This window comes from Pipra filicauda, unplaced genomic scaffold (genome assembly GCF_003945595.2).
Source record: "Pipra filicauda isolate LSUMZ 115617 unplaced genomic scaffold, ASM394559v2 scaffold11_size5308982_pilon, whole genome shotgun sequence".
Classification (NCBI taxonomy): Eukaryota; Metazoa; Chordata; class Aves; order Passeriformes; family Pipridae; genus Pipra; species Pipra filicauda.
Window position 1 is genome coordinate 3,905,397 of NW_024103652.1, and position 288,358 is coordinate 4,193,754.

At 39.6% G+C, this 288,358-nt stretch overlaps 4 protein-coding genes across 22 annotated transcripts; 2 read left to right on the forward strand and 2 right to left on the reverse strand.

The window, feature by feature from the left end:
• Window positions 1-26,143: 26,143 nt before the first annotated feature.
• Window positions 26,144-71,249, reverse strand: NFKBIA (NFKB inhibitor alpha). Its single transcript, XM_027726896.2, has 7 exons — window positions 70,195-71,249; window positions 29,535-30,276; window positions 29,089-29,197; window positions 28,358-28,568; window positions 27,775-27,863; window positions 27,397-27,657; window positions 26,144-26,902 (listed from the first exon to the last, which is right to left on the reverse strand). The coding sequence occupies exons 1-7, from the start codon at window positions 70,241-70,243 to the stop codon at window positions 26,855-26,857; spliced, it is 1,509 nt and encodes a 502-aa protein (XP_027582697.2). The 5' UTR covers window positions 70,244-71,249; the 3' UTR covers window positions 26,144-26,854.
• A 115-nt stretch (window positions 71,250-71,364) lies between these two features.
• INSM2 (INSM transcriptional repressor 2) lies at window positions 71,365-74,497 on the forward strand. Its single transcript, XM_027726895.2, has one exon. The coding sequence runs from the start codon at window positions 71,377-71,379 to the stop codon at window positions 72,784-72,786; it is 1,410 nt and encodes a 469-aa protein (XP_027582696.1). The 5' UTR covers window positions 71,365-71,376; the 3' UTR covers window positions 72,787-74,497.
• Window positions 74,498-74,938: 441 nt separating this feature from the next.
• RALGAPA1 (Ral GTPase activating protein catalytic subunit alpha 1) lies at window positions 74,939-217,558 on the reverse strand. 19 transcript variants are annotated; one of them, XM_039386669.1, is made up of 43 exons: window positions 217,226-217,331; window positions 205,164-205,274; window positions 204,597-204,646; window positions 203,103-203,160; window positions 202,386-202,429; window positions 201,304-201,481; window positions 199,595-199,710; window positions 197,519-197,657; window positions 191,314-191,522; window positions 190,588-190,827; window positions 188,263-188,451; window positions 187,639-187,776; window positions 184,744-184,892; window positions 183,369-183,498; window positions 182,436-182,673; window positions 180,177-180,338; window positions 176,066-176,206; window positions 168,287-169,861; window positions 166,249-166,373; window positions 163,891-164,107; window positions 162,566-162,742; window positions 158,988-159,140; window positions 157,304-157,497; window positions 157,081-157,179; window positions 156,813-156,968; window positions 155,235-155,363; window positions 154,130-154,255; window positions 152,879-152,937; window positions 149,169-149,277; window positions 141,812-141,922; window positions 140,792-140,860; window positions 138,874-139,008; window positions 137,954-138,137; window positions 129,864-130,728; window positions 128,315-128,386; window positions 127,257-127,380; window positions 125,360-125,515; window positions 114,807-114,965; window positions 112,820-112,947; window positions 90,046-90,170; window positions 89,166-89,202; window positions 81,060-81,062; window positions 74,939-76,316 (listed from the first exon to the last, which is right to left on the reverse strand). In XM_039386669.1, the coding sequence occupies exons 1-43, from the start codon at window positions 217,329-217,331 to the stop codon at window positions 76,220-76,222; spliced, it is 7,782 nt and encodes a 2,593-aa protein (XP_039242603.1). In that variant the 3' UTR covers window positions 74,939-76,219. The 19 variants fall into 19 exon arrangements, with proteins under 19 accessions (XP_039242603.1, XP_027582683.1, XP_027582688.1 ...); XM_027726882.2 differs by lacking the exon at window positions 89,166-89,202 and adding an exon at window positions 89,382-89,412; XM_027726887.2 differs by lacking the exons at window positions 81,060-81,062; window positions 89,166-89,202 and adding an exon at window positions 89,587-89,589 and having other exon boundaries at window positions 169,694-169,861; window positions 217,226-217,558.
• Window positions 217,559-225,901: 8,343 nt separating this feature from the next.
• BRMS1L (BRMS1 like transcriptional repressor) lies at window positions 225,902-251,855 on the forward strand. The gene is made up of 10 exons (XM_027726851.2): window positions 225,902-226,118; window positions 233,006-233,096; window positions 236,618-236,745; window positions 239,439-239,518; window positions 243,068-243,164; window positions 243,565-243,648; window positions 246,333-246,397; window positions 247,805-247,844; window positions 248,539-248,665; window positions 250,294-251,855. Exons 1-10 carry the CDS (start codon window positions 225,983-225,985, stop codon window positions 250,415-250,417), a joined length of 972 nt encoding a protein of 323 aa, XP_027582652.1. The 5' UTR covers window positions 225,902-225,982; the 3' UTR covers window positions 250,418-251,855.
• The last annotated feature ends 36,503 nt before the right edge of the window (window positions 251,856-288,358 follow it).

Sequence of the window (288,358 nt, forward strand, 5' to 3'; positions counted from 1 at the left end):
CTTAGAGCGATCCAGCTGAAGCGGCAGATCCCGCACAAGTTCAGGGTCGACTGGGAGTTTCTAATTCTCACAACCATGGTCCTCCAGCTCAGGACACTGGGACCCTCTTAGCCTGTCTTTGGTGTTGAAGACAGAGGTAAAGAAGGTATTAAACATTTCTGCTTTTTCTGTGTCCCTGTTTGTGAGGTGATTATTCTTATCCTCTAATGGGCTGATGTTATTTCTGTGCTGTCTTTTCCTGTTAGTGTATTTTAAAAAACTTTTTATTGTCCCCTACATTTCTGGCCAGCTTCAACTCCAGTTGAGTTTTGGGTGCACAAATATTCTCCCTACAGTGGCAAGCAGCATCTTTGTTTCTCTCATGTCACTTGACCTTGCTTCCACTGGGCATACACCTTGCTTTTTTGCCTTAACTCTAAGAGAAGATTCCTGTTCAGCCAAGCTGGCCTTCTGCCTTGTCTGCTTGACTTCCAACATTTTGGAATTGCCTGCTCCTATGCCCTTAGTATAACAGAATATTCTGAGTTGGAAGGGGCCCACAAGGACCATCAAGTCCAACTCTTAAATGAATGGCCCATATGAGGATCAAACACACAACCTTGGTGTTATTAGCACCATGCTCTGACCAACTGAGCTACTCTCAGGGTAAAAGAAAAAAGTAATTAGCACTGATGGCCCCCAGCACCTTCAAAAGGGTTTTCCCAGGGGACCTTACCAATTAGTTTCCCAAGAAGCCTGAATTCTGCTCTCCTTGTGTCCAGAGTTGAGGTTTTGCTAGCACTTTTCCTCCTGTCAAAAGACATTTTAAACTCGATTGCTTTGTAGTCACTGTGGCCAAGAAGGTCACCAATCACCACTTCACTTGTGAGACTCTCCCTTAACAAGCAACAATCATGTTATAAGGCAGGCAGTAGTGAACCTCTCTAGGATTTCAGATACTTCTTAAGAACAACGTGGTACTGAATCAACTTGTAATGCGTAATATTTGGCCATATATTTTCACTGTAAAGCTGATGACAGTCTAAGGACAGAGTGGTAGATCGGGAGTTTAGGTGCAGTGAGTACATACAGATATATTACAGCAATTTTAATGACATGGAATAATATGTGGCATACTTCTCTACCTTCTTTGTCCTGTTTTTCATTAAGTCAATGTCCAGGTTTACTAAATAAATATTTTGGCTCAGTGCACATTGTTGGAAGTAAGCTGAAAGAACTAGATCTGTATCTTGCTGGCATCTGAATTAAAAAAGTATTTAACTTTCCCATTTTTTAGCCTGACACAGCAGCAAAGCCTGCTATTTTGAGATCTATAAAACAGCAGCCTTATTGGGTCATGAGATCAAGTTTTGTGAAGCGTATCCCGTGACAGTGTTCATGTTTTCTTCCAGAAAAAAACCTACACTACCAGGGTAGTAACGGTAGGGGCACTGCTTTTCATTTTGTAATCAGTGATCTTGGGGTTTTTTTCAGGTGGAAATTTTTAAATTGTCATAGCTTGTTCCAGCCAGTTCTTGCTAGTAACAGTTTGTTCTGTTCTCTTGTTTTGCTGTAACCTAAACTACTTGGAAACAATGCAAGACATCCTGTAGCTGAGGATCTGTTGCAACAGTGAACTTAACCTCTCATGCCTAAACTAAAACAAGGACCATCACATGCTCATGCAAAACTGTTTAAAATAGTGTCTGAATGTTGTTTATTTATCGTGGTTCTCATATTTAAAAAAAAAACTCCATTAAACACTTTAGCCTGTCCTTTGTAGTATATCTGTACAGATAGACTTGCATTTTTAAGTGACTGTCAAACCCCTCAGTTATTAGCAGTATTTGCTGCTGTTCACCAAGCTTTTCATAGCATAGTAATCTTTTCTCTGGTAGTAGTCTTAGCTGTGTCACCATCATCTATGAAAATTCTGTGCTGCAATGTTAAATACAGGAACTCTAATGTTCTTGACTATAAACATGTTGAATAAATAGAGCCAGCATATCACTAAATCAAAATCCAGCTAACTGCTTGGCAGAATTGAGTCATCTGCAAAGTAGGGTGTGCTTCCACTTTTTGGGGATAGTGTTTTTCTCCTGGTCCTTTTAAAAATCTGCCATCTGTAGCTGAGCTTCCTGGCACTGCAGATGCACTACTTGTCCATCCTCTATAGCTCATTGTGACTTAGTCGTTCATTGAACCACAAGCATCTGGAATGAAGTTTCCTATCTAAGCCTTTAGCAGCATAGTGTGCAGTGCAAATTAGTACACACAAGCCAAGCTCTAATTTTTTTCACCAGCAAATTGTATCTGTTTTCCAGAAAATGGAGTCTTGTGACACCCGCTGGAATAGAGAATTGTGAACATAAGGTATTTAATCCTTCATGGGATTCCTTAGACTAGAAAGCAACCCTCTCTCAAGTTAGAGTCAAACTTACTAGTTGTGGATGGAGAAACATGGCATGAAAGTGCATGGACTGGGATTGCACAATCAGGAACAGGGATGCCTTTCAGTGGCATCCGATGTTGCTGTGCTTAATCTCCGTTTTGTTCCCAGCTATGTCTGCCCTCTTCCTTCAGCCAGCACTGCTCACTTACATTCATAATGAGCCATTCTCTTTACTTAATTAATGGAAAACATTGTTTTGTTTGGTTCAGTTCTCTGTTCCATTAGTGACCTGAATCAGCTCACTCGGGGATCAAATTGGCTGTAATGCTGGTGTAAAGGAGGGAAGAGGGAAATGAGATTGCACTGCGTCTGGTTTAAGCTGCTGTGGAAACCACAGCATGGATCACCAAAGGAACAGGAGTATCCATAACTCAATATCTCCTTGGCTACTGTTTGACTTAAACCTGTATGGTGACACCTGGTTCACCAAAGTGGTGTCAGCAGGTGACTCAAGCCTTCACTCAGGCAGCATCAAGATGACCCCCATCTACTCCGAACATTTCTTTGGCGACAGTGCTCTTACAGCAGCTCCTTCTCAGTTTCTCTGCTCCTATACCCATTGTGTAGCTTAGCAATTTCCAGAACTATCCAGGGAACCTGAATTGGAAACAAGCTTATGTTTAAAAAAAAAAAATCCAGCCAGAGAAGTAGCTGAGTTTGGACACTGGTTTAACCTTGATCCTGGTCCTGCAACAGTAATATTAGCACAGGGGGCAGTGCAGCACAGGATCCGTGAGCCAGGTCTGGTTAAACTAGCGGCACACCCGGTAGGAGTAACAGTCAGAATGCTCCCTTGTAAGTAAATATTTTCCTCTGGGAAAGAGGGGATATTAGCTCTCAGAATCTGTAGAAACCTCCTTTATGGAATTTAACTGAAGGTTGGCATGGCTGGCTAGGCAGGGGGTTTCTCTGGGCAGTGTACCTTAAGGTCATTTAGGAAGGTAGAACTTCCAACAACATATCAAGAAAACCTGCAGAAGTTGGCTGCCAAAGAGGACAGCAGCTGCCCTGCAGTGGCAGCACAAGTAGGATGGGCAGCATTTCTTTCTTTTCTTTTTCTGTCTGCATCCCTTAAACCACTTCTAGTCTTGCATATTTTCAGGGTGTTGTGAAGAAATTTATTTGCATTGAATATTAGCCTAGTTTCAGTTAACAGTATTTGGAAATGCCTGGCTGACAGAAAACGTTTCTCATCTAAGGATGTGGTGAACCTTGAAAAGAGGCTACCAGGTTAGCTTAGTTACTCACTGCCCCTGAAGGTACCAGGAAGCGGGCTGAGGGTTGTCGAGGCTGTTGGCAGGAAGGATGGGAGAGAACGGAGGATTTTCGGTGATGACCAGGAAGGCTGCCTGACTTGCCGCAAGGTAGTGGCAAGTTGCCTGAACCCTCAGTCTCCACTGGATTTTCCAGCCTGTAGCTCCTAGTTGCTGTGCCTTGTGGGTGTCTGCACACATGAAATGTTTGCTGAATACTTGTTAGAAGATTAGGTGATGATGTTCCCCATTCTTATCTCCAGGAGAAGTTTCCATTACTAACCTCTCTTGCCTAGTAACAAGCCAAGTAAACAAGGTATAAAATAGTGTAAAGGTAGCATTGTAAGTGTAAAAATAGTTATATCCCAACAGTACTCACCCAGGAAGTTATTTTTTTAACTTTTTTTCCTACTTTGAGTACTTGCACTGACACCTACATCTTTCTCACTCCAACGCAGAAAACAGACCTGGCCTCTTGTGTAGGTAGTTCATCCGGGGACATCTGCCTGAAGTGCAGCAATAGTCCATAAATTCAGAGTTAAGAGATGGGCTGCAAAATAAGTCTGGAGGGGGAAGACAAAAAACAAACCCAGGTGGAGTGAATGTCCCGATATCCAGGTAAGGATTTCAATGGTCTAAAAAAGAGCACAAGGTTGTCCAGAAATTGAAGAGAACAAAGCAAATCAGTGATAAGTAGCATTGCAAGTGGTCATTATTACAGGAATGAAGTAGCAAAGGTCAATTTCAAGAGGGAAATTTAGTTACTAATAGAGAAAAAGAGAATAAAATGGATTTTTCTGCTCACTGATGCTAGACATATTGACAAATGAAAGCATGTGCAGTCAGCAGGATGATTGAGAAACTGCTTCTGTTGATGAAGTACATATTTGCAAAATGATGTTACAGTCCTTATTTGAAATACAGATAATAACAAGTGTGCGATACTTTCCCACTTTGCCTTCAGTCGCTGCTTGGTCCCACACTGCCCTTGTGCCAGCACTGGCATCCATGTGATTGCAAGCTGACACTGTTCAGGGAACCCATCTGGGCCAGTACTCATCCCTTCTTCACTGCAGGATTAACTTTTGTCTGGCTCAGCTCACTGGCTCACTGCACAGTTGCATGAGCTCCACTGCTTGTAGAAGGGAGAGGGATAAGATGTTGTGGAAACAGGGAGGGTAGGACCCAGTTAGCACAGGCTCCTGTTTTATCATTCAGTCAGAGTGCAAAAAGCACACCCCTCGATTTGGTTGTATCACATACTGTGGGTTGCCACGGTTATATTGTGTTGGTATTTTAAACATTTTGAGATGGGTCGTTTCCTTGGAGAATAAACTATTGCTTTTTGCCAACATCTCTGTCTCAAGCACTCTCCAGCAGTAAAGTACAATCCTCCAGATGGCACTTCAGTGGACTCTGCAGGTACCTCCTCATTCACAGCCATACAAAAGAGCGTGAAACTCTTTATGCATGTGCTTCTTTGAGCTTCTGCAAAATGCAAAACGGGTGTTTGAAAGGGCTGGATTTAAGAACTGTGGTTGCTGTCTGGAATCGCTCCAGCTGGTGAAAAGCTCCAGCTCCCTCCCTCTGCTCTTGACAAATATTGTGGAGCTGCTGAGACAGGTTAGTTGTGCTCGTTAGTATGTTGTTGTCTGCTCTCCCACAAAGTTCTGCCTCGGATTTACCTTCAGGTCTTTAGAAAAAAATTAAATACAGCAAAACTCTTAAAGTACATCTATGCTGAAAGATAGGCATTTAACACAACTTGAATTTGCAATAACTGTGAACAAAACCTGGGCACTTGGTTTTGCACATCCGTTGATTTTTAGAGCTGGGGAAGAAAACAGCACTGTCCTCAGTAAGCAGGGTCATGTGAGGATAGCTGAGCTAGAAAGGAAGCCAACCCAAGCACTGCTGTTCTCTCGGGAGCCTTGTGCCATAGGCTGTGGAAGATTATTCAGAACAGTATTAAATATAGTTGCAGCAGAACCTGCCTGGCTGGTTTCTTCTGGATCTGTGCTTTAAAATTTTCATTAAATATGTCCGTGCGTGGTGCAGTCTCGCCAATGATAGCAGGATGGACACATCTCCACCATCCCTTGAGTCCTGCCTGCTCACCCTGCGGCAGGCGGGGCCACAGGACTTGGTGGTTTGCTAACTCCCCTACAGCTACAGCGTCCCATCTTGGGTGGCTCCCAAGCAGTCCTCTGCCACTGTTAACAGGAAGAAATATTGCCACCCTACCTTCTTTCCTCTTTTAATTATAAATTATGATTATTTTTTAGCATGTTTATAGAGTGGTCTGTGCTGACTGACCAGCTTCTATGAACTGCTTTCATTTTCAGGTGTCTTTAAAAACCTCTCATGGCCAGTCACAGGCGTACTTTTGGATCTGAGAGAAGGGATCAGTGATTTTTTTTTTTGGAGACAAAAATGATGAGAAGTTCTGGTGGCAGTAAGTTATAAAATATCAGGATAAAGATAGTTTGAAATTTGTTAAATCAGTGCTTGTCCTAATCCTGTCTCCTCCAACTTCCATATGCTCGGTAGTTAATTACTCCTCGACCATAGTGGGGAGAAACATTTCAAGGTAATTTTCTCCACCCCAGCTGCTCCAAGGCCCACCCTGAAAGAAGCACGGAAAACCTGGGCTTGTTTTTGTTGGTACCACACCCTCAGCACTGGGCTCCACCCTGGAGGGAATTCCCACGCTTGGTAATTGCACCCCAGCATGCCAGCAAACATTGAACAAGCTCAGGATCGAGCTTGATTGCAGATCCTGTAAATAAAGTAGAAATCTTCATGAATGTGCACGGCCTTTTCGGAGTCCTTCCCCCTCTGAAGATTTTCTGTGCTATTGCCTGTGACTCTCCTGCAGTCCAGATAAGCTGTATCTGCTCAGCACAGAGAGCTGTCATTGCCTTTGCAGCTGACTGGGACCGTGTGGGTTTCCTTTTTTTTTTTTTTTTCTGATGACAAACTGAATAATAGGGTTTCCTGTGATAACTAGAGTGCTCTGGTCTATGCTTTTATCTGTTGTAGTCAGATGGGCAGTGACATCTTTCCACCTGTAGCTCAAACCTAATTGTGTTTCAAATACTCCAACACAGATAATGGCTTTGCAGCAAAATTTCCTGCTAAGTTAGCTGCTGTATCTAAGATGAGTACTTAAACTTGGGGTTTGGTCTCTTGAACAAGTTTTGTAGAAAGGTCTGCAGATAGTGTGAGCAGGGGGTGTTGCAGGCTGTGTGGGGATGGTGCCGCTTATCTGAGCCCAGGCAGGTACACCAGCCACCTGACACCCCTCTCTGTGCCATGGAGTGTATCATACTCCCACTGCCCTGCAGAGATGTGGGGTGATCCCAGCAGCATGGTGGGATAAGAGATGCTGGGAAGGACTGGTGGATGCAATGCTTGCTACTGGGGAGCCACTGCAGGCTGGCAGGGCTTGGGTGTGGATGGAACTCATGGGTCAGTCCCACCTTCCCTGGAGCTGTATGTCAGTCCTAGCCCTACCAGAAGTGTTTTGTAGTGTCAGAAGGTCCACAAGTAGGAGGCAGGAGATTCTTCATGTGTTTTGTGTGCATCATACAGCTTACAGGGTCCCGCCTGGCTTGCGAGGGCCTGCCTGGTGGTTGCTGTGGCCTGCCTGCATGGGGAAACTTCCACAGGCTTGACTGGGATCTGAATTACTGGCTCAGCAAGGAGAAGTAAAGGTACCAAAAACCCCTCCTGGTTTTCCTGTTCTCAGACTTCTTCTCCATTCAAAAGTACTGTGTTTAAAGACAGTGTCACTCTCTGGGAAACCCCTGTCTTGCACAGTTTCCTTCCGCTTTTCTTCTTCTGTAACGCAGTGCCTTTGTCATTACACAGCCACACAGTGTCCTCTGAGCAAGGAGAAGAGAGAGCACTCAGTGGTGCTCCATTCATAACAGTCTCTGCAGACTCACTGGGAGACCCTTCTGGTATGAGGAGAAGGGATGGATTCTCCTTTGGCCCTCCATCATTTTGTCAGGAGAGCAGACAGTGCCTCTGGGCACAGGCAGCTTTTAAAACCCATAAATTTTCTAACTTTTTTTTGGCCAAAATGTTCTTGAATTTAAGCAGATAAGGCACAAGGGAAAACAGACTCAGCATGTAAACGGAGGCGAAGAGATGCTGTACAACCAGCACCAACAGAGTTTTTCACTTTGGTAGAAATATATTTTTCACAAAGAGGAAAATCCCTTCAAATCCCTCAAGCCTGATTTGTTGGCTATAGGGTCTGGAGAATTAGGGGCTATGAACACATCTGACTGCAAGCCTTGGTTTTCCTCCCCCTGCTCTCAGCAGGACAAGGACCAGGCATTACCATGAACTGTGTGAAATAGTTCCTCCTGGCAAAGTTCATTTGCTTCTCTTCTGGAGGTCAGAGATTATTTACTTGCTGCTGAAGGGAAGCTGCTTTAGTCACAGTGCCGATTATTTTCTTCTAGAAATCCCCCTGAGGAGAAGCTGAGTAAGCTGAACCAGTGGATACTGAGGCCACAGTGATGCTTTCCTCCTAAAGCCACTGTTGTCACATACAATCAAGCAGAAGAAAAAAAGGACAAAAAAGGCAAACAACCAAACAGAAAAAGATGGAAAAAAGCAAGGGAGGGGAAGTGTGCCCAGGGAAATGTTATGTCACCAAGGTCTCTTGCTGTGTTCAGCTGCAAGGCAAAATTGGCTGAAAAAAATAGGAGGATTGTGTCTTGTTTTCACGTAAGGACTGCAGTGCATCCATCCTGCAGTTCCCGTGGGATTGGTTTTTATCCTTCTTTCCTGACTAACCAATCTCACTTTTAGATGTGTGTGTTTTCCACCCAAGTCCTACAGGCTTGCTGGAAACATCCTCAGGTGTTTCCTCCTCCAGACAAATGATCAGCAGGAATAGGGGAGATCCCAAGCGACACTTGGACTAGGGGAGGGCATCTCAGCTCAGCTTACGGCCCAAACCTTCTGCTTCTGTAGTGCTTCAGAGCAGCAGAGTGCTACAGGGGGCTTAAATGGGACTAGGATGGGGAACACGACTGTTTGTCACTGACCTTCCCATCAGCGCATGGCCCTCCGAGGCTGTACACTCAGTGGAAATCAGGTCCTGACAGTGTTTTCCACTTGAATCACTATGAAAGTGAAGAGAAGAGCCTTAGGGAAGTTGGTATTAACCAGAAAAGGCATAAGGCACCTTATGTGCCTTATTGTGCTGTGAGTAATTTTCCCCTCAGCTGCCTGCAACCACCTTGGTGGGCCATGGGAGCACCCTCCTCATGGCCGGTGGCTTGGTCTTGGCTTGGACTTGAGAGCAGCAGAGGACACTGCCTGCCTGCATTAGGGAAGTAAGAAATGGTTTAGTAAGACCCATCAGGTGTGTGCTGTGTTTATTTTGGTCTGGGTAATTCCCCAGAAAACCACAGTCCAAGCTGGATGGGTGGCTTGGCGCCGGCACTGGCACAGCTCCGCTGCTGCAGTCTTCCATGGGAGCTGCAACAGCAGCCTCTCTCCCAGCTTCTGCAGCAGCCAGGCACGTGTAAAGCAAAAAAAAGAAAAAGAGTATGAGGACAGAAGATGATCCTCCTGGCTGCTCCCAAGCTCAACAGAAAGCCTTCACCCCAACCTGTCCCACTGGGGACTCTCCCTGGGAAAAAGTCTTTTCCTTCCAAACTAGAGAACAGGAGTTTTTCTTTGCAAGTTACCACAGGAAACACTCTGCTTTCTGGGAAAAAAAAAAAGAACTTTTAAAAAAAATTATCTGCGTGGCACACCCATTTGCACTGAAATCCAGTACATTCAGCTAGAAATTACATCAGCTTGATCCCAGGGTAATTTTACTCTGATGATAGCAAATGTCTTCATTTGAACCTCTGTGCCCTGGTCTCCGTTGGTTGCCTGACAATGGCCTTCCCCCAGTGCTCAATTTCTGCAAGTTTCTGTGTTTCTGCCCCCAACCCTGATCCTCACTAAGAAGTTGTCCTGGGTTCTCACAGCCATTGTGAAACATGTCATGTAGTTACCTTCAAAACCAGGGATTGTCTGACTGCTCCATGGCAACTGCACACTGGCATCTGCTTTTTGCTCCTCCAGAGCTGAATCCTTTCCCACTTCAGAATTTGGATCTTTCCTTTCACAGCCCTTCTGCAGTGGCCGCGCTCAGTGCAGCATGTCACCGGTTACAGTGACTTCAAGGCAAATTCACCTATGACATAAAGCATCCATGAAGCGGAGAAGAAAGATCAGCTCAAACACATGCCTTGCTGGCTTAGATAATTAGAGTGGAAGTGGTGAAACCCTCCTTGATGAGTGGCAACAGGTCATGAGAGCTGAGTCATCAGGACACCTATCTGTCAGCAGTTGATCTGGGAAATGTCAGCCTTCTCTCAAAGGACCCACACATTTGATGGCACATGCCGATCACATCGCAAAGATTTAACTGAGCATGTTAACTGAGGAAATGGAGGGTAGCTGTCACACCATGGTTAACACAAGAAGGGAAGCCTGCATATAGTGCAGGATGGATACTTTTATGTTCAGCACTGGTTTTGTTCATCCAGCCTGAGTGTAGGCAGTAACTCCACCAAAACAAGCTTGAAAACGGAACATTTCACTTGTGGAAGGAACTTGGAATTTCCCAAGGTGAGAGCAGCAGGTTTAAGTGATTGCATTTACATCGAGCATCTGGCATCCTTTTCAGTGCCCCACCTCCACCTCTCCAGCCCCCTCAAAGGCTGAGGAAGGCTGCAGCTCCTCTGGTTCACAGCCAGCGCTGGAGGTCAGTGCCTGTCTGCCTGGTGCCAGGCCTGCTTTTCAAGGTGAGCCCTTGTATGTGAGCAGGGACAACTCCTGTTCACTGGGACAACCGTGCAACTCGTCTCCTCTCCTCCTTGACGCCGGGTGGCCCCAGGGCCTGCAGGGAGCTGAAGATTGATGCTGCCAGTTGCCATGGTGAAGCACTGAGAGCCAGCAGAATCTTCTCCCAGTTTTCTCAATTTTCTCTATTTTCAGTAGAGCAAACTCTTGGTCATGCAAGTTGCCATTTTGCCTGGCAGTTTCTCATGGCAGCCCAATCTCCCAGCATGTCCAACATCTATTTCCCTGGTGTCCTCCTGACCTTGACTGCTCCCTGAGGGGGGCTCTCTCCCACATCCAGCTTTCTCTATGCTCCCAAGTAGTCCTACTGGCTTCTCTTACTCATTCCCATGATAAGTTGTCAGGGCCCTTTCTGACTTTTTATATGGAAAGTGCACAAACTCCACCTCTCCATTCCTCTGGGCTCAGCACAAATCTTTTTGCCTGCTGCTAGAAAGAGATGCTGCTGCTGCCTGTCCTGGTAATTTAGTGGATTTCCAGGACGGGTTTCCTTCATGGATTGGGCCACAAGGACTTTTATTCCTCTGGAATGATACCTCTGGAAGAGGTTTTCAGTCTCCCTGCTCTCACCCTCCCACTGGCAGTTGCTCCCCCTCAGATGGCTGGTGGAGTAATTGAGAGCAGTTTCCTGTGTTTGCTTTGGTCAAATTTATACAGTTTAATTTAAACTAGTCTAGGGCACCCTGGCTGGTTCTGTCTGCTTGAACTAAGGGAAAGCTCATGCAGCCCTCTCTGCCAGCTGCACTGCTAGCAGCTAGGCAGACCAGGGTCATCCGCCCACCAATCTAGAGCTGAAGTAAGCCCTGTCCTAGTGTTGCACTTCTCCACTAGGGGCCAAAACCAACAAACGAACTCTGTGCTAAATGGAGCTGTTCATTAGCTGGAAGCACTGAGCACAGGTTCTGCCTGAAGATCAGCCTCTCCTAACATCCAGACTCTTGACTCAGCTGGAGCTGGCTGTTTCCTCAGGTCTGGTGTGAACACTGCTGCCCTTTCACAGCCTTCCTCTTTTCCTCCTGAAATATGCCAAAGGTAACAGTCTCCCAGGTGAACACAATAAACTTCCAGCTAGGGCATCCACCTGAGAAATGGATTTCTTGCCCTTCAGCCCAAGGGCAGTCAGGTACCACTCCATGGAAGATGAGGCCTGACCCCTAGGTAGAAGTTAAGAGTAAGAAGAAGGGACACACTGTCTCCTTTTCTTCCCTAATTCCAGAGTTTCAGGGTGATGGTGTAGGGCCAGAAGCAGAGTGCGGAAGAGTGTGGGATTAGGTTGCTTGGCTGGGAAGGAGGGAAGATCTAACAGTCCTTCCTCTCAGGAAGGGAGGTGGTGGGAGTTTTTGAGTGGGCCCACTGAGGGGTCTTTGGATGAGGCATGCACCCATGCAGACCCCTGGCTGTTTGAGGGCTTCCAAGCCAAACAGGGAGAAGCCACTAGTGAGCTGTACACATTGCAGGAGGTATGGAGCTGCTGAGCACAGCCTTTCCAGATGCCAACTTTGGATAGAGGCTTTTACAGCCTACCAGCATTCTGATTTAGGGTCTTAAAATCTCTTTTGGGATCCATGCTCAAAGGCTGATTTGCACTATGCTACTGGAGAGAAGCTGGTGAAAAGAAAAATGAAAGAACTGCTGTATTACTGTGGCGCTTTAGAATGCATTTCTGTAGGCCCTGCAGCATAAACCCTAGTTGGGATCAGATTATACTGCTCTTAGTTCTCCTGCTGTTGGGTAGTTAGGATAGTCCCCAGCATGGGCAGAAGCATCTCTTTGCACAGGCCTGAACTACTAGTTGCCTAAGAGCCCAAGTGAGGTTATTTATATCCCAGCCTTTCCAGCGTTGGTCATGGCTGGACAACACACCAGACTGAAAAGACCTCTGGGCTGGTGACTGTGGTGGTCTTATTAAGTGTCAAACTCAGCCTGTTGCTCAACAAGCTGTTTTTTTCATGTAACCCAGTATCCCTGACACAGCTTGCAATAGCCTGGCTGGCAAATCAATCGCAGCACTACAGGCAATGTGAGCAGCTCCCTCAGTGCCTCCACATGTGCCCAAAGTTGATCATCTTTGGCATTAATTATGGGTTTGCTCAACTCTGAGGACGAGGCCTCTGTTTTGCAGTGTAAGTATAATCAAACATGAGTCAGATGGCCCCAAGCACATCTTTGATTGTCACATTGTGCAAGTGCTCAGAGAGCACGTGCAGCTACTGCAGCACCTGCTAGGTAAACACGCTGGGGCTGATAGAGGTGAGTGACCTTGGAACCTGTCACCACATCCTGGATGCTGAGGATGTTGTTGGAAAATCTCCTGCCAGGGGCTTTCCTGCTTGTGTAACTTTTGGCAGTCCCTTCCTGCAGAGCCATCTCTGGTGGCCAATAGAGGCTGCCAGCTCCCGCGGCAAGGCTTCTAGGAACAGACTGGTTTATCCTCTCCAAGCTGTTAAATCTAACCAAATGAAACACAAGAATTCAATGAGCTGAGAAACCTACTTTGCACAGGAACTTGTGTGATCAGACTTGCAGCTGTCACAAGCCAGGACTGGCCATGGCTGGCAACCCCTAGGGTGGTAGTGGGCTGGGAGAAAGAAAGAGAGCATTGGTATTGAAACAGCTAAAGCTATGTCTTCCTGTAGGTAACTGCAGGCTAGGTGGATGCCTGTCTCCAAGCACTGGCCTTACAATGTGGCTGGAATGTATCCCTACAGATGTCCTTCCAAGAGCAGTAACTAGGTTGATGGCTTAGGGAGGTGACTTTATTCAGGTGATAGAAAGGTCTGGGGACAGGGGGATTTCCAGCTTTTCTTGTCATTTGAGTTTGGAAGGCTGCAAACTTGTGGCAAGAAAAAAGAAAGCTCTACCAAGATTAATGACAAGCTATTTCACGTGCAGACCTCACTGCTGAATTAGTGGCAAATTTCTGTCCAAACCAGGGCTCTGTCCAGCCAAGAACAGTGACAGCCTACGGGCACATCTGTGTGGACACATGGAAGGGGCCAAAGGGGCAGTGCATTGTTTGCATCCTTAGCAAACAATCTGTAGGGGAAGTCCTCTGACCTTTTCCGTGGAAGAGATCCCTGAGCACACCAGTTACCCTGGGCTGACATTGAGCAACCCCAGCAAAACAGCAGCTGTCATCAGTCACCTGAATGTCTGGAAATCCTGGACTCTTGTAGCAGAAGTGCAGCCGAAGTGCCCTGGCTGAATGGAGCAGACTATCCCCTCAGGTGCCAGATTTCCCAAGTGTGTACCAGCCAGGCTTACCACATGCATGCAGCTTCTCTCAGCACAGGAACCTTTATTTCAGACCAGGAAACCCCAAACAGAAATAGGGCAACCTCTGCCTGCCCAAGCAGCTTGCTGGGATTTCTCCCTAGCAATGCACTGCATTTTTTTGCAGCAAACCACAACCCAGCTTGCTTGCAACAAGTCACGTATTTTTCCTGGCCACAGAACCCAAGCCTTGTACTTGGACCCGGCTGTTTCGAACAGCCTGCAGAGGCAGGCACAGCAGCATGCCTGGCTGCCAGCTGCAGGGGCAAGGGCTGCAGCTCCCGGATGCTTTGGCTGGGAGCCATGACTGACGTGCTGGGCAGCCTGTCCCACATCTTAACATTTAGTCAGGCAGCAGCAGGCTGAAGCCGTGGGGGGAGTGTTAGAGTTCAGCTCCAGTTCTTTATCTAAGTGTTACGTAAGCCTTGCTCAAACCATATCTAGAGTAAAAATGCTGGATTCTTCTAGGAAGATATTTATTCCTTTCCTGAGTGGCTGTACCCATGGGGAGCTGTGGATATGCATTTTCCAGTGGATGAGAGAGGGGCGAAATATTCTAGCTGTTTCCCCCTGCCCTCTGTCCTATGCAGCAAGGGTTTCTGCTACCCATATTATAGTGCCTTGGAACAAGCCTTTCTCAGTTACCCCTGGGAGAGGGACAGTCTGCAGAGCCCCATGCTGTCACGGGGTGCACTCCTTTCTGCATGCCTCAGGTCAAGGGGGCTAAAGCAGAGGCCATGGAGAACATTTTTCACAGAACAACTGTGTCATGACCTCTGATCCTGAGTCACTTCCTTCCCTCCATGCTGGCCAACCTGAGGCTGGATGTGTACCTCTGACCTTGACATTCCCCTTTGCTTGTGTAGGCATCCCCTTGCTCCATGTTCTGGGCACCAGATGTGCTCAGTGGACTCCTGCAAGCTGGCAGGCACACAAAAATGAGGTGATGCAATGCCTATCACTGCCATGCTTACACCTTTCCAAGGAGCTGGTCTTTTATCTTTTGACATCACATCCCACTGCCCTTATGCATCTGTACACAAAGAGAGGTTCTCTGTAAGGAGCAACTGGATTGTCCAGAAAATACCCTACAATTCACTCTGCCAGCTGGCCCTGGAAAACAGCTCTGTGTGGCTCTGCACTTGCTAAGATGTGGTAAACACATCTCCAAGGAGTAACTTGAAAGAGAGATGGGCTTTTTCAGTAGATACAGCTAAGTGCAGGGAAGGAGCACACAGCAGGGACCTGAGGTGGAAAGAAAACCTGTCACTGGTTTATGTGTTTTAATCTCAGAGCAGCAGTCATCTTCTGAACTTCCCTTAGAAGTAAGAAATCAAAGATGATTCACATCCCATTCCCCAGCTCAGCCTTAAAGCAGTATTAGTGTGACTAAGGTTCTTGCTGCATCATTTCTTTCTCCATCTGATGCTGAGAAGGTCGTAGCAGGGCAGACTGTGATTAAGTGGAATTTCTCAATGTTGAAAGATGTTTGATATTGTTCCCGGTGATTAATAAAATTACTTGGGGTGCCATAGGAAAATCTGATCCTATGCATTTTTTTCTGACAAGCATGAACCATTTGAAAGTCCCATGCGGGAAAGCTTAGAGAACAGCATTTGCATAGGGTGCCTCTGGCAGCATAGCTGAGCAAAGGTGAAACCTGTCACACTGCAGGGCCCCTGCGCGGCAAGAAATCCTCCTGAATTTCTGCATAGCTCCGGTTACTGGAGTCCACAGCCTTTTACCTTACCTTATTTCACACCACTGGCAGAAGTCTGCTAATTTAGTAGAGCCTACAGCACCCGAGGGAGGCCCAATGCACAGATGACAGCCCAAATCTTGCCTGTCCCAGCAGACATCAAAGCGGGTATGTTTGCAGCTGCTTTAACACTGTAGCTGTTGGCTTCACCATTTCATGTTCCTTGTGGGTCTGCAGAGGAGAGAACTGGCAGCCCATATGCTCCAGGAAGCTCTGCAAACACCTATTTAAAGGCATTCCCTGCCCTGGGAAGTTTACAGCCCTAAGCTGGGGCAAAGAAGCTGTGGGCCAGACGCTTGGTGCAGGCTATGACTCCATGTCCTACAGCAACATTTTGTGTCTGCTGGTTTGTGGTGCCCTAAGGTGTACATGTAGCCTGCCTGGGTGAGGAGCAGAAGAGCAGTGGCTTTGCCCCAGTCACACACATGATGAACAGCAGAGATGGAGCCAGACCTGGCCTTTGCCAGTTAGTGCCACTTGTTACTAGAAACTGCTTTTAAGGAGAGGTGATGTTTTACTTTCTTGTTGTTCTCAGTGCTGTTAAGGAGCAGGCTGAGCCCTCATATGCTGCAGCATAAACTGCTGGCTATCTGTGCCTCAGTTTTCCCATTGAGAACTTTGAGCATTTGTACTATGAGTGCTTTGAGAGGCTAACACCACATTCGGTCAGACTCACTGTTGTTATTGCAATTCCTAATTTTAAATACTGGCTGTTCACTAGCAAAAGCATTTCTTTCACTCTCCCTCATTCCTTTAGTATTGATCAGCCTGTTCTCTCCTGGCTTCTAGCAGAGAGTTTTCTCTCAGAACATCTGCAGCCCCAGTTGACAGTTGCTGGAAGAACACAGCTCTCGTGGAGGACTCTCAAAACTGTGCCAGTAGTGTATCTGACATTGCACATGAGATCTGTGAGGTGTGTGTATGGACAGAGGACCCAGCAGATTGCCAGTCAGCAAAAGGGAGATGCTCTGGGTTTATACAGGAGCAAGTTCATTAGGTGTATGATCACAGTTCTACAGGAAATAATTTAGCTGGCAGCTGTAAGAGAGAGAGACACCAGTGTAGCTGCTGCACTACATATGAGAAGACTCATCCTATCTGCAACTTGATGCAGCTCATACCACATGCATATACTTCAAACAATTTCCTCTTTCTTCTACATTTCTCGTAAAGCAACCATGTGTGTTGAGCTCTCACTTTTAAGGGCAGATCTTCAGTACGTATTTCAATCCTGTCTGAGTAGGAGTCAAAAAACCCCAACTGGTATTGATGGGATAAAGACCCTTACTTCACAGCCAGGAGAGCAGTCAGTCACTGCAGCAAGATCCACATCAATCATAAGTCACAACCATGCAACTAAGGGACCACAGGGTTCCCTGCTGAAGCCTTGATGCCTTACAGATATTTGCATGTATCACCACTGCCTCTTTTTCTCACCACTGCTTCATAAAAAAAGGTAAAATGCAATCCCATGCAAAGCAGCTCCATCACTCTGCACCAGCTTGAACTTTCCTTTCCGAATAGCTCCTGGAGGCTCAGTTCAGAGGAGGTGAGCTGCTCCATTCAGTGGAGGTTAAAAGCAGAAGATGCCTCCCTGCTTTAACCCTTTAAAGGGGGACATTTTGCAGTGCTTGCTCTCATTTTAAGGCTTGCTTTCTTCTGAATGTCATGACTGTTTACATCCACTATAGGTGCTTTGTGCCATAAACTCTGGATTTCCACACTCTGGTGACAGACTAATGAGGTTAAGTGAGACCATGCTCTGCACATTTCAGTGATCTCACACATCTTGTCTTTTACTTCCTACTGTGGTTTACTGAAGCTGGTCCTTGACAGCTAATGGGATAGGGCTTAGAGTGCCAGGCACTGGAGTGTTTCAGTGATGAGGACACTTTCTGCTCTGACTACAGGCTCTGATGTCAGGAGCACTTGTACCCAGTGACCAGCTCTGGATGGGGACTGATGTGCCACCAGAAGCAAACAGCAACTGCTTTGCATGTGTCACAGAACTGCTCTTTGGGCTAAGTAATGATGAAACATGATAAAAAATTCCTTCCTGTCATTAGGGCACACTTGCTTTTTAGTTGACCCTGAAAAGGCCCCTTCGTGATGGGCCACAACAGTGTGCATCCTTCTTCACCTCTGACTGGGCCAGGGTCACACCCAGCCTGGGGCAAATGCTCTCCATCTCCCTGCAGCACCAATAGGCAGGCATGGGGGAAGGAGGGGAAACCAAGAGGCAGGATTATTTGTGCCATTGCCAGCACCCTGTGCAGCATCAGCATCTTCACTGATGCCACATTCACCTGTGCACCTCAGCTCAGGCAGGAGCCTGGCCACCGCCTAGGGGGAGGCTGCTCCCAAGTTATTTGCTTGATGTCCCCAGAGACAGGACTCAGAACCTCTGGGGATTGGAGGTGAAAATGATATTTCATGTGCCATTAAGCAAAATGATTAATGTCTACACGGAGCTGCCTGTATCCTGTGCTTACAAGGAACATACAATTTCTATTGACAACATTCAAGGGCCCAGCTGTAAATTCAGTGAAGCAGAATAGCTGCAGAGATAACATTTTTCTTATGGCAATGTTGAGAAGCCATGTGTGGAGGTGTTTCATGGTGAATGTGCTTACGATACCAGGGCATATTTAGAGCAGCCAAAATATGGAATAGAGGCTAGAGGGAATAGGGTGTACATGTGTGAAGGGGGCTGGATGATGTGAGGGTGAGAGACAGACAAGCAGACCTGATGGAAGGCTGCTAGCTCTAAGGAGAAATGAAGTCCTGCCCCTACCCAAGCATGAGGAGTTTAATAGCTATTATATAGATGGTAATTGGATACAAATTAGAGGATTGGCTTTTCAGAGATGGCATGGTAAGCCCCAGGATGGAGGTATGCCCAGTTCACATGACTCAGGAGAAGAGTGGAAGAGAAAATTCTGCTATGTCACAATCACAAACATTTAGGAGAAAACATTTTTTGGGTGAGTGAGAAAACAGACACCTGAAGTTTCCAATGGGTAAGAAAAAAAACTACATAAATTCTTTTTTTCTGAGTCTAAAGAAGTAATCTCTTTCAGTTGGGAAATCCTCAATATGATTTTAATCATATGAATTTTTTAAAAAATGCATTGTTTCTAACTAAAATAAAGAACAGCAAAATATTTCCTTTGCAAAATGGGAAAAAAATGGCTACTCTGAATTATTCTACTTGTTCTTAAATTTGAAGCAGAAAATGTGGAGATATTGGCACTCATTCCCAGGATACTGCAATGCAGTTGAGCTCACATGTTTTACACATACATACACATCTTTGGGAGAAATATCTGCGGTCTTACTTGTGGCATGGAGCTGCCATGTGCTCTAAAGAGATGTTCTATTTTTGTGCAGTGCATGGATGCAGCTCTCTCCTTTTGTCTTCTGCCCCTCAGTACAGCTGTTTTTAGAGAGAGGCTTCTCAGAGCACCATGCCTAGGAAGGCTTGCTTGATCATGCCACCAAGTGCCTGGAACTGCTCATGGAAGAAAACCAACTCCTGAGTAAACTGCACAGTTTCCCTTTTCTCCTTTGCCTGGACTTCTCTGGAAAATGAAACAGAGTTATCGGTTCCTTACTCTACGACCATCTCAGATAAAGGAGTTGCTCATGGAGGGAAGTGGGTGGTTGGATCACCTTGGCAGTCAGCTGCATGGAGAAGAGAAACTGGCTTTGTGTGCCATAACCCAGGGAGAGAAGGCACATATCCTGAAGTCCTTACCTTCCCTGGACCTGCTTTCCTCCCTTCCTGTGGTGTAGAGACTGAGTGTTATGGTTTAGTTGTTAAAATTATTAGAAATACCTCTGCTCAAATTAAGGTGCAAACAAGACCATGTGCCAAAGTCAATAGTATGGATTTTATTTAACAGTAAATGTGAGGCAGAGAGAGAGAGAAAAAGAAATAGGGAAAAGGAGGGGCGGGAGGGGGGAAGGAAAGAGTGACAGAGAGAGACTAAATAGAAAATGTATCACCACACCGTGGAATCCAGAGGTGTCCCTGGGTCCTGTTGGGGTCTGTCCCTGGTCTTCTTGGTGGTGAGGGTCCCACAAAACATAGAGTCCAGTGGATTAATACATGTTCAGGAGATGCCTGGCATCTCCCCTGGGGGGTGAAGCTTTGCAATCTCTTGTGACAGGCTCTGGATTTGTTGCATCAGTTGGATCATGTGCAGTCCCCTGGTGGTGGAAGGCCTAAGGAATGAGTCTGAAGGGGGTTTTGAGGGTCTTTGATGGTTTATGACCCCTTCTCAGCTGCCTCTCATGGGAATGTCCCATGTGTACATGGTCTTTCTGGAGGGGGGGTTACTCCTCCTGTTTGGTGTGGAGAGATTTCACCATCACACATCCAAACCCCCCCTCCTCCACCACCCACCGAGCCCAGCTAGAGCTGATTCTTAACACAGATATATTCTCCTTCCCTGAGCCTTGTTTACTTTTCCTCAGACCTGAGTCTTATCTCAAGTTCCTGTCACAGTCCAAATTCCAGTCTAGAAGCATATTCAAGAGGGGGGGTGCTTCGATGGCCCCAGAGAGGCAGTTGCTTCTTTTCAGTTTGACAAAAATCTTTCTATGATTTTGACAATGTTTAAGACATTAACAGCATTTCAGTCTATCACAACAGAGGAGAGAGGATGCTGTGGGGAAAGCTTAAGCATTTCTGTTTGAAAAGTGCTATGGCTGGGCTGTGAAAGGGGTGAGATAACCTCAGCAGTGGACCTATGGAACCTACTGGACCCTTGGCTGCTGCTGCTGGTGTCCCACCTAGCTTTTGCATCCTGGTGGCACTGCTGCCTTCTTGCCATTTCAGTTGCTGAACATGCCCTTGTTCTGTTTGAACCTGGCCAACTGCAGCTGAAGCCTGCCAGCCTCCCACACCACTGTAGAGTTAACCCTGTTTCCACCTCATTATTTCAGTTTACACAGATTTGAATGCTGTCCTGCAAGAGTGATGGTCAAGGCAGGAGACATGGTGGTTTGAGAGCTTTCCCTTGCTATGGTGGGGTAGTCCAGCCATTCAGCACCAGACATTTCAGCTTGCCAGAGGTCAAGGCTGCAGGGATGGGAGCATGGAGAGGTCTAGGATGGATGGACAAACAGAAGAGGTTGGATGTTTCGCTAATTTTTTTTTTACTTCAACAGCCTACTTCATAGGCTGTTAGAGAGGAGATGGAGGTCAAGTGTGGTTGAGGGTCAGTAAGTGGTTTGAATCCCTCTCCTTGGGATTGTTTTCCCCAAGCTATGCTTGGCACAGCCCGGAGTAAGGAGCCTCCTCACAGCTAGTTTGTTTGTTTGCCGGGGCAAAACTTCTCAGAGAAGCTGCTTCCAGGGGTCAGATCTAAGTTTTTGGATGAAATCCAGAAACACCAGCCTTGACGCATGCTGGAATGGAAACCCATCCACTTCAAAAAAATTGAAAGAAGAGAGTGGTTTCATTCTGTGTGCTGCACAGGCTGGACAAGCATCCTTACAGACTCTTAGTCCTTCTCAGCTCAGTACTTTCAGAGCTTTGATTGACACATAGTGTGTCCTTTTCCCACGCAACACAGCACGGGTCCTCCCACACTGCAGGAGAAAACCCCACGGACCGGCTCTCTATTAACACTGGTCCATCCTCCTCCGCGGAAGCTGCCTCTCACTTGACCCCTGGGCACTCCCCAGTGAGAACAAAGAGCGTCGCTGAAACGGAGCAGCAGCATTCACAGAGACCTTCTGTAGGGCCTTGGGAAATTCCCTCCTTCAAGCTACTGAAACCCAGGGGCAATAATTAACCATGCTAAGTGTTGCACTCTGATTGTAGCTGAGTGCCCTTCAAGGGCTGCATGTATGTTAAAAATATTTGTGTTTTAAGGCTCTTTCTTGAAGCATACATTTGCTTACATTTTGCTTTCAGCTGGAGGGATGAAAATTTTACCTTGAAAGATGCACAGGAAAAGTAACCTGAATTAGCTAAAACTGCAAATGGAAAAAGGATTTAAATTAAAGGAGTGCAGGCCTGTTCCTCAGAGCAAGGGAGCCCCTGGGGCTGGTAGTGGACAACAGGAGGCTGCATTCCTGCAGCTGGAGAGGCAATGTAGCTTGGTGCCATGGCTCATGGCAGCTGTAATAGGGTGAAACTGCAGAAAGGAGTGAGCAGGGAAAACCCCAGCTCACTTCTGACAGGACTGGAAAGTCCTGTTTGGAAAATTGAACAAGGAGACAGTCCTGGGAAAATTTGAGGGCTGGAGCAAGGTGAGGGCAGGCAGTCAAACCTCCAGGGTGTCAGAGCGAGTTCCTGTTTCAACCTCTCTGGACTTCTTGCATTATGGCCTGATAAATGTGTCAGCATTTAAAGGGAGCCTTTTGGTCTTGACAATGCTTCAGAGAGCTATCTGAAGGGACAGGGAGGTGAACAATGCCAGAGCTGTGACAGGCAGTTGCTGAGGCTGTCTGGTGGCATGTGCTGTTCTGACTGGCATGAGGGGACAGGGCCTTCCTGCTCACTCATCCCTTGGGATACTGTGCAGTTCTCATTCTCCAGCAAAGCACTGGAGCTGGGAGCACAGAAATTCTGGAAAAATCCCTTCCTCCTGTCACCTGAAGTGAGGGCAGCCTTTCGTCCAGGGAGAGATTCTTCTCTGCCACCTCTGCACTCTGTTTTGCAATTCTTTCTTCAAGGAACAACCAGATGCTTCATTATTTTCAAAGCTCATTTTCTACAGAAAAACTATCTGTGCTGGGCCTCTGCCTGGCCCAGAGTCCACCACCATTGAAAATTTCCCATTAAAACAAGTCACAAATGCCACTTGTCCTCATCCTTGGAGATCATGGTGTCTTCCCTTGGGTTTTGTTGCTGGTTTCACTTTTTTCTTTCCTCACTCAACCATCTTGCTCATCCGGATCTGAACTGAAGCTGTGAAGCAAAGCTGTGAAGCAAAGCCAGCAGCAGCGGGGCTGCCATTCTGGTGGCCTGGTGGCCTTACTGCCTTCTTCTGCATCAAGTCCTGCTGGGGCAGGCAGGTACGTGTGTCCACCAGAGCTGGTGCAGGACATGTGGTTGGTTAACACTGTCTGTTGGCCCCTGCCTGGATCTATAGTTTCTCTTGCGGTGTAAAACGCTAAGTACTCAAATAGAGAGCCCCTTCCTAATGTCAAAAGGCTGAAAGAGGAGGAGGAAGGCAGTAAAAGTTAAGGCCTCTAAGTTTGGACTGTGGCCCCTTGTGATGTCCAAGCCCATCAGCAATCAGACAGGCAGTCAGCTCCTTGGGCTGCCCATCCCACCTCTCTTTGTTGAGGGAGCGGAGACACCTACATCCATGTGTCAAACAGGTCACACGGACCAAAGTGTGTGCAAGGAGGAACATAACCTAAGAGCAGCAGAACAAGCAGATGGGGAGGATGGTGAAAGGTTTCTGCTCATGACTGTACAGGTCATGCTGATGCTGTAGCCAGTGGGAGAAAGCAGCTTCCCTGTGCGTGTCTCCAGGTGCAGGGTTGCCTTTTGCGCTTGCTTTTTACACTTTACAAAGCTGCAGTGAATGGAAGAGAGGGGTTCCAAATTACTGGGGGAAAAATCAGGCCTTGGGCTCTGCTGTCCAGTGTCACCTCCCTGGAGATCTCTATTTTATCTGTCACCACCATAAGGTTCTTGAGAAGTCTGGGACTGATGCTAAGAAGGGTGAAAGGCAGGAGAGCAGAGACTGAAGGTGGCCTCTTGCTTGTGATTATGGTGAGAAAGGTCTGCAGCGAGCTGGAATGAAAGCAGGAAGAGGAGGGTGTGGGAGGAAATGGGGAGTTCTGTTCTTTGTGTGCAGTATAAGGAAGTATGGGAATATCCTTGCAGGATTTTCAGAGATTTACAAGAATGGGCAGCAGAGAAAGGCTGGGGAAAAAAAAATGTAACCTCATGCTGTGTAATGACAGGTGAATGACTGGTGTTGCAGGTGAAGAGGGAGGGGGGACCTGCGGAAAGGGAGGAAAGGAAAAAAGAACAAGCAGAGGCAGATATGAGTGCCAAGGGCAGTAAGAGCAGAGGACACAGGCATGTCAGTTATAAAACTAAATCTGAACTTCACAGGACCTTGATCTACAGCAGCATGGCTGCTCTTGAAGCTTGCAGACACACACAAGGCAGTTGGAAAAGGTGCTTGTGAGAGAACATTGGACCAGTATGGGGAGGCACTGGCAGTAGAAGCAAGAACAAGCTAATGTGCTCTGCAAAAGCAGCTGTACTGTCTGAATAAGGAAAAAGTGATGCTGGAAGAATAAACGCATATGGAGTTCTTGCTCCATGCCCAACAAATGGGACCATGCAACATATCTGCCAGAATGCTGAGAAGACCTCATGAAGGCAGATTATCACCAGAAACACTCTCAGGAGATCTTTCTAAAGGTATAGGTGTGGAAAGGGCAGAGACAGTGGACATGCAGCCATTAAGAGCACATGTTCGAAACTAGGGGTGCAGGACTGTCCTACAGTGGACAATCTTGCTATATAATGAAGTGAACAGGTAAAGCTCTGCACTGAGTAACTCGCATTAGCAACGCACAAATACACAACATGCCCCAGCTTATTTTGCTAACAAACACATATTCTCACATTAATCTCCATCCTACTTGCTTTACCTGTGGTTCCTCTGCATATGTTACATGGTTACTTTTGCATGACTGGTGGAGGCAAACAGTAGCAAACCCAGCATGTGGTATTTGGGCAATGATTTGTTTAGCTGCAGAACTTCCTCGTACAGTAAAACATTTATTTAATTTATTAAGTCATTGCAGAATTCTTGCAAGATTATAGCAGTGCCTTCCTAGATACTGTTTGTGTAAATATTGCAATGGACAGCAGAGAACGTACCACTGCCTCTGAAACTACTAGACCAGCCTGGTACTACTGATAACTGCATTTTTCTCCGTCCCTCTGGCGTTCAAATGAGAAGTATTTGCATTCAGATGGTATCTATTTAAGTATTTGCATAGCAGGTCCAGCCGTGTACCCAAGCACTTTCAGAGCACTGATGGCTGTAGCTGGTGAATGCCTCTGCAGGACCTTGACAGCATTTCCAGCCCATCTTGAAATGGGAAACTGAGTGGAGCATTGCTGTTTCTACTTCCAGACATGGAATCACTTGAGATTCTTTGCTGTAGCAGCAAGTGAACAAACCCCCTCAATCTCTACTCCCAGCTCAGATTTAGTGGTTGGTCAGAGTGTAGGGTGAGTTCGCAACAAGAAGGGGTTTTGGCAGATTCTCACCCCGCCCCGCACCTGGAAAACTTTGCAGGTTTGCAATGCAGATGTGGCCGTCTGCCAGAAGGAACTTTCAGCACATACACCTGGGTTACGCTTATGCAATTAGAGGGGAAGGGAAATAAAAATGACTCAGGATGACAATTTTATATAAAACTTTCCACAATGGCCTTTGGCTCCCATGCAAATTAGGAAGCACCCAGCCAGCTGTGGGGTTCTTCCTCATACCAGTGAGCCCTCCTTAGAGCAGGTCATGTGTCAGAAACCCCTTGCGAAGAGCAGGGTAGAAAAAGGAATGGGTGTTCCTGTGCAACCCGGGGCCATGGCATTCTCCAGCAGCCTGAGCTAGGCCAGGTGCCAGCAGCACATAAGTCCCCTGGCCAACATACTTGGCAGAACTCCAGCCTGCGTCAGCAGCATTGCTGCTCCCTGTTCCCATCCACGGGGTACAGCACAGAAGAAACAGGGCATGGTCACCCCTCACACAGCTCATCCTTTACCCCGACACGCAACAGGCTAAAATTTGTGTCTGAAAGTACTCCTGTGCTGTGATGTGCTGCCAGCAGAAAATGAAGTGTAGGAAAGGACTTGAACAAAGTGACTCTGTTTCCCTGAATGCTGGAGAGAAACCTGAGGAATAACTTAAGGGGATTAAAGCCACATCCTTTACTGCTATGAATTGGACAAGAATAGCTGTAGCTCCTGCAGTGGGGAAGCTGGGAGGCCCCCTACCTGAATTTCAGGGGTGGAAACACCCTGGGAGTGTTCCCTCTTCCCATGGAAATCCCCTTCGGAAATTCCAAAGGTGTCAGAGTTCCAGCTGGAACTGGGCCAGGAGATAAACAAGAGGTGAGCAGACACAGGGTTGTGCTGCAAACCTCCAGCCTCCTGGAAAAAACTGCCAAGTACTGGAGCTGGAACAAAAGGTGCTATGAGGGCAGAAGTGGTCAGGTGCTGCCACAAACAGCCTAAAAAACCCCGCTCTAGTGGGCGGGGAGCCTGGTGCTGGGTGACAGAGGGGGAATCCCGGCCCCACAGCCCGCCTGCTGCAATGGGTGCAGGAAACAACACCTACGTCTGCCTCCAAAATTAGCTGCAGCAGAAGGGCTGAGAGCTGCAAGCTGCTCAGATGTCTTATCACTGCTGAGGTGAACTACCTAAAACCCCTGAGACCGTGACCCCATTGGTCTACTAGGTGGTAAATGTTTCTTAAAAAGCAAACCAGGCAGGTTCCCATGATCTCAGGACAAGGAGGTGAGCAATGAACCATTCCACAGACTAGGTACAGTAATCTGACTTTTTTTTAATAAATACATATCTCACATGTACCAAAATAATTATAAACAAAAAATGTACAGTATTTACACAATATACAATTGCTAAAAAGTGTAGCAATTATGACACACATGGTGTGAAACACACTGTTTCCAATGCCCACAGTTAACATTATTGCTACTTTCTCTTATGAGCCAGGAGGTCACCAGTCCCTTGGTCCGACTCCTCCACTTGGAACGCCCCACTGAGAGCACTGACCCCGACCTGAGGTCAGTCAGAAACGCCAGGAACTGCCACCAGCCCAACGCAAATTAACACACAGGCTCTGAGAAGAAGGGGTGTTGGTATGAGTCCACCTTGCCATGAAAGTACACGTGTTCCTTGCAGTACTTAATGCCACAAGCAAGCTCCCTGTAATGAGCAGGTTGGATGTGTAGTCTGTTACCTTTGTAGGGCTGAGAAAATGGGCTACATGGCTCTTTATCAGGTGGCGTGAATAATCACAGATCTCTACTGATGTTACATATCCCACTCCTGTATTTAAACACGGGGCAGATCCTGGAACTGTCTTGTTAAAGTTATGAGCTCCTTCTCCTTGCTGGGCAGTGTAGTATTTCCTTCCTGTTTTTTCTCTCCACATTGCGACTTTCTTTTTAAATGAAGAAAGTCAGTCCTTTTTCTATACATAGGTATATAGTCACTTCACAGAAAGCTCTGCTTTAAAATGCCAGCTGTCGTCCTCCAATAAGGCAGTCATCATATATAAGCTACAAGAAAAAAAACAAAAGCTGTTAATGCAAAAATCTTACTGAAAATACTGTATCCACTCTGGGACAACAGCCAAATTCTGCATGCCCAGACTTCAGCAGTGTATACAGTTTTTACACCAAAATGGTTACTTTTGCCATTTAACAGCACTCAGAATGTTAGAAAAACAAAGGCTGGGGAAGAGGAAACCGCCCATTAACTTGAATTTTATCTCATGAGGTTCTCTGTCAGCCACAGAATGGTGTGCAGAGAACCATGTTGCATGAAGTTAACCTCCATTCCCTCCTGTTATTTTTTTACTTTTTATTCTTACTCTGTTTATATGCTTGCCCCACTTGCCATTTTGCTCACTGCTGACAGCATGACCTTATTTATACATGCCTGTTATACTGCAAGAGGTTACTGGGGCATGTTGTCAGAGCAGCAGCAACAAAAAAACCTACACAAGACAGGATTTTCCCATTCTCTTGAAAAGAAGCAAACAGTTACTTACTTCATCCTCTGTGAATTCAGGTTCTGATTCACTGCTCTCCTCATCCTCACTTTCTGGCAACATCTGCAGGTCAGCTGTGGTCAGCTGCTTCAGCTTTTCCTGTATGCTTGAGTTGTCTCTTCCCCATGTGAGCTGATAGGGGGAATAGCCCTGATAGGTCACTTTGTTCACATCTGCCCCGTGTTTCAGAAGAAGCGACACCAGGTCTGAATTCTGCAGATCAACAGCCAAATGTAGTGCTGTTCTGCCATTGCACGGCTCCTGTGTGAAAATAACATAAGGTCTGGCATGTTAGGAGAGGTAGAGCCGCTGCCAGATCTGTTGATTCTTAAGACTACACAGCCCCACTCAGTTAAAGTCATGGTACACATTACATACCTGTGCATTTACATCTGCTCCCAAGGACAGCAGATACTCGACAATAGCCAGGTATCCTTGAATGGATGCCAAATGAAGACACGTATGTCCTGCAAAACACAAACAAAGGGAAAATCTGAGTAAGTCTAACTCAATGCCTCATCATTTCTTAAAAGTCAAGATGATAGGCCAGGATGATACTAAATTTGCAATTCATCCATGGCAAAAGGGTGTTTTCCGGAAGAGCTTTCCAGCTTCCAGTGAGCATGAATAACGAGGTTGGATTTCAAAAAGATTTCTTAGGGGTTTTATTCCAGTGCTTGACTGCAACTTATTACAACCAAAAAAAGAAGGAGCATGGCAAAAGTACTCACTAAAAATGCAAAATTCAAAGCCATGAGAGACAATAATCGACACTGAGGAGGCCTATAAGACAGTGGTGTTTTAAAGAAGTCACACACTGCTGTGTGCTTAGGGCTCCTCAACTCTCAAATGGTCATAATAATCCTTCTCCACCTCTCCAGAGATCTTTGAGATCTACAGGACACCAACCCTACCCTCAGTGCAGCACATCAAGATAAACTGTTTAGCAGTGTGCCTGTACCTTTGTAGTTGGTTGCCTGCAGGACAGCGAGGAGGTGGTGTGGCTGGCAGTACTGCGTGAGGACGCTGACGCTCCTAAGGGAGCCCTGCTGGCAGGCAATGTGCAGGGGGGTGTTTCCTCGGAAGTCCCTGACTTCCAGGTCGCATCCAGCCTTCAGAAGATGCTCAGCAATTTCAGGCTGATCAGTTATCACTGCCAGGTGAAGAGGAGTCTGCACGAAAGAGAGGAAAAGCAGCCTGTAAATTACAGTGCAAACTTGCAGCAACATCTGGACAAGCAGACCTCTCCACCGCTTGGAGATTTGTGCCACCAGCTAAAAGCACACTCGATAAACTCAATTCTTTTTGCTTCCCAAGATATTGTATAGCTGCCCTTTCCTCTGGAAGTGATGAACTTAGGGCTCTCTGGACACCGAACAGTCCATCTATATGAAGTGTATCATTAACATCTCAATAAAGAGGGATGCAATTCATTGCATCATATTTGAAAAATGTGGGTGTTAAATGCCACTCTTTCAGGGGAGAGGAAGCATTGTACTAACACCGGCTGGAGCCAGCTGGGGACTTTCCCGAATGCAGGCTTTGATTTAAGTAGGCTTTGATTCAATTGATTCCATCAATTAAAACAAACAAAAAAAAAATTAAAAGGACTTTTTTGGGGGAATTCCCCAGAGGCCTTGTGTGGGGGTAGCTGGGGCTGATCCGGATTTGGGGCTGTGGAGGTGAAAGTACCTGGTTGAGGTTGTTCTGGAAGTTCAGGAAAGCCCGGTCGCCGGCTGCCTGTTGGATCACCTCCAGGCTCAGGGCTTTTTCCTCGTGAATAATTGCCAAATGGAGAAAACTACACGGGAAAAAAAAAGAATAATTAAGCGACACACGTTAAAACCCCCTAATGCCACGTTAGCCCCCCCAAATCCCTGCGGCGGGCCCGGGGCAGGGTCACGCGCGGGTGTCGCAAGCCGGGGCTTTCGGCGCGGCCGGGGCTTTCCGCGGCCCGGGAGCCGCCTCTCCCTGGCGCCACTCCAGGGACTTTCCGCCCTCCCTCCCTTCCCTTCCTCCCGCCGCGGCGCGGCCCAGCCCGGCGCCTCCCCGCCGGCAGCACGTCCTGCCCCGTCCCGGTCGTGCCGTGTCCCCCATCGTGTGCGAGCCACCCCTGCCCCGTTTCGACCCCCACTTACGTGTCCCCGTCCTCCGTCAGCTGCTGTGCCCAGGCGGGCGGCTCGCGGGGCTGTAGCCGTATGTCCTCCAGCTCCTTCACCAGCTGCCGGTACTCCTCCTCCTTCATGGAGTCCAAGCCACTGTCGTGGCGATCGTCGAGCGGGAACCCGCCCTGACGGTCCTTCTTGGGGTGCTCGTAGCCCTCCATGGCGGGCGGCTCGGCGGCGCGGCGGGCGCTGATCATGGCGACGGAGCTGCGGGCGCTGCGAGTGAGCGGTAGTGGCGGCGCCGCCTCGCATATACACCGCGGCCAGGGGATTTCTGCGAGGGAGGAGCCGCCGAGGACGGGAATTTCCAGCCAGTCAAAGCCCGACCGACGGGTCTGGTCCTGCTCGGCGCCGCCGGCACTGGCAGGGAGGGCGGAGCAGCTGGGGCCGCCCAGAAGGGGCGTCGGAGGGGAGGGGAGGAAAGATGTCGGCGCGAGAGGGAACTTGGCGTTTTTCCAGGGGGGAAGTACTCGCCTCTCCGGCGTCCCCGTCGGTAGTTCCCTGCCGCACCCCGGGGGGATTTCCCTTCCCTTCCCTGCCCTGCCCGGTCCTGAGGCTCCAGGTGCCCCCTTCCCGGCGGGCAGGGGGTGTGTGCACCGCTGCGGGGTCTCACTGCACGCTCTGGGGACCCCTTGAACGCCCCTCACCAGCTGGGCACTGCCGGCCCTGATTGCACCCTGCGTCCACCGACTTTCTATAAGTTCGGTAAGAGGGGCTGTGGAATCACAAAATAATAGAATAATTTGGGTTGGAAGGATTCTCTAAAGGCCCACTAGTCCAACCCCCCTGCCATCAGCAGGGTCATCTTCAGCTGTATCAGGTTGCTCAGAGCCCAGTCCAGTCTGACCTTGAATGTTTCCAGGTATCAGGCATCCACCACCTCTCTGGGCAACCTGTGACAACCTGTGACCTTCACCACCCTCATTGTAAAAAATGATATCTAATATTTAATTATATCTAATCTAAATTGACCTTCCTATTTAAAACCCTTATCCCTTGTCCTATTGCAACAGGCCCTGCTAAGAAGCCTGTCCCCATCTTTTTTATAGGCTCCCTTCGAACACTGCAAGACCACAGTAAGGTTTCCTAAGGTGACTCTGGCCAGAAGCCCAGGCCGTAAGCATTAGTACTCTTAGAAGCTCCTCTCTCCCACTATCTGCACAACGGCAGATCCCTGAGCCTGTGAGGATCTTTTTGAGGTCTGATGAGAGGGACTCTTAGGAGTCATTAACCAGTGCTCATCTAACGATCAGTAATAAGCTTTGTAGCCAGCCCAGGGTGGCGAAGTCATGCTAAAATTTCAGGGAACCAAATACCACCAGAGAATGCTGAGGCTGCTACTGCATCTGCCCTGCTTGAGGGAGGGTGGTGTTATCACTTTTTGGAGAGATTGAGGTAGTATTGCAGATGATGGACGTTTATGCTGTCACAACACCTGCAAGTGTGCAGGTGCTGCCTCAGCGTTTAGAGGATTTTGCATCTCTGCAGTGGAAATTTTCACTTTGTTTCAGTGCTGTGGGATCAGTGCTGTGAGAATTCTGAGCCACTCCTGTACATCCAGTTCTAGTCCAGGACTAGATAGGCCTCTTTCAAAGGGTACATATCCATAATGGAACAAACAAAGAAATTACATCTTTGACTGTTATTACTTTCTCTGCCCATTCCTAGTGACTCTGCTCCTTTTTACTGCTGTTGTGCCATCTGTGGGTAATGAAAACTGGATAAATGCAGGCTCCGACATGGATAAAAGACATTGTCTGCAGAGCTGAGAGCACTGAATTTTTCCCTGGTGAATTTTTCCTTTGACTTCTCAGATGTAGGGGATTCCCATGAAGAATTTTTCTTCCCTTGCAACTATTGCTGACCTCACTGAGTAATAATGTCTGCGCTTTTTTTTCCTTTTGTCATTTTCCCATGGGATGGCATCCCTTTGAACAAGAACTTATGAGAAAATCCAAAGATGAAAGGATTGAAGAGCTAGAGGAAAAGGAGAATGCCTGGCTTTCTCTGAGCAGATGTTCCTAATTTTCAGCCCAGCTGTGCCATACCTGGACTTTTTTTCAGTGTTTATCACTTGGCCTGGGACAATCCAGTGGTGCTTTTGGGCATGTTTAGAAAAAAGCCATACAACTCTTTCTGTTATAGGTTAAGGGTTATGAAAGTTTTGTGAGTTTTTTGAAACAGTTTCCCCTTTTTAACATAAATTGGCAGGGGAAATTTAATTAACAAATGAATATCTTCCTACCTGCTTCTCTGCAAAAAAGGGAGGATGAGAGTTGGAAAGCAATGTCTTGCTCTGTCTAGCAGGGGAATTGAGCCCAGTGAGGACCATGCTGTCTGCAGTTGGGATTTTGCTAGAACCACACAGAAATTAAACTTTAAAAGTTCTGTCCTCACTGTGACGGCTGGAAACTGAGTTCAGCAAAGGGAATTCTTTGCTTCCTTCCATAAATGACCTCCAGGTGCTCTCGCAGGCTACCATAGGGCTATTTTTAGCAATCATTTGCCAGCAACAACCTCTTTTCAGAGGCACATGAGATACTTTTATTCTGTGTGTGTTTAAGCTTGGTGATACTGCAGCTAGTTATAGGTAGCAGAAAGGTGATCAAAAATGTTTTCTGAATGGAAAGTCATGCCAAGGCCAGTCCACTTCCTGCCCCAGGGAGATGCTGCTGCTCTGCAGCCTGGCCATAAGCATCACAGGGGGCCCCAGACCCCTGAGTATTAGGCAGACAAAGCAAGGCTTGAGAAGGGATTTAGCCCTAAACCCTGGTCCATATATAAAGTAGCAACCAGCTGAAGATGCAGGGGCAAGTGGAACCCTCATTAACAAATAAAGCTGCTGTCTCCTCTGTAACTCCTCACAGCTACCACAGTTGTTGTATATTTGCCTAAGGGGATGGCATGTAGAAGATAGCATAAATCAAAGATTTTGGAGTGGTGATGAAGGTCATCGATGCTGGTTTTGTGCTGCTGAAGTACTGTCTTTTTTTCTAAATTACTACATTCTAGCAGTTCTTCTATACAATTTTCTACATGGTCCACAAGAGAAGAAGAATAGGAAGAAACAAATTCAGCTTTTTGGATATAGAGTGGAGCCTATTGCAACTCCAGTTTCCTATGTGGCCTCTAACTCGGGTGTTGCAGTTCTGAGAGGCTCAAACATGCCCCCCAGGGGATGGAGTGGCTGTACCTATCCAGGGACAGGGGTTGGCCCTGCTGAAACAGGAGGAAAACTTCTTGAATGCTGCAGTCATCTGTGCCAGCCTGAACCCTCTTTTTCTGCTTGTGTATTCTGGTTTAATACCTCTGCTATGCCTGCATTAATTTCACAGGAGCGTTTTTTGTGCTCTTCAGTTTGAGAGGAGATTAATGTTCTCTTCGTTTTTTATTCAAGATTATTTTAACAGTCTCTGCTGCCTGGTCCAGCAGGCACTTCAGGACCAAGGGACTACCTGAAAGTCACTTTAAAAACGTAAAAGGCTGTAACCACGGGAGGTGGATTTGCACCTGATACCTAAGAGCTAGGTTTTGCAAAAGCCTCCTCTACTCTGTATGCCCTGAGAACGCAATTGTCAAGTCTGTGGGGCTGCAGGGATGTAATGTTTGTTTTTATTCTACCTTGCAGAAAGCAGCTGGCAGGGCTCCGAGAAGCAGCCTTGAGTGCCTGAATACTGAAAAGGGGCAGTAGGGTTTTAATTAGTTTTTAAAGTACATGAAGGATTCTCGTGCTCCTTCCTCCAGCAAACACATTAAACTGTAATTTCCTGATTGCCACACTAATCATGAGAACTGTCTTGTGCTGTTGATTTACCAGAGTTGGTCCCTCAACTTCATCCTTTTGTGATTGCTGCTGCAGATACCTATTAACTGTTTCCTCTTATTAAATCTCGAGGACTGTGCATGGCTCGCAGTAAATATACCAGGAAAGGTAGTTAACAACATCCAGCAAGATCTTGGCCCAGGCTGTTAAAACCAAAAGCAAAGCAAATCAGCGTAGTAGACCTGCTGTCTGTACATGCACATGCATGTGCAGCTACCTCTTTGGAATAGGACTCTGGTTTGTTGCTCCAGAAGTCTGTGAACTTTGCTAGTGCGAGGGAAGCCAGGGGATGCTTAATGTTGTCATTCTGATAACATTTTGCAGTTAAAATCCACATATCTCAGTCTCCAATTTACAGCTGCTATAGAGATAAGAACCGTGCAGCTCTGAACAATTAGTCCAGTGGTAAACAAGGAACACATATTTCCCTCCAGATGAGTTACTAATCTGAAAGCTTTTAAAAAACAGCCAAATAAGAGGAAGGAAAGTTACGCAAAGTCACTTTTTGTTAGCCAGGATGAGGGCTGATGATGTTACATGTGCTATGTGGCCTGAATCCCTACCTCCTCAAAATTTTTCATCAGAGGCAGATCCTCCAGTCACATACTCCAACAAGCTGAATGGTGGATGCAGTAGGAAGCATATCTCCACCTTATTTGAGTTGATGTAATATCCAAGCAAATAGTGCACGGGGTAATTTTTGGCACATAAAGCCAAGATCCAAATTAGGGCATTTAGAATCCTACCCATGTCCCACAGCCACAAAATAGCGTTAGCTGGGGTGTTCTGATCAGAGTCTAATGGATCTAGATTCCTGGTTGGCTACTCTAGTCTGTTTTTATTTTTTGACTGCAACTTATTTTTGGCATCTCTTAAACTGGTGAATCGCATCCCTGGGAAGATCTGCGTTTCTCTGCATGAACTATGAGCTGTTTGTATATCAGCTGGTTGCATTTCTGAGTATCCTTAGGGATGAGATGTACTGTATCAGTTTAAACTGCTTTTATTGTTATGCCTTAAGGGTAAATATAAGTCAAGTCATTTGAAATTGGCTACCACTTGGATGATAAGTTTTATCTGGTGTCATTCCCATTTCTCATGTGGAAGCTTTGCTAAAGCATGTTGCTCAAAAAGCTTTAAACTGATGCTTGCTGCCTGATGCAGTGAAGCTTGCTGCCACATGTGTTTCATGTAGGAAAAAAGTCTTGTGCAGGAGGAAGTAAAGGCAGATCTCTTGAGCTTGCTGTACAACTTTCCCTCTGGCAATGACATTGCTCCCCATCAGTATGGCCCCCTCCATGGGTGCAGACAGAGTGGAAGCACCTGATGGGGAAAATATGAACTGGGAGGATGCTAATAATTAAAAAGGGCCGTTCCCCCTACAGGCAGCTGTGATATTTGGTAATGTTACAGTCTCTAGTTCTTCCCAGCGAGTGGGAATATTGCAAAGGTGGAGAGAGTGGCAGAGTGGGACCATGCAGAAAACAGAGCCAGTGAGGATTCGGGAGGGGTAGATCAACCTGGCACAATGTGAGCATTCTCAGCCAGCAGGGCTGTGCCAAACAGGGAGCTACTTTCCTTTCTGTTTGGATTACGGATACAGAATTTCAAAACTAGATCTAGATATAAATTTCTCTGTGGTACTGGATGGTATTTTGAGCAAACTAAGAACCTGAACTGAATTATTCTGGGCCGTTCGAGCCAGGCTGCACATGGGCAGTGAAAGCTGTCTATCTCAGCACATGCTTTGCTCTCAACCTCTACATGTTCCTGTGCAACCTTTGTGCCTAAACTTGGTGGGTGCAAATAATCGTGGATAAAGGTAAAAATTCAGCACACTGCTGTTCTGTACACACTGGGAGCCCGGTGCAGTAGACAGGCGCATGGGAAGCCTCAGTTAGAAGCTGAACTGCATGTGGGCCCAGGGATTTCCCTGGGGACGGATGTGGCAAACACAGGGGCTAATGAACTGAGTGCTGTAGCTGTTTGTCTGAGCTAGCAGGGGAGCTGCCAGGGGAGGAAGCAGGAAATACTAGACAATACTAACAGTATAACCCTGAGAGAAAAAACCCACAACAACAGAAGATGAACTTTGGGCTGGGTGCTTCCTGAAAAAGCCCAGGGACAGCCAGCCAAGGGACTGTCGAGGTCAGCTGCTCCTGTGCACACCCTCTTTGAAGGAAGGCAGACCCTCTGCTCTCTGCTCTTTCTCCTGGTGAAAGTCCTTTGGAGCCCCAAAGCCTGGCAGACTGCATGGTTCCAGAAGGGGTAACCCCGATCTGCCACCCCTGATCTGTCTCCCAGCTTGCCTGAGGCTGGCAAGGGGTGTCAGCTGCTGCTGCTGAGATAGTTCTATGCAGGGTTTGGCTTTAGGTATCTCAGTGCAAAACACCCACCTGTGTGTTCTGGGGCTCTGCTTGAGAAGTTCCCAAGGTTTTAACCTAAGTGTTTTCTGGCATGGCTGTGGGCTGTGCTTGGAGCTGGAGCATTGACTGTGCCAGCAGGGAGCGTGCAGCATTGCCAAGGGCTGGATGTGCTTCTAGTGTGGTGTCCTGGTCCAGCCCATCCTTCTTCTAGCTATACAAGTGGCTGTTGATGAGAGTGGGGCTGCAGTGCCTGGGGTAGCTCAGTTATTCTCTACAGAAGAGCAAGCTGGGAGAATAGCTCCAAGGGACAACAAAGAGGCTGCATTTATAGGGTTATTAGGTGAGCTCTGATTTACACACTGAGAGATGCTAAAGGCAGGCTGAGAGAGGTTCCAAACTCCAAACATCCCCAAACACTCTGAATATTGCTTGCATTCCCAGGACACAGGTTCTCCAGACCGAGTTATAATAGAATCCTCTTTTCTCACACATCTCTTGTTCCCTTGTACTCCTATTTATTTTCATGCAACCAACTGTTTACTCTGAGCAGGTGATGAGTGGCAGCAAGTTCAGGGCCACCATCACTTGTGGGAGCCAGGGAATGAGCAGTGCCATCCTGGGAGGCTGTTCACCTCTGCTGCCCAGGCTGGTGATTGGAAGTTGGCTGGTCCTGCTGCTCCGGTGGTACCTGAGCTGCACATAGAAAAGGGGAACTGGAAGCAACAGTGCATCTTTCAGAGTGGGCTGGGACAAGTGATTCATAGTTGGAGCTGTGTTAGGAAGGAAGAGGGAGCAGATGAAGACTGCAACACAGATTTTCCAGCCTGGAAGGAGTTTAAATTTATCTCTCCAAGGTTACATTCATTCCTGGAATGACTTCCCATTTAGCATATGCCTTTTAGGGCTCTGATTTCTTCAGATTTCATGGAAGTAATTTCCTAACTTATGACTGTGGTGTTTCCCAGGCAGAAATATCTCTCTGGGATAAGCTCCTGCCTTTCTTGGAAAGATAGTTTGTGCACAGGCAGTAAATTCAGTTCTTCCGTGAACTCCCCATCCTGTGTGTGCGCTGTGGCGACATCTGGAGGGCCTGCATGTGGCATATTCCCAAGGGCACATGGTGCTGAACATCCCTGTATGTCTAGAAACACTGTACAAATGGGGAAAAACTAATGCTTGAGTTCTTCCTAGGCCAAATTTCTGAGCAGGGAAAAATATAACTTGCTTGGGAAAACACTGACCTCTGGTAACAGGCTTAGGGCCACAAGCTTGGTTTTATGTTTGAGACAGAATATTTGTGGAGGCTCTGAAACACGTTTGTGGGAAAGCCAGCAAGGGAAAGGAGATTGAAGGGAGTGATTTTCCCCAGAGCACTGAAGAGAAGCTGTATCAGTCCCATTTTGAAACAAGTGTTTGACAGTCACGCTAATTCTTCTGCTTGCATTCACAGACATGAGCCCTTTTCTTGGCTGCATCCTCTGCTTCCCAAAGCCCACCATCCCACTATGGCCATTGCAACTAACTCCTGTATCCTCACCAGCTGGCAGCTCTATGACCCTGCAGACCTGAAAGGTAGAGGTCATCGAATTCAATGTGACTGTGTTACCTTGTGTCCAGGAGCCTACAGGAACCTGACCCCTTGCAGGATTCAGCTGGCTGTACTATTACCTTGTGTCTCACCCTCTATTCACAGCAACACTCTGTTCATCACATTATATTCATATATATCCTTTAAAGGAGAATCCTCCCTCACCCACACTCTTTGCTGTTCCTGTCATGGTGGTGTCACTCAGTGACTGTCTATCCCACTGGCACTTCCGTGCTCTGGCCTCTGCCTGGAACAGACTCTGGGCACTGCTCTGCAAAGCTTTGTGCCCATGCGGTCCTGCACTTCTTTAAGACATCAGTGGAGTGTGTGAGCATTAGCTAATGGGTAATTACGGAATTATGGAATGGCTTGGGTTGGAAATGACCTTAAAGATCATCCAGTTCTACCCCTTTGCCATGGGCGTGGACACTTTCCTCTTGACCAGATTGCTCAGGGCTCCATCCAACCTGGCCTTTAACACTTCCAGTGACAGGGCATTCACAACTTTTCTGGGCAATGAACTTCTTGTGGGTGATGAGCAGCAAAAGGACATCTGGGGATTGTGTGTCTTTCCCCCCCTTCCTAGCAAGCACTATCAAGTCCCTGTGACCTCATGGTCATGCAGCCTGCTTGACCATGGAGAAAGCCCCCTCCAGCATGGGGCTGAGCTGTCCTCTCTGGGCAGGGAATGCAGTTCCTTTGCTCCCCTTTTGTTTGGGAACTACCTGCAGATCTCTATGACTCCTTCCATATCTCTGGATTAGGTAATGTCAAATGACAACATATAGTAGAATGAAAATCAAGCCAGATCACCCAGTTTCAGGTACAATGTGACTGTGAGAGCTAGTCACACTCCTGTATGCCTCAATATCTTCCCTCAGCTGCCTCATCCAGAGACCTCTGATAAACATAGCTTTGATGCTACTGATCCCAAGGAGCGTAACAATGGTCCGGGGAGACATCATACCTGGAGGAAGGTGTTGATCACAAGGAAGTAGGCATGGGTAAGCTCTTGCTGCTGGAGCAGTGGTCTGCCCATTTGGGCTTTTCCAGATAGCTACAGGTGGGAAAACTTTAGCATCAGGTCTGATCTCTCTACATTGTCATGGTGCTGTGATGCAGAACCTTACCTGTGACCTTCTAAATGTGGTGAAGGACACCTGTGGGGAGATGTCCAGAGCTTGGTCACTGCACAAGTTCTCCCACGTAGGCAGGCACTGCTATGGGGCTGGGGCTTAGTCTGGGTTTGGGAGAGTGGAGCAGTGGGGTGAGCCTCTCTGTGGAGGAGGGGGCAGGAGGGCAGCACAAGTGGGGGCTTAGCTTGTGAGGGTGAGGTGGGGTGTGCTTAAGAGGGTGGAGGAGGAAATATCTCAGTTTACTGGGCTGTTGCACTGCTGCCTTCACAGGTGGCACCCACTCAAGCAAAATCTGGAAAAAAACCAGTTCAGCTTAGTTTAGCCTAGTTTTTTTAGCCCTGTTGGGGTGAGCTGTTGTGAGAAATCACACTACATGTGATCAAGCATGCACTGGCAGACGCAGGAGCATTTCCCAAATGGTTTCTTTCCTAAGGACCATTCAGATGGACCAAAATGCGTTGTCTTACAGGAAGGATGGAGCCTCTGGGAGGTGGATTGGGCAGATAAAAGCCTGTCTTCAGGAGCCCAGCTGCACATTAGTTTTAGCTGCATCATCAAAGTGAGTCATTCAATAAAAACAATTAGCTGAGGAAATATCACTAAACAGTAATAATTATCCAAACGTCCTAGCATTGACCATTTAGATGACTAAATCAACACAATCAGTTGTGTTAATGAATGCTAATTCAAATATAATAACTTTCTGGTTTATTTGATTATGTATAAAAAAGTCACCTGCAGTCTTTGGACAGGATGGGGCTGCAGAGCAGCCAGATGCTTGATCACCTGCCTACCCTGTGGACTCTGTGCAGGTGTTGTCCCCAACCTGCCAACAGCACATACACTATCCCCTAGTTACTCTGCGGAGCAGAAGAGGAGTGCTGAGATGATGTCTAGGTGCCTTTCATCTGGGCAGGCAGCAGCTTTCGTGGACTTCAGGGGGACTTATGCCCATACAGAAATGTGGTCACAGAATTACAGAATATGTTGAGTTGGAAGGCACCCACAAGGATCATCAAGTCCAACTCCTGCCCCTGCACAGGACCATCCCCAAGAGTCACATCACGTGCCTGAGAGTATCATCCAAATGCTTCTTGAACTCTATCAGGCTTGGTGCTGTGACCACTTCTCTGGGGAGCCTGTTCCAGTGCCCAACTACTCTCTAGGTGAACTTTTTCTAGTATCTAACGTAAAACTCCCCTGAGACAACTTCAGGCCATCCCCTCAGGTCCTGTCACTGGTCACCACAAAGAAGAGACCAGTATCTGCCCCTCTTCCTCTCATGAGGAAGTTCTAGACTGCAATGAGGTCTCACCTCAGTGTCCTACAGGCTGAACAGACCAAGTGAGCTCAGTCGCTCCTCACACGGATTCCCCTCAAGGTCCTTCACCTCTTCATTGCCCTGCTTTGGATGTTCTCTAAGAGCTTAATGTCTTTCCTATATCGTGGCACCCAAAACTTCACACAATATTCAAGGTGCAGAGCAGAGCAGAACAATCCTCTCCTTCGACCAGCTGCTGATGCTTTGCCTGATGTCCCCCAGGACACGGTTGGCCCTCCTGGCTGCCAGGGCACTGCTGACTCATATTCAACTTCCCATCATCCAGGACCCCCAGGTCCCTTTCTGTGGCACTGCTTTCCAGCATCTCATTCCCCAGTCTGTATGAACATTCAGGCTTGCCCCATCCCAGGTGCAGAATCTGGCACTTTCCCTTGTTGAACTTCATATGGTTGGGGATTGCCCAGTCCTCTAATTTGTTGAGGTCTCTCTGCAGGGCCTCCCTGCCTTCGGGGGAGTCAACAGCTCCTCTGAGTTTTGTGTCAGCTGCAAACTTGCTTAGTATCCCTTCCAGTCCTGCATCCAAGTCATTTATGAAGATGTTGAAGAGCACAGGGCCCAAGATAGAGCCCTGTGGAACCCCACTAGTGACAGGTCACCAGTCTGATGTTACCCCATTCACTATTACACTCTGTGCTCAACCAGTGAGCCAATTGCTCACCAACCACATGGTGTGTTTATCCAGCTGTGTGCTGGACATTTTGTCCAGAAGGATATTGTGAGTGACAATACTGAAAGCTTTACTGAAATCCAAAAGATTACATCAACTGGCTTCCCTGTGGTGAAGCCTCTCAGGAGAGGCTACATTCTCCTTCCTTCTTGCCTGAAGTTTTCACAGGGGTTTGAATCTCCTAAATGGGATGACTGGACAAAGTCACACAAACACCAGAAATCCACATCGTCTGCCTCAAAATAAAGAGGTATGGAGGGAACTCATGCTTAAAACCAGTGATTACAGTTTCAGTCAAGAACAAGTCACACTCTGTAATTCATATTGGAAATGGACCCTCTGGCTCAGGCTTTTTCTGTCTCCTTTCCTCATCACTGGTACCTAGGCTCTGGAGGTCTTCCCCAAAGTGCTTCATGCTCTGGATGGACTGTGATCATGGTTCATTTTATTAAGTATGGGTATAGTTTTGTTGTGTCTGGACATTGGCATGATGCTTGCCACCGCAATACATGGGTATTTGGAAACTATGGATGTTATAGATCCAATGGGATTCAGCTTGGTGCTGGAATTGCCCTCACACTTCTCTTAAAGGTGCAGTGAGCTCCTCTACCCCACTGCCAACACACCCACCCTTCTTAGCCCATATCTGTAGGTTCTTGGGAGAGATTAATTCAGAAAAGTTTATTCTGTATCAGTATTTCAAGAAAGGAAGCAGCAAAGGTACAAAGAAGGCAGCCTGCCCTGAAAACTGATGTCTGTCATGCTATTTTCACATCTGTGTAGAAATTGTTATGTTTAGCTCTCCTTGTGCTCTGCAAATGCAGGAAGGAGTAAGCATGTCTGGCACAGAGACCGGTGATGCACTTCTGCAACATGGTGTGCCAGGGTTGGTGAAAACCCAGCACCTCTGAGGTAAGCAGGCTGTGCTTGTGCCTCTCATGCTGATGCCCCATCCACTGAAACACATTTCTGCTTCAGGTGAATTTCTCCTGCTGCCTGCTATCTGTTCTTGCTATGACATTATAGGGTTTTCTAAATGGGGATAGTATGCAGGTGAATCACTGCGATGTGCTGCAGCAGGTCTGGCTCTGTCCCTCTTGCACTCATCATCCACAGCAGGTCTGGCAGTGAGAGCAGGAGCCATCCCAGGGAGGTAGGAACATTTGCCATCAGCTGAGGGAGCCTGGCTATGTTGTTGGTAGGAGCGGCTCTTCTCTGCCTGTATTAACATTCATTTGCTTGCTGAAGCAGACTTGGTTTATATTTTTTAGGTCATTCTGTGTAACATAATCATATTGGAGTAGAATTCTTCTGCCTAATCAAATGAAGCATCATGTAGTTAGTTTGTCCTTAGCATTTACTAATGAATGTGATTGTGAGGATTTAGTTTCTCACATGGTTAATAGGAAGGCATTTAGATAATTACAGCTGTCTAGTGTCTTTCCACTGCTAATCGCTTTTACTGCCTGGTTCATTTCCAGACCAGCAAGTGAAACTCTGGCACACAGCTGTGCAGAGAAACTGCCCCTGCAGATATGTATCGCTGTATTCCTGATATGATGGTTTGTAAGTGTGAAGTCAGTTCTCAACTCCAACCTAAATTTCATATGAACTTCAGAGAATCATAGCCTTGCTGTGATCCAGCTTTCCCACTTGGCTAACACCATGCTAGGTCATGTAGTCCAGCAATCCCTCTCTGACACTGGCCAACTGGAGACACCTAGGGAAGAAAAAATATAAGCAGACGAATATGTAATGGTCCTTCTCCTGGACTGTGCATCCAGCTTTCAGAGCTTTAGGAACTTTCCATGCACCTTTGTTTAGCAGTTGCAGTGAATTTATCTAATCCCTTGATGGGCTTTGCCACATCTTTGATCCCCGCAATGTTCTGCAATAATGATTAATTATAAATATTCTGAACAGAAAACTTCACCAAAACTCTCTGGTTTTTTTGTTTGTTTGTTTTTTTGTTGTTGTTGTTGTTTTAAAGTACTAGGTGGTATTTTAATTGAGAAAAATGAATACTTCTGTTAAGTGAAACAGGGAATGAGATTTTGTTCTCCACCTTTTTGGGGCACCTGTGATGTGACTGAGCTGCCACCACCCTCTGTTGTCTCCTTTCCAAGCTTCAGTTAGTCCTGCTTCTAACCTGGTTAGTTTTTTCTCAAATGAGAGCCTTTCCATACTTCATCATCTTTTACAGAACCCATTTTTTAATTTTTTTTGCTATCTTTTTAATACAGAGTGCAAACTGTAGTTAAGAAGGATTTATAAAACAGTAAACAGATGTTAATTCTGATAATTCTTTCTGTTTTGCCCATCATGGAGCCCTGATCTCAAGTATCCATTGTGGCTCTGAGATTTGTTTCCTAGTAAAACCAGTTCATTTAAAGTCTGTGACACATATAGATTTCCCCCCTCAGGTGCTATATAGTGCATTTGTTCATGTGGAATTAATGCAAAATCTGACTTCTTATTGCTCTACAACGTCCTATTATGAAATATTTCTGCACTTCTTAGCTTTAGTTTAATCTCTTCTGAATACTTCTGTATCAGCTGCAGCCTTTGCTACTTTGCCCTTCACTCCCTTTACATAGATCATTTATGGATGTGGTAAGAACTTGGCATTGTTTTCTTGGAAAACAAGATCGGGAGGGAGGAAACATGCCTATTATACAAGCTAAATGAAGTGTGTTACAATGATGATAATGATAATTTTCATAAACTTTTTTGTCATTACTCTGTCCTTTGATAGTTATCTTGTTGCTAACAAACAATTCAGTAGCTCTTTAGAACAGTACTGTTTTTTTAGGAACTAAGTGGGTCAAGGGGTCTCTGCCAGCAGGGGAATTTCTGGTAAGATGAAGAGAACCAGGAGCAAGCTGTTTTTGGCTAATAATTAAGTTAAAATGAAGATCTGTGCCTACTGCTCTGAGAGGAGGGCCCAAGTACCCTTGGAAACTTTAGCACCCCTCTCAACAGTTGCTTTTCAGTTTACTAGGACTGTATTTAATTTTAATTAACAAATTTTATTTTATTTTAGTTTAGTTTAGTTTAATTTAGTGTGGTTTAATTTAGTTTAGTTTGGTTTATCATTACTTCCCCCTCGTCCTTTCCCGTTTATTCCCCTCACAGGTTTTGATGCGGCCCCCCTCTCCGTCCCGTTCCCCCCGCGGTGCCCGAGCAGGGCGAAAGGGGAAGGGACAGAGGAAAGGCGCCTCGCCCCCTCCGCGGCAGCCCGGCGGGAGCATCCTGGCGGGAGCATCCCGGCGGCCCGGCACAGCCCGCTGCCATCCCCGCCTCTGCTCTCGCCGCTCGTCCCTTTCCTTCTGGAGCTCAGGGGAGGGCCGAGGCGGTGCTGGGTTTCCCTCTAGTGGTGCCTGAGCCCTGCGGAAGGATGCAGGGTCCTGTTTGCTGCCTTCTGCCATTATGGCACTGCATTCTCTCCCCTTGGTCAGTCTGACTGCATGTTCACTTCTGAGACAAGAAAGACTGTTGAGGGAATGCCACCTATTGCTGACCCACATTTGACCATCTTGGGATCCTCATTCTGGCAGTGTCAATTGGATTCTCCAGTACTGCCATTGGCCTCACTTCCTACATATATTTTCCCACTAACCTACCATCTCCTTCCCTCTCAGTCCCTTCAGCAGCAGCTGCTAGAAGCCATTGAAGGGCTGCACTCTTTTCATCATACACAGGTCTTGTCATGAGAATAGGAAACATCATTTTGTTCTTTGACATCTGGTAGAGGAAGCAGGCGATTCTTCTGATTATTGCTCTTAAAATGAAAAAGCTGTTATGGGTACCTTAAAATGTTATTAGTGTGTTGAAGTAGTAATGTTAATAGTTAATTCATGCTCAGTAATGTTATATCTTTTAAATATTATTATATTAAGTCTTGTAGGAACAGCTTTAAAGGTTCTTCATTAGCTTTTAGTTAAGGCAAAGCATCAGCACTGGGAACGGCAGAGCAGTGACTGTGGATGTGCATCCAGCTCTATGTGGGATGCAATCGTAGGACTCAGGCAGGACTCAGACATTTTGGTTCAAAGCTGTGACGATGAGAACTGCCTCTCAGCAGCTGTCTGACCCTTTTCCACTTTCATATGGCAAAGGACTTCAACTGCTGAACATCCAGTGTTTCAGCCCCCATACAGACCCAAGGTTCTTGGGGATCTTCAGCCCATTATCCTCCAGGGCCTGGCTGGAGTGGGCTTGAGGCAACTGGTGCTTTCTTTGGAAACAACTTCTGCTCTTTTTTTTGACATATCAGTGATTAACACACTGGGGACCTGAGTTGCATCCCTTCCTCGCAATGTGTCTTTTGAGCACCTAGGCCAGTGAGCCTCCCATGCTGCACCTTTGGTAAGGTGCTTCTTCATGTAGGCTCTTCAAAATTTCTTTTGTCGTGGATTAAAGATTAACTGGGAAAAGGTTTATGCTCCACTCCCTGCAAGCAGCTACTCAGTGGCTATTTCACAGGAAAGACAAGTTCTCCCTGGAGCATGACTTGAAGCCCCAGACATCCTGGTCCCCAGGTGAGCATTCCCATTCCTTCATTGTCTTTCGCAATCTCCTGAAGATGCTGAATGTTTGCAAGAGGTCAAAAGTGAATGGTTGGAAAGGCCAATCTATTAAATCTATTAAATAAAAAGACACCACTCAGGAATTGCCTGCGCTAAAGGTGGCTGTTGAGAGAATATTTAGAGACAGTACCACTTTATGCTTTCTTGTTCCTGTACTTTTTTTCAAGTCCTTGCTCTTGGCCACTGTAGCAGACAAAAATACAAGGTTAGATGGACTTTGATCAAGAAAACAGGATATTTTTATAAAAATATATCCATAAAATATATAATACACATGTATTTATAAAGCTGCAGAAGCCTTTCTGTGCTGCCTTCTTGCTAGCATCTTACAAAATCCTAAGTTTTTTGTGGATGAGTCTTCAGTGGTAGTTCTGGTTGTATCAGAAAGCTTAAAATTAACCAGGTAATAAGGTAATGAAAATGAGAATAACATTAAGATTGCAAAGTAAGCACTTAGAAAGAAGAAAATGTTAACATAAGGGGACTTGTAATCTTAGGATTGTAACTTTTTGAAAATTCCCAGTCCAATGCCCTCCTGTTTGTACTAGGAGATAGACTTGCTTTACACAGTAGTACCCTATTTTTAACACAGGGTCCCTCCCTTGTTCATATCACAAAGTGGAGGGTGACTAGCATTGAGTGAGGAGCACAGGGTGAAGGAGAGGGTAGCCTGCAGAGTCCCACCTCCTCCTCCTGCCTGCAGAAGCTCGTGGACAGAGAGGAACTGCTGGTGAAAGCTGAGGATGGCCAACAAATGCCATGAGATGCTGCCCCTGAGAGCGTGCCAGTGCGATGTTTTATGCCGTCAGTGAAATCACATTTTTCAACAGAGGGCTGAAATGGCTGCTTGTTTCTGGGTGCTGACTGAGGGGACCTGGTGCTTAGCCGTAGAAATGTTTGCCCTCACCTCACCTCAGGTCAGCTAAAGCTGTGCACATCTGACAGCTCCATGTATTACTAGAAAAATTTCTATGTCAGGGCCCGATTCGAAATTTCTTTTTCACAAGAAGCAAGATTAACTCACAGTATATATAAGTATATATTTTGAAGGATGTATCTTTGCTTTTAGCAGTGTCCATCCAGACATCTATGGTTAGGTACTCCATTGTAAAAATGAGAGCAGTGTTTTGATGACAACAGCACTGGTAACCAGAATGTTGTCTAATGCTTTACATTCAAGTGCATGTAAAGACCAAGAAAGCTGTCCAGGAGGTTTGATTTAGGCTATGGTGAGTTGCCCCTGAAGGTGTCTGTCTCTCCACTGAGTGTAAAAGGCATTTAGCCAACTAATTTAGATTACACACCTATTTTTAAAGTGGCTAACATTTGGTGACATGAAGAGGAACATTTTGACCTTGTATTCCTAGGGTTGGCTATTGTCACATGAAAGGTACTTTTTTAATAAAAAAACCCCAAGCAACAAAATACTAACTGATTTCATAATCTATTTAAAGATTACTGAGAGCAGAAGAAAAGAGTGTATTTTTTTAACACATTGTTGTAGTTGTGCCTTGCCTGAAAACACCAGTCCATGAAAAAATATACCTGCCACTCAATCTGAAAATTTTTTCCCAACAGGTAATGAAGACATCACTTCCCTCCGTATTGAAGTTAAAATGTGATTAAGGTTATGTCACTTTGGAAAAGTTCATTGATGATGTGGTGGGTAAAGGGAGGCAAGACTGCAGAGTTGAAATGTGCTGGAAATTAGCATAAGGTATTATGCACTCACAGCAATCTTTATTGTGTCCTGGCAGTTTGTCATGAGAGTGTCTGTGAGTGAAGGAGGCAATACTTTGACTGTGATACACAGCATGAAAACATGCGATAAGCAGGAAGGCAGGTGTGATGGGGAATTTTCTGGAGTATTTGATCTAAACTTAATGTAAACAGATTATTAGGGGGAGGAGAAGTGTGTGTAAATAACTATTGGCGTTGTTTATCTATGTGGAAGTATGAGAGAACTTCCCCTCGAAGTGAGAAGAGAAATTTCTGAAATAACAACTTTTAAAATATGATATGCTTAGATTTTGTGACTTCCCAACATGTCTCGAGGTTACAGTGGAGACTGCATCAAATAGAGTAAAGTTTTTAATTCTTCATTTTTATTGTCCATTTTTTTTAATTAAAATCATTGGGAAATGTTTAGCAGGAAATTTAAAATAAAAAACCATAACTTGCAGAAAGTACTCAAAGAAAACAAAAAATCCTATGGGTGTTGACACATCCTATCATCAGGTTTAGAAGGTAAATACAAGAAAAAGGATTGTTATCAGGTGTGAATTAACATGCAGTGAGTTTGCTCACAACTGAAGGTGACAGATATAACATATGCATTAATAAAACTCCAGATGAAAAGTATGGCCATAATTAGACATGGTACTTGGAGAAATGCTATTGATTCCAGAAACTGAATTTAATTTGATGGCTTTTACTGTAATTAACACAATGGTTTGTATCAACATAGATCTCGTAACATTATTATCTAAGGTGACAAATTATAAAATTAAATGTTCGGTTAAGATGTAATTCAAAAGTTTTAAAGGTTTTCTTGAGTCAATGGGTCTCAGTTAATTTCCTTAAAGCTAAAGGATCTGATTTTTTTAATTCTGCCTGTTTTCTGCCAATAAAGCTACTCCTGATTTATGTCAATGCTGAAATGAAGGCAACATACACAAAGGAAACATTCACAGGTTCTGATGAGTTCTTGACAGCCCCTATTGCATATGCTTTGCAAGCTTGAAAGTTATTTTCTTTGTAGCATTGGATTTTAATGGTACTGAATGTAACGTGTATATAATAACAATAATTCACTTTCCTTGTGTTTGCCCATTTATCTTGTCATATATCTGCTAGATGCAGGGTCTGATTCTCCTCTCTTTTACACCTGTTTTACCCAAGGGCTGTTTATTTTGATCCAGCTACTCCCAATTTAGACCTGTATATATGAATCTGTTATCTGCGAGAGGTAAATTAATGCTTTTAATCAAGACCTCTCTTCTGCCTACCCATCAACATCAAAGCCTAGACATGCTATTAGTTACTGAGAAAGGAAGCACAGTGTTAGTAAGCAGCCTTCAGCTATCTCTGGTTCTCCATTACCAGAATTTTAACACCATTACATCAAAACCATGAATACTTTTATCCTCACAGTCACTTGGAAATGCTGTATATCCCCATTTTACAGACAAAAGACACAGAAGGCAGAATTTGTGCAGAAGTAAGGAGTCTGAATCCAAATGTAATCCTCAAGACCATTTTGAGCAGCTGCTACCCAAAGTCTCCTACTTTGAAGGTGCCTCTGTTATGGATATTAGAGTCCCACATACCTGAAGATTTCTTTCTGACCATACTTTGAAGGACCCTGATCTTGTCAGATCATAGCAGCTGCCTGTCTAAACTTTTCTCTGTCAGAGAAAAGTGACCTCAGCAGGACTCTCTCCAGTGGAAAGTGAATCTGCCCCTATGTCTGCTGAAATCTTCAAGACAGATTTCACATTTAACTCCAGTGGAGTTACTTTCTTTTTTTTCCTTCAGTTTCCCTTTTCCCAGATGCAAAAAGCTCTGGCGACCTTCTCACTGATCTTATATTTGATAGTTGAATAAATAGATCAGTCATTCAGGGTGTAGGTGAGGAAGCAGCAGACTATTTATGCATTGTCTGTGCATGCTTTCAGTTAACTGCCCAGGCCAAGAGCTAAAAAGTAGGACTCCCAATTTACTGAGATCCACTAATTTCACTGAGGCCTGGTGAAGATGCAGTGCACCACCTCTATCTCTGCGTGCCATCCTCTTAGGTGCAACCAGGGCACTCTGCTGAACTTTTTCCTCAGAGATGGGTAAGAAATATGGGGTTTCATGCTAGATTCCTTGTAGTTTGGGTAAAAAATTCCTGTAGGCAGCCCTGCTATAAGGTTCTATATAGAACAACTATTGGATGAAGAAATATGAGCCATTCTTGGAGCAGGGACTGGAACAGGTGGTTAGGTTTTTCTCTGGTTGTCTTAGACATCAAGCAGCAAAGTTGATCTCTCTCTTCTCCCCTTTTCCATGAGTATTTAAATAATTCAAAAACAGTGACTTTATTCCTTTGGAGAGAGTGGAGAGTACCACAATACAGCTAACTCTGTCATCAGATGGTGAGAGACATTCTTAGAAAGGGGAAGGGAGGACTCTGCTGGGACAGATAAAAGCATTGAGTCTGGTTTTCTATGTCTTGGGTACATGTTGTATGAGGGTGTAAAATATGGTGTAATGCATTATAGAAACTCATAATCCCTTTTTTGCTTTCTCAAGAACATGGCTAAGAAGCCCTCGTTGAGAGGAGGATGTAGGTCTCCAAATCTCAAGTGAGCAATGGCACTTGTGTGCAGTGCTGTGCCAGAATGCTTAAGACCTAGTGAAGGTTGGAGGTTATGATGTAGCAGCCTTTACAATGCCCACTGGGTTCCTTACGTGTTTCCCTGTTCCCTGTGACAGCTGTGAATCCAGCTGTGGATAGTCCTGGGCTCCCTAGGAGACGCTGGGCGCTCAGGTGAGGGCTGTGCATCTGCCAGCGGAACCTGGAGCCTGTGGCCTGGATGCTGCAGTGGGCAGCCAGCCCAGTGGTGGTGAGAGCAGTTCCCGGGTGTGCTGAGATTAATTCACAGGCAGATTCAAACGGCATTTAGGCACTGCAGGACAGAGATCAGACGTATCTAGCAGGATGGCAGGCCCTTTCTGAAGCCCTCTGTCAACTCCTTCCTTCTGGAGGGGCAGTAACAAGAGTGTAACCCGCGCCGCCGGGCTTGTCGGGGAGGCGAGAGGAACTCGGCGAAGCGCGGCGGGACGGGATGGGAAGGGGCGCGGCGGGGCCGACGGCGGGGCCGACGGCAATGGCGATGGCTCTGCCGGAGCCGGGGCGGTACCGCAGCCCGGGCCTGCCCTGTGGAACTGTCCCGCTCCCGCGGTGCTGAAACGCCGCACAAGGGCTCATCCCGGCCATGCCCCCGCCCCGCTCACCGCCACTGCCCAGCAGGGACCGGTGAGTAGCCGGGAAGTGATGAGCAAGGGCCAAACAATTTTTTAAAATACGGAGTTCCACGTGTAGACTGCTGTCCCTCCTTATTTGTCGGGTGATTATAGTTGTAATTGCCTTGCTATTTATCCATGAAGCAGCTTGTTCTGTGAAGAATTCTAATTAGTTAAACCCAAAACTTTGAATTTTGGGTCTTAAAGACAGATGGAAGAATTGATTAAAAAAAGGAGCTTCCATCTAGGCTGGGCAATGCAATGCTCTGAGACAATTCTATGTGCTAGGCTGCTGACCTGAGCAATATTCCTTACCAATGGCAACAACAGAAAAGAAAATGGGGGAACAAATTGATAAGCAATTCAACTATAAAATTATTTTAAGGAGACTGTTAGAAAAGTGCACATTTTTCAAAACCAACGTTGTGGTCCAATACTGTTGTAATGTGAATTAATGAAAAATTAATTTAAGAGAAACCCCAAAGACAAATAATTCTCTAAGCTTAAAAACTGAAATGTAAACTCTAGCATTACTTCTGCACATGTGATTGTCAGAGGAGTAATGAATAAAATGATAATTAATAAAGAGAATAGCAAGTTTCTATTAATACCTATAAATACATATTCCTTAGGCAGATAATGACTAATAGAAACATTCAGAAAATAGTTGATATATATATATAAAAAAACCCAACAAAAACCAAGTGGCTAAAATATATAATCCTGTACCTCAGTAATTGTTAAAGGAAGGACATATTATCATAATTATGTTTCTGGAACAAACATTATTTCAATGTGATAAAAGATGACATGACACTAAAGGTAAAGCCGTAGCAGATGTTACATGAGTAACAAGACACTATGCCCACATTCTGGTAATTTCTCCCCCCAGACATGTTCTCATTAATCTGTGATTAATAGGATTTGAGTATAGTAAATGATGTTGACCTATTGTCTGTCTTTGTCCCACACCATAGAGAGAGCAATTTGTCAGCTCAGCTTTTGTGTGACTATTTAATAGCAAAGAGGGGGAGAGAAAAGACGCTAATCTTCTAATTGGCATCTATAGAGAAAGGTCTAAGAACATTGCCTGCCTGGAAATAGCTTATGTGCAATTCCTATGCCTGCGAGGCTGAGGCGGACAGACAGCCATACATCCCTGGGTACCCATGGAAAAGGAACAGTGTGTATCTATCACACAAACAGCTGCTGTCCAAAGGCAGAGTAGAGAGCAAGGTGCACTATAGAACAAGGTGCAATTGCTAACTCTTCCAAGTCTGTTATGTTTCAGCCTGTTACGTGTCAAGGGAGTACTTCTTGACTGGTATGACTTTAATAAAGACAGAAAGCTTTCTCCTTCCCAGAGCAGAAAACAGAATGAGGCAAGGGAGAAATGGGGGGCAGTGATGGAGGCCAGAATAGTCCTCTCACCAGCAAAATTGGAATCAATGGAAGGAACATGAAGTGCCCGAACACCTTTCCAGAGATGTCAGGTGAATAATGGCTTTGTGCTAATATAGTGCCACTTATGACTTAATGATCCTCTTTAGGTGCTAAGGTTACCTGATGAAATGATTGACATAAAATACGAATAATTTCACAATTAAGTCACTAGTCCCAATTCAGCAAAACATAGAAGCTACTGCTAGGCATGAGGACAAGTGCTTCATCTTTCCCACATCCCCAAGTATCTATCTGATGCTCTTCAGAAGGTCAGAATCAAGACTTGCTTTTTGGGTGCAGTTGAGGACTGGATCCCTTTGGCATGTCTACATCGCAGAAAAATGTAGATTTGTCTTGTGTAATGATTTCTTAGGTGATGAATGTAACAAAAGTGTTCCTTGTTCAGTTTAACCACCTGAGCCATTCTGGCAATACAACATTTAAGAAAATGCAGCAACACTACAAAAATATTATTTTTTTTAGGACCTGTATCTGTTTTTTAGAGGTGCAATTTATTGCACATTTCTTTTGTTGGTTTGTCACTCCAATGGGTGGAACTAGTGAATTACCTCAAGAAAGGTGAGACTGCCTTAAATCAGCTTTACCACTTGGAAATTGTTCTGTGGAGACTCACATAAAGTTGTTTCTACCTATGTAACTCTTCAATGGATATAACACAGAAAATCTCTACTGACTGTTTTTTTTTAATGCTAATGCATTTCAGCAGGATTTAATAGAAATTGATGAAGGATAAAAACTAGATAAAGAGATGTTTCACTTGAGGAAGAATAAAACTACAGACAGCATTGAATCTGATTTAAAATGGAGAAGAGTGTAGGGAAAGGAGTTGACAATACTGAGGTTAAAGAAAAAGGCTATCAAAGGTGTGTATTTAAGTTAACAATATTTACCACCACAGTTCACAAACAATCACATCCCTGTTCAAAGCCACCAGAATCCACTGAGTGTATGAACCAGCACTTCAGCATGTACTACAGCCGTTGTGTTGGCTGGGCTCTGCAGGGAAAATACTGTTGGGATTTGGAGATCAGATGTGAGTCTGGGCATAGACAAAGCAAGTGGGGCAAATTGTACCATCTTGCATATGAATTTGCAAAACCAGAGCATTTCACTGCTGCTTGGTAATGTTAATTGGCATGCTGAGCACAATTATCACCAAGCACAAAGCATAGCCCTTTTTCTGCCTTTGGGGGTAAGCACAGACATTTGTCCCCATTTCATGCATGGCAGAGAGCATGCATCCAAACTGTCCATGTGGAAACACCCAAAACTTTCCCAGCGGAAAGAGCTTCCTCAACTGAGGTGCTGGGACTGTCCTGGATCTATTAATCTCACACTGGGGAGTACAGTGCCAGAATCCCTTCCTGAGCCAGGGCCACGTGAATGAGATGAAGTGCAGTAGTACAACCATGTCAGCATGACTGTATTTTAACTTGTATGTCTTTCAAGGAGAGGAAATTGTCCATCTTGCTTCTGAACATGAGCACAATGACAGCTTGTCGCACAGCGTAGATTTATGGTCAGAAGCTTGGGGCTCTCTGCCTTGTGCTCCAGTCTGGGTGGACCCTGATGGGACACTTCCTCTTTTTTCTACTGTGATCAAGGAAGACAGGGTTTCATGATTCAAAACTGGAAGGCCTTTGGGTATGCCAAGACATATCCTGGACTAACTAGTTACCTCTACCACCCTACTCAATTCCCTTCCTAGAGGAGAGAGGGGTTCTGCAGCCTGGGTGGACTGTACTTAAGCAGCCTGTTTCCACAGAAGTTTTCATAGATTTCTCTATAGTGATCACTGGGAAAAGAGGGGCAGAACACATCCCCCTTAACTCCAGCCTTCTGACACCATTTGAAGGTTTTCTTGGTGTCGAGGTGTAGTGGCACAAAAAAGCCCTCCAAGACTGCATACAACTGTCTGTGTGGCATTGTGCAGGGACAGGGAAACCATGGGTAGTCAAAACAATAACCATTAGTCATACATTCCTTTTTAGAAGATAGGGTACTTTGTCCTGCCCAAGATAAATTGGAAAATGTTCCAGCTTACGGGAGTTTAAGTCTAAATGCATACACTTACCATAAGCTCAATTCTTATGTAATACTTTTGTACAAATATATGTTGTGGGCAGGTTCAAATACTGCAAGTTTCGGTTCTTTTTTAAAAATGAGATTAATTTTTAATTCTAAAAGTCTCAGAGCTGTGAGAAAGGGAAGGTTTGTTAATCTTGTAGCAAGTAAGCAAAATGCCCCCAAATGCTTGTTCTGAGTAGACCAGGAGACGCTGGGAGGCTGCAGGTGGCTGTCTGTGATCTCGACTTCATCTGACAAAGCCCTCTGCATCAACACATGAATTTATTGCAACTGCCCATCACCACAGCTCATTACATTTAACTTGAACTTAAACTGTCACATATTTTCTAACATATTAATCTCTATCTAGCACGTTAAGTTATTGTGAGTACAATTTATTTGATATTTCATGCTCTCAGCTTGTTCAAAAAGCTGCTTAGTTAAGAAAGATGAAAATGCAGAATGACATTTCTCTTTAAAAAAGCATAATTACAGAAAGACTCTGGGGCGGTTAAAATGTGAGAATACCATGATAGTAGTGAGTGTTATAAAACAGTTATTTTAAAACCTGATCAGCTGTCTGTTTGTCTCTTAGTATCACTGTGCTTAGAGGGGGAAGGAGGTTGTATCTGGAGCAGTTATCTTCTAGGAAGGCAATAGCATCTGGTGATACTAAAATGTCATTAGATGAAAATATATGCAACGGGGTCCACCTCATTTGAATATGAAGTGCAAAGACAATCCAAGGCAGACAACTGCTTGTTTAGACTGATATCTAAATCCAAAGGCTGGATCATCAATAATTGAGAGTTTTTTGCCTGTTGTAAATTAGAGGTTGGATGGGTATGGTAGTTTTGGTTTTTAATTATTTATCACATTAGCAGGGCTGGCTGTTATAAAACACCAGGCAGAGTAAAAATGTAAAATACAAAGTGGGAAGAATTAATTTTAAAATCTGTCACTAGAATAAAGCATCAAAGCCCTGTATCAACTACACTGAAAATTAGATAGTAACATTCTAGTAGTTCTGTCAAAGTCAAATACAGAAGCAATTGTTAAGTGTTGATAGGCAGTGGGTAGAAGGTGTGATCCACTGGGAAGGTTTTGATCTGAAATGAAACAGTTTTCTACCCCTGCTAGTCAGGCAGAAATCTAATTACTCTCTTCTGATCTCTATGGAGAGGTTAACCAAAGAGTTATAGGTTATGGACAGTTTTATTGATTTTTATCTCAGAAATCAACAAGTGCAGGCTTTACACTTTACACATACTTGCTTAGCTGGTGTTAGGATCAAATATTTCAAACTGGCTTTCCCTGCTACCAGGTCAATAAGCATTTTAGTTGTTTTGTTCAAGTTGCACTGTGGATGTTAATATTACAGAACTTTTTTTGCACTTAGAAGCTTTGGGGGAAAAGATTGCCAGGTTTATATCTGGGCATTTAAAAGCAAAAGTCTAACAATTTGGTTTTCCATCTACTTATTTCTCTCCTGCAAGACTGCATTTTTATATTATGGCTTTAACTGGAGAAGCCTCGTATTTTAACTCTACGTATGTGATAAGAGTCTTCATTGTAAATGCAGCAGAATCACAGTCTGAACAGGAAGGATCTGCCAGTTTCTGAAGGTTTACCATCCCTTCCATTGTCAAGGTAGAGAAAGACAATTGAAATTCAGCTGGTAACAGCACCTAAAACCATTTCTGGAGTGCTCACAAGACATTTCTAAGGTAGTCCTGGAGTGCAAAGGAGGAGAAGGCTTTCTGTTTCTGGAATCCGCAGTGCACCTTTGAGAAATCAGACACAAACTTCACTGCTTGCATTCTAGCACTGAAATATACCTTGGTCCTTAGTCCTGTCTCTGTGGGTCCAAACATTTCCACAAGTGCCTGCTCTCATCACTTCAGCTTATGGAAATATTTAATTTAAAAAAACCCGAATCCTTCTTCTCCAAGCTACTTACTATAAATCCTGTGTAATTTTGCAGGATGAGTTCAGACATGGGCTGAAATGACCAAAGAGAGAGAAGTCCTTGTTTTACATGCAGATGTTTTTCATTAAGTTTAAATGTATGTGAAAGATTTCACTGCTAGTCTTACCTAAAACCTTGGAATGCAGTCATGTCCCCAGTACAAACAGGATTTGTGCTATCAAGTTAAAGTTGTCAAGATTTCATGACAACTTTTTAGAGTTATAATTATTTGGGATCTATTGTTTTTAATTACACATTTTCATGCAATCTAGTCAGTCTTCAAGAATGAGCATCAAGTCAGGGTCTGCTTGTTCACACACACAAAAAAGCCAGTTATTCGCATTTAACTCCGCTGTCAGAGCCACAGGCACAGACAGGGAGCCTGGGATGAGTGTAGCTTTGTGATTATTTTGATAGCTTCTCTTCTTCATGTCCTGGGACATAGGGCTGTTTCTCCCACAGCTGCGTTTTTTCCTGAATGACTGACAACCCCTTTAGAGGAGATGAACCCCTTTTTGTGCCCTTTCACTCACTCAGAGGTTATCAGCTAAAACTGCACTCAGCATTCAATCACATCTTTCCCCTGTGGCTGTAACTCCTGCTAACACAATTAACCTTCTGATGGGAACATAAAATGAATCTAGGGAGGGAAAAAGAGCAGAAATACATTCCCATGTTAAGGATTAAATGGCCATAGTTCTTATAGCAGTGTTTTTTCGCCTCTTTCTCTTCCATGACATTGTGTATTCATGACATTCCATGGCTATTAGGAAGAAGTCAGCTGTCACAAAATTCTTCCTAGCAATCCAGTAACTCTTATTTTATTGACAATTTTTCTTTTACTTTAGGATTAATGGAAAGTATTATACCAACAAATGCAAATTTGTATTTGTTTGTGTTTTGGCTTGCTTACCCTCTTCTGCCCCCTTCCTCCCCCCACCCCCCCAAAAAAAGAATCTAAATCTGAAAGATACTGATTGACATCTATCAATCATCCATCCCTTTTTTTTTCGGGGGGGGGGGGATGGGAATGATGGGGACAAACAGTATCTGTCTTTGTTTTGGTTCCTTTTTCTATGACAGCATTTTTGAATGATAAAAAAGCCCATTGTATGTTCACCTTTGTTTTCATCTCCTGAATGTGTTTCTGTACTGAGCTCTGTATAAGTCCATGTGTGTCTCCCTGGCTGTGCTCTAGTGTGTGTCTGCTGTAAGCATGTTTTAGCCACAGTATTCTTGAGGGATCTGAGTACACCCTCGGCTCTCCCAAAGCTAAGATACGAATTTTCATCCAAGTTTTCCCTTTTTATGTACCTCTCTGCTCCATGGGTAGCTTATGGTCCTGAAGAGCAATGGGGCTGGGATGGAGGCCAGCAATGTCCCCTTGGATACCGTGCACAGACTGGAGCCTGTGGCACCAAGGGTGCTGTGCAGATCTAGTGCTGAATAAAACTCTGGTCTGGCTCTGGTTCTCACTCTGGTTATCTTGAACAAGCTAATACTCTGTCCCACTTTCCTCTACAAAAATATTTGTGGAAGATTTTCCCTCAATTTTGAGTGAATCAAAGTCTTTGCACAATGAACTAGGTATCTATTTGAGGCAAAGTACTTGGAGAACACCTCCTTGGACCCATTGACTCCCAGTGGTGAGACTGAAGGTGGAACAGGGTTGGAAGGCACTTGTTCTCTGACTGACAGAGCCTACACCCCCCATGTGGTCAGGAGAAGAACTCGGGGATTCTGGGCTTTTGGAATTTCTTGGATATTGCCTATTCTGAAGTGTTGTCCAGCAGCAGGTACTTGGCCTCTGCATGGTTTCAGTACTCCAGGTGTTTGCAGGACTTCCTGGTGAAACTTTTAACTGGACAAGGGATGGAAAATCAATATCAGTTTTCTAGCATAGGCACATCCCCAAGCACACAGTGGTTTAACTGAGGCAGCAGTTAAATGAAATAAGGACATTTTGTGTTCTCCTGTAAGATTAGTATAATGCTGATTTTGATTCTACCTCATTTACCAGGTTTGCATAAACACAGTAAGTACCCAGGTCTAGCTGCTAAGGGTGTGCCTGCACTCTTCCTCTGTCAGTTGAATCAGCTTTATGCATGGCATCAGTGACATATCGAGGGAACTTTCATCATTGTAGCATCAGATATTTGTCATGCAAGTGCCAGATTTTTTATTTTCAGCACCCTTCTCAGAGGCAGAGGTAATTGGTTATACTGTACTGTATACTGTATACTGTTATACTTCAGTTAACAGTAACTGAAGCAGGCAGGGAAGAGGAACAAGTCGGTCCATAATATCTGTAATTCTTACATATTTTTGTATGCTGTGATGCAAGGGATACTATTATATGCACATTATAAAAAGAAATGGACAAGGAAAAATAATTACATTTTTGGGATGGACTTAATAGTGTCCAGTCTGATTTGTATGTTGCTACATTTCCAAGTTTCTCCCTCAGTTTCTCATTAGGGCCCTATTCTCCCAGGTAGGGGGTTAGGGGATGATCTGCATGTCTGTGGACATGTGTTGTGGCTGTAGATTTGTTAAAGTGTCATGACTTAAAACTTACACTGAAAAAATAATAATGTTGGAATGTGTCCCTGGCAAAGTGAAAGAAAGTCTTTGCAGCTAGAGACAAGTGTCTGGTACTGCTAAAGAGGAGCCAAGGGAGCTCTGTGTATCTGCCAGTTTGCAGAGGAAGCTACTATAGGGCTTGCAAAAGAAAAGCAAGGAAATACAGTTGATGGGAAAAGGAAGATGCAAGGATGTCAGCTGATAACTAAAAACTGGGCTAATTTTCATTGTAGGTTTTTTTTTTTTCTCTATTTCATGTCTCTTTTCTCTTTTCAGTTCAGATGTGTTAGTTGTTCACCTATCGTTTTCCTGAGAATTGATTGTTGCATCCATGGGAGATTTCTGGAGCAAAAAAACACTTACAGTAATTAAAGTAAAGAAGGCTGATGTCAGGCTTGCTTCTCCCTTTCAAAGGAGCTACGAACCTCACCAGAAAACAGTTTTGTTTGCAAGCAAACTTCATTCCAGTAGGTGCAGTATCCATACTGACCCAAATGAAATACAGCTTATTGTGGTGCTGTAGCAATGGAGCACAACTGTGGAGCTCTGTGGTGGAGGTCACCTTTAAGGTAACGGTACAGCAGAAGAATTGAACATAGAAAGGCCAATAAAGGATGAGGCAAGGTTAAATAACATCATGTCTGTGGCTCGCTTTTCACAAGAGATACCAGTTAGCCACTGCCCTTCTCCACACAACTGCCTCCAACTCAAGCATCATTTTATACGTTTCTGCTGTGGTGTCTTTAGAGGACACAAAACCTGTGTGTGCTTGGTGGGGTTACAGGGAGATGGCCACAAAAAGACGCGCTGTGTGACAGGGCAAGGGCTGCACTCAGGACACTGGATGCAGAAGTGCTTTCTGCTGGGCTGAGCCATCAGTGAAGCTCATAACCAGCATGCTGGTGGGTTGAGAAAAATGTCATTAACTTGGGTTTTCAAACTGGGGAGAGAGACATGGATGTAGACTAAACAGCTGTAAAAATAGGAATGCAAGATATACTAAGCAGCTCTTATCCTCCCAAAAGACACGTGTGCTGGGATGTTATATAAATCTTGAAAGGATACAGCCTCCAGCTCATCCCATTGTTGAAAGGATTAAGCCTCTCTGAGTGCTGGGCACTCAGAGATTATGGCTCAGCATCCAGAGTGGAATGCACCCGAAGTGACTTACGGTGTTAAAGAGCTTTATGCCTTCACTGAACACCTGCAGCTGTTAGGATTTCTTTTGCTTGGTTTCTAGAAATGTCGCAACAGATGCAGTTTGCCCAGGTCCCATTGAAATGCGGATCGTCATTGATTCTTTTTCCTTGGATCTGCAAACAGATGTGCTACTGAAAAAGTGTATTTGAGAGATGGCACCATGTCTTTTCTGCTAAACTTAGTCACCTTTACACAGAGCAGCTACCATGTATGTCTTCCTTTACTGCCTGAGACTCACAGCTGTACCAGGTAAATCTGTCACCAATCCTCTCCCAGAACAACCTCACTGTATTTTACAGTCCATGGCACTTTGGATTACTCCTTCATGTAAAGGTTCAGTGTTGTGGTCCAGCCCTTGGGAATTACAGTGTCTGGCTTTGCAGTACAGGGGTGATGTTGATTATCAGTTCTTCTGTCACTATCTGGTGGGTGGGTTTGTGCATTAATACATAATGCATCAAACCTCTGGTGTGGCGGCTTCTTCAGAAGAGTAGATAAATTTTTCACTGCCCTGTGTGACTCTGTGCAGGGCTCTGCCATTCCACATACCAGGGATCTGCTTACCAGCATCAGGAGATTCAACTAAGAGAGCAGAAGAATAGGTTTGGTTATTCTGAAAAATGTGACCTGCTTAAGATGCCACTTAACACAACTGTGGGGTTTTGTAAAGGAGTCTTCCCATACAGTTCTTGGGGGAAAGAAAAAGAGCTTAACTGGGAAATAAACTGAAACAATTCTATAATATAGATTATTCCCTCTTCCTCATCTTTTTCAGGTGGAAATGGTGGGACAATCTCCTGCACCATTGGCTGTGGGAAAGTCATACCTTCACTTCATCATTTTTATATTTTTTTTTTGCATTGAGATGAACTCCTTTAACAACTTCAGAGAGTAACTGAGGCTGTACGATGTAGGCTGTCCACTGCTGTTTTGCACTCTGCATTCAACAACTCAAGAGTCCCAATGGACATCAGTGACAAGTGGTGTCCTCACTGGTCCATACTGGGACTAGTGTTATTTAATATCTTCCTTAATGACATAGATGAAGGGATCGAGTGCACCCTCAGTAAATTTGCAGATGACACCCAGCTGAGTGATGCCACTGACACACGTGAAGGATGGGATGCCATCCAGGGGGACCTAAACAGGCTGAAGAAGTGGATCTGTGGGAATTTCATGAGCTTTACCAAGACCAAGCATAAGGTGCTGCACCTTTGTCAGGGCAACCCCTGGTATCAACACAGGCTGGGGGATAAATGGATTGAGAGCACCCTGCTGAGGAGGCTTGGGGGTGTTGGTGGATGAGAGGCTGGGCATGACCTGGAAATGTGTACTTGCAGCCCAGAAAGCCAAACTGGGCTGTATCCAAACCGGTGTGGGCAGCAGGTTGAGGGAGGTGATTCTGCTTGTCTGCTCTGCTCTGGTGAGACCTGACTTGGAGCACTGCATCTAGCTTTGGGGTCCCCAGTACAGAAAGGACATTGAGCTCTTGGAGAGAGAGTCCAGAGCAGGGCCACCAAGATGATAAGAGCTATGGACTTGATGATCTTGGAGGTCCCTTCCAACCCAGCTGATTCTATGATTCTATGATTTTCACCTGTATTTTCCATGCACAAAAACCGCAATGGAAAAATATCAGAGCAAAATTGGCAGTGTGTGCCTGGATGTCCCTTTGAAAAAAACGGGTCCATTCAAAACTGTATTTCACCCTTGGTCCTAAATAACTGATTTATGTTCCAGGTGAATTTCTATAGCAATTTGCAGTTCTTCTACTGTTTCAATTATCCATTTTTCCCCTATTGAGATCTTATTCATTTCCATTTACTTCTGCAAAGTCTTTTTCCTGCTCATAGTACCGTTACACCTTCCCTGACTATTTCTTTGAAATTAAGTGCTTGGTTCTTTATCTTTTTATCATTAATTACTGATGTCTTTTTGACCTCTGCTTTGTAAGCGACCATGTCATATTTCTATTTCCTATCTTTTAGACTCATTTAAGATATTTTTTTTCTTTAATGACCTGCTCTGAATAGCTTTGTTCTTGTTTTTCAGTCAGTTCCCAGAATGGCCACACAGCTGAACCTTTGCCCTCCTCTCTTGTTTTTCATCTTGTCTCTTTTATATCAATGGCCTAGTTAAAAATGTATTTTACAGCTCCCTGAGGCCAAACAGCTCTCCATTTTTATAATTATGCTGATTATAATCTATATAGGTACCTCAAAAACCTTCTGCTATGACTCTGGTCCAGTTAGCACCTCTCTTGTGAGGGCCATATGTGGTTTGGTGTGAACAGAAGTGGGTGCCACTGTAGGACTTCGGAGGGGGGCTTGGTTTAGGAGACAGGAATAACATGAACAGAAGACTCAATGAATTTTGGGTTAGTGAAATGTTAGTTTAAAGGACTGAGGACTTTTTCCTTTTCAAAACTTGTGAACTTTTTTTTGAAAGTTTTTCAGTGAGATGGGTGATACTTTGAATCTTCAGAAAGATTCAAACATGTCCTTAGGTATCCCAATTACTTCTTGGACTGGTTCCACATATACCATTTCACCATGCCTTATAGTGGAATTTTCATTTGCTTCTTTCTCAAATAATTCTCAAAGTTTTTTTTTATTTTATAATTGCAAATATTCAAATAGTTCGTAAATTATTTTCCTGTCTTTGCCAAATCTCCCATTAGTGTCAGAGGAGTCTCATTTAGCAAGCGAGGTTAGACTACCATAGCCTTTCACCATTCCTTTCTTGAGAAATGATGGCTAGGAAGGAAGGCCAGATTTTTTTTTAAAACTATGAGTGTGCTGGGCCTCATCACTGAAATATGTTTAATATAATACATTAAATATATCAAATATATTTAATGTAATATATAATATATCATGTAAGGAGAGACATGATAAATGCAGGCATTTGCTGTCATTTTGTTCTTTTAAATAAATAACTGAGTATAATGAGTCTTAGCCACAGAATGAACATAATGAACCTCCAAAAAAGATGTTGTCTGAGAGCAATATTTACCACTGAGGAAGGGATTGTTACAGAAATGAGAATTGTTTAGACGTTAGTGGGTGAGGTAAGAATCTATTAAAGGAATTAAAAGCGAAGATGACTCATCACACATTTCTGCTTATTTGTGAGAGACATATGAAAGGTAGGGATTTCAAAACATTTGTATTAGAAAAACATCAATAACAAAGCCCTCTGATTTAATTTTTCAGTCCCTCAGGCTTCAAAAGAAGATGTGACTTTTCCACATTTGTCTTGAAAAACACACAGCACTGGAAATTAGCAGAGGCTTTCTTTGCTTTCATTTTTAGACTAGTCACCTATAGATGATATTTACACCATTTTCTTCTCTGCAGAAATCTAGAAACTGTCTGATGTTTCAAAGGGGTGAAATGATGCTGCTGCCGAGGCTGCTGCGACTTGCCAGGGAAAGCCTGCCTCACAACCTACTTGCCACTCGCTCCCCTTCTCCAGCCAACCCACTGCTCTCCCTGATAAGAAAATTCCTTTGTAACAGAGATCAAGGTAGTCAATCAGTTAGCTGTGTTTTGCTTCTCCCCGTCATTGGCAGGAGACACTTGCAATGGGTTAGTGTAATGATTTAGGTACAACAGGGCCATGCCTCTATGAGGTTATGTGGGTACTGGAGCAGAGTCTCACAGCATAACCGTGGTAGAAAATTTGTCTTAGAGTGTTTTACATAGCAGAATACAGATAATATTGATAACGTAGTATACTAATAATACAGGATTCCTATGGCTACCTTTGCTATAGGAGGATAATAGAGAACACAGCAACAAAAGCAAGAAACAGAGAAAGATGTGAAAGCAGAGGAGAATGTGTACATAAAGAGGCAAGCTGTTGACCAGTGCAGTGACTCTGATGGAAAAAACAAAGAAGTTACACTTTAGTAAATCTCAATCCCTTTTGTTGTACAGCTCGAGTTTTGCTGAATGATATTATTTCAGATGTCTCCTGTAAATCCATCATCTATTAAACAGCCTTTGAAAATGAACTGGCTTGTACCAGCTGCTGCTAATTTGGACAGGGGAGTCAGTGTTGGAAAGCAACAATAATTTCCCCAGCACAGGACTGATACGTCAAGGACTAAACACATTTATAAGGCTGTACAGCAGCTGGGAAAGACCAAGACAGGGAGGAGAGAGAAGAGTGTGGTTTGGCTGTTTCCTGAGTGAGATGGAGCCACTTGCCTGAGCATCACTGGGGAGACTTGCAACACTGCTGCAGTGCTGTATCTCCTCTGCCTTCCTCAGTTCCTGACTCGGCAGAGCCCCGTGATTTCCAGTGGTCACAGCCCTGCATCTCCCTGACTTGGAGGAAATGTGCCACACATTTTGGAAAATGAAGCTGTGCTGGGCTCAGGGCTGCAAGGTCAGTGTCAGACACCTGCCAGGCTTCTCCAGTCAGCCCCATGGGCTCATTCCCGAGGATGAGAAGGGTAAGCAGGTGGAGAGAGGACAAAAGGGGCAGGGAGGTCCTGAGATCTCACATGATGCTTTGAAAGGTGCTCTTGGATCTAGCAAGGTCAGCAGAAAGTGAAGGGAGCTACTTCTGCTTGTGGCGCCATCCTCCCCATTCCCCAAAACACCACCACCTCCTGCATGGGCTGGGTACAGTAGGCACTGAAACATAAAACAGCTTCTGGGGGCTTTATTTCTTAGGAAAAAGTGATTCCTTTCTGAAGTGCAACTTTGGGGGGAGGGTGGAAATCAAATAATTCTCATTCTGAGAATTAAGAAAAACTTTATTTTAATGGCAATTTTTCTCTTTACCCCATACCAGCTAAAAATGCCAAACTGCATCTTTCCTCCCACTTAAAAGTACAATAAGCCATATAAACATAAACTAGGCACAGGACACTTCAACCAAGGAGCCAACTGATTTTCAGATTCATCACGGTCTAAGAAAAATGTGCTAAGAAACACCACACAGCCATAGGAGTCACTGCCATGTTTGTTACAACAGCTAATACTTATTTCAAGTCCTTGTTTCAACTCCAATATTCTTTATTGCCATTTTCATTTCTGATACAGTTCTCTTTGTGTGTCTTCCAACTGAACATACTGTGCTTCTGTTTAACTCTCTATTTATAGTCATAAGAGAAATAAACATATAAAATAAATGCATCTTGATGCATAGCTGTGCAGCAGTACAGATGTTTTATTAATGAAAATGAATCCAGCTTTTTGTAAGTCATGGCAGCAATATAACATATCATTGTTTGCTTCTCTGCTAGATGGTCCCTGCTGTTTTTACATAGAAATTCCTGTAATACTTAATGGACATCTGGAAGAATTCAGCCAATTAATCGAATTCATGCAGGAGCTAGGCTAATGGCTGTCTGAAAGGCAGATTACATTAAATCAAACTTGCAATATGAATGAAAGTACTTAATCATACATGCAACATTCATTAGACGTGGCACAGCAAGTGTTTTGATTACTTTAATGAAAGATCAGGTAAAGTGCATCAACTGAACAGATTGAAGAGACAGCATGCTTACAAATGTTTGATTATGTTGACTATCAACAGAAACAGTGCCAGTAATTTATAGCAAAACATATTTGGCGGAGGAGGAGGAGGAGGATGGAGCCAATGAACTTGGGAGGTGAAGTGAAATTTAGGCCTTGCTTTCAAGTACTTTAATAGTTAGGTTAGCAAAACTTTAATCAAATGTCATGAAAGAAGCAAAACAGATGGACATGGAGAATCCTGTATGGCAACTGCTAGGGATCACTTATGTTTGCAATACTTGGAGCCTGATGCTAGTTTTGAGTCCCCTGCCTCACTTTGGAGTAAGCAGAGCTAAGTCCTAAGAGGAAAAAAATATCTTCAAAACAATGAAATATATGCTTGATGATTTTGGCTTGGTGCTGCTTTTCCCCTTGGGTTCTGCTGGAGACACCTTCCAGCCACCACTGCCCTTGCTCTCTGCGTGGCTGCTGGCTCCTGGAGGGGGGAGAGCAGCTGAAGAGGGGCTTTGGCTATGGATCATCCTGAAGCACTCCTGCATTTTTGCTTTTCTTACCTCATCAGCCAGCAGAGGATTTTGTCATTGCCCCCCAGGGTTGCCCATGAGTGTTTGCCCACCAAAACCAGGCAGAGTCTCCAGCCTGATACACCTGCTAAGAGCCAGTGCTGCAGCCTCGCCTCTGAAGCTTCATGCACGATGGGCGTTCACCAGGTTTCATTTAGGGATGAACAGGGTGACTGGGCTCAGAAGCTGGAGGTGCACTATCAGAAAAGAGCAGCAGGTCTCTGGCCCAGTGCTGCCTTGCCTTTGCACTTCTCCATCACATTCCCTGCAAAGAGATGAATCACCATTTCCTTTTGGGAGCTATCACCCTCCTTGTTGCTTTTCTGAGATGCAGGCACCCAGATCAGATGTGCTTTATTTCCTTGTAATGCAATTTTCCTGCTTGTTTCTCTAGGGTGCTGTTCTACCCAGTTTTTTCTAGCCATCTTTCTATGTTGGTTTGCTTGTCTTCTCCCATTCCCTGCCACTGGTTTTCCTTAACACCATCTCCCATGCTCCATCTGCCCCCTTTGCAACTGTTGCTGGCAACGGTGACTCCTGCGCTGCCATCTGCTTTGCAGTGGCCAGGGCATACCTGCACCTTACTCCACAATAAATGCTGCCATTCCTTTGCGTAGGCAAGCAAAGATGCAATGCACACTCTGGCAGGAAGTACCTGCAGTTCTGGACGGAAAGGGACCTGGGAATTCAATGGGACCTGGAGAAAATGGAGGGAGAAATTGACAGGGTATCGTGGGGTAGGGATGGGAGAAAAGTCTTGGGCAACAGTCTCGGGGAGTTGCCTGTTGCATCTCTGAGTCAGGGGAATTTTATTGAATAAGGTGACCTTGGCACAGGAGCATGAAAAAACTATTGGAGGAGAGAAAGGAAGAAAAGGTAGATATTTTCCTGAGAGCTCAGCTCCCTGCACCACATCCCTGCAGAACTGAACATGCTCCAGTGCCAGCACAAGAGCAGGATGAAGTGTGACCATAACAAATTAGAGTATTTGTGGCTGTGATTCACCTGGGCGTGGTCTCTGCTCTCCAAAAGCCTCCTAGATTGAACCCTTTTGGGAAATCAGGCAAACCACGTGTTTCTCTGTCCTACCTGAACTCTACTGGAGGCAGGCATGGGGCTTCCCAGCCCAGCATGTATCATAGGCACCACTCAAGAGCTTCATTTCTCTCACCTTTCTGTTGTCTTGCCTTCTGGTCTCTTAAGTTGTCACTCTCTTCGCATACAGAGCTGTCCACCTGCCAGCACATACATCTGCACCAATTGCAGCTGGGCCTTGGCCTCCCTGAAAGCCACTATTGCTATCCACATAATTAATAACCACAACCTTCTGTACAAGGAGATCTTTTTTCAGTGAGTTGCAACATATAATGATGCTTGTAGGGAACAGACTGCTGAGTATCTCATGCTGAAGGAAGCCAAATCTTCCCATCATGACATAGTGAGATCAATAAATATCTCCATTGCAGGCAAATTTGTCATGGCAAATGGCTTCAGCCTGAGGGGTACAAGCTGAAATCCAGCTGAAATCTGTAATGAAGTAACGAAAGTCATAATGGTCTCATTGAGACTCTCCAGTAACTTGTGTAGATTTGGGAATGTCAAGCTGCTCCCTGAAGAGGATCTAGTGTCCCTGTGATGGGCTAATGTAGATGCAGGTGGGGAAGAACCAAAACACAAGAGTACTCATTTGGCCCTTATGCAGCTGCTCACTCACAAAGTAAGGACTGGAGCCACAGCATCACTGTCCTCCCATTATCACCTTAGTGACAGCAGCATGGTGAACTCACAGCATCACTTCATTTGTGAACAAAGAAGAAGGTTGAATGTTTTCATAGTGTCTTCAAATCCCTTCAAATCCCTCTAGCCCAACTACCTTCACAGAACAGTGTTTTCTACCTTCCCTTATGGAAAGCTTTTTGATAATATTTGAGCAATGAAGAAAACACAGCAGCTGTTAACATCATTTTCCCTTTGAAGCAGATTGTCCTCAGGTAAAGCAAAACGCAATTAAGGTACTGGCAAAGTCAGTTATATTAGACAATCCATATCCTCATAATGCAGATATTTCCTTCAATGTCTGTCACCAACATCAAATCCCCAATCGCAGCAAGATAATTGGCAGCCTCATTTGGGGGGAAGATGAAATGGCTTGTGTTGCCACCAAAACCAGCCTGGATTTTGTTTGTGTAAATCTTGGAGCCTGGGGGTGGTATCGCTCATCTAGCTACATTGCTGGAGAGTCATGTATCAAGGACAGGCTTCTGAGGTGGGTTCTGTCTCTCTCCTATTTACTACTCCATTAATTACAAACCAGATGTCCGGGGAAGGTTTAAAAGTCAACTTTATTTGAAATTCTGCAATATAAAAAACTCAGCTACAACAATTATTTTTTTTTTTTGTGGTGGGGAGGGGAAACATGAAGGAGAGGAATGTTCTTTAATCCTTTGCTTATAGTTCTTTTCTATTTTATTTTTAACTCTTATTTTTTAAAGTTGTGGTTATTTTGTCTTTTACTAAATGGCAAAAGGCATTTCTCTTTTTCTTTCTGCCCCCTCAGCCCCCAGAAGGTTTTTCTTTGAGAACCAGACCTCTCCCAAGACCTTCTCCCTCCCAGCTGGAGTTTCTGTCATACATTCCTTTTGCTGTTTATGCCCCAAGACTGTTCAGAAACATAAATGCAGCTGCCTACTTGCTTGACAATTAATGAACCATGTTACACCTCCTTTTCAGTGTCTGCACAGGCTTCCAGGTGTCCTGGAGCTAATGGAGACATGGTTGGGACTGAAAGGAATGGTATCCCTACGTCACAGCCAGAGATCACAGTCCCCGGATGGCTGGAATGTAGAAGGACCTGGGTGATGAGATGCTGGTACCATACTCTGGAGCTGTCTGGGCAGTCAGTTGGAGCATCTTCCAGAATCACAAAATCATAGAATCATTTAGGTTGAAAAAGAACTTTAGGATGATTGAATTCAACCATAAACCTAGCATTGCCAAGTCCACCATTAAATCATGTCCCTAAAAGGCAGCATCAACAAGGAGGCAGAGCACTGCTGTACTACTCTTGTTTCCATTCCCTGACCAGAAATGAGGGGATGGACTGAGGAAGTAAAGAAAGTAAGAGGAAGAACTTGTTCCTCTTTTTTCACTTTGCCAGTTTTCCACCAGCTACTGCATTTTTCCACTAGAAATTTGATTTCCTATTTACCGTGGGATTAACCCTTTGGTTAATCTAAGGTCATCTAAGGATGACTCTCATGTGGAAGTGGCCAATATGTTTAATCAAGGCCAACCTGATTTTATCAGTCTGTAGAGAATACAGTGTAAGGTCAGGAGCAATAACATTGTTCAGTTTCTTGCTTAGGAAAGTTTCAACCTTAAAGAAAGTTTCCCTGTTGTATAATGTTCAGGAGGGTGAGGTGCTGCACTCTCAGCTATATGATGGGACTAATGGAATGGAATAATCCAGTGGAAAAAAATCTAGCAAATTTCTACAGGATCTGTGTGTGTGTGTGTGTGCGCACAAAATTGTTAACTATCTTTATAAATCATCAGAATTTTCTAATTATAAAATTTTTGGAAGGAGCAAAGGACGAAGGCAAGAAGATAAACCCATGTAACAGTTTGGAAAGCTTAGAAGCTGCAAGAGCTGGGTGTTAATGCCAGTTGCCGGGGTTACACTCTCTTGTAAATGTGGGGAGGGAGGAGAAATAATCTGTAATCTTCTAGTGGGAACCAGAGGACTGGGAGTCTGTACTGGGGCAGGGACAGCCTAAGGAAACCAGTATATTTTTTGAGAGAAACGAGTCACAAGGTGGCTGTAACAATTTGGATCCCAGTGCAATTTTGTCAGAGATCTGAGGGCACTGGCACATGCTGCAACAAGACCAAGGATAGGATGATGAGTTCTACAGTTTCTACAGATGATCAGTTCTACCTTACAAACTGATCATAAACTGGAGGCAAACTGAGAAGGCTAAAAGAAGGCTGTGCTGGAGGGCACTGTGGAACAAGAAGGAGGCACAGACAGGCACCTAATCACAGGGAAGAGCTGAGAAACACAGCCAAAAGGGCAGTGGATGGAGAGGTGGAGCAGTGATTCCACATGGGCGACTTCAGGAAGAGAGACGCTAAGCTTCCCCCAAGCCTTCCTGTGATGTCTGGGCCATGTCAGACCATGACATGGGGCCTAAATAAACTCTCCAATGCAACTCCAGTCTACGGATTTTACTTGAAAAATGTTTAGAGTTCCAGCAAACACTTAATACACCTGCTTTCCAGCTGGTGCTCTATCTCCTGCTACTCCTGTGCAGGAAAAGGCATCGCTGGGTTCCTCACCCCTTGGGATTGGAAGCTGAACTGAATATTTCAGAACTGGACATTCTTACCCCCGACTGTTTTTGCAACATGACAAAAGCAAATGGAACTTTAATAGGAACATTGTTTACAAGTGGAGGAGGAACATATAAAATAGTGGATCTGTAACCAGAGACTCAGTTATTCAGTGAAAAATGTAGCTGGGAAGTCCAGTTACAAAGGTAAAAATTGTTAGATAAAAATCATACAGTCAGTGGAGTGACCCAACTGCACAAAAGTGTGGCTCATTGGTCCCAATTACAGAGGTTTGTACTAACAAAGGGTGATCTCTAGCCTGTGGAGTTCATAATCTAATCTAAGATTCATTGCAATCATGAAAATGGAGGAAAATGGGACAGTAATGTAAAACATGATTAAGACTTTGCTAAACAAATATAATCAGAGCACTTACACAAGCGGATGAGTGTTTTGAGCAGGTGGGGTGAGTTCTGGTCTTGCATGAGGGCTTCAAATCTTCCTTGCCACTTCTGGAAAGCCCCTGTATTCAGAAGTCTTGTTTCTCCCTTTCTCCTGGTGCTCTTTACTTCTTCCGGCTAGGGGATGCTCCCAGCGCGGTGAGTCCGACCGTCCTACCCTGGCAAGGGATGTCTGTCCCTGAGCGGGGATGGAGCGAGCTTTCGCGCTTTCGTTTCCAATGGCACGCCATCTCGTGTATACTGCGGGCAGAAGGTCTACGGACGGGACAGCACCCTCGTGCCTCCAAATCCAGGCTCGGGTTCATGAGCGGTCAAATAGGAGATGCTAGTACCGCGCGGTGGGGCCGCTGCCAGTACGCTTCATTGCGCGGTGGAACAGAAGCGTTGCTAAAAAGGCGATTAGTGGTTTAGCAAACACAACTCCTGCCTCGCCCCAGGGGCACACCAGCTGCCACCAGACTCTCAGCACCCACGAACGGGCCGGGAGTTGCATCGGGGCGGCGTGGTGGGGGAGGTTCGGGAGCTTTTGCATCACACCTCAGTCTTGCCTCCCCTCGGCTCGGGAGGCTGCCCGCGGGTGAGGCTGCCAGGGGACCACAGTCACGGCCACTACGCAGAGCCGTGATTTAGCATTTTACGCCAAGGTGTCAGCCCTGCTCTTGCATTGGGAGCTCACCGCAGTACCAGAGCTTTCTGGCTACTTGAGGGAAAACTCCCGATGTGGCGGTGCAAGCGGACAGAGCCGGTTCCCAGCTCTGGCTCCCGTCAGCGGAAAGGCGTGCGGGGCGGTCAGTGCGGCCCCGGCGGCGGATGAAGGCTCCGGCACAAACACCCACGACAGGCTCTCCTGCTGAGCCCTGCCTGGCCGCTCGGGCGAGAGGCCGCTGCCGTGACCCAGCCCAGGGTCTCTCCCGTCTCTGACCCGTTCCCGGCCCCACATCCCACTCAGTCGCGCAGGGCGCCGCGGGGTGCCCTCCCCGGGACACCCCGCCCGTCCCCGCAGCCCGAGCGCGCCCGCCCCGGCAGCGCCGGCCCCAACTCCTCATTGGCCGCGGCCGCCGGAGGGCGGATGACGCCCGGGCGGGAGCGGGCGCCGGGGGTATAAAGCCCGGGCGGGCCGGTGGCGCTGCGCTCCCGCCGCCCCGGACCGCCCCGCGATGCCGCGCGGCTTCCTCGTCAAGCGCAGCCGGCGCCCCGGTGGCTCCTACCGGGCTCGCCCGCGGGAGCAGGACCCAGACCGGGACCCGCCGCCCGCCCCTCCGCCGCCGCCGCCCCCGCCGCCCTCCGCCGGGGACAGCCCCACCGCTAGACAGGGGGCGGAGGAGGAGGAGGAGGAGGGCGAGGGGGAGGAGGGCGCCGCCGCCGCTTGCCCCGCGACGTGGCCCCCCGGCGGCGGCTGCAGCGGCCCCGGGGTCACCCCGCCGGAGGGCCCGGCCGCTTGGGGAGCGACGGGGCCGTGCAGCGTGGCGGGTCCGCGGGCGGCTCTTTTCGAGCGGTGCCTCAGCTCCCCCGCCTCCGCCGAGTCCTTTCCCCTGGCCGCCTCCTTCCCGCCCGCCGAGAAGCTGCTGCTGCAGCCGCGCACACCCCTGCCTGCCCCGCCGCCGCCGCCGGTGCCCGCGCTGAAGCGGCCGTCGCGGGCCAAGACACCTGCCAAGAAGGGCAAGGCCACGCGGAAGCTGAGCTTCGCCGACGAGGTGACCACCTCGCCCGTGCTGGGGCTGCGCATCAAGGAGGAGGGGCCCGAGGGCCGGCCGGGACCGCCGGCGGGGCGCACGCCGCTGGGCGAGTTCATCTGCCAGCTGTGCAAGGAGCAGTACGCGGACCCGCTGGCGCTGGCCCAGCACCGCTGCTCCCGTATCGTGCGCGTCGAGTACCGCTGCCCCGAGTGCCACAAGATCTTCAGTTGCCCCGCCAACCTGGCATCTCACCGCCGCTGGCACAAGCCGCGTCCCGGCCCCAGCGCCGACGGCGCCGCCGCCGCCCCGCCGGGCAAGGAGAACAGCCCCGAGCGGCGACTCCGCGGCCCCGCCGCGCCCCCTCCACAGCCCCCGCCGCCGACCCGTCAGCACCGCGGCGGCGCGGACAGCGCCGGCGGCGCCCCGGCCGCCTCCGGCCCCGGCCTCGGCCCCGCTCACGGCGGCGCTCCCGGCCCCGGCGGGGAGGCGTTCGCCTGCCCCTGCTGCCAGAAGCGCTTCCGGCGGCAGGCTTACCTCCGCAAGCACCTGGGCACCCACGGGGCAGCGCGGCCGGCCGCCTTCGGCCCGCCGGAGCGCGGGCCCCTCGCCTTCGCCTGCCACCTCTGCGGCGCCCGGTTCCCCTCGGCGGATATCAGGGACAAGCATCGGCTGTGGCACGCCGTGCGGGAGGAGCTGCTGCTGCCGCCACCGCCGCCCGCCGGCGTTCCCGAGGGCGGCGCGGCGGGCGGCGAGCGGCAAGGCTTCCCCTGCAAGCACTGCCCCGCCACCTTCTTCAGCGCACCCGGGCTGGCGCGGCACGCCAGCAAGTGCCACCCCCCGGAGAGCAGGCAGGTCCTGCTGCTCCAGGTGCCCGTCCGGCCGGGCTGCTAGGCCCGCGGCCGCCTCGGTGGGACTGCTCCGAGAGTCCGGGCTAGCCGAGCGGGTCCTGGCCACGCTGTAATTCCTATGGAAAGTCGCGGCTCTCACGGTTATGACGGCGGAGAAAGCCGCCCGCGGACTCCCGCCCGCCGCCTCTCCGGCCGGTGGGTAGCGATGCGCGCCCCGCACGGGCACGGCAGCGGGCTCAGCCTACGGGCGGCACCGCCGCCGCTCCACGGGGCCGGCCAGCAGCACTCACACCGAGCCCCGCACGGGAGGGAAGGCCGCGCAGACCCCCAGCTGCCGGGGCGGCTGAAGGACTGGGGGCGGCTGTGGGCACGGTCCCGGGCGAGGAGTCCTGCCAGCATCTGCCGGGAGGCGGGCAATGCCCGGGCGCCGGGTACGGGCCCACCGCTGGTATATCTTCCGTAGCGACTCTCGGATAGAAGTACAGCTGTACATATGGTATTTAAAGAGAGGAATTATTTTTCGTGAGAAAAGGAGCCTGATCTAGTGACCTTGTTTTAATAGCCTTAGCCCCTGAGCTTCAACACTGAAGTTATGGTGAGGTGTTTTGTTTGCTGTACTCTGTACTAAGATAGCCGAGAAAGTAAATGTTCATATTAAGTCAATGTCAAGTCATATAATAGCTAGTATGGGAAACTAATTGTGCTGTCTGCTTAATTGAAATACAAGGTGTTGATCTATGTATGCATCTCCTGCTTACTCTGTGTCTCTGTACTCTAGCGACTGTGTAGTAGGCAAAACACGTCTCCGGCAGTTGCCCATTCCAAAACCTGCTCTGTTAGTGGTTTGTTAGTGCAGCATAGACAGTAGCCAGGACCGCAGTTCAGTGTCACCTGGCTGGGCAGTGTGTGGCCCTGCCAGGCCCTGCATCGTAGGCAGGCAGGCAGAAGGGACTCTCTCTGCAGCTGGCCTTTTCAGGAGGCCTCCGACCCCTCTCCACTGTGAGCTGCGCTTTTGATATGACTTCCTCCAAGTCTTGTGAACAGCTGAAATTAGGACATGAAACAGTCTTTAGACGTTTTGCTAAAGTGCAGATGACAGGCTACCTTCCTTCTCCCTAACAACATCTACTTTTAGCAAAGCATCCTGTGGTGTGTTCCCTGGCTTTGACAGTGCTCTGGCCAAATGCTTTGAAATGCTGTTGAATTTACCAGCTACTGACATTTCAGCCATATTTATTTATTTATTTATTTATTTACTTATTTAATTTTTCAATTTGAGTGCTTGTTTCTAAATGTTATAGCAGATGAGGCTAAAAACAAGGGCAAAACAATTCAATAAAAGATTTTAAACGTAGCTCACACCTTTTTTCAATTCAGCAGGGCAAAGTGGGTCAGCTGGTGATTTCTGAAGAACCAAACTGATCCCAGTTGTAATCTTTGTTCTGACACTCTCTCTGAAATAAAGCATGTAAAATATTTCAATCTCTTGATTAGCATCCTCTAAAGCCATTATTTCTGTCATGTTACATTTTGCTTCACACAAAAAAAGATTCAGATGTATCATGCCCAAAGGCTGCAAGCAAGTGATAAATGCTGTTTTAAATGCGCTTCACGGACTTTTGTCATTTTAGTTCCAGGACCTGGACAAATGAATTAAAACAATATAACCTGATATAGCCAAGATTTGCTCTCTGACAGAGGAGGCTAAACTCACATCTCACTCTTCTGACAAAAATAAAACATGTTTTAAGTTGTGCATTTTTCCGTCATTTGTTGGTAACAATGGCAAAAATGCCCATTTATGCATTTAATGGGTTCGCTCCTGGAGAAGGTCACTATGTTTTTTTAAAATCATCGTCCTTTCTCCACTTGTGCAGTCAAAGATGAAGGGCGCCAGACCACACAAATGTGATGATTATTAACAGCTCCTAAAATCAGCACTTGAACCAGCCTGCAGGAGAGAACGTTCTGTGCTTTAATATTACGTGCAATGTATTTACTAGATCTGGGGAAAAGTTTTCAGTCTGGCATTCTTTTGATGCATTGGGAAAGAGCTCCTAAGAACTCATATACTTCTTAATACAAATGAAAACTAAGCAGTGTATTGCACTTAATTGCTCCATGTGTACGTAGTACACAATTCTTCCATAAACTGGAGTAAGAATCTAGTCAGTGAGGTGAATGACTAATATGCAAAAGGTGGTAAGAATAATTTTATTGTATTATTAAATAGCATGTCTTCTTTTCAACCATTACAAATTTGTTGATACTACATGAATGACAATACATAATTTCTTTTTATTGTTGCCCATATGATATATTTATACATGCAGTTAGTACCGATGCCATGCTACATTTTGTTAACAGCATTTTGTTGTTTACTAGACTCAAAATGTGAGCATTTCACCTTTCGTAGGAAAATACCTCTGGGTGGGTGGAACTCGTGCACTAACCTGCGCTCACAGGGTTGAAATCAACAGCATTTCAGGCCAGGCTCCCGGAGCATGTTCCCTTTTCTTCCCTAGTACCCATCATCGCAGCAATGAATTTCTATTAGGAAAGTGTTTGTTTTTAGATTTTTTTTAATGTAAGAAAAAAGAATATACATCTAGATGGAGCATCCCAATGACAAAGACTAAAACCCATGAAACTTGATAGCATTTACTATTGATACCACTTGGAAAAGCAAACATTATAAAAATATTTGGAAGCCAAGCATAAATAGAATTTCAGCACAGTGATTTTTTTTCTGGCATAGATTATCTGCAGAGTTATGAAATGATACATTGCTTTGTGAAGAAAGAATTGGTGCTATGAGCAAATTATTTCATTTGGACTCTGTAATGCTTGAAAGGCCATTGAACTATTTTATTCTGAACATAAATAATCTGTACACATCCTGTGCATTAACATTGTGACATCTGACAAAGACTTCACATATGCAACGTCAATTTAAAATTGTACATTCATTTTCAAATTGTACATATTTCTTTCTTTGTTACAGAGAAAATTGCAATGGGGCACAATAAATACAGTGTAATCCAGCTGCAGTCTCCAATTCCGTATGTAACTCAAGATCAACCAGAGTTAAAAATGACTACTGTTAAGATACCATAATCATCCACGAGGGTAAAAGGTGCAGAAGACAAACTGCACTGCAATTAAAAAAAGAAAAAAAAAAAAAGGCAGGCAGACTGAAGTTTGATAAAAAACCAATGCTAAAATATCAAAGTAAAATTCCAGTGTCACTGTTTAAAATAAACATACAGAAAAGGAGTATGCAGGGCACAGGCGCACACACATGAGAGACATTACTCTTGAGTGAAAGGTATGAGCAGTGAAAAAAACCCCGGCGCTGAGTTGCTGCGGGAAGGGTGGCCAATTGCTGTTCACTAGAAAGCTTCGGGCATCTCGCCACTTAGGATTTGTTGGCTGAGCCAGAGGAGCGGCGCAATTTCATGGACATGCGGCTCTTGCTAGTCCGAGGAGACATTGGAGAGGCTAAGTCTGTTCCATCCACCTGTGCTGTTGCTGCTGCTGGAGTTTCTCCCAGCTGAGTCTCTGGGCAGAAGCCTGAAGAGGACAGCAAGAACCAGATGGGTCAGTGCCGCCTTCCGCACTTGCAGCGTGGGATCTCTTAGCAAGGGGCAGGGAGGAATTTCAGTGCTGCTGTCACTGCCACAGCATCTCCTAGCCCTTTACCAGCTGTGGGTGATGGTATTGCTCATGGAGTTAGCAACTGCCACAAGTCCACCCCTAGAGAAAAGATGATGCCAGAAACCTCTGAGCTATGGGACTGCAGAACCCCCTCGCTCTCAGCAATTGAGGCAGCACTGAAGTGGGAGATGTTCTCCCACTAACCAGGAGAACAAACACCTCCAGTTCCCTCACAGGGATGGGGAGTCGTTATTCAAACCACAACCCAGAAGAATCCAGTCTTTAATGAGAACATGAAGGTTAACAGCTCATTGTGCATGAAGGGAGCTCTAGGAATGCAGCTGAAAAGGTGGAGTGAATTTGGGGCCAACTGGGAGAACAAAACATCTTCTCCCATCCCAACTTTAGTTGGTGTTTCAAAAGGCAAATTCCTACAGGGCCCACAAGGCAGAAGCTTGAACAGATCGTACTAACTGGAGGCACTATACATTAATGTTTCTTTGTAAAAGGAACAAGATGAATTTGAGACAACAGTATGTAATTCATTAGCCCAGTGCCCAGAGCTATGCTCCAGTGGGCCCTGAGTCCTCACTGCAAGGGGACAAAGCTTTTCCTTATAAACAGCCTGTCTCCAAATCTTCCATAAAGATACGAAAGGAAAAGGAGAAAACGTGAAATCAAAATTACATTCTCCTTTCCATGTTATAGAAAATTAATACTATGAACTCCCATCCATAAAATTAAACTGCATTTTAATTAGCCATTCAGAGAGACTGACAGTGTGATTGAACTCAACTACTTCAGTTGCCACTGAAGGCTTCTGAACTGTGTAAATTACAGACAGAAAGTCCTGCAGGTGTTGATGGGGAAACCCCTGCTGACTTCAGTAAGCCCAAAATCACCTGCTATTTCTTCCACATCATGCTATTATTGCTAATTCTTTAAAAGGAGTGCAAAAATAATTCAAAACTGGTCATGATTTATTTTGAAAGATTCCTCTAAAATCAAGTGAGGTCATCAGGTAAGAAGTCAAGGAGTACATTTAAAACATTGTCATAAACCTCTGGTATTTAGTGACCTGGCTGTCCTTGCCTGGTCCCTCACCCGCCTGCTCCAGAGGGACATCATGGTACTTTCTATCTTCAGACTGACACAAACTATCAGAGTGACAGGGGAAAGCAAGGGCTGTTATTTGTTCCCCAGCTGGTGACAATAATTCTGTTCATGAACTAGGTACTTCATTGCCAAACAATCTGGAAAAGCATGATAATGTCTGACTCACTTGCCTTACAGAAAAAGGCAGGCAGGGAAACATGCATTCGCATTTTCTGAAATTCTATCTTGTTCTGGTTTTACAAGGAATTAAAGCATTTCAAATGGTGGAAATTAGAGAATAGAAAATAACCGTTGTTGTTTTGCACAGCATACCATTCACAGCTAGCGTGAAAGACCTTCCGTTTCAAGCCTTTGCCCTTTACCTTGATGTGGCCAATGCTTTCTAGTGGAGGTTTTGGAAGGAGAAGAAATATCACAGCATTTCTTTCTTTGTTGAGAATGAAGAAGTGATGAGGAAGGAGGAGTGGAAAGAAGTGAGGAAGGGGGAGGAGAAAAGATAAAAGATAACAGGTGTGAGACATGAGACACGAACCGCAGAGATTGAAGGGTATTAACAGATGAGCACAGAAAACGGAATTTCGAATTTCATTATGCAATTGCTGCTCATGCTACAGGTTAAAGAGAGTGATGAGTTAGTTATGTGCAATGAAGCAACAGCTCTGAAATCCAGCATCATACTTACCAACTAAGCATTACAAGAAAAAAAAGGAAGGGAGAGAGAAAGAAAAGAATTCTATAACATTATCCAGACCCAGCAACCTTATTAATAGCAACTGAGATACATCCTAAACACTGTTTGAAATGCTTGCTTAATATCTGTGAAAACAGTTAAATACTCACACACATACACACAATCGAGAAGAAAAAACAAATGACAACTCGATATATGGCTTCTGCTCCCCAGCTGTTTCACAGTATTGAATATATTAAAATTATAGCCAGTCTCAACATGAGACTCCTGAAATCATGTAAAGAAGAAAAAACAGCTAGTTTTAAGCTAGTTAGTCTGCATCAAAGGGTTAAATCCTAGTGTGGAATTTTATCACAGGGTGGATAAAGAAAACCTTAACCTGCCCCATTATTTCAATTAAGGTATTATTCCGGTCGTAGCTTAAAATTTTGGTTTTAATTCCTGCAGACAGAAGCACAAATTCACATGTAATCACATTTTTTTAAGAAACTTAGAGCTATTGAAGAACAGAAGTCATGTAAAGTGATTTTCACATCTGAACATACCACACCAGAAGAGTGAAGAGTAACAATAATCAACAGACTAATTAGTAACTAAATTTCTCTGAATTTTAGATAAGCACATATATCTATATATACATACATACGCACATATAAATGTGGATATTAAATGTGGTATATTAAAATTTTGCAGGTTTTGCTTCCTCTTCATAGTTTTAAAATTTTCAGTATAAAATGTTAGTATCTCTGGCCAGGACAGGGTTAATTTTTGCAGAAAAATGGGGCATGGCTAGGACCCAGAGGTTATTCTATACCACCTCATGTCATTTTTCTGGGGATGGGGGAAGGGCTGCTTCCAGGTCAGCATAGCGTGTTCACCTCTTTCTTGTACCCTCTGTCATTAGTATTGTTGCTGTTACTGTTTTCTTATCTCATTGTTGTTTCCAGTAAATTGTTCTTATCTCAGCCCATGATCTTTACCTTTTATGCCTCCAATTCTCCTCTCCAGCCCACCACAGGGGAGGGGAAGAGGGAGGAGGAGTGATGGTGCAGTGCATAGTTTGGAGTGGTTTCAGTGGGAACACTAAAACTGGAGAATACCATTCCTAAACCATGACAGCCTTATTTGGTGCCTAATGAAGGGTCAGATCTGACCAGAGCAGGTTGGGAAGAAAACTTGATCTAAGCATTAGTTGTATTAGGTCCAGAGCCACTGGTCACAATGTTGCTTGGTCTGTTCATGTGGGTGCGGTACCTAACCCTGGATATGTTTCTGCATATGCACTATGTGCCCATCACAGTGCTCTTTTTTCAGAGCAGGGAGAGAGACCAGGATTGTTATGTGGATGCACTCTGTGTTTTCAGTTTATGATATCATAATATCAAGGGCAATGAGGGTCATTTGGTATGTGTATTCAGTGTTGCTCTCTTACCCCCACCTTGGGCGGCACCTCTGAGAGTCTATGAGGGGAGACCTCATCACTCTCTACAACTACCTGAAAGGAGGTTGTAGCCAGGTGGGGTTGGTCTCTTCTCCCAGGCAGTTATCAGTAAGACAAGAGGGCACGGTCTTAAGCTGTGCCTGGGGAGGTTTAGGTTGGATATTAGGAAGAAATTCTTCACAGAGAGGGTAATCAGGCATTGGAATGGGCTGCCCAGGGAAGTGGTGGATTCTTCATCCCTGGAGGTTTTTAAGATGAGAGTGGATGTGGCACTTAGTGCCATGGTCTCGTAACCACGGCGATAGTGGACCAAGGGTTGGACTTGATCTTGGAGGTCCCTTCCAACCCGGCTGATTCTATGATTCTATTAATAATTGTTCCCATTCTGTGGGAAGACAAAGGAAGGATGATTTTCCTCAGCTTTTCACTCCCTTTTTCTCCTTTAGGCTTGTTATAACAGCTTTTGAGAATTTTGAATTCCCTTTGGATGTTAAAGAAAGCATGCTATGTTGCTACGTCTCCTCAATGAAATCTACACCATGTCTTGAATCAATATGGTCAACACCATGTTTAGTGTTAGGACAGTTATGAGTTGGATGGTGGGAGAAAATGGGCCAGTTTTGGGGAAAATTATCAGCTCCAATGATTTGGAAGTTCACCCCTGAACAACTACAGGACCCTATTAAAGTGACAGAATATTTGCAAGGAGAATGCTGTGACAACTCCAGAGAGGGGCAACTTATTGCAGTATGTTGGGCCCTGGCTGGCTCAGGGGAAGGAGGAGGAAACCAGACCAACAAGCAGCACGGCCACTCAAACTGCAGCTGAACCAGGGGAACAACCTGTGCCAGTAGTAGTCACTCCCATACAGAAGAAGAAATCCAAGACCAAATCAGTTCACTTAGTGAGGGATGAAGAGGAAGCAGGGCCCTCAGAACAGGAGCAAGAGGCAGGGCCAGAGATAATCAGCCGATCCCCATCCCCGGGTGAGCTGTGAGATATGTGAAAAGATTTCAGCCACCAGTCGGGAGAGCCCCTGGTGATCTGGCTGATGCTGGGATATCACAGCCCATGATACAAAATTAGATGGTAGTGAAGCCAAGCAACCGCGATCCCTGTCCCAGGGTATGGGCATTGACAAGGTGATTGGGAAGAGGACAGAAACTCTCTGCCTCTGGAGGCGACTCCTGTCAAGCAGGAGGGAAAGGTATTCTCTCAAGGATGATCTAATGGGGTGTCCAAGCAGGTGGAAGGCCATGAAGAAAAGTATCCAGTACCTGAGAGAACTGGCTGTGCTGGAGGTAATCTACAGGGATTCAAATAATGCGGAGTCCCCTGTAGATCCAGATGAGGTCCAGTGTACACAATCCATGTGGTAGAAGTTTGTATGGAGAACACCATCATCATGCACCAACTCATTGGCATTGATGTCAATGAAAGAAGGAGAACAAACAGTGCTTCAGGTGATTACCCAGCTCTGGCAATATGAAGATCATCTTTTTTCCTCCCTACTGACCTGTGCCTCAGCTGTGGAAAGACTGTCTAACACTGCAGAGAGGCCCAAAAGATTCAAGCAAGTTAAAGAGGAAAGGTCCCATGCCCCACCAGTATAGACCAGAGTCTCTGCTATTGGAAGCAAGCATCCCCCTGCTTGAGAGAGAGGGGACATACCACGAGCTAACCTGTGGTTTTACCTGCACCATGGAGAGGACATGAGGAAGCAGGATGGAAAACCCACCTCTGCCCCAGCAGCACAGGTACAAGAGTTGAGAGGAAGAACAACCACCACAGGAAATTCTTCAAGGATAAATGCAGCTTCAGTTTCCAGAGGGCAGACAGAGTAGGAGGGCTGATGTTACTTCTGATCCTCTTGAAGGGACCGCCAGGTCACACTTAAAAATGAGCAATGAGTACTGTGACCAGGACCAAAGGGGCCCTGTCTCCAGACAGGTGGAGGAAAGGGACCATCAGACCTACTGGAGAGGGTGGATCTGACTGCCTGGCACATCAGACCCAAAAGAGTATAAGACTTCAGTTGACACAGGTGCCCAATGAACCCTGATGCCATCAAGATATGTGGGGCAGAATCCATCTGTATTTTTGGAGTGATAGGGGATCCCAACACCTGACTGTACTGGAAGCTGAAATGAGCCTGACCAGGAACAAATGGCAAACACACCCCATTGTGACTGGCCCAGAGGCCCTGTGCAGCCTTGGCATAAATTACCTCAGGAGGGGGTATTTCAAGGACCCAAAAGGATGTCATTGGGCTTTGGGGACAGCTGCTGTGGAGAAGAGGCAATTGGACAGCTGAATACCTTGCCTGGTCTCTCAGAGGACCCTCTGCTTTGGGACTGCTGAGGGTTGAAGAACAACAGGTAACAACTGCTATCCCAACAGTGCACTGTCAACACCTCCACACCAACCAGGGCTCCGTGACCCCCATCCATGAGATGATTCGTGAACTGCAGAGCCAGGGAATGCTCAGCAAAACTCACTCACCCTTTCGTAGTCCTACCTGGCCAGTGCATTAGTCCAATGGAGAGTAGAGACTGAGTGTAGATTATTGTGGCCTGAACAACATCACACCTCAACTGAGTGATGCTGTGCTGGACACGCTGGAACTTCAGTAGGAACTGGAGTCCAAGAGGCAGCAAAGTGGTGCCACCATTGACATTGCTAATGCATTCTTCTCCACTCCTTTAGCAGCAGAGGGCAGGCCAGTTTGCTTTCACCTGGAGGGGCGTCCAGCACACCTGGAACCAATTGCCCCACGGGGGTAAACACAGCCCCACTATTTACCATGGACTGATCCAGACTGCACTGGAAAAGGGTGAGGCTCCAGAACACTTACAGTACATTGATAACATCATTGTGTGGGGCAACATAGCAGAGGAAGTTTTTGAGACAGGGGAGAAGATAATCCATATCCTCCTGAAGGCTGGTTTTGCCATAAACCAAAGTCAAGGGACTTGCCCAGGAAATTCAGTTTTTAGGAGTAAAATGACAAGATGGTTGTCAGATTCCAATGGATGTGGTCAACAAAATAGCAGCTATGTCCCCACCAATCAGGAAGAAGGAAACACAGGCTTTTCTAGGTGCTGTGAGTTTTTGGAGGATGCATATTCTAGATTACAGTCAGGTTGTAAGCCTTCTTTATGTTACGACATGGAGGAAGAACAATTTTAAGTGGGGTCCTGAACAACAACAGCCTTTTGAACATTAAAAAGAAGCTTGTTCATGCAGTAGCCCTTAGGCCAGTCAGGACAGGAACGTGAAACGTGAAGAATGTTCTCTACATCGCAAGCCAGGGAGAATGGTCCTTCCTGGAGTCTCTGGCAAAAAGTACCCAGGGAGACTCGAGGATGAACTCTGGGGTTCTGGAGTTGGGGATACAAAGGATCCGAGGCCTGTTACACTCCAACTGAAAAAGAGATCCTGGCAGCTTATGAAGGGGTTCAAGATGCTTCAGAAGGGATTGGCAGTGAAGCACAGCTCCTCCTGGCACCCTGACTGCCAGTGCTGGGCTGGATGTTCAGTGGGAAAGTCCCTTCCACACATCATGCCACTGATGCTCTGTGGAATAAGTGGATCGCACTGATTACACAGTGAGTTCGAATAGGAAACCCTGGTCTCCTAGGGATCTTGGAAGTCATCGTGAACTGGCCCGACTATCATCATCATCAGAGAAGGAGAAGGTGACACATGCTGAGGAAGCCCCACAGTATAATTAGCTACCAGAAAATGAAAAGCAATGTGGTCTCTTTACTGATGGTTCCTGCAGTATTGTAGGGATACATGGAAAATGGAAAGCTGCCGTATGGAGTCCTATGTGGCGAGTAGCAGACGCTATTGAGGGACAAGCTGGATCAAGTCATGTTGCAGGGGGATTTGATTTTTGGGTGAGAACAGTCTGTAATGCTGAATTGTATAACATTGGTTGCTGAATGACACTGCCACTGTATGTCATAACTACCAAGGACAAATGAGCATGGACTGCTCCAGATACACCAGTCATGAGCTCCTGATGCAGCTTGCAACCAGCCAACAGTACACCAGCTCCTCTGCCCTGGAAGACCTCTAGGACAGATAGAGCCCACAGTCATGGACTAAGTGAACTCAAGAGACATCTTGGAGGGATGGCTATTTACTATGGAAATGATACTCATGCTTGTGTACAGATACTCATGCATCAATATATACATATGTATACATTTGGAAGGTGTAGGATTTGGGCATGACACAGATGCTATAGAATAAGGGGTGGATAATGTCCTGTTTCTGGCCATGACAGGGTTAATTTTTGCAGAAAAATGGGGCATGGTTAGGACCCAGAGGCTATTCGATACCACTTCATGTGATTTTCTGGGGACGGGGGAAGGGCTGCTTCTGGGTCAGCATAACGTGGCGGAGGGAGCGGTCGGGTATTGTCGGGGGGTTGCCATGTGAATTGTTTGTCTCTTTTTGTACCTCCATCACTAATATTGTTGCTATTACTGTTTGTTTTCTTATCTCACTGCTGTTTCCAGTAAATTGTTCTTATCTCAGCCCATGATCTTTACCTTTTATGCCTCCAATTTTCCTCTCCAGCCCACCACAGGGGAGGGGAAGAGGGAGGAGGCGTGATGGTGTAGCATGTGGTTTGGAATGGTTTCAGTGGGAACACTAAATTGGAGAATACCATTCCTAAACCACAACAACAATGAAATATTTAGTTATCCAAAATATAAAACCAGGGTTAAATATGAAGGCTTTATTGGCAATTGATGTGAATCCAGAAAGTTCTATAAAATAAACAAAATAGATGTGTTTGGATTTTTAAGAGGTTGAAAAATGTCAGGAAGTGATCCATATTTTTCTCCTCTTAGGCTTGACAAGTGACAAATATCATAGCCTGATGTGCTATGATATTTTGGGGCCATAATGTAAAGCTGCTTTAATTGCTTCTGAACAAGGAGGTCGTCAACAAAGTTGAAATGCGACATTTTCACACTCCATTTGAAAAATTTTAGGATCTTCTAATAGTAGTAAATTGGGTTTTTTTGCTCAGAAATTAACTATTTAAATCTAAAATGGAATATTAGCTCCACACAGACTGAGAAATAAGGTGAGCTGGAGGAACCTGGAGGTATCATAACACACGCATTGCCATAACTCATCTTGCCCATCAGTTCTGACTTTCAAAGGTGAAAAACTCACTGAGCAGAAGCCTGACAGGATGCTAATGTTAAGACAGGGTAAGACTACTCTCAGTGCTTCAGGCTTTATCACACCTCATTGTCTGGATCAACCCTGTCTTGAGTGCTGCCTCAGAATGACCACAGAGGAAAATATAATCTTTACATGTTGGTAGATTCTGATGTCTTTTAAGATACTTCAGCATATCCCACCTGACCTTCAGGGAAGAGGGCAATCATTTTTGTACAGCTTGTGCTCTGTGCCACTCTTACAAATTCCACTACAAATTTAGCCAAGTTGTCTGTCATGCTCAGCAGAGCCCTGATAGTGTCAAATTAATTAAGCCTCTCAGAAATTTTGTGAAATGAGGAAAGGAAGTGAGAAGCAGATGTAGAGAGAAAAACTGCAAAAGCAGCTGCACAGAAAGGCAAAGAGGTGAGGAAAAGATGGTCTAAAGACCTGGGAGACCAGAACTGGTAGAAGAGAAAGAACTAAGAGGCAGACATGAGAAAGAACACAGCAAAAAAAGATTAAATTTGTGGCAAAACAGCAGCCAAGTCCATGTCTGGTGAAGAATGCTCTTCAGAACCTGGCTGGAACCATGCATGTCAGGTAAGCCTATTCCTCTCTGTCAACTAACATCTGTGAAACCCACTGGCAAAATTCCCAGTCTTTCCGCTAGTGAAGATTCAGGCAGAGCTCACCATTACTACCTATTATTGTCCTATCTCAGTCTGCAGGAGGTGGTGGTGGCTCTAGAGGTTGCGGTTTTGCTTATGTATCATGTGGTTGTTAATCAGTGTTACAGGATTTCTATTTTGCCCTAGGCTTTAAAACAAAAATTGAAGGAATTACACAAGCAAATATCACAAGAAAATAAAGTCAAAACCTCAAAAATTAGCATCCCCTTGTACGATGTTTTTTAATTGGACAACCATACTCTTTTTTTCAGTGGACCCATTTCATTAAATGTAGAAAGTTGATCTGTTTGGGTTTCTAGCAGTCCACACTGAATTTACTGCCTCAAAGTGCAGTACCTCAATGTACCTTCACTCAAGTGGTTGATTTAAGGACAAGAGTTCAGAAATGCATAACGTTTCAGCTTCAGCTGTTCCAATATGACATTCCATTTGGAAAATGTCAGTAAGTTTTGAGGTTTTGCTCTGATTTGGAATGAAAAAAAGTCTTCCTGAGTTTGGACTAGAGAAGGGATAATGAGAATTTCTTCCAGTCCTTCCAGACACAGAGTCCTCATTTCTGTATTTCAGCTTTACTTCCAATCACACAAACACCATCATTCTCATCTATGATGGGGCGGTACAGGGCCAAAAAGGGCACTAGTTCCAAGTTTCACAACAAGCAAGCAGCAAAAGAAATTTAGATGTGAGCTGTTAAATTTGATTTTTTCTTGTGCAAGGCTGAAGCATCATTACCTCTACATTTCACTGCTTCCCTGCCTGTATGATGGCATCCCCACTTAGTTTGGGAGTGGGGCAGCAGAATTGTTCTGAACGCAGGCTTGAGAATACAGGAGCACCAAAAAGTCTGGTGCTTTTGTCACAAGGAAAATTCTATGACTAATGTAGAGAGGCTCCTTCTCTATAAAGTTTACCGTAAAGAGGTACTAGTTTAAGTAGGAAGAAAGGGAACAAAAGAAGATAGAGAAAAAACAAACTCAAGATGTGAGTACATTTTAAAGCTCAGAATCTTAGCATCATGAGGTCAATGTGTCCTTCAATATAATTGAGCTTACCATCGACAGTTCCCTCAACCTATTCTGGTGTCACAGAGATCTGGTTCACTCAATAGCTGCATAGGATGAGTCACTCTATTTAGCAGAGTATTTGCAATTACACTATTTAACAGAGACAGCATAACGTAAAAAACACAGAGGCAACTGAATTACATTCTGTGCTTAAGTACAGGTAAAACTCAATTTTTTGAAAATGTACACATCCACTACACTAGTCAGGTTCCTAAACATGGGAAGGTGGACTTGTCAGATATTTTGACAGGGCAAACTAAGCTTCTAGATAAAACAGCAGCTGCCACAATCACATTGTATTGAAGAGCACCCATGGTAAAAAAGAAAACAGCTTTTGTGAAGGGCTGAGCCTTTGATAAAATATGTTGAGGAAATATAGCTTGTTACTGAATGGCATTTTCTCTATTTGCTCCGATTATCATAGTTTGAATGAAAAAAAATGGCATGCTGTAACTGGTCAATGGTATCACAACAACAACAAAATGACAATACCTGGTGATGGGCTGTAGAAGCCTCATAGTTTCTACAGATCTTTCTTAGATGACAAAAATGTATAGAATATTTTATAAAATTAAACATATTCAGCAGCTGTAAACTTGGAGATCATGATACAATTAAAGACTCAAGTCTATAATATCTAAAATGTGGATTTTTTTTCTAGCCTCTTCTGTTCAATTATTTTCATTAAAAGAACTCTCAGACATAAATGAAATATTTTGTATTTAAAAATGTGATGTATTTTTAGAATCTGGTCAGAAATTTTGAGATGACATGGACAGACAGCCATGTTGGGCAGACAGCCCGCAAGGTTTTGTCTGAGTCATCCTGGGGGTGACGAATGCATGAGGATTCCTAGGCAGGACTCCAGCACCACTCCTATGTTCAATCCTGGCATAGTTCAGTGCTCTGTACATCTTTCAAGAAATCCACCTGTTGCAGGGGCCCTGAAAACTTGGGGATACCTATTTTTTTCATAGCATACCCAGTGGACTTGTGGGACTAAAGTCCATCAGAGATTTGGGTCATCTGTAGCAGCCTTGGTCACAGGTCTGCCTTCACTAGAACTGGAAACCAGTGATTTCTAGGCTAACCCCAAACCCTGGGGTAACCTTTTTGGCAGGTAACTGCAGTGTCATTTTATACCAGACTCAGGCTTTACAATTTGTGCCCTCCAGAGTCGGCTTGGAGGTAGATGATGTGGTGCTATTCCAGGCACTCTGTCCTAGAGCTGAGCATAAGAATTCCAGGATCCTCAGATGGAACAAGGATCAGGCTGCAAGTGGGACTGCCAGAGCATCCCCGGTTTCCCTGGGCTGAAACAAAAGCTCAGACTCAGGCAGATCTGGGAACATGTTCTTTGACTCTGAGTCACACTGTGCTGCAAGTCCACTCTAGGAAGCTGCTGGCAGCTCCTGACGCTGATGTCTTGGCCATTTGCACAGCACAATGCAAGGTTCAGGAGATCGTGGCCCTCAGGACAGGACATCGTGTTTTGTGGTATGTAGACACACACACACATATGCAGATGTGAAATACATCACAAGCTCCTATTAATGAGATTCCTACAGAAAATGATTAAGTTTGAGAGAAAGGTTAAGTTAAAAATCAAGTTTCTAAAAAATCATAACCTCACTTCAGATCATGTTAGAGAATAGAAAGTATGACTAGGACAATTTTTAAAAGAATACAGGAATTGCCACTGTAGAGCAGAGTACTCTGCTGCACCAAACTAGCACAGAAAAGCAGGTTTGCTTCACCCTGAAAGAAAGAACTAGAGGAAGAGGGTGGAAGAACTTGGCCTGGAATGAGGTTTCTGAAAATAAATAGGCAGAACTGCTATAAGTGCACTAGAATATGGAATACAGACTAGCCATACAAAAGTGTCTGGTGTTGAATACTTACTAGGTCCATCAGGCAGGAAATGCGGCAAGGATTGGTATCCCTGGTTATTGTTTTAATGTTTCTGGTTACAGATTTTTCCCATTCAAATGTTTTCATACATTAAATTATGTTATTCTTTTTTATACTGGTTTAATTAGTTTTATATTACTTTTAATTTTGTTTCTCTTTGGTCTCAACTATTTCCACTACCATAACTATACCACTTATTATACTTTGAAACTGCACCTCATTTCTAGTTATTGTTTATATTTTCAAGTAAAGGAGTGTCAACATTTTAATATCTCAGTCATTCTTTCTGTAATCCTACCACAATTCTTGTATAATTTAGAATTAATTTCTGCATATATTTTTGTGATTGAGAAACAAATTTTCAGGTAGCAACTTGCCAAATTATTGTTACAAAATTTATTTCATTTAGATTTACAGCTTTTTCATGGAAGCATTTTGATTATCATTAAATAAGCTTTTTCTGAGCCAGAATTTCAAGTGTTACACATTCTTCTTCTCCTTCTCTCCTAGGTTATCACTGGAGAATGTCTTACAACATCAATGAAAGACAGTACAGGGTACAAAACACACCACTGCCATCCAGTACTACTTGTGCATGCTAAGAAACAAAGGTCAACACAATAAAGTGTTACTCATTCAACAACTGTCTCTATCATTAGTTACCTTAATCCCAGAACCAGTGTTAGTGCTTCATGCAGACCTGAGTTAGTAAAAGACTAAAACTTTTAGAAGATGTAGTGGTCATTTCTCAATCAGTGTGAATTGGTTTTTTTAGTGTGAACAAGGGCAACAAGGAAAGTTTGCATACAATTTGGTTACAAGCTTAGTGCTCTAGTAAAAGTAAGAGGAACAAAGGGGTTTTTGGACACTTTGTCTTACCTTCAGATAAACAGAACTGATATTTAATGATCTAAAAAGAGGGGAAATAAAATAATGAAATAATCATAAGGAGTTCAAGAAATGTCAGAACAGGAAGGCCTTGAGTTATTAATTTTCTTTTACTGATTTTCTCATTAGTAACTGAAAATGCAGTATCCTCTTATAAAACAGGTATTGCACTGGAAAGTAGAAATTACCTTAAAACCAACTTTGCAACTAATAACCTGGGAACAAAATTAATGTTTGCAAGGCTCTGATTTCCAGTTTAAAACTTTACATCCTAACCAGGTAGCGAGCCTTAAAACTTTCTTATGAGGAAGGTGTACTCAAAGATAATTTCTGCCTGAACTAGCCTAGATGAAAGAGCACCAATGCTTCCATGAAGACTTTAGACAGGGGAATGCGGTAAAATTTTCTGTAAAAATACAGGGTCTGAGTGCTATATTAAAGCAGCTTGCCAAATCTTAACGCAAGGCATTGGCTCATGATGCCAGAAAACAGAATAAAGATTTAAAGGCAACTTTGCCCATGTTCTCAAGTATGTATCATCTCTCCAATTAATGGTAACCCTCAATGATGTGCAAAGGTCTGAGTTTTCAGTCTTTATAAGTAAGGATACTGCATTTCAAGTAAGACTCTATAAAAACTGTTCTTAACTTCTTACCCGTCTCTGAGGGCAAATGGTGATAAGGTGCTGGACAGAAAACCTGAGCAGCAAAATCTTCAAAAGTTGTAGGCTCTAGATGATGTTGAACAATTGTTTGCAGGTATCGTGCTCTCTCCTCATAACTGGTTTAGTCAAGAATTAAGGATGAATTTATATCATGTACTGTAACTGCTAAATATCAGTGTCCAGTAATTCAGAATTCTTGGTTTTGTTAAATACATATCATGTATTTCAGTAAGTGTACACATTTTTAATTCTTAACATAACTGTGGTATTATCTGATGCACTGACATAATATTAAGCGTAATAATAAACACGATTAATGTAAAACCATATGGTTCAATTATATTTTTTTTATGTCTGATGCAAAACTTCCTGAAATTGTTTTCAAACAACAGCAACTTAAATACTCTCTTTCAAGTAACCAATTTGCCTATATTCTGGTCCCAATTAAATGTAAAAATTTTTCCATTTTTAAGAGATGTAGCATAAAACATAATCTTAGCATTAACAAAAAAATGATTTTGCACTTTCCCATAATGAACTGCTTCCATAATCCCTAAACACACACACAGAGTTAAGATAAATACACAGTGAAATTTCAGGGAGAAACACCTTGTCAATTATGCCATTAAAACAAGCAAGAATATTTGTAAAGAATCCACAGGACCCTTAAATATTGGTTAACAGCGTGTTGGCAGGGCACTGACAGGAAAAATACTGTACTTCTTCCTTTTCCCTGTGTTCTCCCCCTCTAATATTATTGAAAAGAGACCAGTATCTTGAAGTGTTGTTGTTTTTGAAGAACCCTCTCCAGGCTTCTTGTTCCAGCAGGCCCGATTTGATGTTAGCACAGAGAGAGCGAGAAAAAGAGAGAATATTTCTGCTGTTCATGAAAGCAACTATGGAAATGGCTGTCAAAATGTAGAGCAGCAGGCAGCAACATACAATTATCAAGAAAAACTACCACGCTGACTTCATGTTGTATAGTTGCTGAACTGAGAAATCAGTTAACCTTTTCTCGCACAACTTTCAAGTCCTCCAGCTGGACTCAGTATGTTGAATGAGGGACACTCTCATTCAATTCAAATTTTCCCTGACACTTACAGTTATGCTCACTTTTTTTCCCCTTCATATTTTATTTGTAGATAGTGAGGTAATTTTCTCCTTACATGGTTCTGTTTTCCTAAAAAATCCCCAAACAAATCAGCATGCTGTGGAGGAATGCACTCAGAATACGTTTCTTGAAAGTCCTGGGTTCTGACTTCAGGTCTGCTGCACTTTTCAAGGGGATCAGGGACAGTGAGGAAACTACCATTCTGACCTGTGAAATGGAGATAATATTCATCTTGCACACATTTTTTAGAAATTCAAACATAAAAACTGCACTACATATGATAAGCATTTTTAATTACGAGTGCTAATGTTTCAAATAAATAATGATACCAATTTCAGTTATGGTAAGCAATAAAATTCCCCAAACCAAATTAAAGTTCTAAACAATAATCTTCATATTAGGTTACAAAACTAAACTTCAACAACTACAGAACTTTTCCTACTCAAATTTTTTGCTGTTTTTTTTCTGTACAATATTTACTGCAGATTTTACAGTCTATCTAAATATGAAAAAATTATAGAGAATATGCTATCTGGAAACAAAAAATAAAATTACTTCTGTCATATTTCCTTCATAATAACTTGGTTACATAGTGAAACTGGGAAACAGTTTTCCCTCCAAAATCCGTGTTCCAAATTCTTTCTAAATCCAGCTGAACCACAGCAGAAGTCTCAGTTTAGAGAAGCTATAACAGAAGCATCGGGACAAGAGAAAATATAAAAATCTCTCATTGTAATGGTTCTAAGGATGGGGGATAAACACAGTATTGAGCCTTAACAGAGGAGACTAATATAGCACAGTTTTTAAGAGGCTATGTATAAGTAGTAGAGGATGAAACTGATGGTTGAAGTCTAAATAATACTACGTATCTCACAACTTGTTGAAAAGCACTTTTTTTCATTGGGGGAGATTCACAGCTGCTGAATTTTCTGCAGTTAATAGAGTCCTTTGATTCACAGCAGTGCCCCTTGCACAAAAAATACTGGCCTTTGTGTATTACCAGAAACTAATTTTCTATTTGGCTGAAAAGAGAAAAATGGGGTTATTGCTTCTCCCTCCTACAGAGCTTTTCATTATGCCTGATGCACTCAACTTCTAAGCTCTTCTGAGAAAAAAAAATAACCGAAGAGGCAAGAGGTAGAAAAATGAGCTTGTTAGCACATTAGAAGTGAAGTATCTTGGTGGGCCCTAGAAATTCCCAGTGGTGTGTTAACTTATCACTCTATGCATGCTGGCACTGATAGTCTCCCAATTGATCACTCTCTTTTCGCACCAAAGGTGCTGCCAGGAAGCAAAGGCTGAAGGCCCACAGGAGAACAGGCTGCTATCAAAACAAGCTGTTTTTAAAAGTCTGCTTGAATGGGTAAAATGTTTCATGAAAAAGTAGGGTAGAGACACCTACCTGCTTTTAAAATGGTCTACTTTCAGAGGTCTCTAAAGGAAACCTTTTAGTTTATCCTATTATATCCAAAGCTTATACACAAATAAGGTAAAATGAAGGAAAGTTTCTGCTTTGAACGTGACAAGGACATTCTCATTCTCCAGTCTTGGTACCTATCTCCTAACCAAATAAAGAAGTCTCAACATAGATGCTAACTGAGGATGATGATGTTTTTATTACACAGTGAAGAGGATATGCTTTTATCAGTTCTAGAAGCCTAATTCAAATGCATACTTAGTACACCCGGAGAAAACTAATCCAACTATCTGGGTTGCTGTTCATCACAACATTTCACAAAAACATCTGCAGCTTGTTAAAAACATAACCCTGCTTAAAACCAAAACAAAAATCTGAGGCAAAAACCAAGTCCAAAGCTTGCTCTATTCTGCAATAAGAAATTACACACTCTCCTCAGAAGACTCTTTTTCTATGTTATCGACTGCATAGATGAGATTGGAATACTTTTATCTTGTAGTCACTTGTATTGAGAACATTCTATGATTTTAAAACTCCAGTTTTACATGTTTTTGTGGCTGAAATAATCTGGTTCTGTGCTGTATTTGAATGCAACTGTCTGCAAGTGACCATAAACCCATGGTAGCTAATGTCTACATTACTTCTAATAGGCTAGACATTTATTTCTTTAAAACACTGTTCTCTAGGAAAGACTTATTAGCACTTACAGATTGAGTGGCACACACAAACTCAGTGGCTAGTAATAACAGGGCAATGCAAGCTGTACTCTTACTTCAAGTGGATGTTGCCATTGGCATCAGCAATTAAGATGGAATGGGAATAATGCACAGACAAACCAATGGAGAAAGACTGGCACAGAGAGTGACAAAACACATAAACAACAGTGTTGTGAGCTTTTTCCTTCTGAAGAAAAAAAGAGAATGGACAAGAAAAAGATATATATTAATTATACAGGTACTTGTCCAAATCTGTCAACTAAAAACGTGCAGATGCATAATCTGCAAAAAACATAACAGAAATCCAATTACTTCATTATACTTTTTCAGAATAAACTGTTCAGAAAAATAGAATCAGTACCAGAAAAAATCAGGAATCATATCTCTATAGGTCACTCAGGTTGTAGTCACTCCAGTTAAAATTTCAGTTGCATTACAATCCATTTTACTTATTCTCTAAGTCTGCAATTATTTCTATTAATAATTATCTTAAAAGATCTATTATATGAAAATACTGCACTTTCCATTATTAGACCTGTTGATTTGTACTTGGGAACAAGCACTGAAAGCCTGGCTGTCAGATCACCTACTTACACTTAATCTGCCTGAAAAACAACATCTCATGTCTACATCTAATAGCTCCCCATCTCTGCTGATTGTATCACTTCCAAGCTTTAGATTCCTATGGCAGACCACATCTACATCTTGCAGACTCTTTATGCATAATCTAAGCTAGAACTTTTTCTAGCCATCTACCTGAACAAATTACTTAGACTCTTACCTCACATCTCAGATACTGCCATATCCTTTTCTCTGCCCTCAGTAAATGCATTTTTAATCCTCCTTATATCTACTCGGAGCATTGCAGAGTCCACTTTCTGAACATACTACTTAGAGGGTGCATTCTTTTCAGATATCATCACCAGTCCCTACCACAAATGCAGGCTACTTATTTGAACCTTATAGTCCATACCTATTTCATAATTTTACCAAAATCACTCACCTCTTGTCAGTTAATGCAGTCACTCTCACTCATCTTGACATTTTTGGACAGGCACTTTTGTACTTTCTTCTATGTGGTATCTTATGCCTAGCACCAGGTCTCCATAAGTGTCCACAAAACAATCCCTGCCTTAAATTCTCTCCTTGGCTATGATGTTTATCGAAAAAGAAGCAAGGAAAACACCCTGGAAGACTTAAGAGTCCATTCTGTGTAGGTTACACAACTATTTGTGCTATCTACTATTGTTTCGCATTTCCCTGAATTTTGTATCTGCCTTCATTTGTGGTCTTCAGTTTTATACTTGGCTTTTTTACTTCTGAGGGACAAACATCTGCCTTGTGCTGTACTCCATTTCAGTATATTGAGACTGGGGTCTATGCTAAGAATATGTATGTGCAACAATAATACAAGCAAAACAGCTCTCCTCCTTGCATCTTCATCCACCATCACAATCCCTTTCCTTTATATACAAAACAATCACCTCACATTTCCATTTTTTTTTTTTTTATTCCATGGCTTTGTTATCCTTCAATTTGGTACAGAAACCTGTTTGCTACATTTCCGCAAATCCCTATTTGTTTAGTTTGTATTTTTTCTTTCCTGTAATTTTAACCAATCTCTACAAAATCCCATACTTCCCATTGTTCAGCCTCTTCATCTGTTTCCATATTTCAAGACCTTCTGTTGAACTAATCTCCTCATAGTCATAGTATTTTTCCATTCTTCTTCACACTTCTCCATTTTACAGCTGAATAAAATGCATTACAATGAATCTATCTAGTATTTTGCAGTTAAAGAGTGGATGCATGATTATTGTTACAGTCATCCAGGTAATACTAATCCTAAAATGAAAGTAACCTGAGGCTGAAAAGAATGAAGAAAAAAGTTTAAACATGGAATAAATTTTCCAGGACTTTCTTTAAGGATATAGGACTTCACAGCTGTGTAATCTATCTATTACCAGAACACCTAAGTGCTAGATTCACAAATGGTCCTGTTCCAAACACCATTTGATAACAAACACTTCCTGAGCAGGGACTGGAATCCAGGGACTCTCCTCTTCCAGGAAAGTACCATAACCATTAGGCTACACAGATAAGCATGTACTTTCCCTGTGATTGAGAAGAGGTCTTACTTCATGAAACGAAGAACAATTTCAGCAGTGAATTCAGTGTGCCTGATTACAAAATGTCCTCAGAATCAATGGTTAGAACAGTTTTGTAAGGAGCAGGAGATATGGTCTCAAAATTGGAAGCAGTTCTCTCATTTCCTGGCTGACTGATATAACAAGGCTGTTACCTCCTGTTGTGTTTGTGTGGGCTCTAATCCAGTGAGTATACCTGCAGAACTCAGCATTGCTGCACTGCAGGTCACAAGAACAAAGAAACACCTACCTACTCATTGGGTAGACAAAGGCATGAACTGGGCATTTGGCTGTTTGGGATATAGCAAGCACTTAGGCAGCTCTAGTGTGTGCTGAAGTGGGTAAATCTTTATATATGACTTCAAGATGATGCCTGGAGGATTTCAAATGCATCCGGATCACTACAGTTCAGCAAACATCCCTAGAATGATGAAGATCCAACTTGTAAGCTCAGCAATGCTGCAGGCAGTCCTACACTCCTACTGGGCTGGCTGAGTCCAGTAAACTGATGACTTTTCTTGTTTTCAGAAAAATTTAAAAAATCAGAATTAAAAAAAAAAAGGACTTCCTTTGTGAAAGGGAGTACGAATGTGGGCTCTTCACTCATCTTTTTCATCGTGTCCCTCATTCAGAAAAACTGAACAACAGTTGAAATGAAACTCTTATGAAGGTTTTATTCATAAATCTTCCCTCCTGATACTTTCGTAATTGTATATATGTGCATAGACGTGTAGTACATCATGATATAACTGTATATTGGTATGCACTACCTGAGATGCTTTGGTTCCAGTGGCAAGAAAAAAAAGACAAGGTTTTAATGATTGTCTTGAAATACTTCTTACAAAAAAGCCAGAACATGCATTTCTAAATAACAAGATGGACTTTTTCAGGTTAAATTACAAACTACTCTCAGAACTACATGTACAGCTGTATCCCTGGCAGTTCCAACTCCTAGCAAAATCATCTAAGAAGTCAATATATATTGATATGATTGTGGAGAGTATGACTTTGTCAGCCAGGCATTTGGAAAATAATTTAAGACAAGCAGAAACCAAAATGCTGCTCCATCTTTAACTGGAAAATGAAAATTCTACACCCAGAGATACTTTCTTGTAGGAGGTTTTTTTAATTGCATAGATACACAATTTATATAAAAGAGATTATCAATATTTTAAGAAAAGCTACATAAGATGGAACTGTCTTGTTTACTATATTTGCCCCCTGAGCAAATTTAGAAACACACATCCATCTTTTATAGAAAAAAGCTCCAAATCTGTAGTATTGTCAACATACAAAAATGCTCCTAGGATATTAGAGACCAAAGGAAACAAAGAAACAATGAAGCATAGTGAATGGCATATTTTGGCAGATTTTAAGTTTTTTACTCTCTGGCCTGAAAAGGTGTGCAAATCCCACAGAATTAATTGGTACAGTTTGAGGTACTTAGAATGATGAAAGCATCGATTTTATTGGGTACATTTTTCCTAGTAAATTTCAATTCCTGACATCAAAGTGTGAAAGGAGGATTGCCTCCCCTATAAAGATAATAAATATGGGTTAGGATCAAGGTTTTAAGAAGCTGAAAGGAAAAGTTAGCCACAGCAGAATGTGACTTCTACAGGACAAAACTCACACATAACAGAAATGGAAGTTTTTTCTTGGAAATCTTACTCTGAAAGAAGAGATTGTGCATTGGTTGTCAAACCAACTGAACTCATACTGAGTCGCAGCAATTTGTACTCTTTGTTGTCTCTTAGAGTTAAGCATGTAAGTTGGGTTGCTATTGATCCAGTGTTGGAAGCCCTGCAACTAGCTGCGTTTTGTATCTGGGTGGGTGATCAGCATCAACTGGCCACATCGAGAGGAATAGTTAAAGTTCTCTTATATTCTGAAAAGTGACTCTGTAGAAGTGGCATCATGGTGTTCCCTATTTGTTGCATTTCAGCAATTTCCACATCTAGTTTGCACGGCATACAAATAAAGAGGTTTTTTTTTCTTCCAGCTATATCTTCTGTTTACTCAAGTCACCTTGATATCTCAAAGTCAGTATGGGTTCTTTAGTGTTTCTTTAATACTGCCAATATTGAAAATAGCAAATAAATATTTAGCTAGGTACATCTGTTTACACAGCTATGCTGTAAATGAAAGCAACTTCTGCATATACAATTGGAACATAGCCACAACACTGATGATTTATAAAGCAGAATTCAGTTCATTCTCCTCATACCTGATGCAAGTTATTTAGGTGAAAGAGAAGAAAAAACATTATTATGCTTGACACTATTAAAGAGGTGAAAGAATTAAAAAAAATTATAGTTTTCTAAGGTTTTTTTTCCTACTGAACCATATATTCAATATAGTTCTTTTGCAAAATGTAACAATATATTTTCTTACCATAAAAATAGAACATTAACCTCAGAGAAATCAAAGTTATATTTCAAAAATAAACTTTCACATTGCATTTGGTGAAAACATTTTAAAACTGCACAAGGGGCTTTATTAATTGTCTAAAATCATTAATTTTAAGAAGTAATGTATATATAACAATCTACTAACTAATGTAGCTCACTAGAAAAATGAGAATGTATACGAAAAACAAGTAAACAGACCAAGCCTGTAGAATTTAAGAAAACCTAAAAGGTAGTATCTAACATATATCACCAAATTCTTTTTCAACTCAACTTGTAACTGCAAAAGGGCTTTCTGAGGCAATTTCTGAGGTGTATTTCTTCATGAGGAAAATAAGGGAATATATAATAGAGAAATCCATACAAACTAATCCCATCACTTCAGATCTTGCAATTTGTTTCCAATACATCACTAAACCATTCTTTAAATGAATATAATGAAAATTACTTTTAATTTTTTACACTACTAAAAAGTTCAATAAATCTATGATAAATTGTTTTTAGGTAAATTATAACAACACATACTTTTGCCATTTAGAGGTTTTTTTTAAGATTACTAATCATACAGTTAAAGGAGATTACTTACATTATATCTAGTCTATAGTTAAATGGTTAAAAGTCCTTCAAGGTAAGTGTAGGCTAGACAAAGTTGCAGCCACTGAGTGTTTCCAAGTCAATGCTATTGTTTTCTGCCTAGTTTACTAACACATTACATACTGAAAGGCATTGACTTTATCTGAATTTCTGTAAGAATCTTCATTTTTACAGTGTGGGTGCTTTCAAAATTGCTAAATTATTGTAAGAAATTCTAATTGATGCTTACATTTTCACCGGAAAACCCAATATATTTAACATTTTGCAACACCGTCCTTCCAGGAAAATCCTTGATATATTGTTTGCTTTTATGTTGTTCCATCAGATCTTACAGCTAGCTAAATTCATCAGTGGTTTATAACATCTTCTAGGAAGAAAAAGCTGTGATTCATCAGTGCAGACAAAGCTGGGCTTTAATCCATTCCTATAACCATATTGCCAAGTCTATATTGTTTACATTGCGTCTCAATTAAGAGACAGGCAGGACACCTGGTACTTCTTTATCTAAGTCCCACGGGCTGCCAGATGACTCAAAATCCATAACAGGTGCTAAGGCAGTGTGAGTGCAGCACCATTAACACAAGCTGGAATTGGATAAAATTTGGACTATGCTTAACCACTTAAAACACTCAATTATGAAATGAAAAATGTAACCACTCTGCACCAAGCTCCTTTACAAAAGGCACTTATAAAGATATGCAGAATTGAAGTGCAAGTGTAATGAACTTTACATAAATTTTAATTTCAGTAAAAATATTGTTCAGAATATAATCTATATAAAAACAGTTATATAAAAGAGTTGTGTTTTTAAAGATAAGCATATAAAAATAAACACTGAATTGAATTAATTCTAATTCTGTTCTTCTTAGGCAGCAAAAAAGATAAAAATGATGCTCAGACTTCTAGCAATTTCAAAGTTAAGGGAAAAAAAATCTGAATTAACACTACTTATCAAATTCTTCAACTCTGTACAACCAGAAGTTTTTATTTTAAGGACTTTGGCAAATGAGAGCATCTTACGGAAGGACTTAAAAAACAAGGTTCAACTGAAAACCTGTATGATAAAAGATAATCCTTTGCACTGAAAAATCCCACTGCAGATCTCTTTTCAGCACTTTTTCATCTAAGGTAACTGAACTAAATATTAAGCTTGGACTCTGACAGAACATGCTGCATGAGAGGAAAAAATGAGTATCAAAAATTTTACAGTGGACAATTACTTAAGAACTATCTGTATCTAAATGTGCAGTAATCCAATTAAGTTTCTATTTAATATTGTAATTATCAAGAACACAATATAGTGATTTTATTAGCAGAGTAAGCAGCTACAAAGTATAGTAAACTGCCATTCAAGACAGTGTCAGAGTATCTATGATAAGCAGCATATTGGCTTAAACTAATGCACTATATGCCTCTAGGGAATGACAGGCTCAGAGACTGGGTTTTAACATCAGAATCTATCCATTAATCTTGACTTAAATATAATCTACTCTGCAGTAAGAGGAAGAATGGGCATTCAATGAATTATCTGTTTGAAATATAGCAGAAGCATATTAACACAAACATATAGTAGAAAGGATCAGTTTCAGTACCATTCATTGAGCATTGTAGGTTCTACAAACTCTGAACTGCATTTTAGCATGAAATTAAAAGGTCAGATCAAGTAACTGGCAGTGGAAAGACAAATACCTGAACATTATAACAGATTACTCATTAACTTTGGCTGGCTAGCTAGAAGACTAATGACAGTCTTTACAAATACTCCACTTGTCCACGTTTTAGTAACAGGCTATGGAGGTGAAAACAAAACAGTGAAGGAAACAGTGCTGAAGCCCATATGCAGGCAGAATTCCTACTCCAGCTTCCAGGGAGGATTTATCTTACTAATATATCCAAGATGGGAATCGATGATTCTATGAGGTATGTTGTGCTAATTGTTTTGAAGCCCATTACAGCTGCCACTGCTTCAGGCTCTCTCTGGAGCGATGCTCCTGCCATCAGACAGAAGAGCTTGCCAGCAGCAGCGGGTTTGCAGGAGGCAGCAGGGGAGGTGCAGGGCCAACGGGCCAAGGGACTGAAGTTTATTAATGCTGTTGTACCAAATGTGCCCTTGAGAGATGTTAAGGTGCGGGCTGAAGTGATGACTGCAACAAATGTGGAATAGCAGAGGCCAGAGGGGAACTGCAACCCTACAAACTAACTCTTGATGTTAGGAGTGGGATTTATCCCCCCTCTGACACTTGGCATTACATCAGTTTTAACTCAAATAATTAAGGTTGATGGGGGTAAAGAATACAGAAGCAAAAATGTCTCTCTGCTCTCTAGTATTAGCATGAATGCTTAAGCCCACTGTTTTCATACATTCAAATATTTAAATTTCTACCTTAAATACTTTTTCTGCATATATAGGCATCTTCATTGATGAGAAAAACAGCGAATACCTTTCATGAAGAAATCACTACAAACTGTAAAACTACACAAATAAAAATTATATTAATATTAAATATTGTCCAGTTAAAACACTGCAGATATAGATATATATTCATTTGCAATTCCACAGTACTAGTAACAAAGAAAACATCTTTCATGAGAAATTATTATTAATTTTAATCTGTGTACTTTAATAAACTTTACAACTACCTTTTTTTCTTTTATACTTGAAGAGAATGTTTTCTCTTTATCCTGGGTTGCTGCAGTACCAGTACAAGATAATCTACTTACAAGCCTCTTTGGAGGGCAGTAAACTCGATTTTAAAAACAATTTTTGAAAATCAAAGTCAGGTTTCTATTTAAAAGAAGAAAGCAAATATTAATTTTCAGTTATTTCCCTCTTTCTTTATTTTGAACAGCAATTAGCAAAGCAGCCCCTTTGCCCTCCTCCCTAGTGCTGTCAAGCTGTTGCGAGCAGTCTGCAGCACTACAATGGTACTATTGTGAACACAGCCTGGGCTTCCTTCCCACAGAGAGTTAAGTGGGCAGTTCCTGCTGCCCATGATTGGTGTCCAGTGAAACAATACTTAAGAGCCAGGTTTTATCAGTTCCATGCCAAAGAAGTGAAGCCAGCAAACCCAAGCCTTCATATCATGCTGAACCATATGCCAACCCTGCTGGCCCCTAAGGTTTATCACTAAGAATCAGGATCCATCATGTCCCCTGTGAAATTTCACTTCACATACCTTCTGTGAAATGCATGGCTTTGCTGAAAACTGACCTTTTTCCCCAATTGGCAAGAACAGATGGATGGTAACTATGGTTTGGCAAGCAGAAATTAAAAGATTTTCTAATAGCCTGCATTCTTCTATGTTTGGGAGGAGAAGCATTCAGAAGGAGAAAGATCTATTTGTGACTCACGATCTATTCAGGTGCAGTTAATCAGCAATTAAACTATTTTCTCAATGTCTAGAAAGTATATTGAGATTAATTTGACTGGCCAGGCTATGATTAGGACTCATCCTTCGGACTGCCATATGGTAATTCCAATTACTGTAATACTAACTTTTAATCCTTGCTTTATGTTAGTTTAGTCCATTTTTCTACTAACTATGTGGCACATACAGAATAAACTATAACTTTTTTGTAACAATTTTGACCTGTTTAAATTAATAAATATTTTTACACGAAGTACATTCCATTTCCAGCTAAATATTTCCACATACTCTCAGGTTTTATATATAACCCCTTTGTTCAGTAACTGAAATACAGACCTGTAGCAGAACAAAGACAAACGATGTGCTAGTTTCTATTAATCTTTTCTTTTTTGGTACCTATGATCTTCTAATTCCTCTGTTGGCACTGGAAAGCATGCAGCAACGGTTTTGATTACCGTATGCAGAGCAACATAGAAACAGTTTGCCAACATCTTATTCAACTCACCCAAAAACATCACTCTATCCCAAAAACGTTACTGTTTTTATCAGTGTTGATTGTTGCAAATAATCTCCCACATTTCCCACCAATTTAAATATCAGAATCCACCATATACTTATTCGTATATATACACAGCTTTCAGTGTTTTAACGTACAAATCTTGCAAGTTGTTTGCACAGCCCTTATCTGTTATTAGGGTGAATTTATGACAAGAAAAGGATTAAATCAATAAACAACGCTGTCTTTTGCAACATAAAAATAGGGCTTAAATAGTTTAAAAACATTTCATTCTTTACATCTTAGAAACATCAGGAAAATTTGTTTAATCTTCCCCACTTTTATTCACAGATTTCTGAGAGCTATCAAAGAAATCTATATGAATTTTAACACCTTAAGGGGGCAAGAGTCTTAACATTTTAACAAAGAGCTTTTGTTATCCAAACTGTTTAATCAATTAATAAGGTTAAGTAGGTATTAACAAAAAACCTGTCACTTTGTGTTACATACAAGGCAATCAACTCTGCGTAAGATTGAATTAGTTTATCTTTTTCATCCCAGTTCAAGGACTTGTAGCCTTCTCCCTGCAAATTTTTGTTTAAAAGAGGAATTTACAGAAATTTAAAACACATTTTAAAATGAAAGAGTGATTCCACTACTAACTTCTAGTTTACCACATAGAAAAATTTCCTACCTTAAAAATATGTCATCACAAAGAACAATTTCCCTCTCTCAAAGCTGTCTGTACTGACATATCCAGACTCAGAAGTTCTAGGAGGATCATAAAACACATCACTGTTTTTCAGGATAGCCCTCTGCCATCCTTCTATTCTAAAACAGAATGCTAACAGCATTAAGCTCATTCATATTTTGTACAGTAATCAGTAGAACCAGTATTCCTCCTTCAGATGGGTAAATTCTATTTATGAAAGAATGTAGAAGAACCTAGAATATACTTTTCTAAGTAGTATAAAAAGATTTGAGTCTCCCCCATAACTGTCTGTGACATTAGCAGAGCACTCAGGCCTTTGTAAGTGCAATTATTAGTAAAAAATTACATTACTAGAGTCAATTGTTTTTGTCTCATTTGATATTTTGCATTTTTACCACTTTCAAGAGAATCTCATGTATTTCATTAGGGAAGAGTGACTAATGAAAAAAGCCGTACTATTAATTAAAATATGTTATAGATATCTTGTGATAACAACAGCATTATTATTCTTAAACCCATGCACTTACGCTATATCTCTTTAACATGTGCTTCCAGCATCCTAGTTTAGGTCAATCAGTTTCACCTCAGTGCCTGACAAGATCATGTAGAGATCTTTCTGGAAACTATATTAAGACACATGGAAAATAAGAAGCTGATTTGTGACAGCCAACATGGCTTTCCTACAGACAAATTGTGCCTGACAAATTTTGTGGCCTTCTACAACAGTGTTAAAGTGGTAGATGAGGCAAGAGCAACTGACGTCATTCATCTACCTGGACTTGTGCAAAGCATTTGACACTGTTCCACATGACTTTCTTGTCTCTAACTTCGAGAGACATGGATTTGATGGATGGACCTCTCAGTGGATAAGGAATTATCTGGATGATCACACTCAAAGAGTTGTGATCAATGATGCGATGTCCAGAAAGCAGTGACGAGGTGTTCCTTGAGGGCTGATACTGGAATCAGCACTGTTTGGCATCTTTATCGGTGACATGGACAGTGGGACTGAGTGCACCCTCAGCCGATGACACCAAGCTGTGTGGTGCTGTCAACATGCTGAAGGGAAGGGATGCCATCCAGAGGGACCTTGACAGGCTTGAGAGGTGGGCCTGTGCAAACCTTACGAAGTGCAAAACAGCCAACTACAAAGTGCTGCAACTGGGTCAGGGCAATCCCAAGCACCACAACAGGCTGGGTGGAGAACGGATTGAGAGCAGTTCAGAGGAGAAGGACTTGGGGGTGTTGGCTGAGGAGAAGCTCATCACAAGACCACAATGTGCACTTGCAGCCCAGAAAGCCACCAGTACCCTGGGCAGCACCAAAAGAAGTGTGGCCAGCTAGCGGAGGGAAGTGATTCCCCCGTTCTACTCTGTTCCCATCAGACCCCATCTGGAGTACTGTGTCCAGCTCTGGGGCCCACATCATAAGAAAGACCTGTTGGAGTCAGTCCAGAGGGAGGTCATGAAGGTGCTGGAGCACCTCTCCTTTGAAGACAGACTGAAAGAGTTCAGCCTGGATAAGAGAAGGCTCCGGGAAGACCTTACAGCAGCCTTCCAGTACCTGAAGAGAGCCTACAAGAAAGCCAGAGAGGGACTTTTTACAGGGGCATGTAGTGATAGCAAAAGAGGTAATGGCTTTAAACTGAAAGAGGGTAGGTTTAGATCACATATAAGGAAGAAGTTCTTTACTGTCAGGGTAGTGAGACACTGCAACACATTGCTCAGAGAAGCTGTGGATACCCCATGCCCAGCAGTGATAAAAGGAGAGGTTGGATGGAACTTTGAGCAACCTGGTCTAGTAGAAGGTGCCCATGCCCAGGGCAGGGGGTTTGGAACTGGATGATCTTTAAAGGTCCCTTCCAACCCAAACCATTCCATGCTATGATTCATATCTGCAGACAGCTCATTAGAAGCAGTAGAGAAGGCAGATTCTGTGGGATTAGAAACTGGGCAGTTACTAATGAAGGCGTGTTTACTTGAACATGTGCAAATCCAGAAATGTTGCTAAAGAAAAGTATATATGAGTTTTGCTAAAAAAATCACAGACCATAAACATGAAAATATACTGGATTACAAAATAGCTTTCAAGCTTCATACTTCAATTTACTCCTGATATTAAAAATGCATGAAAACCAATTGAAATTATGTGAAATTATGTTCACTACATGAAAATGTAGTAAACACAGCAGCTTTGTATGCAGATCTGCAAGTATTTCTTCAGCAGTTATTTGAAGTGTCTTATGACAAAGACTAAGGAAAGAGTTTAAAAGCCTATCACAAATGTTGGCTCAATCAGTTGTCTATAGTGGCTAAAATCAAAGGTATTTAAAGTGATGCTTTGGAATTATTCATTGCAAAACAATCCTATTCTTTCAACAGGTAACTAATGAATCATGGCTGAGAACAGGCTTGCACTACCTCTGAGGTCCAATTGTTACTCAGAACACTGTCTACTTTTGCTCCCTGGCGTTGCATTTTAACTCTAATTGCACGATCAAGCCAATAAATTGGACTCAGGGGACAAAAACCCCCTACAAAAGTACCTACTCTGACAAAACCAGAGGTTGCAAGAAAATGCACTTCAAAAGAAGTGAGGCAAGATGAGACAAGCAAAGGAGAGGTATCAAGGCTTGAAAGACAGTCATTAATACTGACAGATTACTGTAATTCTGGCTGTCAAGGTGATCGATTTAAGCAGCATATGCCAATCAATACTCTTCTCATTTACTGAGCAGCATGAGATATATAGTTAGGCATGATGTCCCTAAGACAGGATTTCAAACCATACTTAATGAACATAAATAGCACAATTTATGCTTTGGAATCTTGGCTCTTTTTTCACTTGGCCTTTTTTTTAATTTGGCAAACTTCAATGTGATGTTATTCATACAAAAGTTACTTTAAATTATTCTATTACACCACATTGCCATTGTGTATAAAATTCCTTTACATGAGATATTTCAAACTGTATAATTTTCTGTATAACATATTAAAATACCATTTTTTAATATGAACATTCTTAAATGCAGCAGTTATTTATGTGCTGTGCATTTTGCTTTTTTTGGCATTAGTGGTTTGCCATTCTGAACACTTCAGTCATCCAAGTATGCAAGTAACCTGGTATTATATCTTCCTGGTATTTCCCCTGGAATTTTGCTTACAGCAGTCTCTTTTTGTTCAAATATACTCGTGACATCACAGGAAAATACATTAATTGGATGCATTAGTTCAGGGGAAAAGTACTGTAAAGATAATAAAGATAGCTATTATTGCCATTGCATACCTACAAGGAGACACACATTAGTGCCATGGTCTAGTAATGGCAGCATTGGATCAAGGGTGGGACTTGATGATCTAGGAGGTCTTTTCCAACTTGGTTCTATGATTCTATGATATACACATGACTTTATAGAGTGGTGACCAGTGACAGACCCAAGGGAATGGCCTGAAGTTGTGTCAGGGGAGGTTTAGGTTGGATATTAGAAAAAGGTCTTTCACCCAAAGGGTGGTTGGGCACTGGAACAGGCTCCCCAGGGAAGTGGTCACAGCATCAAGCCTGTCTGAATTCAAGAAGTGTTTGGATGATGCTCTTGGGTGCATGGTGTGACTCTTGGGGGATGGTCCTGTGCAGAGCTAAGGGATGAACTCACTGATCCTTCTAGGTCCCTTCCAAGTCAGCATATTCCACGATTTTGTGAAAACTTTTCTCTTATATTTAGGTTGTCTTATAATGCACAGAGAAACTATTACATGATGTCTTTGAAATCTTCAGTTTTTCATGTTATATCATTGTATGCAGGAAATTAATCACATTTTTAATTATTAAAAGATCAAATACATTGGCAGCAAAGGTAGGATTTGGGAGAACAGCAAAACTGAGCAATTCAAAGAACAGGGAAGACTGAACATCATATTCTGTACCTTATGATTCTTACTTGAACTTGGAAAACAGTTTTCGTTGCTAAACAGTAAAACAGATTTTAGAAATAACTATTTTCTTTTGGAAAAAACTTATACATGGCTCTTACTTGAACTCATATGAAATAAGGCTACAACAGCAGGACTCAGAGATGGAATAAATATTCACTGAAATCCTGAAATTTTCATTTATTTGTGTAAAGCATATAAAGTAGTTAAAAAAAAAGGGTATCAAGCATTATTTTTAATGTTGGTATCTTCTCCCCTGTGATGACAGAAAAAATTAGTAACAGATATGTTAAAACCTTATTAAATGTCCTGTATCAAAGTTGTATTGCCTGAAATATAGTAAAGTTTGCAGAGTCTTGGCATATGCCATATAAAAAAAATTCTAAATCAGAAAGTACTAGAAGAGCAATTATAATAATGTCATGCATTATTCCTTTCACTATACCAAAACTAAGAGAGAGCAACCCTTATGCCTCTCCCATTTGATACACAGTTGGCATTGATACAGTATCACTCTATTCACTTTTTTACTTACAGATGCTCATGCATCTGTAGGATAGAAAACTTACTGGACCTGGAGGAAGGGAAATGGGCATTGTCAAAATCAGTGCTTTCCAGCTTTAACTTCTAAGTTTCTGTACTAGTGAGAAATCTTCAAAATCTTCACAAGTCCCATTTTGAAAATGCAAATAAAACAAGTATTCTTAATTAAGTGAAACAACTGTGGCCACAGAATCTGAAGAATACTCTTTGCTCACTGTATGCCATAATAAAGAACATTTTCTTCATTTTTCCAGTGCCTGCAGTTCTATCTTGAGGCAGGAGATGGTCAAGCAGGCACAGCACACAGCAACCCTTCCAGTTCCAATAAAACCTTTTCTTGGGGCAGTTGAGTACCACCTCAAGAAAAAAGCTTTTGCTGGGTGATCAGTTTTTAATACAGAGTAAACTTTTAACAAGCCACTCACAGATATTATTTTATTCATAAATAAGTTACTGTCTTGTCAGACACCATATGGGGTTAATATCTTCCCTTTTTCTGGAAGACAACTGTCAAAAGATTAACTACAATACATCAAGTATCAATTACTTAGTCACACAAGACCAAAAAAATAGGAGGATGTCAATTTTCCAGTTTTGATAATGAAGATTAATTTATCCAATAATTTAGGTTAAGATTTATTTGATAACATTTTTAGATGGAATACTTAAAGTAGCATTATGTTTCTGCTATTTAAATTAATTGATTTCATGTGACCAAAAAAAAAACAAACAAACCCCCCAAAAGAAATGCCAGTTCTTGGCATTAGGTCAAAGATTTTTTAGATTATTAGAAAGAAGTGAAAATTAGGCTATGATGATTAAGGATAAAATAGTCATCTATATTCCTAATGTCTAAAATGTCAATACATTTCAGATTTAAAAGATGCTAAATAGAATTTCTTCCTGTGTGTATAGCTATATATTAGGTAGCATCCTTTGGTAGGGGAATACTAAGTAAGACAGAAAGCACAGTGTCTGAAGTGCACTATCTGAAGTGCAGATAGTTTGGAATAATTATTAACACTCTAAAGTTTGTGTACAATGTGCAAAAAGTGACACTCGTTGTTTCACAGCTGGAATTTCACTCCCAAAAAGTTTCTAGTATTTTTCCTGCTTTGTTGCAATAATTTTAACAAGTTGGATCACTGGAGGTGCCTACTATGCCAAGGTATACCTCTTGGCATCTGGCTAAAATCTGCTGTTTATTCAGGAAGTTCAAGTAAAATTTTATATGAAGCCACTCTTTCTATTGTTTAAAATATTTAGCATTGATCCATTTCCCACACATGGTTGATTCTGAATTCAGAATGTGACAAAGACCTTGCTCTGAGATGCGAGCCAAGAATAAAGCCATTCATATCAGGAATTTCAATGCAATTTAGTAAATAAGGAGTATTTAACAATCTCCTAAATATTGGCCTACTTGTTCTACATCACAGTGAAAATGATTGTTCTCAACATTCAGTCCCATTATTACCCCTGCATTTATGACTCTTCCAAGTCTTCCTAGCATATGTGCAGCTGGAGTGTACTCAGGAGATAAGCATGCACTTCTTAAGACAACAACAAATGCAATGAGAAGAAGAAATACATCAGCTATGAGAGAGATAAGGGGGTACTGCTGCTTCACTAGCAAGACAAGACAAGTATTTTGTGTTTGTCATTCGCTACTGTGTGCATATATGCCACCTGTTGGTGAGGGGGTACTGGTACAAAAAAGCCAGTCCAGCAAAAGACAATGAGGGACCAGAGAATCCTTGAAGGGTAAACTAAAGCAAATTCCACAAAACGATGTAAAAACTCCACCACAAATAGCAATATGCTCTTCACACTGCTGCAGCAATGAGAATGTCAAGTATCAAATAAAGCAGGATACCTGTCATGCATGACTAATGCCTGCTGATGAATTTAGTAAATATTTAATCTTAAAATACTACAACATGGAAACATATTATTATGGTATTATAAGCAAAGAATAAAAACACTGAGCAGATAAAACCTTTAAAAATCACTAACAAGACCAAATCTTCAAAGTGTTTTGCTATCTAAGTGTGCTATCAGAGATGTCAAAATAATGTCAGAAAGAGGAAGGTGATTGACAGAATATGTCAGTCTCAGAAAGCTACTTCAGACTGTACAGCACATACTCAAGGTTAGGGAAGACTATAAGAGAGAGATGAGCAAAATTTCCTGTATCCATGCAACCATTATTATGCCATTCACACGTACTACCCATTGCCACGTTGTGATTAACAGACCAGCGCATTAAGGAAAAAGTTGCAATCAGGTTACATGAAGAAGACTGAATATCCCTGCTGATTACAAATGACAGCTGATTTTTTCAGTCAGGTCTGCACTTAGAAAATGCACTGTCTCAGAGGATGGATAAGCTCTCCTTGGAAGTAGGAAGGCCAAACTCAGTGCCAATTTCTTCCCATCCCATATGCAAGCAGATCAACACAGTCCTAGTTTCATTAAGAGTTTACCGTGATCCATCACCACAAGGATCTACAATGTGATATTACAAACATTCTTCAAAACCAGACAAGCAAAGACATAAATATATGTCTTTAACCCTCTACTCAGTCAAAAGGTGCCCACCAAGTATTACACAGCACCATGAAACAAACCACACCCCTGCAGGTAGGGAGACATCCATACACTGGCTTTGAAATTAACGATTTCTGCTGGTCTACTACTGTAAAAAGAAGAGCTAATACAGGAATGTCACACAAAACACATTTCAAGTACTACAAGTCTCAAGTACTCTTGTGCACTTGAGATCCAAATTTAACTGGATTTCCACTAAGCACCATCAATGTTCCTAATAAACTAGCACTGCCCCAGTATATTAGATACTCATAAGTAAGTAAACAAAGATTAATTTCAAGCAGTTCACTTCAGAATTCTCTTTCACTGAAACCATTACGCTTCTGAATTTGTGAAAATCCTTGATTATCAGCTTCACTTCTCCAGCTTGGACTCTGCTTTTGGTGTACCTTCTGAAAAATAATTTTGTTCCCTTTTTCCTCCCTCTTTGAATGTATTGTTTTCATCACTCTGAGCCCTCTTCTTCTTTGCTCCAGCAACACTCCAACACAAGGAAAGACTACCTTGATCAACGAATCCTGTCTGTTTTCTGCAAGAGACACTAAGTCTGGCAGGGTTTCCAGAAAAGCTATTTAACCACAGACCATAAAATACGTCTGCTCCCCACACCCTTCAGTCCATTGCAAACTTAAAAGCCAGTAGTGAACTCCTGCAGCCATAGCTAAAATATCCCAGAGGAAAAAAGCGGGAGACAATAAAGACAGTCCTTGACATCTTCAATTCCCCGCTATTGCAGGAACATAATTAGATTCAACTTTCAAATGTTCCTAGATAACAGACCTTGTCCATGTTACAGGAAACATCAGTCTTTGCCATTCTTGTATGAGGGAAAATTCCCTCTTGACCTCAAGTCTTGCCATGGCTTGAACACCAAGAGCATGAGCATGTCCGTGACATTTTTAACCAAGAGGTTTTTAAACCCCTAAGAGCTAGGCCAGACTTGGAATTGTAACAGTTTCTGCTGTTCTGCACTGACACAACTGACTCCACCATAGCCTAATTCAAGTCAAGGAAGTTTGTAGAGTTTCTTCTAATCTCACATCAAGCAAACAGCTTTTAAAGAACTTCTCACGACTCATTGTTATTTTTACATTATCATACTAAACACCGAATTGATACCCCAAGCCAGGTGGAAAAAGAATTCCACCAACTACTTAACAAAGCCACCCTTTAACATCAGTGCCCAATCAACTGGTACTTCAGAAGCTTCATAACCAAATGATGATGTGAAACCCATCAACCAATGCATCTAATATCAAATACACATAATGCTTTCCCATTACCTTGTTAACCATATTAGGAGACACACCAACATTTTAGTGGAGGCCACATTATGTAATAAATGACATGCTGTGCTTTGATGCATATCAAAAAGTACAATTTTGAGAACTGAATTAAAAATGCAATGCATGGTTCTGTGGAACTGGCCAATTCCTAGACATCGAGCTGCCAAGCTGTGTTCAAGGAATTTATTACAACTTTCATATTCTGTAAAGAAGTTTAAATACATAGGCTTGGGGGGGGGTTGTACTGAAACTTTGTTATTTCAAAGTAAATTGTTCTCCAATTGCTCATCACTATACATCAATATAATGCTATAAACCATCATTTTTCATGGTATAATGATGATGATAATACATTTTAAATTCTTTGACTAAGCCACTTTGAATAATGACAAAAAGATCAGACCTTTCCAAACATAAAAATACAATGAATCAACATCTGTCATCTACAGAAATGGCATAAACATCACTTAATGTGATCACTTAAAACACATCCATCATTCATCTGATGTGATCACTTAAAACACATCCATCATTCATCTGTAAATCCATTTCATCATATCTAATCCGAAACTCTGCAAGTATTAACAGTCAGCCACAGAAAAAACCAGTATTTTAGCAACAATCTGTCACATGACAAATACTAGTATTTACAGCTTGGTTGGAAATTAAGCCCAGAATTTCTTTTGGATTAAAATTTAAACTTATCTTTCAATTTATGAAATTCAAAAACAGTATATTCTTGTTGATTTAACTAACATGTATATAACAGAACTCAAATCTTAACATGGGAAGAAGTATAAGTGACTGACTTACCTTATATTTTTTAATTTCTGTTGATAAATCTTTTCTTCCAAGAGCAGCCCTTCCAAAAAACTACAAGAATGAGACAGCCTTTTCTGACACATTTACTAGGACACTAACATCATTTTGACGACAAGTTGGTATTCTGAGCTGAATAACAAAATTTGTATGACAAAAATTTAACAAATTCATCTTGAAAGAAAGCAGCATCCTTGGAATTAGAAAATAAAACTTAAGTCTCTCTAATATGGGATAAACACTTGATATATTTAAGGAAGAAAAGATCATTAACATCACAACATTGCTATTTTAGAAAGACTACTCACAAAATGGTCATTAAAATAATTTTCTTAACAAAAAGTGATAAATACATGTAATAAACCAGAAACAAGCAAATTTTCAGCACTGAATCTATTATTATTTTAATAAAAAAAAAGATGGTCTTCATCTGAATACTCTTCTACGGGTTTAATTTCCCTAAAGGCAGGTACTGTCACCATTAAAAAAAAAATATTTTCCCTATATTAATCCAACAAAAAAAATAAAATGACAGAAAACATGAAGGTCATATCTGTAGAACTGCAAGGGAATGCATATGCCTTGGAAACCACTTGAGTGAAAGGATACAAGTTTTGGTATAATGGGATTAATGATTTCAATGCACGGCTTGCATTTATAGCTGTTGCACGAACCATAATAGGTAGAATTTTTCCATTCACAATAGCACCATCAAAGAGTGGACCAAAAAATGGAACCTGAATAAAAAATGTAGAAGTTCAACATAAAGCAAGATCTTAGCTGTAACAATTAGCAATCAACATTAACAATAGAGCACTCAAATATATCTCTTTTTCCCTCCTCATTGCTAGATTATCAAAGCGGTCATTATGCTACATGTCAGACCTTTTCTCTTGTGGAAATATACAGCTTGATATCCTTGGCAACAGATAACACAGTATTTGAAGAAAATTAAGCAACTTTTTGAATACTACGTCTCATCAAAGATTATTTTCAATATTTGCTGCCAAAATCCTAGTAAGAGTCATGCATATGATGTTTATGAGGTTGAAAGGCTAGCTGACAATACTGTAGGTGGTAGTAAGCAAAAGTAATAATTACTCAAATTTTAAAATAGCATGTATCATGGCTTTAGATATTAACATGTTCATAAGGACCAACTCGATGTGCAACTGTCATACAATTACCGGGGCATTGACCCTCCCCTTCTATTTTCTTTTATTCTATCTGTTCTGCCCTTCTACGTTATCTATACAAATGGACTGTAAGCCCTTTACAGGAGAAATCTGTGGTCAAAGTTTGGCCTCTTCGGACCCTAAGTGTAAAGCCTTATTTGTGAGATCAGTAGAAAACCTCAATATTTAGTACAGGTAGCACCCAAGAGATATACAGAACAGATAGATCTTATGTTTTGGCATAATTCTCTACTTGGCATGATTTCTCCAATCATCATTGTGCAACTAAAAAAAAAAAAACAACAAAATAAGCACTCAGTATTAACTATCTGCATTTCCTGTACATTTGAATAAAGTTCTGAAGCTGATGACATAAAGCAGGTCAAGAGCAGCAAAATTTGTGCATCAGCTCAGTAAAGGGAGCAGAGCTGCAAAAGAATTTTAGATTCTATATTTTTTTTGCCATCATTTAATGTAGTTCTGAGAATACTGAAATCTGATGGAAGGTACTTCTTTCTTCACATACAAGAATCTCTTTTTGGACTAACAACAATCGCTGTTTTCAACAGTTCTCATTTTCCTTCTTAACCTGCATGCTCCCAATAATCCATCTATTTGTACTTAAAGTAGCAAAAGAAAGAATAAACTTATTAATTAAAAATGTAAGTCAGTAATAACAAAACTGAATATCATTTCATGCATATCAACACATAGAGGTAGTCATCATAAAGGGGTGTTCCTCTCATGTACCTCATTTATTAATATTAGTGCTTCTAGTAATATTTAAAGTATAGAAATTCATGGCAAGTGACATCACACACAGAATAGGTAGTACAAGAACTCATGACTACTTTTACTCAGTCAGTGTTCACTACCCTAAACCACTGTTCTAAGAACAAGGCCAGCACTGACATTAGAGGAACAGTCATTATAAAGAATGTGTGTTCATATGCCTCAGGGTTGAATGGTCTTGCTTTACTGAATAATCTCCAAATTCTTGTGCGGAGTCAAGAAGAAAGTGATAACTAGCTTTGAGAGAAAGAAAGAGGAGTATGACATGGATGGAGGAAGTTGGAGCAGACCATTATTCAACTACCTCAGTTATGTATCAAATGTGACAAAAAGGTTCGGCAAGTTTATTTTAATATTTAAATTATTATGCAGAATATTCTAGCTTTTTCCTAGATTATGTTGTCAGCAGATATGCTTTACAGGATCAGGCCTTTGCAATTTCGAGTTACTGATTTTACTATGCATTGTACTCACTGAGCTCTCCCTTTTCCTCCTGCCACCACTGCAACTGTCAGTGCTCAAGACATCACTTTGTTGGACCAGTCTATTATACCAAGACCTCAGAATGTAAACAAAACTCACGTCATGTTAAACATATGAAGAAAACACAAAAGAAAACAAACCCTTACCTCAGGCTTTTTCATGATCTGGATACTGAACATATGGTTTTTCATGGGATAGATAACTATAAGAACATCACCAAATTCTGTTGGAATTATTCCTCTTCTATAATCTCGAGTGTGCTCTGACCAGACAATGTGTACTTCATCATTTCCTAAATGTCTTAGCTAGAAAATCAGGGATAAAAACCTATCAGTTTAAATATCCTTAATTAATATTCTATAGCCATACAGCTATATAAAATGCACATATTTCAAAAGGACAAACCCACTAAAAACAAATGAAGAAAAATGAGTAAAAAAAACCAAATTACACTATAGTTCTTTTACAATTTCAGTGTGAATATTAGTCGACAGTATTGGTTTGTGCTATAGATTTTTATATACTGGTGTCAATTTCTATTTAAATTAACAGATATGTGAATGTTTTGTACTGAAAGCTAAAATTTTGTTGATATTATCCCAAGGATGTAAAGTGGTTCAACTTGATTTACTAAAATTTGTTCCAGACTGTCATCACAGATAGGCAGCAAATTACTAAATTCTATATGAACGTTTTAAGCATATGAATGAACATCTTTTTAAAAGCTGGGTATCTGAGCACTTAACCTCATAATTCCAGACAAATTCCAAACTGCCTGCCACAAACACAAATCGTTTAAAGGAGAATAGCTACTGCATTTTCCATAGCCCCCAAATTAACTAAACTAAATGGTCATTTCCCATGAAACCAGTATAACTTTGTAAAAACAGCACCCCACCCCCCAAAAACCCCTTCAAAATGGCTCTTGATCTGGCTCAGAATGGCCAAATGGGTTCCTCAAAATCCATGGTGTAATCATATAACCAGATTAAGGAATTTCTTCAACATTCTGGAATTATCTGCACTGAAGCTCCAAAACGTTCCTTCTGCTACACATTACCATCTGACAACAAATGTTCACATTATGCAGACAGGTTTTATGTATACTGATCAAATATATTCACACTATTAAACATCAGATTCTTTCCAGTAAGCATTATTTCTGAAAATTCAATCTGGAATCTCTTTTTTATCTCCTAGTGCATCACCAGTTACAGCTGACAATTATCTTCACCCCCAGTTTTCAATTTGTTTCCACAGCTTTAGGTAGGAGGAGTTTGTCAATCACCTTGATGTTATTCAAAGGACTGCACTGTGAACTGCTGGTAACAGGTAACATACAGATACCAATTTGGGCACGTACAAAAAGCTATTGTAAATAAAAAGGCAACAATTTGCCATACTCATTTTCAGAACACAACTGAACTTTAAATAAAAGCAAAACATATACACAGTCTTCAGAGAAATTTCACTGCAAGTATTCACTTGTTTATTTTACAAAACCTCCTGGAATGCTACCTTCATCTTATTTAAAGGCTTTACCAGTTGTCAGTAGCAGACTTAAAAAAAAAAAAAAGAAAAAAGAAGCTGTATCTTCTCATCTCTTCTCATCTCTTCTAGCTTTAAATTGTATCAGACTGAAAAAGGGTTGTCTTTCTATGAAAAAAAGATTTTCTTCAGTGTTGAACTGGGCAAAGGACAGATGGTATCAATACCCTCCTTCTTTGATGCTCAACAAGTCATTTGTTTTGCCTAGACCAGATCGTTCATATGTCTAATCTACAATGGCTGCAGTGCCTTTGAAGTGAGTTGTTCTTTCCTCTTGTGTAGATGGCTGAATTATTTTGAATAACACTTAGTTAGGGGTGCTCTTGTGCCAACAGCAAAAACAACCCAACAGAAGAATTGGTTAAAACAACATTCACTACACTGAGCTTTATTTTACTAGATTAAAATAAAACCAGGCAGCAACCTGAATGACTTATGTGCAACACACAAACAGCAGATGCAGAAACCTTGGATAACATGTAACCATGATGAACATCATAAAAGACAACTAATCGCAGAATTGCTCTGAGAGCCTGAACCTCTCCAATCTTAAGAATCACAGAACCATTTAGCTTGGAAAAGATCTCCAGATCATCAAGTCCAACTGTTAACCTAACATTGCCATGTCCACCACCAAACCATGTCTCTAAACACCGCATCTACAACATCTTTTAAATACCTTCAGGAATGGTGACTTCACCACTTCCCTGGGCAGCCTGTTCCAATGCTTGACAATCTTCTCTGTGAAGAAATTTTTCCTAAAATCCAATCTAAACCTCCTCTAGCATAACTTGAAGCCATTTCCTTTAGTTCTGACTCTTGTTCCTTGGGAAAAGAGACTTACCCCAGTATCCCACAACCTCCTTTTGGTTACTTGTGGAGAGCAATAAAGTCAATAAGAGTGATAAGAGAGTGATATGAAGCACACTTAGCTGTTTTTTTTTCCTGGTGATAGCTTGGAACACTTCCCTACTTGCTAAGATAAACTTCAAAATACACTACTAAAACCCCCCCCCCCCAACTCCCAAAATTATCAGAAAAGCAACTTCTCCTTCTAACCCTTTTGTTTTGTAGCAAAAAGTTAATTAAAGAAACCTTGCACTTTGGCACCAGAACAGACTTTTCCATTGATTTTCATCATGGCAGAATTCTATTTTTTCAGTTTACACAAGGTTTGGTTTAATTTCATTCTTCTCTAGCATCACTGTCTAATAAACTGTTATCCTTGGCCTCCTCTCTTTGCCACAGTTAGTCATCTCCTCTTCTCCAGACATACATGAGACCATTTTCAAAATGGATCAAAGACATGATCCAAGCGGGGAAAACTAATCCCCAAGTTTTTGTTTTAAACTCAGTTCATGTAACTGTACTGGTCTCAAACATAGCCCAAGAAAACAACTTGTTGGCACCTTTTTTTGAAGGTGCAGGAGCAGAAAGCAGGGTTGTCACCTTCTTAAATGGCTTTATCACCAGAGAAGTCAATGAGAAATCGCACCTCAGATTTAAAAAAAAAAACCCTAAAAATTCTCATTTTGCTTCCTCAGTGAAGTGACAGTCAAACTAGCTGTTGAAATATGACAATGATAGGCTATCAGGGACTGATGGGCTCACACTTAGAAGCCAGTGAAAAGCTCAGGGAGGATGACGCTGCCTAGCCAAAGAGAAAGCATGAGGCAAATCAGTTGGGACATGAAATGTGGAATGTAAAAAAACTACATGATCCTAGGTTGAGGGATGGCCATTTGAAGCACTGACTGAACTCACTGAACTGACTGCCAAAAAGCAATACATCCATCACTGCACTGCACCATTCCTAATTCAGCAACATTGAACTATTCACTAAAAGAATTATTTTCTCCTTTACTTAACATCTTTGGACTTGGAGACAAAAAACCTCATTGAATTATTAGAAACAAGTGATGGTGACAGTGTATATGCCAAAGAAATAATCAAAACCATACAGAGTTTAGATAGTGCAGCTTCTTGAGAGCATCACTGCCTTTGAATTTAATTTCTCAAATGTTACCCCATGTACCTGTTACTGACATCTGCAACTAATCAGACAGGACACCAGTTCTTGCACTTCCGTGAAAGCTATCCAGACAGAGCATTGCTACTGATGCACGCTTTCACATTAGACTAATATAGATTTTGGTGTGATAGAAGTGTACTGTGTGGTTATTTCAGAAGGATTACTGACAAGGGACACATATTTTTGGATATTTGGTACTAAAGCCATTAGTGACTTTTCTCTCCAATTTCAAAGTTTGCTTTATACCCCCATCGATTTATGAGCATACATTCCAAGCTAAAAGAAAATACTACTTCAGAGGAAAGGGAAAATGAAACAGATTATTTCAAAGAGTTCCAAGTCCTATCAGATGTATTTCACCTCATGATTACTACTGAGAATGATCTGGCAATGATCCAGTTTGACTAAAATGTAGAATGGCATCTCTGTGACATGTAATGGATTGAGAGTCAAAATCAGATGGTGCAAGTAGGTGGATGATGGTATAAACTATGAATGGTGGTTTATAACAAAATGAAAAGTACTCAGGATCAAAACAAAGATCAAAACCTTGTTTCCCTTATGGGTAGTCAGATGACTGACAAAAATAATAGAGAAGTAAACAAGGTCAGGTGTTGCTGATTTTATATCTGAAGAATAACTAAGTTTTGGATAAGTCATTCTGTTTCCTTCTTCAAGATTTGATCATAAGAAGCTCTGACACTAACACAGTGCTCCTTGTTACTTCTGTTAGATGTCTTCACCTTGGTCAGTAAGCAAAGGTTATGAGAAAACTTGAATGGGGGTAACTTGACTCCTCAACAACACTTGATTCATGGAAGAGATCCGATACATGAAATTAACTTGAAAAGCATTCCAAGGTCTGCTAGGTTTTGCATAAACTTTTTAGAAAGAAGAATTTCAGATTTTCTTCTCAATTATTCAGTTCCCTATTGAAGGATCTTGTAATTGAGTAGTGCTCCACAACCAAGCTCTCCTGCAAGCACAACAAACATTTGCAGAATCCATCATTCACTGTGATCATTAAACCACAGGAGAGTCAGAACCTGGCCTCTTTCAACTTTAATTTGGATTCTTTATATCTTTGTATTGAATTGGAAACATCACAGAATTCAGTGTTGTGGACAAAGTAGGACAAAGATACCAAACTGTAACCACCTCTTCTCATTGAAACCCTGAAGACAGACAGAAACATGGTTTCCCAAGGTGTGGTCCTGGTGTTATCTAAAAGAATGGGATTTGGTGCACTCGGAATGGACAGATGTCAAGACTGTATTCTGTGTTAATGCTTACTCAAAGCTCACTACCAGTTGTGTAAGCCACTACATCTTCACATTCATTTCCTGACTTCGTGTTCCCGAATTTACAACTTCACATGTGCATACCTCACAGTAAGCATATCAAAGTGCAAATCAGCACCAGAGACATAAGGCACAGCAATAATATAAATAATAAAAAGCCCTAAAATAGTGTTATACTTCAAGTAACTAGTAATACATTATGGCCGAAAACCTGGAACTATAGGTTACACACCACTATTCCAACACTCCAAACACAGAACAAACTGCCCTGGAGAGTTTATTATCTAAGCATAAGGCAAGACATGAAACAGAGCTGAACAAATGCAAAGAAGCTGTAAAAAGGTGCTAAAGACAAGAAAAAGGTCTTCAGCATTATTCAAGAATGCAAGTGTCAAGGCCAGAGAAAGGAAGGTTCAGGGATCAAAACAACAGTTTATGATATAGTGGATAAATTTTAACTGCGTGTACGAAAAGGCTATGTTGCAAGCAATGGTAGGTAGGAAAAAGAAGAGTCTTAACCACAGACTGAATGTAAGGATCCAGAAAGTAGACCAAATTAAAGATGATTTCAGGCTATGGGCACAAGTGACAGGCACAATGGTCATGTTATCTGTGGTGATCTGAAAAGGTGGCAATGAGAAAGAGATTAAGAGCTCTGTTTTAGACATTTTAAACCTGTGTTGTCGGGAAGACAGCCCTGAGGAGATACCAGAGACAAACAGATTTTTTTAGGCTAACTTTGAAACTCTACTCCATTAGAGCAAATATATAAAAATGACCGACTGTTAGGTTACCTGAAATTTCAAATTTAACTCAAAATACTTTAAAATATTCTTACTCTATAGCCATCATCATGTGTCAGCTCTCCTAATACATTTATGTTAACTGAATACAAAAGAAATGTGAAATAAATACAACCAGGAGGGATGATCAAATCTAATTTTGATACATTAGTGTCATATGCTGTACATGTTACAATAGCAGCCAGACTTAATACGAAGCTGCAGGCTATACTGAAATTTCCAAATGGCAGATTGTTCTAAGTGATACCAAGTATAATTGAAGTAATAAACGATAGTAAAAGCAAAGCACACTGTCAGGAAGAATTTAAGTATTTACTTTTTAAAATTAAATGAGTTAGGTTTCGAAAGGCAAGACAAGTGAAATAATGCAGGGCTCAATTTACAGAAAATTCCTTTTATTTATCTGTTGCATTAACCCTTGAACTCTTGCCAAAATTACTGTAATTTCTAATACCCACTTACCCAAAGGAGGGAGAAAAAAGGCTATTATATTTTCTTATGATACAACAGCTAGCCTCAACTTTTTTCTTCAAAAATGAAAGTGTTTATTATAAAAAGAACAGAACGAGCAGAGATATCTGAAGTAATGGCTTAATGCAGCTACTTTTGTCCATTAAATGTAAGCAGCACGCTGTCTACAGTGTATGTACCCTCTAGATGAATTTTTCACAAAACTTTGTCTCAACAACTATGGTGTGTTTGGGTTTTTGTTTATTTCTTTTTTTTTTTTAAGCAACATGCGTATCCAAAAAATAATCTACTAATAATTTCCAACTATAAACCCTCAAGTTCCCATTACATGTTAATAACACAATAAACACAACCCCCCCGCTATAAATGCTGGGAACCGTAAACGTTTTATGTGGTTAGGATGATGTCACGCACAACTTAGAACAGCATAATACACCAAAAGCTCAAGATGAATTAGTATTCCAATCATTAGCAACATTACTACTTTTTATTTACATACTAGGTGAATAATATCTCACTTACAATGCCTTCACTCCTCTAGGAAGTTCCTCCTAAGGAAGGAGGAACTAGACAGGTGATAGGCTGTAGAGGTACATAAACGAGCTTCCTCATTCTGTGAACTGAGTCTCACATTACTTAGTCCTGAAACTCTTTGCAAGTTTGTTCTTGTAAGGGTAGTGTAAATCCTTTTTACTCTAACCTTTAATTATAAAAAAACCAGAACGGATTGCATTATCAGCATTAAACCTTTAATTTACTATTTGCAAATTAAATACCTATTTTATATATGCATTTCAATGTTAAGTTCCTTTACACATTCAGAAGATTTTCATCAGTTCTTGAATTCACGTCTTTTCTTGCTCTTGTTCACATCTTCAGAAACAAATACTTCAGAGGTATTTTTTTTTTACTACTCTGTAAGACTGATGGAAAATAAGTTTAAAAATGGCTTAGCCCCTGAAACAGCAGAATCTTGATTTTGTAGTGGCTCAACTGGCAGGAAGAAGTTTTGCTTTAATTTAATTTATTTTCCATTTATAAGATGAACCTATCATGTACCTCTAGGCACATTTACAAAATAAAAACCAGCAGCAGTTCAAAGCCAGCTACTGTAAGTTTGCTTGTTTTTCTCCCATTGAATAAAACAGACAAAAAAAATCACATGAAAGACCTGCAGAGAAGCTTAAATCTCAGGTTTCTCTAGAGGTCATGAACAGTACATGCACTCATAATAACTACAACTCTTAGAACTCACATGGCTCTCAAATAATTTTGACAGTGTGTGTGAGCTAACCAGGATTTCATAAAACACATTCCTTTTGCTGATGTGTTCAGTCCAAGCATCATGAGTAGTTGCAGAACTAGTATATGAATTAAGACTGTTTTCCTACTCATGTCTCCTGATACCACTTGCTGGTTTCTCACAAGATGTAAACTTCAGTTGATGCTTTTCTCAAGTTTGGGATGAATTTCATAACATCTCTCTCTGGTGCTGGTTCCTTGATATCTACTGCTTCCTCCCATGCAGACTTTACTTGCTGAGTAGGAGCACTAAAAGTCTCACTCCCTCTATCTCCTTTACTTAGCCTATCATCATTAAACATGAAATGAACAGCTTTGAAACATGTCTCTATTAAATTCCATTGGAATGGGCCAAAAGGTGTTAGGGAAGGGAGGAGAGAAATAAAGAGAGGCTCATAGGCCTCCGTTCTTGGGAAAATATGCTTAAAAAGAACAAAACCAAAACACTGAGGAAAAACAGGAAAGAAAGTCACAGAGAAATAAAATATCTTAAATAAACAGTTGATCAGTAGCTGAGCCACAAATATAATTCCAATCTTTTGATACACTCTACATATCCATACAGAGCTCAAATATTCCAAATTACTGATGAGTGAGATTGTGGGTAAGGGAGGAGAGAAATAGGCCTGGGGCAAGCTGGAGTTGTTAAAAAGTCCAGCTGACAATATTTTCACAAGTTGAGGTCTGGATTAGCACTGAACCTTGCCTGGCAGGAACAGCTATATGTAGATTCAGGGTGTTCTGTGGTGGTGCATCCCTCCCTCCCCTGTCCTTGGGCTGCGCTATCATCTTAGAAGTGCTCATTAGGCCTAACAGTACCTAGGCTAAGCTCCCCTTGAGCTTATAAGAAACACTGTTTGGCACCAGGAACTTATGCTGTCTAACGAGCTCCTGTTTTTTAACAAACAGTCTTGGAAACTTATTTTTCTTGCCTGAATAACAACTCAGGTGGAACAACATTTTTGTAATTGAACTTTCAAAGACAGTTACTGAATCGAATTGTGGACAAGATGGAAAATTACTATGACTAAAGTCAACTCACTTGTGACCCCATAAACAGCGGTCCTAAGAGAGACCCTTTGAGCTCTCCTAGACCATCAGTGGGCTGCAGCCAGCAATCTCCCTCTGAGCGGGACACCTCTCAGAGCCAGCGAACTCTCAAGTTTGCTACACTCAGGTAACGGCCATCAATAGAGCCTGGGCTGATATCCCACTCCCCAAGGATCAACCCTTCACTTGTTGAGAAAATGCAAAGGCATCCGATGTGAGTACTTCACTGAACTCGAGGAGAATTTTTCACAGGTATATACCTTGTACATACTGCTTTAGGTCTGTGTGTGTGCGACTGTGAATATGCTGTAGCAAATGTGCTATGAATGCTGCTCTCTTAAATTCGTAAGTACTTTAGATTCATAAGTAAGTTAGGCCTATAAGTGAATTACTGTTGTGCTTATAGTAAATTCTATGGAATCTTTTGTTAAATTAATTTAAATCAGGCTGTTGCTTAAGTGCTGTTAAGTTTAAGTGCTGTTAAAACCTTTAGGCCTAAAACATTGTTCACCTCTGCGGCTAACTTCGGGAAGAGGTTCCACTCTGTGACTCAATGGGAGGATCTTCCTCATTGCTTTTTATCCTTACCCTTTTTTCATCCCCAGCCTCCATGTAGATCATATTTGGTTGATTTTAGTTTTAGATTGATTCATTTTATATTTTAGTCTGACTTGTCTCTGTGTGCTTTAACCATCACTAGTAAGTAGCAGACTGAACCTTGCCAATGAACTTTGTTGCACTTTCATGTTAATATTAACCCTGCTTTTGCCAATGCCTTTGCTGCTGATTCTTTGAGCAACCTACAACACTCATTCCTGACATGCTTCTAGAAACAGACATGAGGTCTTGCTGAAGTCCACAGCATTTTCAAATTAATCATTATTATTTTTCACTGTGACCCATCCTTCCCCTTGTCAATGCTTTGTAATGCTCTAATTGAAACAGATTATAAACAAACATTGTAAGGATAATTACAAGCCGTGTTTTATAAAACCCAGTTTCTGTTTAAGAAAATAAAGAAGCCAGTCACCTAGAAACAAAAATACACATTGTTCTATACTGAAACAGTAGCAACAATCTTATTTTAAAATTAGTTATTTTTTGCTATTAAACTATTTTTATAAATCATTTAACAACCTAAGTACTGCCCTGGCTCTACTTCAGGAAATAAAGAACAGAAAGGATGCAGCATCTTAGGCATACAAGCAAAAACATTTTTAATTAAAAAACACCCCACACCAACCAAACCAACCTAAGATGCAACAGGGAGGATTTAGAACTCAGTCTATAATAAGAACAATAATATTTTTTTCTTCAAGTGGAACACAAAGAACAAAAAAGTCATTAATAATTGAAGCTTGCCAGAGGCATGGCTATTTCTCTCTTTACTAACTGTCTACTGTCTAATTTAATTACAAGTATTAAACTCCATGCTGAGGTCAACCAGCTTCACTTCCTTCAATATTACACTTCAACCAGTGCTCATTAACGTGTCTACTGAATGGATTAGCACATCTGAAGATGTATGTATTCAGGTCGGGGGGACAGCCTAATGATACCTAATTGTTCATTTATAATAGGACACATGTTCGAGACTGTAAGTTATTATCACTAATGTGGAATTTATTAAATTCTAAAGAAAAAAATACCAATACAGAAAACCATTTTTTTCTTAATGCAGCTATACGAGATCATACCACTGTTGAGCATCTGTGTCTGCTCCAAGACAAAACACCTTATATGCAATAAATATTGCCTTAATATTTTTAATTATTTTTTAAAGGGAAAATTATTTTAATAGCCAAAAGATGACCCTTAAGTGAAATAAAAATCATCTTCAAAAGTACTCACCACATATTTATTAACTGGCATTTAAGGTCTCAAAGTACTAAGACATCATTCAGATGTAATGCTTTTTCTTCTACACCAACCATTACCTCTCTGCACTTTTCCTCACTTTACATGTGTTCCTGACAACAGTTGCAATGACAGCAAAAATCACCAGTATGGTAAAATTAGAATTGGTAGAGAATAATCTATACATCTTGAGCTACTTCAGTAAAATACCAATTATTAGTAGGTAAAGATGTTATGATATTTTATGTTTGGGGTGTTTTTTAAGTTACTGGATTTTCTTTGACTCTAATTGCTCTGGGTTTATTACCAAGGGAAACTTATTTAGAGACACCCACCTTTTTTGTTAAAGAGTCATCTGAATCAGAAGGCATTCTTGTTGACACATGGAACATTACTTCTACTGTTGAGGTAGCAAAATATGGAGTGGTCAATCCAGTGCTTTTGTTTTTTTGCAGTCCTCCCATAAAGCCACAATGACTTGTGAGATTAACCTAGAAATAAAGTCCAAGAAACTTTACCAGAAAAAAATTATCAGGTGATAAATACACTCTTTATGCTTTAAAATGCACTTTCAACTGAACTTTTAAAGTGAAGATTCTTTTCACAGGAGTAGTTGTGCTTTTTTCTGAAAGAATGCAGACTCACTGACTAGACTGGAAATCAACTGCTGTGCAGTAGCATTCTATATTCCATGGTCACCACAGACGCTGCTGTGAAGATGAGGTTAGAGAAAAGGAAAGGTTGTGAAAAGATTTACTGCATTATTCCCTGATCACTTGAGTGTAGTCACTTATGTGTGTTTTTTGAACTTTTTTAAATTCTGTGATACCACATCAACTTTGACCTAAGCTCTGAAGAAACTCTGTATGAGAGCCAGGCAATTTTACATTGTCTTGTTACCTTTCATATATTTTTTTGAGAAATTTTCACTCTGTGAATACGAAAAAAAAACCTCAGGAAAGTAACTGAGAATTTGTAAATAAGCTTGTAAGTCTTAGTTCTGTGGGGAATAGTCTGGCACTGAAATAAATGAGCATGCTTAATGTGTTGTTTGACTTTTAAAACAGTGACTACAGAAAGTTATATCTCGAATATGTACTTGTAATATATATAATATATATTTATATATATAAATATATATATTTTAAATATATATTTTATATACATATATAAATGTGAATACATTTAATCTTTGCCCATATGGGATATATTTGTTTTTCTGATACTAAAGGATCTAGAATTTAATGCTAAGATATTAAAATATTAGCTGTCTCATTATGGAATATTAATCCAAATTACCAACTCTTTAAACTATCTAATAATGCCTAAGAGAATTAAACCACCAAAGAAGGATATCTGAAGGTACAAATGTGTTTTTGTTTTCTCCCAAATGTGGGAAATAAACATCTATGTTCATGACAGTCAGCAGATTTCTACCAGTTTTTCTCTGTTCCTGTGTAAAAGTCAGAGTTATTATCCACACAGCTAATCTGGTAGTGCTCTTATACACCTAAGGAACATATACTCCTATATGCCTAAGGAGCAAAGAACAAACAAGACAGACACTCGTGGACAGTCCTGATGAGCACAAGTTACAAGAGGAACAAAAAACCTCCAGCTTCTTACGCAGCCAGCCAGGAGCAAAAGCCATTACTGTATTCTGTGCAACAGTGCCAAATAGAACTTTACAGTTGTATGGTCTAAAAGAAAGGATGTAAAAAAGGAAATCCTTGTAACAGTATCAAACAAGTGACTAAAGAGCTGCAAGTCCACACAGATGATAGGATACATCACATTATTTCTGACTGCTGGAAGAGAAGTAGGGTGGAGTGTGTGAACTGATACATGCCTCCAGGCATGCACGAAGGAGAGAGTATGTGAAAAGCTGCTTGTTTGTACTTTTTTGGAGTCCCAAAATTGAGCAAAGCTCAAATTTCAATGGACTTAACACTTTACAGGCTTACAGGGAAATCAAGATGCCTCCCTGAAAGCCAAGTACAGGACTGCTCATTAAAGAATGCCTGCACAAACTTTCTTAAATTGTAAGAGCTTAATTTTAAATAGCTAGTATTACTAATGAAATTAAAACAGGAATTCTTCTCTACATTCCATTTTCAAACAAGTGTATTTCAGTACTTGGGAGTAATGCTGAAGAGCCAAAGACTCAATATATAAAGGGATTTGTAATTTTATCTGTAAACAAACCTAGGATAAAAACATTTTAATAAATACCTCCCAGCCCAGACCAGCTACAAAATCCTCGTAGGCTTGACTTCCCCCAGTATTCGTAAGAATGGAGTGTTTATCTTCCTGTCCCTCGGCAACATAAAACACTGCAATCTTGTGTGTCTCTCGGCTGTAAAACAGAGGATGGTCATTGCATAACAGTGCCTTTACTAACATGAAACCAAAATATTTGAACAATACAGACAGAGTATGGCTCTTCAAGCCTAAAAAATACACAGTAGACTAAAAGTGCAACTATATGGCTTCTTTTGGATACCCTCTACATTTTCATATCCCCATTCTGTCTTTTCTAGTCTCATCTTCTCTAGAGATTAAAGTTTTGCTGTAACTGAGCAGCATTTACCCCTTTTATCACTTCTAAGATGCAGGATGGTGCTGGCTGTACCAATTGTTAATGGAATAGCCGGACTTTTGAAGTGGGCAAATGTAATGCAGGCATTATCCACACTGCACCGCCCATTATTAACAGTGCCTTCTGAACACTGTGGTAACTGCAGCTTATGCAACTCAATGAAGAATCTTTAAGTAAATAGCAATGTCTTCTGTTCACAGCTTGCTGTTAGACATTGGAGCAACTGAAGGTGGTTTCTCATACTTGTAAAACCTCCCCTGGATTTAATTTCAACTTCTACAAAAATAACTCGATTTTTAATTCTGTGCTCCAATTCCAACTAGAGTTCCGTGTCTTCAAATACCAGGAGCATTAGAACATAGCTAAACAATTAACCAAAGCTTAAAATGTGGAGACTTTGATCTATCAAAGTTTTAAAACTATTCAATGTTGTGTATATACAAATGCTCATAATTATAAGTAATTTTGACATTTGTTTATCTCATGGTATTCTACTTGCAGAATTTCACTCTACAAATAACACCAGTGCAACTTCAATATAATAAAAATAACAACAATACAGTGCAAAATACATTAATAATTCAAGAAATTATTAAAAAACACAGCTCAACTCTCACATCTATGCAATTAGAGTCACTTGAATAAAGGCACATTTAAAACAAATAAGTAGGCAGTCATTAAAAGAATTTACCATTGTCTTGAATCCAAATTTCTCAGTTCTCGAAGTAACTTCTCATTTTTCTTCAGGAGATGAAAGCTCCTTCTAAATAGAGAAATTTGTAACTCTTTTATCACCTGTTCACTAATGGATACCGAACAGTACAAGAACATTTCCAGGTCCATTCAAGAATAGTCAACAAATGCTTTTGCCTTTTCAACAGTCCTTTCTTAAATATTTAAAAATGAAGATATCTTTAAAAAAATATACATGCAATTTTTCTTACTCCAGGAAATCTTCTATATTCTACATAAATCTTCTATACTATAGCCATGAGTACAACCTTTATTTCTTTCCACTTTCTTCTGTCAACCTATTGGATCCAACTGGGATCCATCTCTTCTCTACAGAATAACGGACAGAACTCTCTTTGATGCATATATAAGCTGCCACACTTTACTAGGCCATAATATATACGCTTAGTGACAGAAGACACCCCCATTAATCTACTGTTGTAGGGAGTTAGTGCATTAAACACAGAGCTTTTGTTATTCTGAATTGCAGAAGAGAGCAGAGCATAGCTCAGTAGTCACCCAGCCAGCTGCAACAATTAAAAGAAAAAAACAAAGCAGTATGTTAGAGCAAGAAAGGCAGTTTCCATTTAATTTCAAGTGGGCTTAAGATGTTTCCCACAAAACACAGTGGAATGAGCCTAAGAACAGTACTGTTCAAAATCAGACCGCCTTGAGGAATTGAAGATCCAAAATAAGAAAGGTTGTAACACCAACGTTTTGTCCGATTCCAGTGATATCCCAGTGACACAGATGATTTCTGTTTTACAGAATATCCATTTCCCTTCATAGTAAGAAAATATTTCAATAACTCTAATATGGAATTTGACAGCAACGGCAAAAGAAGATTTCAGAAAGACTCATAAATTCTAGGATGTTAATATTTGTACATACCCACATGTATATGCAGACATGCACCTAACCACACCCCCCAAAAATAATAATGTAAACAGAGACATTACTTTTGTAACTGAACATGGTTTCTCTCCTGTTGTTCTAAACAATACCCAAACAATACCCAAGCATGGCCAATGTTGAAATACTTAGTAGGGAACACATCTTTTTCATTAGCTAACACAGATGCAATGCTCTGAGGCTGCATGCAAGCATGCTCTTCGCAGACGGAGCAGCAGGACACTATCCAGCGACACAATAGCTGAGAATATGACACTTTGAGTCTTATTCTGGCATAGAAAGGTAACGATTTTTGTAGGAACATGCATGGGAAGCAAAGAAAATACATCACTCCTTCAATTTGCCTTCAAACACTGTTCTAAGGAAAGAAGATAAATCACAATAAAGGCAACAGGTTCCTCCTTTCTATCTCTCTAAATGACAGGCTGAAATGCAGAAGAAAGCTCCCATTTTGCCCTTAGTAGCATATCTCTTCTCTTCTTTTGTTAGCTGGCCTGAGTATTTTTGGCTTAACAAGCTCTATGATCAACTACTATTAAATAGCAAGAATAGCACAATTGCTTAAAAAAAAGTTCTTAATTTGTGAGTCTTTTTACCTTTTATCCCATGAATTCATTCCCAGTATACTGAGAAGTAATCTGCAGTAGTAAAATGCTGACTGGGACTTTTGTGAGGTTGGTTCATCCTGCTCCATAGCCCTCATATTTACATCATTGAAATGCTTTTCAACAAACTCTCTCTCTTCTGTGTGCTGTTTCAGAATTGCATTGATGACATCGTTCTCTTGTTTCTCTGAGATGCAGACTGGTTGGGGAGCAGGGATGTTGAGTGAGACACCAGTTCTCTGTAAGCATTCAGGGCTTGTAACACCTAAATACTGCAGGAGCTCATCAAGGGCATCTTCTTCATCCCTAATTGTATCCCATGTTGGTACAGTGTCTCTAAATTTCCTTTTTACTTGGAATGTAATTCCATCCCTTGCAGATACATCCTCCACATGCTCAAAAGATGAAAGAGCATCTTCTGGTTTATCTTGCTGAGATAATGAAAGTGCAAAAGATGTTTGTTGTGAAGATCCACATAAAGATGACGGTCCATACAAAATGGCTGAATCCCACGAGTATTTGCCAGAGAGATCACGCACTATAATTCTAACATTTGAATTAGCAGATGCAAGTCCAGCAGACAGTCCTCCCCCAGGCATGTCGTCTTCTGCTTGGATTTGTATGCAAGACACCAAGGAAGTATTGTTTAACACAAAAAATTGAAGATTTGGGTTCTCAAAAAGTTCAGGAGACAGCTCAGGACTTTCACTGTATGGATTGTCATTGTTTTCACACACTTGACTGGTTAGCATAGCAGGACCTCCGCTCATAGGATAGTGGCCTAAGTGGTTGACTAGATGTGTTATTACAGTACGAGCAGCAACAGAAATTAATCCTTGTTGCATATGAGTTTTCACTGTAAAAGAAAGAGCACAGGTTTTAAAAGAAAAATTCAGAAAACAACACTGAGATTTAGTTATTCCTTTTGGTCTCCTCTTCACGGGTTTCAAACAGAGGATGAGCACTGTAAGTTTAGGGTACATCTAACTCAGTAATAGAAAATATGTATTTTGATGAAGACTGGTCTTCTATATAAATAGCATGAAAAATCATAAGACAGTTAAAGAAGCATCTTCATTATTTTACAGCCTACCATATCTCCTTTGCCATAGCTTTGTTATCAGCACTGTTCTTCTAAAATACACCATTTCTTATCTAGTGAAAATAAATCTTAAATTGCTGATGAAGTAGAGATCATAACTGTGTTGCAAGATGTCCATTCCAACTGCAGTGTATTTTTATATTTTTACACATCATTACACTGAGAAATACAAAGGAACATAGATGCACAAAAGGTCTAATCCATCTTAATTTCCCTGGGGAGCATACAGCTGTAGTTACCTCGAGAATAATATTGGATGATTTTAAAGTATAAAAGCAAAGAATAGGCTGTCTATATTGAACAGAATCTAACATTAGCAAAATTTTAAAAAGGAAATCTCATGTCACATGCATTTTAAGAAGTTTCAGACTAGAAAACCTTGGGAGGGAGAAAGATAAGTTAATTTTGCCCATCTTATGTGAAATTCATCCTGTAATGGTATTTCATAACTGGTATTTCATTACCAGTTTTTCCCACCTCCTTCTTTGTTGCATACATTCCCCTTGCATGTTATGCCATCTAAATTCACAAAAGAAATTTCTTAATACTTATATCACAACCTGCTAGCCCAGCACAATATTGTTATTGAATTATTTTTATCAAATCCACCCTACAATACCCATGAAGTACAGAGCCGGTCAAAGTGACACTGTCAGACAGACAACCCTCATCTAGTTCAGGGGACCCACTGAAGAACCCAGACACAAAAATATTACACTGTAGGAGAACACAGGTAGAAGAGAGAACAAGATCAATATGGCAAAGTACATGTTTTTGTAGCCTCTCTCTTGTAACTGGGCTTGGATGCCCTAAATTTGGGATTTACAATGAGAAGATAAAACAAACTGTGGGAAACATTTCATCCAGTTAATAGTTGTCAAAATCAACATCATGTTTACACAATTCCAAAACTCATATCTACTAAAATATTTTAATAAATGAGGGCCTTGAAAATTAATATAAACAAATTAGATATTTCATTTTTATTATCTGTAGCCTTCTTGACGTTTAAAATTTACAAACACAAAAATATTCAGTGATACTGAATTAAATGTCCAGATATTGATAGCATACAAGGAAATTAAGTTATAGTGCCATCTGTTGAAATATAAGAAGGAACTGGAAGCAGGTTTTATACAAGACAAACTGCAAATAAGTTGGATGCTTGAAGAAAAATGTATCAGCACAGTATTTACTAGCGCCTGGACATCGCAGAGGCTGGCCCATCTCTGTCAGGATATTTATGCTGAGAATTTAGCATTTGGCACTGCACAGATAAGTAAAGTAATACTCTTCTCAGTTTCCTAGGAGTAAAGACACGTAAGCTTTCCAGATACCTGCAGTCCCACACTAGGTAGTTTAAATGCCTCCTATTAAGTCCTGATGAGAAACCTAAAGAAATACAAGGGGCCTTTCAGCATATGTTATTACTATTACTGCTGCGTGGCAAACCAGACCACGGTTGTTTAATGCCTGTGTGCATGACTTTACACCCTTAGGAGCCTAAGGGACATATGGAAAAGAAAAGTGACATAGTATTACAAAGAGTGGAACAATGAATTTAAGTTCAGAAGGTCCATTTTCAGTCCTAACACAGCCTTTTTCTGATAACTTTGCTCTTAAATTAAAGTTATAAATCTGTCACTGTCTCTTATATAAAATGAGAACAGTACTTCTCACTGAGTCTTCTCTCAGAATACAGTACTGTTGATCTAACGATGACACAGAAACTTAAATTAGAAGTATTAAGCATACTGAAAAGTAAATTGCAAGATGCAACCTGTTACCTTGAAATAAAATAAAGAAAATTAAGCAATTTTGAAACATTTTTGCCAAACATCAAATCAGATTTTGCTGATCGTTTCCCTTAGGAATAAAAAAAAAAAAAAAAAAAAAAAAAAAAAAAAATCCCAAGTCCAGTAATGCTTTCTGAAAACAGGATAATTTTAAATTAAATTTGCAACTTAAAGGATACATATTAATAATTTATCCCTAGAAGCACATCTCCTTGATCAGGAACAACTGGACATTCAATATATTAAAACGGTTAAAATGAGTATCTCAACCACGCTCTTTGTTTCTGGAGGGCAGGTCAAAATACGCAACAATGCAAGCCATCACAGCTTTACCACAAATTCTACAAACTAAGCCATATTGTTACATGTTAAGGCAGTCTACACTCACTGCTTTGTTGACCTGTCTTCCTGAGTGAACACCTCACTGCTCTCTTTACAATGTTACTGCCTCTGGCTTGGGCAGTGTAATTTATATATGTACACGATCACTTGGTAATTTACTAGAAGCATGTCACATTGTCTATTTTTCTCAGTCCCTGAAATTACCTCTTTTGTGGAAAGGCTGAAGGTCCATCACCACTAATTTGTATTTGTGGCATGACTGAAGGATACCTGAATTTCCTTAAGATATGTTGTTAACTCTTTAATTCAGTTTTGGTTGAACAGTTTAGAAACAACCACGGTTATGTAGTGAACAAAAAACGTAATGACTGAGGGTGGAATTTAGCTCTCCTCATCCTTTTAGCCATCCAAAGAATGATGCACCTGTACAGACTGATTCATCCCAAATTGGAGCAATGGGATGAATCGCTCTCTGAAAACTCTTCTTTTTTTCTTCATTTAGAGGGAGCCTGAGAGTATTCTGCTTAGCTTAGTTACCTGTATTTTCCATTAGTCTAAACAAGTCTCACTCCTTTCTAATTTTAAACTTTAGCTATATAGACATCAGATTAGAGAGGACTCATCTCTAGAATATCCTCCATAAAACACAAACTGTGCTAATCTGGATGCACTATGTATAAAGTATTTTTTTAAAGTGTGCTTTTTGTCTCCTTTCAGTAAAAAGGTAAACAGCAAAGCCTTAAAAGAAAAGTAGTTTCTATTTCTATTTCTTAAATAAAAGCTAAGACTTAACCTCACGTGGGGAAAACCTTTTCATTAGAAATACATTAGAAAAACATAGAAATACATAGAAAAACATCAGGAAAAAAATCAATCTATGCAAAAGAGTTTAAAATATGTCTGAAGAAATATGAGTAATAGCGGAAAAATCAATTAAATCAATAACTGATAGACAACTGTGTCTACGTAATGTTACCACTATTTTCCAGTCACAACTATCTCTAACAGATTTGAGATCTATGAAGAACAAGTTTCAAAATGGTTTTGCCTATAATTGCGTAGAAATTCCCACATATGTTTATGGTCCTGAAATGAAAAGTAAAAGTTCAGAAGTAGGTTAGCAGATCACGGCACTACGCAGTCTATGTTAGCTTGTGAATAAGCTAATTAAGCCAGCTGGTTAGGTGCAGTTAATTAGCACAGTGGGTTTGTGTGGCAAGGTTTGGTAGTGGAGAGGCTACAGGGGTGACTTCTCTGTCTGATGAAGCCAATGCCAGCCAGCTCCACGTTGGACCTGCTGCTTTCCAAGGCTGAAACAATCAGCAATGGTAGTAATGCCTTTGGAATAACATAGTTAAGAAGGTAAAAAGGTTATTGGGCAGAAGCAAACTGCAGCCAGAGAAAAGCAGAGTGAGAATATGTGAGAGAAACAACTGTGCAGGAAATGAGGTCAGTGAAGAAGGGGGACAAGGTGCTCCAGCCACTGGAGCAGAGATTCCCCTGTAGCCCATGGAGTAGATCATGGTGAGGTAGGATGTGCCCCTGCAGCCCATGGGAGTGGAACAGATACCCACATGCAGCCCACGCTGAACTCCACATTGGAGTAGATGGGTGCCCAAAGGAGGCTGTGACCCTGCGGAAAGCCCACACTGATGCAGACTCCTGGCAGGAATGGTGGCACTTTGGAGCAAGAAAACTGTGCTGGAGCAGGTTTGCTGGCAGGACCTGTGACCCAATGGGGGACCTATGCTGGAGCAGCCTGTGCCTGAAGGACTAAACCACATGGAAGAGACCCCTGCTGGAGCAGTTCATGAAGAAGTGCAGCCTGTGGGAAGGACTTATGTTGGAGAAGTTCAAGGAGGATTGTCTCCTGTGTGAGGGATCGCATGCTGGAGCAGGGGAAGAGTAGAAGGAGTCCTTCCCCTGTGGAGGCAGGAGCAGCAGAGGTAACATGTGATGAACTGACTGCAGGCCTCCAGTACCCATCCCCCTGCACCACAGTAAGGAGGAGGTAGAGATTCATGATAAAGTTAAGCCCTGGAAGGAGGGAGGGGTAAGGGTGTTTTGAAGGTTTGGGTTTATTTCTCATTATCCTAGCCTGATTTGCTCCTTAACAAATTCAATTAATTTCCCCAAGTCGAACCTGTTTTGTCTGTGATGGTAATTGGTGAGTGATCTCTCTCCATCTTTATCTCGACCCATGAGCCTTTCACTATATTTTCTTTCCCCTGTTCAGCTGAGGAGGGGAGTAATGGAGCAGCTCTGGTGGGAGGCTGGCATCCAGCCAGGGTCAAACCACCACACACAGACAGCAATTGTAAGCCTGTACTGTAGCTAGAGTAGGTTGTTGTCGATACTAGCTAGAGGAACAGTTCATCAGCCTTCTTGTAAACAAGGCCAGTGATTCTTTAGATATATGAAAGCACCATAGACTTGCTATCTGCAAGTTCTGATGATGCAGTAGAAGCTTCCTAACGATGTCTTTACTGTCAGCTGCTAAAAGTTCATTCTGGTCTAAATATAACAGTTTAATATTCTTAACACCTCATTTCAAAGTTATTCTTTGTGTATCTTATACTGCAATCTACCACTTTATCTGAAGCCTACAGAAAGGAGAACAATTTCACAGATAATCTTAGGTACAAGAGATTCCTTGTGAGAGACAGAACTTGGCAAGTCACTGAAAAAAAGAGGCCAATAGTCATCTTCTTTCTCTACATCGCCTATTTCCAGAGGATTTAAGAAATCTTTGCCCTGCTGTTTATTGCATGGCTTGCTCCAGCATCTCAGTAGATCCTGCCTCCACTACATAGTCCCTAAAAGTCCCGTATCTTCATGGTCTCATACCACATCATGTTGTGGCTAAGTGTCCACAAAACTTGTGATGGATCTGACCTTGAAAAGAGGGAGGCATAACAGGGTACATAGATCTCATCCATTAAAGCACCCTGTCTTTAGAATTCTGGCATATCAGTACTTTCAGCTTTACTTGTGACCTAGGAGCCTAGCAATTCCCACCCTGCCTTTGTAGAACTTCCCTGATTTCCCTACAGCTGCTGCCCTGCTCATTTCCATTTCTTCAAAAAAATGTACTCTTTTACTCTACTAAAAGAGGTTGACTCATTGGCATACTGTTCTGCTGCTAGCTTGTACTAATTGACCCTCTGTCTTGATTGAGTCCCAGACTGGTTGTTATCCACTAGTTTTACTCCTCTCACTCCTCCAACAATGCCAGGGAGAACAGATGCTGTGTGATCGGTCAAGCATTGTCAGTTTTATTCTCTGCCTGGCAATGGGTACTAGAAGTGCCAAGGTTACAAGACCAGGGTTGCATTATAATAGTGTAGTCTACCAATTAAATTTCACAGTCTGACTTATAATTCCAGAGCCCTGAAACTTAATTTATCTGGAGAGATAAAAGGAGCATCTGAGATTACTTTTACTAAGAAATTTAACAAGAAATCATAAAAGAACAGATCACGGTCGGAAATGCAAAATGAAGATATCAATGCTAAGGCTTTGTGCAACTGTATTCATTTAAAGAGAAAGCTATTCAGGGTTGTCTTTTCAGATTGCCAGATTAAAAAAGGCACACAGCGTTTGCTGCTAACCCATAATTACAGATTATTACAGAATACAAAAGATGCCAGGCATGAAAAGCTACTACAATTCACTACACTGTAATAGAACATGCAGTGGAAGTTAATTTTGGCAAATGCTTTAAATATTAGCTTTACATAATATGTATAGGTGAGACCGTAATTAGGACAGAATGAATACTTCGAAGCCTCTTTCATTCTGACCCAGCAGATGATTACTTTTTACTAATAAGACCACAGCCATTTGACGAAAAGCCAACTATATTACCTTGCTTCATTCTTCAGTAAATTTAATAATTACAGCTTCTCCTGCCAATAGTTCTCAAATCAGACTTGTTCAATCCAATACTGAGCTTATTAGGGGACAACCCTATGTTTAGAATTCTTTGGCCAAAAAAAGTACTTGAGGATGATGAAGCATGCCTTAGACAAGGGCACAATGATTAGCCATTTTCTCTACATAAAAAACAGCACGTAGTCACTGCAGACCACAAAATCACCTGCTGTTAGCACACAGCTGCTACAAAGAGCTGCTGCATTTATCTGGTTCTTAATACCCTTAAGGAAGCCTAAATGGAACAACTTAATACAGAGGGAGAATAGCACTACACAGAATTTCTCATATCTTAATCTCATCTTTTTCAATTTTCTTCCCAATGTAGCCATTTGGTATTTATTAGATACACTGCATAATACATGGTACTCCTCTGTAGCATAGTTTCCAGATTCTTTATTTCTGAGTAGTGAAGAAAATGTTAATTCCCAGGTCTCCTAAGGTTCTTTTTAGACAACTCAGTGATTTTAGCCAATGTAAAGAAATTGACAACAAATTAATGATAGGTTACAAAAATTCACAGAAAGCATTCAATATTGCAAGTTCAGACAGGAAGAAAAATCCAAAATATTCTTAGAAAAAGAAGCAAAATTAAGAAAAAAACAAATTAATTTACTGAAACTAAAATGCAAAGTTACATTTATCCATGTTGCAGTACTTAACGCTTTTTGCTGATAAACAGAGCATGGAAGAATCCATGTCATATAGATCTTAGTGTTGTTCAAAACATACTTATTTGAGTTAATCGAACTGCAATTGCTCAAAATGATGTTTGCTCTTTCCATACTAATGGTTCTTCTTTAGTGTCTAGATGTAGCTGAAAACATATGCTTTAGACCAACACTTCAAGACTGCAAACCAAGACAAAATCTTTTTGAAAGAAAATGTATTTTGGCAATTTGACAAACCTTCAGTGACTGGCTGAAGTTTAGAAGATCTCTCTGAGTCTGGAGAATGCAGTGGTTCTGGTTCTTTTAAGCTTTCTAAATGCATAAAAGGATCGTAATCCATACATGCCAGATCAGAAAGGCTTAGAGGAAAATATTTAGGGTTGCTAAAACATTGAGACCCATAGACACATCCATGCAGAACCTAGAACAAAACCAGAAGTTCATTACATTACCTACTGAAATTCCTACTTGATAGTTTTATAAGAAATTAAGTTTATTTTTATTTACATTTTTTAAATTGATTTGTTAGAATCAGGTAGGTAGGACCAAAAGTCAGAAAATTTTAGATGCTTAATGTTTACAGAAACAAACCTTGGTCTGCAAAGAAAATTCTTAAAAGAGTGTCTACACCAAAGTGGAATTTAACAATAAAGAAACAAAACTCGTAACAAATCATTAAGCTACTTTTTAGATCTTCTATCTTCTTTAATTACATATGCCAGGTCTAAGCTGCTAGAGCTTTTAATCCCCTTCCCTTGAAAAAAGAAAAAAAAACCCTATCTTTCTTCTGTATTCCTAAAGACAGTAATAATAACTTAGTGCTTTTTGCTTTGCTGATTGCTAACTGAAATTTCTTGGTATATAAGTTCCATTCTTTTGTCTTATGTATAGCTAGTCTTCTACAATACGAGCATCTGCAATCAATATGATATACAAAAAAAAGTCTTGGTTAAACATCCAAAATGTAAAATAAAATCATCAATTCCAAATATACCAAAGGTCAAGCTGTTACAGTGAAATGTACAAGAACTGAGCCAGCACTCCACATTTCAGCAGTTGAATGGCAGTCAGCTTACAGAAAACTTTTGACTTTATTTCCATGAAAACTGACACTACGTCCATAGTAGTAAGTACAAAGCTAGTAAAGAAACATGTACCTTATATATACAGTTAAGAACGGATCTTTCAGTCTTATCATTTTCTGCTCCTGTAGCATGAAGAGGCTGCAGCAAAGTCTTTAATGGCAAGGCCATTATCCAATCCAATAAGCACAGAAGTAAAGAAACCACCAACTGGAACAAACACTTTCAATTACAAATCAATTAAACCAGCACCTGTTACTTCACATTTATCACTTTATTTTACTTCTCCGTTCTGCTTTCTTTTTCAATTCACTAGAGTCAACCTTCTGCAGTAATGGCAGGTCATGCTTGTTTAACCACTGTATGTTCGAAACTTATGTCATCAGTAAAAACTTTGGCTACTGAGGTGTTTAACAAAGACCATCCATTCAACAATTTCTCATCACGGTAAGACTGTGAGCAGATACTATACAGATAGATAAGACGATACTCTCGGTTTTCAAAATTGATTTGTAGGGTGCTATTTTTAAATTGAGAGATAACACAGGTCCAAATTAAGGCTGATGCGCCACTGTGCACATAAATTTCACTGTAAAGTGAATCACGGATTACACAAAATGGAACTAATTCATCTGCATTTAATGCTTTATAAATAACACAGAATTTCCTTCACAACATATCAGTAATGTTATGCAGCACCAGGTGTCATCTGAAACAAATCCAACTAACTTGAGTAGGCTACTCAGTCAGCAAAAGAATCAACTCCCTCTCAGGGATGGTCTTAAAGACTGTAGAACAGAATTAGATTAAGACACACCAAATCCACACCAAATTATTAATAACTTACTGACTTCCAATAATTATTTTGAATTTTTAAAACTTAGCCGTGGAAGAGAAAACAACTCAGACAAATAGCTGCAAGATTCTCTAAAATATTTACCAAGTTAAATAGAAGTCTTTCAAAGAAAATCCACTTACTTACTAAAAAAATGACACAAACATAACACTCATTTCACATTATGCATTACAAGTTTGCTTTTCGGAAACACCTAATGATCAAGGGCTGAGTCTTTTTATATTAAACCAATTTTTAAGAAACCCGTTAGGACTACATTTGTCAAAATAGGTATGACAATTTTTTATATGGTATTTGATGTACAATGATCAACATTAGTTCACGTGGAAACTGTCAACTATGGGAAGCATCCCTAAGCGGAAAAGTGGCAGCCTGGCATATGACTGTAGTCTACAACAGCCCCTGACTTTTTGCAAACAGACGAGAGGTGAAACAGAGCTCTGGAGGCCAAAATGAGCAACAGATGAACTCCAGCTCCTGTGAGAATGGTAGCCCAGAATGACGGAGCTGTCAGCAACGAACTGAACCAAAGTGCCCAAATTTAAATGACCATTGAGTCCCACAGCCCCAGAGCAAAGCCAAATAATTCAGAAGAGACACAGCTTTCAGGAGGCAGAAAGTACTAATGTGAGTACCAGATAAAGAAAGATCTCAGCAAGGGGACTCACACCCATTGAAAACACAAACAGTAATCATTTTGAAGGATGATGATAATCAAATTCACTTGAACACTACAGGCTATCTTTCTTAAGAACATACATACTATGGAAACACCAAAAAATCTTAACCTTGTAAATGTTTTGCAATGTACTCTCTACAAGTTGAGAGTATATTTCCCCTATAAGACAAGTTTGAACATTCTGCATTAATTTGCTTGTAAGTTCATCGAGGATAAGGAAAAAGGAGACTTTCTAATTACTGAAAACAATCAATCTTGATTAATTTTAAATGCATATTTTCCCACCAGAACTCCACTTGGATAAACAATATTGCTGTAATTCTAGGATGACTATATATACTGTATTATATGTAAAAAGCCTAATCCCTGATTTAAAACAGCTTTAATTTTGAAACAAAGTTTTGTCATGCACCTTTGTAATTAAACTGACATATTAAAAAGAAATGAAAAATACTCACCCTCTTGTCCTGTTCATAAGAAGAAGCTTCTGTACTGGGTAGTAGATGTGTAATAGTTGCTATCAGAATCTGGGGGAACAGATCATATTTCTTTTAAAATATAACCTAAATATTAAAATTTAAAATAATTTTTTAAGCAGGTAAATGTGACATGATACTAGATTCATGGTTAAATTCTATTAAAGTTATTTTGAGACAAATTACAGTATTCTTTTCCAATTTTTTTAAATAAAAAAAACTTTTAACTGAGTTTTGCAGAAGACATTGAAGGAATATGTTCTGCTTGACTGACGTCAGTGCATTAAGGACAATGAAATTACACAGCTACTCCAAATATTCAGATAAGAAGAGAACCCGATTCCACACACTCATAGGGTGCAGGAAGGAATCTGACGCTGGTTTGTGTATGGGGCTGTGTTCCATTATTTCTTAGAACTGTTGGAATTCGTATACACCCTGTTTTCACTTGATCAAAAATATGATTGCAGAGGACCAGAAGAAATGCTTGCTATACCTCTTAAGAAGCTTTCACATGACTCCCTTTCCAGTTACCTGGAGATCTCTGTCTTTTCTGTGGTTTGGACTTACAGAGGCCATAATCTATTTCCTTGTTATGGGAAGTATATACAAAATAATTATTTTTGCTTTAAACTGAAACTCTTTAACGGATATGAAAAATATAATTCCAGATCCATATTTTAAGTAATCACTTTCTCACTAAACTTAAATAAACATATTTGAAGATATTTAATATTAAAAAACCTTGGACTTTATTGACAACATTCTCATGTAATTTTTTCTCTGAGAAAAAACAGGCATGATACAAGCACATTACATGTTAGTATCAGAGTCAGGAAGTAAGTATGCTGCAAATCCCTACTGCTAGTGTTAAGTAAGATTATGTTTATACTAATTAAATATTTTGTGAAATGCAATTGTCAGTATTTTAATTTCAGGGAAATATACTTTACTGTTTCCTTTAAAATAATTAAAAATTTCAAGTTTACAAAAATTGCTTACTTGAATAATCCGTAAAGGTGAATCAGCTTGATACAGTTGAAGTCTATGTACATAATGTATCAGCATGTTCAGCATACTGCAGGCAACTTGGGCTACTGTTTTATTTGGAAACTAGAAAAGAGAACACAGCACAGCAACGATGATGAAATGATTTCATGTAAGAGTACATTAGGTGGTAGGGTGGTCACCAATTTCAGTAACAGTTTTATAAATATAGTTCCTTAAGTACTTATTTACCAGGGGAAAGAGTTAAATTTCAGAAAACTTAAAAGGAATTATTTACTCATAAACAAATGTTAGCAGCTAACATGAAAGGTTTGGGGCAGACAACCAGTGAGTTGCATACAATGAGGAAAAGGGGAGAGGAGTCTCCTAACTAACTTCAGACTGGTTAGTACAATATCATGAAGCCAGGAAGAAAGAATTCATTTCGTGTTAACTTAATGCTTTTTAATATTAATGAATCACTGCAAAAAAACCCAAAGATTCAATTCTGAAATCAGAGGTCTTTGCTGAGAACCAAGGCAAGTGAAGAGCCACATACCCAAAATGCAGCCCATAGTACTGAATGCGAGACTAACTTTTCTGCTGTTTGCTAGCAACTGCTGTGTCCAGTGCTTGTTTGAATGGACATGAATGCACCTTGGCTTCTGTGCTTAAACCTGCTTTTCTCTGTTATCATTTAAAGGCAGGGGAATGTTGCTTCACTGGAGCCTACCTTCCACAGTTACAGTGCTGATCAAAGCAGAAGGGAATGCATTTGTACAATTAATTCCCAGCCTTAGGAGGAGATGTACACTCTGTTCCACACTCTCAAGTGGGAAAACAAAGAGATTAAAAGATGGGGATATGTTTCCCCAAATTGTTAATGCACAGGACATGTAACTGAGGTTTCTACTTTCATTGCGCTTGCTTTAAAACATTAAACTGTACAGCAAACGACATGGACAAAGTTAATTTTACAAGTAAATTCCTGCATTATTAAAAAAGTAGTTTACTTGTTTTAATCTCACTTTATTCAGCAGTGAAGCTGTCACAGGTATGTGCTGCAAGGTGGCTGTTTACCTCTGAACTCAGAAAGGGGCAATTATGCTGCAAAAATACTTAGATTTAATTTCTTGGCTTTGTAGACTGTTTTCTTACTCAGTCCAGTTCTATTAACCCTTCAGAGAAGGATACATCTCGCAGACCTTAAAAAAAAATAAATCTTAAAGAAAGCTGAAATGCCTGGGCAATGAAGCCTGAGCAGAAAATTAAAGACTTCAGAATAAAATTTTTGAATGGCAAAAAATTAAAGGTGGAAAATACACTGGAAGAATACTCTGTTCTGGGTCAGCTTCTTATCAAAGCAGAGCTATCCATTTTTACATTTAAAAGAAATGGTACAAGCATAAAGAAAAGTATGGTGTATGGAGCTTTAATTAACGCTTTTTATGGTATCTATATAAGCATAAAGAAAGACTATGAATGGCTCTTGTAAGTCATCCACAGAGACAGAAACCAGAGTACACAATGGGTAGTTAATTCTTATTCTGACTTTCCCTGTTTCTCAGTGGAAGCAGTTTCATGTTATTGTCAGCTTTTAATTAACAACATAGCGAACACCTCACATCTGCAAGTCTTCCCAGAGCTTATGACAAGTACACCATTATTTTTTATCCCTCATGAGACAGCCTCTCTTTATGCTGTGAAAGTACTCTGAAAGAGCACAGTAAGCAGGGTATAGATTCTAATGCTCAAGCTTGAGTGACAACCAGAAAAAAATTAAATAAAACTGAAAGCATAACAATTTGATTACAGAACTTGAGATCAAATCCAGATTGCTGAAAACATCCTTAAAAGCTTGCAGGAAACCCCCGAAGTCACTGGAGAAGACAAATGGAGTGGACAAACTGGAGTAGCTTAATACAGAGCATCCAGATGACTGAATGTAAGAAAAAATTACCTGAGAAAGAGACCTAGAGACTTTCCAGAGTCATTGAATAATCAGCCATTCACCACTTAAAAACAGGAACCATTTAGTTTTTTAATTTTTACAGTTTTTTTTAAAGAAGCTCATCAGGCTCTAAAATGAAGATGAACGCATGAATGATTTGTAAGGCTGGTTTACGCAGCCCTTCTGTTCTTTGGTTGAAAAGAATTTTATTTTTTTTAATTTAAGAAAGGAATAAAAGTCAGTGGAGACATAAATTTCACATTAAGATGAAGGGTATAAAGTAATGAATATGAATAAATTTAAAACCTAATCGTGTGCACTCAAGTTTTATTATTCATGGGAAGAGCATCAGGCAAGAAGTTCTGATCAAGAATATGGGGATTGGCTGAAACAGATCAAACTCTTCATCTGCTTCAGAAAGCTGTCAATATATCACACTTCAAAAGAATGTTGTCCTGGTTTCAGCTAGGATAGAGTTAATTTCTTCTCAGTAGCTGTTACAGTGCTCTATTTTGGATTTGGAATGAGGAGGATGTTGATAACACAGTGGTGTTTTGGTTTTTGCCAAGTCCTGTTTATCCTAAGTCAAGGGCTTTTTCTTGTCTCATGCTCTGCCAGTGAGGAGGTATGCAAAAGAAACTGGGAAGGGTGACTTGAACTGGCCAAACGGGTATTACACAGTATGAAACATCATGCCCAGTACCTAAACTGGAGGGAATGTAGTGGGTTTCTGTGGCTGTGTTTTGGTAGCGGGAGGGGGCTACAGGGGTGGCTTCTGCTAGAAGCTTTCAATACTCTCTCTCTCACAATATCCTTCTGGACAAAATGTCCAGCACGCAGTTGGATAAACACATCAAGTGGTAGGTGAGCAACTGGCTCATGGTTTGAGCACAGAGGGTAATAGTGAATGGGGTAACATCAGACTGGTGACCTGTCACTAGTGGGGTTCCACAGGGCTCTATCTTGGGCCCTGTGCTCTTCAACATCTTCCTAAATGACCTGGATGCTGGACTAGAAGAGATACCAAGCAAGTTTGCAGATGACACAAAACTGGGAGGAGCTGTTGACTCTCTCAAAGGCAGGGAGGCCCTGCAGAGTGATCTCAACAAATTAGAGGACTGGGCAATCCCCAACCATATGAAGTTTAACAAGGGAAACTGCTGGATTCTGCACCTGGGATGGGGCAAGCCTGGATGTTTGTACAAACTGAGGGATGAGATGCTGGAAAGCAGTGCCATGGAAAGGGACCTGAGGGTCCTGGATGACAAGAAGTTGAATATGAGTCAGCAGTGCCCTGGCAGCCAGGAGGGCCAACTGTGTCCTAGGGAGCATCGGGCAAAGCATCACCAGACAGTCAAGGGAGGGGATTGTCCCGCTCTGCTCTGCACTGAGGAGACCTCACCTTGAATACTGTGTGCAGTTCTGGGTGCCACAATATAAGAAAGACATTAAGTTCTTAGAGAGCATCCAAAGGAGGGCAATGAAGATGGTGAAGGGCCTCAAGGGGAAGCTGTATGAGGAGTGGCTGAGTTCACTTGGTCTGTTCAGCCTGGAGGAGGCTGAGGTGAGATCTCATTGCAGTCTACAACTTCTTCATGAGGGTAAGAGGAGGGACAGACACTGATCTCTTCTCTGTGGTGACCAGTGACAGGACCTGAGGGAATGGCCTGAAGTTGTGTCAGGGGAGGTTTAGGTTGGATATTAGAAAATGGTTCTTCACCTAGAGGGTGGTTGGGCACTGGAACAGGCTTCCCAGGGAAGTGGTCGTAGCACCAAGCCTGACAGAGTTTGAGAAGCATTTGGACAATGCTCTTGGGCACACAGTGTGACTCTTGGGGGATGGTCCTGTGCAGGGCCAGAAGTTGAACTGGATGATCCTTGTGGGTCCCTTCCATCTCAGCATATTCTGTGATAAGAATTCACTACTTTTATATTTAGTAGTGAAACTGTGTACACAGTTTTTGAAAAGCTGCTTGATGGGGTTGGGGGGAAAGGTGTTAATGAACTGGCACTTGCCCATTGCTTAACTCTGAGGATTTTTCTCAGAAGGGTAGTCTTACCATACTGTTCATCTCCACAACAGTCTATTGCTTTCTGGACATTAAATCATGAGTTTAACCTTGTCCATACTTGCAAATAATGTACGTTTAGCTCTCATTCAACTAAGCTTGTACAACACAATTTTGTGATGTATCTACAGCATGTTTAAGAGAAGCATAACAAAATCATGAGATGCAGGGGTCTGGATGGCTGGTTAGGATCCTTTGTGCTCAGACTTCAGCAGAGGTTAATGCAGACACAGCAGTATTGCCACATTGCTGGGAGAAGCACTAGCTATATCCAAAGCAAGCTGCTGAACTGCAGCTCTGAATATGCTTCCGGTATTCCAAAAACAGGAATATAATTGCTGCTAACATTTCTATTCAATGTTATTTGCTCAACTGAACTTATCAGTAAGTTGGACTAGGACTAAAGCTCTCTATCCATTCATTTCTCCTGAAAATAAGAAAATAATCTATTCTGGAAGTTCAAACCTCTGACTACTTGGTAGCCAGGAGATTGCTTGGGTAACAAATTAGAGGTAATTTGTTTCTCCCATGACATATTTATGAACTTTTCATTTTACTATTAAACTCAATTGGGAATGTATGCCACTGCTCAGAACAGGAAAAAAGCCAACATGCTTTGGATGTTTTAGCCAACACAAAGCAAAACAAAGTAGAAATATAAAAATCTTTGTTCTCCCATTCAAGAAGTAATTTATGTTTTACGTAAATGAGATAGAAATAATTATGTAAAAATGAGATATGTATACATCAAAAAAAAAGAAGAGAAATCGCTATGAATTTCAGGATTAAAAATAGTTCAAGTGTTGATAAATTGCAGAAGCAAGATGAAAACATCATTTGCCCAATATCAAACCTGCACAGAAACTTGATAAAATGCAAGAGTTAAGGGATATTAAAAAACAAGGGGAAAACCCTGAAAGAGAGTATTAGTGGAGCTGCAAAGAATGAGTGTGACTTTGCAAAACAGGAAATTGCAACTTAGAGTCTAATACTAAAAGCCCTGCAGCTACCTATTTTAGATGTAGACTCAAAACCTGCATCACGAGATGTGATGAGCTGATCTGCTAAGATATTTTTCAGATTACCATTGCTTAAAAGAAAGTAATAGTCCCCAACATCTGACAGAAGTCATGTATAATGGGTGTACTCCAATTTTTATCAATGTGTATATATACAAAGAGTAGACTACTTATTGAATTTTGATGCAAAGAGCACATAGAAAGGTTCTGAAAATAAATGGAAATAAATTGAAAATATTTGAAAACTTGAAGCTATTTCTCACAAACATGCAAATTTGCAAAATGCTAAAAAATGACATGTTTTTACAAATATTACTCTATAAAACAAGAACAAATACGAAAAAGATGTAAAATAGTAGGAAAACAAAAACACTTATCCAGAAAAAAAAAGCCAAAAGAGTCCAGCTCCTGGAATAAGTACAGAAAAGCACTGCCACAGCAAATGAAACATCCTCCAGTGCCTTCCAGGCATGCAGCATAAGTACTGTACATTTCTTTCTAAATATCTAGGCAGGACTAAGAAACAATACTGCGTAACGCAGGGACTCTCAAACTCAGAAGTGAACATGCACAGAATGTCGTGAGCCTATGGGCATAATGGGATTTGGCTGGTGGGGGCAAGAAGAGAGCAGGTGAGCAAGGAGCACAAGAAGCTTTGGAAAACTGCTTGGCCTTTGCACTTGCCACCTTCCCACTTTCTTTCCTGGTCCCCTCTTACACTGGATGCTCTGTTCAGTCAGTAGCCAAAGAGTACAAGGCAGCAACTTGGCTTGGGACAGACTTTCTGCATACATGGTAGATGGCTCCCAAAACTGGGATTCCTTCCAATATCCCCTCTACCATGACCTCTTCCTTTTGCAAAGTGGCAACAGAATGCACCACAGAGGTTTTAAGAGTACTGGTAGCCCAGGATGCCAATTAGTCAGGATGTGAGTAACTTGGACAACCACGGCTGGCCTAGGCAGAAAACACAAATGCTGCAGAAGGAAAAACTCCAACACTTTTGCAGTCCAGTGTCTTTGTATGGTTCTCTGCTGGGTGTATATGGCTAGGTTTTGGTAACGGAGAAGCTACAGGGGATTCTCTGTGAGAAAAGGCTAGGGACTGCCCCATGCCAGAAAAAGCAGGTTCCAGCCAGCTCTGCAATGGACCCACCAAAGAACAGCTGAGCCCATCTGCCAAGTATGTGGCGACTTTGTGAAAACATATTTAAGAAAGGGTAAATATGCCACACAGGCACAGAATGGAAAACCAAAAAAAAAAAAAAAAGAAAGGAATGACAAACAGTAGGCAAACACAAAGGTCAGAGAAGGAGGAGGGGGATGAGGTGCTCCAGATGCTAGAGCAGAGATTTCCCTGCAGCCTATGGAAAAGACTATGCCAAAGGAGATCCACACTGGAGCATCCCGCACTGCAGCATTGGATATTTCTTGAGAGTTGTCTGTGGGCAGTCCACAGACAGTCTACACAGAAGGAGGCTTATCCTGAAGGACTGCAGCCAGTGAAAGGAGGGAGGAAGAAGTAGTAGATAGTAACTGTTGTGTACTGACCATAACTCCTCATTTCTCATCTGCTCTGTACTACTTGGGGGTAGAGGGAGGCAGAGGAGTTGGAAACGAAGGAGTGAAGCTGAAAGGGAGGGCTGGGAAAGGTGACATTTTAAATTCTGTCTTTGCTTCTCACTGCTGAAATTATTTTAACTAGCAATAAATTAAGTTAACTTCCCTAACTCAAATCTGTTTTGCCCATGATGGTAGCTGGTAAGCAATCTCCCTGCCTTCATCTTGACCCATAAGATTTTTCATGCTGTTTTGTCCCTGTCCTGTTGTGGAGGGGTAATGAGTGAGTGGAGGGGTGAAAGTTTGGCCCTTACTTAAGGTTAATCCACCACAGGCTCCTGGATCTGGTTACAAACAGATGCAGAAAACCCTAGTGGAAGTTTGGGTCCCGGATGTGGGAAGGGGTATAACTGGACAAAGCCAGACAGAGACAGTAGTGCTTTTACTGAAATCTGAATTGCAAGGATTATTAAAGGAAGATGGGGTGATGGACAAACTACTATGGCCCAAAGTGTAGAGGTTAAAGTGGCTAATTATGTATATTAAGATAAAGATCCACTATCTTATCTCCCAGCACACCTTTCCCTCCAAACTTAAAGAAGGGTAAAGAACTCTTGACAGTTCAGAGACCCATTAATTGAACTGAATTCACTCTTTTGTAAGGATTGCAAATGAGACCAAAATAAGGATGCTAAAATGTGATCATGACTTTGAAAAGACAAAATATCTTTACACATCAAGTCAATATACATTGTAAAAGTTTAAGTCTCTCACCTTTAAAGAAACACAAATCACATTCAATGCTTCCTTGATCTGAGGATGATGTGATTCATGAACGAGTTCCTCACAGATCCAAATACCAAGGCTGCAAAGCGCAACACATCTGTAGAACAACATTGGAGGACAAGTGTTGAGAAACATTCTACAAGAATGTGCAATTTTTATGATTTATTATGCCTTGCTAAAGACATATAACAACAAATATGTTTTTAGTATTTCCAAAAGAACTACACAAAAACCTTTACAGTGCTGTAACTTCTATAAAAATGAGCAAAAAATCTGAAGTACCCTGGTGAAGGCAGAGGAAAGGACAGAGGAAGCATCCTTCTGAGTAACTGAAAAATCCAAAAAGATATCAAGAACTCCTGCATCTCTATGTGCTTTTTTGATTAAAACTATTACCTGAAATCAATGCATGAGAAATTCTTATATTTTCTTAAGACAAAGTAAAAATTGTGGTGGAAGGTTCCTCTGTTCCAACATAAGAGTTGTTCGTATTTATTTAGAGCTTCTGAGACACAGAGACAAGAGAGGGAAATGTTACGTGTTCATAGATGTTTACATTGTTTTCGATTGACAATAAATACGGATGAATAGAGGAGGGGTAAATGAATGCTATAGACAGTATACATACTGTGATTAAGTACTTCAACTTCTGTTGTTTCTTCATTTAAATCAGGAAATAGAAGTGTAAAGGTAAAGGCTATTTAGGTATATGTGTTCAAATCATATGGATGAAATTTGTTCAGAAATGTTAAGGAGTTAGCTTAAGCCATCTCAGTCATTAGTAATTATCTTCTAGAACACAGTATGCAAATATTTTAGGAAAAATTTAAGAATTCAAAATCCTCTGGATAAAATTAGAAAGCAATCCAAAATCAACAAGATGAAAGCCAGTCATGTAAACTGCAAACCATTACACCTGGGAGGGAAAAATCATAGGCTAGAATAGGAACAGAAGTGGCTATGAAGCCTGTGCTGCAGAAAAAGGGTTTTAAGGCTACACAGAATCATGAAAATGCTTACAGGTAGCAAAATTACATACAGGAATCAATTCTACATGGTAGTGTAAAACCACCCTGTTTTGTACATTGCCACTGAGAGAATAACTGCAAGGAAAAAAGTGATAAAAATAATAAACAACTTTGGGAAATATTGCATATGGAGGAAAAGTTGAAGGGCATACTGAGTATAGATCACAATTAAGAAAGGAAACGGTTAGAAATCTTATGATGTGCAGTAAGACACATAAAAATTTAATTTCCACTAGAAAAGATTATTCCTATATACTGGTCATAAATCCAACCTGACTGTAAAAATTAAATAAGTATTGGAATAATCTAAGATCTTTGTAATTTTCTTCTTAGAGAAAATTTTCAGGACAATTTACTACTACAAGCTTCTACTGCAAGCTACTTCCAGGAATGTTTTAAACACACTCCAGCCTCAGAGGATGTGGAGCAATCTACACTTCTGCCATGTCCATAGTATGTGTTTCAATTCTTTCTGACAAAAAGAAAATAAGAATATATTTAACAATAACTGTAGACAGTTTGTGTAAAGTGACTCAAAAAAAAATCTTTAGTATACAGAGGAGTAGACAATTCTAAGTCTGTGTTACTATTTAAGTTTTCTTCATGCTACTGAGAACCATTCCACATCCAGTGATATACTGATGTAGAGTCTGGGAGGTTTCTACTAAGAATGCCAGTTTTGTTATCATTATTCAGAATAGTCTGAAAAACTGTATAATAATGCGGTCATAATATTATCATTAAAGAATCACAGCCTGTTAAGGCTGTGATTGCTGAGCACAAGCAGAAGAAGTCCATCAACCTGTCACTTCTTTTTCAGACTGTTAGCAGCAGGAGAGGTATTTGATTAATACAGTTCTTATTCTTTAGAGATGGAGATCTGAGAGTAGAACATATTTCAGACAAGTGACTTCCCTGAAGACTAGTTGGGTCAAAACACAAAACACTGAGCCTCTGTGGAAGTGATAAAAACCAGAGATTTACAGCTTGGGTATATATATGCATATAATATATATAATGTCTCAGACTTACTATAGATACACAAAGCTTGTGTATCTATGTTCCAAGTACCAGCTATGTACCTATGTTCTCTCCTAGGAAATTGCAAAGACAATTAAGCCTCTACTAGTGGCTGAGCTGATGTAGCAAAATTGTAATGCAGATCCTAAAGACAACCTCAGCGTGTGACCCCTATGAATTCTGTACTGCTGTAAAACATGGTATCAGAGAAGTTATTACCAAAAAGGACCGTGGATAAATGGCCACTGAGGAGTAAGGCAGTCAGGCTTCAGAAGCTGTGGTAACATCATTATCCCTCCAATGAAGACAAACTCTTCTGTCTCTCAGAAGAAGGTGAGGGGCAGAGGTAACCCAAAGAGACATTGGGCATCTATTCCTTTTCAATCTTAATTTAATGCTATTACATACAGTGGTCCAACTCTGTATTTTGGGGGCAGCATAAACTCAGCATTCTGAAAGGCTGTGCATGCACATATGCTCTGCGGCTATACACACACCCTCATAGCCAGACAGGATATGGGGATGCGCAGGATGTTCTCTTCCTCTTCCCAGTCACACTGCCAGAACTGAAGATGCCCATACAGTGTGCCTCAGTGCCACAGGATCAGAAACAATATTATGAACCAAGTGGATTTAAATCACTTTTTTCAAAAGCAAAATGGAGAGTGTTATGCTTTTCAGAAATCAGTTTTGTAAAGAACAGGAAAAATGAAATTAACATGATCTCAGAACATTCCCTCCTTCCCCTGTGTTGAAAGATATTATCAGATCAAGTGAAGAAACAGGTGGGCTGATGAAAACCGCTCTTGATTTTCCAGCAAAATATTTAAAGGTTCAATAAGCTGATCTTTCCAGGCTTGTAGTTTTTCAGGTATGTAGTTTTAGTATTTTTAAGTGACAATATATATTAGTTGGACATATATATACATTCTTCCCAAACATGTAAGGTACACAAGTATGTTCTTCCTTGGTAGGTGTTACAGACTCCTGTTCCAATCCCATAGGCAGGACTCTAAGTGAAAGCCTCTGAGGATGGGTAAGGAGGAACAAAATCCTAAACAGATTAAGAAATAGAAAACCGATACCTATCCTCTCTGAAGTCCCCTACTTGATGAAGATGCTTAGGTTTAAGCATCAGAGCAACCATTCCCAGTTTAATGTTTAGCTCAATATTTTCTGCTTCTTGTCCATACCATAAAAAAAAAAAAAGCTCCTTTACATTGTATTGTTTCTGTCTGTTTTTCAAATTAAATCATGTGGTCCAATAAAAAAATAACTATACCTTCCCCTTATAAATAGTCTTGTCTTCAATGAAAGTAAAAAATGCCTCTGTGGTATGGAAAATCCTCGAGCTGAACACCAGGGTAGGCTGCGAAAGCATACAGCTTATTCTCTTACCCATATTTACACTCTTTCCTATCAACCACTATCAGAGAAAGGATATTGGATTAGACCAGCCCAGTCTATTCTTTTAATATCTCTATTACAAACAATTTCAAATTCACATGGTGGATCATAGTTTTATGGTGAAGAAAATCATTAATAAAATGCACACAAACTTTTACTTTAAGATTTCAAATATATCCACCTCAAAACAGTCCATTAAAGAAAAAAATCTATTAATTTAGAAGCTCTTTTTATATGACCTACCGCGCAGGACCAGACGGCTCCTCTCTTGCTGAACTTAACACAGTTTTAATTATGAGTTCCTAAAACAAAGTGGAAAACACTCATTGATTTACCCATAACTCCATAACATGAAGCATCAGAAAATCAGAATTTTATTATAGTGCACACAGGCATGTTGCTTAGCTAAGTCTCTAGGATCTGGTCAGATGAATTGTTTGCTTACTACTACTCCAAACTTCTAGTCTGTCCCAGATGCTCATTATTGTGCTACCCCAAGAATATCCCACAAGTTTCTGTTCTAATTTCTGCTGATGAACCATTTATCCAATTTTTGTCAAAACATTTCCACAAAATATCAAGGGTAAAAAAACCAATAAGGGACTCCTTGAAGCTAGCTTCTGTGAATAGTGCTGATGGATATGAGAGAAAGAATCTACTACTTCCAGATTTAAACAAGCATTTTTAAAAAATTTAAATAATTTTAAAAGTATTTGCAACTAGTTGCAGAATAAATGACTACAGCGCCTTAAAGAATGATGTCAAGAAGAATTTGACTCAATTGCAGTGTAATGTCCCTAAAGCTGTAGGTTGCCCTCAATACAGTTCAAATAAACAGCCATTATATAATAGAAATAAGAAAGAATTCAAAATCAGTCTCCAGTGGGGGAGCAAGGTATAAAGCAACTCTCAAGTCATCATTTCTCCCTAAATTGAAACAGTTTCAAAACCTTAAGGGGAGCCTTTCTTAGACTGAGCTCTGTGCAGTTTCAGTATACTGGCATACTAGCCAAGGCTGTTTCATGATATACAGGGTAAGGTCACCATTAATCTTTGCCTTTTGGCTAACTTTTATACACATTGATGTACAGAGAAGTTTTCTAAAGCTCCTAGGAACACAGGCAGATCTCACCAGTTGTGAACTCTCAATAAATTAAATAACGAATCTTAAGCCTCTCAAACTTCAGTCTCAGCTGATTAAAACTGAGACCCGCAAATAGCCCTAATGAGAGTAGGCTTGAAAGGGTGAGATAACACATAATTTCCTTTTATAAACATAAGAAAACAGTTTATTATTAACTTAATAGTAATTCTAAAGTATGTTTAGCAGTATAAAGTTGGACAAGATTTTATGAGATCTTGAGTCTTATAATCTATTTGAAATTATTTCTCAAAAATTTTAGGGTCTTAAAATTTTAGTTAGTATTTTCTGGAAAAACACCATATTAAACATATACTAGCTGAATACTAGCAAAATATTCTTAAAATTCCTACCTTAACATCCGTAAAGTGAGACACAGCAATGTCAGGAATATTTGGGTGAAGAGCTGGTAGTTCACGATATAAATTGGGAAAACAAACTAGAGATCCTAAAAGAACCTGTGCTTCAACTCTTGGTGCCTAAAATAAGAAAAAAAGGTGGGGAGAAATATATATATTCTTACTGCAATCAGGAAGCTGACATTTCTAGCTGCCTTAAAAGAGAACAATAGCTGAAACTCTGTTTAGCTGTTTCCTTTCTGCTGCAAATTCTGCAGAGTTAGTAAACCACAGCCCCTTGGTTTGCTACTCATGCACACTCCATGATCCCATTTTCAAAGACAGTCAAAAGGAAGCAAAGGAATTGTTAGGACTACAGAGAAATGACTGAGCTGCTAACTAGGCTCAGGTCTTAGGTTCAGCTAATTGAACAAGACGTGGAAAATTACCAGATGTGACAGGAAACAGAAAAGGTTACAGTGTAAGAAGCTGACAGAGGCTTCAGATAGCACCTTGAGGGAGGCTGCATTCCATAGCTGATTAGAGGGGAAATGATGGGATAAACAGTCAAAACTCACAGACAGTTGGAGGGAACTATTGGGAAGCTTTGAGAGAGTACAATCATGCAAGGTCAACAGCACATAGGTAATCATATCAGTATTACTATATAAGGCTGAATCTGCCTGAGTAACAATATCACAAGTACATTCAAATAGTGCAAACACTAGCAGATTTGAGTTTTCAAGCCTAATCATGAAGGTCATTGCATAGCAGAGATATGGAGGAATAAATACTGTTTTAAAATGAAATCTTGGTCAAAATGGACATTTACTTTAAAATATGCTAAAGCACAGAAAAATGGCAGTCACAATTCTGAGAACTCTGAAGTAAAAGAAGATTTTCTGCTTCAACAGTAATTTTTGCATTCTTCACATATTTTCTGGATAGGACTTGCATGTGTAGTGTTCCAGAATAAATCACTGACATTATCTGTATTTGAAAACCATTACACTGAATACTGAGATCAAGTTAACACCCCAGTCAAGTTGAAATACTGTTCAGTTTTCTCTCAAATTCTTCCCACTCATCTACAGATGAGAATTAACTGATGAATACTTACATTGAGGAATGACGAAGCAGCCACTCTTCCTGCTGCTACAATGAAATCCATAATAAGCATGGTAGCACCAGGCAGACCAAGTGAAAAGAACTGGGGAGAGCAGTGCTTAATGATTGTATTGACAATATCCTTGCAGAGGAAAAAGGGGAAAAAAGGAAGAGTATCAACATGAATCAATATGAAAAATGAAGAAAAAAAGGCAAGTATTTATCAAGGGTAGAAAGTAAAAATGCAAGAAATCAAATTCATTGTGGCCATTAAGATGCTTATTACTGAGTGAAGAGTTAGCACAAAAAGATAAATTCCTTAAGTATACTCATATTAATGTAAGCAGACTGTGGTATACTTTATAGGTCAATTTAATCTTGGACAATAGTTCATATCTTATATTAATTTACATTTAGCTTTTAAGATTTCTATAACTGATTAACCATCCATTTAAGTATGTACCAAAGAGATATAGTGAGATAACCAGCTATTATACCTTCTTAAAAACATGCTTAATCCTCTCCAATAAGTATTACCTGACTATAGTTGACAAAAAGATATTAGCCTCTTACGTATATCCATATGGAACCAAAATATAAAGAAAGAAAGATAATAAAGTGTTTTATAAGATTGCCTGTATGTAGTTATTCAACACAGAATATTGTGTTCTTGTAGACTTAGTGAAGCACTTTTAAAAATTTCTGTACATGATGCAATTTCTTCAAAAGTACTGGAAAAGTATAAAATTATTAAAAACCATCCCAAGTTCACAGATATGCCAAAAAAACACCCCTTTTTTCTCCTCTGAATAATTCTTCACTAGCAGTAATATCCAACTAAATGGCAGTATGTTATAGGAAGATCTGCTGTCCAGCAAGAAAAGCAGCACAAACTGGTTTTTAGAGGACAGAAACTGGACATCGGTCCTATCCATAGCCATCTGTGGAATAATTTTGGACTAATTCTATTTTGCCCAGCTAATGAAAAAACAATTGTTTGAACCTTTGATCTCACTATGCCTATAACCACTCCTCAAAGAAGTTCTCAAATTCAACATTTTCACACTTCTGATGCAAAGCTTTAAGAGAAGTGTTTAAGTCATCCAATATTTTCATACTTGTTAACATTAAAACTTATGAAAAAGATCTCCTCCCACTGATTAGATCTGCTCAGTACATCTCAGTTTGCTGGTTGCTATTCTTGCTGTAGAAACAAAGCCCTACAATGCAGTGAGCACAATTTACTAGCTAAACTCTTGCATCAGGGAGCAAGTAAGAACAGTAGACTTTAGAGAGATCTGCTTCCTTCTCTTTCTTGCATACTTCAATCTGTAACATATAATCAATGAAAATGAGAAAGTACATTTTCTGCCTTCATATTTGCTTGAAATGGACTACAAAAAAAGGATTTCTGATTACAACCAAGGACATGAAGACCATTTATCAAATATTTCTTTTTAGAAAAGTATCAACAGCATAACTATTTTAAAAAAACATTAAATTACTCAGCTGAAAATCCACTGAGTACTTTTGAGAAAATAATTTTATTTTCAGTTATTTATATTACCTTGAACTTCACACTTAAACTTACTTGATCAACATGAAGAAGTCCACAGTGCATTATATTGTAGAAATGAGTTAAAAAATCCCTGTTTGGAGAAACATCTTGTCTTCGTTTCATTGTCTTACAAATAAGTTTATAAGCATGTAGTTTTCCTTGTTTGTATTTATCAGTCAGCATTGTTGCCTACAATTTCAGAAAAATATTTATTGTTCAAAAATTTCAAAATTGCATTAAACACTCCTCTGCACCTACATTAACTTCCATTTCTGTTTCATAGTTTAGTGCTCAAATTTACCTTGAATAGCCATGGTGTTAGAATTCTCAGTGGTGGAATTAAAACTGGGGGACATGGTGATGTTAGGTTATCTGTTGAAATACCAAGATTGTCTCTTATCTGCAATTATTAAGAACAAAACAAAAAGAGAATTATTAAAGGGAAATATATAAGGTGTTGGCTTTTTCCTTTTGAAAATCCTGCCCTAACAGGTCAGGTCAGAGAAAAGGTTCAGCTCTTTTACCTTGGCCAGATTCTGCCACAGTTCACACAGGTAATCAAAAACCTGGGCATGAATCTCTGGATCCATGATGCTGTTGACATCTCCCAAAATTCCTAGCATTCGCCTCCACATCACAGTAGCAACATCGGCATGCCATCCTGTAAGTGTTCCCCCAGCCATCACACTGCAACATTCTGAGGGGAATTCACTAGTTTCTGTAACAGAAGAAAAAAAGTATAGTGAGATATAACTCCAGAAAAAGAAAAGTTCTGATGTAACTTTTACATACATAGTCTTCCTAAAACCAAAAGATCAGGCTTTTAGAGTAAGCAATCTTTTACCCATTCAGCCACCTCAACACCGCATATGTTAAATTCTATGTCTATTACAAACTCTGTAGAGGAAAAATTGTCCTGTTTCTTATATTCTTTCCATAAATAACATTTAAGGTCACTTCTGGAGCTCTAATACAGATCAGATGGACCCAGCAAGGCCACTCTCCTTTATTAAGTGTTGCCTTACATTCTTTGGAGTCAATGAATCTCCAGAACTTCACTTGCCTGCTTTCAAGTAAAATTATGTTTCAACTTTACATTTTCCCCAATAAAACACAAAGACTACTTTCCTTAGAATCTACTAGGAATGTATTTTATTGCAAATTGAAGGGAAAGGTGATAGCAAACCTGTCTCTAGCTGCTGTCCTTTAAGCAGTAAACACATCAGTGGAGAGGCAACATTCAGTAACCTAGCACCACAGCCTAACACTCACCTAGCTCCCCACACAGATGATTGATCTAGACTGTCCATACAAGGAAACCTTCAATAGATTATGATGGCTCACGTCTGCTCAGATCACACTTAATTATCTAAAGAGCCAAAAGAAACTAGCTATTGAGTCACAGTTTTAAAGCAGCAGGCATTCAGAATCTTCTTCCACCCCCTCAGGTGGATTTTCAAAACACTTTAGCAACAGAATTTGCTGGGATATTCTGGAAATTTCGTAGCTCCCACAGGCAAACCAAATCAAACTTAAATCTGAATTCAGCCTAATCACATAACCTCATCTTTTGAACATCTGGACCACTGTGGAGAGACTCTAATTCGTTTCTAGGCTGTAGATTCCAAAGTACAAAGCAAAAGGATATTTCTGTTCATCAGTAAGCTACTTAAAGAAAAGGGTCTGAAATATATGTCAGACACTCTTCTATTTCCATGAGACCACATATGGGAGAAACATGTACATTGTATTTACAAAGTAAATGTATCTCAGAATTCAATAGCTAAGACAGTTGATGTAATTACAAATTTGTTTAAATATCAAAGGGAAAAAACCCAAACTTTCAAGAAGAAATGATAACATTACTTTAAAATTATGTCTTATTATTTGTTCATCAATAAAACAATCCATGGCAGGGCCACACACTAGATTTAGCTGCCACGATTCTAAGCAACTAAAAGAACAATTATAAATGTGTGGACTATTTATCCACATCTAATAATTCTAATGAAATGCAGGATAAAATGCAAAAGGTCTTGCTTTGCTTTTAAAAGAATTCACTGAAATTAAATATTTTTTAAGTGCAGATGAAATAGCTTTGTACAGGATTGTTTACAACTGCTGTGATATTAGTCACATATACTACTTCTCTATATTGCACTAGAAAGAAAGAAAGAACGGGTTTGTATTTTTTATTCCAGATATTGCCTAGGTCATCTGGCGTCTGTAAAACAGAGTGGTGGAGCTTCTCATCCAGCTGCAGATCCTTCTGCTCAATATGATCTGCATGAAGAGTGGCAGGAGAGGGTGTCTGTGATCGGGATCCAAGAGCAGATTGGATTGGAGAAGCACTTTCAGAGCCTGTAAATGCAATTTTTAACAGTTACCTTAAAAGCCTTTCCATTTTCTTGAGCTACTGAAATGTTGTCTAAACACGGCAATAACAGAAAACTGAGCTGCTTTTATGTATCAAATATAAAAACAGTAAGAAGATCTCCCTGTGAATGGTGCTCTGAAAGAAAACAAACTACATGCAGGAAAGCTGAGAGATGAACATCGAAATCAGTTAGGTAATCAGAGGATTAACAGACCTCTATTTTAGGTCCAAATAATTTTAAATGTGTTTGTTCTGCAGCAATTTCAGCATTTTGAAGCAGCTGAATTTCTCATCACATTCTCACCTAAATTTCTCTCCAACAAAATGTTTAAGCAAAAATTTTCCTGGAACAAATGCTTTTCCAGGTTTACTGATGCATGCAAGTTTATAAATAAATAAAAACTCAAACCAGTAACTGATAATCTTTGATGTTTATCTGCCGATTGCGCTGAGAAAATCTGTATGAAGGGAAGGTTCTGTATAGTTGGAGGACTTTTACTTCTTCTAAGACAGGAAATCAAAAGTGTCTGAATGGCAGTGCTGTAAAGGCATTTTTCTGTGATCATCTCCGAGCTACCTCTATAGACAACTATGTGGTCTCTACTACTCTTATCTGTGGAGAGGGAGCAGGTACTTGTATTTTTCTTCTGCACTATCTTACATTTCACATCCTGAATTTGTCTAAAGCTTATTATAAAAAGCTGAGTTCAGCCAGAACAGTCATGTGGCGGACAAAAAAAGAACAGATATTCACCCAGACTTTCCTACACATCAGCACACATTAAAATGGAAGAATTCAAACCTATTAAGTTTAACTCTCAGATAAATGTAACTGGGACCCAAAATCACTATATGTGAAATTCAGTATTAGAGATAAACTGAACTTTAGGGACAGTAATGAATAAGTGAGTCTTTTAAAACAGTAATTTTTCCAAATTATTGTGAGATTAATTGAGAATACTTCTCACTTGAGAAAAGTGTTCTTTTTTGTAAAGAGAACAAATTGTTTAAAGAACTAGACAGAAAACCTCAGTGTTATCAAAACCAAAATTGCAGTAAACAATCTCAATTACATCATTAAACTGCAAAGGTCTCCATCTCCTTTAAATGACCAAGGAAATGAAGCTTTTATCATCAATTTAAATCAACATCTCTATGCAGGAGAGAGGGGCACTACTGCTTTGCACACAGGTTACTAATTCACACAACTCCCCTCTTGCTACTGACTACTTGCTTTCCACACGCTTACAAAGATAAGGTAAGATACACCCTTAAAAGATGTTCAAAGAAACCTTTGCTTACTTCATTTCCATTCTGCTCATTAGCTGGGGACAGATGAAAGTAGTTCAAGAGAAGGAGCAAGAAAGAACGACGGGGAGGAGAGAAAGTGAGGGAGACTGAGATAGAAAGGGAAGGAAAGGGAATGAGATGGAAAGAATGAACAAGCAGAGAAGGCAGGGAGGGAGCAGAGGAAGGAGGGAAAGAGATCTTTATATGATGGAAGAGAATGGACAGAAATAATTATGAAAAATTTGTGGAACTACAGGAGACTGTCACTAAAAGATACTTCAGCATATGAGGATCTAAACTGGACTGAGACTACCAGGGGTTCAACTTGTTCTAGGACTGGCAAACAGCAGTCAATGGTAAACTCTCATTTACTAAGAATATGAAATAATGTTCATATACCAAAAAGAATTTTTCCTTCCAAAAACCTTCAAAATAAAACTATTTGCAAGGATTAGTTTTCTGATCAGCAGAACCACTGAAAACTTGTTTTTTATGCGTGTGTTTTGAGGTTGAGTTTCTGCATTGATTTGATGGCATCTAATATAGTGAAGTTCACGTTGCGGTTTCCCTCTCATGGGACTCTGCATACATGCAATTTTCACTAGATAGCTGCCTGTCTTTCATAAAACATCAAAGAAAATAATACCCTTCTGTTTTTTTCTATGTCAATTTAGCAGAAATTAGACAACGGGCTCCAATATCCTTGGGTGCGTGGAACAGTCAGAGAATTGCATAAGTATTGCTTCCTCAGGAAACCCAGCTAAATGCACATGACACACAAAAGTTGCCTCTCTAAAACAGTAGTCCAAGCAAGAAGAGACAACCACAGAATTTCTCAATGGACAACTCAGTCATTAATTGCAATCTTATCAATTCAATTATAGTGCAAACTTGGACAAAAATACCAAACAGTAATGAAATAATCAACTTATAAACACATACAAACAAACAGAAAAAGAACAGATCTTCAGCAAGGACTTTCAATAAGAACACAGTAAAGAGGAAAATGAAGAGGACAAAAGTCAAGCTGAACATTGTTGAACAAGCCGAACAACAATGTCCATGAAAGTTAATACCATGCTTCTTTCACCAGAAAGCCACTTCTAAAAAGTGAAAACTGTGGGGGGAAGTAAAGAGGTCTTTCCATATCTCTGAAAATGCAGAGTTTGATTTCTCACAGAGAACAAAATACTGTATGTAGGTACAAGCTTTCACAGATAAATTGGTACTTCCTGTTGGAACTTTTTACTTGTTACAGCTAGGGTTATAACATGAATGGTAGTGTGTAACAGTCATGGAACAAGGAGTATGCAAATGACTATGGACATCTTTAGTTTGGATTTACAAAACCTGGGAAGAGACCGATCTTCAAAATCCTCCTCATAGAGAGGGATTGTCTCTGAGACAGAAGCCCATTCAGTCAGGGTTAACTGCATCACTTGGTGGTTGTTACTCTATTATTCTCTCTCTCACTCTCTCAAGAAACAGCTGCAAAATAAACTGGTGGAGCATTGACCTCACCAACTGAGGTTGTTAAACACTCCTTCCTTACAGGTTTACTTTTTCATGAAAACAACAAGTAAAGTACTAAAATAAAAATAATTTCTAAGTTATACCAATGGAAAGTGATGTTACATGGCAAAATAACATTTTACAGACAATATAAAGAGACATTAAGATGGATGTATACAAAAGAATCCCATGATACTTCAGAGTGATACACTGGTTTGAAATAGCACTGTCAAAGCCTTCCAAAGAAAAAGCTTTTCCTGAAAATCAGTTATTTAACTACCAGTAATAGAAGGACTCTTGTAAGAGATCTAGCATACATAATGTGGTACAAGTTTCTCCTCGGTAATTGTATAGATTTTGTCATGAAGGGTTTAAAAATACATTTAGGAACAAGCTAAAGATCCTAGGGGTAACTAAGTCAAAGGTTTTTAACTTATGTTATTTCACACATTACTTTTCAATAGCAGTCAAAAATAATTGAAATAAACATCTTAAAAAGAACATAGATTCATGTAGAAGCTGGAATTTGCATTCTTCAGGATGGGTGAAAAATTTCAGAAATAAATGCACTTTTTTTTTTAGAGCTTTTTTTTTTAATCTACTTTACCAGTAATAGTCGCAGCTTCAGCAGACAATGGTTGCTGATTGAGACTACTTGTTTCTGAATCTATGTGGAGTGTAGTTAGACTGGCCAGTTCTTGCTCCTCAGCACTCTGCTGCTGTCCTGAAACTGCATCAACGTCAGTAGAAGCTGGTGTCCCTGCCTCAGTGCCAAAGCTGAAATCTGTGAGGAAAACACTGTATTAACTTAGAACCTTCAAACAGCACTGAAACGAAAAAAACTCAAAGGCCCAGGATCTCCAAACTCCTCCATGGAAATGTTGTATGTGCATCTTCTATGCTACTAATGCACTGTTGCAAAATTTACATAAAATGTAACAGCACAAAATAATTCACTACTTTGAATAATCTCTTTCCTGTAAGATTGAACCTGTGACTACACGTCTCCAGAAGACATTCCTGCTTTATGTCCTGTATTCTGCTTGGTTGCTGTAAGGGCACCTACATGCAAATAAAGTAAAAATAATGGACTTATATATTAAGGAATTTATTTGCAAAATTTACAAGTTGGAAGAAATATTCAAGTTTGTTGTAAAATCACTAAATTAAAAATATTATGACAAATGATACTCTAACAAATGTTATTTTCAGCACTAAAGAAAAATGTCAGGCTGAAATGTAGGCTTAAATACCATTACGTAGTTGCATAATAGCAACATATATAAAAATTGCAATTTCTTCAATAAATTTTATCATATAAACATTATTTTTATCTTATGTAATATATGAAGTCATAATTCCTAGCAACCATAATGACCCCTTCTGTTCAACAAGGGTGGGAATGGATAAACAAAATGAATGAAAAGCATTATGTTATTACACAAAGCACATTAATTTTAACAAAGCTTACTAATTTAAACATGATAATACACTTAGTATCTTGATTAATCTATAGCTACACAAAGGCCACTGTAAAAATATCAGAAGCCCTTCTTTTAGTTTTGCCTAAGTGTTTTCAAAAGAATTAAAAACACTTCCAAAATAAGTAAGTAACCTTTAATTTTGATATTTTGTGCAAAATAGATGGATGCACTCCAGGGAAAAGACAATATTGCTTCCTAACTTCTGTTTAGTGTTGTTCTGCTTTTTGCACACAAGTATTATTTTGAAAAGCAGTATTTCACTGCTCTCTTTTTTAATATACTAAAACCACAGTAGCCTCTTCTTGTTGCATTATTTTGAAATTATTAGCAAGTTAATCTCTCTCTACAGAAAATTGCTGGCACACAACTTTACCAGGAAAAAAAAAAAAAAGGGAATTTGTAATCAATTAATAAAAAAATGCTATTACTTTTGGAAAAATATACTTGCTTTCAAATTTGCGGCCATCATACTGGAAGGCGCTGAAGGAGTCAGAGTGGCTGTCTGAACTGATGAGGTCACTGCTGCCCGCACTGGCAGGTGATGTCCATTCGGAAGGTACGCCTGGGTCATCTACAGGACGCATTTGGTTCTGCTTGTTCAATATATCAGGAAGGTCTTTAGGAACTTCCAGGCTCCCAGGACTGCTTCCTCTTCTTGTCACATTCTACACATTGAAGAGACATAAACTATCTTACAATCTTGGATGGTTTATTTACATAAACTGGAAAAAGCAATCTCACATTTGCTGAAGTCAGAATGTAACAAATAGTTCTTAAGTACCTAAACCAGAAACTGTCATCATACTAAATATATAGCCAAAGCTTTCCAAAGCCCCAGACAGGCAGCAGCAACTGAAGAGTTCACGCAGTCAGAGAATTTCATAAATACAAATTTTATTTGCACAATGAATTTTTTGACATATATCATAAAAGGCTAAATTTCAGACTAGCATGGGTCACACACATTATAGGTAAGACTTGAGAGAGCAAAATAGTAAAAAAGTATACTACATCTAAATTACTAAAGAAAACCTGTTAACCTTGGTTTCAGGCACAAGTAGAAAAAAATGTCAAGCAATATTGCCTTTTCTGGCCTATAGGCTACCATGCTAAAAGCAAAAATTTAATTTATACAACCAGCAAATGAAATTACTAATTCATGCATTAATCTCCCTATGATTAAACCTCAACTCTGATACTAGTTTGGACACCAAAGACCACATATAGCAGAAATAAGGCATGCAGATTTGCTCATATACAAGTAAGGTGGTGGTCTATCTGAGGTCTTTCTTTAGAGCATATTTTTCCACAGATAGGACTGTTTGCTTGAGAGGGAAGAGAGACAAAAGTAGAAAAGCCATTTTATGAAATAGCTTGAAATCTTTATGCATTGTGAGACTAATGATGCGTTCCTTTTACACTAGGCCCAATCACTTCTGCATTCTTTTACTATCCTACTACTGATTAAAGATTAACTCAGACTGACAAGCTTTTTGTGATAAGGTTTTAGCATTCAATATATACAGCAACCTAAAACTAATCTTAATAACTTGTGTACTGTTTTAAGAAGGCATATCTATTGTTGTGTGCCAATTACAAAAATGAGTGGCAGTGTCAGAGTAGTACTCAAACTTATCTCGACTCTTTTCTGCTACGTAGGGAAAGTATCAATTCTCAAAACAAATAGTATTCTCTCCTTTTCTCTCTTCTTCTGGGCCAGCTGTGATGATATCTGTTTTATTAATTTGCAGACTAAGTTAACCTTTTTTATAGACTTCAAGTTAGCATTCTGTGTTGTAATTCAAGACTTATTAACAAGAATACTTTGCACCAATAATCAAGTTTCATAAACATGAGTTCAGTACAAAAGAGAAAAAAGAATACATATAGATAAACTCTATAGATCCTCTGTTGCCATTTATACAAGATGATGATAAATAAACAATTTTAATCACTTGCAGAAATCTTCTTCTGCCCCTTATCAGCAACTCCTTATTGACAACTTTCTATAGGAAAATGTCTTAAAATGACCTTCTTCAAAACATCTAATCAGAAAAAAGGATTAAACAATTTTGAAACACTGTATTTAAATTGTTGCCCATTCTGTTCTTCATTTGTAACTTTTGTTTTAATTTTCCCTTTTGTTGCTAGTTAACAAGCACTTATCTCTTCAACTGAGTTGTCTCATTCTGCAAGCATTCAACAGTAACCAGAAATTCTTGACTTAAAATTGATTAAAATTTCTCGTTATGAATGCCATTCCAAACAACATGACACTTCTGGAAAAGCACAGGAAGAAAGCATATGAAAAGTTGGTTTGACTACCAATACGCTACTTACAAGATATTATTCAACAGCTGGAAGTGCAATAAAAAAAATTAAGAAAAAACATACATTGGAGCAGTTTTTTAGTCTGATGCATTGACTATACCTGTAGAGAACAGTACTGTACTACAGCATGATACTTAACTACATACCACCCTGAGGACTGCAAATTTACATAGAAACTATTATTCTGAAAGTGTCCATGTACAGAGATCTTTACAGGTTCAATTCAATGAGACTATTCACCTGACAGTAACTTCTGCATTGCTTCCACAATGGAGATTTAAAAGATATGAAAACACAAATGGTAAAAAATGGCATGAATCTATCTCAAAGACAAGGAATAATTAAGCAGTATTCTTAATGCTGATTCATAAAAGCCAGAGAAATACATTTTAGTGAACTGATTTATAATGTCATTGGCAAGTTGGCACACATATGCAGACATAAGTACTGAAATGTAGCAAGTTTAAACACTTACCAGTGCACTACCACTGCGGAGTCTCTCAGCTATAAATTCATCCATGAGGTCAGGAACATTTGTATTGCTACTGCCAATATCACTATCAATAGGGTGCAGCTTTTGATTCATGTCCTCTCTATTAGCTAAAAGCAAATGAACAACCATTTATAGTAAAGAACGTATCAAGGCATTTTCAAAACAAAATGCAACAAATGAAAAAACCTGCTAATTAACAGAAATAAAAAAAAATCAAAATTGCCGAACATGCATTTTAAGAATGTCCCTCTTTTAAAGCAGACTCTACTTTCAGAATTAGTACGGCTTCTTCTTCCCACTAAGCAGGGGTTAGTTGATTTCCAGTTCCACCTTCAAGAGCAGGAAGCTTATAGGTAAGCACTACTCAAAGTTGTTAATGCTTGCTTTAAGGATAAAGCGTATGTTCTTCCTCCATATCACAAGTAACAAATGCTAAAAAAATTATGATTCCTACAGGCTTCTTCTTCATTGCATTCTTAATGAAAAGCAACGTAGTGGAAAAAGTAAACTAGGTTGTAATATATACTAATGATAAATGGCAATGTGGCACTGCATACAGCTAGTATAAATAGTGCAAAGAAAACATTACGTAATAAAATTACATGCTAGTACGTGGAATGAAAATTCTAACTCTGGATGATCAATGGTTATGAACAACTAATTAAGTTCACTCATTTATCAGTGTTACATTTTTGATATAACTATACTGTTCATATTTAACTGTGGCTGTTACACCTGACTTCATGATATTCACCTTTAAAGTCTTCAAGTTATTTCAGTTCATGTTCTTTTTATAATAATTTTTCCCCTCAGTGTCATCTCTCTTGAGACCACGATGTAGTTTATTCTAACAACGAGGCTCTGTTAAATGTTACAAATTTCAAATAACAGGTACTTCTAAAATTGGTGTTTCCTAGATATCTTTTTCAGAAGTACAGATTTTGCGGAGCAGCAAATCGTTTTTGCGAGACCCATGACAGTAATGCGCTCGGGTGCTGTGCTTACAGAGACTGCCCTCAGGTGGCATTAACATCTCAATGCAGGATGCATTGCAGAATCCTCTGTTAATCATGCCAACATAACAACGGGAAAAAAAGAAAACCTGCATTACTGCTGAAAGTTAATTTATTGTTCATTTAAGGTTATGTGAACTAAGACAATGGATATTAGAGCGACAGCCTTTATTTTTGACCAGTTCACAGAGGTCTCACAGTTAGCAGGAGAAAGACTATCATGAGACCTTCATGAACATCCATGGTTCCAAGAGAAAAAGAAAGCAATGAAAGATGTTGCCAAGATGTAACTGCAGCCATTTTGATGAATGAATATAGGAAGGCCTATGTCATGTTTTGAAAAAGACTCAAACAAAACCTTATGATTAGTCTCAGAGAACTGTTGTAAGGAAATCATTCCACTAGTAGCAGACTGCTGTTTCACACTATTTTTTAAAAATTATCTAAACTGACCTCCAAATATAAATTTGAGGGGTTTTTTTTTGTTTTGGAGGAGGAAAAGGAGGAAGAGGATGGGGAGGAAGAAGAAAACACACTAAATGAACCAGAAATACAATCATTTCAACCTAGCTGGTTGAGAGCCAGGTCCTTCAGATAAGCAAACTACACTCAGTGTGGAATAGCATATTCTGATAAAATATGCATACGCCAATCATACAGTAGGTTGAATTTTAAGGCTCTGCATGGTAGATGAAAATTCAGAAGTCTCAAGGCTCAGTCCTTTATTAGGTCATTTACTGTCTCTTCCTCTTCCCTAACCTGATGGTCTTCAGCAGCAAAGAGGTTCAACTAAATATCTTGAAAAGAAAAATTAGTAATTTAAAGTATGTAAATGTAACTTATGCTGGGAGAAAAATCAGCTGGCTGTAGGCGCATGCATAACCAAACAGGGAAAGCAGTGATCATCCCAAAGCCTTTTGATTGCTTATCAGAGCTTGCTTCAGTTGCATTAAGCCAAACTGGTGTTGCCTTTCTCCTTTTGCGCTCTGCACACTGTTAGTGCTCACCTGCAGCTTTCCTTCCAAAATAGCCCATTACATGACTGTACAGATCCCTCAGTGGAGCCTCTGCTGGCATTCTGTTCTGCCTCTGTGGGGAAACATTTGCCTTCGGCTTCGAAAGAGCATGTACAACAGTTTTATAAACACCACCCAGGGAGCCCTGTTGCTGTGCCGACTCCTGACCTGGTGCCCTAAAGGCACTACGATTATGGAACTGACTAACTGCAATACTTTCTTTCTGCAATACAGCTGCTTGAGTTTCTGTAGATTCTTTAATTTGCTTGCTGCCAGCTGAAGCAGCATTAATTGCATCTAGATGTCTATATATTCCAGGTCTAACCAGCTCTGTGGCAGTTGATGAGCTGGTGCTTGTACTGGTACTGCTGTTGCTGCTACCGCTACCACTACTGCTACTACTGAAGCCACCAAGTTTACGAAGTCTTGCTTTCCAAGCAGCCTCTTTGCTCTCAAGAGGATTGTAAAATTGAACCGATTCTGTAGATGGCCTAAAAGTAACATGAACACTATTTCTTTTTTTAGTCGTTATTTTCATGATTTTGGCCCTATGAGTTACAGTTTCAGAAATACTTCTTTTAGTTGGTGCCAGTTTGCTCGTGCCTGTGACGTAAGGCATTTGAGGGTCAACTTGCGCTTTAGGAAGAATTTTCTTTGCGTGGACAATACGTGAGTTGGTCAGCTTTTCATTAAACTGGGCACTTCTATGCTTTTCACCTACCACTGCTTCCACAACTAAATCTACATCAGTTTCAGTGGCTGCTTGCCTGTACAGGTATCTCTTCCCTTCTTTGCTGCCGGGACTACTTGACCCATGATCAAATACGCTTTCATACTGTTTATTTATATCTAAATGTCTGGCTTTATTGAGCGCTTGATTTCCTGTAAAGAAGTCTACTTGACTAGGTGCAATATTACTTATAAAGCCACTTGGGTTTTGTTCTAGGTGCAGCTCTGTGTTATCGTCTCTTTCTGTAACAGTGATGCTATTTGTGCATTGCCCAGTCTGATCTCTATTTTCTAATCCATCCAGTGGTAATCTATCATTCCTATTTACTGATGTATCAACGTCATGAGCAGAAGCCTTACATTTATCTATCTCAAAGTTACCGCAAAGTTCTTCTTTTTCTTTAAGATATTCTCTCAGAGAGGAAAGGAGATCATCTTCACCTTCAAGGTCAACATATTGGCTTTGTTCAAAGGCAGTGTTTGCAAATTCTACCGGCCCTATTAAATGACAAAGATGGTCATAAATACTATCCCCAACTTCCAAGGAGGACTCTCTGCTATTTGTATCAGTGATATGGCTTTCAGTGGATCTATGCATTGAAGAGGTCTCAGTGGAACTCTGTAAGCTTGGAGCATGATGGGATGAACTGTCAATGACAGGAACTGCACCTTTGGCTCGTTCAACTGCGAAAGGTTCCAGGATGTCAGAGGTGCTGCTGCTTCGTGGCAGTGGCTGTTCCTCATTTAATGCACCAAAAACTTCACTTGGAGCATCCTCACTCTGTGAAAAATGTCTGACTCGAGGTGGACGTGGAAGAATTTGAGCATCATCAATGTCTGTAGAAAAAAGTATATGTAACATGCACAAAAATTTACATAGAGAGACAATATATATTTACCACTACATCATAATTAAGTGACTTTAAGAGCCAGTAAAGTCCAGAGCCTTGTTTTCTTAGATACAACAAAAATACTTTTTCCAATACTAGAGTGTTAAAAGCACACGCACATAATATCCAGTACAGAATGTAATATAAATGAGTTAGACCATCAGAACACAGTTTTAAATGTTAACATGCATGAAAACAAACAGTGAGATCATGGAACGTTTGGAAATACAGTTAAAGCTAGAGCTGTGCCAATAAGTTCAATAATTCAACCAATCTTATTCCAGCTGGCTTGCTGAGGAAATGGTTACCGGAATACAAATTAGCTTAACAGTAGTACTCCCTTTGCAGAATTTACATCTTCAGAAAAATGGGCAACTCCAAAGAGAACAAGCAAGTTTTTTTGAAAATAAGGATTGTCTACTGAAGTGGCAAACTATTACTTTTAATTACTTGTATGAATATACATAAACTACTGAAATTTCAGAAAGAATACTATAATACACTTAAAAATATTACGGGATATATAATTTATAATTTACTTATGACTAAAAATTTTAAATTACAAGGAAGAGCTGACTATACAGAAGATATGACTATACATAATGGATAATTTAAAGATATACCCCGTTTCCCTAAAAGGATGTTTTGTCTCTCATCTTCAAAATGTGAAACTAAATACTTAATGAAGGCTTACCTCCCCCTCTTCTTCCAGTTTGACTCAGCAAATGTAACATACATGAGAATTACAGAATTAAGGACTCTGACACAGAAAAACATCCTGCAGCCTCACAACAGTTAACATTAGAGTAGACCCAGTTTTGTTTATGAAAAGAGCAGAACATGTTATGACCAATTAAATTAGTGATTCCTCGTCTCTGTTGAGACATTTACTAATATGTTAGTATGGGTACAAATCATAGTTAACTGTAATGAAAGCCACAATTCAAACATGGATCACCTAGGAATTGTACAGAAGTATCTTCAGGTCACTTTACATCATCCACAAAAATAAAGAACCTTCACAACACCTCTTCAGATTTCCTGATATGTTATAGGAATACTATATACCATCAAATCACCAGTGCAGGCAAGGCTAAATATCCCGTACAGACAATTCAACTAACTGCAAGACTTCATGCTATTCCTTGCAGTCTTTTTATGAGATAAGCATTTGAACAGCAAGGTAAAAACAGCTTACTCAATTTTCTGTTGGTTTCTTTCTGATAGAATCCTTTATTTCCCAGATTAATTTTTTACTACCTGCTACTTAAAAAGTTGTAGATACACTTTCAAAGTCAGGAACAACAGTAAAGAGCTTAAATGAACACCAGCAAGAGTTATTTGCCACAATAAAGAGACTTACCTTGTTGTTCTATCTAGAGGGTTTAACTTCAGGACTGCAGTGGTGAATTTACTTAATATCAGAACAAAATCTAAGCCCCTTTCTCTCCCCTAACTTTGATGTGTTACAGTCAAAATAAAGTAACTATTTTATAATAATATTTTAAAATATTTCTATTATTACTAAATATAATCTATAAATATTACAAAATATTTCTAATTATTACTTTGTGGATCTATATATTTCAGTAATATTGAATATTGATAATCTGAAGTCCCCTTAAAACCTGTTTTGAAGTGCACACATTTTTCTGAGAATTAGAACTGGAGCTGAATTTTCTCATATTTTGCTTCTGAGCAAAGCATATAAACCAGAGGAATGAGGTATATCTGTACTTAACTAAACATACGTGTTTCAAGAAGATGAAAAGTGGTATTTCCATGTTCAACTTTTCAGAGAAGTTAAAATTTGAAAATTAAAGTTTGTCCTCATACAAAATTTACAGAATTGCAAAGAAGCTATCAGACAGGAAATTGAGAGATCTATATTGGAAAAAAGAGAAGAGACATCCAAACTATCTCAGAAAAGAAACATAAACTGAAAAATTGTCAAATATAACACAGTCCATTGTCCTTTTCCTCTTCAGTTTTGATAAGCAACAAATTTCTCATCATTGTTCAACTTATTACTAACTACATGAATGAACACCCTCTGAAACAAATGGTGTCTCTCTCTAGTTGGAACTGTTATTTCAAACTCTCTCTTGACTTAGGCAGAGATTAACACAGGTTATGCTCCCATAGTCTCAAGCTATTTCTTACAGCTGCAAAGAAAGGATTATAGGCTTCAGTCAAAAATACGTATGATATTATATATATGGGATTAATATACGCAACTATGATACACCAATCTCATCTTGAGCCCTCAGTATGCATACTTCTTATCTATTATAAACTCAATCTTATCTAAAGCAGCAGTCTAGGAATCACATGCTTGCTTGCATGGAGTGATCCTGACTTTCTAAGATGTTAGAAATAACTGGACAGAGAAGTCACAATGCACACAAAGCAACTCCACACACTGAAATAAATTCAGCTAGATTATTTCAGTGTTGATCCAGAATTAATCTTAGGTGCTCACATATGCATGACTAGCACGTACAAGTACACGTTTTCAAATAAACATATGGTTGTGCCAATAGAGATTTCTTTTTTGTAGAACTGAGGAAGAAACAAAGGAAATGAAACATGTACTGCTATTGCAAGACCAGCACTGAAAACACAGACAATATTTAAAAATCCAAACAAACCAGGACTCACTATTGCAACTATGCAGTCAAATTGGGACACCATGAACTCCCAAGGAGTTTGTACATTGCAATTGTGTGCCAGAAGGCTGTGTACCTGACACCCTGTGTGCACTTAGGAGAAATGCTGCTCTGGGTCCTTATATGTTACAATAAGGAAGAGACTGAAATTGGTAGACCTGGCCAATCTCACCAATCATAACTTTGCTTAAATCAACCTTACCTCTCCTTTTCTGCTAGAAGGCAGAAAGAGAACGTAGCTTTTCAGCATCAAGTGGGAGATGGATAAGCTAAAATACAAACTCATGGAGAGACACATTCTGACAAGACAGCGTGAGTAATAATAGAAGATTCCCCTATAAGGCTGGGAGAGGTTTATATCTCATCATGGAAAGTTAGTTCAGGAAGTAGAGAAAAAATAACGTTTTGCTTCTCAGCTTTCATTTTGATTTTTTTTTTTTAATAAGAACACAGTCTGTGATTTTCTGGGATTAAAGAATAATTACAGCCATACTGACATTACAGTTATGATTTCTTTATATTTCAGCTTAATGATTACTTACTGCTTTGAGAGCAAGGTTGTAAAGGTCCAATATGCATCTCCCTTTCATGTTAATACTACATTTGACTCTTTTAGTCCTGGTAGATAAGGAAAAATCTACCATCTGCAATTCATTAGTTTGTCCATTGCTTTTAGGAATCTTGCCTACACCTCATTAATACTTTGCTTCATGAGTGGTCTTCTACATGAAAATCCTCAACAGTTCCAGAATGAATAGTTATTTTAATAGTTATCTTGTCAAAGTGTAAGACTGGATTTGTTATGATTCTAACAGGCTAAAGGAAAAGTTCTTTTCAGAAATATTTGCAACAAATACACTATACTAAAATCACTTTAATAACTAAACACCTTAAAGCATAAATCACTTCCACTTTCTGGATATTATTTGAAAAGTTGCAAATATTCTGCATATGGAAATACAGCATAACTTAGAAACTACACAAAGGAAATACAATCTTAGGAGAAGCATTCTCTATGATGCTAGATGACTGAATGTCAATACTGAGCTTTTGCAAAATATTTTGTCAATCTACTGACTGATCTTCAAGAGAAATACTATGTATCAATAAATAACAAATTATAGTCAAGTGGGATGTTCTGCCATACTCTTGAAAATTAATATACTGTACAAAAAGTAAAGGTTTGGGTATAAATGCTTTTTGTTGGACTACCTGTCCAGATTTACCAGTGTTCAGTGAGTCTACCTTTCAATGGGGAGTTTCACAGCTAAAAACTAGCTGAATACTACTTTCAGAAACTTAATATTAGGCATTCTATTATTTTGGAATAGTTGAAACCTTCTCTCCTTCAAGCTGTGTTGGATCATAAAGTCATGTTGGATAACAGGGATATTTATACAATTATGAAATAAGATGAAGGGTTGTCAGAGCTAGCTACATATTGCTTCTACCATAAGTGTGTTCTAGATAATGAACAATTTGATTACTTCCCAAATTACATACTGTACCTCTGGAAACAGAAAGCTCTCAGAAAATAACATTTACTGTAAGAAAAGGCAAGGAAAATGATAAAGCTTCATGTGAAAAAAAAAAAAGAAAAGACAGAGAGCGCAATTAAAAATGCAGAAAATTAAAAGAGCAAAGTGCACTCTGATCCAGTGGACAGTGTATCCTTTACTCTGCTACTTCCCCATCAACACTCTAATGGCTTGCTTTTCTTCACTAGAGCTTTTTAGTTTTCTGGCAGTGTTCAAGATTCTTGAGCACATCACGAAGCTGCAGCAACACCCAGGCTGCTTTTGAGAAGCCACAAAAACCAGGAAGGGCATAAGACCTTTCCTACGTTCAAAGTGCAAAGGTCTGTAACATCGCTTTACTTTTAAGAATTACATTGGTCATGCAGTTTTTGTATTGCATGAGTATCAACAGAAAGGATAATAGCAAGAGAGCCATAAGGTTTGGGACACATTAGAAGTAAGATGCAAGCCAGGACTTTTCAGAAACATAGATGATGAAATTGTCTACAACAGCACTTTTGCCTTCTTTAGGACAGGATAATTTAAGTATCTGATTATGTGACAAAATAATAGGTCACTCCCTTCTGCAGGTGCTCTTAAGATCTTCATTAAGAATTGACTATTTCCAACAATGCCATGGTCAGGTAAGATGTATTTCCTAACAGGTTGTTCATGTATCATTCCTATAAAAATCCCTATCTTCTAAGTTCTAATAATTTATATCTCAGAAAGATACCCTTTCCACTCATACATTTATTAATTTATTACATATAATTTGCATTTTATTAAACTTACTTTGTAATTGTTCGTTGTGAAAGTCTGGTCTCTTTAGAGTGGGTACCTTGAACTTTCCTGATTCTCCATTTATATTTTCAGACTGAACACTAAGGCACCAAATTTCTGTTTCACTACAAGAATTTTGTGACACAAGACAAAATACAACTATGAAGATTCAGTTCTTGGAAGTTCTTGAGTAACAAAGGCAGATAGGAGAGACAGAAAAGAAAAAAAATGTCCATAAAACCATTACTGCCATTAAGTCCTTATATTTGTACACAGTTTTGGACATATATATATAGAGTCCTCACACTATGCTTTCGGCTTGGTGGTTTGATTTTTTTTTTCATGCATTGGGACAAAGGCATAACACGAGTGCCAGCCTTAACACACTATCTAATTTATATCTACACAATAGATGAAAAGATAACATTATCGCTAAACATGCATTTTTTAAAATCTGTGCTAATTCTAATTCCTGAACCTATTTGTTCAGAGAAAATTGTCCAAGATAAGCTACTGTGAGACTTGCAGTCAACTACCTTGCTGGACCAAACAGAATGTTGAGGAAAACCACAATTCTAAAAAATGGATCATTTGGAAAATAACATCAAAACACAGCACTTTAGAATTCCAAACCACAGACTTTTTATGTTTTTATATGTTAACGAAAAAGTCATACTCTAAAGCATATTATATGATACCATATACTTCATTCTTTTTTCATGGGAGCTAAAGCGTATCATCATGGTTGTTCACACAACATCTATGACACTGAATTCAAAAATTTACATAGAAAGAGGTAAATGGAAAACAAAGTAAAATTAAGTTCTTCCTTTCCCTCCCTCACTTGTCACAAATAAAAATTTTAGATTAGTTGTACTCTCTAGTAGACAGATGTTATATTGCTGCTTAACAATAAATTGAAAAAGCGAAGATATTTCTCTAATTTTCACTATTATGACAGTAAACATTGGCACAGCACTAACTTCTAACAGTTCCAGAATGAATTGTAAAATAGCATGGTATCTTACGTAACTCAAAATATTAATTCTTAATCTCTTCCCCTCTCCCACCATCCCCAGAGTATTTTTACTTTGAAAAAAATTAATGATTTAGCAGAATTTGAAAGCAGAAGGTTTAAAAAAGTGATAAAGGGGGTGCAGAAATTAGCAGAGGTGGCACTACCTGAAAGCTCATCAGAAAGGGGAGTGAGAACAATATCAGGCAAGAAGGGTTTGGAAGTATGGATCAGAACAGGAGCACTTTTAGCACTGCGTATATAGGCCGATGGCAGAGCACATTCACCAATGGATCGGCTTCTCATGGCTTTAAAAAGGAAAAGAAAGAAGTGGGGAAGGAAAAAAGAAGAGTGACTATAATGAAAGGCTTGTGTCACAGAAAAAGCAGCAACAGAGAAAACAAAGATAAAAAGGAAGAAAATTCAAAAATTAAAACATTTCAGCACGGCAGATATTGGCAGAGCTGTAAGAAAAAAATCAGTGGACACATAAGACATTCTGAGTTTTCAACTTTTATGTAAAGCAGCAACAATGCCTTTATTATGACAATCACAGAGATTTTGCATTCCAAATCAAGAAACTAATTAACACTTTTTCCCACTGCATCAGGGGTTGAAAAATCAAAGTTATAGTGTAGTGTTATAGTTCCACAGTAAAAGTGAAATGACTGAAGTGAAATGGTTTGACAACAAAAAGCATTAAGTTGGTTCTTATCCATAGGGCCTGGTTTTTAATTGATACGGGATAAATCTTGCTAAACTGATGTTAAATCACCTTCTCACATCTCACATCCTGCCACCATTTCTACAGAATAGAAAACTTACATAAGAATTATGGTATCACAATCAATGTTATATCTGTAGCTTTTCTAATAGATTTAAAATAAATTTTCATGACATTTGTTTTCCTCTGTCAGAGCAAGAACTGATACTGCATTCAACCTCGAAGTACACCGTAAGTTCTTCAGAAAGCAACATTTATTGTTTCAAGCAGCTTACTTTTCAAACTGTTGCAAATCGGCTAGCTTCTGTTAAAATTATTGCTGATAAACTTCAGTGCATCTTATATAAATATTGTCAGTGCAATATTTGAACTTTTCTCTCTCTCTCTCTATATATATATTCAAAACAACATGGAATAAAGACTTAGAATCTTAGTGCACCTAATCTGCATGGAAATCAAAAGTACATGAATGGAGTGTAGTGACAGTTGAGCACATCACACTTCCAAACCAGGTTAAAGAATTGCTACTAACATTAACGTAGATAACCTGGGTAGGTCACAGAGAGTAGAAAATACATTTGACAAGTGCAGCACAATTTAAGTGGTGTCTTAACATCAGTTTGAAAAAACAATTCAGAAAGATAAGACTTTTTAAAACTGAAGCCATACTATTTAACTTAGTTTGTAAGACAGAAATCATTTTTTTAGAAGGCAATTATGTGTAAAGTTTAAGTATCTCTTTGTTTAAGAGATACAGTAATAAAATTCAGGATACAGTGATAGATGCATTACATTCATCTCTGTGAATCTTAAAATGAATGTACAGAAGAGAAAAAATAATAAGCTACATAGTAAATATTAAGGGTCTTTTCCAACCTAAACGATTCTAAATAAATCAAGCTATTGGATATTGGATACTGTGTTGATTATAAATCTTAACATAAAGTGTTCCTCTTAATTTGACTGGATGTTTTCCACCATATTACATCCAAATAAGTAGTTAAGCAGAGGCAGACTTAATATCAGAATGTGGACTATATATTTGACAATTTATAACCTTCCACTGTTGCCTATAAACAAAAGCAGAACAATAAGATAGTAAATTCTTTCTGATACAATATTTTATACAATTAGAGCCTGCTGCCTAAGTGAAAAATCTAGCCTTACAGAAGATTTTTCAACCCATATGCATACTATGTTTAAAGGCCCTTTTCCAAAAATTACTTTACATAAGTTCAGGCTAAAAATGCACACACTGCATATCAGAAAAGCTGTGATTTTTATTTGAGTAACACGCACACACACATATTTGGTGCAGCAATAAATGTGCGCCGGCATGATGATGGCTCAAAAAATAGAGGTGCACAGATGTACACAGAAATGTGTACAACATAAAACAGATGAAAAAGAAATCCCAGCTTTTTCTTACCATAAAATATTCAACATGCACATCCCCCCTACTCAGATATAAAGAGTATATACATTATTCATAATCAAAGGGAATGTAATACATATCAGATATCATGCAACATATTTAAGGTCTGACTCAATTACAGTCTTAGTTTGTGGAGCTAGTGCTAAACTGAAGAAGATCTGACCAGCAAAATGCTCTGTAGAAGATTTTACTTTTTGTGACTACTTTTTATTATGTGACCCTGTATTAACTGGCACAGATTAAGAAGCATGTGAACAGCTCTCTTTGCAGATCTGAGAGGCAATAACAAACAACAGTTTGCAGGCATTTAAGACAGATGTAACGTTTTGCAACATTTTCCTCATTAACATTTAAAAACCAGAAGAGCTGGGATTCTGGTTCTGGAAATTCTTTGTAGGCTTTACATCTTTTAAAATCATCCTAGCAATTCTGGGATGCTTGTCCACAGATGGTATTCTACAACATGAATAGAGCTGAAATTTTAACTGGTTGCAGTAATACAAACTTGGTTGATGAATATCAGATATATAAGACAATTGGAGGAAAGGAACAAAACCATGGAAGCTAATGTCCAGTGAAACTAAAATCAGATTAGTTTGCTGCTAAGCAGGTCAATATATAGCTTATTGAGGATAAGTTCCAGTCATTTTAAGGCTAACATCATATAACTAGCCATACTTCAAATAGCAGAAAAACAAAATCATTAATAAATTGACCAAACAACATAACCATCTGACAGAATATCTGAAATATTAACTATTTGCGAAAGAGAAATTTTAACATGATCTTTACCTTGTTAAGAAATTAAGACTTAAAACCACCACAACTGTTAATCACAGACAATCTACATAGAAACAGAAATTGCATTTAAAGTATCTGCGATCCATGAGGAAAGCTAGGTGCTGTCAGCATGAGATACAGGAAAAGCTGTATAGCATCTGAATGTGCAAAAACGACAGGAAATTTTGGAGTAATGATTTCATTTTCTCTCATTTCTGTATGGCTTACAGGACAATTAATTCTCCCAAATCAACAAGAGCCTTAGGAGAGAACAAATTTTTAAAATGAAGAATTTTGAAGAATATTCAAATAAAACCTTTGCCTAAATAACCTTTGTGACTTAAAAAAATTAATTGCAAATATTTTTGGAAAAAGAAAGAAAATGTTCTTTTCTGAAAAGGTAGCACAATTATATATTCAATGGCCAACATGCATCCCAAGATTCTAAAACTGTGTCAGAATGTACCTACTTCCAAGAAGTATCATTGAAGTAACAACACACAATGACCAAAGCCACTACTACTACAGAGATAGTAAAAAAAGAGATATTCCTTAAAGGTTCTTATTCTAAATAAAAAATTAAAATCAGCTTAATTTTCCTTCACATAAGGAATAGCACTAAGATCATCAAGATGAGGCAACAGCGTAAAGAAATTCATAGTCCAGTTCATGTTAACATAGTCTAAGCAAATCATATGAACATAAATGAGTCTTCTTTTGAGGAGTTCACCTAAAGCATTGCTCAGCATCACTCATTTCTAACACAGTAAAGAGTATCTGCAAGTAATAAAATTGAGAAATAGATGATTTCAGAAATGGAGAATTGCACACATCCGTGTCAATCTTTCATTATTGCAATATTCAGAGTATAGTAAAAGACAGCATATCTTATAAACTATGCAGACATACACATATTTTTCATGCTTTCCTTTGAACAGTTTGAAAAAACTCAACCCATCTTGTGTAGTTTATGAAAACACACACTTTAGAAACCTTCTCTGACCCACCTATCTGCAGCATTGCTCAAACCATTTCTCCTTCATACACACACAATGGTATTATTTTCCAGGCCAGCTTAGGCATGTGATCAAACTCACTAAGAATTAATGTATCAAATGTATTATTTGCATTTGCAGTAACTGTAATTCTAATAAACACAAGTTATTCAGTCACCCTCAAAGCACATAAAGGTGCATAATTTACACATTTAACTAATGTGTAAATTATTATAGATAGTATACCTTTGTGGAGAGAAGCTATCCACACTGCTACAGAAGTCAGTTATTAATTCCTTACCCTTTCTCAAATGTCACTTCTATCAGCTTTTACAGATACTTACCAACTGTTTTCTGCCGTACTATGCTTCTTGCCTTTTCTGTTCCCGGAGAGCCAGTGGTTGTAGCACTGCGTTGTCTCATTGGTGCTTGTCCAGGCTGATCACGGCTCCAGCCTCTAGAAAAGGACTTATCGACAGAAGACTTCGGGAATTCGTGCCCAACTCCTGCAAAAACAGAATTGCAAATCTATTCACTTCTACTCTGGTATCACCAGATAATTGCAGTTGTGTTCTTTCAAAGAGTTTTAAAGCTGGATGGAATAAATTATGTTACCAAAGCAAGCATTATTTCAAAAGCTCAGCCAGCACTAACACTGGGCGATACTCAAACTTCTTCAGAAGTGTTGGTTCTATTAAACTATTGTAATTTTATTTTCCAAAAAAATGAGTTTACAAAAGCTGCAGTCTGATAAAATATATAACATTTCCTTTGCTATTCCTACTAGACAATACACACAAAATCATACATTTCAAAGCATTAATATTGTGGGGGTTTTTCCAAATAATTTTGTGACATTGAGGAACACGAAATAATTATGATAGAATATTTTTACACAAAATGCAAAAGCAAAAAAAATGGGATGATGGGCTCAGAGAACAACACTCTTTGGAAATTGACAAAAAATACTGTAGTAAGATGGAAAAAATTCAGATTTGAAATTTATATTAATAAAGTTCATATGAGGATGTAACAAAAACAATACTATGTAAAAAACAAAAGTGAAAAGCATTTGCAACGTATGTCCTTATCCATCCAAAATGACACAATTACAATCATTAAAAGGACAACTTCTTGGACAGTAAGCCCTAGTCCAACATGTTCATTATTATGAGCAAACAAACAGGGCCAAAGAAATTTAGCATAATTTGTATGATATCTATTCCTTCCAAAGCTGCACTTAGCTCTGCGACTCACATTTAGCAATGGAGGCTTTCTCTGGAACTCTATTACCAAAGGCTAAGAAACTTTTCTCTTGTAGCTCGGTATGGGTGATACAGATTATTCAAAATACTTTTTAAAGTATATATTAAAATAACTATAAATATTCTTATCCCACATCAGACTTTTTTTTTAACTGTGTCTTTAGCAAGTAAAAGAAGAAAGCTGTATGGTATAGGAAAACAAAAAATGCATGGTCTGAAACAGTCTCTCAAGGTCAACTACAGAGAAATGTGTTTTCATCCACTTGCCACACACTAGAAAAACAGAAGTGTGAATAATGACTGCTCAAGATGAGAAGCATAGAGGCATGTGAAATGTTTTTAGCAGAAACAGCCTACAGGAACAACCTCTTTAAGAGAGGGAATCCACACAGATTACTTCTCACTGACAAATTCTAAAATATTGTACCTTCCCTCAGGTTTGACTGGAGAACCAAATCAATGAGAACACAGAGAAATAAAAAGCAGACTAAAAATGACATGTTTTCCCATCTTTTTTACTCACCCTAAATATAATCCTGCCTCTCACTATTAGATCACAATGAACTTTTCAAAGGAGAATATTATCCTTACAAAAGTTTTACAAAAGTGGAAACAAAGAAGTGATTTCTAATGGTCCCATGTAGAAAGTCAGTCTCTGAACTAAGAAAAGAATCCAGGTTTTTCAACTTTCAATCCAGCCCCCTATTGAGGAGGACAGACTTCCTGTTCCTTACCAATTCCAGAACTGTACCATAATAAGCAAATAGTCACCTCCTCTCCCCATATTATGTCTTACAGAGTATTTTCTGCAATGTTTAGGAATCAGTTTGAAAACAGGTACTGCTCATACTATTATTAAAAGTATACTATCTCTTAAATAATCCACAAGGTCATCTTAATAAAACCTGTCTTCACCATGGACTAGTAATCAATTAGTACCAAAGTATGTTCACCTTACATTTCCCCTTGTAACAACATTTCAGGATCAATATTCCAATTGTGCTTGCAATGGCTTAATTTTCACCAGATGAGTAGTATTGTTATTTTCAAGAAGTTATGATCAGGACTCAACTATTCAGCTGCTTTAACATTTTAGTTTAAATTCAACACACCTTTAAGAATTACATTCCATATGTTCCTATCTGCAGAAATTAATCTTAATGTGAGGATTCTGTGGTAGTTCTAAAAAGCAGCTTTACCTCAAAGAAACAGGGTTATTTCAGGTGATAGAGAGGTCTAATTAGGTATACCAATAACAGTGAAACCAAAATTATCCTGTGCCCAACATCTCATTACCCCAGCTCAAATTCAAATGATGTCTATAGAGTGTTGTCTTACCTTTGCCTTTGTGTTTTTTCTGCTTCTGCTCACTTAATTTATCCAACGGCAGGTCACTGAGGTCCAAGCTATACAAGTTTCTAGCTAATACTTTAGTTAGTGTCTCCATCGTCAGTGACCACTCAGTGGCCAGCTCTTCCCAATATGTCAGTGATGACATTACAGACAGCAAGTCATCCCAAAGTTCTCGAGAAATGTACACATTTAGATTTGCTTTGATCCAAGCCACTATAAGAGTCTAAAAGAATAGAGAAAAGTTGGGTTGTGAACATAACATGACAACATTCAATTGTTACTACTTTAAAGAAACTTCTAACTGCCACAGAAATTTCTGTGTAGTCCTGAAATTCTTTGCTTCCTCAGTACACACAGACTTTCATGAATTATCAAGTGTAATGTGAACACAGGGCTCTAACTTAAGATACAGGAACAAATGGTTTGACTCATTATCTTGTGTATTCTTCCTTTTTCTATTAAAGAACCTTTTACAGAGGACCCACCACAACAGCACTGTGCAAGTGTTGAAAGGATTTGCTACAGCTTTCTGTAAGGAACTACAGAATTCTCTAAGAAATAAAAAAAGCCATTGGTTCGGCATGGATGGCACAGATTTTGTGCTAACTTGAGCCAATTTTGCAATGGAAGCAGGCTAAAACTGCACATATTGCCAGTCATCCTTATCAGTTATTCCAACTCAACTAAATGACAGCAACTTTTTAATTTCACAGTACCTCAGAAACTGTTGTCATAGTGTCATTAAAATGTAAGACAGAGAGTAAGAAATGTAACTACATCTTTAACCCAAGCCATTCACATTATCTGGGTAACATATCAGTGATTTAAGATGACAAACTAGTCAACAGTGGTTGTTGTATCTAATCTCTTAATTAAAATTAAGGCTGAATTAATTAAAGTGAATTTACGTTTACTTGCCTGGAAAAGAGGTCCTGCAAGTCTTCCAGCTAAAGTGGAATTTTTTCTTCCTTGATACTGCAAGAAAGTTTGGGGTGGTATTTTCAGCACAGATTCAGTAACCCTAAGCAGCACAAGTAGCATCTGCTCCCTGCAAAACAGCATTTAACTTGGAGTTACCATTTTGTTATACTTCTGTATATAGCAAGATATTTTTAAAGGTAATAACCAAGTTTGATTTGCTCAAACACACTCCAAGCAGGAATATATATAATGATGACAAACAGTCTAACTCGGTTCTCGCAAAAGAAATTACTCCAATCTTCTCTTCACACTTAAGAGTGAGGAATTCCTGTTGCACTCTAACATCTGCTGTCAAGTCATTCAATTGCCATCACCTTGAAAAGTCTGAAATTACCAGCAAAGTTTTAATTACATTTTCAATCTGAGCTTTTACTTTTTTTTTCCCTGTGAATTACAGGTTTTAGCTATCTTAAATTATCATTACCATACTTCATCAATTATTTTGTGCGGCACAATCTTTGCCATCACGGTCTAGAGTCACTTCTCTACATTGATGCAAAACTGAGAAACAAAATAACAATCTAGTAGAATATGTTTTCTATTATCACTCCTAAATTTCCTTGAACTGACTCCTCAGAAGAGGAGACAAGCTTCATATGACATGTAGTGCCAACTCTACTCACCCAGAGTTCAGGAAATACTACTGACAGATTAAATGCCAAGTCAAGTGAAAATGGAGTAAATCAGACATTTGAAATCCCCTTGCTAGTGGTTTCCTTGCAATGGAGAATGGTGTCAGTGTCCTACCTCATTACAGGCAACTATTTAAACGAGTGGGAAATAATAGAAATTGCTCTGAAAGCAGGGTCCTTTGTACCTGCTAGGCATCTTAAGCACTGGAAAGGAATAAAACAGTTACGCAGCACACAGACCCCTGTACACAATTACAGGTCAAGAACAACATACATCTGATTATAACAGTTATCCAAGCTTATCTGAGGATTTTTTCTTTATTTTTAAATAAGGCTGTGAAGCTTCATATATGTTTCCATATTTTAACACTTCGATCCATGAGCAAAATGCCCTGGAAAAAATCATCAGTAGCTCCTTAATAGCAGTCTATATATCCCCACTTACTCCTTTTTTCACTGAGGCTAAGCTACCTCAAATTAACTAGGAGCTCACTACAGGCTTTAACAAAATAGCTAACATCCTCCTCCCCCTTTCTAAGTTGTCTGTAATGTTCATGTATTTACTGATTTAGAAAAACTGGTTCATATTGCAAATACCACTCTATTGTGTTTACTACCAAGTAAATTTTCACATTTATCTTGTGAACTAATAATCTAAGATAAAAGCATTAGCATTTTACCATGTCTTCTTGTCCATAGTCACTTGGACTACCATGTGGCGGTAGATATTAAGAATACGTTTACACATATCAGTGTGTTCATCCAGCAGAGCTTTGATTTCATTTGCAGGTTCAAGAAAGAATATATTTGAAGAATTTATTATAAAAACCTGTAAGTAGAAAAGAGTGGGTGTTATGAGCCTGAAGCACTTTCATGTTTCCAGCAATTCAGTTGATAGAACCAGGAAGAAAAAATCTATAAGAGAAAATCTTTATCAGAAAAGGCTGCATATGCACACAGAAGTATACATTTAAATATGTTAGTTTGAAGTAATGACTAAGCAACAATAAGACTGATCTTTTCCCCATTTTTTTCTACAAAACGTATTTAAATATTTTTGTTCTCATCAACGGATGGTACAACAAACTACTCAGTACGATTATTTTAATATGACAGACAAAAGTAAAGAAGTCCACGGCACAAAAGTTCCACCTGTAAGCCAGCAACTGACTAGTACAATACATGCTAAACTACCTGAAACAGTTTTGGTACACAGTGTGTGCTTCAGCATAACATGGACTGTATTATGTTCTGGGAAATTAAAAGCATTTATCCCACTGGGATCAGAAAGGCTTACCAAAAGTAGGAAACAGGATACCTTCCCCACAGTGGCTGACTTCAGTGGACAGTGAATTAGGACTTTCAGAATGAAAATTATGAAATAAAGGGAAGCAAGAACACTGTAGGACTTAAAGGAGCCACTACTGAAGTGTTATTATACTTTAGTGTAAGTTTAGGAAGCACTTGAATCACAGATCTAGATTTTCAATTATTTTTTTATCTTTCTTAATCCACACGTACATGACATCATTGGTCCTACAGTCATAATTTCCCTCTACTGAGAGTTTTGGATTTTTAATTATTAAAAACTATTAGTATGCAGCTTTTATATTCACTAGTCCCAATTAATGTACCTAACCTACTCTACGGGCCTAGAAATAAGCCTATGCAAGCATTAAATTTAAAGAAAACTCAAGAAAGAAGTCTTGGATTATTGATTCACAGAGAAAGTCAAATGTGGTTCCAGGCCAGGAAATCCCTCAAACTGAGACATAGTACTGGGTTAGAATGATGTCTTGACTCAGGCTAAAAAAAAAAACAAAACAACTTATATTTGGTAATCAAATGAACCTCTGCCTAAAAAACTTCAACATCAATAATCTTTGAGACATTCTCAGATGTGTAAACCTTTGTGATATACTGCAAACAGATACTTCATTATTTCTTTTCTCAGAAACACTTCATATTTTAAAAAGTCATTGTAAACAAAGATTATGAAGCTTAAATTATTGTAAAATATATGAATTCAAAAGTGATTTCAGTTAGAAAGTTTATTTTTATATATAACAGTGTGCAGCACAAAAGATAATCATATTCAGAAAATCATTCAGGTTGTGGTAAAAATGAGTTTTAATTAGCATGATCACCCACAGCAAAAGTGCACACAGTAAGCTGGCAAACACACAGGACTATTTTGCTCAGAATAAATTTTCTGCTGGATAAAAGAATATTATGGAGTCTGGAGTCATATACCCACCTCTGCGTATGTATGTGCATATGCATATTATACATAAAATGCACACACTTTATACGACCTTAAAAGATCCCCAAATTATACACTCTTCGATTTTTTATAGCCTCAACTTCAGTGAAGCAATTCATTAAACATTTCAAATGTTTAATGCTACATACAGTACTACCCCTCTGCCTCTTCTGCCCTGTCTATCTCTCCTGAAGAGCCTGTAACCGTCCAACAGGGCACTCCAGTCACGTCTTATCTGACTAGCTTTCACTTATGCCAATGATGTCAAATCTCAGGGATGGGCAAAAGCTTTCAGCTCCTCTTGTTTTTCCCTCGTGCTGAGTGCACGGGTGTAAAAACATTTCAGGTGTGGTACATGGTAGGCAACACCTCATGAGGCAGATTGAGGTGTCCCATCAGTGATTGTTTTTCTCATGTTTTGGCACACCAACCCATTGCTTAGCCCTGGCAAGCCTGGTATTTGAAGATGTCACACTCAAATGAGGATTGTTTTTTCTGTGATATGATGCAGAGCTGAATGCATGTTCTGACGCATAAGATTTTTTTTATTGTGGTACCCAACACTGGTATACACGTTGTCCTGCTTAAGGTCAATAAAGGTATAGTGAACCACTGTCATGATTCTAACTGTATATGTCTGTTCTAGAACAAGCAGCAGTTTCAAGTATTGAGGCCATGTTGCTGAGAACACAGCTGTGTTGGGCAGGGCACGTCTCAAGGATGAAGGACCACCGCCTCCCTAAGATCTTGCTTTATGGTGAACTTGCCACTGGCTGCTGCATGAGAGGAGCCCCAAAGAGAAGATACAAGGACTCCCCGAAAGAACATCTCAGCCTTGGCCATATTGATCACCATAACTGGTCTACTCTGGCCTCCAATCAGGAGGTCTGGAGACAGGCCATCTATAACGCTGCTGCTTCCTCTGAGAACGCACACAGGATCGCTCTTGAGGAGAAAAGACAATGCAGAAAGAATCGTGTCTTGCCAATACCACCGAAGGAATCTGTCTGCTGTGTCTTTTGCCGGACATGTCTATCTCATATTGGCCTTTTTAGCCACCAGCGCGCTTGTAGCAAATGTGCGTAGAGCCCTTCCCATATCTTCGTTCGCAAAGCCCAGCCATGAAGGGATTTATCATCATACTTGTTACATATAAAATAATTTTTAAAATTTAGAGATGCTTCAGAGATGCATGGGATTCCCTGGCAGAAGTATTGCATTACATTCCACTCTTTATGTGCTGATAGCAAGAGTTTTAGATAATTTTAGATAGGTAATTTAGATAAAATTAGATATCACGTCTATTTCATACCTGCAATACTGACTGCACTCCAGCTCGTACATTTTGCTCTTCAATATCAATTTCAGATGTTTTATGCAAAGTGTCTTCATAACAGCCATTTCTTGTCCAGTTTGAATTTCTAACATGACTCGAGTTCATCCCTTTTTCCTGAAAAATATTTTTTCTTAAAATCCCATACATTTATAGACAGGTAATTTGGCTTTATATTAAAGGAAAAAGGATATAATAGATATTAAATAATAAACAATGGCAGACAAATGCACTGAAAGATACAACAATATTTCATGAAGTTTGTAGCAATTCTCTTAGAAGTATATGAACAAAATAACAACTATTTTCCTCATTCTTTTATTTGTATATAATTTTTACACAGCTGAACGTTGGCATACCGTATAATCCATCACTTGAGAACAGTTCATAAAATGATATGAAGTTTTAAATTGAATGAACCACATTAAAAGGCTTCAGACAATGGATAAAATTGGTAGCTCACTCATGCAGTGTTTGACAATTGATTTTCCCCAACGGATGCTCTAACATCAAAGTAAACTACATATAAACAAACAAGGAAGCCACTTCTCTGTCTACTGGCATATTAAAAAGCCGCACAAATAGTAACCAAAAATATTTTACCTCTTCTCTTTCTTTTCCTTTCTCTGATGAATTATGGTCAATGTTTTCATCACAATCTACAGTTGTGCACTGCATTATTTCTTCAGGTTCTTTCATAAATAAAGGTTTGTCTTCTTGTTGAATCCATTCCTGATACACCTTTACTACCTTCCTCATGGCAGCTGCTTCACATATTGGTAACAGAAACGCCTGAGTAGAAAAAGAAAGAAACAAAACCCAGTCACAATACTTGAAATCAAGTAGGGCTCTTGTACAAGTTATAAGATATAAGGGGGGGGGAAATACAGCCACTGTAGGATCTTAACATACATTTTACTCCTAAATCTAAATGTTTGCTCACTTTCTTTATATATAAACTGAAAAAACCATGAGATTTAAACAAAGTAACTTGTCAAGAAAGTACTTGGACAACTTCATTGCCAAAGAGAGAGATGAGAATCCACATGGGCATATCTACTTAACACCTAGCCTGCTGAAATTCAGACCCACACACTCCTCAAAAATATGCAAAATGAATGAGCATAAGTTTTTATTACAACATTTTCCATTCAGAAGATTTGGAAGAGTGGAGTTAATCCAGTTTTAAATGACTAAGAAAAATTCAAATGACACACAATACTGGTAGCCATTTATCTTATTTTTAGTTAAATGAGATTTTACGAAATGGTATCCTTAAAACAAATGACTCCCTGAAAAGACTTTAGAATTGTTGTTCCTATAAACTGTGCATATGAGTTGATGTAATGGCTGATCAGTGCCCTCTTCAGTAGGTTTTCTGTATCTGCTGTACTGGTAACAACAACTGAGCAGAAACCTTTAACACTAGTCAGGTTTTAACTAACTATAAATACATTTACCAACGACCATGACATTCTAATTATATTTTTTAAAAAACAGATAAACTACACCAACACACAGCTTTACTGAGTCTATGCTGTGAATGTTGAAGATTCATTGCCTTTTTCTTTAAGGAGGGCCCACTGTTTTATGTTCTCTCTGTAAATAGACATTTAATACCACTATCACACTGAAAAGAATTGAGCTATGCATTACAGAATTAAACAAGTTCGTCAGTCACACACTTGCTCATCAAGTCCAACACTCTTCGGCAAGCTCAATATACATTTTTCTGTACCCTGAAGTCTAAAATGCATAAAACTTGTTCCCTACAAACAATCTTTCTACCACTTATTAAAACTGAAACCTCTTCCTGACTGGAATAACTCAGTCCTAATGTTTTAGACAACATCTGACATATTAGAAATGGATTTACACTGAAAACTCCTGGCTAAATAATGATGTAAATGAGATCTCATAACTGCACATAAAATCTAAATAATCTACATAACTCAGAGAGTACTTTGTGAAAAGAGTGAAGAAAATTGCCTTTGCTGCCATTTTTCACTGTGGGGACAGTTTTTAAATTGACCATTGATAATTTTAGACTACATTTCATGTCTTAGACCCTGTAAGCCCTTGAGTGGCAGCTGAATTCAAGTATCTCCTTCAGTAACGTGTCCAAGTTCTTCAATACAAGGGATATGGATAAGCTTCTGACATTTATTTACCTCATTCAAAAATATCCGTTTCATCCAGATATAACAGAGTTTTAAAATGTTAAGCTTTCTGCTGTTTAAAGCAATTACTGTTGTGCACTGGACTTGAAACTTCGTATATTTTTCTTTACCATTATTTAGAAAACTCTCTTGTCTTTGATCTATAGTATGGGGCATAAGGAAAGTCTATCTTGTTCTTCTGGCATATGTTGTCAGTTTAAATTTGTTTAGTAGTTTCCAGTTGAGAAACACTATTTTGAGTATGCTCAGCTAACGTTTCTGGTTGCAGTGAAATCAGAAGCAGAAGCTGTTACCTCCTACAGCCACCTGTCCCAGTCTTCTGATGAACACTATCAAGGTAAGGACATTCAGTTGCTCCTAAAACAGTTCTTTAACAGCTGGAGACTCCCACAGGAGGTTTATGTAAATATGGTTGGTTGTGAGTTCTAACAGCTACAGTGTTGATGCATGAAAAGATGAAACATTCACGTTTATGGGGAACTGTGAAGTCTAAGTTAAATGCTGTCAAACTGGTTATTAAAGATATAAAATTAGAAAAATCAGGAACTGGGGATATTCTACACAGAAAATATTTCAGAATTTTAGCTTTTTGATTCTTAAAGGTAAGATGGCAGATCCTTAAAGGCAAGATGATAGAAGAACTTTATATAATGTTTGCTGATCAAGTGCTCTTGAAAGAAAACCAGGACGTAATGATAATTTATAATATAATAATCAAGATTCATGTATTTTAAAGAGGGTTTTTTACCTGTCGAAAAATCTCAGTTAGAAAATTAACATTACTTCTTTTAGAAGAAAAGACTTTGCGGACAATTTCAATATCAGTTAAATGCTCTTCATCAATACTGCAGAGGCTGGAAGAACTTGGTTCTCTCTCTGTTAGAGTACTTGTATTAGAATGAGATTGTTCTGGCTCTGCATTTCTATCCTGCTTATCAGTACTGTCATTTTTGCTGTCCTCCCTTGAAGCCATGCTAGCAGCTGCTCTCTGAAATAAAAATTAAAGAATATTCCATAGCTCATTTTTAGTACAACAATTGAATGCTACAATTTAAGTTATACAACTTAAACACAGTATATAGATATAAAATATATAATGTGTATATATAATATATAATGTATATATAATATATACAATAGATAATGTTTATATAACATAAACATTATACTTAAACAGGTATAATTTAATGAATTATTCAGTACAGTGATTTCAAGAAAAAAAACACACAAAAAAAGGATTCACTGCATTTCAAGAGTTCTTATGTCTATTTGATTAAAAACAAATTGCAGAATTTGAAACAAAAAAAAGCAGCATAGCAGATCATTCTGAAGTGAATTAATAAGTATAACATTTGTTCAGAAATTCCTTTTTTAACTTTTCATTAGTTGTAATTATCATAGGAGTGCATATTGCTGACATAACAATTAAGACAAAAACATGAAAACAAACACATTTTGGTGCATTTGATTTTACCTGAATATTCTTTGGCACATTTTCACCTTCCATCCCAGGAATATGAGGTCCTGTATGAGGTTTTGGCTCAAGCCAGAAAGACACCAACCATCGAATGACAATAACACGAGCCTTAATAAAAGGTTCCTTTGTGCAATATATTGCCTCATTGGTTTCAGCATCTTTCTTAACCATTACATAGTGTGGCTTTGGTCTCATTTGTGGTATATCTGTGAAGAAATACAACATCTTAAAAATATGTGCAGAGAGAAAGCTCTGTGTAAGAAAGAAATCCTAAAACCATAAACAATACATGTGAACTTTCAGAGGTGTTTTGTTGCATTCACTGTTGCACAACTCATTCCAAGATGTGCTGAAATGAACACAATAGAGAAAATTTCAATTATTATAAGACATCAAAACACTTTACTTTTCTCCCAGAGGGAGACAACACTGCTTGGTCCAAAAGACAGAAACTTATATCTGCTATGCAAAACCTTTAATTTTTTTATCTGACAGTGATTTCTATAGCCTTACATCTTTGCTTTTTTTTTTCCTAAACAAGTAAATATATTTATTTTCCTTGTTTTCAGGTTTTTTTAAGCTACATGTTATACCCAATATTTAAATATAAACTTTATCAAATTCACTACTTCATATTTTCATTAAAAATTACAAAGAAGTTCTAAATAGCAAAATAACTGTTAACTAGATTATGACCTATACAAGAAAACTGTTTTCATACAAAATTAAGATATTGTCAAATCTAACCACGACTACAATGGGAGATATATAATTCCCAAATGTATACAGCAGCTACAATAAACACAGCCTCTTCTGGCCCTGCAATAGGTGAAATATGAATAGAACAGAGAAATCCTGCTCCAAAGCCATATGAGCTTTTGCCACATCTGCACTGGCTACTTTTGCTGGACTTTGCTGACAGACCACAGGCACACCTTCCTATGATTTAGCTCAAAGATGATTCTGTGGCAATAGCTCCTGTACTGGCCTGCAGGGAATGTAATGAATGATGTCCAGCAGCACATGAACTGGCAGGAACTGGGCTTATTTGCAGCCTATAATTGACAATTCCATTTTCGCTATCCCATGTTCTACATGATAGTTCAGAACTGTTTAGCACTTCTAGTTCTCCACTGTGCTGGAGTCATCAGTATTCCTGAATATGCTTCAGAAAAAAATATGCCAGTACTTAATAACTCAATGTGGATAGAATGGACATGTGTGATAAAAGCACTACAAAGATGGGGAAACACAGGGATAATGTTTTAAAATTGTGCATTTTTCTGTGACTCAACACTGCAAAATGTAATTTCTGGGTTTCATAACCCAAGACAGGGTGCAGAATAGTTCTGCATTACTAATTATCACCCTGAAGCAGCAGCAGTACTTTCATGGGCAAATGACATTTCTCTGGGAGTGGTGTGCCAACCAACTCTAATCCTAGCTCTAGAAGGGCAAGTGTGAGATATGCTACAATACAGAAAGAAGATGAATATTAGTGTGAGGACAGATTATGATATGTGCTGTCAGAACACCCTGCTGCTGGTGTTTCAGTATCCCAATTTTAATCTAGTGACAGCACAAAAACCCCAAACCAAAACACACAGAGCATAAACAAAAATCCAAACCAAAACAACAACAAACAAGACCAAAAAGAAGGAAGCATAAAAAATTAGTCCTATCCAGAGACAGTGATAGATTGGACAGAAATAGTACTTCAGCACTGCCTCAACTCTTCTATAGCCTGTAGTACATGAGCAAGAGAGACGTTCCATGGTTTAACAAACCAGAGGGCAGTTCAAACATACTAACGGTGAGAGTCAAAGAAGATATAAAGTAGTCACACTGAACAATATAAAGTTGTTTCCTGACCCTATCTTCCTAATGCAAGGTCAAGAGCTACTTTTAAGGATCCTGCATAACTTTGCCAGTTTATGGTATCAGAATACACAAGCTATCTGGATGGTAGCAAAGAAAAACTACTACTATCTAGGCAATTAAATTACGACAGCCTTTTTAAGGCATCTAAAGTGAAGCCAGCCTATCTGCCAGACTGCTGCAAAGACTTCCTTGTTATCCATACAAATACACAAAATCCAGCACCAGCACTGAGGATATCCAAGATGGTATATCTTGGTGCCATTTCAACAGCCACATACTTAAGTAGTGATAAACTCACCACAATGCTGCTAAACTGAGGAATGTTCCCAGAACACACTACAAAGTTACATGCACACTTATTACTTTTAGAGGAAGCATTACTTTTAGAGGAAAAAACCACGATTCTTGCATACCATCCACCTAAGTAAGTAACAAATGCACACAATACTTTTTGAAAAGTTTACAAATGGTTTATTTACTGCAAATGAAAAACCTCAGCACATTGTTTTCATTCTGTGGAAAGCAGCAGGCTAGTAAGAAAATGAAATCTAGTATCTTAAACAGATGCATATATAATAGTACAGTCTGTGAAAGAAGAAAGCAAACGCCTGATAGCACATTAAAGATGCAAAAATCGGTTCTCTCTGGTATCTATTTGCATTCAGCAGAGCACAAAGGCTGCAGTATTTTCAAAAGGACTAAAAAGCAGTAAACATGTCTTTGCAGTATATTGTCTCCTTTTAGCTTCGTGATATCCTCTTGGAACATCCTTTCTATACATTTTGTTTCAACTGCAGTATGTGCTGAAGCTGCTTCTCAAATGTATCCTCCTTCAGCCATTTCCTCTGTTTTCACATTTCTGTCCATCTTGGAAGTAGGTATTAAGGCTTCAGATGAGGACACAGACATAAAACGAAAGCAAAACAGAGCTTGTTAGATTGACTCAAACAGCACAAAAGGAAATATTCCCTTCCCCCAACTTTCCATTTTTCCTTTCTGTAATGTTTTGGGCTTTCCACACCTGCTGCCCTTCCCCCTCTGGGTACCTGACATGAGCTGATGCCAAAAAGGGCAGGAAGCTGTAGGTGGTGGAAGACATACACAGGGTAGAAAATGAAAAGGCCAGCAAAACCTCAGTTATAGTGGTGGACTCTCATAAGCTTTGACCACACTTTATTTTTAAGACAATAAAGGGTTCATCAGGAATGAAAAGCTGAAGAAAACTGTAGGATAGGCCACTCTGTTGTTTCCCTGTACATGAAGGAGCCCATTCAAACAGCTTGGAAACAGCATAGAAAGGCACATTACTATAATGGAAGAAGCAATGCCCCTAGAATCTTACTGCCATATCTCTAGTTCTTCCTAAACAGTTTCTAACTCAATCTCAACAGATGTTTAACAAACATCTGTTAACACTACAGTAAGACAAAAATGAGCAAAGAAACAAAAACCCCCAAACCAAACCAAACCAACAAAAAAAATAAAATCCCCACAAAAAACCAATCTCATGGGCTTTTCTAATGCAAGGCACAACACTAGCCTTCTTGTAACTGGAATGCTCAGTGCTTCTTACTCTAACCAATATATTTATCTGAAAAGAAAGAAGGAAAGCAGGAAAGAAGGAAAAAAAGAAACCTCAGTCTAATATACTCTATCCGGTAAAGCCCTGTATCAATGCATGTTTATTAAAATTACTGTTTTGATTTGTACCTCATGACTTCTCCTAGATTAAACATTACACCAGTAGCATAAGAACTGTTTTGAGTAGCAGGCTCAGTGCCCCAGTTCGCCCTGCTTTCAGCCTAAATGCTGTAAATTCAGAACAGGCACAGGATTATTTTCAAATAGGGTGGGAAGATGCATGCCAGAGACGAACTTCTTAGAGGAGAAAAGATTATTCTACTTACCAGTGCTTCTGCTGTTTTCATCACTGTATTGTTCCAAAAATCCTCATCACTGTTGCTGACTTTGCACAGTTTAAGGCACTCACAGTAATTTTGGAGATCTGTGCCCATTTCTTCTTGTTCCCTATTGTCCTCTTCTTCACTAAGGTGTTGGAAGTTTCTTGTTTGCAGTTCACAGAAAAACAGAGGACTACAGTAACATTTCTATGGAAGACTAAATCAAGATCTTCATAGAAAGAGAAAATATAATTTCCATATTTCTTGTTCGAGGACATCGAGCAACAGTAGGTTTGCTTTCTTAGCACTGCTTACCATACTTCTTGTAGTTATTTTATCACTGAATCTCTTCAGCATCTTCACATAACTCTTGTTCTACTGTTACTTATGGCTAGATTTATACTGTCTCTTCTCCCCTAGATGAGAAGCTCCACTGTTTATCTTTCCCAAGAAAACATGGTTTTGAAACAACCATCTCTGAAATCCAAATAAATATATATACACTGGAAGAAACTACAACCTTTTCAAAAAACTTCCCTGACAGCCTGATTTTATAATACGGAATTGTGGCTGGACATCCCTACTAATGCTTTTGAGATGGCGCACCAACAGATAAGAGGAACAGTGAGGTGAGGTGTTTGTGTAAGTAGTGTTTCAAGTAATTAAATGGTAGTTTAAAGCCTGAGTACCTGGTATCGCTTTGCAAAGAAGAGTCTTGAACTCTGTTGGCTTACAACCAACACTGCATGGGTGCATGCAAACCTGATATAACAAAAATCAAGATTTGCAAACAATGTTCTAGTTTAAAAATGGACTAAAAACCTCTGAGTAAAACTCTACTTAAGTTTGCTTAAACCTAAAATTTCACCCTCTATGTGGAAAGATACATTCTAGCACCATCAGCTTTAAAGAGTGTGTTAAACTCTAGCCTCCTCTTCCTACTCCAAGCTCGTAACAAAATGCAGTTGGCACAAAAACCTAATTAACTTTGCCCTATGAGAACTATGAGCAAGCACTGTATGTTCCAAACACTATGATTCTGTACAGATAAAGCCAATGTGCTCAAAGAACAGCACACTAACACCTTTTATCTCAGCAGCAGTAGTTTCTCTTCAGAGCAAAACTGAGATCAACAACAGATCACATTAAAGAACTGTTTTACAAGAACATTTCATTTACCTCAATCAGGTTAATATAGCAAGACTGACTCTAATGAAAGAGTCAGAGGCCTCCACAAACGAAGAATTGAAAATCATGAACAGGAACCATAACACGTTCTTTCATGAGAAATACTTTTGGAGAATGCTCTTCGTGGGCAACGTGACAAGCAAAAAACTTTGCTATACTCTCTTGTTAGAGAGCACAGTTACCTGCCTCAAACACTGTTAAGGCCATAGAAGGGACGAATTTCTGACAGGAAGGTGCTAATTCCAGGCCTTGGCAGAGGCAAGATCTGGTTAGCACATCCTGGTTAATGCATCCCCACGGTGATAGACTGTGTGGAAAAGAAGCAACTGCTCATATGCGTATCATCGGTCAAACAAAGATCATCCCAAGTTATGGGACAGATGGCATCTGCAACCATCAACAGCCACCCAATCACCCTGGAATATGCCTCTGTGGATACCCAGAACTTGGACTGTATAAAGGTAGCACAGTTGTCCAGGTGTTAAGATCTAGCGGGACGTTAACAAAGCCCGGGAAGAAGGATATATCACTGATAGTGGATACAAAGAATGCAGAATTTACGGGCCACAAGGACAATTGTCACAACTCCCAAGAAAAGGAAGAAACTAATAAAACCAACTCAGCAATTGCGCTGAAATCAGCTCCGACTGGGTAAAAGGTAATTCTGGCAGGGGGAGATCATGACCACTGATTCATGGCCCACCAACTCAAGAAATCCATGATGCAAAAGAAGAGAAAGACTGAGCATGCACACTAATTAGCATGAGAAGCAAGGGAATCATTTAACCAACAGAAGATAGAATACTAATTAATAAGAGAACTATGTAACTTGTAGCCAATAAGCATTAACTCCTTTGTTTGCTAAAATGTATAAATGTGAAAAGATTTGGTAGTCAGCAGCAAACCTTATGGACTCAGCACCCCTTTCTGCACAGAAGTTACCAACAGAAAAATGAACTGGGTCCCCCACCATGCCACCAAGCCCAAGGTAAAGAAGGATCATTGGGATGCTGCCGGATCTACAGGTGGTGACTATCTTTTGCTGGTATTATCTCTCTCCTTCTCTCTCTCTTTCCTCTATACACTTAATGTTACAAAATAAAGTCGGTGTTGTTCAACTGGCATTTGGTCTAGTTTGCAACTCAACTTGGGCAGAGGCATCTTCACTAATTGCATCATAACTTCTGTATTAAGTAAAACGTAATGATTTCATCGGCTGTGTTAACACTTACCAAGTATAGGGTTATACAAGCTGCTCTCCTTACAAATGTTTGGGAAAATAGAAGGTAAGTAGTATTTCTTAAAATTTGAGAATAAAAATGAAAATCCCTTTTCCTGGTTTTCCTTGTTCTTCCATTCTAAACTCTTAACCTTAAAAAAAGAAATTGGACAAAGTAAACATCTATAAGTGGAATAGAAAGATAATTTACAAAGAGGACATTTCATCAATTATTTCTTTGAAACAAAATCATATACGTTTTAATAAACACTTTCAGAAAGATTAAAAAGAAACTAGCTAGGAAACAACACAGAAACAAAGGCTGTTCTCTTCCAAAACATTGCTTCAAAATGAACTTGAACACACCAAATACCTAAACCAATAGAAATACATCCACCTTTACAAGTCACCTTGCTAAGTCGGGGAGTAAACCCAAATCCAGTGCTTTTAATAAAACTGTTTGACTTCAAAATGTTTTATAAGAGAAGAATAATTACCCATGCCACTCCAAATATTTCTTTAACAATTTCTTTTAACACATTTTGACTAATAAGTGTCCATATAGTCATTATAATAAGTATTTGGATTCATTTGTATAGTTGGTAATATGAAACAAACATTTTTCAACCACGTGCATCAGAAGATACAACTTTAAAGTTGAGTTACAAAAATGTACTTTCATGGATCATGAGTACTAAGCATTTCCCATTATGAAATGTTTTCCTACGTGGTAAGCAGTACGAAGCATGGTAAGTTCTCCTTAAGAAATCCAACATGCAGTTTCCATCTTTGTTTGCAAGGATCCATCTGCCTGTAGAGTTGGGTAATTTGCCCTTCTTTTTTTTCCTTTTCCCCTCTACTCCTCCATTCCTTATTCAAAGCCACAGTTCTATTACGATCTATTTTCAAGGCTTTTAGAGTGGAATACATATTTCATCTCCCAATATAATTCAACAGAACGGGCGATACATATTATTTTGTGACAAAGTCCTTTAGCAGAACTTAATATCAAAGAAGTAACTACTCAGCTTGCAACTGTCAGTGCCTCTAAGCAAAACTTCAGCACTCACATACTGAACAAGCCCTTTGACACCTGTCCCAATGACTTATCTGCATTTAAATATAATACTACCAATTCACTACAGAGAGAGTAGTTGTCTTCAAAAACATAAACGCTATTTTTCTCCAAAATGAATAGTCAGTAATAAGCTTACCCTACAGATCACAAGTATGATGACCTCTGTTCAAACTGGGGGATGCTGGAAGCAACAAAATGAGGTTGCAAATTGTTCCAGCACGGTAAAGTTCACAGAGGAGGACAGATAAAAAGGGAAGCCATGAAATCTTTAACATTGGTCATATTTCTACACTGCCCATCTTCTCTAGAAAACCTGCAAAAGTGTGAAGGAAAACTTCTGAGCCCAACTGGGCTCTGCTGGACAAGTCTAACCCAGAAGGCAGTACCCTGGAACATCTACCATGTGTCATGCAGTCAAGCAACTTTCTGTGCATGTGACAGCAGAGCAGGCTCAGAAACAGCATGTGCTAGTTGGCCAGCAAATCAATTACATAACATATAACAGCTAGCCACAGTTTTTGACAGAAGCTGCTGCCATGCCCTGCCCTGCATTTCAAGTACTGGCTGAGATTATGGTAGTGTCAAACTACAAAGGGAAGGACATACAGTGTGAGCCCGAGTTGCACATTGTGGACTAAATACTTGTGCAAGTCTTCATTTTCTGCACACAGTTGATTCACTGGTTGAAGGTAACAGGCAGGGAAGGGGAGGTGAAAATGGGAAGGGAGTTGAAATCAGCTGGAAGTGACTGATAAGTTGTTTTTCCTCTATGTCACAATTTGATGGAAGATCCTCTGGTAAAAGACCTAGGAATCTTCACATAGAAGGCAAGTGAAGATTTTTCTAGGAGAACCTGCTTTTTACAAAGGACACTTGAGGGAGGGGCCAGAGGGAGGAATCTTTAAAGGATTTTTATAAACATCTGCAGTGCTAAAAGTAAAATACTTATTGTAATGGACAAAGAGGTGTTAATCATTTCATACTTGTTTGCTTGGAAACTGTAGAACATACCTGAATTACCATGTATTTCAAAAGTGCTTCTAAAAAATAGCTAGTTAAATCTTCTTGTCCTTTATCTCCCGATTGTGGAGGAACAAGTGGAGTGATTTCCTCTGTAGTCACTTGAGCTATTTAAAGAAAAATAGAAGTACACCTAACATTTAGACCACTTCTTCTCATGCATAAATATCTACCGAGTTATGAAGATCGGAATGCACTGGGGTAAGCAGAGATAGTTATAGGTAAAACAGTACACCCACAGATTAATGAAAATCAGGAAATTTTAACTAATAAACCACCACAGAATTAATTTCTTACACATATAAAAATCACACCAGATAATAACTAGGTTTTCTTAATGCACCTTGGGAATCTACCTGCCAAAACTGAATTTTTCCAAAAGGTGTAATCCATTTCTTTTGGAATTTATGCAAACAATAGAGTAACATTTATGTTGCACAAATGCCAAAACTTTACTTACATCTTTCACAATTTTCTCATTTGATAGTTGATCAGTTACATTTTTGTTAAGTTTTACTAGCTGTATCTTTTCTTTGCCTCAACAATGAATCTACTTCAGAGTTGAGTTTTCTCCTGTTCCTGTAGTTAGATGCTCACATTTCACTCTCTGCACTCTGCATTTCACAAGATAACTGCAGAACAGGGCTTAAGGACGTAGCAAACTTTTGCCTGCAGAGCTATCCTGCCATGAAATTTGTCTGCTAAGTTTCAGAAAATTTAATAACTAGTCACAGAGACACTGCCTGCCTCTACAAGCAACAAAATATTAAAATACTGGGTGAAGATGGAAAAAAGGCAACAGCACTTAATGTTCAGAGGAAAAAGCAGTTAACTTCTTATTCCCACTTATGTGAATGCACAGTTTGCACTTACGACCCCATCTAATTGCAATTCATTAATAAGTAAGCTTAAAATCCCACTAACAAGAATAAATTGAGTTAGTAGGCAAGAGGCTGCCCAAAGTAACCAGTATCTGATATTTACTGCTGGAGTGAACAAAGGAAAAACTGTCTTAAGAATCATCTTAAGAGAAAAATTATCCTCTATTGATTAGAATCAAGACAATGACCTTACCAGTAAAAAAAAAAATCTAGAAAGTATAAAAACCTTATCTCAGAATGCTCATGCTTTTCTATTGATGCAAACCTTTATGACCTCAGGTTTTGCAATTTACAAGGTCTGATGTTTTTCAAAGATTTCAAGCTGCAAAAATACCACAGCCTTAATTGCCTGGTCATACCTAGACACATTTGTCCTTACACAGTGCCCTAAAACCCACTCATTCTCTTAAAGGCCACAACAGAAACTGCTTTGCACAGCTTGGTCTCTGGAGTATGAACAAAGCCAGTGCAAATGTTCAATGCAAGCAGAATGTACAACTTTGCAGTAGATGCAGTATCCTCTTGCAATTCTGAAGAATTGCATAAAATTGGTCAGTTAATTTTCCCCCCCTATGTGTTAAGCTACAATAGCCAATACTTAGGGAAAACACTCCAACAACCACAAAAAACAACTCATCCTGAAAAATAACAAAACAGTTGCTACTGAAAGAGGACTTGATATACTGCTAAGAAACTCATTAATAGCTCCATCATCTTCCTGGGTACATATGTACTTTAGTTTTTGTTACCTCAACTTGCCTTTTCTGTGACAAGACTTGAATTATGTTGAGAATTGAGTAATATTACCAAATAACTTACTTTCTTGAACATTAAGCGGAGGGTTAATGAGATTATCAAGTGTTCGGGGGCCATATTCAGACTGTGGTGATGAAAATCCAGGAATCAAACAGGAAAACATCCATAATTGTTCTTTACTACAGTTATTTTGAAGTGCTTGCAGCCACAAAAGAAAGAGACGCACGCCCTCTCGACGTATCTTAGAAGGAAAAAAAATGCAATAAGTTATCTTGTCCCAGAACATACAAAAGAATTTCCACTTGTCCTGGAAGGAAAAGGTGAGTGATAGAAAAAATGAGGACAAACAGTATGACCACCAGCAATCAGCAGAGCCAATCTAACACATCTGCTGCTCCTGCTGAAATGCAAGGGTAACCCTGGCACCTTCACTGCTGTTTGTCTCACAGAATTTTTCATAGAGGTTTCTCTGAAAGAAGAGGAAAAAACCAACACGTGTCTAATCATTTGCTTGACTACAGCACTGCAAGACACCACATAAATTTTTCAGAAAATAAAGACTGACATAAAATTTCTAAATGTGTTTGTGACAACAACAGAGTGAGCTTTCTGTATCAGAATAACCCATTCTACCTTCTTCCATTTCTCCTTCAAAAAAGGTGATGGAGTCCTAGAGCACTCCCCTCCTGGCTCCGTATCAGACAAGCCTGCAGGTGGTTTACAGAAGAATGGAGCAGCTGTCTGTCGCAGTACCAAAACTACATGGCTTTTGTTCCATGGTCAGCCATTTAAGTCACTCTACCCACTAGCAAGTCTCTTTGGCACATAGATAATCTTCCATTTCCAAGGTAGTTCTGATTCCTGAATCCTAAAACCAGTTTCCTTGCCCCTAACAATGAACGGTTAAGGCAATACTTCTGTGTTAATGCAAAATCCTTTAAACCACTGGCTACTCTATATAAACACATTACTACTCTGAGTAGTTCTACCGAGGTAAAGATGATGATTTGAAGTCATTCTTTCACGACACTCAAGTTATGATCTGGTTCTGATTCCTGTGCTTTTACTATAAAAATTTGCTCTTATGTTCTTATTTGTATTTTTAAGTATTTTAAGCAAACATAGTATGTAACTTTTTCCAATACCTTTAATGAATTTCCAGTGTGAAGAAGCTTCTTTAAAATCAACCCTAAAAAAAAGGAAAAAAACATGTTTGCTTTTGTTCTTTCTTTCTATATAAGTAAGATGTCAGAGTTCTCGGTCAGACTTGATAGTAACTTTTAAACAAGTCCTTGGCAATCTCCAGTTTAATCTTGGTGACCTTGATATCTTCAGGCAACTGACTCAATGCCAGAAGGAAAAAAACCAAACATCACCTTTTATAGCTTCCTCATAATGTATAATATCTTTCCCCAAGGACTTTTGAGATGTAGTAAATTAAAAGTAAATCATTCTCAAGTCATCACTATGCATAAAATCAGCATTGCCCATTTACAAACACCAACCTCATGTCAATTTTGAAATGTATTACTAAAAGAAAAAAATAAGGAAAAAATAATAATTAAAACTTTAAACTTTCCACCTTGTCCTTGTTCTTTCTCAGTCACTGTTCTATTTACAGATTCCCAGATTTAATTCTATCTAAAAGAGCATTCACTACTCTGGTGGGGTTTTTTGTTTGTTTTCTTTATTATTATATTTTTCCTTAACCTAGCTTGTAAGAGTTTCAAGACCATAATCCCTGGTACACCACTTAAAGTTCAAGGAAATGAGTAGCATAAACTACTAGTATCTACTAATAAAAAAGATGCTCAAAAAAATAAAAAAGTAAAGAAAAAAAAAAGTAAAGAAAATCAACTTACCAATACTATGAAATTGCCATCTCTGATGAATCCTTTCAGGAAGGAGTTGTAAAATTTTCTATAAAAAAACAGAACCCAAGGATGCATGTTGCAGATGTTGGTCTCGGAAGACAAAAGAGTGCTTTCGCAAAGGCCACAGGTCAGAAGCCAAAGCACCAACTTAGAAAATTCCCACACTGCTCTCCTTGGAAGCATTATTGTCCTTTCAAGATGATCCCATTCCTAAAGCTAAGAAGCCCAAAGGCTCTGACAGACTGTCTGACAAATCCTGCATTAGAGACTTCAGATGTTATTGCAGTTCATCTGGCTCCACTGCCTCTCTGATAGATACTGCTGCTTTTGGCATAGGGAATGCAATAGGATGAGCATCTGCCTCAGTTCTAGTTCACAACAGGTTGCATTAGATTATTCCACCTTTCTAGTGGCTTAAGCTAGGATGTTCAGCTGTCAGCTTGCCTATGTGGCACAAGCAAATATTCGCTTCTGCCTTCTCGGAGGGGTAATGAGCTACAGCAAAACAACCAAGACAAAACCTCTGCACTTAGGTTGGAGGATGATCATCTTCAGACAGTAAGAAACAGAGCAGTTAGGAACAAAGGCAGTTAAAAATTTATCATGTAGCACTTGCAACATTTAAACTAGAGGCACTTGCAACTCGTAAATAACCTAGTTCTTCAAATAAATTCCTGGATGTGGCCCTCCAGCACCCTGTGCAACTGCTTCCAAAGCACAGATGACCTAATATCCCTTTATGCAGGAACTAGTGAACAAATGAACTAGTTCTCTTCATATTCACCAACATACTTCACTAATCAATAAATAATAACTGAATTTGTATTCAACCATGAGGTAGGCATCGATCAGCTTTCAGTTTTACGTATTTAAAAAAAAACCACAGTCCTTGTTCTATAATTAGAAGCCTCCATAAAAAAAGGAAAGACAAAAATTTTACATTCTAAGCTATTTCTAAACTATAGTGCCTGCTCAGAAATGTTCTGATTTAATTAAATTATTTCTAATTTACCTAAATTAAGTCAAGATATGCTTTTGGAAAGGATATTGTGAAATGCAATTTTCAAATAATGAATCTTTTTGAAAGTAGAAAGGATCTATAAAAACAATTCTGCAGTAGCAATCTATTATGAGAAAAATCAGAGATGACAGCAATCAAAAAGTCAAACAGATCACGACTAAACAGAGATTGACTTTATGAGCATTTCAAAGTGTATAATGCACTATGGGAGGAACACCACCACCAAAGAGTAATGAACTATCTGCAGACATAGAAAAAAATATCTTTTTCCAGTTTAGACATCTTCTTGCAAAACTGCAAGTCAAATTCTTTTTCTTCTCACATAAAGCACATAAATTCAGCTCTAAGCAAAAGGAAGAAGGAAAGCAGTTAAATACAAAGTGTATTTCCAGGCAAAGTGTATATTCCTGTAGAATAACAGGACTTAATTCAAAGCAAAAAACATATTCAAATTATCTTACCTCAAAAATAAAAAGAATAGAATCTAATTCTTCTCTCTGAGACTTGTGACCTAGATGCAATTAAAAATAAATAGAAGATGCACTTTCATTATCAAAACAAAATATAAAAGCATTGATGAAGATCCTTAAATGTGTAAAACAAAACCCTGCATTTATACAACCATAACTTTGCATTACTTACGCAAATAAAAATTACATTTCATAAATCCAGTTTATAACAGGTACAGTTTGTATAACTTCCTATTATGGCATCAACAGCTGGGAGAGACTAAGTTACACAATATCTTGTTAAAGAATAATTCTGCAGAACACGAAGTATAACACCTTAAGAATCCTCACTCTGCAAAAGGACAAACCTCGTCATCAGAGAATAAACACCTCTTGCTCACCTCCACTGTGCATGTCTCACTGCTCTGCCTTTATTTGCAAAGTTAGTGCTTACACATATTTCTGCACAGCTAATGTTACCATTTGTGACCACATAGGGCTTTATTTACAGCAGCCTGCATTATTTTATAACAAAACCACAAGAACTTAGACAAAAAATGTTCTATTTAGAATACTTACCTTTTTGTTTAAGGCCAACTTCAATAGTCACAAAGTTTTCAAAGAACACATAATATATATGTGAGAAATGTAGGTCAAAAAACTGTTTGAGATCAATTGATTCTGCATTCTCTGAAAAACAAAACAGAACATTGTTTACATTCATAATCAACCACTGCATACCATTAACCAGCAGTAAGAACTGAAGATATTTAAAAGAAAAGTTATCATTGGTAAAGAAGCTATTGAAGTTTTTATTCTTTATATTGAGGCTAATAAAATTCAGGATGGCATGCCATAAGTGTCTAGTGAATTTTAAACCAGGAAGCAGCATCTTCTTGCACGCTCACTGTTTGCATGACAGTAATGCCAGCAAATCCCAATTCCATCCGAACTAGCACTGTACGGATAAATCTGGTTTTAATTGTTAATTTCATAGAAATAAAGTTGGCAATGGTGCCCAAACTCTACAGCAGAAAGACCATCATGATTCCCAACTGTAATTACTGGACACAACTAAGCTTACTAAAGAAGTATAAGAAGGATGGTAAACAAGGAACACATCTGTTCGTTGGAAAAACAAGCTGTGAGGATGTAAACAGCAGCACTGGATTCCCACCGTTGCCTCCTTATTCCCTCCAAGCTCTAACATGCACTTTACTTTCTAGTCTGGCTCAGCCCCCCATACTCCTTTGATTGTGTGGTCTCAGGAGATCAGAAGCTAGGACCTCAGGGATACCCTGAGGTGGAAAAATCACTGTTAAGTATACAGGGATGTGCTTTCTGGTGTACCTCAGGAAAGTTTCCAGATTCTCTTCCCACAACCCCCCAGATGGTTTTGTGCAAATCCCCAGTAAAGAAATACAGAGTGATTTATCTCGATTAATTTTAAACCGATCATTTTAAACAACCAATTCCTTCGAGCCTTAGTACACGCTGAACCAAGAGACACTCTCTGTCCTGTTATTTAACTATATAAGACTAGAGAAATTAGGTGGACAAAACAATAGCATGGAAGCAAAACTCTCTCCTTTCAGAATAATGATGTGAAACAAACAAAACCGAACAAAAATAAAACATGAAGGCAGCCCTTTCACCAGCTCTACACACTGAGACATCATCTTTCACTGTAGATATATCTTCTATAAATCGCCTTCTAATTCTGTATGGGATCATAGGGGTTTTAACCTATGTATTCTAATTTAGAATACATCAATCTTTATCATCTTATGTGACTGGATATACAAATGGTAGAGTAAAAAGCACAAAATGAATCAATTGAAATGCCAAGACCATGGCATATTTTCAGTTATATTTTATTATGTAGCTTTAGAGGACTACCTTAAAACAAATTTTGCTATAGAAGTTTCCAATACAGATTTTGCTGTATCACAGCATTCTGTCAACATCTTGCATAATGAGTGTAGCAGAGCCAGAGTGCTCTAATATAGCCGACAGCACTACATTAGCAGCTAAGATCAACTCTTAAGCAAGGCAGCTCAGCTGGGAATAAACTTAGTGGTCCAGCAGCAAGCTGACCACCAGGAGGATTACCAAACCCCCAGTTCTGCAGAAACTGCTACACCGCATACAGATCAGCAGCTGAACTGTCAGAGTTTAACAGATGGAAATGTTATGGGACAACAAAAACCAATTCCACTTTAAACAAGCTAGACAATGATTTTCAGTTGTCCGGACAAGTGCACACAAAATGGAGCTATCACTAGAGCATAGGCAAAGCCATTACAAACACTTCCATTCATGGGGCAGAACCCTAAGTGAGTCCTAGGCTAGGGACAAGAAAATACAGGTGGAAGAAAACAAAAAGAGTTTGAGATGGGAGGATTAAAGGAAAAAAAAAAAAGCAATGATTGAGACGTTTGGAATAAGGGTGGCAGAAGGTATCCTGCAGTCCATATACTTAACTGCTAATGGGAATTGCACACAGAAAGTGGTGGAATGGTTCACTTGATTCAAATGTGCCAAAAAGACTAGTTCCAAATACTAAAGGGAAGGGAGGCAGATAAGCAGGGTCTCTGCCAATCAACACATAGGAATGCTGCATTTTTGCAGGCATGTTAAATGTTTTGTTTCCTGAAAAAGACCCTCATTCCTTCCCCAAACATGGATCAACTCTGAAGATGACCAAAAAAAAAAAAATCCCAAATCAAATGTATTCTTTAAACAATCAATAAAACAGTCAGTCATTTCTAGAGACACTATTCCTAGATTCTTCAGGCAACAAACTGAAGGCTTGTCTACATAACCAGCTGAACAGTGATTCTCATTTTACCACATAATTGCATACATACAATCGGTACTGTGGTAATGCATTCTGACTTTGGGGTAGGAGGTAGGGTGGAATTGCAGAGGTTTGTCCTTTTTTTTTTTTTTAATTATTTTTATTTTGTCTTTATTTATTCAAAAAAAATATGGTGTCAATGACCTCAGAAAATGCTTGAAGGAGCATTGGTAGACCTGTACTATTACCACTAACATCTAATTAACATTAAAAGCATACCTTCAGAATACAGATATAACTTGCAAGAGTAGGAGGCAAAGAAAAAATTCCTTGACTTTGCAACTTCTGTAGCTAATGCATTTCTCTCTGATTTCTTCCTAAGATCACACTTGATAGCATAATCAAAAGCACGATTTTAAAATTCAAACCAATTACCAACAACTGAATTCTTGCAATAAACTGTAATGCATTAGATGGAAGAAAATATGACATTTTATTCAATGGGAATTTTGTTCTTTCATTATGTGAAAATAATACTTTTTAAAAAACCCACATACTATTTCTGTTAATGCTGAAAAACAGGTTTCCTTCTAAGGAAGGGAAAATACAGTTGTTCTTCTGATAGGTTTGCCACCTAGAGCAAAAGACAGAATCTGCTCATCATCAAAGGACACCTATAGTGCAAGGTAGGTGTATTCAGGAAGCTGCTGGTGCAGAAATTTGTAACCTTGCATTGGTCAAGAAGTTTGGAATTAATTATAAATACCCTAAGAATTAAGGCAAGAAGGAGGAGGGGGAAAAAAAGCAAATACAGCATGGAGATAACAATGTAGACCTTAAAAGAGTTTGATCTGGAAATCATCTAGTCTGGCCACCTGTAAACATCATTCCATCTCACAGCTACTGCTATACAAGGTATAATCCACAAGACTAATACATGCATGGAGAGACTATTGCTCTCCTTGATTATTGTAACATTAAAACTTCCAGTTATATGCTGCTATTATAGCTTTCTTCATTAATTAAGGATCTGATTTTTTTCTTAATGAAAATGTCTCTAAAATATTCAGTTTACCTTTATCCTTTTGATCAGCTAAAGATACAGCTCCTCAGTTCTCACATCTTAAACCATTTTCTCCAACACTAGGTCTCTGTCTCTTCTCTATGTTCTCTCGGAGTATCATAAATGTTGCATAGAAACATAAAAATAATTTCCTCTACAAGCAGCATATCCTTTTCAGACAGCCTTGCACTGGGAATTTGCAGGAAGTTGCTTCTCTGTTTTGGCTAGTTAAGTCTTTTCTGCCTTTTTAAGAAGAGACATAGCCTTGTTTTGAGGTAAAGTAGGATTAAACAGAAACAGGCTTTCCTCCATAACTTCCAGTACATTTCTTTATTTTTTAAAAAAAGAACTTAGTTACATGATCTGTGGTAGAAGAATACAAACAAACTAATGTACTCCTTGTGTTCTTTGTTTCTATGTCCGGACTGGGAGAGAAAGACTCAGAAATAGATCTGGCACCATATGAAATAGTTGGAAAAGTTCCTCAGAATGTGAGAGGGAAAAATGAGACATTACTGTATTCCAACGATGTAAAAACTAAAGTTCCTACTGAACAAAGCATAGTTCTAGTACACTAAAATCCTGATTTCCAGTATTTTAAGAAAGTTGTTTGTCAAGAAAATGCAGTTTTCTTCATGCTTTAGAAGAGGAAGAAACATGGATCTTTGATTGCTGATTTTTCCTTAATAATTTTCTGTAACTTAAAAACAGGTAGAAATCTGATCTCTGTACTAACTCTGTGTTCAGTGGGTTTTTGTTTGTTTTGGTTGTTCTTTTTGTTTTGTTTCAAGGAGAATGTTACATTTAAGCACAAGAAGACATAGTACAGCTTCTCTCTCCTTTTCTTCATCCCATAAAGCTTCTAAAAGAAGGGGTTTCAAAGTTCAGCATTAAGTTCCCTTTTTCAGTTTAAGTTTTAGAAGTTGTACTTAGCTTATGGATTTCTGTTCTAATTTGATGCAAGAAACAGAGAACCAAACTAAAAATGCATGACTAGCTATTAAAGATATTTGACCCTCATTACAAGAGCGTTCAAGTACCAGATCTACTGGAGTTCCTATTTCCATTAAACCCACTGAAATATGGAAGTTCTGCTACTCCCTACCTTATGACTGCAGCAGTAGCAAAGAAGGACTAAAGAGAAAACCCCAAAACAATCAAACCAAAAAACCCTCCTACTAACTTGTGTGACTGTATTTTAGAAACTTGTTTCCTATGTTTTCAAATGGCTCTTTTGAAGCTTAATTGTTCAGAATTTTCTGAAAGGTTACTTTCTTTTTAAGTATCTCAGTAAAATATTCAAAACTTAAGTGTCCATGCTGATCACTTTAGTAAGCAAAGATTGCAGGCCAAAGTCTTCTTGCAGAAAATTTGTTCTGACTGAAAGTAAACCCATTTGCTCCAGGGTTTTTATTATTGTTCATTTATTAGCACATCCCTTTTTAACTGGGAATAATTTCCATTCAGAAAAGTATTTCAATAGAAATTTCACCCTTAATAGTACACATTAGAAGGAGGATACTATTTGAATATCATACTTAGAATTACAATACTAGAGGATCACTTGAACAAGAATTTGCAAAGCTTACAAGTTTACACGTACAACACACCAATCCTTTATTGGAAGAAGATCTCAGTGGCCTTTAACTGTTATCATACACAATTTGTCTCCCTGTTCATTTTGTTTTCTAAGTATTACCCTACAAATTATTATAAACTAATCCACAAAATCTGCTATGTATTTATAAATGAGTTGAGAGGAATGCATCTATACCATTTAGATGATGGCCTGCTATACAAAATTAAAATATTATAAAGCATCTAAGTTAGTACCTTTCTGCACAGGACAGAACTTTAAAGGTAAACAACCAAAATACTGAACTTAAAAAGAAATACCCCCAAACAGATCTCAGACATATATTAACTTTTCTGAAAAGAACTTCCATCAGTTCACACTGCGTTGCAGAAATTTAACAAAATAGTCTAAGCCATTACAGATTAGGTTGTGGTTAATTTTATGTTCTATTTTAAGAGTTTCAGAATTTATACTAGGTTTATGTATAAAATTGTCCAAGCACATGGTATAACAAAAACATTATACTGTCTCATTCCAAGACTTACTGGCTTCTAGGTCACTTTCCCTCATCCTTACTCAAAACCAAAATAGTAATGACAACTGCAGCAAACAATGACCTGGAAGATGGCCAGACTTCTGGATCTATTTCTGTAAAGCAGAGGCCTGCTATAGACTGACATGTTCAGTATTAATCCTTGTAACAAACTGCCACCACTAGAAAGCGAGAGTCCTCCAGTGTCCTCCTTTTCAGTTAACATACAATCAAATTAGACAATAGAACTTACTCATTCTTAATTCTCCATGCTGAAAAATTTAAGGGCTTCTGTACAGGAAAACAGCAGACAGGTTCAGTTACATAGGGATTGTCTCTTGAACAGAAAAGCATGTAACTGAGAAAGGTTAAGTGGAACCAACTGCTGGCTCTGGCATAGTTAACACTGTCAAAGTGAAAGAGCCCTGATAACAGACCACAAACGCAAATTTATTAAACAAAGTCTTCACATTTGCAGTAACTGTAGCTGTTTCAGATCTAACTAACAGCTATTTACCAAAAACAATTTTTTTAAAAAAGGTAATTTTGTCAAAGAAAATATTCTTGAAGTTTTTGGTACTGAAAAAGGAACAGACTTAAAGCAATCTCCTAATGGACTTCTATTTTGCATCAGACAAGTCTAAACTCTCAATCACCACCATTTTTTAGATAAAAACACACACACACAAAAAATTACAAATAAATAAGCAGGTTAACAGCACCAATGAACATCACCTACATACAAACTGTTACACCTGTGCTTTATACGACTGAGCAGAAGCAGCTGCCAGCTTTCCAAGCTAATTCTCTCAGGGTGCTTGCAGCCTCCAGAAGAGTTACACTAGTAAACTTTTAGGAAATACTTCCATAACAATTCACACGTGTTCCACAACTTAAGCCTTTATTTAAGCAACTTCAAACGCTTCCATAGTAATGTACTTATTTTCATTCCAAATTGCCACAAGCTAAACCCACACAAACCTTTTCCTTCACAACCAAGTGGTCAGAGCTTCCCCTTTGTCTACCCTGGGGCTTTGATCTGGCTCCAGCCCTTACTCTTGCAATTCAGCAGCCCTGGCCACTGCTGCACTCTGCAAGTTGAGTGCAACATTAGCCAAAATACTAAAGCAAAGCAAATCTTCCCCCTCTGGTCCTGACCAAAACATAATTGGTTCAGGGTTAAGTCAAGGTTGACAGAACATGAAGTCTAATTTCTTAAACTGCATGCGACCTACATCCAGATCCACAAGTTACAGCAGTGACATTGTCCTTTGACTTAGATTTACCAGGAAAGAAAAAGAAAAACAAACAAGAAAAAGAACCAAAACCAAACCCCTACAACTATTGCAAAAAATAATACAGCTTTGCACATCCACAGAAACTTCTGGAATAGTTCTCTCCAAGAAAACTCTAGACAGCTAGTTTTGTTGTAGCTTCTCATTTGCTCTCACTTTAACAACCATTAAACATTTTTCATTTATGACTGATGTTAATAATGTGCAACACCAATGAATGCCATCCAGTTGAAGCATTAGGGCCAACTGTCAGTGAAATAGATTTCTTAAATTAAAATCCCTGTAGACAAATGCAATCTCTGTTTAAGTATATTATTTAATATTAAACAATACATCCCAATGGATATATTGGGTCCAACACAGCCCATTTCATTCTGTCCAGTACAGCTTGACTTTTCCCCTTCAGAGATTGCTTACATGAGATGTAAAGCACTAACCAATCATCAGGAATATAAAAACCAAAATAATAAAAAAAAAAATCCCACACTTTAGATACTCAGTTCTTTCAGTGTTCCATTTTACAAGTATTCTCTCCATGGTTCCAGAGATAAAAGCAGTATAGTTTTGAGATATCAGATACAAATAAAATAATTTACAAGAAGCAGTATATTTCCTTTTTTCTTTGCTCTGGATTAACAGATTACAGGCCTGTAATTTCTCCTCTACAAAACGTAAAAAGAGGGGGGAACCTAACTCAACAAGAAAATAATTATCTTAAGAATTCAGCTCTATAAGTAAATTTTAAACCAAGTAAGTTCACTTGACTTACTTGCACACAGTAAGATTACACAGCAATCAGTAAATATTCAGAGGTTTTAGCTTTTTTTTTAAATACATATATTTACACATTCTGACAAATTCAACAGGTAGCACCAACATATTTGATATCAAAACAAAAAGTCAATATTGTTAAGATAAGATCTTATGAAAGGGTCACATATCTAGTTGCCTTAATTATTTGCAGAATGCTCACAGCAGTGTTTTAACAAAAGGACATATCAACTAAGATTTGATGCTTGAAAGATTACTAGAACAAACTTTTATAAAGTACCATTTTAAAATCATAAAATTTTAGTTTGATGTTGAAGTCTGATTAAACAGTGCCACATTATAAGAACAATGCAATATTATTTCCATGTTATTTCTTTTTAATGATGACCAAAATTGCAATTAGCTGCTAATTGACTGGGGACTGCTAAAAATATATATATTTTCTGGAAAATCACAGGTTTCATTCTGCAGGCAATACCTTATTTCATAAGGTGTACAATGTGCCTCCCCTTTCATCTGCAGAAGACTTCTCAGTGATCACCTGCACCAACAGCAGCTGGCAGCCTTACGGCAAGGCCTCCCTTCTGAAAAGGTTGAGCCCCTGCCACATAGACTGAAGGAAAATCCCTTTGACGTTCCCATTCAAGATCTATATACTCTAACTACCACAGGCACAAACAGTGAACACAACTGTTACAGCATTTCCACCATACAGAAACAAGACAGTTGCACAATTTGATAAAAAGTCACACACTGACCAAGTCAGAATCATAAAACTGTATGAGATTCAAAGCTACTCCTCAGAAGCGAGAAGAAAAAAACCAAAAGGAGTGGGGTGGGGTAAACACTTCCCTATGGGAGGAAACTAATACATCTCAAAAGATAAAATCTATTAAAGCAAATAGTTCCAGTTGTTCCAAGAAATATACTGCAGTAGGATAACGATGAAAAGCAGATTACCTTCATTCACAGACTGCTAAGTCCCAAGATATGAGACTTCAATCTCTTTCCAATTTTTCTTAGCAATAATAATATTACTTGAAGGTCTCTTAAAGGCTTTAAACTCTACTAAAAAAACCTTACACCTGTGACATGCATAAATTTGTCACATACTATATTTGCTTTAACAAATCATTTAATTAATTCTGAATTAGTCCCCTGAATTTCACAGAATTTTCTTTGGTTTCTGAATTACAAAAAAAGATGAATAGAGCCAAATTAAAGCAGATCAGAGAACCAAACAGAAACAGCACATTGAAGTGGCAAAGAGCAGTTATCTACAGAATAGTTTCAGGGGGGAAAAAAAAGAAAACAAAAAACCAAAAACAAACCACAACAAATGCATTTTCCCCCAGTATGCCTGATTGGTAGCCTAGCACTCAAGAGCTTCCCAAGACAAAAATATTTTACTGTAACTCATCATTTCAAATTCAGTTTTCCTAGTTTTTTCATATGTGTTTACATCTTTTTCACTATCTATCCCTACAGAAAGAGATTTTAAAACTTTCAATATCTTTCCACATTAAAGTTTTGCTCTCATCTGAGTCAGTCATTCTCATACCTAAATCTTCCATACACTGACTGTAGCAAGAAGACTCCTAAAGTTACAATTGTATTTGGTATAATGGTACATCACTGCTTTATGAAGACACAAAATTTTCTATATATCCTTATGCAGGCTAATTTGCAACTTTTACAAAATTTAAACCAAGTTGTCACCAATGACAGGATACCTTTTCCTAGAGGAATACAACTCACTGCATGCTAAGCTATCTTGTAAAAGATGAAATTAAAAAAAGTCCATTTAATGTACACTACTTTTAATTTGTTAAAAATAAATGTCACAGCCTTTGTGCTATCTATTCACTTAGCTTCATATTAGGTACTTTGATATTGTTCAGTCTCTTCTGGTCCTTACTAGCAATGACATTATACTATCGTAAATATTTTTATACAATTCCTGACTAGCACTATTGCCTTGCACGATGCGACTCTCAATCTTTTACCATAACTAAATTTTTTAGATTTCTCCTCTTTGGCTAATAGATAGCCAGCAGTCTATAATTTAAAGTACTCACCTCTTTTCATAACTATTCCATTATTTTGGTTTAGTTGAGAACTGCTGTTTTGGATGTCTTGATAAAATAGAGGGAAAATGAACTAATACTCCCTTTCCTCCCCTCAAGTCTTAACCATGAATCCAAGGCCATGCCTGTTTATTGTTGCTGAACCAAGGACTAAAGAGTGCAGAAAAAAACAAAGAACTCTGGTCCGATACATCTTGCAGGCCTATTGAAAGGACTGTAAGTTAAAGAACAAGAGAAAATTCTCTCCTTCTCCTGGATGTGAAACTGCAGAAAATTCTCCTCTGGACAGTCTTTTAGTCTCCAACATGCAGGGGCTAACAGAGATAACAAAAATTATTTTTTATTCATGAAGATGCTGAACTGAGATTTCCTCCCTCATCCCCTCAGATAGTCTGTTGCCAATAGCTAACTTGGCTCTCCTGAATACATGGAAACATGGCAATTATTATGGTGGGGGAGTTGTCACTGAGGAAAAAATGATACACAGCACTATGCCGCTCAAGCTGCAGGACAGTGCCTGTATAAGAAGCCATCTCAGGCAGAAGTTCTATCTTATAAAAACACTTTAATTTTTTTAATCTGGTCCTGTAGATTAGTCAAAGAAACAATTGGAGAAGAAAGGGCATAGAGCTTATGTTTTGGAAGCCACTTTAGGCAGTAGCGAAATTCAAGGAAAAAAGCAAGGAAGTGATCACAGCAAAGACAAACTTCAAATAATCTGCTGTACACTTGTTTTGCACTACAGCAGGAATGCACACAGAAATACCTTACTCCCCTGCTCTAAAAAAGACCTTGTTTTTGTACCTCGTGCACCCAAGAATATCTGCATAATGACAAAATCTTGTAGATGTATCCAAATCAAACAAACTAAGAGTACTGTTACACTTTTCCCTACTTACACAGTCACACACTGTGTTCTTCCAAACTTAGAGAAAGGATCGTGTGGGAGCTGTGCTTCAACAGATGAGATATACACATGGAGGGTGAGGCATCATATGAGAATATCCCCAGCAGATTTAGTCTGTCTTACAGGCAGTAAACAGAAACCTTAGATTAAATAAGAATGTCTGCTTGACACCAAGTTCATGGCTTTCATCTTACAGAATGTATCCAATTATTAAGAAAGCTGAAGAAAAAACGTAAAAATAAATTGCAAGCAACAGAAATATCAAATCTATAACAGATCAGATCAAAATCGCTCAGAGTCTTTTGCAGACTAAAGCAAAACTAGAAATATTCAACGTACTTTAGCCAGGAAATCTAAATTCAGAGAGGTACTTAGTTTCTTCAGAATGCTTTTTTCTCTTAAATTTCAACTGACAAAGCAGCTAAAATCAACATAGAGCAAGCCACCACTGGCTCAGTATAGCTTGTTAGGAAGAGTGGTACATTTAAGGGAGGCAAGAGGAGATATCTGACTACCCAAGCTCTTAGATAGCTAGCTACACAACTATTCTCCATTTCAAGTCTAGATAATTACTATGTTGCAGAAAATAACTCATGCAGCAGCAGATGGTGCAACATGGGAACACCTGTTCCTTCAAACACCAATATAAAAAAGGGAGCAATAGCCATTTTCCTTTGAAAGGAAAGAATCCAGCTTCAGAGGACAAGGTACATAAATACCACCAAACTGTGAACAGAACCCAAAATAACCCATTCAGCATTCTGCACTAAACACAGAATGCAGCTACCCTTGACCCAGCCCTGCTCATGTGTTGTTAAACTGTCAGAAGAAACGCAGGGATTTACAGAACTGAAGAGCCCAAAAGACACTCTGGAGTAAACTTCTTTTTTCAAGGATAGCTTGATGACAATTACTTAGATTTTTACAAACATATGCAACTAACAGATATTTTGGAATGGTTAACTTTAGGGGTTTTTTTCCCACAGATTTTTTAGGAAATTATTCCATATAATTACAATTTCCAATTCACTAGCCAAGTTCAGTGGCTCTTCCCATGGAACCGCAGAGGCACTTAAGGGCTTGCCTGCCCACCTTGACCAACTGTGTTTTCAGATTGCCTGTATGGATGCTCCTCCACATCAATTCGAGTGAGCACTTACTGCTGTAGGTCTTACCTTGAAAACGTACACAAACATAAATTGTTACTGTGAACGCAGAGGAAATGGATTAAGGAGCCACAGCACCAGCCACTTCTATTCATGTGCACCAGCAGTTATGTATTCTAGAGAATAATTCACAGTGTAAGCACAGCAGTTTTTCGCCTCCTTCCACAGTCGCCAAAGGAATTTCACCTTCAGACGCGGTGGAAATGTCCGTATCTCGATAGAAAAGCGGGAGCAGAGCATCCCGGGCCCCTGGCACATTGCTGCGGCCCCGCCGTGCCGGGCGTGGGGTCTGCACCCGGCCGCCGGGTGGGGTCTCTGGCCGGAGCGGAGCCCCGGGCCCGCCTCCCGGCCCAGCGCTCGGTCCCTGCATGTTCCCGGTCCCCCCTGCGCCGGGACCCGCGGCCCCCGCTGACCCGCTCCCTTCCCCCCTCCCGGCCGCCTCACCGATGAGGACACGCAAGTGCTTGAGCCGGGTGAGCGGGTCCTTGCGGGTGTCCAGCACCTTCTGCGTGGATTTCCGCACGTCCCCGTGCGGCTTCTTGGAGAACATCCCGCCGGACCCGAGCCCGGCCCCGGCCCCGCGCTCCAGAGGCAGACAGCGGCCTCCGGATCCGCCCGCTCCAGGGCCCCTACATATCCAGCGGCGGCAGCGCCGCCTCCTCCTTCAGACTCCGGCTGCGGCGCGGCGAGGGCGGAGGGCGCGGCGCGGAGCCAAGTCCCGGGGCCGGGCCGGGCCGGGCCTGCGCTGCCCCTGCTTCCTCCCCTCGCCCTCCGCCCGCTGCTTCACGACAGCCGTCAGGTGCGACCCCATGCGTCCCCATGGCAACCGCGCCCTGACGTCATGGCGGCGCTGCCCCGCGCACCTCCGAGGCGCGGCGGGATGGGCCGCGGCTCCCGCCCGACCCATTGCCCGGGACGGGGAGCAGGAGCCGGAGTGGGACATCGAGGGGCTCGCTGCAGCGTCCTTTGCGCACCTCGGCAACAGTAACTGGTGTAGGAAAATTTACTTCAGGTGTTTATTAGTAAAATGTGAAGTGATCCCATCACACAGCTGCTCTGGCTAGCAGAGACACTGCAGTGTAGGGGGGAATCCTGTGGGCAATAAGGAAATGAAATTCAGGTGGGGACCGTATTCACCACGGCAGCGACTCCAAACCTTTACTCAAGTCTCAGTTGTGCAACCGGCAATTATCTGTCTCATAGTTCCTCTTTCCACACTGGTCCTCAAAGTGCTGCAACTTCTCACCCTGAGCTCCTGCCCAAAGTTGCTTCTCACTGCCTACGCCTTTGGCTGTAGCACTGGCATCAAGATTGAACCATCAGGAGTGGCTGGGTCCAGCATGACAATCTGCGGCATCCTCATTTCTTCTGCGCTCCACAGGATGGTCATACCCACACTGTTCCTATAGCAAAGCCAGAAATGGGCTCAAGAGACAACATTTGTCCCAGTCCCAATCACAACCTCACCAGTGAGGTCTGCAACAACAGCCAGGGAAATGTATGAGGTGCCTTATCAACTCTGCTGCTGAGGGCTGAATTATAAACATTCAAAAAGCCCAAAGTTTCTCCTAAAAGTCCAACATTGGTTTGCAATCATGAGATAGAGAATTCTTGGACTTTCCAATAGACCTGCTTTATTCATTTAAGACTCATGATTTCCAGTATCTCTTTGCTTGGACATTTTTAAACGGTCCCTGGTGCTCAGTTTTGCATTGAGGAAATCCACTTCCATGAGCTAAGAGTCCGATTGCAGCAGCTGGAGTTTTTAATATTGGCAATATTTAACTATTTAAGACATTTTATAAAATAGTAAGAGTTGTCACCATTTACATACCTGTTACATAAATAACATAACCCAAGTATTTAAATGCATGACTAGTTAATGTTAGAAGCACAAGGGGAGTGTGATTTAGTCGGCAGGGCATCAGTGAGGGAGTCAGTGTCACCTGCCTGCCTATGTGGTCTGCCCCAAAGCATCTCATATTCCACCATCTCTGTAAATGAGATCTGAAGATTAGCAATGTTAGGTAATAGCTAATATTACAATTATTTATTTTATTATAGCAGAGTACATTTTAGCTCTCTAAAATCTGACGGTGATACATTAATTTATGCGCTTTGTTTTCTAAGTTTCATTCATTTTAAGCACATTTCCGCATTTTGGCAATCTTTAAAAGATATCTTTTCTTTGGAGAATTTGCTTGCTTTCCTGATAATTTTTAGATCTTTAACTGAAGACAGAGCTTAAAAACAATAAACAGAGTAAGACATCACTAAAATATTAAATGACAGGAGGGAGTGGTGTTAATTAAGATAATAATGGCTTCTACAGAGAACCTCCTTGTGCAGATCACACCAGGCAGGAAGGGCATGTTCTGTGCACAGGAAAAACCATGATCTTGAAAAGGCTTGACTTTGAAGCATGTGACTTTGGTGCCTTTGAATATGCATGAAGGACAAGGTCAGAAAGCAGCAGAATTAGTTAGGGAGAGGTTAGGTTCTGCTGCATTCCAGGCTGCTATTACTGTACCCAATTCTTCACATTTAAAGAAAGAGCTTTCAAAACACTTTTGTCCAGATGTGAGGAGACCATCATAACTAAGTTTAACTGAAGTTTTACAGTAATGTAGAGAATTAAGTGCTGCAGAACTTTTTGCCCCCTTCTTGTGACTATCTCTACAAGGCCCATGGGATACTCAAAGTAGTGGGGGTAACTGGATCACATTCATACCATCAATTAACTTCTCATAATTTATTTATGATTTCCAAATATTTCAGCTGTTGCCACATACTTAAAAAAAACATATGAGTATTTTTTTGCTATATCAAAGAGTGCACAAACTCTTCAGTTCTAGCCTGATTCAACAGTTCACATTTCAAATGGATAGATTGTGCTTTGGATTCCTGCCTACACCCACAGATATCCAAGTTTCTGGAACTTTTGCTTTACTAATATTTACACCACATTAAGGTACATGATTAAAAGTGAGTTAAAATTACTTAGAATTTCACTAAGTATTTTCCAACTTCAGGTAGCTAGCATGAATCTTAAACCTAACCCCTCTGAGGTGCATGTACTGAAGACCTATTTGCCCACATGGTCCTTCAAAGGGAAACAAGACATTTAAAAGGATGTTTTAGAAGTGTTTCACTGCTTCTGATCTTTTCATATTTAGCTTCACAGTTTCCTTCCTAAGGGGTTTGTCTTGCTTTTGAGAAAGAAGCCTCTCTAAATTGCACCCTGGCCAATTGGAATGGTGTGTTGTAATCCTCTGGGTGTATGGCTTTGCCTGTGCAACAGTATTCCTGTTCATCTTGAGTAACAAATTTTTAGTTAACTTAATTGCAACTCTTTAATTTGTGAAAAAGACACTCAAACTTAGATATTTAAGGTTTAAAAAGTCAAACCCATGATTCTGTGCATTTTAGTAGCCTAGTGTAATATATTGATATTAGAAATGTTGGCCTCTTTCACCTAAGGGGTCAAATATCAGGATGCTGTAATGTATTTCTAGTATAAGAATAATGGAACACCTAGCTGTTCCTTCAAAAAAATCTTGTTCCTGAGAAAAAAAACCAACATGATTTCCCATCTCATTTGCACAAGTCCATATCTCACAGATGAAATCTGGAATCTTATGCTTCTGTGTTTAAGGGAAAGAGCTCTTCATGAGCTTATACTCTGCTTTTTTTGTTAAGCAGTGTATCAGCATTAATACATTTGTGTGAGCATCGTGTAGGGAGTCAGAACACTGCAGTGTTTCCAACCACCAAAGATCCCAAGTTTGAATAAATTTTTCCAAGAGCTACAGGATTCATGAAGCCAGATTTCCTCTGAATTTGTACACTAGCCACTGCATGCCATGAGTCACCTTCTTTCACAACCATAAGCCTTCCTTTGTTTAGTCCTTCCCTACCTATTTGAGATGGGCAAGAGGCTGGACTGCAGTTAAGTCTTAATTACACGTGTACATGTTGGCAAGCTGACTGTTGTCCCTCGGTAGGGTAAAAGCAAAGTGAACACGTTTCGCTCTCTGGGACATTAATAATGGTTACTTTTTCCAGATACTCTTTCACAAAACACTCAGAACTTGGTACTCTCATGTAATATTAGATCTAAATTAGATAATAGCTTTTAAAGTAGCAGGAAGACTGCAGTTGGAAAAATAAAAACCAACAAAAACCCCAGAACGTTCCCCCAAATAACAACCCAACAATCATTACCTAAACTTTGTTTTCTTAAAACGCTAGGACCATGCTCAAAAGACAGAAGGGGTATATACTTTCATACAGTTGGAAGTTATTTTCAACTGATGTAATCATTACTAATTCCTGTCCAGCAGCACCAGAGAATTTAGACTTTAGCTATGCAAAGTCACCTCTAACTCACGTTTGAATTCTAATGTAAGCACTAGCACCCATATCTGATATGAAAGAGCTTTTGAAATGTGAATAGACCAATACAATAGCAGTTGCAACAACTTTTTTTTTAACCTGAAGTATTCACACACTCTCAACCACTGAGACGCTTTATTTTTCTTCCCCAGCTTATGAAATAGTTTTGCAATATTGACAAACTCACAAAAGAAACTGCACGTCTGCCAACCTCTATGGCAGGGACAATTTTGTAAAGATTATTTCCTTTCTATCAGAGGAAATATTTTGCTCCGATCTCTTCCGTTATCTCACCTGCAGGAGTGAACAGGATATTTTGGAAATAGGTCATCCCTATTTGTATTTATTTTGATTGGTAGTTTCAAGCTAACTTTACGCCATTTTCAGCATATATCAGACTATCTTGCCTAGATAATACATGAGCTGAGGAAGGGACATGATCCAATAGCCTTCAAACACATCTCACAGCTTGCACTCTGTGACCGCTGCTTTAACTCGCTGCTGACCCTGACCTGCAGGGAAAACAGTCTTTTTAATATTCTTGTGACCCACCTCCTAATAGTGCACTTTGAATTTCAGGGTGAAGGATCAGATTTAATTTGATAAAGTATCCAGTGTATCATTTCTTAGTGATAAAACGTGGCATAATTTGGTTTGCTAGAGTTCACAAACACCCCAGTGGTTTCTTTCTGGCTAATATGTTGATGTCCTGTTCCCTTTGGAGGACCCCACCCTCCCACAACCAAACTTGTGACATACTACGTCTTCAAACTGGGACAGACTCCTAATGAAAAGATATTTCAAAACTCATTAAGATGTGCATTATATTGCACACATGGTAAAAGCTCTTTCATCCCTGCTTTTCCTTGAGTGTTTCATCATACCTGCATCCTAATGACTCAGATTATATATCTTTGGCTTCTCTCTTTACAAACTTCTTATCTGAAATATTGACTTACTATGCAGCTACTCACTACAACAAAAGCTGGCAATAAGGTTGGTAATCAGAAAGTTAGTAACTGCTTTTCAGATTCTAAAGTGATACATGTTTCCACTCACTGTCTCCATTCAACAAATCAGGTGTAAAACTACGCTCTGCTTCCTAGCTTTTTCTAAAGATGTCCCAAACTGGGAAAGGTGATATCATCATCTGTGCTAGCCAGCATCTTATTTATGATTGTTACTACATCCAAATTTTTTCAATACCTGCTTTCAACAGAATTTCCGGTTTTGAATTTTTACATTGTTGCCAACTGTCCCTGTTAACAGCCGGTGTATTTTTTAATTGTTAAAAAATACCACAAAAAATACCAGCTGTTAATCCCCACTTCCCCATTAAATGTGGAGCTGAGCAAATGAGGATGATGACAATCACCTTCTTAATGGCCATCTTACTCTGATGAAGGGTATGAGTCGTGACCCAGGGAAAAAAAATCATACCTTTGTAGGCATCTAATGCTTCCTTTCACTTATCTTGATGGTCAATCTACAGACTGGTCCTCTGGTAGCTGACTGGATTCATAGCTGGTATGTACACACAGTAAGACACAAATCTTTGCAAGTCCTCTAGTAAGCTAGACAGAATTTCTTCTTTCCCCACTCCTAGCATTTGCCCCTAAAGAGCTGATTAAAGATAGTTGTTGCAACTTTATATGTTAAGGACTTATAGATGATCTGATAAATTAACTTTATATTTCTGGAAATAAATTATAAGCTGCCACAAGCACTGTGCCACCATATGTAGCCCCTGGAAGTACCCTTTACTTTTCGCTTTTCTAGCTCTCCATTTGGACAGTCAGGTTAACTTCAAACAGTACCTTTTTTTCTCCTCGAGACAGTAAATGTTTGTATTGCTTTAGTTGGGTAATTCCCCCCTCATCTCCCCCCCTGCCTATAAACAGAATAGAAACATGTAAAACTGTGTATTATTGAAAAAAGTTTCTGGCTCAACTCCCCATCATGGTTGCTGATTTCCACCGGGGCATGGGAACTTTATTTCTTTCTGGAGTTTATTTTTAGCTCCTTTAGACATAGTTCCAACTGTTTAAATAGGAAATTACAATCAAGCCAAAGGTTTCCTGTTTTCCTGTCATTCCTCTCCCTGTAACTTTCCAGTAGTTTTTTTTCTAGTCCAGAGCCTTTGATTTCTAGTCTTTTTATCTTGTTAATCCAAAAGGCAACACTTGAATTGGGGATTGTTAGGCTTTTTTTTTTTTTCCCCTGAATCCCTATGGATATCTTAAGAGAAATTTCAGATCCAGATTGTGAAATTCCCTGGTTTTCTTTTGGTATGTCTCCTGCTCCTTTTTCAGGCTGTCTCCAACCTCATTTCAGCCATTTGAGTGTCAGTCGTCACTAAAAACCACTTTTACCAAGTTACCTCAAAAGAATACCAGCTTAAAAAAAAAAAAATTCCTTGGTAGCCGCCTCTGTCAGCTTTTAAAGCTACATGAACCAGCACTTGGCCAGGCTTCGGAGTCCCACAAGTTCCCTGGGAAATACGTGGGGACAACGACAGACTCCATCCCAGCTGAGCTCCCTCACGCCGCGGTCCCGCCCGGCGGACTGCGCATGCGCGGCCCCTCGGCCTGCCCGCCCCCAGCTGCCTCCGCGAGGGACAGGCGGGACCCCCGGGAGAGGCTCCGGGGGCCCTTCGGGACAGTAGAGGCACCAGAGAGAAAAGTCTTCGGCAAGTGCAGCTTCCCACTGGTGCGGGTCTAGGAAGAGACCCAGGATTTCCGTGTGCGCTACAGTTCTTTTACAAATCGTAGGTTTAGATTAGGTATTAGGAACAAATTCTTTACTGTGAAGGTGGTGAGGCACTGGAACAGGTTGTCCGGAGGAGTTGTGGATGCCCTATTCCTGAAAGTGTTCAAGGCCAGGTTCGATATGGCTTTAAACAACCTGGACAAGTTGAAGGTGTCCCTGCTCACGGCAGGGGGGTTGGAAGTAGATGCTTCTTAAGGTCCTTTACAACCCCAAACATCCTATGGTTCTATGAAAAAATAACGAAAATTATGATGGGTGTGGAGAAAGCATGCCAGGTTTTGCTGGGTCCCCAGCTGGCTACAGAGCCAGAGACAACAGAAACAGGAGGAATAGAATTTGCACAGCTGAAGGATGAGAGGTGGCTAATTTTGTCTAATATTTCTCTCAGTGTTCTTGAGAAGAGGTGGCACACCTACATACACTTCTCTTGTGAGAGAAATTATTTGCATTGGATATACAGAGATGTGGGAGAAAAGAAGTGACTAATGTTCAGCAATGGTTATTGTGGTCGCAGTGGGCAGCTGTTGCAATGGGGGTGGAAGTCCATGGGGAAACTCAGAAGTTATTAGCTGCCTCACAATATAGCCTCCATACATCCAGCCAGAGTGCAGAGAGGGACTAAATCTCGATCTCAGTATGAAGAACTGCTACTGCCAGGCACATACAACCTTAATTTCACTGGAGCAGTACATCACATCACTGAGACACACAGTGCATCTCTACTTCTCCTTCAGTTGGCCCAGAGTTCAAGAGTGAGCCTGTGCAGTACAGGCGAGCTCACTTTAGCCCCAAAGATACCACCCACACCAACCTGCAGGCCACAACCAGCTCTGTATTTCAGGACTCTTGAGGAGCTCTGCCAGACTTCCTCGTACATGCATATATCCTGAGGTGAAGCTAATCAGTCCCTCAGAGCAAAGGGACAGTTTGGACAGGTTGTTCCAGTAAGCATCACTTGTATTCAGTACATCTTACATAGCACAATTAACAGCAATTGGTCAATGAACAGAAAACCAAAAAAACCTATTCCAACACTGCACAAATTGCAGCATATCTGTTCCTCTCACGTCCCTTCTCACGTGTCCCTTCTCATGTCCACTCTCTGTGGACAGGTGTCAGCTTTAGGGGACCAAGTTAAGTCTGATTTAATTTAAAGCATAACACAGAACATGACACTGGGGAAGAAACAAGCTCTGGTGGGGAGGCCACTATTCATAGAATCACAGAATAGTTTGGGTTGGAAGATCCAACCCTTAAAGATAGATCCACCTTAAAGATCCTCTAGTTCCAACCCCCTGCCATGGGCAGGGACACCTTCCACTAGTTCAGGTTGCTCAAAGCCCTATCCAACCTGGCCTTGAACACTTCCAGAGTTGAGCCATCCACTAGTTCTCTGGGCGACCTGTTCCAGTACCTCACCATCCTCACAGTAAAGAATTTCCCCCTAATAATGGGGAAGGGAGGTATCTCTCTCCTCTAGGGTGCGAGGGGGAAGGTTATAAGGAGGTGGTGAGCCACAAAGGACACCTTGCCAGGATGCAGCACTCCTGGGCAGGAGCGCGGGTGCCAGGCGGGTGGTGTGGGGAGACGTGAGGCCCCACGTCTTCCCTTCGCTGCCCCGGCCACGCGCGAACACCCGGCCGCCTGCGGGAGACGCGGGCAGGTGCAAAGCGCTCCGAACTCTGCCCGGCCGCCATGGAGCCTCTCTCGGTGACGAGAAATCCCGTGAGCGCCCCGGGACGGGGAAGGGGCGCGGGAGGCCCTCGCTCCCCGCCCGGCCCCTAACGGCGCCCCGCAGCCGCGGAGCGTTCCCTCCATCCCGCGCTCCCGGCCGTCCCTCAGTCACGCCGTCCCTCGCCTCTCCGGACGGACCACAATTCCCAGAGCGCCGCGCGCGCGCTGACGTCAGACGCCGTCGGGGCTCGACCAATGGGCGGGCGCGCCGGCGCCGGGCGGGGCGGAGCGGCCGGTGGCGGTGGCGGAGCGGCGGCGGGAAGGGCGGGCGCGGGGTCTGCAACAGCGGCGCCGGCGACGACGATGCCGGTCCATTCCCGGGAGAAGAAGGAGAATAATCACGATGAGATGGAGGTGGACTACGGAGAGAACGAGGGCAGCAGCTCGGAGGAGGAGGAGACCGAGAGCTCATCAGTCTCCGAGGAGGGGGATAGCTCAGGTACCGCGGCCGCTTAAGGGGTACCGCTGCCGTTCCCCCAGCGCCCAGCTCTGCCCCAGGGACACAGCGGTCCTGTTCCCCGGCTCCGGTGGCTGCCGGTGCCCACCCCCGCCGTGACCCCGCCCCTCCGGCCCGGCCCAGCCCTAGCTTCGGCCCCGCGGCTCCTCCTCGGGCCGCCGCGCCGGCCGGGACGCAGTAACGTGGCGGGGCGCAGGGGCACGGAGCCCCGTTTCGCCCCGAGCCGCCGGCTCTGGAGCCAGCTGGCACCCGGCCTGGGGCCAGCTCCGTGGAAGTGCTGTGGGCTGTACCCTGCTGGGCTTGGGAGCGTGCCCGCTGAGCGGGGTCCTCGCTGGGGTCTGCACTTAAGGGCTTGGCACGCATACATACGTACATACATACATACATACATACATATACATACACATATACATACGTGTGCATGCGCGCACACATGTGTGTACGTGTATATACGTATGTATTTCTTCGTATGCCAACAATTAGGTGTTTTCAGACCTGTCTTTGAGGGGATATTGGAAGCCCTTGGCAGTACCATTGGCCTCCTTTGCTAATCATTTCAGTTTCTGCTCTGCTGAAGGTCCTTTCCTTTTTCCATAGCTTCCTTCTGGACTGTAGATTTGGAATTACATTAGTAGGTGAAATCTAGCTTTAAAAAATTACTTTTTCTATGCTCAATTTACAGTGTGTTATAGAAAGGTTATGATCTATTCAAACTTTCCTTGTAATTGCTTCTTTCTGTCTTTGATCTTAACGCATCTTTCCAGGTGATTCCCAGTAAAAGTTTATGGCGCCTTATTGGACTAGTGCTGAAATGGAAGACTGTGGGTGGAAAGGAAGATGGCCAGAGTTAGTGAACTGTGAGAAGTCCTGACATGGACGTGGGCCAGGGTCAGTCCTGGTCCTGACATGTGTTTTAAGTGATTTAGAGTGGTCTGCTGGGATCCTATCCCATGCCTATACTAGCATATTGACTTGTGGCCTGAGTGCTGGAAGAAGTGGAATGCCATGAACCAGACAAATTAGGCAGCTGTGAAATTATATTTTTATATCTGTTAGTCTTGTGATTGATTTATTTGTGTGCTAAAGTCTTCAGTGTACAGTTATTTCTTAATTTTTGGTGTTGAATGATCTGGGAGATCTTGAAAGTTAAATTCTAGGGCTTTTATATTCACACTGACTGATGCAGTTCAGGGAAAGCCCTGCTTTGGTGGTGCTGTGTGGACTCATGGAGCTTGTCCTCATCTGCCTGTGCATGGACTAGCAAGGTGCTGCAGCCCCACAGGTGTGGTACAGACACAGCCAAGCTCACTCTGCAGAAGTAGAATAAAGACTCTTCCAGTGCTGAGAAAGTGTGGCTACAGTACTGGGAGAGGGTATAGTCATTCCCTTAGACCTTGATCTGAGTTAATTCTCACTCTGCACCAGAGTTGATCCCCCAGTAGAGGCCTTGGTTAATCCACAGATCCAGATAATCTGCCCATGGTTTATGCAGAGCTTCCTATTAATTTTTTTCCTTTGTCCCCTTCTTCTTCCCTATCCCTCCATATCTTTGAGCTGGCAAGTATTGCTGCTAGAACCCCATTTTACAAGTTAGGCTGCTGGTCTGTGGTGTCCACCTGGATCAAAATGCTGACTGCTACTGTCCTACCTTTCATCCTTACCCACCCCTCCTGGTACTCTGTGCCTTTCTATCCCCTTTCTTGCTTGTTTGGCCTTTGTATGCTAAAGTGTCAGAAAAATAACTCATTGAAAAGGTAGCTAGTGAAAACATCTCAGTGAAGAGTCTGATATCTAAATGGCAGGCACTGGAGACTATGTAAACCAGTGGCTAGATAGACTGCAGCTCATTAGCAGCAGAAGGCATAAGTGGCAATTTTGTGAAAATATGTAAATATGTCCAACTTAAATCAGTTAACTGGATGCCTACATGTTTTGTGAATTTGGGACTAATGATTTGCATGTGTTTAGTCTGGAGCAGGTGATTTTTAGTTCTGGGCTGTTCTCTAATCTGAGGAAGATCTTGCACTTGTCTAACGCAACGCTACACAGGAGATGTCTTCACTCAGTGAACTGTGAACCATATCCAGATATGGGCTTGAAAGAGTCAGCAAAATTAGTATAATGTAGTGATTTTATTTCTGTCTGTATTAGCTACTGATTTGGCCAAATAAGAAAAGAGAATAAGTAGTTCTGAGCAGATAGTGCTGAGGCCCCTTATCTCCAAATTAAAACCTTAGGATATCCTGGGTTGGAAGGGACTCAGAAGAATCACTGAGTCTGACTCCTGGCCCTGCACACGACAGCCCTAAGAATCACACCGTGTGCCTGAGAGCATTGTCCACATGCTTCTTGAACTCTGTCAGGCTTGGTGCTGTGACTACTTACTTCCCCTGGAAGCCTGTTCCAGTGCCCAGGTTCCCTGTGGGTGAAGAACCTTTTCCTAATATCCAACCTAAACCTCCACTGACACAATTAAGATCTACTGCTGGGGAAGGCTGATCAGTTTTTCCTTACCCCCGTTCTCTCAAAATGGTTCTGTTGAAAAACAGGGCCAGAAAAATGTGCTCAAATGGTCTTGGGTTGTTTTGGTGAAACCTAAACTAGGCAGCATTTTTGTGTGCTGGTGGTTATGCCGGAATAAAAGTGAACTTGAGTTCACTTTTGGGTACCAGGACAAGCAACTGGAAGTGATCTGTTGGCAAAGCATACCTGATGCTGTGCTCTTTGCAAAGGAACCTTCTCCTTTCCTTTCCGATGTGACTTAGGAAAGCATGCTTCAGTTCTGTTATTATCAGAATTGTACATGAACTCAAAAGGGAATACTGTATTTTGGATAAGAAATTCATGGAGATAGCTTTTCAAGAAGTTCTGATACACGAAGTTTGTTACATCTTTCAGGAGAAGGCAGAGAGGGGATAAAGGAGGAATATCCAAGCATATTGGGCAGTAGGTGGGTGAGGCACAGAGTTGTTAAGGTCTCCTTGATGAGGTCCAGGGGCAGCACTGCAACAAAACCCACTACTTACTTTGCCCATCTTAGCCTTCCAGTTTGTGTTGTAGCTAGATGCCATCTGGGAATGCCCTTTCTTTATCTCTTATTCTAGCTAATCTTTATGTCTGAGAAAATGTAATTTTCTGTGGGACAGTTTCGTGTAACGTTTAAACTTAGCTTTTTCTCTCCCAGCTTCCTGGCTGTAGTGAGAGAATTGGCTCTGTTAGTTTCAGCTTTGAAGTTAGCTCTTTTTCAAAATTTGCCTGGTTTCCTCTTTGTAGTTCTGTTATTTGGTATTTCTAATGAAAACTTTGAAGTTTACATGTCCTCTAAGACGCTTTGGCTGATTTTTATTGAAGGCAAATATTTCTGTTGTTTTGTCCTTATCTTGCTTTCTTCTGGAATTAGGAAGGAGTAATTGTGTTTTAGTGAATGTAATCTATGAGTGTGTCTTTAAAACAACACAAGAAGCTCTCCAGATAATTTCTGTTGCATTCCACAGAGAAATGCTTTTAAGGGAGCACTTTAAATGTGATGATTACAGGAAATTACATGCTTGTCTTAGTGTCTTGACAAATATGAACATACTCCATGGCAGCATATTGCTCCTACGGACATAAGATAATTAGCACCACAAGAAACAAGTCTTAATTGAAATTAGTAATGTATTTTTTTGGTGTTAAATTTGTCTTCTGCTTTACTTGCATTCAGCCTTGTTTTTTTCCCCACCAGTAGATGCCTGACAACACAAAAGGTGCTGTTAAAAGAAGCATGAGTTGTCCTATCCTGTTCCTTTTGACATTATGTATTTAGTAAAGGTTTTTTATTGATTGGGATTTAGAATAGCATATTAGAGATGAATAAAAAAAGCCACAAGTTATGATTACCATCCTAGAGGAGAATTTGGCCATTTTTTAAGCACTTTATGTAGGCCAAGGCTTATTAAAAAAAGCTATTTTAGGTGCTGTTACATTTTAAGTACTATGTGGGGGTTTTTATCTTTAAACCAGGCTACCCTAATTACCATGCTGGACTGCTTGAACATAGTAGGAAAAAAGTGACTGTGATTTTGGAAGTGTTTAAAAGTACCTTAAATACTTGGTGCAGTATGAAAGTATGTGGGAAATCTGATGTGTTGAGACAGGATGGGCCTATCAGCAAATGTTTTAATATGAAATGAGCAATCCCACCTCCAGTGTTGTAAATTTTCAACTGGAAGGCTGTGAGATTTGATCCTAAAACCTTTTACTTTTTCAGCACTCCATATTCTCTAGTCAGTATGTTGTTTAAGGCCATGGGAAAGAAATTTCGTAAATTATATCCATTAAAGATATCTCAGGACTCTAAAAATCATCATTTTATGAATCTTACTGGAGGCAGAATAAAGATGAAACAATTTAAGAGTGAATGTGAATTAGCATGTGAATTGACATTCGGTATGAATGATAGGTAGAATGTAGACTTCTAGACAGAAAGTCAGCTGAGGGGAGACTGGAGAGTTATGTGTTATTTCAATATCTACAAGAGAGTCAGCTGTGCCCTCAGATGCCAGTGCATAAGTTTCCTTGCAACACAAGTTTAAAATGTAAAATGCAGTCCCCTTCCCCTCCAACAGTAGGTGTGCACTGATCTTCAGCCAGGGTTACAGTTCTAATAGTTTTCTTTGCTTTGTAGTCCTTAAACATATACAAACAATAAAATTCATATTAACTTAAGAAAAGCTTCTGAGTGAATTCCTTACTAAAACATACCTAGAACAAAAGGCATGTTTGAGAATAAAGTGGGAAAACTACTGGTATCCCAGTGCTTGTTGCTGTTTGGTTTCACAGGGAGGTGCCTTCAAATTTTAAAGAAGCTTCATTTTTATAGCACATAAATGCTTTAGACAACTCTTTGAGTAATATGATTGCCACATCCCTTAAATCTGACCAAGCCGAAAGTTGACGGAGCAATTTTGCTTGAGTATTGCATTGGACAGCCAAATAAAACTTTGTTCTTTAATCTAATTTCCAGCCTGATTCTGGTTCTGCCTTATTTTTGAGAACAATATTTGATATAAAGTAGTATCTCTTAACAGCCTGATACGTTCTTCCTCCAACCTCCCCATTCAATGTATTTAAGTTCTGTCTTTAAATTTTCTTGCTCTGCTTTCAAATACTTCAGGTTATATTTTGTTTTAAAACTTTATACGCACTTTTTTGATTGTAGTAACTTTAGTACAACAGACCATACTAGGTCTTTAACTTGGAGTCATAGGTGCCATTGTAGTATACATTGGTATGCTCTGCTGCCTGCTGGTTTTCATATCCAGGTAGAGAGGGCTAGTGTAGTTTTTAGTCCTAATAGCTTGTGATGATTTCAGAAACAAGTTAAGTGCAGAAATCGTCACACACTGAGAGGTCTGAGTAGACATCTGAGTTAATCAGATCGTTCCAAGTAGCAGTGGCCCTGAAGCTACTCCTTTCACCTCATCACCTTTACAAATTGGCATACTCTTTTGGAAAACAATGAAAATGAAGACTTGCATGCGGGCGTTCTGTAGTTGGTGTAGGAAACAGCATAAAGAAGTTAAATTTTTCCAATGTTTATTGGAAAAATGTGAGGAAGAAACAAAAAGCTCAGAGTTGTTTATGGTCCAGAGGAGTGAGTCCAGGCTACTGGTTTCAGGATTCCACTTTACCTTTCTGTAGGATATTTTTTGCCAGAGTAAATGCTTACATAGATATGTAAGCCTTAGGACAGTGACTTCTCTTAAACACCTGGTCTGTTTGCACCCTTTCAGCCCCAGTTCCTAACTGCATGGCCATCCCTTCTGAATGCTTCCTACAGCTTGATAACAGATCAATTGTACTGTAACTGTTGAGAGCTAATTCCTGCAGATACTGCTGCTATAAAGCAGTTTCACATATCTGATTTTTAATAAGGCTTAACGAAGCCTTTTTTTTTTTCTTCTGGGAAGGGTGGGAAACAATCAAGAATTTTGTATCTTAGTTTTTCAGCTTTCTAGTCTAAGAAATGGCAGTGGAGATAACTGATGTTCAGTAACATCAGATGTCTCAACAGAGTGGCAAAATTTTTGGCAAAACAATTGGTATTTATTATACTTTATCTTCCCAAGCTAAATTAAAAAAAAATCAGGAATATAAATTAAATCAAAAACCATGGAAAGAGTTTAATGTTAATTACTCTTGCTGCATAAAAGCATATAAAGTCAAGTTTCTGCAAAGTTCTAGACTTTTCAGGTTAAGAAATATTTCTTTAGAAATGCAACCATTTCAAATGGTCGTTACAATGAACTACAGATATTTTTACAATTATATTTCAACGTCAAAGATCTCTTCAAATTGCACAGGATGAAACCTATTTCAAAACCATGTGTTATTTTTTCTTTAAAGAATTTTAATAAAACAAACCTTGAATTTTATATGACAAATGTAATGTTGCTTGCATTACAGGGATGGCTTTTGTTTATACTGACTCAGGATACACTTGAATTTTCAGTGGTGCCTAATAATTTCTCGTGTTAATTGGTATCTTTCATCTGGTATGATATACAATGTTTAGTTTTTCTGTTTCATGCGTTCTTATGTACACTTTGTATTATCAGTCTTGAAATTTAACCTCTTGAGGTCTTACAGTGCTGTTGTTTCCTGTTTTGAGAAAAAAGAATTACTGTTTATGGAGTTTATTCTAAAATTAGGTCTAAGTTTCTTACTTTGTAGCTTATATGACAAGTGATTTCTCATATTCTGCTCTATGTGAATAATAATATAAGGGCTAGCTATAATTCAGGCTTTCTTCATATTCACTAGAAATAAAATATCCAGTTTATTTGGTTATATATTACATTGTTCAAAATTATTCTTTTTATTCTTAGAAATGGATGATGAGGACTGTGAAAGAAGAAGAATGGAGTGTTTAGATGAAATGTCCAATCTCGAAAAGCAATTTACAGACCTTAAAGATCAGTAAGTATTTTAATGTTTTAAGTGCCTCATTTGGCAATCCATTCCATGAAAATATTGTGTGCAGCTGGTGTTTTTTTCATGTATGTGAATGCTACTTTTGGAGGAGAATAAGGATTGGGAGTTCTGAAATTATTTGCGGGCAGTTGCTTTAGAATAATTTTATGTATTTATATTTTTTTTTCTGTAGGGATAGTTTTGAAATGTTTTTGTTGTGAAGGGCTGGTGTGGGTCTATTGCATCAAACTCCTTAGTAGATCTAAGGAATTGTGATTTTAGGGGAATTTATTTATTTATTTACTCAATGTCTTATTGTTTTATGTATGTAGGACAGACAAGTACTGTTTTTGCTAAGTAAGAAATTAGATTTGGGTTTTGTTTTTTTTTTTTACAGGATAGTGCAGTAGTTTTTGTAGTTGGTACCAATGAAAGTTTCTTGTGGTTGCTGCAAACCAGGTACCAGTACTAAATAAAATGAAAATACTGTTACCTCTCTGTAGTTTGCCATCATGGCTAGGCTTCGCGAACGAAGATTAGTAGTTTGCCATAATACCTACATAAACAGTAAAAACCTGCTAAGTAGAAGAGATGAAATTAATAGCCACAGTTATCAAAAGTGATTGCCATTTGTATTACAGCCAGATATTTGTATCATAGAATCATTAAAGTTGGAAGAGACCTCTGAAATCATAGAGTCCAACCACTGACCTAACAATGCCAGGTCCACCACGAAACCATGTCTCTAAGCACTATATCTACACATTTTTCTGAACACTTTCAGAGACAGTGATTCCACCACTTCCCTAGGCAGCCTGTTCCAATGCTTGATCACCCTTTCAGTGAAGAAATTTTTTCTAATATCCAGTCTAAGCCTCCCCTGGTGCAGCTTGGGACTATTTCGTCTAGTCCTGTCTCTTTTTACCTGATGCCCCCCTCACTACAACCTGCTTTCAAGTAGCTGTAGAAAGCAATAACGTCTCCCAACAGCCACCTTTTCTCCAGGCTAAACAACCCCAGCTCCCTCAGCTGCTGCCCACAGGACTTGTGCTCCAGACCCTTCACCATCTTCATTGTCCTTCTTTGGACAAGCTCCAGCAATGTATGTAAAGTTAAATTTGTTTTTACATGTGCCCAGACAAGCTAGATGCATCTGTTCCAGTTTAAATTTGTGGTAATTTGGCAACTAACTTAAGGTACCTGGCGAGTGAAACTTTAACAAGACCCGGTCTATTCATGGGCATATCCTTGAATTGAAAACCTAGTCATTGTCATGCTTTAGATGTGCCTTTATGTTGTGAGATATTTCTTTCTGCTACAGAAGTGAGACATACAACTTGCTTTGTATAACAGGACACTGTGAGGTCTGGAAACAATAGGGTCTGGAAAGAATTGCCTAACAAGAAATTCCTTGCTGCAGTGCCTAGAGAAGATTGTTTGTACTGCTATTTATTTGGCTGTGCCTGAAGAAACCTGGGAAATGGAACCAACTGATGAGTACTGAAGCCAGTCAGTACTGACTGGTTTGGCATTTGGAAAACTGTTAGCTTTTGAGGTCAGCCCTACTCTTCCATCTGTCCAACAGCTTGGATGACTGAAAACAGTTTGTGGAAACAAACCTTTAAGGAGTGAATATGAAAGAGGGTGGTCATCAGAGGAAGGAAACAAGTATTTTGGGGGGGTTTAGGTGTTTGAGGAGTGGTAAAGCTATGGTATATGGAAGAAGGCATTGGGTAGACACATTGGCTAGTTGAGAGATAGAGGTATTTGTATGGGCTAGGAGAACAGTGATGGTGGGAATAATAGAAAAGGACCATTAGAATGATGGAAGAAGCATTATAGGGAGAAGTGGCTGTGAGTAGGGAGATGATGAAGTTGGGAAAGAAGAAGAAGATGCATAAACAATGGGATTTTTAGTCACAACCAACAGCAGAGATGATGTAATGATTGGGTCTGCCTGCTCATTTTTTCTGGGGAAACTGCATTTGGATGCTATAAGTAGAATTTGCAGTGGTTGGTAGCATTTATCCATTTTAGGCAAATCACTGTTTGAAAGTACTGGATAAATAGTTATAGTTCATCAACTGCTGCATGGTACCAAGTGCACCCAGTCTATAAGTGCTTGCTCTTATGTAGCTGGTCCTTGGTGCTGTATAGTCAAATGTTAGTGGCTGACCCAGTGCACTCTGCATCCAGGCTTATGTTCTAGCTAAATCATTCTGCTGTAGCTCTCTGTTAACCACCACGTGCATAGCATGCTCATCGGGGATTGAGCCCAGCAAAGTGGGGTTTGATCAGCTGCAGGCTGTGTCAGTTGACTGCAGGACAGATTGCATGTATCATACTCTTAACAGGTTGCAGGTAAGAGGTAGCAGAGTGATCACTGATGACAACTCTGTAGGTCAAGCATGTGTACCTAACCTAGCAATAGTCAAAGTAAGAAGATGAGCAAGCTGGTGGCAGACGAACAGGCAATTATTTCTCAAGGGGGTCTTGGTGTATTAGTATACATAAACTTTATTTTTTCTAATTACTTAACTTGTGCACTTTAAATAAGTAAAAAAGCAGCATCCTTGGCCCAAGGACATCTGTTGTATCTGTGTAAACAGATAACATCTGATGTGTTCTTAACACTTAGAGAGTTTGTACATGTTTACTTTAATTTTACAGCTTTTGATTGTGCGTTGCAAGGTAAAAAATGAGATAAGGAGAAGTCAGTTATATTGATGTTTCTAACATTGAACATTATATTTATCAGTTACAGTAGGTGGGGCTGTATTGAGATTGAAATCTTTGTAATTGATATTACATTAAATTCTACAAAAAGTGCAAGTAGGTTGCTTCATTGTCTGCCAGTAAATATCAGCTTTTATAGGAGGACTGAATTTCAGGTAGAATAAAAAAAAGTGCTTTAAATACAGTTCCTTTTGGCAGGAATGGAAGATATCAGTTAGAAATCATACTGTGCTATTTGTGATAGTATGCAATATGTGGATTTTCACAGGAGATGAAATGAGTGTTACTTCAATGAGAGCCTGCCCATGTTTTATGGTAGCATGGGAGCAGATATGTGAACACAAAAATGAATGGTTGTTTCTATCCACGAAATGTCTGTCTTTCTCTCTCATGACATAAGCCAGTTCATTATAATGTATTGTAGAGGGCAGCTTTACGCGTCCTCTTCCATGTGGATTCACATCCTACTGCATTTCAGTCCTATAAACAGACATGCAGTTTTTTCTTCTTCCTTAGAGATGGAGATACATACACTTCTAATTGTTTACACTCACTTTCCAGAAAGGCTTAATAGACGTGAATAGAATATTTCAAAAAGAAAATATGTCTTGAAAAATTCAAATGCTAAAAAATCTTCACTTTGCTTCAGTGTTCCATAGCATTAACAAAGGAATGACAAAAGAACAGCTATGTTAAAAATATTTCTTCCACCTTGTGTTTTCTTCTAAATAAAATACATATGAATACATACTTTTAAATAAAATACATATTTTCATTTCTATTTTTTTAAGACTCTACAAAGAAAGATTAAGCCAAGTGGATGCAAAACTACAAGAGGTCATAGCTGGAAAAGCACCTGAATATTTAGAACCACTGGCAGCTTTACAAGAAAATATGCAAATCCGAACCAAGGTGGCAGGTAGGCATGTAAAATGAGTATTGCTGTTTTAAAGAATAAACTTCCTATGCAATTTAAGGCCAATCTTCTCTTTTCTTTAGAACTGTTGAAGGAGTATGTTTTAAAGTTAGAAATACTGTGGCATGATTTTAAATGTAAAGTAGTTTCCAAGTAAAAATGAGTAAGTTGCTTACCTCTTTGCATAAGTTGCCTGATAACATCAAATTAAAAATATGGCTTTTTTATGTTTCATTTACTAGCTGCCTGTCTTTGGGTAGTAAGTACAAAATTACTGAGTTGAAAACTAATAATTTTTATTAGTCAGAAGATTTGGGATCAAGTCTACACAGTGGTCACTGTTGAAGAGATATGTAGGTTCTGTCTCATGAAGTGCTTGCCAGATCATCTTAGATGATCATGGTTTTTCCTGCTCTTCTAGTCTCTGTCTCTTCTGCTTCTCTGCTCCCATCTTCCTGTTCCATCTAGGGAAGAAGAAAAACCCTATCCTTGACAGCTTTGATCTAAGCTGAATTTTAATTATTAAAACTAATGTTTAGATAGGCTTTTATGCTCATAGAAGAAGAAGGCAAGAACTTTGATCTTCTTTCACTATGCAACCATATATAATCATATGGAGTAGTGGTATTATGGAAAGACAAAGTTCTGTACTTCTCTACTGTAAATTTGTTTCATGTTACAGCTTGACTCCCTTAGGAGTAATTCTGCTGTCCAAGGGTTACGTAATACAGACTGTCAGAGATCCAAAAGGCAGACAGTCTTGATCTCTCTAGCCAGAGAAGCTATACCACTGTCTTTTCTAAGAAACTTAGCAGAAACGTCGTGCAGCCAAACTGAAAATGGCAAGCCTTCTTATACTTTTCATAATACAGTTTCAGTGCTACTCAGTATGTCTTATTGGTACTTTTAACTTTGAGAATATGAAATCTTTTGATCAATTGCATTTCTCTCCCTCCAGCTCTTTTCTGTAATGCTTTTTCTCAGCTGCTGACCCAGAATTTCTGGGTTTTAAGTTCTTAACCCAAATTTATGTGACTAGTCCTAAGTAGCCCCCTTCTGCTTTGCAGAAGGATTGTGGGTGAACTTGCAGAAGGTTTGGTATAAAAGCAACGATAATCCAGGCTTTCGATTTTCAATTTTAAATGTGATTGTCCATCTGTGCTTTCATGTAGGTGGCTATGGGTATGCATTTTACATATTCTCCTGATTGGTCTTCAGCAGCACTGAAGGTCCATGTTCCAATGTAAAAAAAGCCCAGCATAAAAACTGCAGTTTCCTTGAGGCTGAGAATAGAAAACAGGTTTTTTTTAACTTTTTGTCCCCAACTAAATGAATTTGATAAAATTATTCTGGAGAAAGCAAGAAACTGCGAAATAGGCTTATTTGCTCTTACTATTTGAGAGCCTTGACTGTTACCTGAGAGAGGGGAGAAGAAGGTGAAAAATCCCCAAACTAAACTATGTTTAGCTAAACTTTGAATATAATTGCATCTGTGGTAGAAAAAAACCTTGTGTTTCGCTGCTCTCTAAGGCACTATTAGAACAAAATATGGATCTCGACTATTTCAGCAAGTCAGAAATACAATAGAACTGTTCATAACTGTGTTGTTCATTTTCAGGCAAATAAGCAGTGACCTAGGTATGCCAGTCAGCCATAAATATAAAAAAATCCAGCATAACATAGCAATGTAAGAAAAGAACATTTCAAATTCTAGATCAAAAATGACTTCACAGCAGAAAGATGATTGGCTTAATACTTGGAGGTTTATTTTTCAGAGGAATTGCTGGTAGTAGTGTTGTTCCTCTTGTGCTGTGTTCATTTATTGTCAGTTGAATTCTAAGGGGAAGTTGGTTTTGGAAGTTGTTCTGTTGCGAGATACCACCAGCGTGTGTGCAAACTTAACTCTTCAGGTTTCTAATCTGAAACCATTTAAGTATTTTGTGTTGAATGCATTGAATATATTACATCAAATTCTGTCTCTGCTTACCAGATACTTATTTCAGATAACTCAGATTTTTTCAACTGTCTGTTTAGTGGACATATTTTCAGAAATGCTCCTAATGCTTAGAAACGGTATGCTTTGTATCACAAAATGACTATTTCTGAGAATGGAACAGTCTTGTTAATTAATTTAATTTATTAAGGTCATGCATTATAAAGTAATATTATAATATTAATTTGTTTAATTTATTAATTTATTTATCTTATTAGTTTATTTAATTAATTTATATTAATTAATTTAATTAATTCCCAAATATTAATTTGGAAAACCTTTTTCTTTCAATCGGTTTTCTAGCTATCTTAAAACCCTAAGACATTACTTTAAACTCTAATTAGAAAATAGAAGAGGCCATTTAGTATTTGATTTTTGAAAACTGATGATATCCAGGATAACTTGATCAGATATATAAAATAGACCTATTTTGTGAAGTTAGCATGACCACTGGTGTAATTTATTGACTGACAGGGGAAGGAGTTAAAATAGGATTTATTTTTTCTCACATCTTCAGAATTAAGGATTTACTTGTTCTTATTTTTACTCTTTAAAAAAGCCAGGCACTGTAAGTGCCTAATATAATATATCTGTATTTTCCACTATGTGCATTTTTTGGGATTTGCAGGCAGTCTTAAAAGGGAATTCTGAAATTGGATAGTTGCTAAAGAAAGTAATATTGCTATAATTTGTGTGATTACAGGTATCTATAGAGAGCTTTGTCTGGAATCTGTGAAGAACAAGTACGAATGTGAAATTCAAGCCTCTCGACAGCACTGTGAGGTTGTGCCAGCTATTTCACATTGATAACTAACCTCATCTAACTTTACTGTCTGTCATGCTTTTCAGGTTCAGTGCGTGTTTTTATTATTGCAGTTATTTGCTATTTGAATGCAATTGCCATGTGATATTTAAGTCCAGGTAAGAGGTTATTCAAAGCATCTAAAAATTAGAATCACAGAATATGCTGAGTTGGATGGGGACCCTCCTGACTCTGCACAGGACACCCCAGAAATCACACCATGTGCCTGAGATCATTGTCCAAACACTTCTTGAACTCTGTCAGGCTTGGTCCTGTGACCGCTTCTCTAGGAAGCCTGTTCCGCTGCCCAACCACCCTCTGGGTGAAGAATCTCTTTTAATATCTGACCTAACCTCCCCTGACACAACTTCAGGCCATTCCCTCAGGTTTTGTCACTGGTCACCACAGAGGAGGGATCAGTGCCTGCCCCTCCTCCTTCTCTCATGAGGAAGTTGTAGACTGTGATGAGGTGTCCCCTCAGTCTCCTCCAGGCTGAACAGACCAAGTGACCTCAGCCACTCCTCAAGGCCCTTCACCATCTTCATTGTCCTCCTTTGGGTGTTCTCCAATAGCTTAATATCTTTCTTATATTGTGGCGCCCAAAACTGCACACAATACTCGAGGTGAGGCCGCACCAGTGCAGAGCAGAGCAGGACAATCCCGTCCCTTGACTGGCTGGCGATACTTTGCCTGATGCCCCCCAGGACACGGTTGGCCTTCCTGGCTGCCAGGGCACTGCTGACTCATATTCAACTTGCCATTGACCAGGACCGCCAGGTCCCTCTCTGCAGCACTTCTCTCCAGTCTCTTGTTCCCTGGTCTATACACACAACCAGGCTTGCCCTATCCCAGGTGCAGAATCTGGCACTTTCCCTTGTTGAACTTCATATGGTTGGGGATTACCTAGTCCTCTGATTTTTGAGGTCTCTCTGCAGGGCCTCCCTGCCTTTGAGAGAGCCAACAGCTCCTCCCAATTTACTTTCATTGGCAAACTTAGTATTCCTTTGAGTCCTGTGTCCAAGTCATTAATGAAGATGTTGAAGGGCTTTTTATAAGTTTGGCTTTGCATATTTATAGCTAAGTCTTCTTATTTTTCATTATCATGTTCTTATTAATAGATTCCCACGTGATTTTTTAACCTGTGTTATAAAAAGATTACCAAGAAAGTAACTAAAATATCTGACATAATTTTAGCAAAAAAACACCTTACATTTTAATAACAAAACCAAAAAAGTCTTTTTAAGATGCCTTGGACAGCTACTGATAGAATTGTCATTTCAAAAGCAGTTACAAGAAAAATATTTTACTCTCCTTAAACATAAACATTCCATTTTAAGCATCTAAATACTGGATACTGTAGTATAAGCACCCAAGAACATGTATGTCCAGTGCTGTACATAGCTGCTTAGATCCTGAGGTTTTCATCATAGCCCCTCTTAGAGTTGCTTAAAGGTGTTTTCTTCTGAGTGGTTCATGGTATTCCTGAAGTCTGTGGTTCCTACTATACCAATAAAGCAAGAATGTGCATGTGTAGTTTTAAAAAGCTTTCCATTTTTCTTGATGCCTTGGGAAAGAATTAGGTATAATGAAGGACTACTCATTACTGACTGTCTTTGCTCCTGTGAATACTCCTGAGGTTGAACAGAATCCTCTAAGACTTTAATCTGTGATTGAATGATTTTTTTTGGCTATGTATTATTCCTCTTTAAGGTGGTCCTTGTCCCTTGTTTTCCTATTATGTTTACTATGAAACCTTAAGAATTCAAATATTCGCAATCCAATAAGGGTCTCTTGGGGTAAAAGCTCTTTAAGTCGGCAACGCTCCTTATAGAATATATATTCCACTAGAATATAACTGTTCAGCAAGAATGCCTCTGATGCCTATAATAGCTTTTCACACCTTATTTGTCATCAAGTACTTGAAGCAGAACACGTCTAAACACAAACACTATTTAATTTTAAAATGGATTTTTAAAATCATCTCAGAACAAGTAGCACTCATTTGTCACTTCAGGTATATATTTAAATTCCCCTTGGAAATGTTTTTTTTTATAATTAGGGGTTGAAAAATATATGAAAAGAGGTCTTTCCAATTTGAATACTTTTAACTTGAAGGGAATGATAAACATGGCGGTCATTTAGTAGAGCAGGATTCTTTGGTTTTGTCTATTGCTCATTTGTTTTACTTTGCTCCAGCACACCCTCTTGAGCATTAATAAAGGTAAATTTCTGTTGTTATGCTGTGCTGGGGGCAGGAGCAGTCGAGATGCAGACATCTGCTCATTTGGCTGTAGGGAACTGCAGCTTCTGACAGAGACACGGTAGCAAATAGCTAGATGCAGTAACCTGTGCTGCTTACGCTGTTTTTTCAATAAGTCCAAGCTCTCTGTTTTCCAGAGCTGTTAAAGGCACTGCTTGGTGAAAACGAATGTTAAAATCTAACAATCAGCTGTATTTCCTACTCATTCACTTTTGAAACGGTGCAAGCTTATGAAAGAGCAGTAAAGCCTCACTGCCTTATTTCCTGGAGGCTTGGAACTCAGCTTGATTCCAAGTTACTGTTTTAGAGAATTTAGTGGTTTTTTTGATGCTGCCTTTAAATGAGTAACTGATCTATAGAGATGCTGTGTCATTTTAGTATATCAGTCCTATGGGGTGGATTATAATGAGAGCAGTTTGCCACAAAGTTGATTTTCTCATTCTGAAACACTTTGAGGTGGAAGAGGGTGTAGATCACACAAGATGCTGTAGAAAGTTCGTATCAGAGTATGGGTTTGTTTGTCTTTTTAGATACAAAGTGCTAATGATACACCTAACATGGCAGGCAGTAGATAATTCTAATTGAATCAGAAAGGGCCTTTTAAAGGGACCAACAAGCTAACTTTTCTAAAGTAGTGCTTTAGAAATGTTTCTCACAGCTTTAAGGTAGACAATTTTGCTTTCACAGCTATCTAGATTATGTCATGTGCTCAAAATTCTGCCGTGGGAAGGTAATTTTCAGATCTATGAAAATCAACAATTATAGATACTGTGGGCATAGATGATAGTTCTCTATAAATGACTGCAGACTTGTTAATATAGGAGGCAGCTTAATAAAAAGCTTTCCAAGAAAACATTAGCTTTTGTGATTTTGTAATGAAAGGTGGCACAGAGATCACTACTTTACTGTTACTCACTGTGAATAAATCTTTGCTATCCAGAAGGAAAATACTGTGTCATAATGCAAACAATTATTCTGGAGAGCTGCATGTTCTTATATACTTAATTATTCTTGGTACTGATATTTGATAAATATATAACTATATTTTCACTTATGCTAAGTGAGTGTGCTGTCTTTAATGAGATAGAATCTCACACTAAGAAAGTGGATACAGGGAGATGTCATATGCTTTATGGCCTCTGAAAAATTTTCCCCTGAAGCTACTTTTACCTTCTGATGCTACGTCTTAACACTGATGCTTTAAATTGTCATATATATTTAGATGATAGAACCTAACTGATATAAAAAATGTGTAATCTTGCTTTTTTAGAGTGAGAAGCTTCTCTTGTATGATACCGTACAAAGTGAACTAGAAGAGAAGATTAGAAGACTTGAAGAAGACAGACATAGCATTGACATTACCTCAGGTGGATGGAAATTCAGAGTTTGGGTTTTTTGTTTGTTTGTTTGTTTGTTTGTTTGTTTGTTTTTTATCTTCTGGTGGCTACTGATTAATTGACTGTACACAAAGTATATCTGGTGAGTTTCAGGTTATCCATTAAGATGCTATCCAGCTGTAGACTTTGGGCAACGGGTTGAATTTAAACTTAAATCAAACTTTGGTTTAGAAATTTTCAGCATCCCTTGAGTGTTTTGAGAATATTAATTTATGCCTGCACAATCATTTAACAGCTTCATGCTGTTCAGACACAGCATCTCACCAGAAAATGTGTTATTTTTAATTTTTGGACGATGTTTTCTGCTGTAAAAAGAGTTAAACATGTAAATGTTTCTGATTCATAGCATGTTCTTATTATATCTTTTCAGAATTATGGAATGATGAACTCCAGTCCAGGAAGAAAAGGAAGGATCCGTTTAGTCCAGATAAGAAGAAACCTGTTGTTGTATCAGATATCCTTTTACTGAAATCATTATTTTTTCTAGTAGTGTTTGCAGTTTTATAGCTACTTTTATTACATCTCATTAGTAACAAGTTGAAGTGATAATGCATTATCAAAACTGATCTTTGCATGGCAGATGTTACTTAAATTAGAAAAACTGTGTTGACGCATTCCATTATGAAAATTGAAATTGAGATTTTCTTGTCTAACTACTGGTTTTATGTAGAGAATGTTTCTAAAAATTGATTTTTCTAAATCTTAAAAAAATAGAGCTACGAGGCAGAAGCAAGTTAGGCATTGTGCTTGCAAAGGATAACCTGACTTGAATAAGGTGTAGCTTTGCTTCTCATACTGGAACATCTTTACCACAATGTATTACTTCTTAACAACTCCATAGACTTTAGAACCCTGTTTGATTAAGTGTTTAAAATTCAAAGAATTGAGATGGTTGGCAGGGAGGGTGTTTTTGGGGTTTGGGTTCCTGTAGAGTGAGTATAGTATTTAAGAATTTTGCATTGATGACTTCGTGCTGCTGACAGCATGCAGTGCAGCTGAAACTTTTTAACTTTTAACACCTAAGAGACAGTATCATCCTTCTCCAGAGAAATAAAGAGATGCCTTTACAGAGTGTTCTCTCTACTCATAGTCCCTGCCTGACATTTTTATAGGACAGAGATGTGGACTCTTAGAAGTTGCCAAAATCATAGAATCATATTGTAGAATGGTTGGAGTTGAAAGGGACTTAGGCAGTGACACCTTCCACTAGTCCAGGTTATTTAAGGCCCCAGCCTAACCTTGAACACTTTCAGAGATGGGGCATCCACAATTTCTCTGGGCAACCTGTTGCAGTGCCTCACTACCCTATGAGTAAAGAATTTCTTCCTAACATCTAACCTAAATCTCTGCTCGTTTAGTTTAAAACTGTTCCCCTAGTCCTATCACTATCTGCCAATGTAAAAAGTTACTCTCCTTCATTTTTATAAGCCCCTTCTAGGTACTTGGAAGGTTGCAATGAGGTCTCCCTAGAGCCTTCTCTTTTCCAGGCTGAACAATCCCAACTCCCTATCTATCCTCACAAGAGAGGTGGTCCAGCTGCCTGGTCATCTTCATGGCCTCCTCTGAACCTGCTGCAACAAGTCCACATCTTTCTTGTGCTGAGGACTCCAGAGCTGCATGCGGCACTCCAACTGGGGTCTCGCAAGAGCGGAGTAGAAGGGGAAAATGCCCTCCCTTGAGCTGCTGGCCACTCCACTTTTGATGGAACCCAGGATACAGTTGGCTGTCTGGGCTGCAAGCATACACAGTTGACTCATGTCCAGAATCGTGGAGACTATCTAAAATAGACCAACTCCTAAGTATTGACCTTGTACAGTAGAAAGACCATTTTTTTATTGTTAAGTTGCTGCAAAAAATCCTACTCCTTTCACAAGGTTTTGTAATGTTAAGAGAAGGTGGGAAGGAAGAAGTTTCTGAAAAATGTGTCATCACTGGGACACTCTCCTTCAGCATGGTTGATTTACTGGAGCACATCCCAGATGGATGATTTGTCCTAATTACGACTGTTCTTCCGTTGGGTTGTGTCACAAATTTAGTTTAGTAGAGAGATTTTTTTAACTAGTGCTTAAAAGCCAAGTGGTATTAATCAACAGTTACAAGTGGTTTCATTAGTTTCTTAGTTCCTTTAGCAATTTCTGTTCCAGTTGTGTGAAAGTGTATTTTCTTTAGCTCTCAGTCATCATTGTCTTCAGGATGTCCATATAAATAGCATTGGATTCTGTGAATTATGAGCTACCTTGCCATTTTAGCATATATTCCAAAACAAAAATACTAACATAGTATTAGGTCTAAAATCCCAGCAGCTTCAGGCAGTTCATAAAGCTGAAAATTCTTTCAGTTATGAAGTAAATTAGTTTGGTGGTTTTGGTTATAGTTTTTAAATAGTTGTGAACTTGTCAGTTTGTACAGACCCGTGTAAAGCAAATGGAATTTTAAGCTTACATATTCCATTTTAGGAAATTTATATTTTAAACATCCATAGCACCTTTTCTCTAAACTTGTTTTTCAGACATGAAATGGAGAGAAACAAAGTAAAAAGTGAAGACTGTTGTAAAGGAAGAGCTGTGCTATACAGAATGTTGTTTTGAAGTTCATGTATTGTTCTAATACACACTTTTTACTTTGCAGCTGATAGGTTAAGGAAGGGGCTTTTGCCTTTCTACTTCCTGTTTTTTGAATATTTGTTATTCTTACATGTGGTGCTGACTATACTTTTCTCTGAAAGATATATGATGCAGAATGCTGTAAAAATAATTATTTTATTAAAGCTAATACTAGTGTAGGTGCTGATTTGCAGTGGTACCTTGAAATTGCAGGGAATTTTAATCGTAACTTGAATTATTGCAAATAAGAATGATTTCTTACAACTGCCAGGAATGAAATGGTTGTATCTCAGTTGTTTATCTAATCCTCATGTTGAACTCCATTAGTCTGAATGTCTACATTCTATTACTTACCTCTTTTAAAGTTTACTTCTAGGTTGCATAATTGAAAGATATATGTGTTTGTGTGAGCTTTTACTTCATGTAGGTATTCTTTGTGTGAAAGTTTGGAAGAACAGAGATATTACTATGTTTCTACAAACATTAGAGTAATTTTATTATTTCTGTTTAAAAGAGTTTTCCCTAACTTTTCCACGCCCCTATATAGTTTATATGTTACAAGACCTTGATATACTTGAAGACTGGACAACAATAAGGAAGGTAAGATGAAAGGATGAATGCCAGTGGCTATGGGTTTAGTTTGGGTTTGCATCTAGTCCTTTTGCTACTTGAAAATATGAAACTGTGTTTCTTACACAATCAAACCACAAAATAGATTTTTATTTTTTCAGTAGTCAGCTAATCCTTTCAGTTCAAGCTATGTTATTGTTACTTTTTCTGATTCTACCCAAGTAATTCAGAGGAATCCAATAAAGTGGTGTAAGAGGTTATCTCTAAAATGGGGAGTCCATAATTTTCCATGAAAAAGGGAGCCTAAAGCCTATATTGAGTGGATCTGCTTTGTCATAGTCTAGCACAATTGGGTAGAAGCTACAATAGGATAGTCTGATAGGCTTAGACTTCTTCTTTAAATGAAGATGTTTTAAAATGTATATCATATGGTATGTTTCTACATAGTAAATTTTTTTTATTCTATGAAGATTTCTATGTTTTTACCTCTCCATATACTTTTTTTTATATAAAGTGAAAAGCTGTGTTTTTCCCAGATTACAAGAGAATCCTGGTTTACAGGAAGAGAAATTTGTTAGATGATTTGATGTATTTGCTGCATAATGCCTTTTTCAGATCTTTGTAAGACTGTTGAAGGAACTTGATGTAATGAAATGCTATCCTTGCCTTGCGCTTGCAGTCAGAAAGCTTCCCCTAGTACCCTCATGCTTCCCAACTTATGGAATAGCAAACTACTTAGGTGGATTCAAAAACTTAGTGGGAAATGTCTCCCATTTTGTTTCCATCCTGTTTTCTTGTACAGATTTCCTAAACAAGAAGTAAAATGTGACCTTTCTGTGTGAACTTGTCTGACTTTTCTGTTTTTATCGCATCAGAGGAAAAGACACAACATATCTTTCCCTGGAGTTCTTTTCTGTAGTTTTACATGATTTTTCTGGAAATAATTTAAAAAACCACCAGAAAACAAAAAACCGAATGAACACTAAAAAACTCCTGAGTGCTTCTTTTTTTAATCCTACTCTAGTACTGCGTGCCATCTGGAGTTTGTATGAAGGGAAATTTCTAAGCTAATAACGTATAAATCAAAAGAATAGATTGTTCATATAGCATTTTGTTTTTCAGAATGAGTTAATGTAATTTTGTATTTTTTTGACAATTACGTAACATCAATTTTGAGGATTTAATTAGAAAACCTTCAGAGTTATTTGGAATCAAAACTTACCAAAGAAGGTGGTTTTTTCACCCTCAAAATGCTTTTTTATGTAGTTACTAAATCATCATCGAACACACTTTTTTTTACATTTCCTCTCATTGTGGTTTTTGCATATAAAAGCAAGTATCCTGAGCTACACTGCATGTAACTTCACAGTTAAAGCTGGCAGTTCAGAAAAAAAGACTATACTTGCTGACTGACTTCATCTTCTTTTGTGTTTCAAGGCAATGGCTACACTGGGGCCACACAGAGTAAAGCCAGAACGTAAGTAAACATTGTCTGGTTTCACAAGACAAAACTTGCTGTGTGCAATGGTGCAAACTGCGTCTAGGCAGACTGTATTTATTTTAGCCCTGGTATTCTGATGGAGGATGGGGTGAGGTAGCTGGAAGGTGTGGCTTTCATCTTTCCCCTCCCTGAGATGCTGATACTATTAGCTTGACTCCTGTTGTTTCTGTTAAACAAATTCTAGAAATTATCAACAAAAATTGAAACTTCTAAAAGTGGTTTACACCACCTAATATTAGCAAGATATGCTAGTGTTTGCAAAAAATGAGGCAGAAAACTGAGAGCATCTGGACCTTATGAGTGTGTTCTAAAGGATTCTCACCTTCACTGCAAACTACAACCCCAAAAAAGTAGAACCATGGGAAAGGAACTCATATTTGGCACTGAGATGAGAAGCATGTTAATGCTAGGTAAAATCAAATGTTTGGAGATGAGGAGGAAAAGGGATAGAAGGCAAGCAAGTCATAGCTTCTATTTGAAAACAAAAATATAACTTTTATGACTGAAAATAAAAAGGTATCTTGCTTCCAATTTTCATGCAATTATTAAGAAACAGGCTACGTTTGGAAAAAATTGTGTATTCTGTGTAAATCATTTGATGAAAGTGTATTTAAACATCCAACTGATTTCTGTGAAGTCAATATTAAATTACTTTTATTAATCATTTTAGCACCTGTCAAATTAGAAAAGCATCTACATAGTGCTAGATCTGAAGAAGGAAGACTCTACTACGATGGAGAGTGGTACGGACGAGGACAGACGATATGCATTGATAAGAAAGATGAATGTCCTACAAGGTAAAGATTAATTAGTTTATGCAGCTCTGTACATTCATGTTACGCAATAGCTAGGATGATGGTATCAAAGAATAAGGCCTATTTGGAAATACTGACACATCATTAACATTTAGTAGTTCACCTTGGAAGACAGGCATTACCAAAGAAGGTTGAGTGCTGGACTCAAAGTTGCTGAGTAAAGTTGGAATTCACTGAAGGTTTGTCAGGTTAGGATCTCAAAAAATTTGAGCTCTTACTAGTTTCTGAATAGCTTTTGAGTAATTTTTTTTTTTTTTTTTTAGTATCTTGGGAATCTTGCTTTGAGAATTTGATCTGTTGGCCCATCCCAAAATAATTAATTATGGAAAAACACTTTATACTGTTGAAGATAAGTTTTGTTTTCAGTTGATCAGTGCTCTGAAAGAAAAGCGTTGGAACTTTTTTACGATATTTCCTTCTCTTAACAAAGGTTTTACCTGGGAACAGACTAAATATTACAGTGCAAATTTGATTGAATGTTTAAGATGTATAAATGTATTTTCTCTGTATGGATAACATTTGTAAATTCTAGAAGTGTGAGCGTATTTAAAATCAAATGTATATTTTACATTTTACTGAATGGGGCAAATCAGTCTAAGCCCAGTGTTGATTAAATATGATTAAATATTAAATTAAAGGAAAATTGACTTTAATTTCATATAGCAGTAGTTTCATGTAAAACTGACTATTTTTTTCTTTCTTGTATATGGTGAAGGGGAACAAATTTTGGTTGTTTGGTGATTTTGGTGTTTCTTCAGGGCTGAAACAGGAAGATATTTTAATAAACTATATATTCTGTCTGAAATCTAAAAAGTTCTGATTTAATTTAGCAGAACATAGCAGTTGTACTGGGCCAAATAAAGATCTTAGTACCTAGTGTCTGACAAAAGCCAAAAGCTGATGCTTAACAGGCAACTTCTAAGGTTGAAGAGTTTCCTAGTGGGAGTTTTGTCACACTCATTATGCACTTTATTCTATTAACTGTTTTAATCTCTGTGTTTTTGCTTTTTTTCCCTCCCTATCAATCTACTTGAAGTTATTTTTCTCCTAGGGGAGGAAGTTTTGTTCACTCTTTGTATTAAAGGTTACCACAAGGAGCATAAAAGCAGGGCTCATGTATCAGTGGTTCACTAAATCAGCTTTGACTTTATTTCTTATGGTCTTGGTATAATGATTAACAGTTAAATACATTTTGTGCTTTAAATCATGGCTTCAGGCTGTTTAACTTTTTTCCAAATACTTAATATTCAATGTAATTTCAAGTATGTTTTTTTTACCATGGGTAGTTTAATGTTGTGTTTTCTATGTGTGACTATTGTTCTTTTCAAATATTTGTATACATTAAGGGTTTTCTCATAAGGAAATAAAAGAGATAGATGGCTGAAACATTAACTAACTTCACTAAAGACACATGCAATTGTCAAAGAATTCTGTTGAAACTATCCTTTAAGTGGAGCCAGTATCTTTTGGGCCTAGCATTTACAACTAATGGATAATTTCATTTACTGTATAGAAATACAGCTGAAGTTTTGAGGTTATTTTTAGCTTATAAGATTTCTAAATTTTTCTTGGTTTTCTTCCCCTGACCTTCCTTCCCTCATTTTCTCTAGTGCCATAATTACAACAATTAACCATGATGAAGTTTGGTTTAAAAGACCGGATGGAAGCAAGTCCAAGCTGTATATTTCTCAACTACAGAAAGGAAAATATTCAATAAAGCATAACCACAACTGACCTAACTGCTAACTGGATATGAAACAAGTGGTATTGCCATGCTTGATGTGCCATGGGGTGAAAGTTGTATTTAATAGTGTTTTGTATTCCTTATACATTTACAGCAGTATCTAATGTGTATTGGTTGTGCTGTATGTAAACTTCATATGAACGGCCTTCAGAAACCTGAGGGGAGGGTAAATCATGTTGACAGACATTTTGCCTCTGGATTGGGTCCTAAGGTGCATAAGGTACGAAGTATTCTCTTCAAATATAACGCTTCAGAACTTCTCACATTTGTTAAATGAAAAAAAAAATCTGGTTTTTTTTCCATTAGTGACCAGTTGGTGTGCAAAAAATGATAACAATAATTACCAGCAACTTATTTTGTTTTCAGTGACTGTGTCTTGTGGATGTAAATTTAGCCTGCTCAGCTGTTGCTTTTGAATAGATTGTAACATGCACAAGCATTCTTTTATCCAAAGTGGACTGATTTATTAAAACTATTGTCCTCAACAGTTCTGCTAGTACTGACTGTGTTATATTTTGTAAGGTTTACTATATTGCTTGTAATGAGACAAAGCCAATATTTTGAGCTATGTTTTTTGAAGAGCACTTTTCTAGTGTCAGACCCTATTCTATAGTAACAAATCATTGGTGGTTTCTTTTTTCTTGATTGCCAGGAAAATTTATGCATAAGGTAGACAGTGTTGCTCCAACCTGTGTTATGTGTAGCCCACAAAGAACAACTGCGAGGATGGTTATGTAAATGCTGTTGCATGGTCTGCATGTTTGGTCCACAGTTGTATGAAATTCTATGATTCTATGAAATACTATGAATTTTTTTTTCAAAAGGAAAATATTTCCCCAGAAATCATATATTTGGGAGAATTTACACTGACTTTTTTTTCACCAAAAGCTATTTTCCAAATTTCTGTACCCCATTTCATCTTATTGTACACCAGAAGTATTTCATGCAGCTTAGGAAGCTGAATTTCATTTAACGTCTTTAAGCCACAGAGAAAAGTCCTAAATCCTTGATGTTACTGTGATGTGCTTCGAGCATCTAGAATGATAGACGGGATTGTTGAAGAATTATTAATGCGTTGGTTATGTGCACTTTAATCTCCACTTATGATGATTCTTCTTGGAGAAAGAAAGCATCCATTTGCTTTAAATGATCACAGCAAATGAGAATTTTTATTGTAACATGTAAATTAATTGTCTCTTCTAGTGCAGGGTGGTGACTTCTTTCCAAATGCCAAATCAGTTTCTGCTGAGTGATGCTTTTCTACAATTGTATGACATTAATCAAATGTACATAAAGTATCGATTGATATGTTGGCTTTTAACAATATGAACTGTATGTATACAGTTGTTTGATAAACTTTTTGTAATAAAATATTTGCATTTTTTAACTTAGTATATAAATAAATGATCTGTGGTAGTGGACATCTTTTATGTTGTTTTGCTTTTTGATTTTCAGTCTTGTTGGAATTGCTGATATACCAAATGCTAAAGGGAAATATTTTTAAATTTTCAGAAGGCCTAAAGCTTTTAAAGACCTTTGACTTGCACTTTTTTCTTTTGAATTTTGAGAGTTTGTATGTATAGATTGATTGTTTTTACAATATTTAAAAAACATATCATGAAGCTTTTTTCTGGGCTGTTTATAAATCAGATGTAAGCACTGCTAAGAATCTCTTAGCTGTTGATGTGCTTGAAATCATTTACATTTAGGCCATACTGGGCACCCTAAACTGTTTTTGTGGTTCACCCCTTTCCTTTTTCCTCTCCTGTATTCTACATCTCTCTAGCTGCAATTGATTGTTTCTACAGCTGTTTCTAATCTGATCTCCTTGTACAAAGCAGAACTTTGTACTGACACTTGGTGAGTGTGGCTTCTTAATTCAGAATAAACATTCATATCAACATAACAGGTAATAATTGTTGCAACATGGATTATTGATAAACAGCAACTGGGATCTACCTGCTCCTTTTCTAGAAGTATAAGAAAATGAGCTATGGCTTTCCTTTTTACATGTAATCACTTGTGTATGTGATTGGTCTTTTTTATAATTGGTTAATTGTTTCATGCTTACGCGAATCATATTTGGTACATGCTATGTATCTTTTTCATATTTGAACAGGTAATGGTTTGCTTGCTCCAACATAAAATGTAAGAGGTGTCTTCAACAGATTTTAGTCCTTTAAAGTACAGACGTTGTTAGCCTGTTGTCCATCTGTTTTATCTTTCACACCACTACATTAAAGCTTTTCAAGCCTTGGTAGTGTTGTTTTAACTTACGAATAGGATTAAGATCTGTAAAGTGCTGAAAGGAAAAAGATGCCTGGTATGTGACTTATTCTGTGAGATACAGAATAAGTGTGAAAAGGGAAGTAAATGAAGAGTAAGAGGCACTGAGTGACAAAAATAACTTTCCGTACATGTGTAGAAAAGGTTTCTGTATCAGTAAGTATGTTTCAGATAAGATACAATTTGGCTTTCGGCAAACATGCAAAGCAAGCTGATCTGTTCATCTTTCCCACAATGAAGTATCTGGTATATTTAGTTGAAATGCAGTTGATTTAACTTGACAACACAGTGCATAAATATCATGTGAACTTTAACTTGGTTTCTTGTAATAAGCATCTGTTAAACTTTTCAAATGCACCTGCATTTTGGCACTTTGTCATACTGTGTTTGTTTTAAAACTATAAAAATTGATTATTTATGGCCCTTGGAACATCTTGTTTTATATTTGTAAGCCAAGACCTGCGTGACTAACTCACTACCCCCATCAAGTGGTAAGAGAGGATTAAATAGTAAAATTTTCTCTCATTTTTAAAACCTATGCTGTCTTCCACCAGTAGGTTCAATTTGTTCTGGGTGGGTTTTTTTGTTTTATTTTTTTTTTCTTTGAAATGGAAAGAAAAAAAAAAAGGTTTTGGCTTTTATCAAAAGGGAGAAGTACTAATACAGCTTCCCATCTCCTGGAGAAATTCTTCAATTATTACTGTGGAAAGAACTGCTTTTTTTTTTTACCTTCTTTAGAGGACAAGGTGAAGAGGTAGGGAGAAGGCATGTGTTCAATAGACCTTGCATTTAAATAGCTAAAATCTTCAGTTCTTTTATCCATATGAGGCTTCGAGCAACCTGGTCTAGTGGAAGGTGTCCCTTCCCACAGCACAGGAAATATAACTTAGATGATCTTTAAAGTCCATTCCAACCCAAACCATTCTGTGATTCTGTGATAAGAGATTTGTTGGAGCCTTTCACTGTTCCTCTTGTTAGCTAAATGCCATGTGCTTTCTTCTGTTTCTGCATGTGACAGCCCTGTCCAAACACCCTTTTACAAGTGGCAAAGTAAGCTCTGTTCTAAGGGCACATGATCATTCCTAAGAAAGTTCTTTACCACACTCTTCTCAGGCAGGGGCACAATTATTGTTGGAATTAAGACCAGGCAGATAGTATTTTACCTGTGGTACCTGAGGTACCTCAGAGTCCTGACAGGGTGCTCTGGGTGATGTATACTTCCAGGTAGCACTGTTGGTACTTGCTTGATATCTAGGCATGCTTTTAGTGTTTCTGCAGCATATGTGTAGGTCAACTGCATGGTACATCTGCAGTAAATCAGCATGGAATTTGCAGTCTTCAATTTAATCAAAAGCGCAATATGTATTGAGTAAGCCTGATACTTCCTGGAAATGCCAGCCTAAATGTACTTGCATGTCATTATGTATACTTTTCTTTCTCTGTATGGAAAATCTGGTCTTGATGGATCAGATGCGACCTCCAACATTTAAGACCTGATTCTGTTTTTTTCCTGGAGCTACCAGCCTGTAGAGCTGAAAAGTGATGTGTTGAGTTGACTCCTGTTTCAGTGTTCTGGCACTCCTGCAGACCTCACTTCTAGAAATTTAACTTTTCTAGATGTTGCATGAAGAGTTTGAATGCTGAAGGTGAGCTGAGAAATTTGCTAGCAGGCAGAGGACTTGAGGTTAGGTGCAGTGCTGTACACACAATGTTGAAAGAAATTCCTACTGCAGTATAAAGATTGAACTGGTAAATGGATAAAGGAAGGGATGAAGTGTGTGTCAAACACCAACATTTAAAAAATAATGGTAAGATGAGTAATTTAGCCCTAGTTACACTGGGCACTGACTGAGACAATTTCCGATAGGAAAAAATACTGTATGATTTTGTAAATAACAATTGTTTCACATAGTAATGAGTTCAAAAAAGACTTTGTAGGTAAACGTTATGTTTGATATTCGCAAGCTTACAAGTGTCATTGTTACTCTTTTGGTATGGTTTGTCTGTATGGAAGAATATAAATGTATAGGACTCAGGCCATTTAGTAATGCAGTAATCTCCAAGTTTTCCTAAAACAGTGTTTTCAGATGTTTTAACTACAGACATGATTTTTACTGTGTTGACTTGCTAGATTTTTTAAAGATTATGTTTTTGAACATAGTAATTTCTTTGAATAATAGAAATTATTCAAGGGGGGTAGTGAGTTAGTGATAGAAAAATACATGAAGCACACTGTTTAAGAGGCGGCTAACAGCACAACAACTTGTGTCCCTTATTAGCATGTCAGTTCCGTAGGAAAATCTTCAGACATCACCACTGTCTTCTCAAATAGAAGCTAGCTAGACTAGAGTAACAGAAATTAAAAAAGTGGCATTATTTCATTAAGCAGCACAACATTAGCAGGTCCTTTTGCTATAACATCAACCTGAATCAGTTTGCCCAAGTAAGAACATCAAATTTGCTTTTCCTCCATGGCCATGGGGTGTGTGATGGGGGTACCCTTGCTCCCGTGCTCTGGAGGCTCATGATGGTGAAAGCCTGCAGGTGGCAGTAAATTTATGCTGAAGTTACTTAATGGTAGTTTTAGAATTTTCTGTCTAGATCCTGTTAGATTTTTTTTTTACATGGTTTCTTTTAGTTGTAGCACAACTACAACTGGTTTTAATCCTAATGCATACTAATTAAGGGATATTGGAAAGGATAGTACTCAGAGTTCTAAAGAAGGATTATCTTACACTACTGTATCATGAAAGAAAATTGCTATGTAAAGGCTTAGGAAGGAACAAAAACAGATTAGGTACTGTCTAGTTGCTATAGAAACAAAATATGCAGTTAAACAAAATGAAATATATTACGTATCTTACACTGATGAAAGTACTTAGGAAAGGTGGGACAATGAGTTTTTTAAATTGCAACACCAAACTCAGAAATAAACAGAGGGTTCAGGTTTATTTTTCTAACACAATTTTCACCTATTACACTTCTTGTGCTTGGTTAACTAAAACAAAAAATATTTTGTTTCCTAGGGTGAATCTTATAAAAAGGAATGTCAATAATAAGAAATAAGTAATGCATCAAGGATTTGCATCAATACCGTTGCAAATTAATATCAATAATATTATGTGACACTAATAATACAATTAAATGAATAGAAAACTTAAACATATGCTGTTTTGGGAGAAAAACCCAAACAGTATGAACTGTTTAATTACACTTTAAAATAACTTTTAACAGACCACTTCCATGTTTATTATTGTATAAAAGTATCTGAACAGTTTCACACCCTTACTGTATAGCTAATAAAGACAATTCCTTAACAAAAATGTGTGTCAAAAGAACTTTCTTGTAACTTGATTGTAAGTCCTGCAGGTTTTGGATGTTTCAGTACGCACGGTTATTGCCAGATGCCAGAAGAGGGCACTTTGAGGTTCCTCATGAAACACAACTTGCTTTTAAAGTTTAACTCGAATTTTCAGAATTTTCTTTTTCATTCCTGTGGAGGAACCACAGTTCCTCTATCAGAAAATTCCACTGTTTAAAGTTCAGAAATGTAGCAGTGATTATTACTTCTCTTTGCTAGCATAACTCTGAAAGTGACCGAATTCTGGTACTTATAAATTGAGGAGGCTTATTGCTGTGCTAGGGTCGCTTATTTAGTATATCTCAGTGTGTGGCCCTGGGTGGTGGATGGAAATTGGTTGGCTTTGTATTTTACACCGCCATCACCATCTCTCAAAAAAAAAATTTACATACATAGAGCGAATTATGGTATATAATTCTTATCTTTATTGGTCATAGTGGAGGAAAAAAAGGAAGAGTAAAAGAAATCCTGCACTCAGTTCAATGTACGATTTCAGGTTCAGGTGGTTATGCTAAAACATGGCTAAAATATCAGAATCTACCTTACGCTGACAATGTTGACCTTCAGAGTACTTTTTGTGGCACATCTGCACTTGCCTGCTAGGCTTCTATGGGAATGAATCTCTTATCCTTTCTTACAATCCTGCTGAGGACATTGCCTGCCTTAATTTAGCACACCTGTTCCCAAGGCTTTCCACCTTTGGGTAGAAACAAAGAGGAGGAAATGTTGAATGGGCACAGAGAACCAGCTCTGCTGCAGAGGTAAAGTGTATCCAGGATCCCTGCTCACTCAAGACCAAAAGGGAAATAGAGAAAAAGAAAAGTGAGAAAAAGACTGAGTTCTTTGAATTCAGTAGGAATTGATTTGAGATCTGCCCGCCTGCCTTTTATTCCTCAAGTTGCTTCATCTCGGGTGTGTGTGTCCTGTTGTGTTTGGCTATATTTACACTGATTTCTACAGCATTAGTCCAGCTAACTGACCCTATCAGTAGAAGTATCTTTAACCCCTCCCAAAAAAACACCTTAGAAAAATGTATTGATTTACTCCTTTTATTTTTTTTTCTCTTTTTTTTGGAGGGGGGAGGAGGTGGAGGTGTTTAAAGACATTTAAGTTCTCAATATTTTAGGATACCTGCCACTGCTAAGACTTCCGCATGCAAAATTTTGCATTTTTTCATCAGACAAAGTTGCTTGGAGTCTTTCATAACTACAGAGTAAGCCTACTGTAACTGATGAACTGGTTTTTGGGTTTGTTGGGGGTTTTTAAAAATGTTTTCAGAGTTTTTTAGATAATAATAACTTAAATAAACATACATTTTACAATCAAGACCCAGAATTTCACTGAAGTGGATAAATCAATGTCACTGCAACTTGAAATGTAACTAACCACGAATCCTGCAAAAATGTTTAAAAGTGAGGAGAGAGACACTCAAAAATGGGGTGGAGATGACCAGAAAACTTGGACAGGTATACTTTAAATGTGTTTTAGTGAAAACTTTGATTAATTATTAAGAAACAAGGTTCTAGTTTTCGATATTATGAAAGCTTCTTTATAGGCATTTGAAGACTCTGAAGTGAAAATGTATGTTTTCTTCTTTATAGGCATTTGAAGACTCTGAAGTGAAAATATATGTTTTATTAGTACTATTCATAGAAATCACCTTTACGTCTAATAAAACATTTTGAACTTTTTTTCCTGAACCTAAATGGGATTTTCAATTTCCCTCTCTTTTTGTGCGGTCCATACTTGTCTTCTGTGGAAGACTTTGACATTTTCTAGAGAAATAACACCTGCAAAACTAAAAATACTAAAATGAGACTGTCACTGAGGTACCATGAAGTCTTTGCTTAGATTATGGATTGAGTGGATTGCATTTCCAGTGGTGCATGTATGTTACAAGATTCTTGTCATCCATTGAAATCGAGATGGCAGCGATGTGGGGAATATACTTCAGCTAAAGTTATTAGGTCCAGTGAGAGCAGCGGAACAAAACAACTGGAGTTATAAAACTCACTAAAAGACTAAAAAAAAAAATCTTACTGGGTATCTGAATCCTCTAATATTCTGTGGATTCTCTGGATTGCTTGCCCTGTCTCCTTGCTGGTCTGTTTTGGCATACTTACCTTAAGGCTTTGTAAGACATTCTTGCAAATTCCATGATTATTCCCTTCAGAATCCCACCACTTCTATCTGAATTACTTGAAATGCCTACAATGAATTATCTGGCTACTGCTTTCTCTTTTTTGCTGTAGGACTGCAGCACCCTGGGCTAGTACAATACCCTGGTCATAGGTAAGGAGAAATACTTCACCACATGCAATGTATTTAAGTGTCTGGGATACACAGCTTCACCTCTTTAGTACCTGTGTTTGATGGGTTTGAATCAAACGCATGTTGTAGCCACCTGCAGACGATGACTCCACCTGTGTGCTCACTCTCACCTCAAAATCATACAAGGCTTTGCTACTTGATTCCTAGTTACTATGGGGAGTTTGGTTTGTAGTCTCTGCATGTGCCTGTTCCCACTTGTAAAATAGCACTTCCTTGGGGGGAAGCCATGAGATTTAATGTTTGACATTGATTTATCAGATTATTTGGTTGTGGGAACCCTAGGACTAACAAAAGTAGCCAGTTATATTACACAGAATGTATTTTGAGCCCAACACAATAAAAAAGTAGTTTTATATTTAAAACTATGAAGCGGGATCCCGTTCTTAATCATACAAAAGTTCCATGGTATATAACCAATAGCTGACCCTTATCAATTTTTTTTTTTTACTATTTTAACAGCAGGAATCAAATCACAAATCAGTTTTGTGAGTGTATAATTTCTGTTTCAAGAACTCATTTGTGCTGAACAGCCTAAAACTCAGCACCTGTGGAAAAAGTTGTGAATCGTGATAAACTGTATTATTAGTTGCAGAACAGTTACTAAATTCTCATCTTTGTCCAGGTTCTTTCATTCTCTGATTGTGTGGTTTTGCTGCTTTTATGACTGGAGTATTCATTATAACTTGAAATAGAAAGCAAAGGAAAGCTTTTTGGGTTGAAATGCATTTTTTATTTTTTTTTTTTTCCAATTCTTACAGTGTTTCCATTTTAAATAGTTTGAGATGCATATAAATATTCCTAATGATCAGGCAGTAGTCAGCCAACAAATGAACATTTTTACATTTGTCTACAAATGAACATTTTTAATCAGGCTTCATCTGAATGGGAATTTATCATAAAAATTTCACATGCAACTTGGAGAAAGCTGTTTCTCATTTTAAGTAATGCTCGCTCTTTGTAAGTTTCTGTTTGTTTCGTTGGTTTGTTGGTTTTGGTGTTTGGCTTTTCCCCCTCCTTGGATATAAATAGCCCAATATTGGTTTTTTTTGTCACTATGTAGAATTCAGGGTATGTGTTACTTTATTGTTCTACTTTATAATACAAGAAAGATTTTTGTTATGGAGGACTAACCATGTTTTATTTTGTGAAGCAGGCTATCACAGCAAGGGCTATCTCTTTGTACCTAATACCTGACTGATCTCGTTATCTCCAGTTTTAACTTTAGAAACATATGTAACCAGACTATTAGCAATCACATTTGGTGATAATCATTTGGAAAAATTTTCAGCATCACCAGCTTTTGGGATTTGGAATCCCTCCCTTGGAAGAAGCAATTCTAATATGAGTAGTAAGCCACTTCCCTGGCCTTGAGGTTACAACCCTCCAATCAGGATTGAGTAGCAGAAGTACTCCCAATGCTTTAAAGACAAGAAGTGGAAGATGTTGTAGCTGGTGGAAGAGGAATGACCTTAACCTCAGACTTCAGGTCTCCTCTGCCTCACTCCAAAGGGAACAGCAATGTAGGCTCTTGTCTCTCACCCACGAGTTCTCATACACTGTAGCAAAATGCTTTCTCTGAATCCTCCCACTGCCTTGTCTGATGTAATTAAAGCTGATGAAGTTATGAAATTTTTAGAGTAGAAAGACTGATGCACAAATGGGTGGTATAGTTGAATAAGTCTAATTTTCTTAGAAAACTAAGCTTAATATGTGCATTTAATATCAAAAATAGTGAGCAAGCAAACCAAAGCCAGGAATAGTGTTTTGTTTCTTTTGCATTTTTTTCATAACTGTTATAATACTTTATTCATTAAAGTTAATCCCAAATACTCATACCAGTGTCTGCTATTTTTTTGGTATCCTGTGGCCTGAAATTTCCCACAAAATATGTAAATTCTTTTCTAAACTGCTAGGAAGTTATTTAATATAATTGCAAACAGAGTATCATGGCCATATTTTAGGGTTTTCTATGCATATCAACATGTTTAGAAATTTTATTTTTATGGTTGGTGCAACAGGTTTAAAGATGTGTAATAGGTATTGGTTTTCTTTGGGAGTTTTTTTCAGTGCTGTTAGGAATTTTTAATAAAGGAAAAAAATAAACAGGATTTAGGGATTTGCAGCTTGACCAAGTGACACGAATTTACCTGAGGAGCTGCAATGCCTGTGCTGCACTTCTTTAGCAACTTATGTATTGCACTTATAGCTTTACTTTCAGGCCTGTGCTGAGCTGCATGTACGCCTTGGCCACAGGATAAATGTTGCCAGTGAACTGTGATGATGGAGTGTGCAGGCAGCTCCCCATCGGTACCAGTGATCACACCACCCCGGTGTTCGTGTCTTTTTCTGAAAATGTGGCAACAAGTTCTCCTGTGAATGTCCTTTTTGTTCAAAAGTGAAAATTAATAGAAATGTTTGAAGAAAATGCATAAAAGCTTAAAAGCCCCAAATGGAGTACGGATCAGCGCAGCATGCTGTGCACTGATTGGATCCCATCTGATGCCATGCAGCTCAGGATCCCCAGTATTTGAAGAGATGTAAAATCATCTATACTATCCTCGGCTTTTTATAGTATTAGCTCCACTGAATGATATTCTAAGTGATACTTCAGAGTGTCTGAGTGCCTTTCTTATTTGGATCTTAAGAAAGCAGGACCTCTTGGTGCAGAGCAATGGCACACTAATTTTGAGGGAGAAATGTAAAATCAAAGGATACTAGTTTGTGTTGCTGGTATGACTTGCAGAAAGTAAATGTACAGAGAAGAGTACTATTCTAGTTGTTCTGAATGCCAGATGTTTAGCTTTTTTTTTTTTTATGCTGTAGATAAGTCTAATGATGTTGGTTTAGCTCTGCACATGGTACGTACTCTCAAAATAGGAGGCCTGGTCCTGTACCTGAGAATACTCTGTTCCAAGTCTTTTGAACTAAAATTGCAGTCTAGTTGAAACTTTCTCAGCCAGTGATCTTTTTATTTGTGTCTTCAGTAGTCATGCAATGGACCATTATTGATACAATGATGTTGTATCAATAAATATGCTTCTCAAAACCAAGTCTTCAGAGGATAAAAACGCAGAATTAGATGGCATGTTCTTTTTTCGTGATTGCCCAAAAGACCTAAAATTTCTCCCTACAGCAGTGTGGTGGTTTAAGCATTCTCTTTCTGTTTGTCTCTTCTGAGAATGGAAGAAAGTATCTTGCTAGAAAGTAGGGTTTTTCTGTTTAGTTGATTGTTTTTTATGTCTTTGATATGCTATAATTAGGAATAAAACTGATAGAAGGTAAAATAAAATGAAAAATCTTTTCTTGCTCAAGTCCCTTTATAAGACTTACCAAATATATTACTGTGTTTTCAGGGTCATGTTGATCTCTAGTTTTCTCATGCAATTTGCACAGAAAATGAATATATGCTAATTATGTAAGTTAACGATTAAATCCAAGGATTTCTATTATTCTGAGAAGAAAGGACTGCAGAAGCCTGACTCCTGGAAGGAAGGGAGCCTCTGCCAGTTGGGGTAACTTGGATGTGATCAGGTCGAGTTGGGCTTGCTGGTGAGCATTTTGCATGTGAATCGCTCTCTCTCTTTTGTATACTTTTATTAATATTGTTGCTGTTACTATTCATTTTCTTATCTCATTACTATTCCAGTAAATTTTGCTTGTTATTACCATTATCTTTACCTTTTGTGCCTCCAATTCTCCTTCCCATCCTGCTGCAGGGGAGAGAAGGGGTGAGGGGGGAGAGGGGGTGGAGAGATAGGGAGCAAACAGCAATGTGGAGAGTCTCAGTGGGAGCACTAAATTGGGAAGTACCATTCCTAACTAACCATGACATTTCTGTCTCCAAAGATTAATTTTTTTTCTTTATTTATTTTCTTCCAGGCTTCAGGGTGGAAAGTTTGAGTTTTCCTCCATGCGGATAAAAATAAAAACTCTTGCAGTGTTGCAGTTTGCATGATGGAGGGAGCAGTTTGTATTCGTTAGGAAAACTGTGAGCCTAATGTACAACTTGCATAATCTGCTGTATTCAACTGCTACAAATATAAAAGCCCCAACTGTTGTTAGCCAAGTAGATATTTTCTGCCTCAAATTACTTTATAAACTCGGCTTCACATCTCCTTGTGGAAGACAGGCCAAAAGTAATATTATGGCAAAACTATATTAGGGAAGCACAAGTCTAACATTCCAGCATAATTTACACTGAGGTTACAACACACCCACACATATTTATATACACATGTAAATTAACACATACATTTATCTACAAATAAAGACCAGTCGCATCAAAGGGAGATTTACAAACCTACTGTGCTACATCTAATGCACTTAACTCACCCCCGTAAGTGTTTATTTACTCAGATTTACCACAGCTCAGAATTAATCTTATTCAAGAAATGAAGTATCTTTTCTGTGGCTGCGTGATGGTTTAGTACGCTATCATCAAGCCTGTTTTATAAGCAGAATTACTTGGTGCGGGATGTGCTCGCCTGTAGGACCACAAGTTTGGGTGTTTCTTGGTGACCCCATAGCAAACTCTGAGATCTCTTCCCACAGGTACCTCATGGTGCTTGGCCTTTCAGTCAGGCCTTTGCTGAGACATGACCTCCCACCTTGAGATACAGGCAATGGGAATAGTGAACTTCATGCTGTTGTCTGAATTTGGCACAAATGTGCTAGTGGAAGTTGTGACAGAAGTGGAACAGCATGGTGCCTGGCAGTAGATCTCTGCCCTGGCTAATGACTGTGGCAGGAGCACAGGAGCCTGCTGGTGGCATACTGCTCTCACATGAATCCCCACTAGATGTGCCACTATTGTACCAGGCTGCTTGTGCACAGTAAACGTGCTGCTCACAAATCTAGATCTAGTGAAGGAGGTAACCCTGAGCCAGACACAGTCATAGCCATCCTTGCCTGGCTCTGGACTCACAGGCAAAGGTTCAGGCTGTGACAGGGACTGTTTTCAACACATGCTGAATGATACATTGCAGTACAATGAGGTAAGGGGTGTTTAGGTATGTTGAGTTGATCTCACTTTTTTGTTCTTTCTTGCCTTAAGCCAGTTTCAACATAGCCCATACTCCCTCCTTTGCCTTCCCTATACAAGCTAAAGATATAGCCTATATATAACTGTATCTGAAATTTGCTCATCATCTATTGGCAGCAAAGGCCATGTATTCTGTGAACATCCCACTCCTGGGTGCAGCAGACCAATTTATCATAGAAAAAATCCACATACATAAGAATTACATTGGTAATTTATAGTTTAGAACAATGGTCTGTGGCAACTTCCTATTAGAAAACATGAAGAAATAAAATATGCATCGTAAGGCTCCGTATGTGTTGATTTGCCTTGCTTTTAAACACATAGTTTTCCTTTTAAAATTTTTATTTTAACAGCTAGTGCATGTGCTGCTGCTCAGCTAAAAGCACTTGAAAAAAGTTTTGTGACACAGTCATTCTACTAGCTGACTTTTGCTATTTTTTATTTATTGGATGGTGTATTTTCATTTGTATTTTCAGTACACATTTGTATTACAATGGTTGCATTTTTCTATGAAGGACAACTAATGTACTAAGCAGTCCAAACCAGGGCAGTAATTAGTCTGGGAGAGATCAAAGGGTACTCTTCTAAATCCCAACAATTTGATGGTGGTGAGCAAAACCAATAGCCTTTCTCTTGCCTTGGTCTCCTATTAATTTTCACTCGTTTGCTGCAGAGCAGCTGCTTTCTTTGCTTAAAAAAAATCCGTTGTAACAAATGCAATTTCAATGGGGTTAGTAAAACATCTACTCTTTCACTTAACCTTTCTCTTCTGCGAGTGACTTGCAGGAAGAAGAAATTCATTCAGCAATGGTGTCTCCAAAACCCATCAAAACGCATCACAGGGGGAAAGTGTGTCTGAAGCAAATGACATGTTCTGAGATGTGAATTAGTCTGTATCTTTGCCAAGTGACAGCACAAACCATGTGTGTAAAGGGGAGAAAAGAAAAAGAGTGAATATGAAGAGCTGAATACTCTGAAGAGAAGTTGCAGGTCTGGAATGGTAGTATTAACAGCCCACCATTAGTATTGTCAGCAGAGAGATTTCTTCCTTAATGCACCCTGCTGAGCTAGATGATCTCTTGAAATCTATTTCAGCCTAGCACTTTCATGATTTCATGACAGTATCTCAGTATTTTGGCTAGTACTTGAAGTCCTGTTCTCTCTCCTTATTCTGCTCTATATTGTCAAGTGGGTAGGGCAAAAAAAGAGGTTTGTTTCAAGTTCCTTGCTCTTAAAAGCAGAGGCTACTGCTGTACTCTGCAAGAAGAGAGACGATGGGAGCACATCTGTGTTCCTGTCTGGTGTGGATGGAGAGTGAGGCGAGAGGAAAGGAGATCCTTGCTGAAGAAGGAGGAAAATGCAACATCGCCACCCTACTGCCCCACTGAACGCTATAGGAATCATAGAATCAGCCGGGTTGGAAAGGACCTCCAAGATCATCAAGTCCAACCCTTGATCCACTACCACCATGATTACTAGACCATGGCACCAAGTGCCACATCCAGTCTCATCTTAAAAACCTCCAGGGATGAAGAATCCACCACTTCCCTGGGCAGCCCATTCCGATGCCTGATTACCCTCTCTGTAAAGAATTTCTTCCTAATTTCCAAACTAAACCTCCCCTGGTAGAGCTTAAGACCATGCCCTCTTGTCTTACTGATAGCTGCCTGGGAGAAGAGACCAACCCCCACCTGGCTACAATCTCCTTTCAGGTAGGAAGAAATGCTGGAGGAAATTTTGCATGCTGGAGCAAAAGATAGATAGAAGTTGCAGAATGCCTTAGGATGAAGGGGAATAAAAGAAAAGAGCATCACACTGCAAAAAGCCACAGTGTTTCCTTCCTTTTACTGGTTGTCTCTCTGCTTGTCTTGTGAAGAATATTTTGATAGCCCCTTGCACGTGAGTGGGAGAAAAGAGATTGGGAGAGCTTCTCTATCGGTTTAATCAAGTACCTCTACTACTATGTACTGGTCTGAATTTTGATTCCTATGGGATTCTCCCACTCTCTGGTTTTATATGAACACTTTGTAGATTACAGAGGCAGTGAAAGGCTTTCCCCTTGCCTGGCTGGGAACTGGGCCAATGGTTTACTAAACTAAGGCAGCACTTGCTTCCTTTTAGTACTGGTGGAAGAACTGCTACTCAGTCCCAGATTAAATTCTTGCAGGACAGAGTAGCTGGAGTCAGATACTTCTGTCTGTCACAGTTCACACTGAAATTATATTTTTTTCTCACTGAATGAAGATATTGGTGTAAAATGGGATCATTGCATTGTCAAATGCTGGGGCATTGTCTCACTCGGCACCCACAAATCGTGGGCTAACTGAATCCTTACGTCATGTAGACTGCCTGCAAATACAGCCAAATGGAAATGAACTCTGTCACCCCAATTGTTTTAATGTAGGTTGTTTCAGTGGGGATACTAGTTATTGTTTTCAACTTATGAGCAATCTCTTTGAGTTTAATTTTAAATTCTCGGACAACTGTAAAGATGTTTCATTCAGGTAGCCATAATGAAACTTTTTTAATGTGATATGAAGGCTTTTAAAAACACTTCTTTAAAAAGGAGCCCATTTGCATTAAAGAGAACCTTTTCTCTTACTGCTTCTTTTCTCTTACTGCTTCTGTTCTGAACTCCTTTGAAGTGACAACATCTGAGATCTATGTAAAGCTCAAGTGCTGTGTATGATTGCATGAATGATGTGATATTAAGTGGTTGACCTACCTATTGTAGACTTTGTAAGGCACAGAAATTTTTATTACACAGTGATAAATATCACACTATGGAGAATTGAAGTTGTTGCTTCCCATTTGAAATGGAACCATTTTTAAGCCAGCTGTAATATTTTAAACACAGATATTCTTTGCTTTTTCATTAAAATAGAGAGAAATAAATCTTGATCTTTTTTTTCTCATCTCTTAAAGGTACCAACTAGTATTGCTGAAAATCCTGCTCTATATTTGGATAAATTAAAAAATGTAAGAAAAATTATTTAGCCAAAGCTTGCTTTAGTTAAATGAATTATTCCTCCGAGTGTAAACAGGCAGTGTTAAACATGTTTATAGGACCTTCCAGTCCTCACTATATGTTCTGTTACCAGACAACATAGCAAGAAGGCCTGGGTGAAATAGAATTGTAAATTCTAACATTTTGAAAAACCAGTAGGAGCTATTAGTTGTGAGTTACAGGAAGATTTTTAAAAAATAAATTAAGAAAATAAATATTGTCCCATAAAACACTTTGGCATATACACTAAGAGCAAAATTGTATAAAAAGAGCCACTGTGCCAGCTAGGTACTGAAGACTCCTGCTCATTCCTCTGGGAGAGGCATCAGGTTCTTCAGTTTACGGGCTATGAGGGGCAGCAATGAGAAAGAGAAATTTTGTAAGTGGGGAATTGGAGACATGGGAGGAGAAGGCCAGCTGTGAAATTATTGCAGTTTGTGAGTTTGTGCACGTTTATAAAGGCATTGAAGTCTAAGTCGTACAAAACAGCAAGAGTTCCTTTCCCGCTTTGCGATTTAAAGTTACCCAGAGATCTGCTGAGCCTTTACAGTCACAGGCATGCAGAGTAAAAAAAGGAGTAAATAACGAAAAGCAGGTGATTCTGCCCTGAGTTTTCCTCAGGGAAAATTAGTTTGAAAAATTTTCCTGTTGTGTTATTCTGGTAGAATCTTTTATGACATCCCTTTCAAATTGTACAGCAGTATTTAAGGTCAAAACACGGAAAAAAAAATGTTATTTTTTTTTTTCTGGACAGCAAATCTCTTAAAAGTTCCAACTGTAGTGGAAGTTATTACAAAGTGTGATATGCAGATGAACACAGCTTAAAGGGTTCCTGCAGGTTAGACATTTTCATAGACGAAATTTCTGCTAAATTTTCTGGAACTTCTTTATGCTGGATGTGAAGTGGAAAACAAGTATTAACAATTAGCAAACAGTTAAGTACTAGGGAAAACCTTTCATTAATCAGGATATCTTTTGCATTTCCTTCCCATCTTTCAAAAGCTCAGAGAAAGAAAACAAACATGCATAAATGTTCATGGAAAGGACCGTAGAAAACCTGATGTAAATGGATAGGTGTCTATATGTGTCTTACAATAATTTCTCTCTACATTTATAGAATTTAAAGCAAAACCTCCTTTTATTCTGTCCTATTGCTTTCAATAAGTAATCATATATCCCACAGTCAGGTTGATTTAATGATTATTTGAAAATGTTATCACTCTGTATCACAATTTTTAATGTTACCAGCCTGAATTTAGAATACATTAATTATGCATAAGTGAAAACACATTGGTAAGTAATGCAAATCATACCCAGACCATTAAACATAGAAGTAAACTAAAATATTATTTTAGTGTTTGTATTGATATAATGAATTCTTTATTTGCAATAATAGATTTTGAAAAAAGCTACAGCAGCTTGGGAAAAAACCTCAACTTTTAACGGTAAATCTATGTACCAGTTAACAGGATGCCAATGGGAAAACACCACCTGTATCTCATTAATCTTAGCACTCTTTGTCAGTTCTGTCATATAGTGGATTTTCTTTGCATTGAAGTGGAGAAATGTTGAATCTGTTGCATGTGCAGGACTGACTACTGCCTAGTTCATGTTTCTGACCCACAGGTCCTCTTCTGTCTATATAGAGTAGAAGGTGTCTCCTGCTGGTAAATGGGGGATTTGAAAAAGAGCCAAAGTCCAAATGAGAGGTTTTTATCAATGAGGTTGGACTCTTGGGGAATTTTTCCTCTCACCTTTGTAGTGTTGTGCTTAATTCTTTTCCTACAGTCATCTGGGAATTGTATTTAACCAATTCACTGTAGAATAAAGACCTAAAACACTGGTGTGGTTTCTTCTGTTTCTTCATGTTAGTTGGAGTCGTAGGTTTTGGTTTTTGGTTAGTTTTAGAGTTGAGGAAAGCTTTCTGGTGAGTGGTCTACATCCATGACCTGTGGCCTGTCCTGACTGATTGCCTGTAATTGTGGGAACCCCTTTTGGAATGAATCCTATCTCAGACTCTTTGAGTGATGGAATTTCCCCAGGCAGAGGAATTTTCTTTAGTGTTTTTGTTTTCTCCCCTTCTGTCTCATATGAAGGATTTGAAAATGAATGCAAGTCTTTAGGCCTAAGCAAGGAAGATGTCTGTCTTGTTCAGAAGTAATGTGTTTTGTGGGGATGTTTACTTCCTTTCTGCTGCACATTTACCACCTACTATGAGCGGCAGCAATGGAAATTCATAGACAAAGTTATGAGCTGTTAATTAGAACAGAAACTGTGGCAGTTCTTTTGCCTTGGATGTGCTTTGCAAATTCACTTTGTATAGATGTCACATTCAGAACTGTTAGGAGCCCTGTTTTTATTGTGTTCTATTTTGTCTCTGAAACATTAGAGGTGAACATTGTACTTAGCTGAGAAAAAAAGATGTTCATGTTCATAGTGGATGTGAGTTCAACTGTATTTTGATTTAATTTCATTTTTTAAAATAAATCAAAAGAACAATGTGCCCTCTAAGAGTTAATGAAATGGTGTAATAATGTATCCTGTACCATTGTGGAATTCACAGTTTCCATTCTTGCTTGCAAGGTCCAATCATGCAGCTCAGAAAAAGTAAAGGAATTTATTTATGTGTACCTTAAAAACCAAGTTTTTTGCTTCCCACAAAACGAGACTTTAACATTGCCTACAGTTGGTGTGAATAGTAAAAGGAACAGGAAACAAAAAAATCCTTTGGAGCTCGGTTCAAGGGGGTCTGACACACTACAAGAGATCCACATGACATCTGCACATTTTTCTGTATGTTAGCACTGGAAAGAGGATAGAATTACCAGGAAATGTTGCCCTGTGGTTTCTGTATTGAAGTGGCTCCATCTGTGCCACCTGTGGATGACATGATTGGAGCATTAGTTCTTGCTCTGCCTTAGCACTATTGATAACTCTGCTTAACATCACCACAGGGGAGGCTTTGTTGGAGGCTGCAGTCACTTTGCCTGAGCAATGGTGTACATTGGCTCCTTCATTCAACTCTTTTTTCCGACATTATCGCATTTCAATGGGCCACCAGTGAAGCCATTCAGTGAGAACATGCAGCGGGGCTCCTGGGTGGCCTGGGACTGAGCCCAGCACCCCCTTTAATGGACTGCCGTCCGCAGCCCATTGAGCTCCATGAACTCCCTGACCAAAGAGAAGTGAGACAAAGATGTCCCTCAGTGCAATGTGTAGGTCAGGGCTGGACAAAGGCAGACAGTGATAATCAAACCTGTTTGATTGCCCCAGTGAAAGGGGATGACTACCACCATGGAGCACCGTTCCTGCCGGGGTTGCGCCCTGCGCTCTGCTCCGCCCATCACCTGGGCCTGGGGGCTGCAGCTCTGAGCACTTAGCTGAGTTCTTGCTCTGCTCACAGAGGGCTTTGCATTCCCTTTATGCTTGCAATAGGTGTAAGAATCACTGCAGTTTGCTTATAAACATGCATATAACCCTCTTGTTTCCTGTTCACCTATACAGCATGTACACACTTGGATGGGTGTGAAATGTCAGAAGCAGCTGAATGAGTTAAGTGCAGAATGAAATTTCTCTCATCTGGCTATTTGTGCCTATGATTTTGATACAAGTAACAATCTTTTTCAAATGTTGACCCAAGATTGGTAAATTCAAGATGGAAAATGCCAGATACTTCGTTGTGTCACTCCCTTAAATAACAAATATGCTCAATATAAAAATCCCTTCTGTTGGAAGAGGGTGTTCATTGTTTTTTGCCAGCAATTACAATTTTTTTTTTATTTTATTTTTTGTTGTTGTTGTTTTGCTTCTAACTTACATCTGCTGGAACTTGCAATTGTTAAAACTACTCTGTTAAGTTAGCTGGACAACAGTTGGTAGTGATAGCTTTATTTCTAACAGTCAAGGAAAAAAGGTGGAGGTGGGAGTTGGCGGCTCTGAGGTCTGTACTGGCCTACATCTAGGATGGTCTGATTTGGATCAGTGTCTTGGGAGCTGTTCCTTTGCTTGGAATATGGATAGTATGCAAGACTACACCTGTCTTTACATCTCTGTGTGCTCTCCCTCAAGTCCTTTAGACAAGGAGTTATGGTTTTCCATGAAGATTAACAGAACCATGTTAGAGCAGTTAACAGAGCTGTGAAAAACATCCTGAACCTCAGGTAGAGGTTGTGAGCTCAGTTGTCAAATTTGCTCATTTGATGAACTGTTTGGTGATACATCTCTGCTATTTGTCTGTGTGGATCTTTGCTTTCAACACTGTGAAAATTTGTATGGGTGATAAATGCCCTGCTGCTAAGGGGAACCATGTATATGCCACTATATGTTATGTATCTTGCATCTCATTTCCTGCTTTCTTCAGGAAATACCCTCGGGACTGAGTGATTTGATACCCAGATTATGTGTATTTGATACCCAGACTTGCTCTGTGATCCATCTTTTACAGAACTAACCTTGCCTTTTCTAAATCACTTCTCCTGTCTTTGCTGTGCATGTGAGTTTTTCTGCAGCAGCAGACCATATGACAAACTCTTAGCTTCTTGTAAATATCAGATTTCCATTTTGATTGAAGATGAAGGACAGGAAAGAAATGAGTAATTTTCTTTCCTTGAGATTATAGTGCCTTACAGCAAATATTCTCTACTAGGGCTTTTTCAATTTTGTTTTTTTTACCAAAATTAAGACAAAATGGACCTAGCCTAAAAAACCTCAGGGAGAAAATGGGAGGCATGTGCATGTAGAGGCAGGAAGAGGATGCTAAAGTGGCAAAAATTAGTTGAAAAACATGGTGGGCATCTCAACTCCATACTTCAATTATTTAGAATAGACTTTGGTTTCAGGGCTGTGAAACATACAGTTGAAATCAACAATATGAGAAGAGGGCTCTACAAAGAAAAGACATGAATTGGAAAGAAGTCCTTCAGAATGCTCAGGTTGGTTAAAAAGACAAGGGGAAAAGGGTGCCAAAATAAAGAGAGGGAGCCAGGTGAAACAATGGACCAGGAAGGAGATACTTGAGACTGATTTTCTCAGAGGGGATTAGAGAGATCTAATTAAAACCCCCAAATATATGTAGAGTGGCAGGAATGACTGAGCCAGTGTGTCAGCCATGAGTGTTTGAACCCAGGGGTCTTACTTCCCAGTCCTGTTTTTTTAGTGATAAAACTATTTCCTACATTACATAAACATCCATGACTTTGTATACCTTTCGGCGCCATTGCAGTTGTGCTCATTTACTGCTTTTTCAGGACCAAACAAGAACTCAAACAGCTAGAGAAGCTTTGGAAGAATGAGTGGGAAGACTTCCTTACCTTAGTGCATTTTGATGATTGCTAAGTAGGTAAGCTAAGGTGCCATAAAATCTCATGTTATTTTCTTAAAACACAAACACAAAGAAGCAGTATGTGGAGCATGTGATTCTGTATGAGAAAACAATAAATGTCAAAATTTATTTTTATAACTGCAGGTAAATTGGTAACTTCAGATACAGAATAACAAAAACCATATGTCACCCATTGCCTTTAGAATGAGATTTCAGCATCATCAGTAAAGGAAATTATTCCTTTTCCTCAAATGGCTAGTGAAGCCTACAACAGCTCATAACTGACTAGATCAGAGCTGTTTGGGCATAGGGCAAAGCAAGGACACAAGATTTTGCTACCAATATTAAAAAAGTCATTGTTAAGAGAAGCAATCAATGCAGTCTCTGGGGGGCAGCACACTACCACCTCCCGTGCCTGGATCTAACAACCACTTCAACTTCACACATGATCTTAGAGTAATTGCTTCTATTGCTAAGTCTTCAGAAAACTTGGATTTATTTCACCAGGTTTCCTACAGTAAGTACCTTGCATTTATTTTTATACATTGATTATAGGACTATGTTACTTAACATGTGGTGACTTTGCAAATATTACCAGTTTTATGTGTGCTCAGCAGTATCAGTTTACTTCTTCCGTTGTGCCCTTGTCTCCTGTAACCCCTCTGGTATAAAATTACCTTGACGAAAAATGGTTCTGGCCATTTTTTCCCTGCTTCCTGCTACATTGTTTCCATCACTGTAAAGGGTCCTGATTCATGGAAGAGCCTATGGGATTCCAAGCATATATTTGTTCCTATGATGTTATCAGTAATCTAGAACTGTGCAATGAATAATGAAGAGCCCAGGGGCTGATTTGTCCGAATTTTTTTTTTTGGTTATTAACTGTATTCGAACATGTGTGCTACAATTGAAAAGAACAGGAGAGTAAGGAGCAGAATTTCTCTTCATTCTTCAGTAGTTTCTACAGTAAAATATCCTACTATAAAAGTAGGAAGTAGAACTCTCTTTGTACCTAGAAGATGTTTCTTCAGTTACTAGTCGTGTTTCTCAAAACTGAAAATGACCACATAAGAATGGTTTCTCTAATTTGATTGATAATTTATATGCCCAATAGGATTTTTTTTCAGTAGAAAGTTTCAAGAGAAAGGAAAAACTTTGTACAGTCCAGTGAAATTTTATCCATTGGTTTTGGTTGAATACAAATTTTAGGGTTTTAGGGACCACTCACAAGAAGAGCAAGGAAAAATCTCCTAAAACTATAATCAGTAACAAAGACTCCACCAAGATTGTATAAACCTACATTCAGATCTCCATGTTGTTTGATTTAGGGAAAAAGTTGCAAACCAGGTCTCCTGCACTGGAAGCCTGTATAAAATTCTCTCTTGTATATATGAAAGCTACAGGGATTTTCTTCAGAAAATGTGATGGACTCAGAATTGTTCTTTTCTTTAAAAAAATATTGCATTTCAATACTCAAATTAATTTTAAAATAATTAAAAATTGTCCTGTATAAAACTTTCTGCATCTCTTCTTTTGCTGTGAATGATTGTAAGAATACCCCTTCTGTTGTGAGATCAAGGAAACATAAGAAATAATTTGTGCTTTAAAAAGTGGACTTTATCTGCATGTACAGTCACTAAAATTCCCCATCATCTATGAGCCCCTTTTCAGCTGTGGAGATTTTTTGTTTTCTCATGGTCTACCATAGCATCAATTATTATACTTTTAAGAACAAATTATCAAAAGGCTATGCTAAAATTCTAATCTTCAATATCACTTCATGGAACAGCTGCAGGTGTCTTAACATGGCCTTGACAACCATATTTGCCGAATCAGAATCTCATGATTATTAGCTCATGTTATTTCAGAACCTTCAATAGGGAAAAAAAAAAGCTTATAACAATACCCTAGATATCTTCACATATTTGGAGTTATTTCAAATGTTACTCACCCTGATTTTGCAAGGGTTTATAAAGCCTGATTTTTAGAATGGTTACAATTCAGCCCTGTAATGATTTTATCCCAAGTCACTGCTGCAGGCATCTTAACTTCAGCTCTATCTTTCTGTAGTTTTTATGAAATCCCGTGTTTGAATGAAGCAAAGAAGTGAGGACAAACAGAATATTTATAAGGCTTTTATAAATCTAGACCATGACACCTCTTTGTTGCTCATCATCAGTCTTGACTATAGAACTGTTTATATCCAGGAGTAGTTTTTCCATATATGTTCTATGGTTATAAGCCAACTTCAACTTTAAGAGCATGTGAGGGGATTTAGCATTGTGAGAACAGACATGTGGTAAAGAAGTTTGTAGAATGTGTCAGAGAAGAGAAGAAGGATGTATAAGGGTCAAAAGTTAGACTGGCAGTGTGAGAAAAGCATGAAAACAGGACTAGAGAGGGTTTGAGAAGAAGGACAGGCAGCAATCATTATTGCAGGAAATTTGGGGGGCGTAGATAGGTATTTATACTGGGAAAGAGATTATGATGCCAGGTTCTGTCACAGTGGACATCAGAGCAAGCAGGGTAAACCACAAGTAAAAATTTTGGTTAAAGTAAGAAGACAACATTATATTTGTTACTGAATTAGCAGCTTTTCAAACACTAAATCCCACAACTCATGAAGCAAAAATCCTTCTGAATGCTAAACAACTGCTATAGGCAATTATTTTTGCAAACAAACCCACAAAACAAAATTTCCCAATCACCTCAAACTGCTGCTTTGTGTAACTCACAAAAGCTGTTTTTAATAAGCAGCCTGCCAGTAGGGAGAGCCTCAGAGAATCAGCATACCACATGTTAGTGTGGTGGTTGCAGGTTTTTTCCAACCAGAGACTTGGTGAGCCTGACTAGGTTGGGTTGCACGTAATAAAAACTGCGTAGGATAGTTTGGGGAAGCTGATGTGTAGAGTCTATTAGTTGTATTTAGTATTGCACACCTCGTATCAGATTGAGAATGTTATTTTAAACAGGGCTTTCTTTGCCGTCCCCGCTCTGATGATACACCTCCAAGTGGGAAGCCAAAGCAATGTATCCTGCTGGAAGCCCTGGTACTTGACAGGAATTCTGTGAGGGGCATCTGATAGAGGAAACTGTTAGTGAAATGTAAGCCCAGGATGCCCAGTTTGAGGTCTAGGAAAGATGAGATAAATCAATTAGGGGGTCTAGAAGAAACTGATCATTCACATTTCAGTGGAGAGGTGTGTCTTTGTGTCAGAGATAAGGCCATGCCTGAATTCAAGATCACCAGTAAGTCAACTAACATACAGGTAAAATCTAGGCTCCATGACATACTTGAGATGAGCTTCCAAGAGAAGGCATAAAGAGATTTTTATTTTGCTTGTCCTTGGTTCTACCTCAACAGCACACTTATGTGTGGCATGTCTGAGTACAGCATTCCTGGCCCATCAGTGTCACACACATCATTTCCCCTTGTAGCAAGACAAAATGTTTCAGACAAAGGATGTGACATCAAGTGCCATGAAGACAAAGAGGATTTAGAGTCAGCTTGGATTCTGACTTCTGTATCCCCATACCAACAGTCTCTGCCCCACTCACTGGTGCTGCATGAGCATGAGGACAGCAGCATGGAGCTGTCTCAGGGAGTACAAGAGGGTTTGCTCTCCTGACTCTCCTGGTTTCTATAGGCAATGAGGTCATGGCCTAAAAACTCTTTCTGTGGACCATTTTTGGTGGGGGGACAGACTCACACACAGCACTCTTACAAATGTCCAGCAAGGAATTTCTAGCAAGCTTTGTAGCATTTTCATTATTTAGGAAACAAAAAAGTTAACATACTTCTTTTTACAAAATGTTCTGTGGTAGTCTGGAGAATGAGAGTTGATGTTAGTGGCACTCTTGTAGTTTTTTTTGTGGTAACATTTCCTCATGTGCCTGACCATGGATGTAAACGAGGACAAAGATCAATGCTTCTCGGGGAACCTTAGTTCAGAGCTCTCCTGTCCCTCTGAGAACCTCTTTCGGAAAGCGATGACTGAAATATGCTGGTAGACTGTGGCAATGCAACCTGGCCCTATTGGCAGCTTCTTAAGTTTCCAAGGGGTTTTTCCAAACTGTAAAATAAAAGTGTAAAACCAGGAAGAACAGAACTGTTGTAAACAAGTTGGGAAAAGCTCAAGCAGCCTAGCTCTTTCTTGGGACAAAGGAGCCACCATAACCAAATTCAGTGGTTCCGAATTTGTAGAGGAGAAAAATAAAGTGCCAAAGCTCTTTTGAGACAAAGTTCTTGGGTGGATTTGATATGTCACTGCCTCACTGTGGTGTGCAGGACTGATGCGAAAGGTGAGTTGGCAGAGTAGCACTGCAGACCAGGTCCTCAGCAGAAGGACCAGGTCCAGCAGACCAGGTTCTCAGAAAGAACATGGGATCAGGAGCACCTGGAGGAGGACAGGGTCACGGAAATTGCTAGAAGCTCTGTTGAGGCGTGATGTTGCTTGTTGTGAATGGTTGGTATATGTTTTTATTTTTCTTTTTAAATTTTACTTCCAATTAAATAAAGTCTGTTTAAGTCTGCACATCCCACTCTCTGCTTGATAGCGGATAGTGGATTGTCCAGAACTCAAATGGGCCATATCAGGATGGTATTTGATGAATATTCCCTTGTTTCCTGTGTTGCAGTCTGCTCTGTGGTGGTTTTAGCATGCGTTTCTAAATTTTGTGGGATTTGGAAACTAAAATAGATGTTTTGAGTGGCAGGATAGCTATTTCCTTGAGCTCAATCCTGCCTGGCCCCAGCAGAGTGCCCCAGTGTCATTGCAGGGGAGGAGCGGGCTGGGGTGAGCCTGCAAGGCACAGGACGGGCTCCATGTGGCACTGTTGCTATCTCTCGGGCGGTGGCCTTCCTGTACCAGGTTTCTGGGGAAAACAGGGTGAGATAGGCTTATTTTAAGTGTTTCAGTGATTTAGGAATCGAACCTGGCCCACAGTGCTGTGAGGCAGCAGTGTCAGAACGATTACACAGAAAACTGAATCACTCTGTTGAAAGACCTCCTTAAACGGTTTCGTTCCTCCTGTCAGTGCAAGGGAAGCAAGGCAGTGAATATCGGCTGTAAACCCAGCATGGGAAGTACTTGTTCCACCTGCACTGCACTTTGAGGGTGGAAAAGTTTGGCTTTCCTCTCTAATTTACTGCTCTGTAGTAGTGAAGGGAGATGTTTTGCCCATGTTACCCTCTTTGATCTATTCTGAGTAATTTGCTGCTCTCTGCTGAATCACGAGTATAAATTTCTTTTTTATGACTGTAACTCTAATTTTTTCCATCTAACTCTTTATTTGATTTTACTTATTGAACCATTATTGAATTTGTACTATGTAAGCATCTAACTGTGGAACTCAAATCTGACAGAAGAGAAATCAATTAGGGTTGAAAAAACTCTACTTGAGGAGTCTTGAAGGACACTCAGCTATATTTAATATCCATTGTGGGCAGGGAAGCTTCTATAAGGTGACTATTCCCTGACATTGGGAGTGTATTTACCATTAAATCATAATTGGAATATGAGATTGTGTTTTATTATCCAGAACTGTTAAAATGTAGAAAGATTTTATTTCTACTGCAGGTCAAAAAGATGTAATAGGAGGTCATACATATTTGAACATTTATATCTTGAAAAGTGTAGATAGCAAATATTTTTAAATACTTTTCTTCCATATAATACATTGAAGACAAACAACATTATACTAGGTTCATCTGTATTCACAAAAGGGGCTGTATGTTTACTTGAAGCTTTGAATTTGCATGGCATATATCCTATGCAGCCTTATAGAAGAAATATTTCCATTTTAGAATTCAACTTTTGTAACCTTTGGCAACATGTAGTATCAATGGCTCTTTGTTGCTTAAAAAAAGTGAAACTGTAAGCTATCCACAAGGATATGCAGGGCATTGCTATAGCAACACAGCCTCCTTCCCAGCACTAAGAGAGAAGTCATGAATAAAAGATGGGGTTCTAAAGACAACAAAATAGAAAAGGTTGTTTCAACCCTTCTAATACCTGACATTTGCAGTTATTTTGTTAAATGCAAACCAAAAAAAAAAAAATGTTGGGAAAGGGCATGCTTTTGTTGAAAATATGCGTTTATATATTGGGAATGTCACCAAGTAGATATACACTTTTTGCATACATCAGCTTAGAGAAAGGAGGAGAAATCAGTAGCTGAAGCTGACAGCACGCAATTTCTTAAAATCTACATTAAAAAATAAGTGTCTTAAGTATCTATCTGACTTGAAAAACAGTGTTTGCTTTCTATCTGAATTAACATAATGAAAATATAATGTTGGAAAAACATCACCCATTTTCTGGCCAGTACTTGATTTTTTTTTAAAATTGAAATGGAAATTGTACTTCAGAAAAGGAAAAATTCTTAGTCTCAACAAATTTATATTTTCCTTTAGCTCAGTAGATATTATAATGAAAGTAAAGCTCAATCTCATTTTTCTCTGTTCCCTACTCCACTTTCTGGCCCTTAGTATTTTTCATGGAAATTATTAATTAATTAACTGTGAGGCATAAGGACAGCTGTATGGTTTGAAAGAGTCTTCTTAAAAATGCATGTTATTTGTTACTGCATTTCAATTCAGATTAAGTCCAAGAGGGACAACAAGACCATTTCCTGAATATGGTCTTGTTTACTAAAATATTCTCATAAAAAATACCCTTGCTTTAGAGAAAAAATATATTACTCATAAAGCACTTTATTTGAATAGTAGAGGAACATTTATATATTATACTATTGTTTTATTTACTCTTTGGAATAATTTGCGGTGTGTATCTGCACTTGGATTTATTTTATTTGAAATGATATCATAGTGAGAGATGACTTGGTTATGCTGGCAAATTTTCACTGAGTAATTGTAAATGTGATGGAGGAAGCAATGTGATCCAGTAGTGGTGTTAAAACCCCCTCATCTGTCAGTCCCACATCTTGACTTCAAAGTGGGTAAACTCACTTCCTTCAGCGCTTTTGTTTGCTTTGGAGGTACACTTTGCTTAAAATTATGTCTTTTCACGTGCAATACAAGTATGAAAAAAGATACAGAATAACATTGCTCCTCGCTATTAGAAAACCCAACTGTTTGTTCCCTGCCCCATCCCCATTCCAATCCAGTCACTCTTCTGCCCTTTGATATAGAGCAAACAGACGAGACATCATCCCAGAGGATCCCGAGAAATGCTTTGAGCAATTCTATAGCCTTTAAATATGGCATGAATGATCTTTGGGCTTGCCAAAAAAAAGGTTCTGCAGGGAGCTTGTCACTTTGGTGTTTCTTTGCATTTGTGCTGCTGCAGAACTGCTGGTTGTTGCCATTGCTCCAAATCCTCTTTGTTCTGCTGGTGGTTCTGCAGTCTGTCACGTCGCACTGAAAGCCTTCCCTTGGCAAGACTTGTGGCTCTTTCATAGCCCTGGACACAGTTTTCCGTCTCCCTGCGGAATTCTGGTTTGGTTCAAGAGATGTGCTGTAAGACAAACTGGAATGGAAAAAGGATATATCTGCATTTAATAATTTTGGAAATATTCAGCCAGTAAATTTGTTTCAGTTTGGACATCTCAGGACATTTCCTATGATCAAAAAGCCTGTAAAAAATGTGCTTTTCCAAAGAAATATCTCACCATCTTCTATCACAGATAGCCTTCACTTATACTATTGAAGTTTTTTTAAATGAAAAGAGGCACCTCCCATCCAGCTCTGTTCAGCAATACTGTTATGTGACAGTATTACCTTGCAAGATGAGGTGAGGGGGAAAAGCAAAATATCATTGACAGTATTTTGGGGGGAATTAAAATTTGCAGGTGTTAGCATACTATTATTCTGATCAGCAAAACTGTTAAGTGCCACTACCACAAACAGTTACCAATATGATCCCATGCCAAGTTGTTAAGGGTATTTAGTACCATTTTTAGTGCAATTTCTTAATGATTCCTTTCTGCAACCCTTCAGATGACGGGCATGCTCGGACAAAGAGGAACCATTTCATGTTCTCTTTACCACTTTGAACAAACCTGTAGTTACCTAATCCCACCATGCCATGATAGAATGCTTTGATTTTTGGACAGCAACTTTAAATTTCCAAGATAATTCTTTGCTATGAATGTCAAAATTAGCCTGTTTTGACTATGCTGTCAAGATTTAGTTTTGTTTTGAGCAGATGTCTGTCTAATGCACACTAAAAGTGATCTGTTAGTTTATTTTTTCCTCTAGAGATAATGAGAATGTTTTTGTGTTTATCTTCTATTGTTCTATTACAACTGCAACTAAAGTTGCTCGTACCTATTTTGTGACTTTTTATAGAGAAGATACATGTTTTTCACTTGCTGTGTCCTCTTTTTCTGGCCTGTCTGCCTACACAGAGTCTCTTCAGCACTGAGAATGGTCACTGCTGTGATCCCACTGTCTATGTACCTGAACACTAGGAAAAGACAAACTACCTGTAAGCATTGAAGGGGACGAACAGATTCCTTCTCATATTGGCAATTGCTGCACAAATGGATTTTGCAACTCTCTTCATGGGAAAAATGATTAACATTCATCAAACCGTTCCTCGCTGCTACTGGGTGAGTCAGTTCCAATATATGTTCCAATAGTGCTTCTTAAATCATGCATCCCTGTCCTAGTTTTTAGTTGCCTCCTGTTGAAGGCCTTTAGAAGATGTGATATGGTTTGTTTTTGTCTGATCCCTCATGCTCATTCATTCAGTAGTGACCTCTCTAAAATTGCGTGAGGCAGCTGCTTCCTCCACTGGGTCCAGGACTGTGTGTAGCCTGGCACTCTTGACCAGAGCAACTTTCTTACTGTGATTATTTAACCAATTAGTAAATAAATTTATTTAAAGCTGCATAAATAACGAGTAATGAAGGCCATGCAGTACATAGCATTGCCTTAACTCTTAATGGCAAGGAAGTTGCAGTCTAAACAAGCTGGATAAATGTGCAGAGAAGAATAAAGAGAGAACCATGAACATAAAGAGAGAACAACAAAATTATTCCCAGTAGAATTCATGGTTATTTTTGTTATTAATTAAAACATTTCTGAAGAAGAAATCTCTTACTTACAGGAATTTCATTCATTCTTAATGAAAAAATAACTAATAATTAGATAAACTGGAAACTGGACTATTCTACTGTTTTCACACTCTAAAAAGAGCACATTGTAATGTATTTCTCGATTCATGAATTTGTGGGTTTTTTGGCTAAGAGAAACACTATGTAGACAAATCCAGAGTTTCTCAAGCTCATGTGCTTCTGTGATATAGGATTTGTCACATTCTAAGGCAGTTTTTCAAGAACCTCATGGAGAAAAAATTGGCAGAGTATGATCGAGAAGGTTTCATGAATGCCTTGCTAGCACTCTGTTAAAAGAACCTCCTCTCCTCATCAATAGGTTTTAATACAATTGAAGTTAAATATTTAAGTTGCAGAAAGTGGAGCAAACACCTGTTAGCTTTTGTGAATAGATGTGTATCCAACAACAAAAACTTTCATTATAATGTTTTACAGACAGACAAAGTCTCTTCAGAGCTTTGCAGCTACACATCCTATTGATTACACTGTGAGTTAATTAGAGGCAAGAGTACTAGGGTGTAGTGTTCTTCAAAAACTCATGATGTTGGCAAGAAAAGATGTGCAAATGATTGTTTAATACCTGGATAACTTCCCTGGTTTTTGTCTCAACTGGAATCTGTGTCTATATTTGTGTAAAGTTCTTTGAGGACTGTGCTTTCAAGCGTTTCACTGATGTTAACATTTTTTAATATTCATCACAGGCCATCTATTTATAAATCCCTCTGTGAATTCCATGAAACCACAAATAATGTTTAGGTGGTAAAACTGTAAAATAGGATTTGCAAGACAAATGTGATTTCCACTCTTCTTTCACGGCCCCATGTTCCCCTGGTTGCTGTGCATGAGAAGCACCTCTGTTACAGATGAGTGGTCCAGCACGGCAGAGATGGGAGGAGAAGACAGGAAGAATGACTTGGAGAAAAAAGATATCCAGTTTTGTTTTACTTTTACAACAACATACTGTTGAACAAAACAAGTGCAAAACCAGAGTAGAAAGAAACTAGCACAGTAAGATATCTGCTGTTTTCTGTAAACTGTAAACAGGCGTGAAGATCCCTAAGCCATTAAGTTTTCTATTCTTAATTATTTTAAGGTGACTCCATGACAAGATTGTGTTTGGACACTGAGATATCAGGGGAAAAGGCCTTTATACCCTGGACACCCTCTTATGAAAGAAATGGGTGTGAACTAGCTGAGGTTGGCTTAGACAGAGGCTGTGTTCCAGGTACCACTGCTACTTGTACACAAAGAAATATATCAAGAGGGGCTAGAAAGAGGAGGGAAGCCAGGTAGATGAATAAAAGAATACACATGGATATGGAGGAAGAGGAAAAGAATGTAAAAAAAAATCAGGAAAATATCAACAGAGAAAAGGGTAGCAGGAAGGAGAAAAATTGTATTAATTTTGAAAATGGTAAAAAGGAAAAAAGGGTAATTTTTTGTTCTCTTTAATGAAAAGTTTGTTGCAAAAATATATTTACATATTCTTGAAATTATTTTCAATGTTGTGTGCATAGATTTGTGGATGCTTGTCTATATCTTAGATTGACTAAATTTGATTTCTCTACAGTCTTGCATGAGGTAGTTGTGTGTAACATTTTATTATATTTTAAGAATATGTGAAAGAAAAATATTGTTTTTCTGTGTGAAGTGCATAGAAGGGGGCTTTGGTTGCAATCCATGTAATTACAGGATGGAAAATTCCTCTTGGCAGTGGCGCTGACATTCTTCAGTTCCTATCATTTAAATTTCAGGCGGTCCTGGAAACGGTTGCTAGTTTCATACTCACTTAAGAAAGCAAGAGGCCCAAACATGGTCTTTAGTCACCTTTATTCACCCTTGAATTCTGTTCAAAATTTGCTTTACGGCACAGTGGTTTTAGATCACTCAATATACGTTTACTTATAGGAAGCTCTTTTCCCATCCCCTGACTACTTCTGACTGTGCTGTGGTGGTCTTAGTGAATCTGGGTTAAATGAGCAGAGCTTCATTCTGCTCTTGTTTCAGGGGAGCTCACTGAGCTGGGGAAAAAAAATTGTGGGTAAAAAAAGAAATAGAGAAAAAATTATAAAGCACTATAAAATTATACCCTTGAACAAATTTCATTGTGATCTGGGTGATCCTGATTAACTGGGGAGGTCCCGGATGGCTGGAAGTTAGGCAGTGTGATGCTCCTCCACAAGAAAGGTTGGAAGGAGGATCTGGGGAACTACAGGCTTCCAGCTTGACCTTGGTGCTGGGGAAGGTTATGGAACAGATCATCTTGAGTGTATCACAAGGCACATACAGGACAACCAGAGGATCAGGCCCAGACCTCAAGGGTTTAGGACCAACCTGCTTGACCAACCTGACCAGTTCATCCATCTAGTGGGTGAGGGAAAGGTTGTGGATGTATTCTACCTGGACTTCAGTAAAGCTTTCAATATTGTCTCCCATAGCATTCTCCTGGAGAAGGTGGCAGCCCATGGCTTGAACAGATGCATTGTTTGCTGGGTTAAAAACTGGCTGAACGGCTGAGCCCAGAGAGAGGAGGTAAATGGTGCTCCATCCAGTTGGTGACCAGTCACTATTGGGGTTCCCCAGAGCTCAGTATTGGGGCCAGTCCTGTTTAATATCTTTATCAATGATCTGGATGAGGGGTTTGAGTGCACCTCACTCAGTTTGCAGACAAGCTGGGTGGGAGTGTAGATCTGCTGGAGGGCAGGAAGGCTTCATAGAGGGATCTGGACAGGCTGGATCCATGGGCCGAGGCCAATTTTGTGAAGTTCAAAAAGGCAAAGTGTCGAGTTCTGCACTTGGGTCACAACAACCCCATGCAGCACTACAGTCTTGGGGAAGAGGGATTGGAAAGCTGCCTGGCAGAAAAGGGTCTGGTGATGTTGGTTGACAGCGGCTGAGCATGAGCCACAGTGTGCCCAGGTAGCCAAAAAAGGCCAATGAGATCCTGACTTGTAGCAGAAATAGTGTGGCCAGCAGGGCTAGGGAAGTGATTGTCCCCCTGTCTTCAGCACTGGTGAGGCCACACCTGGAATACTGTGTCCAGTTGTGAGCCCCTCACTATGAGAAAGACATTGAAGTTCTGGAGCTTGTCCAGAGAAGGGCAACAGAGCTGGTGAAGAACCTAAAGAGTAAGTCATACGAGGAGCAGCTGAGGGAGCTGGGGTTGTTTAGCCTGAAGACGAGGAGGCTTAGGAGAGACCTTTTTGCTCTCTAGTAGCACATGAAAGGGGGTTGTAGCAAGGTAGGGGTGAATCTCTTCTCCCAGGCCACTAGTGACAGGAGAGGAGGACATAGCTTGGGTCCAGGGGAGGTTCAGGTTGGACATCAGGAAGAATTTCTTCACCGAAAGAGTGGTCAGGCATTGGAATAGGGTGCCCAGGGAAGTGATGGAGTCACCATCCCTGAAAGTGTTCGAGAAACAACTGGATGTGACACATAGTGCTATAGTTTAGTTGACATGGTGGTGTGTGGGCAAAGATTGGCCTCAATGATCTTGGAAGTTTTTTCCAACTTTAATTATTCTGTGATTCTTTGATTTGAAGACTTTGCTTATGCCAAGCTGAGTCATTTGCTGACTTTGACTCATTACAGCAACTCTCAGTAATGTAAAATGTCAAAAAAAGTGAAACACTATTTATATAATATTGAGATTTCCAAACTTTTGAACCTCTTTTATTTTTTAAATAAGGCACATTGAATTGAAATATATCTTGTTAAAACATTGTTCTTGAAATTTTCACCTGCAGCCTTTGTTTTGCTCCAAATTTACCAAAAGTGACTTTTGTTGTGCTCATACGCAGGGTAGTTGTCTTCAGATAACTTGAGATCTATCACAGTCATTCATAAAACATGGACAGAGATGACTGATGCTGTTTAGCACTTTATATAAGCAAAAATTTGGTATGATCAACCAAAACTAACAATCTGTTAAATATTATTATGGCCAGTACAATGTGGCAATTACTGTCACAGAAGAAACATTAGTTTGGTAATTCTTTTTTGGTTATTTTGCCTTTGGATATGCTTGAAAATGAGAGTGCAAAGGTATTTCTGACAAAAAGGTACTGAACCTTTCGCACTATGTGCAAAAAGTGAGAACAAATTGCTGACAGATTGAAATAATTTCTATGAGGTCACTCATGTCAATAGGGATATGCAGATTTTTTTGTTGTTTTAGTAAGAATTTCTTTTAAGCTGTTAAATAGGAAACTGCAATTATATTTTTTTTGCCTCTTTTTTTTTCTTTTTGGTAGCGCAAATGGTAATTAACTCTTAGGTCTGTTTTTCAGTTCAGCAACCTGGGAAACAGAGATTGCTGACATGATAACAAGATTCTCTTTTCCTTGCAAGATTTTGTATATTCATTGAATGATAAAATGCAGTGTTTAATATTTAGCCCAGATGAAATGTTCTGCAATTCCATGAGAAAGGCAGGCTTAGTCAGATTCAGAAACTAAATTACTTTCTAGAACAACAGCAATGAAAAACCCAGAATAATAGATTAAGATGATCATAATATAATATTTCACAAATAATCCCAGATAGCATATGCTTTATTTCACTTTCTTCTTTAATGGAAAGGATTTAAATTATATTTTTATGTTAACTATGTGCCATAGAGTGCACTTATCCATCAGTATTTCCAATTCTTAAGGCTGTATCTTAATCCACAACAGATTATTAAAAATAATAATGAAAATAAAATTAATTTTATCCTTGCAATTATTTTCTAAAATCATAATGATGATCTGTCCTTCAATACTGGCCACAGTGTTCTCAAATTCAATATTGCAGAAGGCAGAAAACCCACAACTTTTTACCCATCTGCCCACCATAATGCAATTTACAACTAGAAAGTACATACAAATGAATAACCTTTCTCAAGAGAAATCAAGTGAAGTAGCCCAAAGGGTAGAATCCTTGCAGAAGTTTAAAGCTATTAGAGATGTCTAACACACTGGAACTTCTATCAAAACAAGAAAATAGAACACCCTGGCAAGATAACATAAAACTGTTAAGAAATAGATAAAAAAAAAGTTGTTGAGCTTTAACTTGCTAAAAAGCATTAGCACAAGTAATAACAGCATTTAAAATAAAAGTAGAGAATCTGACTTTAGTTCTGACAAAGTGTAAAAGAAACATTCAAGAAAGATAAGGTTTTAGCAAAAAAACCCCAGACAACCCTAAATGAAAGAAGAAAAAGCGAAAAAGAGGTGTGGTTGTTTTATATATTTTTCTTTTTTTTCAGTGGAGCCTTTCTGTGTGTAGAACAAACTAAGGACCTTTGACTTAGTCATGGAAAAGGTTTAGAACAAATTTATATATGTATAGTAACAAACCAACAGAAATAAATTGTGTTAATCTGAGAAGCCTAGCAGAGATCAAAACTAAACTGTTGAATACATCCTGTGAAGGATAACTATGACTTACATCAGCCCTGATACCTGAGGAGTGTAAAGGTGATAGCTGTGAAGCCAAGTTTTTTAAGGAACCTGTACGGTGTGAGATTTAAGTTAGTGTGTCTGGACTTCATAGTGAGGGGATTGGATAAAATCATAAAAAAGATCGGAGTTAGTATGGTACAGTGTTTCAACGTGTTATAACAGAGAAGAAGTGGCACAACTGGGATATTTAATAGGTGTCTCATCAATGGCTAACAAATTGGACATGGAATAAATTTCTTCCTGAATTAACAATGGGTTAAAGAACAGGGAAAAAAAAAGGATAATTTCTTTCCTAAAAGATTTTGTAGGTGAATGGATGTAGCTGTATATGTTATTCAATATATTCTTAACTAGACTAGCAAAGGGTGTGAATAAAGAGACAATTTTTGGCTGATATGAAATTATTGAATAGCCAAATCTTACTGTAAAGAGTTATGTAAGGATATTAGTGTTGAGTGGTTGGATGAGAAAAGATCAAATTAATCCAAAGTAATCCTCCCAAGGGAAAGACAGTTTTAATGATGAAGCTCACAGGGGTGGACTCTAAATTAGCGAAGATCTTGAAACTTTTCTGATTAATTTTTTTAAGCCATAAAGCCAATTATCAGTAACCATCCAAAGAAAAACAGATTATGAAGCATCAAGAAAAGCATGGCAATTAAAAAAAGAATCGGAAAGCTTGATTATGTATATATTGATGAAATGGGAACATAGTGAATGGTTTGTGGAAGCATAGAGGGAAATAGACCTAGAAAGAGCAGAGAGAAGAGCAGAGGGGAAGATTAGAGATATGGGACAACTTCTGTGTGAGAGATATAACTGTACCAGTACTCTTCGGCTTGGTAAGGAGACAACAAAAGGTGGGTCTGATAGAGGAATGCAAAATTATGAATGACAGGAAGAAACTGAATAGGGAATGATTACTCACTGTGGGGTACCCAAGGAAACTGTTAGGAGCAGGTTTAAAACAAACAAAAGAAAGCCCTTTCCTGCATAACAATATTGCACTTTGAGATTCATTTCCATGGAATGCCAAAACTACAAATAAGTTCAAAAAATGATTAATGATTAAACAATTTTATAAAGGAAAGACCACGAAGAGCTATTAAACATGAGATGGATGATTTTGAACAGAAGTAACTGGCAACTACTGCTCTACTTTCCCTCTTTTATGTGTTCTTTTTTCCTAAACATCAACTGCTGATCACTAGCTGAGAAAAATCTTTTAGTTTTTAGTTTGATCTAGCATATCTGTTTTTATGGGAAACAATATAGAAAATAAGGTTTATTCAATACTAAATATGTAAGCTCTCATTCTGCTATCCTTAAACAGAATAATAAGCTGCCCAGGCTTATTGCCAGTATTAAAGTTAACAAGGTTTCATTTGGGTGGTGTGATTAAATGTCATATAACTGAGCACTTCAGAATCAATAACATTTTAATAATAATCCAACCAAAACCTTTCATTAAATGATCCTTTTTAGACATTTATTATATATCTAGCGGTGTACAAATATTTTCTATGTTGCTAAGAAAAAGTGAAAAAAATAGAATATACAGCTTAAGACTCAATAATTATGGTGTGGATTAAGGACAAATAAGAGAGATATATCTCCACAATCCAGCAAGGGAAGCTAATTCAGTTTTTCTATAGTCTTGCTTTAGTGAAGCAAAAATGAGGAAGGAAGGAATGATTAAGTATTTTCAATATCTTTATGTTTACAAAATAGTACCAAAAGAACAGTAATCCAGGTGTTTGTTGTACTTTATTACTGTATGAATGTGGAGACTTCCATTCCCTTCAAGGGCTGCCCCCACTAAATGTGTTTCTGCAGAAACAGAAAACAACCTGGTTGGAGAACATGGGTGTCATCATGGATCTGCAAAGCTAATGTAACACTGATCCTTTCTCTGTCAAGGTCCAACATGAACAAAACCTCTACCCTGGAATCAGTACATGAAAGGTCTACAAAATGTTAGCAGGGTTTTCCTCCTTCCTTTTCTGAGGAGAGAAAATGAGAGTCTTCTGCCTGCAAAGATGAGAAAATTACAGTTTGAA

Coding starts and splice junctions, on each gene's coding strand:
- NFKBIA (XM_027726896.2), bottom strand. CDS start 70,243: ATGCAAGACCAGAACTCACCCCACCTGCTCAAAACACTCATCCGCTTG. Junction 27,864..28,357: donor GCAGGCAACCAACTACAAAG/GTACAGGCACAC, acceptor TGTGTTTTGCAG/GACATACGTGTCTTCATTTG. Junction 27,658..27,774: donor GAGCAGATGTAAATGCACAG/GTATGTAATGTG, acceptor ATTTTCACACAG/GAGCCGTGCAATGGCAGAAC.
- INSM2 (XM_027726895.2), top strand. CDS start 71,377: ATGCCGCGCGGCTTCCTCGTCAAGCGCAGCCGGCGCCCCGGTGGCTCC.
- RALGAPA1 (XM_027726877.2), bottom strand. CDS start 217,331: ATGTTCTCCAAGAAGCCGCACGGGGACGTGCGGAAATCCACGCAGAAG. Junction 199,711..201,303: donor TCCGCTTAATGTTCAAGAAA/GTAAGTTATTTG, acceptor TTCTTTAAATAG/CTCAAGTGACTACAGAGGAA. Junction 128,387..129,863: donor ATGAATTCATGGGATAAAAG/GTAAAAAGACTC, acceptor TTCTCTATTTAG/AAGGAGCTTTCATCTCCTGA.
- BRMS1L (XM_027726851.2), top strand. CDS start 225,983: ATGCCGGTCCATTCCCGGGAGAAGAAGGAGAATAATCACGATGAGATG. Junction 233,097..236,617: donor TTTACAGACCTTAAAGATCA/GTAAGTATTTTA, acceptor TATTTTTTTAAG/ACTCTACAAAGAAAGATTAA. Junction 243,649..246,332: donor GAAACCTGTTGTTGTATCAG/ATATCCTTTTAC, acceptor TAACTTTTCCAC/GCCCCTATATAGTTTATATG.